Source organism: Puma concolor, chromosome B1 (genome assembly GCF_028749965.1).
Source record: "Puma concolor isolate L17-30 chromosome B1, mPumCon1.1.hap2, whole genome shotgun sequence".
Lineage (NCBI taxonomy): Eukaryota > Metazoa > Chordata > Mammalia > Carnivora > Felidae > Puma > Puma concolor.
The window spans coordinates 31,702,418-31,990,775 of NC_141670.1; the positions used below are offsets into that span (position 1 = coordinate 31,702,418).

The 288,358-nt window shown below is 45.7% G+C and overlaps 3 protein-coding genes, 4 long non-coding RNA genes and 1 pseudogene across 13 annotated transcripts in view; 3 read left to right on the top strand and 5 right to left on the bottom strand.

The window, feature by feature from the left end:
- Positions 1 to 4,423: 4,423 nt before the first annotated feature.
- Positions 4,424 to 18,962, bottom strand: LOC147581545 (uncharacterized). The gene is made up of 3 exons (XR_015250020.1): positions 18,729 to 18,962; positions 7,446 to 8,018; positions 4,424 to 7,196 (listed from the first exon to the last, which is right to left on the bottom strand). It is a non-coding gene; the product is annotated as an uncharacterized LOC147581545 (long non-coding RNA).
- A 13,282-nt stretch (positions 18,963 to 32,244) lies between these two features.
- DPYSL2 (dihydropyrimidinase like 2) lies at positions 32,245 to 164,994 on the bottom strand. 2 transcript variants are annotated; one of them, XM_025933145.2, is made up of 14 exons: positions 164,501 to 164,994; positions 99,280 to 99,368; positions 97,110 to 97,294; positions 61,371 to 61,535; positions 58,400 to 58,461; positions 57,807 to 57,887; positions 57,209 to 57,277; positions 52,585 to 52,705; positions 43,746 to 43,902; positions 43,138 to 43,279; positions 40,008 to 40,178; positions 35,056 to 35,235; positions 34,055 to 34,220; positions 32,245 to 32,701 (listed from the first exon to the last, which is right to left on the bottom strand). In XM_025933145.2, the coding sequence occupies exons 1-14, from the start codon at positions 164,852 to 164,854 to the stop codon at positions 32,610 to 32,612; spliced, it is 2,034 nt and encodes a 677-aa protein (XP_025788930.1). In that variant the 5' UTR covers positions 164,855 to 164,994; the 3' UTR covers positions 32,245 to 32,609. The 2 variants fall into 2 exon arrangements, with proteins under 2 accessions (XP_025788930.1, XP_025788931.1); XM_025933146.2 differs by lacking the exon at positions 164,501 to 164,994 and adding an exon at positions 102,781 to 103,096 and having other exon boundaries at positions 32,247 to 32,701.
- A 247-nt stretch (positions 164,995 to 165,241) lies between these two features.
- Positions 165,242 to 172,422, top strand: PNMA2 (PNMA family member 2). 3 transcript variants are annotated; one of them, XM_086703414.1, is made up of 5 exons: positions 165,242 to 165,367; positions 167,135 to 167,170; positions 167,265 to 167,556; positions 168,095 to 168,227; positions 168,523 to 172,422. In XM_086703414.1, exon 5 carries the CDS (start codon positions 168,964 to 168,966, stop codon positions 170,056 to 170,058), a length of 1,095 nt encoding a protein of 364 aa, XP_086559540.1. In that variant the 5' UTR covers positions 165,242 to 165,367; positions 167,135 to 167,170; positions 167,265 to 167,556; positions 168,095 to 168,227; positions 168,523 to 168,963; the 3' UTR covers positions 170,059 to 172,422. The 3 variants fall into 3 exon arrangements, with proteins under 3 accessions (XP_086559540.1, XP_086559538.1, XP_086559539.1); XM_086703412.1 differs by lacking the exon at positions 167,265 to 167,556; XM_086703413.1 differs by lacking the exon at positions 167,265 to 167,556 and having other exon boundaries at positions 168,095 to 172,422.
- Positions 172,423 to 188,569: 16,147 nt separating this feature from the next.
- Positions 188,570 to 189,195, bottom strand: LOC112869848 (large ribosomal subunit protein eL21 pseudogene; annotated as a pseudogene).
- A 26,591-nt stretch (positions 189,196 to 215,786) lies between these two features.
- LOC147581546 (uncharacterized) lies at positions 215,787 to 224,350 on the bottom strand. Of its 2 annotated transcripts, XR_015250021.1 has the most exons (5): positions 221,129 to 224,350; positions 218,818 to 219,309; positions 218,532 to 218,714; positions 216,623 to 216,674; positions 215,787 to 216,028 (listed from the first exon to the last, which is right to left on the bottom strand). It is a non-coding gene; the product is annotated as an uncharacterized LOC147581546 (long non-coding RNA). The 2 variants fall into 2 exon arrangements; XR_015250022.1 differs by lacking the exon at positions 218,818 to 219,309 and having other exon boundaries at positions 218,532 to 218,623.
- Positions 224,351 to 224,594: 244 nt separating this feature from the next.
- Positions 224,595 to 225,954, top strand: LOC147581547 (uncharacterized). The gene is made up of 2 exons (XR_015250023.1): positions 224,595 to 225,032; positions 225,511 to 225,954. It is a non-coding gene; the product is annotated as an uncharacterized LOC147581547 (long non-coding RNA).
- A 32,889-nt stretch (positions 225,955 to 258,843) lies between these two features.
- BNIP3L (BCL2 interacting protein 3 like) lies at positions 258,844 to 280,875 on the bottom strand. 2 transcript variants are annotated; one of them, XM_025932968.2, is made up of 6 exons: positions 280,685 to 280,875; positions 273,591 to 273,774; positions 268,929 to 269,001; positions 263,796 to 263,899; positions 263,515 to 263,664; positions 258,844 to 261,630 (listed from the first exon to the last, which is right to left on the bottom strand). In XM_025932968.2, the coding sequence occupies exons 1-6, from the start codon at positions 280,782 to 280,784 to the stop codon at positions 261,582 to 261,584; spliced, it is 660 nt and encodes a 219-aa protein (XP_025788753.1). In that variant the 5' UTR covers positions 280,785 to 280,875; the 3' UTR covers positions 258,844 to 261,581. The 2 variants fall into 2 exon arrangements, with proteins under 2 accessions (XP_025788753.1, XP_025788754.1); XM_025932969.2 differs by lacking the exon at positions 280,685 to 280,875 and adding an exon at positions 274,529 to 274,668.
- Positions 280,876 to 282,626: 1,751 nt separating this feature from the next.
- The window catches only part of LOC147581548 (uncharacterized), a 9,084-nt gene continuing 3,352 nt past the window's right edge, over positions 282,627 to 288,358 (top strand). The window contains exons 1-2 of one of the 2 annotated variants that reach the window (XR_015249694.1): positions 282,627 to 282,857; positions 286,743 to 286,828. This is a non-coding gene — a long non-coding RNA (uncharacterized LOC147581548). The remainder of the gene's footprint in view (positions 282,858 to 286,742; positions 286,829 to 288,358) is intronic. The other variant, XR_015249695.1, reaches the window with a different exon arrangement.

Consider the following 288,358-nt stretch of genomic DNA (forward strand, 5'->3'; position numbering starts at 1 on the left):
CACTCTCCCCCCCACCCCTCCACCCGCACGCACACTAAGGAAAGGCCGTGTGAGGACAAAGCAAGAGGGCAGCCGTCTAAAATCTGAGAACTGTCACCAGAAACCAAAACTGAACCAGCCAGGCGTTCATTTGGACTTCCGGCCTCCAGGACTGTGAGAAAATAAGTTTTTAAGCCACCCAGTCGGTGCTATTTTATTATGGCAGCCTTAGTAAACGGATACGCCCATAGAGATACATTAAGGGGGTAAACAAGAGGATAACCAGCTCCAAATTCAATAAATACTAGCAGCAACTATTAAAAATCTGAGGTTAGTGAGTAGAGAGGAAAGGTGACTTTACTTTTTAATGGCCAGAGTTACCCAAAATGGAAGTGGATCCTTTAGTAGGTATGTCCACCACTATGACTTTCAAACATAAGCCAGAATACTCTTGGAGGCTGTTGCTGCAGAGAAGATTCAAGCATCAAAAAGAGGCGGTGAGGGGCCTGGGTGGCTCAGTCGGTCGAGCGTCTGACTTCGGCTCAGGTCATGAACTTGCAGTTTGTGAGTTTGAGTCCCACGTCGGGCTCTGTGCTGACATCTTAGAGCCTGGAGCCTGCTTCGGGTTCTGTGTCTCTCTCTCTCTCTCTCTCTCTCTCTGTTCCTCCCCCCTTCGCACTCTGTCTCTCTCTCTCTCTCTCTCTCTCTCTCTCAAAAATAAATAAAAATTAAAAAAATTATTTTTAAATGACGGGAGAACATGTCTTTTCAGCTCCCTTGGAATCCCAAGAGTTTTTGAAAGTATGCACTGGGATTTTCAAGTTTTTCTTTTTTTTTTTTTAATTAAAAAAAATTGTTTTTACATTTATCCATTTTTGAGAGACAGAGAGAGACAGAACACAAGTGGGGGAGGGGCAGAGAGTGAGGGAGACACAGAATCTGAAGCAGGCTCCAGGCTCCCAGGTATCAGCACAGAGCCCGATGCGGGGCTCGAACTCACAAACTGCGAGATCATGACCTGAGCCGAAATCGGATGCACAACCAACCGAGCCACCCAGGCACCCCTCAAGTTTTTCTAAGATGCCTTACTATCCATTTTCTCTGGTTAAAATACACTCAGTCCTATAAAGTGTTAGTCAATACCATAAAAAGTTATCAGAAAAGGTGTCCTTGTTGAGCTACCCTCTTGTGTGTGTGTGTGTGTGTGATGCTTATCATATTGAAAATTCCCACTTTCGTATTTCCCTAATATCAGTGTAGCACGTTTCTCACAGACCACTTGCCCGTGATGATAAAGTCACGTACATGCACATACATGAAGAAAAAGCCAACAGGGGCGCCTGGGTGGCTCAGTTGGCTAAGCGTCCGACTCTTGGTTTCCACTCAGGTCATGATCTCACAGTTCGTGAGTTCAAGCCCCACATCGGGCCCTAAGATGACAGTGCAGAGCCTGCTTGGGATTCTCTCTCTCCCTTTCTCTCTGCTCCTCCCCTGCTTTCTCTCTATCTCTCTAAATAAATACATAAATAAAAACTTTAAAAAAAGAAAAGAAAAGAAAACTCCAACAGAATAGTCCATCTGTGGCTTCCTCAACTATCTCCAACAGACCAGGGCAACCCTAACAGATCTCTCCCTTTTTGGCCTATCACAGGAAACTTCTTCCTTACCCAAGACCCTGCATGGGCTTTAAGGGTTGATATTAATTAGCAACTGAGAGGTCTTGGTCAGTGTGCCCTTAGCCCCAAACATGTCCTGGCATTTTTCTCCTTCAGGGAAACCCCTGCCTGGCCTGCCCCACGTGCTCCATCATCCTGGCCTGGTTTGTGCCTGCAGGACAGCTGATTTAGGCTATCATTTTGGAACCCACTCTCATAGGACACAAGAACCACCACCATGAGTTAGACTTACATGTCCTTCTCTGCCCAGTTTCCTCTCCTTGAGGAAAGCCACAAACGGAACTCCTTCGGTTTTAGTGCCCCTCGCATCTGCACACCATTTGGAAGTAACAATTCCTTTGTGTGTGCTTTGAACACCGTTGAATTTTGTCAAAGATGGACAGCTGTGTGAGGCTGGCCACTGACATCAGCAGATAATAGCTGGGACTCAATCTGTTGGAACCAGGAGCACGGGGATTATGCCGGACGCGCCCTCTCGTGGACAAAGACAATATTGCCTTGGTCTCTGGAAAACTACTGAAAAATTATATAAAACTCTACTAACTCTATTTGGTAGCTTTAATAAAGTCAAGCATATTATCTTGTCTTCCAAAACTGATTAGTAAGTTTAATTTTATTGAAGTAGCATAGTGGCTAGAAGCTTGGGATTTAAAGACAAGAGAGCCTGGCTTTGACTCGCAGCAAAGCCACTGTCTAAACTTTGGTGAATTACTTTATGTTTCAGTTCCCTACTGTGTGAAATACCATCACGCCATCGTAACTTAATAGGTATATATATGCAAAGTGCTTAGAACAGGGCCAGCACTAAATAAATGCAACTTCTTAATCTTAAAAGATGCTGAGAAGTCAGGTGGCTGATTCAAAATTACCTTCTCCAGAATTCCTTTCTTATTAGCCCTACTTTGATCAGTCCCATAATGGCCAAGAGTCCTATCTCTGAAACTGACACAATCTTTGTGTCAACACTTCAGAGGGTATCTCCTGCCCCCCTCCCCCCACACTGTAAGCCAGCATGCCCCTGTATCAGAACTAGTCTGATCAGGCCACGCTGCTATCCCATGATAGTGATGTGTGACTCCCCTGCTCCTTATAAACCAGGGCCTTACCCTGTTTCTTCTGGTCTGGTACCAGTCAGCGGATCCCTGTTGTGTCCCCCCATGCCTAACCTAACTTTTGTTTTCTGGGCAGCTCTGATCCAGGGCCCTCTTTGCTGATCCCATTCTTCAAAGATGCCTAAATCTTACGCCTGGACCACTATACCCAATATCTACTCCCTGATCTCAGGTCACAGGTGGAGTATCACAAAATGCTGGGGTGGAAGGCAACAGATTCTTTGGGCATGGTAATGATCAGTAACTGCATGAAACGCCACGAAGTGCTCAGAGTTTATTTTTATTCTATAACTGGATGAGAAAAATGAGATTTGACTCCACTGTGCCAGAATACACAGAAAATGCTTTTAGAGAAAAATAAAATGCTTAAATCCCCCCAAACCCAACCCCATCATTAAAATACAGATGAAGAGGGGCGCCTGGGTGGCTCAGTCGGTTGAGCGTCCGACTTCAGCTCAGGTCACTATCTCGCGGTCCTCGAGTTCGAGCCCCACGTCGGGCTCTGGGCTGATGGCTCAGAGCCTGGAGCCTGCTTCCGATTCTGTGTCTCCCTCTCTCTCTGCCCCTCCCCCGTTCATGCTCTGTCTCTCTCTGTCCCAAAAATAAATAAACGTTGAAAAAAAATTAAAAAAAAAAAATACAGATGAAGACCGTGAGATCCAGATAAGCCATGTCAGTTAACCAAAGACAGACGGCTAGTATTGAGAAAACTGGAATTAGAACCCAGAACTCTGGAGCACCAACCGTCCCGGAACCAGAAAGACTTCTTCCTGGTGCCCCATACAACTTCCTACTGCTTCTAATAACTTCATGATATCACATTTTCAGTCTAAAACACCTGCGTGTCTCACAAATGTGAGTATTCTTATTAAATAAGTGATTCAAAGTTGAATTATGATGGAAAACGGTTCATCAACCCCTTCCAGACCTGATGGGAAATTTATATAGCAGTGACAAGAATGAATTTGAAGGGAAGTCACACTGGTAATATACTTTAACCAAGGGACATGGAACTTGAAGGAAGAATTGCCCCACAGCTCACCGATGCTCTGTTTATTTGTTTTTGATATTTGAACATCATATGTATATTTCATCTGTTTCTGATACACAACAACAGATGGGATATGCGCACCAGTCCTGGGGGAAATGGCCGAAACAATGGGAGAGGTGACAAACGTTGAAAATTTTGGAATCAGGAAAGCAAATGGTCTGTCATAATGGCCTAAAGACATAAATGGCCCCTAAACAGGTTAAACCCCAACCATGTTTAACCTGTTTAACATTGCAGAGGGCCCCCCAAAAACTCAGGAATCGGCAGCACCCAGATACCTTCACATTTATCCACGTAGTTCCCGTTTCCTTTCTTCTTCATTCACTTTGTGTGATCAACACTTCCATCTGGCATCACTTTCATTCTGCCTGAAAGATTTCCTTTAACGTTTCTTGCAGTGTGTGTCTGCTGGTGATAAATTCTGAGAGCATTTTTTTTTTATAAACAAAAAGCTGTTATTTCATCTTCAGTTTTGAACAGTATTGAGCTTGGTAAAGAATTCCAAGCTGGTAGTTTTTTCTGGTGGTGCCTTCCTCCACTATCCCCTGGGTTGCATTGCTTCCTAGGAGAGGTCTGCTGTCCTTCTTAAATTGTTTCTTCGTATACGTATACGTTTCTTTCTCTGCCTGCTCATTGTTTATTTTTTATTTTTATGCGTAGACTTTACTTTTTACAACAGTTTAATTTAGATAAAAGTTGAGAGGAAAACATAGAGTGTTCCCATATACCTTCCCTCTTCCCGTACAGTTTTCTCTATTTTTAACATCTTGCCTTAGTATGGTACATTTGTTACCATTAATAAACCAATGTTGACACATCATTAACTAAAGTCCTTAGTTTATATAAGGGTTTATTTTTTGTGTGTTGTATAGTTCTATGGGTTTTCACAGATGCATAATATCCATTACCGTACCATAAAGAATGGTTTTACCACCCTAAAAATCTCCTGTAGTTCATCTACTTATTCCTCGCTTCCTGCCTGCCTCCGAGCCTCGGGCAATGATCGACCTTTTTAATGTTTCTACAGTTTTGCCTTCTCTGAGTGCTCTGTCTTTATTGTGATAAAATTTACAGAACATAAAATTTACCATTTTAACCATTTTTAAGTAAAAATTCAGTGGCATTAAATATATTCACGGTCTTGTGCAATCATCTCCACTATCCATGTCCCAGAACTTCTTCATCATTCCAAATAGAAACTCTGTACCCATTAAACAGTAACTCTTCATCCCCCCCCCCGCCTTTCCCACACCTCCAATAACCTCTATTGTGCTTTCTGTCTCTGTGTATTTGCTTATTCTCGATACTTCATATAAGTGGAATCATATAATATTTGTGCTTTTGTGTCTGGTCGATTTCACTCATTGTTATTCACTAATGTCCTCAAAATTCACCCATGCTGGAGCATGTCTCAGAATTTCATTTCTTTTTATGATTGAATAACATTCCCCTGGATGCACATATCACATTTCTTATCCATTCATCTGTCAAACAACTAAGTTGTTTTCATCTGTTAGCTTTTGTGAATAACGCTGCTATAAACAAAGGTGTGTGAGTACTGTTTGAATTTCTACTTTCAACTCTTTGAGTCCTACGACTGTAAGTGAAATTTCTCTGGTTGCTTTTAAGATTTTTCTCTTTACCCTTGGTTTTAAGCAATTTAATTATAATGTACCTTGATATCGGTTTTTTGTTGTGGTGATGGAGCGGCTGCTGCTTGGAATTTGTGAAGTTTCCTGGATCTGTGGAATTATCCTTTTCATCAAACTCGAAAACGTTTCAGCCATTATTTCTTTTTTCTGCCCCTTCTTCCCTTCTTCTTTGAAAACTTCGATTACATATATATTAGGCTGTTTGAAATTGCTTCACAGTTCATTGATGCTCTGTTTATTTTTAGCTTTCTTCTGCTTTGAGTTTCATTCTGGACAGTTTCTAAGGCTATGTCTTCAAGTTTACTAATGCTTTCTTCTGAAATGTCTAATCTTCTATTAATCCCATCCAGTATATTTCTCATCTGAAACTGTAACTTTCATCTCTAGATTCTTGATTTGAATTTTTATAATCTTCCATATGTCTGATTAACACAGTCCGTCTTTCCTTTATCTCCTTGAACATATAGAAATTGGTTCTAATACTTGTTTTAATGCCTTTGTCTACTAATTCTATCATCTGTTTCATTTCTGTGTCTTTCTATTGACTGATTTTTCTCCTCAATTATGAGGAGGTTATATTTTCCTGCTTCTTTGCATGCCTGATCATTTTTTATTGGATGTCAGAGATTGTGAGTATTACTTTGTTTGGTACTAGACATTTTGTAATGTCTGCAAATATGCTTGAGCTTTGTTCTGGAATGCAGTTAAACTACTTGGGAATAGTTTCACCCTTTCATGTCTTAGATTTATGTTTGGTTAAGTAGGACCAGGCACTATTAGTTTGGGGCTGATTTTGCCCCAGTACTGAGGCAAAGCTGACCTTTTTTGGGTATTCTGTTGGATGCCCTGTGAATTATGAGGGTTTTTTTTTTTTTTTTTTACTTTGTTTTGTGAGAATAGGAACCATTCCTGATCCTATGTGAGCTGAGTGATTGCTCCTTCTAATCCTTTTGGGTGGTTTTACTAGGCTTGGGTGATTTCCTCACATGCTTGCGCTGATCAGTTTCCCGCTGAAAAACCCAGGGCGGACCTTCTGCCGATCATCAGAGCGCTATCTCTGCAGTTCTCTTCTGATTCTCTGCCCTCTGAGCTTTAAGAGTATTTGCATATTGTACTCCCAGCTCCATATCTTCAACTCAGCTTCTGCAGACATACCACAGGGTCAGAGACAACAGGAACTGACATGGTTTCAGACCATCCTCTGGAGCACCAGCCCCCTCTGTGGCTTCTACCCCGTCCTTGACATCCATCTTCTCTTCCTGATTCCCTGTCCTATGGACTTGAAGTTCCAGCATCAGACATGGAGACCACATACTCACAGAGACCACTTAACCAGCTCCCTCAATTGTGTGGGGCTCCTTCCTCTAACAATCCCTTGATCCCCTATTCTTCTGTGTATTTTTACCCTTTTTACTACGGGGTCTACTTCTCTGGTTGAACACAGGCTAACACTGTTGGAATTTTTAAACGAGCTTTGCCTGCTTCCTGGGATGGGAATAGGGCAGACTGTGTGTGGAGCCTGGCTTGGGGGAGTCAGAGCAGGAACGTCATATGCACAAGAAGCTTGCATCAAGAGGTAACCAAGGGCCACCATCAAAGAGGGGGCAGCCAAGCTTTCAAAGGGCAAAGAGTGGGGCTGAGGGGTGGAGCCAAGGGACAGTTACTAGGGGGTCAAATTCAAAACACGAAGGGCCAACCTGATGTGGAGACTACTTAAAAATAAACTCTTGGGGCGCCTGGGTGGCGCAGTCGGTTAAGCGTCCGACTTCAGCCAGGTCACGATCCCGCGGTCCGTGAGTTCGAGCCCCGCGTCAGGCTCTGGGCTGATGGCTCAGAGCCTGGAGCCTGTTTCCGATTCTGAGTCTCCCTCTCTCTCTGCCCCTCCCCCGTTCATGCTCTGTCTCTCTCTGTCCCAAAAATAAATAAACGTTGAAAAAAAAAAAACTTTAAAAAAAATTAAAAAAAAAAAATAAACTCTTAAAAAAACAAAAAAGAACCAGCTTGAGTGGCTGGTGGTGACAAGGGTCACACTTGCGCCATAAAAGTGGTCAAAGTGCTCAGAGTTGAGTAGAACAGAGATTAGCTTTAGAAGCCAGCGACCCCTCCTCACTACACCCCCCACCCCATGCACCCTGATCAGGGTCTGTTTGCATCGGACAATTTGCGTATTGTATCAGTCAATATCAAGACAGGAAAACAGAAGCCACTCTGGACGGAGTAAAACAGGATGCGATGTGGCGAATCGGTTACAAACGTGTTGGCCAAACTGGAGAAGGTAAAAACGGGATGAGGACGGGGATCGTCCAGAGATCAGGAATCTGCTACCTGGACTGGAGCTGCTGCTGTGGTTTCTGGAACTCTGTCGCTGCTTGGACCGCAGTGACGTTGTTGGAAGCCGTTATCACCAGCTCCGGCTGCTGCTTCCAGTGCCACACACAGGGAGAGGCTCCTCTTCTGGTTTCCCACTGGTGCCTCCTGCTGACAGGGCTTCCCCGGTAAACAGCTCGCAGGGGAGTCTGAGAAATGCAGTTGTTGGACTCCTGGCCCCCTGCAAAATCGAAAAGAACACAGAAGGGCAGCAATGGAGCCAAATGACAGCAGCCAGCACCTCACACACACACACACACACACACACACACACAGTGCTCTTGTTTTCCCAGACTGGCTAGAGGAAGAGGGAAGATGTCTTTGCGAGTGGGTCTATCCTGGGGAGAGACGTGGACGAAAGAGGAGGCAGCATTAAATCTGCTCCCGCCTGGTCCCACGGGGCTGATTCGGATCCATCCCGGAGGAAAATCAGAAAAGCCAGCAGCTGTTTTCTTGAAAGTCTTTGTGAGCAGAAAGCAGTCGGGCCCAAGGCACAGACTGTCAGGGATCTGTAGGGATCAAGTGTGTTGGATGGCATGCAAGTGAGCTCTGCAGCCGGACGGAGTTTGTAAAGCCCTGAGGAGCCCTGTGTTACATTGCTCGGGCTGCCTTCACAAAGCACCACAGATGGTGTGGATTAAACAAGAGACATTTCTTTTCCCACAGCTCTGGAGGCTGGATGTCCGAGATCAAGGTGCCGGCATGCCTGGCCTTCTGCCGAGGTGTCCCTCCTTGGCTTGTAGGTGGCCGCCTTCTGTGTCCTCACGGTCCTTCCTCTGTGTGTGCATCCCTGTGTGTCTCCCTCTTTCTCATCTCACAAGGACAGAAGCATATTAGATTAATGACTAATGACCTCATCTTAATCACTTCTTTACAGACCTTATCTCCCCAGTCACATTCTGAGGCTCTGGGGGTTAGGACATCGATATATGAATGGGGGGTGGGGGCGAGCAGGAAGGGGAAACATTTCAGACTGCAAGTCTGGAAGTTTGCAGAGTCAGGGGACCCAGAGAAACCTCAGGAATGCCACGCTTCCTGATGGGAGCAACCCAGGTGATGCCTTCAACTTAAGAAGCACATTAGAAGCACATTAAGCACATTAAGATTAAGAGAATGCACCAGCACTTGGGTGGCTCAGTGGGTTGAGTGTCTAACTCTTGACTTTGGCTCAGGTTATGATCCCAGGGTCGTGGGATTGAGCCCTGAGCTGGGCTCCATCCTGAGCGTGGAGTCTGCTTGAGATTCTCTCTCTTTCTCTCCCTCTGCCCCTCCCCCACATGCACAAGCACTCTCTCTCTCTCTCTCTCAAATTAAAGAAAATTAAGAGGACGCATATGCTACTTTAGCAGAACTCATCTGACCACTGTCAGCTAATTTATAATTTTGGAGGTAGCTGAGGCCAATGCTTCTCAAACGTTCTTGTGTGTACAAATCCTGGGAGTGTGGGAGCACACAGATTCTGATTCAGTGGGTCAGGGTGAGACTCGAGATTCTGCGTTTCTACATACTCCTAGGGACCACCCGTGCTGCAGGTCTGCAAACCGTAACCATGGTAGCAAGACAGTGGGTCTCAATCCTAACCATGTGAGAATCTGGGGCGTCCCTAAAACCCCCCAGATCTGGGCTATACCTTCCACCGATGCAATCAGAATGCTGATCTCGGGGCCCGGGCATCAGTGTTCGTAAAGTTTCCCAGGCAATTCCAATGTGCAGCCGAGATGGCAGATATGTCTATTGATGAATTCCCACTACCCAAAGTGGGGAAAAAAGACAATTCCTCCAGCTGTATCTTCACCGTGCCCCCCTCCACCGGGCGGTTTTGACACCAGGTGGCATGCAAATGACAGCCAGTGACCCTGCATTGTTCTGGCAGTGCCAGAAACAGGGGCCGGTTTCAAGCATGGCCCTGGGTCGCCACCAGAGACGGAGAAGCAGACCAGTTCTTAAGGACGTGGGGGAACGCTGGGGACTCCCGAAATAACTAGGGGAGAATCTGAGGAAGCTGAAGTGTCGCGTCAGCATGTCAGAGATAGGGAGTTAGCAAGATCTGGGTGTCGGTTTCATTTTTATTTTTTTTTAACATTTTATTTATTATTGAGAGACAGAGCACGAGCAGGGGAAGGGCAGAGAGAGAGGGAAGGAGACACAGAATCCAAAGCAGGCTTCAGGCTCTGAGCTGCCAGCCCAGAGCCTGACTTGGGGCTCAAACTCATGGACTGCAAGATCATGCCCTGAGCCAAAATCAGACGTTTAACCAACTGAGTCGCCCAGGTGCCCCCAGGTGTCAGTTTTCAAGTGACTTCTTTCACATCTGCAGTCTGGTGAGATGTGGGGCATTCAGGTAACGCAGGTTCAAAGGCCGGGGCAGTAGGCAAGGCACAGGGCGATACGGTGGCAGGCAGAAAACCGTATGTTGTCCGAGAAACTGTGTGGCATTTGGGAGATTGGGAAGTGGTCACCAGTCACAGGCAGGCCTGAGTGCTATTGTGCTAAGTGTTCTTGTGAGTAAAAGGTCCAAAGAAGGAGCCGGTCTGGACTCATGGGGACACTAGACTGAGGGTTGTATGTCTGGGAAAGCCTAATTCCATTAGCAGCTTTCTTTCTTAGTACATTTAGGCAAAGGTTATTGGACATCCTAACATGCCCCCGTACATGAACCTTCAGAATAAAGAATGAGATTTAACTTATGGCAAATATAAAATCATATACCAGGGGCATCTGGGTGGCTCAGTCGGTTAAGCAACTGCCTCTTGATTTCGGCTCAGGTCATGATCTCACGGTCAAGGAATCAAGCTCTGAGCTGAGCTCTGCATTGGGCTCCACCTTGGGCCCAGCGCTCTCTCTCCCTCTGCCCCTGCCCTGCTTTTTTGCTCACGCTTTGTCTCTCTAAAGAAAAAGAAAGATCAAATACTAAGTGTACAGACTTTGACAGGAAGCCGGGTTTCCTCCCCATCTCAGTCTCCTGCCTCAGCTCCCGGTCTCTGAAGAAGCCACACCTGAGCCCCCTGAAGAGCCAGAATTTGGACAAAGCCTGACACTGTTGTAAGCCAGGGTTAGCCAAGAGCAAGTTATAGCAATTAAATTTTAAAATGCCTTTGGATCCTTTCCTCAAACCTTCCTGCCCCACCCCATTTTTACCCCTGTGATCCTAAAAACAAGAGAGACAAAAGGAAATGGGGGAAGGAAGAAAAAAATGACTATGCTCCTTCCATAGGTCCTGTTTGAGGTCTGTCCTGTTATGAATTGTGTCCCCCCCAAAACTCGTATGTTGAATTTCAACCCCCAGCATCCCAGAACATGACTGTATTTGGAGATAGGGTCTTTAAAGGGCTCATTAAGTTAAAACATAAAATGATCAGTGGGCCGTAATCCAATGATTTGTGTCCTATGGAGATTAAGACAGACTCGTGCAGACAGAGGACCATGTGAGGACCCAGGGAAAGGACGGCCGCTTGCAAGCCGAGGAGAGAGGGCTCAGAGGAAACTTGACATCTTGATCTCAAGCCTCTTAGCCTCCAGAATTTTGAGAAAACGAATTTCCGTTGTTGAAACCACCCAGCACGCAGCACTTTGCTACGGAAGCCCGAGCAAACTCATCTACTCCCCAACCACAGATCAGCCTGGGATTGGGACAAATGGTAAAACAGCAGGATGTGGAGGTTGGGGCTGGTCTTTCTCGTTGTGAAACTAGTTTGCAACTGTCAAATGAGACTTGTTTTTATTACCGAAAGCAATCTAAATGCTGCAGGCCCCGCAGGAGACACTGTCAAGGGGCAGGAAGCACAGCGCAGAGCTGGTCTGATGGCAGTGCTGGAGGAGATACAAGTCGTTTCCCGTTTGGACCCCACAGAGTTCAGCCTGTTCAATAAACCCAATACACTCAGCATAGTTTCGTGTCCTCTGTTGGCCTCTTTTCTCTTCGGAGTCTTTCTTCTCTAATGATATCTTTTTGAAATCCTTTTGCTCAATGTTTTTCGGATTCTCAGAATTCTTTTAAAGAGAAAGAATTCTTTTGAAGATCTTCCATGTTAGGATCTGAGTGTTTTTATGCCACTTCTAACTGTTTAGTGTCCAGCCATCATAGGATGAATAGGACTTTGCATCTCAAGATATTTTTTCATGAGTAATGTCCTATGGCAGTGTGGTCTCTCAGGCTTATTTAAAGCCCTTGTGTATTGAACCATGAATTGAATTTACAGAGCCACTTCAGGTATGAATCATCTATATGAATCTGGCCACTCTCCGCCATGAAGAAACAATGGGACTAGCTCAACGATGATCACTCTACTTCCCGGATGAAACACATCCTGGGCCACAGCAGTTAAGACTCTTCTATTATGAACAACCGATTTGGGTTAGCTCCTTAAAGGGAGTGGGGAAGAATTGTACTGGGAAACACTGAATTCTTAATCATTCGTAAGAATTAAGGAGCCAAGCCTTAGGAGAGATAAACTCCAGGAGCACAGGGAGCAGGAATGCACCGAACCTTTCCTTGTGGGTTACATTCTTGTGACTCAGCTCTACTGACTTTCAGACTCCGCTTCTTTGCTCAAATACACACAATGGACTATCACTGAACCATAAAAAAAAAAAAAAGGAAATTGTGACACGTGCTAAACGATGTGGCTAAACCTTGAAGACATTATGCTCAGTGAAATCAGCCAGACACAATAGGACAAATACTCTAGGATTCCACTTATATGAGGTACCCCACAGTGGTAAGATTAGTAGAGACATAAAATAGAATGGGTCGGGGTGGGACGGGGAGGCAGGGGGGGGGCGGGCGGGGGGAGAGTGAAGAGTTGTTGCATGGGTCCGGATGTTCAGTTTGGGAAGATGGGAGTTCTGGAGGCAGATCGGGGTGGTGGTTGTGAAAGAATGTGAATGTGCTTCATGTTGTTGGAGTGTACACTTACATATGGTAAAAAATATTAAAAAAGCAAAAAGAAAGGAAAAGAAGAAAGACGAGAAAGAAAAAGAAAAGAAAGAGAAATGGTTACTAAGAGACCAAATCACAACTCTGATTCTGATGCCAGGAGCTAATCCCACTCCAGAGACTACAGGCTCGTGACTCCATTATCAAATAGACAGAGCAGACCCTAAGAAATAGGCAACAGGGGTTGATTCGCCCAGTAAGAGAATTGATGTTGGGTGATGACTGGATGCATAACCCGACATCGATAACTGGGTGCTCATCATCAGGATTGGATAGTAAATTCTACCAAACATTTTAGAAAGAAATAATATCAATTCTACACAAGTTCTTTCAGAGACTGAGGAGAAAATACTTCAAAATGTATCAGATAAAACCAATGTCATGTGGCTATTAAACCAAAGACATTGCAAGTAAAGAAAAGTCAGGTCAGTATTTCTCATGAACACAGATATAAAAATTCTAAATAAAAGTTTGGCAAATTGAATCAAACAATGTAATGGAAGGATAGATAATACATTGGGGCAGTGTATCCCAGGAAGGCAAAGTTGGTTCAACATTTGAAAATCAATCTATGTAATCCATCATATTAACAAATTTTCAACTAAAAAGCATAAAGTCATCTCAATAAAGATAAAACATTTGAAAAAAGATCCAATATATATTCCTGATTTAAAAAAAAAAACTCAGGAAACAAAGAATACAAAGGAATTTCCTTAACCTTATAAAGAATATTTATAAAAATCTTGCAGATGACATATTTAACAGTAAAAACTAAATGTCTTCCTCATAATATCAGGAACATGATAAAGATTTCTGTTCTCTCTGCTTCTATTCAACAGTGAACTACAGATTCCAGCCAATGTGATAAGGCATGAAAAAGAAATAAAGGCACGGAGGTTGAAAAGAAAGAAATTAAATTATTTTTATTTGCAGACAAACTAATTGTCTAGAAAGAAAACCTAATGGGATCTGAGGTGCTTGGGTGTGTCTGTTGGTTAAGCATCTGACTCTTGATTTCTGCTCCAGTCATGATCTCATGGTTGTAAGATTGAGCCCCATCTCAGGTTCCACACTGAGTGTGGACCCTGCTTGGGATTCTCTCTCTTGCTCTCTCCCTGCCACCCTTCTCTAAATAAATAAATATTCTTTTTTAAAAAATTCAGTGGGATCTACAAAAAGCTACTGAAACAAGCAAGATTAGCAACATTGCAAGATCCACATGCAAAGATCAACTGTGTATCTAAACCCTAATAACAAAGTAAAACTTTTTAAACAATCCCACTTAAAATAACATCAAAAATACAAAAAAAGAGGAAAATAGGACAAAAATGAAATATCTGTACATTAAAAATCTACATGCTCTGCCCTCAAGTGGAATATAACTCTTCACTCCTTAAGGAGTATGAGACATGCGTGACGACTTTTTTACAAAGAGTACGTAAAGAAGGAAAAAGTACATAAGAAGTACGTAAAGTACTTAAAGTACAAAAAGTACGTAAAGAAGGAAAAAATAACTTCACAGTAGAAAAACCTGAAAAACACAGCCTCAACCAGGTGATGGATATTCACATCAACAGTGATAAGTCAGGCTGACAGAGTATACCCTTCGTGTGATGTGATGAGATAAACGTGATGAAATGTGATGAAATGTGATGAAATGTGATAAATGTGATGAAAATGACACTTTACCTCTGTGGCCATCCTCCCAAAACCAGTAAGCCCAGCCTCATCATGAGAAAAGCATCAGACAAATCCCTCCTGAGGGACTTGCTTCAAAGTACCCGACCAGCACGCTTCAAAACTATCAAGATCATCAAAAACAAGGAAAGTCTGCGAAACTATCATGGCTAAGAGATGCCTCAAGAGACGAGACAACTTGCCTCTCTAGAAGAGATCTCATATCATAAAAGGCACATCAGGTTAAAAACTAAGGAAAGATGAGTAAAATATGGGCTTTAGTTACTAATAATGTATCAATATTGGTTTATTAAGTGTGACAAAATGTTTCATACTTACTGAAGATATTAATGTTAGGAGAACCTGCCATGGGGCATGGCAAATCTCTGTACTGTCTTCACAATTTTTCTGTACCTCTAAAACTATTACAAAGGAAAAATAGATTTAAAATAAAAGCCCACATGCTGCAAGTAATTTTATAAAAGCCTTAAAAAATGGAGAGATATACCATTTTATGGATTGGTAAGCTCAAGGTTGTTAAAATGTCAATTCTCTCCCATATTGACCCACTACACAATCCTAATCAGGCTTTTTCTGTAAAAACTGGCAAACTCATTCTAAAGTCCCTATGAAAACACAATAAATTTGAGAAAGGAGAACAGATTCTGAGGACAAACACTGATTTTGAAACTTCTCAAGATGGTGAAATACTGGCGCCAAGATACGCAAATAGGACAATGCCACAGAGTATGAAGTCCAGAAACAGGTCCACGCGCATATGGACATCTGCTTTTTGATGGAAGTACAAAGGCATTTCCGTGGAGAATGGAAAGCCAATCCCACAGTACGGGGAGAAAATCGTTGCAAGATACATTTTTGATAAAAACTTGAATGCAGAATAATTTTTCTTAATTTTATTTTATTTTTAAACTCTCAAAAATTGATACGATGAAGTGCCAAAGAAGGTATACAGACTGAAAACAAGCATATGGAAAGATGTTTCGACATTATGCATCACTGAGGAAATACAATTTAAATATTAAAAAGACTGATCCTACCACATGTCAGTTAGGGGAAGAAGCATCTAGAACTCTCATACACTACCGGTGGAAATTGCAGAATAGTTTGGCGATTTTTTTTTTTTAAGTGAAACATGCCATGTGATCTAGCCATTCCATTCCTAGGTATTTACATACAGAAGCCTATGCCCCTACAAAGACTATACCTGGAAGGTCACAGCAGTTTTGTTTTGTTTTGTTTTTTTAATAAATTTTGTTTTAACGTTTATTTATTTTTGAGAGAGACAGAGACAGAGTGCGAGCAGGGGAGGGGCAGAGAGTGAGGGAGACATAGAATCTGAAGCAGGCTCCAGGTTCTGAACTGTCAGCACAGGGCCCGATGCGGGGCTCAAACCCACAAACCGCGAGATCATGACCTGAGCCCAAGCCGGACACTTAACCGACCGAGCCACCGTGGCATCCCCGTCACCGCAGTTTTTATTGTAGTAACAAAAGAGAGGAAATAGTCCAAATGGTTGTCAACAAGTGAGGATAAACAACTTATCTATGCAAGATAACACCATCCAGCAATGAAAGGGAATGAGCTATTGATATACACAACAACATAGATGAATATAAAAGTAACCATACTAAGAGAAAGAAGCCAGATGAGAAGAAAGAATCCAGGGAAAACGAATCATACATCCTGTAGGATTCCGTTTGTATGACATTCTAGATCTTGCAAATTAGCTGATGTCAACAGAAAGCAGATCAATGGTTGCCTGGGAATAGGGATTGAAGGCAGAGAGGGAAGGGGGAGAGGAATTACACAGGCACAATGAAACATGGGGGCATATGCTCCTTATCTTTATTATGGTGATGGTTTCATAAAAGCATACATGTGTTTAAACATCAAATTGGACACTATAAATACATGTAACTTAGTATATGTCGATTATACCTCAATGAAGCTGTTCAAATACTAACAGAATTTTTAAATATTTTTTAAAGCAAATGATGATTTAGGGATACATTTGCCAATACATTACAGAAAAGGGGTAATTATCTGCACAAAAAGGCTTCATACAAATCAATGGGAAAAAATAAGCACTATAAAGTTTAAATGGGCAAATGACATGAATATGCAATTCACAAAGGCTAAGCACAAATGGTTAATAAAAATATAAGAAACATTTACCCAAGAAATATAAATAGCACAAAAACAGAATTCTCTTGCCTACCGGACTGGCAAATACGATTTTTAAAGTTATTATATTCAGTGTTAATGAGGATGTGAGGGCACTCAGATAAACACTCTCTGAAGGTTATTTGACAATGTATACCACCCCCAAATACATTACACTTTTTTAGAATGGAGTACTAACTGACCATTAAAAATGACATTGCTGGGGCACCCGTGTGGCTCAGTCACTTAAGCATCCTACTTTGACTCAGGTCACGATCTCACAGTTCACGAATTCGAGCCCCTCATTGGGCTCTCTGATCTCAGCACAGAGTCCATTTCAGATCCTCTGTCCCCCCCCCCCCCCCGCCTCTCTCCCACTCATGATCTCTCCCTTTCTCTCTCAAAAATAAAGAAACATTAAATAAATAAATAAATAAATAAATAATAAAATAAAAACGACATTACTAAAAAATATTTCTGTGCAATTTGAGGGAGGGGGAATATAAGAATATACATACCAAAATGTATTGCCTTCTTTGTGCTTTATGTTTTTTAGATATCTTTTTACATTTAACATGCATTACTATTGGTTTTAAATCCTCATTTTAAAATGCTGACTTGTTCATGTTCCATTGATTTAGAGAGTTAAGGCTTTGTATAAGCAGCTAATGTTATCATCATCTATCCCTATATATCCCATATGTATGTATATATATATATATATATATATATATATATATACATACATATATATGTATCCCATATATATATATATATCCCATATATATGTATCCCATATATATATATCCCATATATATATATGTATATATATATATATATATATGTATCCCATATATATAAGGGGGAGATACATACATATATATGTATCCCATATATATATATATATATGTGTCCCATATATATATATATATATGTATCCCATATATAAATATGTATCCCATATATATATGTATCCCATATATATATATATATATGTATCCCATATATATATGTATCCCATATATATATGTATACCATATATATATATGTATACCATATATATGTATCCCATATATATGTATGTATCCCATATATATATATATGTATCCCATATATGTATATGTATCCCATATATATATGTATCCCATATATATATATGTATCCCATATATATGTATGTATCCCATATATATGTATGTATCCCATATATGTATGTATCCCATATATATATATGTATCCTATATATATATGTATCCCATATATATATATATGTATCCCATATATGTATCCCATATATATATATATATATCCCATACATATGTATGTATCCCATATATATGTATGTATCCCATATATATATGTATCCATATATATATGTATCCATATATATGTATCCCATTTTTATATATATGTATTCCATATGAAATCATGTTATCATATAACAGCTATCCCTGTTATAACACCTTGAGTCACTTAAAATACAACTGTGAAGAGAACATTTCTCCAACACTTGGCTATAGAGTGGAAAGACCATGCTTTCTGGACTATCCTAAATAACAAGGTGTGGATCCATATCCCTGTATGTCAGGCATAAGAAGAAAGCCAAATCTGGGCATGGGACCAGGAACTTAGAACAGGAAGGAACAAAATGAAGTATGGTAACCACTTTGACCAGTCACTGGAACTTGACCTGTACTGACAGAAAAGAGAAAGAGAGAGAGAGAGAGAGAGAGACATCACAGGACATCAACATGAAACAATCAAAACAGACTACAAAATGGGGCGCCTGGGTGGCTCAGGCGGTTGAGCATCCAACAGGTCATGATCCCACGGTTGGTGGGTCCGAGCCCCACGTCAGGCTCTGTGCGGACGGCTGGGAGCCTGGAGCCTGCTTCGGATTCTGTGTCTCCCTCTCGCTCTCTGCCCCTCCCCCACTCACGTTCTGTCTCTCTCCCTCTCTCAGAAATAAATACACATTAAAAAATATTTAAAAAACAAAACAGGCTACAAGAGGAAATGAAGAGCCCAACTCCTGTTGGCTAGACAGCACTGCTAAAAACAAGCCACCCCTAACAGAAAGCCCATCCTACTTAACGGGGGGGACTTGAGGCTCTGGTCCCTAGCAGTCAACTTTTTTAGCGGCTCTTGTTAATTCTCCACGTCACTTGGTATTAACACATAAGGCTCCAAACTCTCGGAGTCATCCAGCGCTCTCCTCAGAGACCCAACACGCCTCCAGCTATCGTGGGCTGGCTGCCTGTTTAGGAAGCGGTTGTGCCCTCACTTCCGGGTTGAGTTCTCTTCACTTTCCAGGCTCTGGTTTCCAGGGGTCAGAGGCTTGCCCTTGCACAGCTTGTGCGCTGCCGCCACCTAGGGGAGAAATTGTGCAATCGGCCAGAGCTGGGTTCTCACAGGCTTCGTTCCGAAGTCCTCAACAGATATTTTGTCAACTGAGGCCATCATGTCTTAGGCCTGTCATCCAGGAGGAAAGGGTGTGGCAAGAGCAGACAGGACCCCATGTGAAAGTGGAATTAAGCAGTTTTTTAAGGAGGATTCACACCCAACACAGAGCCCAACACGGGGCTTGAACTCACGACGCTGAGGTCAAGACCAGAGCTGAGATTAAGAGTCAGATGCTAAACCAGTAATCCACAAAGGATTACTCCACTGGAATTAAGCATTTAAAGGTAATCAGGGGAAGAAGCGTTCTTCTGAGTAAGGACTGGAAGGACAGGATGCTATTCTGGAATGAGTGGAAGGTGAGTGGCAGGGTGGGGTGTGGGAAAGATGGACAGGTGGTGGGGCGCCTGGGTGGCTCAGTCGGTGAAGCGGCCGACTTCGGCTCAGGTCATGATCTCGCGGTCCGTGAGTTCGAGCCCCGCGTCGGGCTCTGTGCTGACAGCTCGGAGCCTGGAGCCTGTTTCAGATTCTGTGTCTCCCTCTCTCTGACCCTCCCCCGTTCATGCTCTGTCTCTCTCTGTCTCAAAAAAATAAACGTTAAAAAAAGAAAAAAAGATGGACAGGTGGCAATGAGGAAGAGGAAGGGCAGTAATAATTCCAGTGGAGTAATCCTTTGTGGAAATTATAGCCTTTCAATAAGAGGCCCCATGTCAGGTTTTTAAATGAGTTACTAAGACCTGACAGAAACTTCTTGTAGAATAAACAGAAGGACCAGAGAAACAGGATATCTGGTCACCTTGGTCCTAAAACAGTTTACATAAGAAGCTCAAGTTCAGGGGCACCTGGGTGGCTCAGTTAAGTGTCCGACTCTTGGTTTCGGCTCAGGTCATGATCTGGAAGCTTGGTGAGTTTGCCCTTATGAAGAAAGACACACAGGAGAGCCAATGTTTCTGACCAGGAACAGCCATGCTGGAATTTGCATACATTTGGATGAAAATGAACAGTGGCTGCGTTAGCCACTAAGATTTGAAGGTCGTTTGTTCCAAAAAGCCTACAATGTAGTTTGAGAGATAAGACCGGCACACCAGGAAAATGGCAGATACAGCCAGCACTTAAAAAATGCTTATGATGAGCCTTGGGTTGTCCTCAGCACTTCACATATAATAACCTCTTCGATCCTCACTGTGAACGTCCGTGGTGGGAAATACTGATTATCCTTAAACTTCGGTTGAGGCAGCTGGGGCACAGGGTGCTCAAGTCACTTGCTCAAGGGCACACAGCTAGTAAGAGGCGCATCTGGGATCTGAACCCGGATCAGCCAGGCCCCAGAGTCTACGTTCTTGAATACTGTGCTGTCTGCTTCGCAATACAATTCAAGTGACATTTATTCAGCATCTATTTGTGCAAGAAACCATGCTAAATGCCGTGGGGGTTGAATAAAACACGTCTCTCTCTCCTTCAGGGGCTGATAATTACACACAAGGGAAAATTGAGAAGGATCTACTAAGTAATACTGAGTATTGAGTACTGAGTACCGAGTACTGATAACGTAAGAGGCCAAAGAAGGGAGAGCTGACAGTGCGGTGAGGGTAGAAAGAACCAACACCTGTTGAGCACTCAGTGGGCACCAGTGAGTTTTCACAGGCACGAACACATTCACGCCTTACCACAACCATAGGAAGTATGCACTGTTTTCATCCCCCCTCCCACAAAGCAGGAAACGGACACAGAATTTCAATGCCTTGCCCACTCACTCAGCTGGGAGATGGCTACGTTAGGATGTACCCCACACAGCCCGGCGGCAGAGCCCACGTGTTCACCCACTAGTCTGTCGCCTCTCGTGACTCCCCAAAAAGAGCCCAGGCTGAGGCTCCCAGATTTGAGATTTTGCCGTTTCCGGAAATAGGAGGCTGGGCTCCATTCCTACCCGCCCTTAGTATCGGTTTCCTCATCCATAAAACGAAGCTAACGATTTCTCCTTTGCTCACCAAATTATACTTCCGATTGGTATGATGGACGTTATGATCATTACTAGTATCGTCATTAGCTACTGAGGCAAACAAAAGAATAGAGAAGCACGAAATACGCAAGGGTGTGCAACCGTGCCACACAATGTCTTAGAGGGTCTGTCAGTTACAAGCAGTAACTCGGTCTTGACTGAGTCAGCTAAAGGTGCATAAGCCCAGTGGCAATGTTTCTTTATTGTTTTGCCGGGAGGCTTTCCATCAGTGCCAGTTTTCCCGGCTTGCTCCCAGGAAACTACCCCCCGCAGTTCTACTGTTGTAGAACCTTCTAACGTTGGGTCATTCGCTCCGTCCTGTTCTACCTCCTGTGTTTGCGCCAGCAAGGCTCACTGAACATTGTTTGCTGTATCATTTGCTCCAGATCTTTACATGCTTCGGAGAGGAGCGCCTGTATAAGAACAAGGGGGAAAAGTCCTTGCTGTTCTTGCTGCCATGGACCATCTCCCACAAGCATCATTCCAAAGCATTATTTTGCAAAAGCTCCCGTTCACACCAGGCATGGGGGTGGGACGGACGAAAGGAAGTGAAGGGGGCGGGCATGTCTGGGAAATCAGAAGGAGAGTAGTCTGGCTGATGCAGAGATTTCATTTAGGTAATGTGAAGAATTCAGTGAAAGAAAACCTAAGAAACACAAGGTTCAAACCGGCATAGACCTTGGAGGAGAAACTAGTTTTTGCAACCCAAGCAGCTCCTGTTAACCTCTACTCATGTGCCAGCCAGCCTCAGTACGGGGTCTGTACCTGATGGGATTTATTGTACAATTGATTGTACAGCTTCATCCCAACCTTTTCCCAGACATTCTGCTTTCCGCAGTGAGCCTCTGCTCCTGGCTGGGGAGAACCAGTCAAAAACGCAATTGAAATCAGGGAAAAGGACTATGAGAAAAGACACCGAGGACATTGGGTAGACTCCCCTCAGCCTTCTTTCTCCTTTTCTCTTCTCCAGCAGCTAAGCCTGGGTCTTGCCAACTCCTTTAAAATGTAACCAAGGGAACATGTACATCTGGCCCTTGAATGAGATGGCAGCAGGCTCAGTTAAGTTCAGAGCGATTTTGATTACATTCATGAGACAGATGATGTGATAAAATGATGAATAGTAATATAAAGAAGACATAGTCCCAAGGAGCTTAATAAAAAATGGGTAAGCGATGTGAACAGCCATTTTACACACACACACACACACACACACACACACACACACACAGATATAAATACATGAATTTTAAAAAGATACAAATACAGGAATAATAAATACAAGAAAAAGTATTCAATATCACCTCTAGAATGGTTAAATGTAAAAGTCTGATTTTTTCAAGTGTTGATGAGGATATAGAACCTCTGGAATTCTCATAGAGAGCCAACAATATGAGTGTGATGGTACAACCACTCTGGAAAATAGTTGGGCAATTTCTTGGGAAATTAACCATGCACCTACATCATGACCCCAAACTCCACTCCTAAGTATCTCTACTAAACATATGAAAACATGTGTCCACGAAAGTCATTGTGAAATGCACAGCGGCTTTATTCACAAGAGCCAGAAACCAGAAACAACTCAAACATCCACCCACTGGTTAATGGACACATTGTGATATTTCTATAGGATGGAATGCTTCTCCTATTGAGGGGGAAGACAAAAAGCCGGAAACAAAAGAGTACATACTTTATGATTTGATGTCTATGAAATTCTAGAACAGGCAAAACTAAACGATGGTGTTAGAAAGTAGGAGACGGGTCGCCCCAGGCTGGGGCTGGGGTATTGTGGCGGAGGCTAACTAGAAAAGCGTTTAAGGAAACTTTCTGGGTGATGGAAATGTTCTTCAATGGAGCATTGGCTGCATGGGGGTATACATCTAGAAAAATCAAGGAATCGTACACCTAAAGCCTGCACCATGTTTTGTCTCTATACCTCAGTCAAGAAAAGTTAAGACAAACACAAATGGATGCAGTAGAACCACTTAAGAGGTTCTTTAGTTATCTAGAATAATAATAATAATAGTAAATAATGGTGGTGGTTGAAAGTAAGGACAAAGTAGTTCTGCAGATTTGAGAGACACCGAAGAGGTAGAATTAACAGGCCTTGGAGATACTCTATGTAGGATGGGTGAAGGATAAGTAGGACTTGAAGATGGCCACTGGAGTTTTGGTTCGAAACGTGTCTCTCAGTTTCATGAAACACTGAAGCTAAAGCAGATTCGCGAAGGAAAGAAGACGAAAAGGCCCATATTCTTTTACACGTGCTTGTGCTTTGACCACAAACTACACAAAGAAGGTTTGAGTAACAGTGGGACGCGCGGACTTGACTGGGAAGAGCAGCCGTTATCACACAACCTCTTGAGAGCCGTTATCGCATAGGTGGAGAGTGAGCGGTTGAAGAAGAGACTGCCTAGGGAGAGAATGAGGAGCAAAGTGATACAAAAGGACTTTATGTGATGGAGCCCTGAGGGATTCCAAATGCTGAGTCAAGTGGTGAAGAAATGGCTGGCAGAGATAGAAAGAAAATAAGGCAAGGGACACCAGCATTAAAGAAAGAAAGGAGACGTCAGTCGCACCAAGCTCTCCCAAGAGGTCAGGTTAAGACAAACATGGAAAATCTCCCTTAAATTTAGTAACAGGGAGGTCATTTTGTGGTCCATTCGGGATCTGAACAAGTTAAGCAGTAAATGGGAGGTGGAAAAGTGGATCCAGTGAATCTAGGTACCGCAGTCAAGACAATTGGCTCTGAAGGGGGGGGGGGGGGAGAAGAGAGTGACATCAGAAGGCACACGTAGAGAGTTAGGGGAGGGCTTTACATAAAAAAGATATTTGAACATGTTTTGGTGTTGATAAAATTAGCCAGTAGAGAGAGAGAGAGAGATCAAAAATATATAGATACCATTTTCTGAGAAGGTGGAGGCAGCTGGCACAGGTAGAGGGGCTTGACTTAGATAAAATGTGGGATTGGAGAGGAAGACAGGGTGAGTGGGTGTAGCTACAGAAAGTTTTAGTCATCTAGTAAAGAGATGTCAAAGATAAATAAACATTTTTTTAAGGGGGACACCCAGGTGGCTCAGTCGGTTAAGCGTTTGGCTCTTCATTTCAGCTCTGGTCATGATCTCATGGTTTGTGGGTTCAAGCCCCGTGTCGGGCTCTGCACTGACAGCTCAGAGCCTGCCGGGGATTCTCTCTCCCTCTCTCTCTGTCCTTCCCCCACTCACGCATGCTCTCTCTCTCAAAATAAATAAATAAACATTACAAAAGAGAGAGAGGGGGGCACCTGGGTAGCTCAGTTAAGCGTCCGACTTCAGCTTAGGTCCTGATCTCACAGCTTGTGAGTTCGAGTTCCCCCCCCCCACACACACACACACATACTCCTGGAAATTGTTCCCAGGTCAGTGTGCAGTTGGAGACAGTGACCAGGCTTTTCTCAGAAGAGCAACCTGCCTAGTTGTGCAATCTTCTCTAGCAGAATTCTGTGGTCCGTGCCCCAATTATAGAGAAGGATGGTTGGGTTCATCTAGGGTCGGGGTTTGACAAACAGGACACCATGAAAGGAGAAAGGGTCAAGGAATTACGACGTTGGCCAGGGAAGAATGAAATGATACACCATGGAACCTAAGTAGGATAGGGAAGGAAGACAGGAGGAAGCTGGTGGATGGAGAAGACAGATGCAGTGATGGACAGGGAGACTTAGTGCTGGCAAAGCACAGGAGCATTGGATGTATTTGAACAGCAAGCCAAAAGGGCCAGAGGATTTGTTGGAGAGGAAATGTCTACACTAGCGATTTCCGCAAATAGAGTGTTTGGGGGAACGAAAGGGCCCAGCAAATGGGAAGCTAAGGTAGAGAAGGGACCACATGACTGGAGGTCTACCATACTGCGCGGGCCATCTCCACGAATGTTGAAGTGACTCCTAGTGACAACAGGAGCTGTGCCGGAAGCAAAGCTGCACCGTGGTTTGACACCAAAGTCTTCAATAAATCAGAAGTGTCTCTGAGTCAGCAGATTACAGGAGCAAGAGGGGTGTGAGAGCAGCAGAGCCGAACGGCAGAGGATGAAGTATAGAACACATCAACCCCCTGCCGCGCTGGACAATGTGGGGAGTGAGATACAGAGAAACTTCCGCTTGAGAAGATGACGGATGAAATTTCATCCCTAGAAGAGGGAACCAGGTTTTCTTTTAAAGCAAACGTGTAGGGGAGACTGTTAAGTGAAGACGGCAGTGTACGGAATTATATGAGTGAGTGTGTTGGTCAGGAAACACATAGGTAGAGTATGGGAGTGGAGGTTTGGTCAAGGGGAAGAAGCACAGAAGAAGACAGATGCCCAGGACCGCTTTTGGGTGGCAACTGAGAAAAGAATGGAAGACTGGATGGTCCCCTGTTGCGCACTGGTCCCTGGGCTTCCTAGAATCCAGCCACGGCCGGGAGTTGGGGGCTGGCAGCTGGGGGTGGGCCACGAATTCCCATTCCTCATGCTCTGGCGTGAGGCATGGACTCCTAGGAGCAACTAAACAGCATTCAGGAGATTCTTCACCTGGAGGCAGTTGTCCTCGTCCTTTGGAGCTGGGGCTCTGGATCAGGACAGAGTGGTGCAGGGGCTGCTGGCGGTCAGGGCTGCTATGGTTGGGAGCCCAGAGCTGGGTTTGTTCAATAGGTATAATTTGAGGACACGGGTCCAAGGAAATTGAGGGAACTAATGAGAGAGTTCAGATGCCTGCCATGGGTCCTGGTGGGTTGCTAGGGGGCAGGCTAATGGCTAGAGGACAACCAAGTCATGAGGCTGAAGGTTTATGATGGCAAAACATGGGTGTAGTTGGGTAGGGACGCTGGTCAGAGAGTGGGAGATACAGCTGGAAGCCTATCTGCCTACATCTAGAGTCCCAGCGGACAGCTAGCACTCCTCTTTGTTCTCTTGAGAAACAAGGCTGTCTTTGGCTACCTTCTGGGCTTTCCACCCAATGCTGAAGTAGGTAAGAAAGATCAAAGATGTTTGTCTCCAGCAGAGGGAGTGCAACACCACAGAGAAGCAGGCTTGTAATAGGCTTATTGTGTACTCAGAGGCCTTTTCAACTGCAGAGGGATAAAAATGGCGGCCGTTTGGAGTGATAGGAAAAATCAAGAATGGTCCATTCCGCCAGAAATGGAAAGCCTCAGTGTAAAGTCCACTGTTCATCTAGCCTTCTCTGAAGAGGGGTTAACTTTTAAGAGCTGTGGACAGCGTGCAATACATTCTCCCCTCCTGCCTGCTTCTTCCCTGAGGCATCTACGCTTGGGTCCCATGGAGGGTCCCTGGTGTCCCCACACTTGTGAGATAAGGCTGAAAACTGCTGGTCCCCAGCAAGGTCATCGCTGGAAGTGTACAGGCCACATCTCTCTGACCTCCACCCCATGCCCATCCACACAGCAGGTTTCCGGATGGTTCTGTGTTGTGGGATGAAGTTTATCAGGATGAGGACTGTGTAACTATGGCATAAAGCTTAGCTGCCAAAATTAATCATATAAATAATCTCGATGTAATACATTATTTGAACCATAAGGCTTTATGTGCTATAGCGTTTGGTCTTCCACCCTCCCGAAGTTCCTTCCATGAGCCCCTCACGTTATGTCCAGTCCTTCGAGGCCCCAAGCCCTGAGTGGAGGCCACACTCCTCACTGCCCTGCCCACCCCCAGCCTCACTGTACCAGCCCTCTCCTGACATCACATCTTCATGTAACGACAATGCACTTATGCGTCTAGGTCCCTTTGCTCCTTCTCAAGGTATTTTCTTTTTTATTTTTTTAAATTTTTTTTTTTCAACGTTTTTATTTATTTTTGGGACAGAGAGAGACAGAGCATGAACAGGGGAGGGGCAGAGAGAGAGGGAGACACAGAATCGGAAACAGGCTCCAGGCTCTGAGCCATCAGCCCAGAGCCTGACGCGGGGCTCGAACTCACGGACCGCGAGATCGTGACCTGGCTGAAGTCGGACGCTTAACCGACTGTGCCACCCAGGCGCCCCTCAAGGTATTTTCAATAGGCATTATTTTTCCTTTCGAGATCCGTATAAAAGTTAATTATATAGATACATTTGTGTGTGTGCACGATTTGTAATTTTTCACCAAATCACTTTTGTATAACACTCCGTGCACTCAAATTATTATTGTTTTCTTTTACACTTGGTGCCCTTCCCTAAACCATTTTTCTCCTAGCTCTGTATAGGACCCGTACGTCTCCAAATCTGGGTTGGCTGCGTGAGATCATCGTGCTGTTTTTTTGCCCATCTCTCGCTTGTCCACGATTTCCCTCCGTGAGTCTGCCTAAGTGCCTGCAGTCTTATTCTCCGCGACCTGCTCCCTTCTCTTTTTCCCACGCGCTTCTACGCAGGAACTTTGTCGATGAAATAGCAAAATAATAGTGATGAAGAACACGGGCACTGGCCCCAGACCGAATGGGTCCAAAACCCAGCTCTGAGCAAGTTGTTTATAACTCTCTATGCTTCTGTCTCATCGTCTGTGTGAGAGCAAAAATAATGGTGCCTTCTTCTGGGCTGCTGCAAAAGCTAACTGTGCTAACACGTGAAATGTCGTTAGAGCAGTGCCTGGCCCGTGATAGTCAATGTTAGCTTACTATCAGTGTGACCTTAGCTAACAGATTGTTTTGTTTAACAATCGACACCATCTCTGATGTGTCCTAGATCTACGATCTCTGCACTCAACTGAAGACCTTTGTCGCCATTACTCTTCATCAGCTAATCTATTTCTATTTCAGGACAGACGCTTACGACACCGTTTCCAACAGCTTCCTATTGCTTCTTCGCAATCCTCTGCTCTGCACCGTATCTGATTTATGGCTTGTCCTTTCTGAGTTGTTCCTAAGCCGGGAGTTACGTTGAGCAGATGACATCATCTGGCTCTTGAGGAAAGGGTAAGGCCCACAGCTTTCCAGAAGATGCGCACCTCACCAGTAGCATCATCAAAACTTATCCCCGTCTCAGTTGAGGAGAAAGGAACAGATCTGCTTTTTCTTCCAGAATATGTGTGCGATAGAAACTTGCCAGAAAATAGAACTTTCACTTCATGGCAACACAGGACAGAAACACTTCCTGAAGCATATGCATTCCACTTGCTTTTTCTAGATGCTTTAAAATCTGTCTCTGGTGGGGCACCTGGTTGGCTCAGCCAGCTAAGCATCTGCTTCTTGGTTTCGGCTCAGGTCATGTCTCAGTTTGTGGGTTTCGAGCCGCACATCTGGCTCTGTGCCCCTGGGGCAGAGCCTGCTTGGGATTCTCTCTCTCTGCTACTCCCCTGCTCTGTCTCCCTCTCAAAATAAATAAACTTTGAAAAAATTTTAAAAATATTTTTATTTTTCCTTTCCTTTCCTGCTCTCCGTAGAGCACCCGCTCTCCAGCCGTCCTGCAATTCCCTGCTCGTATGGATCCAAGCCTCCTCCCCGAACCTACTTGGGCCTCTCCAGCCAGTGCAGACAGCCTTAGGCTGGTTGTTTGCTAGGGGTTGGGAGGCACTGGGTGTCCACAGGAACCGGGGTGGCCACAGGCATGAGCATGGGCTATGGGCATGGGATGTCTGTTCTTATCAAAGGTCCTATAAACATTTGGGTGAGCCTTCTCGTCCCCCCCCCCACCCCCATCCTGGGCAGACTCGATGCTCTGGCACTGCATACAGCGAACACACCAGAAGGGTCAACCCTGGACACGTGACACTGGGCAGAGGGGTGCCCGTGATTGCCAGCAGCGTGGAGGATGGGGAATCTCTGTTGTTCTTCTAAGGACTAAAGGATCTTCTGGCCATATTTCTCTTTTTCGCATTTTGTTGCCGGAACACTCAGAGCTCCCCCTTCCAAGGTGACAACCTCATGACAGGTGGGTGGTAGTAACTCCATTCAGGCCTTATCTGGTGTTTTCCTCCTCTTACTTTCCCTTCCTTCAAACACTCTGGCTAATCAAGCTTTGGTATAGTGTATATATTTTGGTGAACCGCCTCGCATCCTCTTTGGACAGGGCTGGATAGAAAACAGAGAAAGGAAGAGACCTGTCCTCGAAGGATGGGCCTGGGGGGCCCCGAGCACACACCCTCTTCATTCAGTGTCTTCAGAACCAATATACCAGTTACAAGATAACTGTAGGAAGAAAGCAGCCAGGCCACCCACTCTCCCCTCCCCCCCCCCCCCCCCCCCCCGGTCAATTCTTGGCACCTGCTTTGCAGTGGACGAACGTGTACTTTGCATCCCGCTTTCCTGCAAGCTCTTCGACTGAGCTTTGGATGCAAAGGCAACGCACCCTAGTCTCTTCCACGCCTCCTTGCAGCTTGAGGGTTTTCCAGGGTGAACCAACTGCATGGGCAAGAGAGCCCATGGGGCACCACACCCACCTCTAGGGTCCTCCCCAGATTCCGACTCCCCAACTTGCGTTTGCCACTTCATTCCGGAGGATCTCGTGCCCTCCCTAGGGCAGAGTCTAGCCAACTAAACTGGTAGTGTCACCGAAGTAAGGCCAAAGACGCCCCTGAAGGCCTCCGGAAGGGAAGGCTGCTGGAGGGCGGGGCCGAGCAGCTGCCTCCTTGAACATCTCAACACAGACACACCCCTGAAACAACCACATTTTGCTTTATTAGGCGTTCCATGGTAATATAACACAGAGTTCTTAAGGAATAATAAACACGAGACTTTTTTTTTTTTTAACCATAATTATTTTGCCATTAAGACAGTGGTTACAAAAAAAAAAAAAAAAAAAGGTACTCTCCTGGCTACACACATTATCGGCTTCAGCACTGAAAGTTCCTCCACTCATGGGTCACAATCACAATTTCAAGGATTAAAAACCATCTATGTATTAAGTCCTACACTGTTTTAGAGCATCAAGTCACTGCAGTTATTCAGTTCGGAGACACTGTCCATTTATTTTCGCATTTACATATGACATTCATTTAACAGACACACAAAGCAAGCCAACAGATAAACATGCTTCCACAGCCTGCAGACATCTTCAGGTTTTAAGCGGCTTCGAGAAAACAATCAAAATAACCAAAATCGCCATGACCTGGTACAGGAAAAACAGGAAGACCCAAGTGAATACTATAAGAGCTGCAAGTGTTTCTTAGAATGGAAACCAAAAAAAAAAAAAAAAAAAATCCGACTTGTTCAAATTTCCTCTAAGTGCAGGTGAGATTAAAAAAAAAAAAGCAAATATATTAAGTTAACCAATTATTCTTTCAAAGTGCAGTTTCCTTTTAAAATAACAAATAAACAACGACGACGAGAAACTATACCCCCCCAGCAGAACCCCCCAAGGCAAAACGTGTGGGGACACCAGCGTAATGAGGGAACGACCGACCTTTTTTGTGTTATGCTTTACAAAAGCAGATTTGGTTTGATCAAAGCCTGCAAACGTTGAATGTCGCTTAAGAGAACCTGTAAACGCGATCGGGAAGGAAACTCAACACAAAACAGCAAAGACAGGGATGGGCACGAAGGCAGCTTGAAGGAAGGGTCGCTGAGAAAAGGCAGGGACGTGGACACGAGGTCACCTGCGCACGCTGCAGGGGGCGGGGAGGGGCACGTTTGACTTGTAAGGCTTTCTCCCCACAAGGGCTCTGACGGGGATGCTAGCCTCTCATTCAACAGATTCTTCCCCTTGCAAAGGAAGGTGCACTTGAAGTCAAATCTCCCCAGGATTATCCGAGTTTAGTAGGCTTCCCTGTACAGTAGCTCCCCTTTATCTGTGGGCTTGCTTTTCAAGGTGTCAGGAATTCGGGCTCAACCGAAGGCCAGAAGCAGGTGATCCTCCCTCTGATGTCCCGTCCAAAGGTCAGTAGCAGCCTGACGCTCCGTCACACGGCCTACGTCCTTCACGTCCCTTCATCTCCTCACATCATCACAAGAAGGGTGAGTACAGTGTAATAAGGTATTTTTCCGAAACAGAGACCACAGTCACATAACTTTTATTAGAGTATAGTGTTACAATGATTCTATTATTAGTTATTGTTAACCTCTTACTGTGCCTAATTTATAAATTAAACTTTCTCACAAGCATGTATGGGGGGGAAAAACATAATATATATATAAAGCTCAGTACTATTCGCGATTTCAGGTATCCACTGGGGGTCTTGGAATGTATCCCCTGTGTAGAAGCGGGGGGACTACTGTATTGCATGGTATCTTCCAGAAGAACTGAACAGGAAAAAATAATATTTTTTGCCCCAGAGCGAGAAGCCCCAGTGTTCTCTGGAATCCCCAAAGATACTTCGCTGGGAACCAGCAGGTCCCAGGGTCAGACCCTCAGCAGCTCAACACGTCTGAGCCGGTGGCTGGCTTGGGGGTGATCTGCTCACTTGGGTCATGGGGCTTGATTTACAGATTTGGCCATGTCTTTCTTTCTTTAGCTAATTAGCATCGCATGGAGGAAAAACTTACGTCCTAAAGCCTCAGGTTTCTTCAACCTCTCATTACTGTTTGAGGTTCTATTCTGAGCCCCCAGGGGAGAATGTGGGGTAGCTCAGCCCTTCGCTGCACCTAGAAGCATCCCGAACTCAAACGCATATCCTGGCGGTGGCGGGTGGGTAGCACCAGTCGTTTATGGACTAGGACAGCATATTACTATGGCTGCAATGACAAAACCCTTCTAGGCAGGTTCTGATGACCACCGCAAAATAGTAGATCTGGTCATTTGAAAAGACGACGGGGGATGGAGAGAAAAACATGGTCTCAGAGACAAGGGCTGGAGGAAACATAAAGAAAGAGACGTAAAAATAGTCATGAGCAAAAAAGCTACAGAGGGGGAGCACGAGAGAGAGACAGAGAGGGAAAGAGAGCAGAAAAGACGCTAAGGAAGAAGAGAATCCTCAAAAAAATGTAATCTGCAGCAAAAGCTAGGCCAAAAAGAAAACCTGCCTTTTTCAACAGTTGACCCAGAAGACTATGGAATGCAATGTCGACATTTTGGAGCCTCTCAGGGGGGATATGCAGAGTTTGCCAACCACCCTGAAGAGCTCGATGGTTACATAATTGCATCATTAGGATGTCCAGTTCAAACCCCTTGTATTAATATTGAATTAGGCTCCCCAATTTAGTATTTAAAAAAAAAAAAAAAAAAGACAACAACGCTCTCCCCCCTCCCCCCCCACCCACCCTCTCCCCCAGCCCCACAAAGAAAACTTTAAAAATTTAAAAAGAAAAAAAGGCAGCTCTGGGCAATTCACTTTATCTTCCCTCCCCACCCCCCAACGAAAAGGAAGATGAGAACAAGTACAACAGAGCTTGGAGATGAAAAACGCCCTCGTTGTGATTCGCTTTGTGTCACATGTCTGAGTGTTGGGTGCGGTTCCGTGTATGGGGTTGGTGGGCAGACTTGGGTGTGATATTCGTAGATGTACGGGGAAGTGGGTAAGCAAAATCAGTGACTCCGGGTGAGGGACGGAGTGCAGGGCCCGAGAGGGAGCCCCATGAACTGGCTGCCCCACAGTAACTATCACAGGCTCTTAAAAAAAAAAAAAAAAAAAAAAAAAAAAAGGAAGGAAGAAGTCTCAGAATGTCCTCAGGTGTCCCATCCCCATCCCCAAGGAAGTTGCGGCCAGACCTCTAGCCCAGGCTGGTGATGTTGGCACGGCCACCAGGGGGAGCCACAATGCGCTGGGTGGTGCGGCGGGGAATGTTGTCGTCAATCTGAGCACCTGGAGAGGAGACAGGGACAAGGGGCCGCGGTCAGGGTCAGAAACAGTCCCACCAACGGTTCCTGCTTCACGCCGGAACAGCACAGCCCAGGAGAAAAAGGGCCCGGCCCGTACTTGCAGTAAACTACATATAAAAGAACACTGTTTCAGCTGTTGATTGACTGAGACTACATCCTGCCCCTAATCTCATTAGGCAAATTAAGCGTGGCTTTTCTGAAGGTTTCGAGAGCCTTCTCCCTGGCTTTTTATTCCCCTAACTCTGTATGTACCTCTGCTGTAATGTGCTTCCTGAGATGGGAATGGCCTGGTGAGATAAAATAGAAACATCAGTGGGGCGCCTGGGTGGCTCAGTCGGTTGAGCGTCCGACTTCGGCTCAGGTCATGATCTCGCGGTCTGTGGGTTCGAGCCCCGTGTCGGGCTCTGTGCTGACAGCTCAGAGCCTGGAGCCTGCTTCGGATTCTGTGTCTCCCTCTCTCTCTGCCCCTCCCCTGCTTGTGCTCTGTCTCTCTCTCTCAAAAATAAATAAATGTAAAAAAAAAAAATGTTATTATGCCCATTTCACTTTCTGAGAAAACCAGTAAGGTTGGTTATTTTTTAAACTTTTGAAAACTGGTAAACCATTTAATGGCATACACAGTGACTCTCTGAAAACCAGCACTACCCGACAAGAAAAAAAAAAATCTACCGAATTAACTGTTTCTTTAGCATGCCATAGCAGAGAGATCTGAATACTTATCTGGGGCTCAGGGAGCTTGAAAGGTGGAAGGTTTCTAGCCATGGGCCAAATGGAGGGGCTGGAAGTTTCAAGTAGGAAACTTCCTGAACATCTGGACCTCTTCCTCTCACCTTCCCTGACATCATTCGCTTTCCCCGAACAACTAACGGCTGTTATATTAACGACTATGTATATTAACTCATTTAATCCCCAGCCCCATGAGGCAGCTACAACTCTTACGCCCATTCTCCAGATGAGGGGCCCGAGGCACGGCTGCATCTGGCTACAAAGTGAAGCGATTCAAACTCCAGAATGGTACCAGCTGAACTACGAGAATACACTGTACACGTGGGGACGAAGGGAGTTCCAAAATACCACAACACCGTCTGTCGGGATGGACACGAGACTCTGGAGAAATGTCCTCTTAATACACTGGGTTGTATGTACTCGGACTGTATGCATCAGGACACAGGTGACAGAAACTCATGTGAAGATTCTGAAACGCATCTGGCCATTTCATGTAAGTTACACCTCCAGGGATATTAGTGTTTCTCACCCACATCATTCTGGATTCTAGACTCGCTTGCTCCACTAACGTGGCCCTGCAGAACAGGGCCCCGACACGCCATAACCGTACCAGACAAGCTGAATCCAGACTGGTGCAGGTTCCGGACAGGAGGGGCCTGCTGCTTGGCAGGAGACGTCTTGGCCGAGGAGGCTGGGGTGACTGTCTTGGGCGTCACGGACACCTCGCACACGGGTCCGTCGTACAGGCCGCGGGGAACCCCTCTCAGTTCTGCCAGCTGCAAAACACAAGGGCCCGTTAACTCGGGCCACATTCACAGAGGACATCTCCCCCGCACCTCTCCTAAGAGGGAAGGAACAGCAGTCAGGACGGGCCTGTGAGATGTGCGGACGGAGGGCTCTCCTGACGGGCACATATGGCAGGGACAGAGGTCAGCGAGGAGCCAGCACCCACGGCTCCAGGCCAAAGCTCCCCCAAGGGGGACCGTGCATAGCTGGTTACTCCACAAAAACCGACTAACGTTTCTTACCATTTTTTCCCCAGGAACTTTAACTCACACCCAAGGCAGAACCCCTAAGCATGTTGTAAAGAGGATGTGCTCTCTTAGTTAAGATCTGGCCCCCAACTTCCTTTTCAATCTCACCCTCCCTTGAATTCCCTCGCAGCTCCATCCATTCCCTGCCTCACCGTCCCCAAGCACCGGCACTGTACGATGCCCTGAATACACTGTACATTTTCCATGCTCATGACATTCCAATTCCCTTGTCTCCCTTCTTTGACCTGTCAAACTCCTACTTAACCTTCCAAACCCAACTCAAAATGCCCTCTCCCCATGACACTTTCCCCCATGACTCCACAGCAGTGGCTGCCTCCTCTGAACCTCACTACTCATCACAGCACATACCACATCATACTTGATTCTGGCTGGCTTAGACATTCCTGACTCATCCGCTGGTATTCCGAACTCCAGAAATAAAAACATCACACTTCCCTTTATCCCTGAACCATCCCCTCCCCCGCACCCATCTTGATATTCTAACTCGAAGTGTAAGCACTTTTGGAATCGAACTTAACCCGTAATAAAAACAATTCATAAGATCAGAGCTACTCACTCTGCTCCTCGCCTTGATACGCTTGTAAACAAAATCAGGGAAGGGCTTCCGGGGGATGTAGCGCCCAGAGCCTTCGGTGACATGAAGGGTGCCATCCTCCAGGACGATCTTCCCCTGGCTGATGACCACCAGTGGAGAGCCACGGCACTCCATGCCTTCAAAGATGTTGTACTCAAGAGACTAGGGAGAGAGAACGCATAAACTTTAGCAGATTGCCTGTCGTCCTGGTGAGGTTCAACCAGTCTGGGGGCGCCCCCTACTCCGTATCACACAGATGAAAGAAAGGCCCAGAGATGAAGTCCTGTCCCAACTGGCCACCCCAGCAGGCACTCAACCTGTCTTGATTTCCCTGTCTAGAATATGGAATAATCTTTCCCTACTTCTCAAAACTTTGGGGGAAAAAACAGCTGGAACAGAAAAACTGTATGGAAAAGCGTGAAGGTTTGCAAATGCTGCACAAATGTAAAGAAAATGATTCCTTGCATTAGCAGCGGCTCTGTCCTCACGGACTCAAGCCCCAATCAGGTTAAAACCCAAAGACTTTCTCTGACCAAGTTGCAAATTTCATTTTGGGATGAGCATCCATGAGCCGGCTTTCCCGGTTTTCCAATCTGTCAGGGATGTGGTTACACTGCGGTCCCTGAACAAAAAGACCGTGGCAACTCGGGCCATGCCTTCAATAACGTTTGAAGTCTAGCTAACTTCTAGCTAACTTGCAGCGATCCTTCTAGCTTCAAGTTTTGCAGTGACCTCTCCATGTGTCCTCCTGGAAAATACGCAGGAACTTGATGTGCATGTGAGTTTGTTCTTGCAGAAAAAGGCAACGGAAAAGGGGAGGCACAACTCTTACATGTCACAGTCCCATCCCATGGCTTCGGCTCACCCACTGCTACTTATCCACAGTGCCCCCCGCTTCTTCCTGCCTGCCCCGTGCATCAGTACAAATGGCCGTGGCTGGAGAATCAACAGGCAGCTCTCACCTCAAAAAGCAGCCCGGCCTTCTAGAGAAGTCGGACCAGATTATCAGCACTAAAGGAGTCAGTCTGTGAACAGAGAGCGGTCACAGGACACTGCAGTTCAGGAGAACATTTCTGTTTGGCACAGTGGCTAGGCAGTGCGGGGAAGCGCCCGGCTGGCCTAACAGCTCACGTTCAGTGTCCAAATGCAGGGGTGTTGACTGAAAACTGCAAGGAAGGGGGCGCCTGGGTGGCTCGGTGGCTTAAGTGTCCCACTCTTGGTTTTGGCTCAGGTCATGATCTCACATTTCATGGATTCGAGCCCCATGTCCGACTCTGTGCTGACAGCGTGGAGCCTGCTTGGGATTCTCTCTCTGCCTCTCTCTCTGCCTCTCTCTCAAAATCAATAAATACTTATTTAAAAATATATATATTAAAAAAACAAAACAAAACCCTGCAACGAAGGGCTGTCAGCACTGCTCTGAGACTCCCGTGGAAAGAATCCCGTGGAAGCTACCCAAGAAATAAGGCAGAGGCACCTGGGGGATGGGGAGGGGGCTCCACACATGCATTCCGGGACCAAAGTGTGCGCCCCAAGCCTAAGACTGCCTTCCATCCCTGAAATCAGTATCAGCAACAGAGCTGTGCAACCTGTCGGCCTCGATGGAACTGGGCTCTTCCAGCAGGATCCTTGCTTTCCCCCCTGGCCTGGGGGATCACCCCACTGGGGCCATTTTACATTCAGCACTCAGCCTGACATTTTCCTAGACCACGCCGGCGACAGGAACTCGGACCACCAGCTTGCTGGAGTACCAGGCTTCAGCTCATCTTCTCAGCAGACACTTTTGCCTGCCAAAGTTGAGGCACACCAGATTCTCTGCTCCCCCCTTTCTCCACGGCGGATCCAGCTCTTGCCCAACCTAGGCGATGCACAGGCCAGCCCTCGGTAGCACAGTGTATCTGCAGAGGGGCCCCGTGTTACACGCCTCGTCTTGGCGTGTTTTCTCTCACAGCGGTATGTAAACTCAGGGAATCCCTCCAAATCGGAGGCATCTTAGACTGGGTGCAGTCCAGGCCCTGTGTGTGGGAACTCTGAGCAGGGTCGCTTGAATCCTGCCTCAGAACTCGTTTCTTTATCTGCCTCTCTCTCAGGGCTTTCGTGATGGTGACCGCACACAAGGAACCTATGTGCGTAGATCACGTTGTCAGAATCCTATCGTCTCTGAACTGACCTCTGACGGGGTGTGCGTCACCATCTGAGGGCATTAAGCCCTACCTCTTCTGGGTCACTCCGCAGCTAAGTGTCTACACTCTAACAAGCTCCTCTTCTACCTTACCGAAAGACTGGGGACAGCTCTGGACACGGGGCCATCCATCCGCCCTGGGTTCGGATCCCAGTTCTGCCACACACCAGCTCTGTGACTCTGGACAAGCCCCTTACACTCCTGAGATTCAGCTCCTCGTCGACCAGGGACAAAACCTGCCTCGCAGCACTGGCACCAAGATTCAGTGAAATAAAATGAACAAAAGCATCTAGCACGTTACTTGGCACAGACCAGGCATTTAGGAAATGTTCACTCCTCCACGGCCTGTTTTTTTTTGTTTGTTTGTTTGTTTTGTCCTTTCCCAGTAAGACGGCAAGCTCTTCAGTTTCAAAGCCATCATGAGACGCATACACTGAGTTTAACTGCCTGTAAATGACTGATCACAAATGCCTAGAAGGGCTTTCGGCCATCTCTCATTTTCGCAAGACGGGAAGAACCAGCCCCATGACTCTAAGTGACTTAAAATGAACAAGCCCAATAGTTCAGATCACAGCTTAGGGGATACAGAAACTACCCTCTGTCAAACCACGAGGCAGGGAGGCTTCGCTGTTCACCAGGTAGAGACATTTTTAACCTACATCCACCCTGGCTCCCTAAAATAACTCATCTGGCTGGATGCCTGAAAAATCCAAGCAGAGGCTTAGCAACAGGGCTCTCAATGATAGTTAGCTAAATGCTCCAAATTAAAGCTAATTAGCCCAGTGGTATGAAACACTGTATTACATAGGGAAAGCCTCTCATTTGTATTTTCCTGGATGATTAAGGCTGCACAGATGTGCTCAGTATGGGCCCTGAATCAGGTGAGGACAGAAAAGAGGCGCTTTTCTTACGTGGGGTTGCCTGGAGGTAAAGGCAGGCCAGTGCTGTTGCTCTGGAAAAGCGAATGTGTGAATGGCAGAAATCTGTCTTCTCGATTTTTCACATCCCCTCTTCTGCCAGGTGAAGGGCTCCAAGTGCAAACTCCCTAACTAGGTCATCTGCAGCTTAAATAACGAGTCCAGTTCACCCTCTATCACCTCTGCAGAAGGGACTGTCAAGGAGGAGAAGCATTTCTTCCATCGAAGCCTGACCAAGAGGCTGTACATGCAGTCTGGTAGGGAAGAACCCTGGACAATTTTGGCTTCTAATTCTGGCTCTACCACAAAATAGCTATGTAACGTCAGACTGGTCACTTACGCTCTCAAACCCTCCATTTACTTATCTTCCCAATTGGGGTAATGGTGCCACCCCTACATTGAGAAGGCCGGATGAAAAGTAAATGGGACTGTGACGTTCATGAATAAGAATAGCTAGGTTCACTGGGCAGGACCCCAGGAGCTCTGCCTGCAGAGGCCATTCTGGACCCCCAAGATGTTGTGATCTAAGTTACAAGTAGGTGTGGCTATAAGGCTATGCTGGGAAGCTAAGCCAGCCAATGGGGAAGGAGGAAAAAAGTCAACTCTACACATTGAGAACTGAGCAACCTTCCCAAAAGACATCCACCATCCAGGCACCTACAGGTGTCCACAGAAGCTAGAGGTGAGCCCCGCAGCCCAAGTACCTCTGTCCAAACAGGAGAGGCTTGGGATACAGCAAAAGGCCCAGAGCTGTCCTAGAGAGACCCCTGAAGCCCACCCCGGATCTGCCACGGCACCTGGGGGAGGTGTCAGTATTTACTGGCCCAGGCTATGTGGGGTGGACCGTCTAGAATCAGATTCCCTATGTGCCCAGCTTTCATTTTGATTTTTATGTAGAATATCCTTGTCATTCATTAAGATTTCTTAATGAATTCCTAAGACTTTCTGACATAAAACACTCGTGTCCTATGCCCATTTCTTTTCCCTTTGTGTATTTTCTTTCGATATTTAATACACACACACACACACACACACACACACACACACACACGGTTTTTTCTATGAAGAACCGAAGGTATCTCACAGCTCTAATGCCACTGATCTCGCAAAATCACAGGACAGTCAGAGACTTTGTCTAAACCCCTTCAGGTCCACTGAGGAGCCTGCGACATGACATGAAGTCCCTTACCTAATGTCTAATTAATAACACAGGGCATCCTCAAGCTCTGCGGTGTAGACCAAGAAGCAAGAGATACCCTAAACTACAGATCCTAAAATCATGATCAGAATACTGCTGGAGATAGTTCTTCTATTTGGGAAGAAGTCAAAGTGAATGAATTCCTTTAGGACAAGAGCACCTGTCACTTAGGTTTCTGTCCAACAACACTGAAAAGCAGTGGCTTAAAGGAATCAAACTGTGCATCTCAGGGTGGACATCTGAACGTTTGACATAGGTCCCTCATGGTAAGCACTGCCACGAGAGGTGTTGCATCCAACCACTGCACCCATGGGATGGTGCCTGACTTCCAGAAGCTTCTGATGTCCTGGCATGACTTTAGAGGCTTTGGAGGTCTACAGACAAAGACCTCCATCTATAAAGAGTCCATGGGACTGCAAAATGGTGATAAGAGTAACAGTCTTACTGATCTCACCAAAGATAAGGAGATGGCTATTCTCAACAAATTGCAAGTTATACTATACCCCAGGAAATGTGTAATATATCTTGCGGTTCATTCCTATCACATCAAGTTCTTTCCGGGGACTCTCCCTCCCTCAGTCTCTTTCTGTGACTACAATTCATTCAGATTGGGTCCATGCAGTATAACAGGACTTACACTGTTGTGGGTCTTGGCAGAGATGGTTTTAACGCTGTCGGGGTCCCAGATGACCAGGTCAGCATCGGATCCCACAGCAATGCGGCCTTTCCGGGGGTACAGGTTGAAGACTTTGGCTGCATTGGTGCTGGTCACGGCCACAAACTGGTTCTCATCCATCTTCCCCGTGACCTGAGAAGCACAGCACATACACGCACACACACCAAATGCAGGTTACAGAGTAGAAAGGAGCAATGTGACTTCGCAGAAAAAAAAAAAAAAAGGAACATGCTTTGGATATATACCACAACTTAGACGAGCATAAAGGGCATTGTGCTGAAAGAACCAACCTCAAAAGGCCACAAGCCATATGATTTTATTTGTATCCCATTCTGAAAATAAAAAAGTTACAGAGATGGAAGACAGATGAGGGACGAGGTGAAGATTCCTCCAGGGGCCAGGGTGGCTATCACAGGGCAACACATAGGGGATGTTTGTGGTGATGGGGGAAGTCTGGGTCTTGGTTTTGGGTGGTGGTTACATGAACCTACATATGACAACATGACAGAACCACACACACACACACACACACACTGTGTTGCTGTCAATGTGTGGGCTTTGATAAGGTGCCATAATCACTTGTTGGTAAAAATGGAGGAAGAGCACACAGGACCCATCTCTCTGTTCTGTCTTTGTTAACTGCCTCTGAATCTATAATTATTTGATAGTGAAAAGTTAAAAAAAAAAAAATTCTAAAGGGGCTACAATGCCTCTTCAGGAAGGATCACTTCGGGGAGCCTGGGTGGCTCAGTCAGTTAAGCGTCCAACTCTTGATCGATCTCAGCTCAGGTCATAATCCCACAGCTCGTGAGTTCGAGCCCCACGTCAGGCTCTGTGCCGACAGCGTGGAGTCTACTTGGGATTCTCAATCTCTCTCTCTCAAAATAAACAAACATTAAAAAAAAAAAAAAAAAGGAAACAACATTTGGCCTCAATGACTGTCCTTTTCAAAACTACAAGTCCAGGGGCGCCTGGGTGGCGCAGTCGGTTGAGCGTCTGACTTCAGCCAGGTCACGATCTCGCGGTCCGTGAGTTCGAGCCCCGCGTCGGGCTCTGGGCTGAGGGCTCAGAGCCTGGAGCCTGTTTCTGATTCTGTGTCCCCCTCTCTCTCTGCCCCTCCCCCGTTCATGCTCTGTCTCTCTCTGTCCCAAAGATAGATAAACGTTGAAAAAAAAAATTTTTTTTAAATTAAAAAAAAAAAAAAAAAGACTACAAGTCCAGGCTCAGGCTTGCGGTCTAGCCAACCCAGAGGTCCCAGCGCCCGGTCGGGGCACCGCACCTGTGTCATGCTGTAGGTGCTGATCAGTTTCCTCACGCCCTGCCCTGCAGTTTCTCATCCCTACCCCTTAAGTTTCTCTTCCCTTTCAACGCAGATCAGAGGAAATGACTGCCTGTCTCTGAGTTAGGGAAGCCACTCTAAAGCTAGGAGAAAAACGAGCCAAGGAAATGAGCAGGTATTAAGAGAGAGGAAAATACAAATGGCCAAGAAGCACACGAAAAAAAAACTTCACTTTAATCAGTCACTGAAGAGATTAAATGTAAAACAAATTCACCCCTCAGATGGGCAAAGTTCTATTTTTTGATGACAATACCAGTTGGGACCTGGTAGAAGAAAATGGCACACACAGCTGGCAGCATACAAGTTGGTGTAATCTTTGTGGAAAGAACTTTGACGACACAGCAAAAGCCTTAAAGATATACACAACCTTTGGCCCAGGAAATAGCACTTCTAGAAATTTCTCCTACAAGCACCATTAAAGATCTATCTAAGAAGGTGTTTACAAGATGTTCATCCCAGTAAAAAAAAAAAAAAAAATCAAAATCAAAAACAGCATACGGGCACCTGGTGACTCAGTCAGTTAAGCGTCTGACTCTTGATTTCGGCTCGGGTCATGATCTCACGGTTTGGGCGACTGAGCCGTGCATCAGTCTCTGTGCTGACAGCATGGAGCCTCTTTGGGATCCTCTCTCTCTCCCTCTCTGCCCCTCCCCTGCTCTCTCTCTCTGGAGAGACTTATATAATGGATAAACTTATATAAATGTTCAAAGAATTACAAATGAATTACCGTCCAGCATTAAGATGGAATCTTTTGCTACTAATGACCAAGTTTTTCTAAGTATATTTAAGGATGCGAGGACATTTTCATAACATACTCTTTTAAAACAAGCCACAAAACAGTATATATGATGCCCGTGTTACCTACACTCTCACACACATACATATCGGATACACACGGGTACTCTTGCACTGGCAGAAACTGGAAAGACATTTGCCAAAATCTTAATTGCAGTTATCTGAAAGGGATTTTTACTTATTTCCTTATTCTTTTTGGAATAAGGATATATGGTGTCCATACTCGAAACAAATCATTAAGAAACAGAAAAACCTGTTCTGTTGTGCTTTCAAACACTGAAAATGAAAAAGCCCAAAGACTCCTGAGAGGTCGGTGTATGTTCAAAGCAGGCCTGCCGGAAGCCTGGAGTGGGCAGAAATGCTAACCCTAGAGAGCCCTACTAGACAGTTTTAAGGAAATTATGTCCATTTCCCAGAGTAGAAGACTGACTGAGACAGTCACCGGGTTGCTAAGGAAGTTTTTTCCTGACTGATCAAAAAAGTCCTATTTTATTATTATTTCTTTTTTTAATTTTTTTAATGTTTGTTTATTTTTGAGAGAGAGAGAGGGAGACAGAATCCGAAGCAGGCTCCAGGTTCTGAGCTGTCAGCACAGAGCCCGATGTGGGGCTCAAACTTGTGAACTGCGAGATCATGACCTGAGCTGAAATTGGTTGCTCCACTGACTAAGCCATCCAGGCGCCCCAAAGTCAAATTTTAAAGAGTCTCTGGGTTTTCTTTTTCAGTTTCCACTGATTCACAGACAATAACGGTAAGAAATATATATGTATTATTTAGGAGGAAAGGGCCACAAGGAGTGGTCTTGGATTCCCAAACCTAAAAACTCCTGTCACACCAGCACCAGCTTCTAGAATTTTCTCAACTGCCATGTCAAGGCTTCCAGGAGACCCAGGACCCTCAGAGGAGCTGGCCAGGGGAAGCGGACACTAATCCACGAGGGAGGCTCCCGCTCCTTACCACAGCCTTATCCCAGATGACGGACATCCGCTCCTCGGTGCCATTGGTGCCTTCGGGGATCAGGGTGAAGTTGTCCTTTCCCACAGCCTTCTGGGCAGTGTTGAATGTGCAGTGGGCACTGCCAGTGACCTGAAGATCTCCGCTGGAAGGAAAACACACGGCTGGCTTGTAACGAATCTCATACCCCAAAACATCCTTGGACGTGTTTTTCTCATTTGCGGGGCCACTGACGGATTTCGAAAGAGCCTGTCCTCCCCTCACGAGATAGGAGATTCGCGAAGAAGTGACACGGTAGCAAAGCTTCACACTACATCTCTTTTGTGAGGTATCTCAGCTTCTGGCCACGCCGCACCACAGTGGGACCCTTTTGATCCCTCGTTCATTCCCTCCGGTCGGCTTTCAAGACGGCCCAGGATTTTATCTAGAATTTCCTGGCAGGATGACATCAGAGCGATAATCCCCTGTTCCTGCTTAGCCATCTGAATCTGGAGAACAGAGGTCCCTCTGTTTGGAAGCCTGCTTTTGCCCGCCATGCTGGACCCTGACAGGTCAGCCTGGTCCAAGGAGAGGCTGAGAAGGGGGAGTGTGAACACGTCACCAAGACTCACCAGGACAGCAAGGAGTTCAGGAAGTCCGGAGTGGTCGGGTCAGGGCTCAGGGGTGGGGAGGTGACAAAAGCGGCGGCCTTGGCCCAGTTCTTGCTCCAGTAGTGGGAGCCATCAGTCCCCAAGCTGGCGGTGATGGGCTCACCATACACCACGGTTCCTGTCCAACAGGAAGACAAAGCTCAGTAGGATACAACAAGGGAAGAAAACCACCCTACTGGGAACCACCAACGCCTGGCAGCAGGCCAATGGCTCGCCATCCCTTGCTCACCCTCTCGAAGGCAAAGACCTGGATGGCCCAATACGTCCACCTGCCAAAGTCACCAATCTAACGTGCGCTCCCTATGATTCTACCCCTGGGCCCCGCTCTTCTACCTCAACACACTCTCTTACCTCCTACACTGCCGATTCCCACGTCTCCTAACAGTCCCCAGCTCAGACTGCGTCCAAGCACCCGGTCCCGAGGGCTGTCTACACTCTTAGTTTGGGGTGACCCACGGCACCTCAAACTTGACCTCACGGCTCATCAAATACTTTCTCCGCTTCCCAACATTGCCCAACTCTCTTTGCACGGTCCAGCTCTGGCTCCTGGACTGAGAGAGGAAGTCAGACATGGTATCAGTGGGCCTGAGGCGTTTGAGAACATGTATTCAGCCCTCCAGATGGGTCCAAGAGACAGCCTGGATCCCTGAGTCACTGCCTGAAGGCAGCTGTCCTTGAGAGCCACCAGATGCAGCACCAACTCGGTGAGACTGAGAAACAAAGGACTCTGCACAGTGATGCTACTCAGACGTCAGTGTATCCGGAAGCTTGGTCCAACTTCATACATTGTCCAAGAATGTCGATTCCCTGATGCTCACTCAAATCACGTCCTCTTCTCTGTCCATTCAGGTGCAAGCCACAAAGTCGGGAGTCATCAACCCACTGAATGCCCGAGCTTCAACACTGTAAATACACCCTTCCCTCTCCACCTCACGTTCCTTCCCTTCCATCAGGCCTTCTTCCTTTCTCCCTGGCTCACTCCAACAGAGCCTCCCGATCAGAGTCGTACTTTTGCTTTTCCCAATGTTCCCAGGTTTACTTTCGCTTTCCCATCGTTCTTCCCTGCCTCTCCGCTCATTCTCCAGGACCCTTCCAGAGTGATCTTCCCTACGCATAATCTTCCCAAGCCATCCTCTTCCATAAACCCCGAAGGAGCCCTTCTGCTTTCGAGAACGAGACAAACTCCTCCCAGAAGCATCTAAGGCCCCTCATTATCCAGCTTCATGTTAAAGCTCGTCGCTTCCTCGACGTCATCTACGACACACCTGGTCCTCCCTTCCAATAATCATCCAGTTTTGAATTTTTTGATTCTCCGCTTGCGGAATTCCTGAAGAAAAGGAGTCAGTCTGCACACAGGAGCCACTCGATAAATGTGTGTCAAACTGATGAAAGGGCGTAATGCTTTCTTAGTTGAAGGCATCAGGGCTGGGATTTCACCTCAGCCAGCCTTAGGGCCACCAGGAATGTGCCTCTCCTTGCCTCCTTCCATCATAGGAGGGCTAACCCCACCCCCCACAGCAGTCAGCCAAGGATTCCCTCTTCTCTAAGGCCAAACACTTCCCAGTCAGGAATGTGCCTCCTTGCCTCTCCCCAGCCTCTTCCAAGGACTTATCTCTTGATGACATACCATAATACCTTCTCTGCTGCCCTAGAGCCGCCTCCTCCGGGCTGCCCCCTCTAGCCTCAGGAATTTCACAAAGGAGCCACTCTCCAGCCAGGCAGTGTTGGAGGCCACTGGCGGGCAGCTCATTTGAGGAAATCAAGTTAACCATGCCCAAGCGGGAGAAACCAATCCAGGGCTCCAGAACCCGGGGGGAGCCTCACACAGCAGGAAGCCCCCAGGCAGAAAAGGGCCAATGCTCAGAATCACCTGGAAGGGCTCCTGAGTTCCCGACTCACGCAAAGCCGGCGGGGCGGCTGCACAAACTGCCCCCGCTCATCCCGAAGTGGAAAAACACTGCACAACGAGCAGGCCTTCACTGCTGCCAGGGCCACTTATGAAATACAAGCGGCTGAGCAGACCAGCGCTGGGCCCTGGGCTCTCACAGGACCTGAGGCTCCTGGCTTTTGGTTTGCACATCAGCCCCACCACCCCTCGCAACTGCCTGAGCGGGATTATGGCTCTTCTGACCCAGCCAGGAATTAGGAAAACAAAGGATCTGTAACCCTAAAGGTTACCAGCTTGGGTCATGAGTAGGTTCCAGAGAGCAGAAGTGCTCAGAGAAAAAGCCTGCTTAGACCGTCTTTGAAAATCACTGGTTAAGCGCGGACGTTTTCCTGATTCTCTCGTGAGTTGCTATGGCTCACCCTCTCCCAGGACCTGCTCTTCAGTCCTCCCTTTGGAAGCTTTAGCACGAGGAGGAGCTGGTTCCTGGAACACCTCCTGGATCCCACCAAGTGTGAGTGCCCTTGACTGTGACCTTCATCCCACTCTACGAAACTCAGACTGGGGTGGGTCCCATTCTCTCTGCGCCTGGGAACGTGCACCTCCCTGCAAAGGAATGAACCCAGCCTGCAGCCTCTGAAAAACCCGGAACTGAAGCGGCGCTTCAAGGCCACTGCGGACCCGAACCGGTCTCCTTAGGCCAAGGCTGAGCCAGGACTCCTCGGCCAGCGCCAGGCTAAGATGGGGATAAGGGAGAAGGAGGGAGGCGTCTTGTAGCTCATCTCAGCTTTGTCCTGTTCAAATTTCAAGGGAATCAGAGGTCCTTGCTGGCTTTCCATTGATTTTTCTTTAGCCCCCAAAGGCAGGGCAGGGGTTAAACCAGCCTGTAGAAGGCCTCCTCCTCCAGGGAGAGGTAGGTCCACAGGTGGGGGGCTCTGCCATTCAGGACTGATGGCCCCCCAGTACCTCCCCAGGGTACCACTCCCATTTTATAAACACTGTTCCCGAGGGAGCCATGGATGAGCTTCCGGTCCTCCATCAGGCCACGGACACCACTAAACTGTGTGCCAGAAATAATAACCAATGATAATAATAAGCCACAAAATAGGCTTAAAGGGCCTTTCCACACTCCTCTAAATATACTGCTGACCCTCTCTTGGCGGCAGTTAGACCTTCATGACTTTCTTCTCCAGGGAGAGTCTGAACTGCAGGATGTGACCCCGAGCCAGCCTTTGGCAGGCTCTCTAGGATGGCAGGGAACTGCAAGGCCTTGGGGGTGGTGTTTATTCACAACGAGCCTGGGGCCTGAGTGCATTCATGAAGAATAAATGCAAGGCTGGGGTTTAGAAATGTTTGACAGCTCCTGGCTCTGACAGTTAAGTCATTTCCCATTAACTAGAAGCAAGAGGACAAATCCAGAGCAGAAACCATGGAAAACCATGTAGATGTATTTCAAAACACAGCCACAAAAGCACATTATAAAACCAACTGGGACAGTGACTCACTCTCACTCTCTCTCTCTCTCTCTCTCTCTCTCTCTCCTCTCAGAGAACCTAAGCCAGAACTCAACAGCCTAGGGCTCGTCCATGGATAACCCTGTCAGATTTTGGTACCAAGGGTGGTTCCAGAGGAACAGAATCAAAAGTTTTCTGAATTGATTCTGGGGTTTCTAGAATTGCCTCTCTAATCTGATTTGATTTAAAGGCACTAATGCCTCTGTTAAAACAGACGCACAAAATATCACCACTGCATACGCCCTATACTTATCATAAGAGGCTAAGTCTGGGTTGACCACAGATCTGATTCCTTAGAATACTGTTGGCAAACTGAGTAGAACACGATTGCCTGGTGGGTCCAAATAAAGTGGAGAAAGAAAAAGTTGAGGCCAGGGATTCAAACTCCCAGCCCGAGTGCTATATAAATGACCTGAGAGTTTCTAGGTCTGCCCTGAAAGAGACCTTCTCTCTAGGAGTCTTTTTTTTTTTTTTTAATTTTTTTGAATGTTTATTTATTTTTGGGGGGGGGAGGGGCAGAGAGAGAGAGAGAGGGAGACACAGAATCCGAAGCAGGATCCAAGCTCCGAGCTGTCAGCACAGAGCCTGATGCGGGGCTCGAACCCACGAACTGTGAGATCATGACCTGAGCCGAAGTCAGACGCTCAACTGACTGAGCCACCCAGGCGGCCCACAGGAGTCTTAAGAGTTTAGCCGGTTGGAAACCAAACCCACGGAATCATCCTGCTGTATTATAACACACACTGAATTCCCAACCTACCAAGGGCATTGACTGGGAAGGAATTCTGCCTCGAAACAGCCTTCAGACCCAGGCTGCAATATCCACTCTTCCCGGAGTCTCCTCTCTTCCCTGCCCCTCCCCACCCTGCAGACTTCAGCCTTAACAGCAACCACATTCGCAAGAGCCAATTCCTTAAGATCAATCTCTTTTTTTTTTTTCTTTCTCTCTCTCTCTCCCTCCCTCTTCCTCCCCACCCCTCTCCCTCCCTCTCTCTTGTAAATATATACAACAGTCTTCTGTTTCTCTGAAGGGCCCTAACACAGATTTTAGTGAGGTTTTATGACATTCACAAGCCAACCCATATGCCCCTCTTTGGGTTCAAAGTGCTGAGGTGGCACATTAGCTTAATACTAAGGCGTCAATCCCCAAGTTGGGGTGGTCCTCGCAGGCTCGATGAACCCAAGTTTTTCATGATGCTGGAGTCACTCCTATTGGCCCACAGGGCATAGGAAGTATTGGCTCAAGTGTGGGTTCCCAGGGTTTAACATCCCTCGGCGGTCACCAAATGTTCTAAACATTTCCGCATCTGGGTTACGGGGCTGGGGTGAGGACGATGGAGAAGGAGGTCTATCAGAGGAAGCTACCAGGCATGACCTGCATGCTACCATTCACACACAGAAGGTACTAGCAACCACACTAGAGTTCCCTCGTGGACAAAGTGCAGTCTGAGGGAGCCCATTCTAGAGAAATCCCCACACTAGACCCTCAGCGGGGAGACAGGTGGCCAGGAGTCTGGAACTACGGGCTGGATGATCTGGGGCAAGATATTTACTTTCTGCATTTTAATTTCTCTTCCACGAAATGAGCCCTATTAAATCAATCAATGTCTAAGTGCTTTTGAAGAGTAAAAATTGTCCAAAACAGTCTTTTCTTGGCCGTGTCTTCATTTCCTTATCTGCGGAATGGGACTGATGATACACGGCCCTGCTGAGTGGCACAGAACGGAGGCGGCAGCGCGCGAAAGTTTGGCTCTCTGGGAAGACTGCGTGCGGTCGTGCTAGGTCAAGTGCACGTGGAAAACAGTCTCATTTATATTCATCTCACTTTATCACTTACCCTGTATGCCTTGTCTTAGATTTAGGACCAGCAAGTTTCTAGGTGGGGAAGTATGTGGACATTAATAAAAAGACATAAAATCATGATCTTTCAACAGCTCTCATTTGTAGAGCAATGGTGGGTCCCTCATGCAGCCTGACCAGTGGGACAAGGAGGGGTGCACATCCATAAATACTTGCCCCTTTCCTTCCTCTGAGCTCGAACCATACTTGGCTTGCCCCTCTTTTATAACATTGACCATTTTCCATTGTGACTTTTTGTCCATGTGTCCCACCCCTACGAGTGAAGAAGCTGGGGGCTGGGACCATCCAGCACCACGGCCTGAAATATCACATAATAAAAGTTTGCTAAGGGGCGCCCGGGTGGCTCAGTCAGTTAAGCGTCCAACTTTGGCTCAGTTCATGATCTCATGGATTCTGAGTTCTAGCCCCACATTCGGCTCACTGCTATCAGCACAGAGCCCGCTTCGGATCCTCTGGCCCCCCTCCCCGCCCGTTGCCCCTACCCCACTCACGCTCTCCCTCTCTCTCTCAAAAATAAATAAATATTAAGAAAAAAAAAAAGTTTAGGGGCACCTGGGTGGCTCAGTCGGTTAAGTGTCTGACTTCCGCTCAGGTCACGATCTCGTGGTTCACGAGTTTGAGCCCCGCACCAGGCTCAGAGCCGGGAGCCTGCTTCAGGTTCTGTGTCTCCCCCTCTCTCTGCCCCTCCCTCACTTGCACTCTGTCTCTCTCTCTCAAAAATAAATAAACAACAACAACAACAAAATTTTGCTGAGTGAAGAACCTCTCCATCTTACAGATGAAGAAATGGGGCGGCAAAAAGTTGATAGGGCCTCACACTTGCCACCAGGGACCACGAGGACCCACCTGAGATAGAAAAGACTCCTTGGCAGAGAACCCCTACCTAAGGTTGGCAGGCATCTTCGAACCGGCCCTTCAGTCCTCAGTCATGAGAACAGCGAGTACAATCATTACGTGTCTGTACGCACGTTATCTCAGTCAGGCACCATCTCCACTTACAAGACGGGTTGCTACTGCAGATGGAAACTGAGACCCAGCGACGGTAAGGGAGCTGCCCGGCATCACAGGCTGGCGCACAGCGAGCTGGGATTTGATCCAGGACGGGACACTGATCCCAGAGCGCAAAGACGTAACACAACCGTATCCTGTTTTCCTTCTCGGTTGTTTGGGAATCCTTGCTTCTGTATTATGCACGACGCTCCTCGGTGTCAAGCTCTAGTTTCCCGCAGGTTCATAAGAACCCCAACAGATACCAGCATTTCTCATACTAAAATAATCTTCAAAGCATGAAGGGTAATTCAGATATTCACATGGATGTTCAGGCCCGAAGTTAGGCACCTGACAGTCAAGGCCCGATTCCACCGCCCGTTAGCCGTGAGCTCCGGTTTACTCAGCTGCAAAGTAAAACCAAGTGCAAAAAAATTCCTGCCCGGGCGGCCTCCCAGAGTTGTTATGAAGTTCCAACAAGATGGAAAGAGCCTTAAGAGCCCACAAGCAAGCGAGAAGCTCACATTCTTGCTCATTAGCACCCAAATGCACCAGAAATTCCTTTCTGGCAGCTCAGGCCCATCTCAAGCAAAGGGTTTCAGAGACCAAAGGGTGACAGTCTAAATGCAAAAGCCCACCCCGGGAACCATGATGCAGGCACAGTTGGACTGACACACGGAAAGTTCTAGAACAAAGAGACTGAGGCAGTCCCTTCTTGGTGCTCACTGCCCAATACACACACAGGGTCAAAGTCCTAAAGACGACAAAGGGACATCATCGGGCACCGAGTCACAGGTTACTGGAGCAGGACTGGACTCTACAGTAACACACATCAGTGCCACGTCTTGAAATGAAGAAACTGAGGCACAGGAAGTTCTCGAGACGCTTCAGAAGTGCCAGCAGGGCTGGCTCACAGGCCAGCACTGTGCGCCCCAGAGCAAGGCTAGCACCACCTGTCCGGGCCAGGGTCTGGGGAGAGACGGACTCCTCCCCCTCCAGCAGGGACAAGCAAAAGTCTGAATCAGAAAGCAAGTCCTCAGTTTTTACATGCTGTTAAATGGAATGTTTAATTACATTAAAATGTTAAAATGTTTGCTTAACTCCTTGTTTGTTATGATCATGTGGGTCCAGGATGGTTACTAAAATAAATAAAAGAAGCTGCTGCCTAATTTCCTCCCACTTTCCAGACACTGTGCCAACCGTCCCCAGGCTCCATGCAAGGAACGGTTCTGTGATTAATGTTGGGTGTTGAGATGGATGCAAACATGTGCCTGGGTGACAAAGGGCCCAGGTGAGGGAGGGTTACTGACACGAATCATCCAGTGTCTCCTGGAAAAACAACTCAAAGCGGATTCGCAGTGCATGACGTTATTTAGGGGAATGTTTATTTCAAAAAAGCAATTCCGGCAGCCGCCAGCAGAGGGCAGGTTTCCAAAAAGCTAGGAACCCAGCGACCCTGTGCTGAGCAGCCTAAGGACAGAGGCCCGGGGAGAGCTCCAAGGAACCGGGGCAGAAACTGCTGGGTCCATCTGGAAGTCATCATCTCTGGGGACAGGCTGACTCACCGGTCATTGAGCAATTTGTTCTAGGTCTTGTACCAAGTCACCCACCAGTGAAAAACTCCGACGCTGCTCCCTATGCCTGTGGATCACATCCCACAGAGAACTACAAACAAAAGCACAGAGGTCCAACGGTTCCCTTAAGATACAGAAAGAGATAAAGGGATAGAAAGAGACAGAGAGAGAGACACCAGGAGAAAGCTAGACAGAAATTAAGGGAGAAAAGATCAGGCCAGGATGCACCCTCACCAAGTCAGCTACCCACGATCAGCCGGTCCCTGGAGCCACACTCCCAAGCACAGGACACGTGATGTGACTGCGCAAACTCAGTCGACAGCAGATTACAAGATTCTGCTGCATTCATAATGTATAAGGTGCTCCACGAACAGCCTTTGGAAGCAGCAGAAGCCGTACTTAGTAAATTAGTTTCCAAGAACCTTCTCAATGGACTCCCTAGTACTAACAGAGCACCAGCCTCAGCCCAGGACCTATCAATATAATTTGTAAGGAGTGCCTCAAGCACCCGGAGAACCGGACACGAGGAGGCTCGGGGCAAGATCCCCTGCCCTACGCCCCCACAAGACTCTCTTACTTACCCCCACAGAAATCACTACCAGCCACGGAGCGGGCACTCATTTTGCAATAGAACGTTCCCCAGAAGAGTTCTGTGGCAGATGGAGCCTGACACCATCTGTGCATGTGCCTAGTTTATTTAGACTGCATCAAATTAAGTCCAACTTCGCTATAGAAGCAGGGGCGGGAGGGAAACGCGCCTGCCCCACCCACTCTTTGCAGCGCCCGGCTTTAAATAGATACTGACAAGGCGGCAGCGGTGGAACAGAGAGAGAAACCGGAGCTCCCTGCCTTGCTCAGCTGTAATTAGGTTAATGCTGGAACGCGATAAAAGCAGCCCACTTGGCATGAAGGTCTGGAAACGGAGCCCTCCTCCCTTCCTGACCTGCCCGCGGTCACACAGCCGTGGAGGTAACGCTCACCCTTTTTCCGGGCCTGGGCGATGACTTCGGCCGCGCTCTTGCTCATCACCTTGGTGACGTACAGAGGGCAGTTGGTCTGGTTGGCGATGGTAATCGAGCGATTCACGGCTTCGGCCTCGACCTGCAGAAGAGCACGTGAATGTAAGAACTGTGCCCACTCTGTGCCCACTCCACGGGCCGTCTTTACCCTCAACCCACCGAGAGAGGCCGAGAGGAACAAGAGGCCACGGTGTCCTCTGGGTTCTACCCTGAGTGGCACCCCAGGAGGGGGAGGTGACTCTCCCAGTGTCACTCAACACTGTTGGGTGGAAACGACGGGGGCGTTTCCTTCCTAGACCCTTTGAGTGGCTTGAAGAGTGCCCAGCCGACCTACGACATCAGCGTCAGCCCAGAGCTGGTAAGAAACGCGGATCTTCAGGCCGTTCCCAGACCCTCTGGGGATGGGACCCAGAAATGTGGTTAGTCCTAACAGCACCGGATTTTTATGCTTTGCGCACATGAGAAAACCACCAGGCAGGGAAACTGCTCCCAAGTCAGTACATTCGCTCCAGCTGTGTGGTCTTGAGTCGAGACAGTCAGTGGTTGAGATTTTTGTGCTGGGCTTCTGTCTGACACCCACAGATGAACCCAAGGAACAGCGCGACCTCACGGGGCTCTGGGAACGGAGCAGGCTTGACTGGGAACGTCAAGCAACGGTCCTTAGCCCGTGGTAACGTCCAAGGCCGCACACAGACTGGTACGGCCTTCCGCACGAGATGGGAGAGCTGCTCTAATAGACGAGTCTTTAAACCTGATGCTTCAATGAATAATATTTCAAAGACCCTGAGTGATTATTGCTAAATACCTGACCAGGTCAGACTACTGAGATCAAGGTATGCCTCACAGACATAGTGTGTGTTTAGAATGGGCAACTGAACGACCACGTGAAACTGTAGAACGATGGATCTCAAAAAGCCTCTTGCTCCCTCTCAGATCCTGGAAGAAAGCTGTGGCTTCAACTCCTTGAGACAGAGGGCTGGGTCTGACTCCGAGTTTTGTATCCTCTGTGCCCCACCCCCAGTGTAGCTCCAGCGGGACTACATTAGTTCCCAACACAGGGCCTGGTACACAGCCGCTGCCCCAACGTGTTTACTGAACAAATGGATTCCTTTATGTTAATGGTGAAAGTGAAGCCGTTCTGTAACGAGCTGCTATTTTTTGCAAGAAATAGCTGAGCTCCTAACTGAATTATCTTAGCTAACCAAGTTTCTACAGGAGCGTGGCCAAGAGCTAAGGTTCTATAATTGCATTAACTGGTAATCTAATTTAATAAATGACGACAACTTCATTCACGTTTGCCCTTTCGGGCATCAACCATGTGAAGAGAGAGGTCTCAAAATTCAAAGGCAAACCAAATGGCTCTTGAAAAAGCTCATTAATCGTCCAAATGTTTTTAATTCCTGGAATAGCTGAGCCATTGGCCCTCCCTCTCCTTGACTCCAGTTTCAACAGAAGTGCCTCTGGCCCGGGGAGGCACAGAGGAGGGATGGCCTGAATCTCTGCGGTCACCTCAGAAGTCTACAATGTGAAGTGCAGAAAGGACTCTTCTAGAATCTTCATGGCTTCCCAGCAGTGCCAATGACTACTCAATTTATTGGCTGAACACAAATCCTTCTGAAAGTGAACAGAGGCACTATTAATGAGTGCATGGGGGCAGCCGGCCTGGCCTGTGACTGTCCTGGGTGAACTGGAATGTGAAATTGGACTAATTAGGGAATAAATGGAGCAAAAGTGCCAGTTCTACTGGGGGCCTACCCCTGCGGGACAGGCTTCCCAGGGCCCACTCTGGATTCGCTCATCCACTGTGAGGTGAGCTCTGGTCCCACCCCTGCTCCCGCAGACGCCGGGGGATGGCCGACACCTAACTACAGGGCCACTTCATTGAAAGAGAAGGCCACTTAGACCCCATCTCTCTGTGTTCCACTCAGAACATGGAAGGATCCACGTTTACCCTTCTGTGTGTACCTGTGCAGGCCCCTTACATGCAGGGAACTGATTTAAATAATATTGACCTAAAATATTAGGAAAATAGTATTACAACTTAAAATTTTAAGAAAATTGTCTCATGATAGAGCTCTGAAGGATTTGGGGGGTCACTGAGACTTGATGATTTTTAAGACTGGACACCCCAAGATCCAGAGAGGAAAGCCACTTATCTAGGGACATACAACAGCGTTGGCGCTCACTGACCACAGTGTCGGTACACACAACAGAATCAGAATACACAACAGTGTCTGCACACAACACCCCCTCTGTGGCTCAGTCCCCCAACTGTCGGCCTGCCCCAGCGGCAGTTCCAGAAAGCCTAGCCAGAAAGCTCTCTTCTCTGGGGAAGCCTCTTGGTCACCATCACCCTCACCCGCGTGTCCCCAACTTCCTTCCCAGATGCCAGCCTTTCGGCCCGGAGCCCCAGTCACATCTACCCTGCCTGGTTACTTTCCATCTCTCTCTTCCTCTCCAGCTCATCCATAGTCCCCTGCTCATTCATCTCGCAGTCCCAACAGGGCCCAGTCATCATACATGTCGGGCACCATTGATGGACAGGTGGTTTCTAGATTGCTGCATTCCCTACGGTTTCCCTCTCAGTCTTCTCAGCTGGAAAGGTTGGGGGGGGGGGGGGGGAGACCCTGCTGGCAATCTCACGTGGTGGGCTGGAGAGAAGAACAGAGAGCAGCAGGAATGTGATTTGTGCAGCTCAAACCACGTTGACCACCATGATGCGGCGACAGATCATGAAACCGAGAAGGAATTACACGTTTGCATGTTATTAACCACTGCTTCATACGTACAGGGTGGTATCTCCCTACCTACACGGTCAAGCTCAAGTTCCTTCAGAACGGTTCCGTTTTCTTCTCTTTGTCGCCCACAGAGGGTTTAACGCGACAGATCCCTGGTGCCAAACTGAAAAAGCATCACCAGGAGCTGAGGGAGAAGGGGCCAGCTCGTGCCGGTGGCTCACGGGGCTGTTATAATGGTGCACTTGCTCAGGGGAAGCCCCCAACACTGAGGCTGACCGAGAGCAGGTGCCTCTGAATCAGCTGGGAAGCAGATGACCTTGGAAAGCAGAGAGAAGAGAAAGCCCCCCAAACAGCGGTTCATGAGGCAAGAGGACCCACCCCCGAAGCCAAGAGCTCCTCGAATGGGAGCACTCCAGACCTGCCAGCCCCCAGGGAAGGCTCCACGCTCCACTGCAGGGGACTCTGAGATTCTCCACACAACAGCTGCTGGAGAGAAGTCTCCGGCGACTAACCATGGAAAAACGGGTTTGATTCTTGTGGTCAAAATCGCAACCAGAACAGCTCTCCCGTGATACCTTTTGCCTGCTCAGTAAACCCCAGGCTTGCTTCCTGTTTTCAAGTCTGCGGGGATGCAGGGATGCCGAGCAGAGAGGAGGAGGAAGGAAAGCAAGCCCCCAGGAAGGCTCTTCCGAGTTCAGCAGGAGCAGGGCTCTCAGAAGTAGCCTCGTGTAACAAGGGAAGCGGCGCCTGCTTTTCTCATCTCAGTGTGCCACACACTCTTGCCTACCTGCACAGCCACAGCAGGGCGGGAGCGGCCCCCAACCGCCCCAGGGGATGGAGGGGAGAACACAACTTTCCCGGTAAGCCCAGCCCCAGGTATCACCACCCGGTTACAGGGGCCCAGGGGCTTTATGGTGAGCTTGGGCTCCCATGTGTGCACGCGTGTGTGTGTGTGTGCGTGCGTGTGTGTGTTATAGGTACACACTTGTGTACAAAACCAACCTCAGGTCCCCTGGGCATCAGCCACTGAGACTGTCGCCCTCTCTCTCCTGTGAGCTCCTCCCAGAGTCACTGTCCACCAGCCCCAGAGGCAGCATGCAGCTAACACAGGGGCCAAAAGATGTCACCTTCAACCTCCCTCCCCCGTGTGCTGGCCCCAGCTCATCCCTTCGGCTCTTTAGCGTGCGTGGGAAGGCTGGATGGTCGTGGAAGGAGCTATACCCCATGGCCTGGAGAGGGACCAGAGATACTCAAGATGTAATAGGTTCCGTCCCTCCACTGAGGAGAGGAAAGTGTCCTCAGGGCCACAGATGGTGTTGAAGGTGCCCTGGTGCATGTGTGTCTGCAGCTCTGTCCCTGTGTGTCTGTCCTTAGGAGTCTCTGTGCGTCTATGGCGACGCCTCGGTCTGTGTGTCTGTCTCAGAGTCTGTGTCTCTGTCTCAGAGTCTGTGTCTCTGTCTCTGTCAGTCTGCGTGCGTTGTGTGTGTGCACATGCAGTAAAAATGCAGAACACGGGGCGCCTGGGTGGCGCAGTCGGTTAAGCGTCCGACTTCAGCCAGGTCACGATCTCGCGGTCCGTGAGTTCGAGCCCCGCGTCGGGCTCTGGGCTGATGGCTCAGAGCCTGGAGCCTGTTTCAGATTCTGTGTCTCCCTCTCTCTCTGCCCCTCCCCCGTTCATGCTCTGTCTCTCTCTGTCCCAAAAATAAATAAAAACGTTGAAAAAAAAAAAATTAAAAAAAAAAAAAATGCAGAACACGGAAGTGTCAATCCTCAGTGTGCGGGACATTCCCAGTGCCTCCCCCTTCTCTTTCTTCTGCCTGTTTCTTCTGCTTTCCATAGATGTTCACCTCCTCAGGCCGGCTCAGCACGTGTCCCTCGGGGCCCGTGATGCCCAGATCCAGGATCCTCTGCTGCTCCTGCAAGGTTTAAAGCAAGCCAGGCCGTCAGGGAGAGCTGGACTTGAGATGCTCTGATCGCTAGAGACCTTTTACCCAAAAAGCTACTCAGGAGAGATGATCACTCGGCTCTTATGCCAGGGCCTTGTGAAGAGAAGGGTTCAGTACCCTGTCCCCAGTCCTGCCTGAGCAGGTGTTCAGCTCTCCCCCGGGATGCTGAGAGCCCACGCGTGCCCGGCCCTGGGCCACAGTGTAAAATGTCTGTACGTGGAAGCCCATGTCGCCCACCCACAGGCGGCTGCCCTACAGGACGAGAGAACTGACTTCTCTGTGCAAAGGGAACAGGCCGTGCATCCCGTGGAATGCAGAGAGGCACACGTCCCCGACATCCACGCTGCTGGTGAGGCTCTTAGCACCGTGCCCAGGGCGGTCACACCAGGTCACCCTGTTTCTCCTGCTTGCAGCTGAGCCACAGAAGTGGTTTCCTGCTCCCGAGCCCACCTCTCACCCTGCACGTCATGAAGAAACGATGAGGAAGAGGGCCTCATACCTCTGCAATGATGTCGCCGTTTTCTGCGTGGACTTGGGCAATTGCACCGATATCCCGGATCACGCTCAATACTTCATAGATCTGGAGGAGGGGAGGGGATCAGAGACAGGGACGTCCATCTACCTGCTCACAGGTATAGCCACTCCCCTGCCGGCCACAGGGGTCAGAAACGGCACCGGTGGCCGCTACTGTTAAGGCTGGCTCTGTGGACAGGCCCCCAGGGCAAGGCTTCCGGCCACATGTGGCCGAGCAGGCCCGCGCGGTAATCAACAGGGACAGCATAACCTAAGGGACTCGGAGTAGGGGAGGGTCACGGATGACACCTGGCTCTCCGCCAGGTTTGCTGAGGTGGCTCTGAGTACATCTCTGGGCTACTCTGTCCCACAGAGGCAGGTCTGAGGCTGACTCCAGAGCCCCGGGGGCCAGTGCACTGGCTTCAGACCCTCCCTAAAGGTAAAGTTACATCAGGGAGTTCATCCACCAGCCATGTCCCATGAAGCCAAGGGACATACACACACCGGAGGCAGCTTCCAAAACAACGACATTGGCCCAAATGTACCAAATGCCTGTTCAGAAAAGGCAACCTTCCTTACCTGGGAATCAGTTAGCTGGAAGCGATCTTTGAAAGCCATGTACACCAGGAAGGAATTGACCCCTAGTGGACAGACAAAATAGAGAGGTGGACACAGGACTTTAATAAATAAACCAAATAATCTGGAAGCGACTAAGAAAGGTATAATACTATGCATATACGTATACAGATAGAGAGAAGAAAGACGGGAGAGACAGAGACAGAGGCGGAGACAGAAATATAAAGAATTGGTAAAAGAGGGTGCAAAAGCTTTTAGCATCCTGACAGTTTTTCTCTAAGTTTAAAACTATACCAAACTTAGAAGTTGCCTGTACCTCTACGTGTATTCAAATGCACAGCAACGTTATTCACATTAGCCAAAGGGCAGAAGTGTCCGCTGACCGACGAATGGATACACGAAATGTCGTACAGTCATACAGCAGAACGTCACTCAGCCCGAAGCTGGAAGAATATCCTGTCACATGGATGAACCCTGAGGACATTACACTAAGGGAACTAGCCAGTCACTATAGGACAGATACGTAAGATTCCATTTACAAGTCAAATTTACAGAGACAGGAAGTAGAATGGGGGTGGGCGGTGCCTGCGTGGCTCAGTCGGATGAGTGTCTGACTTCCGCTTAGGTCAAGATCTTGCAGTCCATGGGTTCGAGCCCCACGTCAGGCTCTGTGCTGACAGCTCGGAGGCTGGAGCCTGCTTCGGATTCTGTGTCTTCCTCTCTCTGCCCCTCCCCTGAGCTCTGTTTCTCTCTCTCTCTCTCAAAAATAAACATTAAAAAAATGTTTTTTAATTAAAAAAAAGGAGAATGGGGATTGCCAGGGGTTGGGGGTAGGAGGGACTGGGGGTTGGTGTTTAATGGGTACAGAGCTTCAGTGTGGAAAGATGACAAGTTCTGGGGATGGGTGGTGAAATGGTTGCACAACAATGTGAATGTACTTAATGTCATTGAATGTGTATTTAAAAATGATTAAGATGGGGGCACCCGGGTGGCTCATTCAGTTAAGTGTCCGACTCTTGATCTTGGCTCAGGTCATGATCTCACAGTTTGTGAGTTCGAGCCCCACGTCAGGCTCTGTGCTGACAGCTCAGAGCCTGGAGCCCGCTTCAGATTCTGTGTCTCCCCCTCTCTCTGTCCCTCCCCTGCTCCTGCTCTGTGTCTCCCTCTCTCTCAATAATAAATAAATGTTAAAAAAAATTTTTTTAATAAAATAAAAATAAATACAAAGTGAAAAAATAAAAACAAAAGTTGCCCCCAGCTGTTGTGACTTTGAGAAGAAAATGAAATCGAATATTCTGTGAAGATCTACAAGATCTAGATCTTTCCTCTGGTAAACAGACTTCCATCCAAGCTGATTTTTAAGAAACGTTCTTGGGGCGCCTGGGTTGCTCAGTTGGTTGGGCATCCGACTTCGGCTCAGGTCATGATCTCACAGTCTGTGAGTTCAAGCCCCGCATCAGGCTCTGGGCTGACAGCTCAGAGCCTGGAGCCTGCTTCGGATTCTGTGTCTCCCTCTCGCTCTGACCCTCCCCTATTCATGCTCTGATTCTCTCTGTCTCAAAAATAAATAAACATTAACAAAAAAAAAGAAAAAGAAACGTTCTTAAGTAAGAAAGGGTCCAATAAGCTGATGTTGCAATTCTCACCCTGGCATTTCAGAGTCCTTGCCTCCCGAGGCACCAGACCAAACATCCCTGCCTGACATCCATCACAATGGTAAACAACTGTACTGACAACCTTCTAGTCTTGGAGTTTAATTCAAGCCACCTGGGGGTGCTGAACGCTGCCCGGGCTCAGTGGCTTGGGACATCCCAACCCTTCTCTCTGGCCAGGCAACAGTTGCTATGGTGACACTCTCGCCTGATTTGGATTCGATTCAGTTTAAGTATGGAAAGTTAAACCCTTTAAGACTCTGTATTCTCAAAAGCGAGAAAGGTCAAAGGTTACTTCTTTTCTTTTAGGTGGAACCTTTGTGCCAGAAAGAATCTTAGGATATCTAGTCCAATACCCTCATGTGATTTTTTTTTTAACGGAGACTCATGAAATTTAAGTAATTCCCCAAGGTCATATGGCTAATGCGAGGAAGACACACTAAACCCAAGACTCCAGAGTTTCATTCTGGGCGTTTTCGGCCGTATTCACGGATACCTACCGTATCCGCACCTAGAGACTTCCCTCCTGCTATTTTACCCACAGCGGTACTCCTGGGCTTAGAAGTCTCAGAACCCGAAAGCAACAGGCGCTCCCCTGACAGTTAAGATCCCATGAAGCCAAGAGGTCACCCTAGGAGTCTAGTCTCTAGCCAAGCTCAAGAAGACCCCAGAAGATGAAGTGACTTGGCATTAGCACCTGAACTCCCAAGGTCCCTGTGGACAGAAGGGTCCCAAAGGCACCCTGAGGTAGTCCGGATTCTTCCAGCCTGCCTGGGAATCCTCCAGGGTCCAACCCCTGGAATCCTACTCCCTGAAATAGTCCCCTGGCATGAAAAAGACCTTTCAGGTTGTCCCAGAGCCTCCTCACCCTCAAGTCTATCCTGGTCCTCGTGGGTTTGCAGGAAGAGTCCCCCACTCGGCATCCTGGGCACCTCCTCCCCCCGCCCATGACGGTCCAGAATCCTCACTGGGACAGGCGTTCTTATCCTCTGAGGGCAAATCAGTCCCATGGCCTCAACTCTCCAACCTGGCTGGGCGCAGTTCCCTCAAACCAGTAAGCTGTGTGCAGTTGTCACACAGGAACCGGTCCCCCTGGTGAGGCTCCGTCCGGTTCTCCCGTCAATGAAAGCTTCCGTTGCCGTGCTGGGTTTGGCTGCCTCCAGTGGGCACCAGCTGCGGCCCCACCTTCTCTCCTTGCAGGCACGGAGGAGAGGCACAGAGGGGTCTGCAAGCGCTATTCACAGAGCTCTCCTTCAGAGAGCTGTGCCGGCTCGTGTACCGAAATGGAAATATCCCCGGAGGTGCCAGTCAGCATAACCTACCGTGGTCCTTCACCAGGGCCTCTATCTCCTCCTGGATGCCCTTATGCCACTCCGTGATGTCCACGTGCAGAGAGTAGTCACAGCAGGACTTGCTGTCAGCCCACTCCCTCCACTGGTCGAAGGCTGCCAGCAGGCTTGTCCCGGGCTCGGGCACGACATGGTCAACTAGAAAAGAACAAACATTTGTCGTCATCAACAGAAGGCTCGAGGGCCACGGGTCAGCAGCAGTTTTCCCGTCTCAACCTTGAATAAGGCTTCTTGGGTCCACAACCGAGATGGTGATCTCTACAACCAGCTCCTAAGAATCCACTGAAACCAACGGACTCCCCGAGAGGGAGAAAGCAGAAAGCAGAAACCTTGGCATGGCACGATTACTCCCACGAAACCACGCATGAACTGCCCGGATCTGATTGCCCGGCTCAGAGTCCCTGAAAGCAGGTACCTTGGGACATCTCACGGACAATGAGTCCTTACGGACAATGGCAGTGTCAGATGGCCGGCCGGAGCTGCCAAACCTTTCCGTGTGGCGATAGCTGGCTGTGAGGCGCCCCCCACCAGACAGCAAGGAACTCGAAGATGCTGGACCCTCGCCACGCAGGCTGAGGCTTTCAAAGCTTCCCCAGTGTATCCGATCTCTCGTCGGCGCTCATATTTCTGCAGCATAATACCACTTTGTAATGTAAGGGAGATCTTTTCGTCTTAAGAGTTCAAAGCGTCTTTTAAAACAGTGGTTATTGTTATATAGTTATTGAGTTAGGCTGAGATGGAAGAAGGGGGGCTCTGGACTCCAGGTGAACTGAGTTTGTCTCCTGGCTCCACTACCTGCCAGCAACGCGCTCTTGGGGAAGCTACTCAATCGCCACTACCCTAAATTTCTGTGCTGGTTTAAAATGGGGATATTAACTGCTGCACACGTTTGTTGTGAGGATTAAAGGAAACAGCCTATCTATCGATCTTTTGTCATTCCCCTATTTAAATCTTCCAGTGGTCTCCCCTTAAGATAAAGATTAAAGTCCCCAACAAGGTCTGCAAGATTCTGCCCAGCCTGGCCCTTGCCCCCTCTAACAACATCACTCTGGATCAACTTCCCTTTGCACTCTGCTCTCCTCCAACCGCGTGGGCTACCTTTCAGTTCCTGCTTCCTTCTGCCACAGGGCCTTTGCACAGGTAGTAATATCTCTAAGTCTCAGAGAACTCTCGCCCAGTTACCTTGATGAAAAGAGGGTTGCCAGAACAATTATTACCCATCTCCCGCACAGAGACACTAAAATATGCACTGCAATGACTTGTCCACGATCAAATCAAACTTAGGCAACAAAAAAAGACAAAACGCAGGACTCTTGACCCCTAAAGCAATGAATCATTCTTCTAAATAAAATATTAGGTTTCCTACACCCAGGTAAGTAGTTCTCGGCTAAGAAAATGCCAGCCCAGGCAATGCCAGTGAGCTCATATTTCTGAAATGGATCAAATCTTGCAGACGCTGCTCAACCGTCATCAACTGAACTTGGTTTTGTACGTCTCAAAAATGTGCACATCTGAGCTGAATTGTCTTTTGATGAAATGTCCTTTTTTTTCATCAGTAGCCGTATATGTAATTAAGCGCCTAGTTGGTACTGTAATACGTATAGTGTTATCTAACGAAAGCAATGAGGATGTCACACTTGGGATGCAAGTCAGTTCCGTCTGTAAAATGCTAACAGAAACCCTGGCAAAACAATTCCAATTTTCTTAAACTGTGCCCCACCCCGCACCCCGCAAAAAAGGAGGAGGAGGGAGAGGAGGAGGGGCAGGAGGAGGCAGAAGACAAGGAGGAGGAAAATAGAACTTTGTTGCAAATACAGTTTGGACAGAATCTCCCTAGTCACGCCCCTGGCTTCGTCGCTTGCCCCGCCGCACCAGCCTGCATAGGCAGCCGGAGAGATGGATCTTGTCAAATCTTTCCCCAGATCCTGCCACTCTGCCGGTTAATCCTTCGGTGGCTGCCCAGCACCTTAGAGCCACATTCAAGCTCCCCCCTTGGTCCTGTGGATCCAGTCTCATCTCTCCAACACTCTCTTGCCCCTCCCCCTGGCTCATCCCCGTCGGCCCCCTGCCATTACTTGAGCTGCCCAACTCCACCCGACCTCCAGAACTTTCCACCAGCTGTCTTCTCTCTCTGGACACCCATTCTCTTGGCTCTTTGCTTGGGCATCCCTGCCTCCCCCTCACTGGCTGAATGTCACCATCCCAGCGTGACATCCTCATCTGCAGTATTTCTGTATCCATCCCCCCTAGTTTGCTATCTGACTCCCCCACGAGGATGTAAACTCCCTCGGAGGAGGGACTGAGTGCCTGGATCGAGGAAGTGCTCAACAAACATTTTCAATAAATGAATACATGTTCCCTTCCAGCTCGCATGCCTCCCTGCAAGATCAGGTCAAGCACCAAAGGAGGTGGTCTCCTGGGAACGTGACCAGATTTTCCGGCTCAGCCTCAAGCATATGTAAGGAGGTCTGGTGCTAAGCTACTCAAACTGGAGTGTGTTTAAGAACTCTCTTGAGAGCTTATTAAAACACAGGTTCCTGGACATCCCCAGAGTTTCAGATTCTGTAGGTCTGGGCTGGAACCTGAGAATTTGCATTTTCTTAAAGCTTATTTATTTTGAGAGAGAGAGAGTTGGGAAGGGGCAGAGAGAGACGAAGAGAAGAGAGAGAGAATCCCAAGCAGGCTCTGCACTGGAAGCGAGGAGCCTGATGTGGGGCTCGAACTCACGAACCATGAGATCCTGCATGCCCTGAGCCTAAGTCAGACACTTAACCGACTGAGCCACCCAGGCGCCCTGAGAATATGGTTTTTAATCATGTCTCTTAGAGCTGCTGGGTCTGCCTTGGATCACTGAGTGCAAATCTTTTCCCATTTTCTTCTCCAAGCACCTGAACTCACTCATGCCCATCTTTACCCCATTTTACTACACAACAGCATTGCCACTTACAAAAAAACATCAGGTTCCCTGGCTGGAATAATACCGTAGCCTCCCTCCATGTCCAAAAAACAGCTCCTAGGGTTACGAACTCTTGAAAACTCAGGATACAGACAAAGCTGAGAGCTCCAGGGAAATAAACATGTTTCCTCTAAAAACGAATGACACTCAGAAACGTGTCCATGGAAAGCCTCCTCATGTTTTCCCACGGTCCTTTCCCTAGGAGCTCTCTCCTAGGAAGAGCTGCCCCAGGGCACAGGGCAGAATGTCATCCTCACTTCCGGAGGGAGCAGAGATGACCCACTGGAAGACACAAGCCTGCAAAGGATTTGCCTGGAACTCTCAGGCCTTGTCCCCGGTGATTTCCCTAAGCTGTCCCTGCAAGAGCCTGCTGGCTTTTGCCTCGCAGCTGACTTTTTCCCCTTGTGTAAGACGTGAGGGAGAGCTCATCAACCCAGCCCTCCACCAGGAGGTGAAAAGAGAATGACCCTGGGATCCAAGAGCTCTGGGCTCCGTCCCGGTTCTGGTGGCACCTCTGCCCTGCTGTGTATACTCCACGGGAGCTCGATTTCTGCATATACAAAACACGGGCACGAAAGTACACGCCGTGCAGGGCTGCAGGAGGGTGAAGGAAGCATGGATGAAAGCACCTGGAAAAATGTCTGGCACGCACTGAGTTTTCACCCCCCAGGGACGAACACTCAGAAACACCCTGTGGTTTCCGTGGGAGGCCCATGAATCTGGTTTATGAGAGAGCCAAGAACATGCCCGGGGGGCAGTGGCCTGAACTCAGAACTTACAACCAGCAGCCGGAAGTGCTCGCATCTGCAAGACACCAGCCGTTTCCAAAGGACGATTTTTACTTCGCTTAAAACCTAAGACCCGACATTTTTTTAGCAGCTTTACTGAAATGTGATTCACATACTGTGCAATTCACCCATGTAAGCCGTGCAACTCAGCGGTGGGCTAGTCACAGAGCTGTGCAACCATCACCAGCCTCGAATTGGAAAACCCCGTTCCCATCTGCCGCCCTTCCCCATTCCCAGCCCCAGGCAACCACTAATCTGCTTTGTGTCTCTGTAGATTGGCCCTTTTCGGACATTTTGTGTCAATGGAATCATACAGCATGTGCTCTTTTGGGTCTGGCTTCTTTCACTTAGCAGGTCTCCAAGGTTCATTCCTGGGGGAGCATGTATCAATACTTCGTTGCTTTTTGCCTTGAGTGGTTTTGGTATCTTATTTTACTGTTTTTAATTTAATTTTCTTTTTTTTTTTTTTTTTTTTTTTTTTGAGAAAGAGAGAGCATGAGCAAGGGAGAGGAGCAGAGGGAGAAAGGGGAGGGGGGCAGGAGAGAACCTTAAGCAGGCTCCACGCTAAGTGTGGAGCCTGACATGGGGCTCGATCCTGGGACCAGGGATTACGACCTGAGCTGAAAGTAAGAGGCAGTCAGTCAACTAACTAAGCCACCCAGGCACCCTGGTATCCCATTTTTATGTTTACTGGATATTGGCCAGGTAAAGGAGCTGGACCTTGAAATTCAAATACAGAACTCCTCTGGAGTTTGCAGTGTTTAAAAGACCCTATTTTATTTTTAGCTTCTTACTTTGAGGTAATTGTAGATTCACCTGGAGTTGTAAGAGATCCTCAGAGCCTCCGCCCAGTGTCCCCCAGGGGTAACATCTTGCTTAACTTCAACACAACATGACAACCAGGAAGTCCACATTGACACAATCCAAGACCCCAAGTTTTCCAAAGGACAGCAGTTGGGGCTTCTGATCAGCTCCAGGGGGGCAGCATTATCGAAAACACACAGAGATACCACCGCTGGCCCTGTTCAGGGAATTAAAGTGGCTGAGCAGGAACCACCTCCCAAAAGTCCGCAGGGGGTAAGCAGGTGGAGCGGAGAGAAGAGGGGGACCCCTGCTGGGGCCCCCTCTGGCTCCAGCCTCTCTGAAGCCTCACCCACAGTCGCACGGAGGCCCACCTCTAGACACCCCGCTTGGTCAGTACACACGGCACCCTGCACCCCGCACGCCAGCGGTATTTACTCTATCAGAATTGCCCATCTCCTGCCTCGCATTCCAGAATCATCCTGACTCATTCTCTAGTCCCTGCACTTAGCTGCATGTGCATCTGCCTCTCCCTTTCTCATCCCAGATGAATCAGGGGACTTGAATTAAAAGCAAGCCGTCAGGGAGACGACGACACAAACCACTGCTGGCTCATCTCTGTGGCATCGAGCTGGCATCTACTCAGCAAAATGCCGGGCGACCTATTCAGCAGAGAATGCCTTTTGTTGGTGGAGAGATGAGAGCCTTTGGGAGCCCCCGGGTGTGCCAGCTAGGAGAACGGTTTTATTCTTGGGGGGATAAAAAAAGCAGAAAGGGAAGAGAAAGCACCTGTCCCTGGGAGCGTAAGGGGTGCCCAGAGGAGAGGTAGTGGAGGAAAGACCAGGGTCAGACGCCCGAGTGCCTGGCCCGCTCTGCCCCTTACTCATCGGTGTGGCTTTCTTCACAACACTCCTCTTCTCTGGGCTTCAGATCCCTCCTCTATGGAGCCCATACTAGTACCTAACGCCCAGGGTTCCAGAGAGGTGTAAGCGAGCTGCCATGGGAACTCCCGGGACGAATGCCTGCTACAGAGCTGCGCCCAATAAACACCAGCAGGAAGACAGTTACATGCTCCTCTATAAGGAAAACTACCACACGTAAACCCCTTGTGAAGTATTTGTGAAGTATTTCCGTGCCTCTAATGCACATGCGGACAGGGCTCCCTACTTGCCTGCACAAATACACTGCTTCTCCGACAGTGCAAAGAAGCATTCTCCTACGGGCTGAACTACCTAGAAGGTCTGTGCCTGATTTTCTTATCTACAAGCTGGTGACGATAACACAGCTGGAGTGCTCAGTAAGATGGGGTTCGTAAAACAACAAAGTGCTCTTCCATATGAGCACCGTCATTCACTTCCTCTTCCCTGCGTCCCCCAAAGCATCCAGCAGGAGGTCCAGCATACAAAAGACTCTCAACAGGCACAGGAGAGACCAAACATCATACACTCCTCTGGCAAGAAAGGCCTTGGCCAACTCAGTACTGGAGGACTGAGAAACCTCTTCCTCTGAGGCGCCCAGCCATGCAATCTGAGAATCCCCAGCATTCCCTGGAAAAGTCCTAGGCACACACAGCTCTCCTGTCGTCTGCCAGAAAGACTCACTATGGCTGGTTTTTAAATCCCAGCCTTCCTGAATGCCGGGCAAGGGGACCCGCCAAAGTGACTACCTTTAACATAAGTATAATCCACATACTTCAGAATGGGAGTATTAGTAGGAGTGCCTGGGTGGCTCAGTTGGTTAAGCATCTGACTCTTAATTTCAGCTCAGGTCATGACCATGGTTCGTCAGTTCAAGCCCTACATCGGGCTCTACACTGACAGCAAGGAGCCTGCTTGGGATTCTCTCTCCCTCTCTCTCTGCCCCCTTCCCCGCTCATGCTCTCTCGTGCGCTCCCTCTCTCTCAAAATAAATAAATAAGCTTAAAAACATGGGAGTAATAGTAAAAATAATTAACACTTATCAGACACTTCCTATGTCTGGTACGATTTCATCCATCTTTCGTGGTTTACCTCGTTGAATCCTTACATCAGCCCCCTTAAGGTCGGAGCCAGTGGTGGCCCCAGTTTTCAGGTGGAGAAGCAGAGAATAGTGGGGTTACATGACTTGTTCATGTTACTTAAATCGCAGAGATGTATACAGAAGGTCTGCAACATTCAGACCATCTGTGCTTCGGCCAAGCAAGGCTCTGGGAAGAACTCTGGAAGGTGGTCAATAATGTGGTCTTAGCCGGTACAACTGTTGGCTGGCAGAGGTGACCCCAAGGACGTTTGACTCCAGAGCCCCTACTCTTAACTGCCTCTGCTCAAGAGTGGACAGGGAGGTGTGGATCTCTGAGAAGTAAAATGCAGTCTTAGCCCTTTAATATTTTATAACTACAGCATGTAGTTCAGTAATTCAATTAACAGAAAACTGCATCATCAGCCTGACATGTGCAGGAATATAAACTCATGCCCCTCACTGCCTGAACCTGGAGGCACCTGAAGAATTCCCTTATTTCTCTCTTGGCCAAACTCGCTTTCGTGAAATCTTGCTTTTAAAACAAAGCAAATATATTCACATAAACCAAGCTCAGCCATGATTAATTGTTCGGCATCCAGCGATCACTGCTAGAATCATTAAGCCAGAGGCCGGAGGGAATAAGGGCCGAAGCAAGATCCAGTAAAAAATATTTATAAAACAAGCAAACAACCTCTTACGTGATCTGATGATCGGCCAGCTTCAGAGGGAACAGAGATAGAGGATACAGATGATACCCTTAAAATGGTTAAAGTCTAGTCTGGAAGAAAAAATACATTGCAGGGTGCACGGAGGAAATGACCTTGCTCGATCCTCCTGACTACTACACATTCCCACCCTTGCCTTCCCACCAAGCTCTGGAAAGAGCGGAATGCTGTTGATGCCCCACGCTGTCACCTCCCATTCGCTTCTGGACCACAGCACCCTCAGCTCCACTGAGCCGATACCCCCCGAGCGAACTCTCAATTCCTCTCATCCCCTGGGGACCACCACTGCCTTCCACGACCTTGGGGCGTGACTGTCCGCAGCGGCCTGCTGCCCCGTGCCCGCCCCAGCTTCCGGACAGCGCTCCGCGTGTCTGCTGCTGCTTCTCTGAATAGTCGTCCCCTGGTTCCTCTTTTGCCCCAGCATTTTCAATGCTGGTGTCCCCGGGAGCTCTGTCCTACTTCATTAAATTCCACTCACATTTCTGACATTTATTCAAAAGGTCCTGAGCCGGGCATCTGAACAGCAGACCCTTCTCCAGCTGGCCTGCACGGGGCCTCTGATTTCTTGCTCTTGTCTCTTTTCCTCTCTCATTCCCTCCAGCCGTGTCCTCTCTTTCCTCCCCCACCCCCACCCCACCCCCACCTCCTTCCTCCTCCTTCCTCCGCTTCCTGCAGTCGTCCTGGGGCTCAATATTCGGCGGGCGATGGATGTGGGGACTGGGACTCTGTTCACTCTCAGGCAAATCCCGAGATAAGCAACTGGGAGCAACAGCCTGTGGTCTACAAGCTACAGCACCTGGAGGCAAGAGTTTCACTTGCAGGGTTCCTTCTGCCACATGAAGGAAGCAGCGGGTGGGTACCAGGAGCTTCCCACACCTGCAGTCCACGCCTCCTGCCCACAGATTTCCCTTCCTGTGGCCTATGCCCACCAGAATGAGACAGCCATTCCTTCCAGGCTGCCGGCAGATCACCCTGGGAGCCAGGAGTCTGAGCTGGAGTCTGAGGGTGGGAAAGGAGAGGCGGGGAGCGAGGCACAGAAGGCCCAGCTTCCACACCCAGCGTTGTGCCTGAAGACGGTCCTGGGAAGACATCCTTAGCTTTCTTCCACTTTCCCCCTTTAATGCAGGCATAACCAGAGCTCCCCATGTTAGAGAAATATATCCACCCCTCTGGAAGTACTCTTCCAAGGGAATGGGACAATGGAACCATGGTATAACTTCGTATCACCGTTTGCATCATTTGATAGCAGTAATACAACCTCACATGGGCACAGCTTCCCAGCGATTTACAAGGTGCTACCACATGCCTTATCTCACTTGATGCTTACAGTAGAGAGGCAGACACGTTCACGATGCTGGCGCCACAGATGGGGGGCTGTGGCCAGGAGCCTTGCCTGCAGTCATGCAGACACAAACTCACAGAGCTGGGGTCCAAATCCACTTTGTTTTACAGCCTTTACAGCCTTGACTAACCACCACCTTCTTGGTGTTTCTACGAACACCACTCACCTCAACTCTTCAAACCTAGGCTTTTTTTTAGTATCGAAAACACAGGCAGGTTCACTTAAGTGCACAGCTAATGACCTAAACCTAGTGGACACAGAAGGAAATGGCCAATGTGAGCCGGTGACAGTCAATTTGGGATGTCAGATAAAAAGCTTGTCAAAATGTCAGCACCTCATAAAACCCCTTTCTGTGAGGCTTGGGGTGGCCTGCAAATGGCCCAGCATGCACATGGTATGCGAGATCAAAGGCCCGGCTAATGAAATCTGTGTGTGGGGACGAAGGGTCATTTATAATCTGTAAAACCTTTAAGAGTGGCAAGCCACATGGGGCGCCTGGGTGGCTCAGTTGGTTAAGCGTCCAACTTCGGCTTGGGTCATGATCTCACAGTTCGTGAGTTAGAGCCCAGCATTGGGCTCTGTGCTGACAGCTCGGAGCCTGGAGCCTGCTTTGGATTCTGTCTCTCCCTCTCTCTCTGCCCCTCCCCCACTCATGCTGTCTCTCTTTGTCTTAAAAATAAATAAAACATTTAAAAAAAAAAAAAAAGAGTGGCAAATTACACAATGAGCAGAAATTGTCTCCCTGACTTAGAAAGAGCAGACAGGGAGTGACTGGGAGAGCCTGAGAGCCCATCGGTACGCAGTATGGGGTCAACCTTCCCCGGAAAGGCCCATCAGAGTAGACCAGTGGCCTTGGGGAGGGAGAGAACAGTCCCAACAAACAGGCTTTACTTCAAAATCAGCCTCTGCAGTCATACTTGGTAGTATGCTCTCAATTCACTCAGAAAGGATGCCCCTGGGGTACCTGGGTATCTCAGTCGGTTAAGTGTCGACTCGATTTCGGCTCAGATCATGATCTCACGGTTCATGAGTTCGAGCCCCACATCGGGCTCTGCTCTGGTGGTATGGAGCCTGCTTGGAATTTTCTCTCCCTCTCTCTCTCTCTCTCTCTGCCCCTACCCTACTTGCTCTTTCTCTCTCTCTCCGTCTCAAAATAAATAAATAAACTTTAAAAAAAAAGGAAAGAAAGGATGGCCCTAAGCTGTGTAGTGCCTACAGAGAAGGTTCCATCAAACCCTGAATGGGAAAAATAAAAAAAAATAAAAAAAAATAAAAAAAAATAAAAAAAAAAAAAGGGGCGCCTGGGTGGCGCAGTCGGTTAAGCGTCCGACTTCAGCCAGGTCACGATCTCGCGGTCCGTGAGTTCGAGCCCCGCGTCGGGCTCTGGGCTGATGGCTCGGAGCCTGGAGCCTGTTTCCGATTCTGTGTCTCCCTCTCTCTCTGCCCCTCCCCCGTTCATGCTGTGTCTCTCTCTGTCCCAAAAATAAATAAACGTTGAAAAAAAAAAAAAAAAAAAAAAACCCTGAATGGTGAGAACAAATCTGTAGAAACACTGCTTAGCCACCAGGAATGCAGAAAGAACTTGGATTGCTGATGCACAAGGATGCTTCCAAATGCCCATGAGTCTGTCTTGTTGATATAGGCAAGTCCAGCAGATTCGACATGAGAAGATCTTATTGGCTCAAATTAGGTTCAGATCCAGGACGCTTAGAAATTGTTCTGTCTTCTTACCAATGAGGAATCTGAGTCCCAGGGAAGCGTCAAGAGTTGCAAAAAGATACAGGAGATGTAGCAGTACCAGAATTAATCCTAGGTCTGAATCCAAAAGCTTACTGTTTCCTTTCCTTTTTTGTATATATAAAAGGAGAAAATACTACCTATAATCCCACCATCCTAACACTGACCATGGATCTTTTTCTGTGTCATCTTCTAGACCTGTCTTGTGCATATATTTTATATGGGGATAATCACAGGGCACACTCACTTTTTTCTTAATATCGTTAATACCACGTTGTCTTACAGTCTTCATGGTTCAATTTTTATAAGCACTACTTGGTAGGGGAGGAGGGAAATCTGCTATAACTTTCTTAACCATTCCCCCGTGTTGAACCTACAGACTGCTTCCAGTCTTCCTCTATTACATAATGTTCTCGTGGACACATTCTCGCAAATACCTTTCTGCCTCTTCTAAGTGCTTGTCACTGGAGAGGGTCCCAGAGCTGGGATGAACGATGGTTCTTCATACAGATGACCAGGTTGCATTCCAAAAGTGTCACCAGTTCACGCTGCCACTAGCAACCCATCGAGATGTCCCCCCAGCCAATGCTGGTATTTTCATTTTATTTGCTTACTATGTAAGGGGGATGAGAAACAAAGCTCTTTTCACTATACTAAGCCGTCTCTCTGTTTCAGATAAATGGCCACCTTCCAAGACCCAAATAGGGAACTGAGTAATACACGAGAGACCAGAACAACCAGCTGTACAAAGAAGTTACTGACAATTTAACAAGAACATGATTAAATGGTCACGTCCACCATCTTAGCTCTGGTGCCCCCCAACCCTCCTTCCAGCTTTGTCATGAGAGCCTAAGATGACTCCCACTAAGGCTGTCTTGCTAAGCATCTGAGATGGAGACAGGAGATGGGAGGCAGAGCTAGAGACAGCCCAGGCCCCCAGACCCCAGGGGCACAGAGAGAAGTCATGCTTTGTCTCCACGTATGTTTGCCGAAAGACAGACCCTGAACAGGAAGCTCCATCCCCAAAGCACGATGATGAAATCGTGGCCCAGGGAGAAGGCAGGGAGAGCCAAAGGTGAAAATCCCAGCCAAATTCATTAGAATGCAAAGCTTCAAACTTCAGATCCATGGAGGATGTCTCCAAGAGATGTTGAAATCATTGGCTAAGAGTGGGAGAGGGTTCTGTTTCTTGTAATTAGACAGGCATTCTGAGTCTGAAGAAAGGCCAAGGGTATGGCACCCCCTATCCCTGCACCAGCGGGAGAACCACAGGGTTGGCTTCAGGCTAGCGTTTTGATCCTGGAATTCCTCAGAGCATGGTGAAGTCCAGGGGAGTGACTCCTCCCTACACGGTTCCACAGGCCCTGCGGCTCGCAGGCTCTCAAATGCCCCGCTCAGACAACTGGCCCTCGGCACCAGCATCTGAAAAGCGGGGCTCTCGCTCATGAAGGAAATGTTAGGGAACCAGGAAATGCAGTGTTGGGTGCGAGTGGTCTCTGATGCTGTTAAGCGTCCAGGCCGAATGTGCTGGAAACACGGTGTGATGGAAACCCACAGGCAGTGCACTGCTGAGGCACAGAGCTCACTTGTCTGGGGTTGAATCTCCGGCCCCGCCACTGACTAGTCCTAGGACCTCAGGCAAGTTATTTAACCACCCCTCCCCAGTGCCTCCGTTTCCCCATCTGCAAAATAAGAACAGCAACAGTGACTACCTCCTAGAATAGGGGTAGAAGCGTGAACTCTGAGCTGGCACCCCAACTCTACCATCCACTGACTATATAACCTTAGCAACCTTCCTCTTCTCTGGGCCTCAGTTTTCTTACTCGGAAGGAGATAATAACAGCACCCGCTCACAAGGCTGTTACGAAATGGTATTTGTAAAGGGGCTTATAACAGAGCTTGGCACAGTAGGTCTTACATAAGCATTTGTTAAATTAAAAGCAAAATAGGATTGTCTTGAGGATAAAAGGCTGCTTGACCCAATTCCTGGCACGAAGTCAGTCTTCCTTCCATGTTCAATTTTACTTAGAGGTGTCACAAAAGGGGGTCAGGGCTTGGGGCACCCTAGGGGCACAGAATCCAAGGGCATTCTTCAGTGCCCCGTGTGGGCCAGGGGCCAGGGGAAGGGCTCGGTGGGGTCGGCTCAGGTAGAAAACCCACTGAGGAGTAACAGGTTATGAGAACAGACAGGATAAAGGCGTCATTGAGAGGAGGCCCGAGGCTCCCGGGGTCACAAGAAAGAACAGCCCAGAACTTTACGTCTTTTGCATAAAACTAAATAAGACCAAGATAAGCAAAACAAATCTGTCCTGTTTACACAGCAAGCAGGCACTGGTTGTAAAATGCAAGACAGTAAATGCCAGCACAGGAGGAATCAGAGACCCTCTTTCAACCAACATAAATATAGACTTTTCACCTCCCAGGGAACCTCTACCCAATCAGAACAGAGATCACAAACTAATCACCATTATGAGCGTTCCCCTAACTCCCATCACAAGCAAAGAAACCTGAGCCTATCCTGGAAACGTCACTTCAGTTAAATCTCCCCGCAGGCTTTTTAAAACACTGAAACAATTTATATATTCAAAATCCCCCAGGGATACGGGCACCACAGGCTGGGATCCAGGATCTGGTTCTCCCATGTCAATTTCTGGGGAGGAGAGGACCTAGCAGGTGAGCTTTGTAAGGGCTGGTAGCCAAGGCAGCCCGAAGGTCTGCAGATTTCCTGAGCAGACCCCTTCCATCAGCCCCGTTTTCCAGACACTATAGCCTGGGCACCAGCCGGATGACCCAAGAGGGTGTGCGTGCACATGCATGTGTGAGTGTGCATAGGCATGTGTGTGCATGTGCATCTACACGCCGGTGCGCGTGTGACAGGGACAGAGGGGCTGGAGGGCAGTTCCCTCCACCTCCCGGGGCCTTCAGGCTGCTTTAAGGAAATGGAGACGTCCCTGTTTTCACCACAAAGGCTGCCATAAAGTCAAACCCAGACTACGAACAAATTACAGAAAGAATGCAGGAAAGTAAGGAGCAACAGGGACCCTAGGGGCCAGGGAACGACAACCTCAAGGGTGTCTGTGTGGGTCCTGGTCAGACTCTGCTCCGAGGAGCTCCACCTCGAAAGAGGGGCGGCAGCTGGCTGCGACGGACCCAGATGAGGTGGCTGGGGAAACATGTGAGTAATGACACTTCCTCTGTTTGTCTCAGCTTTTGGTTGCCCGGGGCTACCGGACCACAGATTCAGTGCTGGCTTGCCAAAAATAAGAGATTACAGGGCTGTGTGGAACATCGCAAAAACATAAAAGCCCCACTGCAAGGCTTTCACGTGCAGAGTGGGTTTGTCTCCGTTTTCCTTCCTGCTGGTCCCCTGTTGGGAAGGGAATCCAACTATAAACTCAAGGACCTGCAGCTTCCTTATTATGGCCCAACAGAAACCCGTGTACTCGCATACATAATGGGTAGAACTATGTCAAATGCTACAGCCAAAGACCCAAGGTCAAGGACAACAACGGAAAAAACAAGAAGCAAATTAAAGAAACAGAGTCATGTTTACATTCCTATTCAAGTAGATAATCAAACAAACCCCATGATCTGATTACAATCACCTTTCTGAGGAAATGTGGCCCAAAATAAAAGATGTCATGCTCACAACTACTGTATTTCAGGACATCGTTTATGGGCACACGCCAAATAATATAGTAAAGACAACAAGAGGACCTAGTTCAGATAAGAAGTGACGTGTGCTCGGGACTCTAATTAGCTGACGAGCAACTAATCCACCTTGTACAAAGCTGCTGCGACAAGAGTCTCACTGTGCCTGAAAAAGAACATACCGGCTATTGGATGGCAGCTCAACCTAGAAGCAAAAGCATGGGGAGCCTGGTGTCTATTCTGTTTATTCCAGTTTTGCACAACTGTCTTCCTTGCATCCCCTCCAAAGAAAGTTGGGCAGGGAAGGAAGAGTTGGTGATGTCATATGTTGACTGGGACCTATCTAGAGCCAACATAATTGACGGGTGTTTTCCTCCTAGGAACCTGGACTGAATTCAAAAACACAGCATAACATCTCTGGAGTCTGAACCATGGTCATTGTATCATCATGTGCTCCCCATCTCGGGCGGAGAGCTAACGGTTCAATGGGTCTTTTTCCCCTAGTTGATTAATAAGACTCTGAATAACAGCCAATGTATCTGGACAATGAGGTTTAAGCCTGATAAGGGACCCAGCTGTTCAGGGAGCCTGTCGTTAAACCCTATCACCGTGTGGGTAGTTGAAAGTTCACAAACGCCAGCCTGCGCCACGGTACATAAAATCCAAACACTTCCTCACATTATGTTCTCTTCCTCCCCAAGAACGACAGGGGTGAGAGATAATAACCCAGATGCAAAGGAGTGTTCCAAGGAAACTTTTCTTTTTATAAAATTCCTTTAAGTGCAAAAGTACTTAAATGCCAAAAACCTGGAAAACAAGAAAGAATTTAGGAAAAACCCAAAATTTTCTGTTGTTCCATCATCCAAAGAAAATACATGTCTGATGTATGTCTACCCAATCTTTTTTCCTACCCACGTACACACCCACTTACGTATTCTTTACATAAGTAAAGTATCCTAACTCTACAGTATATAAGTTATATTTTAATAAAGCTCTTTTAAAAAAGAAGCTCTTGGGGCGCCTGGGTGGCGCAGTCGGTTAAGTGTCCGACTTCAGCCAGGTCACGATCTCGCGGTCCGTGAGTTCGAGCCCCGCGTCAGGCTCTGGGCTGATGGCTCAGAGCCTGGAGCCTGTTTCCGATTCTGTGTCTCCCTCTCTCTCTGCCCCTCCCCCATTCATGCTCTGTCTCTCTCTGTCCCAAAAATAAATAAACGTTGAAAAAAAAATTTTTTTAAAAAAGAAGCTCTTTTTAGAAAGTATCAAATCGGGATATAAGGATCACGGTCTACTTTTCTTCCATCAATATGTTGTGAACATGTTCGTATTCGTAGATATTTTCCACAATAGTTTTTAATGACTACATAACTACCTTTTCCTTGAGATGGCTATCATTTACTTAGCCAATTATGTATTTCGCTCATTTAGGTTGTTTTTCATCTTTTCTCATCAAACATAATGTTACAATGAACACCCGTAGAGCAAAACAATGCATACTGATAATTCAGACTCAAGGGGTATGAATATCTCTTGCTTATAAATTTGCAAGGCCCTCGTTAGATAAGGTCTCACTCCCCTCCAGAAAGGCCAGATCAGTGGAAGCACCTAGCAGGCACTTAGGAGTGCCATTTCACCACAACCTAGTTAACAAGGTATTACTTCCTTTCACTATTTGAAAATTCAGTAGACAAAAATTAGCTCAATGTTATTTTAATTGGTATTCTGTATTACTCATTCAAGTTGAATATTTTCCCTTAAGTTTTATGGTAGAATTATTTCTTCGTTTGTGCATACCATGTTCATACCCTTATTTTTTCTATTAGTGTTCATATTTTTATTGAAATGTTAGCTTTTCATATTCTATTTTACTTCTTTCTCTTTTTTTTCTTTTTTCTTTTTTTTTTTTTAAGTAGGCTCCATGACCCCTTTGGAGCCCAATGCCTGAGATCAAGACCTGAGCTGAGATCAAGAGTCAGATGCTTAACCAACTGAGCCACTCAGGCACCCTTAAGATTCCACACTTTAAATGCATCAACCTTTCTCGTATTTTTCAAATCTAATTTCCTACTTCTGGTGTTTCTTTTGACTATTTTACTCTGATGATGTCTTTCATTTCTATGTTGTCACATGTCTCTGTCTTTTCTGATTCTACCTCTATCTAAAGCATGGGACTCTTCATCTATATTTTCTTCTGGTTCTCTCTTGACTTTGTTGCTTAAATTTAACTTAAACCATCTGAAAGGTACTTGGATAGAGGATGTGAATAAGGAGTTTACTTTTCTCTATTTTTCAAGTGGTTAACTATGCCAGCATAATACTATGACTGTGCCATCATTTCACCATGAGCTTGAAATGTTCCTTTTTTCACACAAATACCTATAGATTGTCTACTTTACCTTACTGACATTGATGTCTCTTCTAGAATAGTGCCATATCACTTTAATTATGACATGTGTATAGCTTTTTAAATATCCCATTAAGTATGGCTTTCTGCTCTTCTTCATTATGTGCGTTTAAAATATGTTCTTGGCTTTTAGGGTTTGTTGATTCTTTAATCCAAACTTCAGAATCATTCAGTCAAGTGTCAAAAAGCCAAAATACTCTTTGAGGTTTTGGTTGGAATCACACTGAATTTATAGATTAATCTCTAAAGAATATGTTCCTTTACAGAATTAGGTCTTTCTGTGCATCAACATAGCATTCTTTTTTTTAAGTCTTTTCTCAAGTCCCATATATAAGAATGTATTCTTGTAATCCTGTTATTTTATATTTTGTACATCTATTGTGAATGGGATTCTTAAATTATATTTTCCAGTTGGTTACGTCTGGCATATGAGAAAGCTGTTACTTTTGAATACATATTTTTATTTTTTCACTTTATTAATTTATTTTGAGAGAGACAGGATGCGTGCGTGTGCGCCCAGGCACAAGCGGGAGGAAGAGACAAACAGAGAATCCTAAGCAGGCTCCACACAGTCAGCACAGAGCTCGGTGCGGGGCTCAATCCCACAAACCCAACAAACTGTGGGATCATGACCTGAGCCAAAATCAAGAGTCGGATGCTTAACCAACTAAGCCACCTAGGTACCCCTTGAATACATAATTTTAAACTGGTCATGTTAATAAGCTTTCTTCTTAGACCCAATATTTTCTTCAGTTAATTCCTTTGAATATTTAAGACCACCTAACAAATAACAATCATTTTATTTTTCCTTTCCAATATTTTTACCGCTTATTTTTCTTGTCTTATTACATTGGCTAGGACTTCCAGAACAATGTTATATAATAGAGATAGTAACTGGAATTCTGGCCTCTTACTCAGCAGGGAGGGAAACACCGAAGTATGTGCTGGGCAGGCACTAGTGCTCCTGCCCAAGTTCCATGGCCCAGAGACCTGAGGCAAAATAAAACTTCAAAGCAAAGAGCAGAGAGCAGTTTCTACACACTTTCCCCAAACGGACAAAAATGCCTTTGAGAAACACAGAAGATACTGGATTCTAAAACAGACCGAATGAATAAATGCAAGACTTGACAGGGAGGGGATTAGAATGGAGATGGTCAGATGTCAGACTTTTCCTGGGTCCTGCAGTGAAGCAGTGTCAAAGCACAGTGGCCATGGAGCCCAAGGAGCAGCCAGCAGCTGATTTCCTAGGTCTGGGATTCCTCTGACTCTCTCCAGAGAAGAGAGATGTGTTCTCTCACACATTCATTCACCTCTATCCCCAACTAGGCCCATTTCTCACCCCCCACCCCCAAGAAGCCTTCCAAGACCATCCAGATGGAAGCTGTCCACTTGCCCTTCAGACCTGGCAGAGTACTCCTCTGGCTTTCACCTCCTCCCTGGCATAATTTCCAAGACACAATGACACCGCACTATCCACATCTGGCCATCTGACTCCTCACTCAAACTCCATACAATTGCACCCAAAGACCTCCATTCAGTTAAAACAAACTGCTCTCAGGGAAGAGTAGTTACAGAATCTCACTCAGCGCCTGCCTCTTCCTACCCCCATACATTAGCGAGGATCTCCGTCCCCTGGTCCTCAAGCAGAAGGCATTCTTGAAACGTGAACTTAAAGGAGGGAGGCTAGCAACCACAGTCAGGTATTCTAGTAACAGTAAGAAGTAAGGGAGGCCAGGAAGGGAGGAGGCAGGGAAATGATGAAATGGAGACAAATACTCCCAACAGCTAGAGACCATTTGTGGGAGTTTTTAAAAGCCCAACACTTTTGCAAGCAGCACAATGCTCTAACACAGATTCAAAACAATAACCTTGGGGGGATGGGGGGGGGAACTAACCTTGAGGCATTAAGAGTTTAAATTATGTTCCATTCCCTTCACTTAGAAGGAAACAGGCACTATCCCTGAAGAGGTTTTTTGTTGTTGTTGTTGTTTTTTAATACATGAGAACAACAAAGAATATTTTCTTTTATTTTCTCCTACTTTACTATTACTTCTTAAGTAAGCTCTATGCCCAACGCGGGGCTCAAACTCATCACCCCAAGATCAAGATTCACATGCTCTACCGACCTGAGCTAGCCAGGTGACTTTGAAGAGGTATTTTTCATCAAAATAGTTAAAAGTGCTTTTGTTTTAAAGGGTAAATTTTTCAGGAGGGTGGAAGGGGCCTTTCAGAAAGGATGGAATTAACATTTATCATGTGCCAAACACATGCTCGGTAGTTTATATAATCTATCAAATATAAGCCGTACCGAAACCTTGAAACATCAGAAAACTGTGGCTAAAAATTACCATATGATTCAGCAATTCCACTTCTGGGTGTATATCCCAAAGGATTAAAAGCAAGGACTGGAACAGATACTTGTTCAGAGAAGACTGCTCACAATAGCCAAGAGGCGGTGACAATCCAAGTGTCCATCAACAGATGAGTGGATTTCAAAATATGGAATATCCATACAATGGAGTATCATTCAACCATTAAGAGGAAGGAAACTCTGACATATCCAGCAACATGGATGGACCTTGAAGACATTATGCTGACTTCAATAAGCCAGTCACAAAAAGGCAAACATGTACGATCAACAATTCATAGTCAAGTTCATAGAGTCAGAAAGTAGCACAGTGGTTGTCAGGGGCTGTGGGGAAGAGGACCAGGGAGTTAGTATTTACCAGGTATAGAGTCTCTGGGCTGCACACTTAAAAATGGTCAAAATGGGAGCGCCTGAGTGGCTCCGTCGGTTGAGTGTCCAACTCTCGGTTTCGGCTCAGGTCACTATCCTAGGATCGTGGGATCGAGCCCTGCTGAGCGTGAATCCTGCTTGGGATTCTTTCTCTCCCCCTCTGCCCCTCACTCACCCCCCTCTCTCTCCCTCTCTCTCTCTATGTGAAATAAAATTTGTTAAAAATGGTCAAAATGGGGGCACCTGGGTGGCTTAGTCGGCTGAACGTCCGGCTTCAGCTCAGGTCATGATCTCACGGTTCATGAGTTCGAGCCCCGCGTCGGGCTCTGTGCTGACAGCTGAGAGCCTGGAACCTGCTTCAGATTCTGTGTCTCCCTCTTTCTCTGCCTCTCCCCTGCTCACGCTGTCTCGCTCTCTCAAAAATAAATAAACGTTAAAAAAAAAAAGTTTTTTTTAAATGGTCAAAATGGTAAACCTTAAGCTACGTATGTCTTAGGGAAATTTAAAAGAATAAATTAAAAAAGGAAGAAAGGAAGAGAAAGAAAACTGTGGCTCAGGGACGCAAAAAGTACTTGCTCAGCTGGTATGCAGTGAAGGCAGAACTCAAACACCACGTGGCCAAACCCAGAGTCCCTCCCTGCATCACACCTCCCTTAGGCCATGCCCTGCCCCTAAGGCAGCAACTCCTGAAGACCCACCCTTGCACAACAAGGGTTTCCCATCAGTGTCCCGGTCCTGCCCTCGAGGAACTGACTCTCCACCACCCGCAGTCCCTCAGCATTGCCTGGGACAGGACTTGGTTGGGTTTTGAGGCAAACTGGAAGGGAACAGAGTCTGGAAAAAACAGGAGGCAGGGGCTCCCCTGCGGCCTCAGAGATCAGTGGCAGCACTCCTGCCCCAACAGGATACTCTCACACGACACCCCTCCCCACCAGCCTCCCCTCCCCACTCCCCTTCCTTCTAGACTCCCCCCATGTCCTTCCTGCTGGAACTTTTTTTTAATACCCAGCAATACTGGTTTACTTGTAAATTCTAAAGGGTGCCAGACTCTTACTCACCAGCTCCCATGTGCCTCGATCCGGTCATGCATGCCTCGCTTTTGGCTGGACACCTCCTCCTGCTGCCCACCCCACAATCGGACTCCAGGGCAAAATCCTGGCCTGCCTTCAAGCCTCGGCGGAAGTCTCCCCCTGACCCTCTCAGGCAGATTTTAAAGATGTCTTCTTCTCAGCTGCCCCCTGAACCTTAGTGTAGGGGCTACCACATTATATTGTTAAGCTTTTATTTGTTGGTCTCCCCGATGGCCTGTGAGTTCTTTGAGAATGGGAACCCTGTCTGCAGTCTGAATGCTGAGACAGGTACCTACCACGCAGCAGAATGAACATCAGCTGAACGGATGAATGAACAGGGTTTTCTTAGCAGTGGAAACCACGGCGCTCATTAACTTTGTTTAAACAAAGCAACAGCTGCGACGACACTGAGAAAGTGACCACATCCTTCTCGTTATCACTCTCCGCCAGCCCACATCAATCGTGGCCTCCGCAGTCGAGCACAATACCATCAGTTCTCAGATGGAGCAGGTGCACGTTGATACTACGTTAGAAACATCCAGAGAGCGATGAGGGAGCCGCCCCAAATCCAGTGCGTGCACTGAAACCACGTTCACACGCCTGATGTCCCCTCGCCCGATGACAGAGGCGGGCAACATCCCACCAGGACGAGCCTGCATTCCGCCTTGTATTAGTTGGGTGGCCTTGGGCAAGTCACTTAACCTCTCTACTCTGCAGCTTTCTCGTGGGAAATGCTGGGGAGGGGCTGGGGGCGCGGGCATTTCCCACCCTGTCTTACAGATTGTGAAAAGGAGGGTCCCAGGGGAGAGCAGCTGTGCGTAAAGGGCTCTGTAACTGTAAATGCAGAAGGTAAACTATCTTCTTAATCTAGCCTATGGAGGGGAGGATGCCCATCCGAGGCAGGAATGGACTGGCCTGGGAGATTCCCAAGTTTCCCCGGGCCTGGCGGGCTTAGGAGCCTCTGCCAGGTTCCCTCCCTGGCACGGGGTAGTTTACCTGACCACCCCACCATAAAGCAGAATGAAGGATGGTCAAAACGGCAGCAAAACAGGACTCACTCTGGGCCAAAGGGTGAGATAAGAGCCAATGTGGAGGGGGCAGAGGCAGTCACTGCAGCCAGCCAGGCCAGTGAACCCCAAAGAGAGAATTTCAGAGGCCGTTGGGTGGGAGGGCTGCTTTTCTGTTGTATACGTGATTTCCGTTACCTGTCTCATCTCAATGAGCATTCCTACACTTGTCACATCAGATGCCCCTCTGCAAGGCTAGGAAAACACACTCAAAACCAAGTTCTCACATCACAGATCAAGATAAGCGTGGCTAAGGGTCAGTGAGCAAGCGGACCGGCCTTAGAATAAAGCCTAAAGTCAAACCACAATGACCTACGACCTCACTCCCCACCCCGGTGGCTGTGACCAAAACAACGGACAGTAACGAGCACTGGCAAGGATATGGAGAAACCGGAGCCTTCCTACACTGCTGGTGGAAAAGGAAAATGGTGCCGCTGTAGAAGTTTGGCAGGTCCCCTGAAAGTGAAAGATAGAATTAGCATAAACCCCAGCAACCCATCTGCTGGATATACACCCAAGGCAAATGAAAACATATGTGCACACAAAAACGTGTCCACCAAAGAACATTCTTCATTTCGCAATAGCCGCAGAGTAGAAACAACCCAAATGCCGTCAACTGGTCAATGGATAAGTAAAATGTAGTATATCCATACAATACACTTGTTATTCGGCCATAAAAGAGAATGAAGTGCTGATCCATGCCACAACACGCATGAGCCCTGAGAACATCAGGCTAAACGAAAGAAGCCAGACACAAGAGGCCACATATTACATGATCCCATTTATACGAAATGTCCGAATCCACAGAGACAGAGAGTAGCTGAGTATATGGAATGAGCTGGGGGTGGGGCATAGCTGCTAACTGCTATGTGGTTCCTTTCCGGGAGGTGAGAATGTTCTGACTTCAGGCGGGAGTGATGGCTCCACAATTCTATGAATACGCTGAAAACCACTGAATTGTACACCTTAGAAGACTAAGTTCTATGGCACGTAAATTATTTGTTGTTTTTTTTTTTTTTTATTTTTAATGAGTCAGTATAGTTTGTGTAAGCCAACATGCACATACACACATAAATAACGAATGGATTAGTTAATTAATGAATAAAGCAAGCTTGAACTAATGAGACTATTACCTAGCATCTTTTCTCCTAGGGGGAAGCAGAATGGATAGGCAGTTTTTTGGTTTTTTTTTTTTTTTGCAAATTGCCTTCGAGACAAAGAGAATGCGGAAAAAGCCAGGGTCAAACCAATCCATGAGGAGGGAACCCAATCAAGAAAATAATGTTTTCTGGCACAATCCTGGATGGAAAACCCATCGGTTGCTAGAGGCCACCTTTAATTGGCAAGGAGACAATGGAAATAAGGGATTTATGTCATAGAAACAGAAATGTTGTGCAGAACGTGGTTTCTGGATCATCTGACTCTCAGAACGAAGACAGAAAAGTCATATGCCTATTCGCTCAAGCCAAAGGCAGCAGAAATACAGTTGAATAAAAACTTTCCATCTCCCTACAGACAGAGAATCTATTTCTTTTTTATTTATCAGCTTTTCCAGTCTGTCTTTCACTAGGAGGCCTTGCCATTTAATGGAAACCTACACTTCACCGCAAACAGGAATAACACCTTCTTCAGTTAGTCTCTGGAAAGTAAGCTTTTTCCTAGAGATGAGCTTTGCACGGTAGAAAAGATTCTCTTTGTCAGAGGACTGGGTGAACTTCCACCTGCACTCACTGTTGGTAGTGAACTAAAATGCACACAAGACACACGAATACAGATATAAACATGCACCATGGGACAGAGGTCACAGGAATCATCTCAGTCCCGCCCACAAGGACACACCCCCTCCCGGGCTTTGGTTTCCCTGTGGCAACACGAAGAGACAGCAATAAACAATCTCTAAGGGGCGCCTGGGTGGCTCAGTCAATGAGGCGTCCAACTTCAGCTCAGGTCATGATCTTGCAGTTCATGAGTTCGAGCCCCGTATTGGGCTCTGTGCTGACAGCTGAGAGTCTCTGGACTGCTTTGGATTCTGTGTCTCCCTCTCTCTCTGTCCCTTCCCTGCTCACACTGTCTCTCTCTCTCAAAAATAAATAATAATAATAATAATAAACCATTAAAAAAAAAAAAAAAAACCAATTGCTAAGTCTCAGACACAGCCCTAACCTGGAGCTTGCAATCAGGTGTTAGACTACCATTCATCCCCCAGCAACTACGATTTTAATGTTAAAATGTTAACCTGCCCTTTGAGCCAACCATGATTGAAAAGTACCATTTTCCAATAAACACGTGGGTCTGTTTCTAGAATATAGGAGAGGAAACGATCAGGTGTCTTAAAACGCAGCAAAATTCAGCAAAGCAAAATTCAGCAAAGCAAACTCTCCTTTTCCAAACTAAGATGGAAACTATGTTCTCCTGGGGCCAGGGGAGAAGTCTCCAATAACAGAGCGAAACGCTTTCAGCTAGAAAAGACATTCAGGGGGTGGGGAGGATAGGCCATCATCATGTCCAAAGAAATACCATTTTGGAGCTACACTGACCATTCTGACTGAATCTCCATGAACGAAGACAGACGGGTGTATGACAAAAAGTAAGGTGGTTGCTGAAATCAATCACTACAAAGCAAACGTACCCCCTTCAAATACCTCAGTCTCCAGGTGTCAAATGAAACGTTTTAACCGTCAGGGCGCCTGGGTGGCTCAATAGGTTGAGCGTCCGACTTCAGCTCAGGTCGCGATCCCGCGGTCCGTGGGTTCGAGCCCAGCGTCGGGCTCTGTGCTGACAGCCCAGATCCCAGAGCCTGCTTCGGATTCTGTGTCTCCCTCTTTCTCTGTCCCTCCCCCACTCATGCTCTATCTCTCTCTGCCTCTCAAACATAAATACATTGTCAAAGGAAAAAAAAGTTTTCACTGCCAGGAGCAAAACTGGGCCGTGGGGCCCACTCGCCCTCACACACAACCTGCCCACATTGGGTGCCACTTGTGCGGTGTCACCGATTCCTCACTGCAACCCTATTAGGCAGGAAAGTCCGATCCGGGCCCCTCCGGCAACTGACGACACCAAGACAGAAATAAGGGGCACCCTACCCGAGTGAATAAACAAGCAGCAAACACCAGAACGAAGGTCTCCTGATTCCTAGCTCGGTGAAGATATGTCGTCAAGAAGCCGGGGCCTCAAATTCTTTCCGTTACACCTCATGCGTCTCCTCGGATTATCTCCGTGCAGGAAACAACAATGTGCAGAGCAGCAATCCCAGCCCTGCACAGCCGTCTGACTTTCCTCCCTGTCTCTGCTGCTCCTCAAACACTGCCATCTGCCTGAGGTGTTTCCCAATCGGACTTGCGAAGAACACAGCCCGCTGAGCCTCGTGGAGGGCCATGCCAAAGCGAGTCAGAGAAATGAGGAAAGACGGGGCCCAGGCAAGGGCAAGAAGATCTTTGAAGCAGCTTGCGTGACAGGACTCAGCACAATCTGGTCCAGCATGGAAAAGAGCTCCTGGGCCTCCCAGAAGCAGGAAAGTTCCGCGCGTGAACGCGTGGCATCGGTTACTCCTCTCGATTGCTTTCCAGTCACCCTGGGACACAGGGGGAAATCTAGGTCATCAATCCAAGTGCTTCTGTTGGATGGTCAGATACTCCCTTGCCACCCTCTTGGTGAGCGTCTTCCCCCCCCCCCCCCCCACCGGACACGGCCTCCTGCTTAGTGAGAGATGGTCACAGTATCTGATCACTTCCCCCCTTTATATTACAGGAAAAAATGCTTTTAAATTTTTTTTCAGTGTTTATTCTCGAGAGAGACAGAGACAGAATGCACGTGGGTTAGGGGCAGAGAGAGAGGGAGACACAGAATCCGAAGCAGGTTCCAGGCTCCAAGCTGTCAGCACAGAGCCTGACGCAGGGCTCGAACCCACGGACCGCCAGATCATGACCTGAGCCAAGGTCGGACACTTAACTGACCGAGCCACCCAGGCGCCCCCACAAAAAATGGCTTTTAAATCAAATGCTTTTAAATCTATCCAACAATAGAGAACAAAATAAAGATTGAACACCAAAATCTTTCTGTTTCTTGGGGATAGCTATCAGCCCAATGCCTGATCCCAAGCCCTGGGCCCCACCCCTGACACTGGGCACAGCATGTCCCCCAAATATCTGTCCACCCCCTAGGGCATAGCTTCCCAACTGAACTCTCTTCTTGCCTCCACTACGGATTTGTTTGGCTTTTTGTCCCCCCGTGATTTTGCAGCTAATGAACCACGGCAAGAAATAAATAAATAAGAAGAAAGACTCCCAGCTGAAAGGAAGAAGCAGGAGTTGTACAGGTCCAAGAAACAGCAGCTACCTGTCTCTGCCACGACGGGCCAATAAAGGGATCAGGGACCAGCGCTTTCATCTCTGAGGGGTCTGACACGGTCCCTTCATTTGATGTCACAAATGGGTCACTCACCATGCCTGCAGAGAGGAGAGAGCTCAGCATTCTGCCCGGCCTCTCTCACCACGCTCTGTGAGTGTTGCGTTCCATATGACTAAATCCCTCCTTAGGTGAAACACCCACTGGGGAGGAATTTGTCACCAAGGCTGCCAGAAGAATGACCCCAGGCTGTGCAAGGGGAGCTCGGTGAGCTGTGCGAAGGGAGAGATTTGAGCAGGTTCGGCAAGGAATGCGAACCTCCTTGCGGAGACTGTAATGAATCCCCCGCGAGAAACAGAGGGGCCCGGGTGTTCACCAGCACGGGAACAACCGTTTACAGAGCTGGCCTCGTCTGAAGTCCTGTTTTGGCTGAAAATTCAAATCTAGCAAGAGCTATTGACTTGACGGGCTGTTTCCTTGTGACATCGTTTTACATCTGTGGGGCGGAGCGTGTTGTCAAGAAATGTAAGCCCCAAATCCTCCAACAACTATTTGAAGAGGTGGGAAATGAAAAGTAAAATTTCACATTTTTTTTGCAAGAAGCCATTTTAGAGGGCTCCTTATATATAAACATATATATACAGTTGTTTTTCCTCCTCTGTTCAGAACACACTCCACTTCAGAGGCTCGAAGATAAAAACAAGCCTTGAACTCACCGAGTGGCAGCGAAGGGAGATAGCCCACCTGGAATCAGCGGGGATGTGACTGCACTCTTGGAGGAGAGATGAACAGCTCATCAACAGACAGACCAACCGATGGACAGGTAGGTAAACATCAGATTGCAGGATGGATTACAGATAATAGATGTACCTAGATGCTCGATAGGAGACTAGATAGCTGGATATACACACAGACAGATGATGACAAATCGCATATAGAGAGGAGAGAGGAGATAAACAAGAGACAGAAAGACAGACAGGTATAGAGATCAGACTGACAGATAACACGTAGATAGATAGATCCACTGATTCACACGTGTGCCGAAAGTGTCCCGATAACCATTTCCAAATACTATGGCACAAACAATCTCACTTTGCACATAACCCCACAAAACAGGGCTGCATTGTCCCCACATTATAGACGTGGAAACTGCCATCTAGAACTAAGGTATCCCATGATCACATGCAACAACAAGGGCTAGAAAGGGAAACTAAACCGAGATCTTGGGCTCCTTGGAGCTGTCCCACCCCTGCCCTGTTGTGTTGCCCTCTGAAGCAAAGCCCTGCAAATTTCCCCCAGCTGGGAGACAGAGGCCGGGACAGAAAATCCGAATGGTTGCCTTAAGAGTCTATGATTCTATGTTATTATCAGGCTCTTTTGATTTTTCCCTCACAGTCTCCCCACAAGGAAGGATTCCAGTTCTGACCTATCATTAGAGGGAGATTAGGTCATAAACACTATTGATTCGACCTAAAGACAGTAGGGTTTTCTCAGGGAAACCAGCACAGCAGGTGGCCCACAGGGCTGGGGACAGCAGTCAACATCCCAGCCCCACTCTGCCTTTGGTACTCCCTCCCATTCACCCCTTGGCCTCACTCCTGCCCATCACTTCCCGCCCCACATCCTCCAAGTCCTAACCAGTGCCCTGTTAGGGCATTAGCCAAGTACAATCCTTCCAGGACACCGAGGACAACAACTGAAGGAGGAGGCCCTTCTTGGTGACACCAGCTGAGCACCACCCAGTTGCATAAGCTTCTGGAGGGCACCCACCAGAATCCACCCACCCCAGGGCATGACACTGCAATCCTCCTCCCCCTCCCTTCACAAAGAAGACAGGGTACAGGGGTGCCTGGGTGGCTCAGTCGATTGAGCATCTGACTCTTGATTTCAGCTCAGGTCATGATCTCGAGGTTTGAGATCGAGGCCCACATCTGCAGTGTGGAGCCTGCCTGGGGTTCTCTCTCCCTCTCTTTCTGCCCTCCTCCACTTTCATGCATGCTCTCTCCCTCGCTCTCAAAATAAATAAATAAACTTAAAAAAAAAAGAGGACAGGATACAGAAGAGAACAGAGTGCAGAGGGCACCTCTAGCTTTTAGAAAACTCTGGCAGACATTCATTCGGTTTCAGCCGAAACCAACTGTTGGAGCGGGCACCCAGATCCATAGCTCTTAACCTTGGCCATCACCCGGAAGCTTTAAAAACTACTACTGCCCAGGCCACCGAGAGCAATTAAGTCAGAAGCTCTGGTCTCTGTAGCCTGTGAAAACTCCCCCAGGGGATTCTAGGGTGCAATCGAGGTGTGGAACTACCGCCCTGGCTCAGAGAAACAAAATTCCCTTCCCTGTGTAGGCAGCCTCAGCCACAGAGACCCAACCCCCCACCGCATCCTCTCTATCATTAGGGGAACATTTAGTCACATTCAAAGAAAGCTGCCTCCCAAGTGGGTTAACCAGAAAGAACTCTAATTTCTACTCACTGTGATTCCCCTTTATCATTACCATGGCAGTTAAGAGGGACTAAAAGCAAGGCATTTGGGTAAATGGCTTCACCCAACAAGAGCAGAAAGTCAGAGGCAGAGCTCTCAAAACCCAAGGAAAGACATAATCATTTTTCCAAGGAGAAATAGGGATGGCTTCTCAAAGAGGAAAAAGGGAGAAAGAAGCCCAGCAGTGATCTCGGGCCAGAACTATGAATGGTAGTAGGAAAATGTGGACACCTTGGAGAGAGAGAGGAGAGAGAGATCGGGGTCCTGCGCCGAAGTCAGATGCTTAACTGACTGAGCCACCCCCACAAAAAATGGACACCTTGGCCACCCTAAGACGGTCATTTTTCCCCATAAAACACTGTGTATCACTAATTTTTCACACAGGGGACAGAAGAGTGTTTACCCATTACGGGCTCTAGTGAAAAGCAAAGCAAACCAGTGCAAACCCAAGCAGGGGAAGGGACACGGGTACTTTGTCCCAGTCCCCGTCTTGAACAGAAGGAGGCACGTTACCCAAAACCACCCAAAACTCACAGTGCGGTTAGTTTTCTTAAATGACTAAGTGGGTACGTCCCTTCCTACTAAACGTCTTTTTCCCCCCCGACGACTTAGCGTGGAAGCAGTGGGGAAGGCAGGGATGGAATGGGGTGCTTTCCCAGCTGGGCTCCCCCAAGCCCTACTAGAACTCCCCAGAGGCAGAGGGGCTCTCAAGGTGGGGAGCACAGTGAGAAAGGGGAGCATGGGCCTGGGCTCTCCCCCAGCCCACTGTTCCAGCCAGAGCAGCTCTGCCCTCATCAGCCTTATCCGCCAGGTGGTCGGGGGAGGGAGGAGGGAGGACCGTCCATGTAGGATTTCACATGAGAAGAGTGGTCCCAGGACAACAATGTTAAGCCATCAAGGTAGAAGGAGGGATGTGGTCCAGGTTTTGGTCCAGACTCGTTCAGCTCTTTATCAGGCAGCTTCCACATATGCCAGGGGCCGTAAACAAAGGGATAGGGCACGAGCTGTGCCCTCCGGAAGTTTCTGCCCAGCTTCCTGAGCCAGAACACAGAGCAAGCGCGTCCTTGGGCTTGTATGTGTCCTGCAGGCTCTTATTTAGCCACATGGAACCCCGAGACTGCGGGATGCTGACCACTGAAGCCCGTCCCTCACATCCGAAGACTGGGAAGACCTTGCTGGGGCCCAACATTCCCACTGCCCCCCCACCATACCTGGCTCTAGCTGTCATCGTGGGCAACAGGACCGACCGGAAGTTCCCAACAATCGAAACATCCCGCTCTAAGGGAAGGCAGAGAGTAGGCTCTGGGAGCATCCGGGTACTGAGACGCCCTGAACTCTTGCGTACAGCACCCACGGGCAGGGCCAGAACTGCATCAGGGAGGATAGGACGCCTTCCTAAAAGACAAAGGCCCACCCCCTAGGTGGCCGGGGATGATATCCAAATTTTAACTGCCAGCTCTGAGAGCCAGAGGCCAGCAAGAACCCCCGAGTAGATTAAGATACCTGCCACAATGTCCATGGCATAGGGTCTAGGCCCCCAAACAGGAACGTCCCTGCTTCTGGAGGGGCCTCACCTGAAACGCCACAGGACTATGAGGCTGGCTGGTGGAGCCTGACCCAACGGCCTCCTCCACAAGAAAGGCATTTAGTAAAGTGTGTGTGCGGGCCTTCAGGAAGAGCTGTGCTACTTCTCAGGATGCTTCGTCTGTTCCACTCCCTCCCCCCATTCTGCTCGGCAGCAGGTATTAGGTGATCGGCCCAAAATACTGCAGGGAGTACACGTATTCTTCCAATCCGGCCATTCGTGGCTGCGATCCGCGTGCCCCCCACCTGGGCAGGCCCAGTCCCATGGGGTCCGCTTGCTGAGGCACTCGTGTCCTTAGGCGAAATGTGTGACCTCGCCCACGTGGGCCCGGGGAGACGCAAGCAGCGGACAGGAAGAGCCTGCGCTGACAGCCCATCGGCTAACGTGGCTTTCTAATCGCCAGGCCACGGGCCGATTCTGTGGCCACGACTTCGGTCCTGGACTTTGAAACTTTAGTCTGATGTGGTCGGCCTTTTTTGTAAACACTTTCTAACCCGAGTCAAATGAATGATGCAAAGGGAATAATCAAAGTATCAATTACAGACAATTCATATTATAGTGTGTGTGTGTTCACACATGTGTACTCATCAGAAGCAGGGAGCAAACCCAAATGCCACATGGATGAAAAAATGACAAGCAGTGGATGTACCACAGTGACACTCGGAGCCACGTCTCCTGAGGAAAGCCCGGCCAGCAGGGCCGTGGGAAGCCACTTCGCCTTCATGTCAGGCCTCCTGCCTCCACAGGCAAGACTCTCCAGAAAACGCTGGGACGTGCCCAGGGGGTGTCGGGGAGTGATCGCTGAGTCTGCCACAGTGCTCAGGGCTACTCCTCAAACAGACCTGACCCTGCGCGCTGCGGCCAAGCCCTCTCACAGCAGGACCACATGAGATGCGACCCCCCCTCCTCCTGAAAGAACAATCCAGGTGGAGGGGGAAGGGGGGCCATCCCTGATCGCATGGACCCCGATCTCTCCTCTCCTGCCTCCCTCCCCCAACTGCCGTAATGGCTGACCGTGGGGCTAGGGCAGCAGGCACAGGGGCGCCGCTGAAGAGACGGCTGCTTCGGTCAAAACGACCACAGTGGACATCAGACATGTTAACCCGGCCCCAGGATTCTCAGTCCTCTGGCACCAGGCTCAGATGAAGCAGGAAACCAAGTGCTGTTAGCATCCCCATTCATTCAATCATTCACCCATTCATTCAACTGGAAGCATTAATGAAGCACCCCTCAGGTGCTTCTGCTGGGTGGGTGGGGAATACCAAAATGAAAGAGGCAGGAGCCTTGATCACATTATAACACATGATGGATGTCATAAGGGCCCTGGGATAAAAACCCCATGTTTGCTAAGGCATAAAGAAGCAGCAACAGATTACAGGGAAGGGGGCTGAGCAGGGGCTCCGGGACAGAGGTGACACCTAGCTGGGCCTCGAAGAGTAATAAAGATTCCCGAAGGCAAAGAGAAGAAGGTAAGGGCATCCCCTGGCTAAGGTGACAACATCTGGGTCCAGACTGGGGCAGCAGGACTGAGTCACGGCATCGAGCGTTCTGCTGCTTGAGCTGCATCCTCTGGGCAAAAGGGAGCCCCTGAGGGCTGCAAGGGAGGGAGAGGGCATGATCATCGCCATGTCAGAGAAAGTGCCCGTGGTGCAAGGAGATGTGCACGCTGCAGAGACAGGATCCCTGCAGAGACAGGATCCCGGAGGCAGTGAGACTCCTCCGAAGGCGGGGGCACAAATCCAGTACAGACAACAAAGGTATGACTTAGTGGCAGTAATGGAATGGATGCAAGAGATAAGGGACAGACAAAATTCACTCAACGCAGCACAGGGTGACTTTGTGAGTTCAGGCCAGAATAACTGTGACTGCAGCCCTCGCTGGGGTTGGGCGCCAGAAGAGAGGCAGGACAATGAGAGGCGAGGGTAAGGATGCCTGGAGACAGCTGGATGGAGGTGCCTGAGGCACATCCAAGGAGCCCCATCTAGAAGGTGACAAGTGCAGAGCTCAGAGAGAGGCCTCTTCCAGGCCTGCACCTTCTCTGTGCTCAAGTCCCATCCTGATCTCTGCGGTGCAGGGTGTTGCACTGGGGCTCCACCCCTCCAGGGAAAGCCTGAAGTTCAGGTTAGCAGAAATGACAGTCAGGCTCTTTTCCCTGCACTGTGGGTTCTGGTCCTTAGACATCTGGAGTCCAGAGATCTGGCCTGGACCCCTGAGATCCATGCTTTCGAACAGCTCAAGTGCATGTGACAATCCGGATTCAAATACAGGTTCACAGGTCCCACCAGCACGCTCTCTGCTTAGATATGTTGGGTGGGGACCAGGAAGCTGAATGTCTGAAATGCATGCAGGTGACACCAGGGTCCACAACCTGTCGGCCGTGCTTGGGGAACCCCTGTGGCCTCCTGCAGCTGCAGTCTCTTCTCTCTGGCTCTCTTACAAAAGTAGCGATTGGGAAGGGGTCTCTACAGAGATGAGAGGCTGCTGGCACCTAATACAGATGGAAAAAAAGTAACTTAACCCCATCTGAGTGTTTACTATGGGCCAGGCACTGTTCTCATGTCTCCAAGTCAATCTGTGTAACAACTTTCCCCATTTTGCAGATGAGGCCACTGAGGCCTTAAGTCACACACCTGGCAGGTGGAGAAGCCAGCCCCGCAGATGTGTTTTCCACACCGGCCACGAACACCAACACACAGGATAAGCATCAGCAAGTAATGCCCTTCTCTCTGGCCCCGGAATTTCCCTCTATAAAACGGAGGTAACCATTCCCATCTTCTTCTCTCTGGTTAAGATGCTGGAGTCTTAACTCTGATGATCGTAACCCTCTCGGGAAACCAGTAGCATTTTCCCCAGGAAGCAACTCTGCCACCTCCGTGACCCCTCGGCTGGTCTCGATGCCGCGTGCAGGGCCTGTCTGGAGGCTCCGCCCACCCACCACTGGATGGAAAGGGCAAAGGGCGTTCTGTCTGCCCTGCACTGGGGGCCCCTTACAAAGCTCCCGTTGTGCCATTCTCAATGGGAGGCTCTGTTGGATGGCAATAATATTATTTTCTGCTGCTGACGTGTCACCTCCCTTTTTAAACTTGGACTACTCGGCTACATTTTCCACCTTGGGCCGTGCCATTTCAGACAGACCTGGGAAGGGCACTGCAAAGGGCACGTGCAGGTGACAGGCTTGTAGGAACTCAGAGAGATGGCAGGAAGGGGTGTGGGCAGTGGTGCACCGGTTACTTCAAGGGCTTGCTTCTGCAAGTTTCACTTGAATCTCCTCCAGGGCCCTAAGCATTTTTTTTTTTTTTTTTTTTTTTTTTTTTTTTGGCCTTGAAACTCCTTGAGGAAGCTACAATTTCCTTGAAGGAGCAGGCCGTAGGTACCAACGAAGTCACATTAAGCTAGCTCTCCCTCTTTGCAAAACTCTGTGTCTGCAAAGCGTGCTTTTCTGAAGCAATGCCGAAATGTGTTGACCAGCAAGCAGAAGAAATCCCGATTTCCTCATCTGTATCATTCCCACTTGCTTCCCGAGGGAAGGGCAGGCCAGTGGGAATTCTATAGAGGTCAGTAACCACGGGTGGTTATTTGCAAGGGCAGGTAATATTCTTCTCAGGGCTTTAAAAGCAGTGGAGTTTGGGGTGTGACAATTCTGACCACATCCCTGCCACCTCTGATTACTTTTCTTCCTTAGGGTTTGCTCATTAAATCCCTCTGCTTTTTAGCCTCTTAGCCTTACTACTGCATCACAAACCCTACACTGAAATACGATCACATTCTGCCCGGATGTGTAGGGCAGGCAGTCTGACTTCTCCTTCACCCTTATCTGCCATAAGGCCATCTGCTGACTGTTCCCGGCTCCCGGACCAGGTGCAGGCCTTGTGGATCTGTCCCTTGTCCCTGCTCAGGAGCCCACTTGGAAGGAAGGGAAGGAAGCCCACTGCTGCTGAGGAAGAAGGTCAAAGAGAAAGTCAGGGCATCGGCAGGAAGGCATATGCCCTCGTGGTGAAGGCAGTTGGGGGGGGGGGTTCAGCGTGAAAGCAGAGAAGGGACAAGACACAGAATGGGGGGGCCAAAGAATGGGTCAAGTGCAAGGAGTGAAAGCCACATTCAGGGAGGTAGGAGACGAGAAAACAGAATGGTGGGGTCTTTCAAGTAAGTCTGAGAGAAGACAGGGCTTTATGCATCTGCTGAGCGAAGTACACCTGATCACAGGCAAACGGTCTCTGAGCTCGGTGAGTCACCAAATGTGGGGGCTGAAAGGGACATGCAGGGTCAGCTCGTGCAGATCCCTCATCGTGCAGATGAGCAGGCCCGCGAAGTGAGGGGACCTGCCCACAGTCGCACAGCGAGTCAGTGCCGGAGGGAGACCACAACGGCAGACTCCTGGTTGGCGGCATTTTCACCACAGGGGGCTCCCGCCCAGCAATCCCTCCACTGAGAGACAGCACTGACCACTCACTCGGGAAAGATTATTTGTGGCTTATTAATACCCGGTGAGCAACGCGGGGGCCCACAAGGACCTCATATGAACTCAAACAGAGGCAGATTATAGCCTTGACTTGGCCTTGCAGGCTGTCACCCAAGCAGTCGGTGCTTCTCGAAGCTCCCATGTGGCTCTGCAGCTGGCCCTGGAGAAGGGGCAGCCAGGCCCACTGGTGCCAGCTGAGTCCTAGCAGACACGACTGACAAAATGGCAGCCTCTTCCAGTAGGTCAGGGCACTGAGCTGTGGGTGGAGGATCCCCACCCTCCACGCCCTTGAGAATGGCTCCCACTAGGTTAGAAGGTGAGGTGCACAGCAAGAGCGAAGTAATAAGGCTTCAACCTGCAGGCTCTATGATTAGAAAGCTGAACCAGAAGACAGTGGTCGCTGATCCGTCAGACACTCTGAAGACCAGGACCGAGAGAGAAGACCAAGAAAGTGCAATTTAAAACGTAGGGGTGCTCAGACTAGGAGGGGACAGCAGGGCAATGTTCGCCCAAGTGGCAGAACAGAAGAAAGGAAGCTGAGAGACGGACTGTGAAGTTACAAGGAAAAAAGACCGTCATTCTGAAAAATAAGCAGTAACATAGGTTTTTCTAAAGCATAAAATAGTGAAGTTCTTTCTACTTTGACCCTCTTCTGAACTGAACTGTAAGTTTTGAAGATGGATTATATATTTCCTTTCGCTCTTGGATAAACGGTTTTTGGTTTGTTTTTTTTTTTTTACATATGTGTCTGATGGGCCATGGTGGAGCTTACCGCCCTCTTCAAAACCAAAATAGCATCTGTCACAGGGGCATCATTAGGCACATTGGAAGCCGACCTTATACAAGCTAACTTTGAACACGCATGCTATGACTCCAGGAAATATACTTCAGATTTTGCCGAACAAAAAGCACAAATTCCTTGGAGCAATGCACGAAGGACATCTGCTGTTGGGTGGCAGCAATTTTCCTACGTAAATGACAATTAACAATATCTGTGGGTCGCTCTCAAAGGAGGGCTGCCCAATTCCATTTACGTCAAGCCCAGGCCAGGAAATATTCCCCCCACTTGATTTTCTTAGCAGTGGAACGAATACAGGTTCCTGCTTCCACACTTCATTTGCAGCACCCCGCCGTCACTCCAAGAAGATGCAGCCTCAGGAACTGTTTAAAAGCCAAAATCAAATACTTATGAGCAAAGGCTCAAAACAGACAGCTCTGACGATGACCCCAAATGCAATGTGTTTAAAGCAAAACCACCATCAAATCACATTTTCAGAGCAAGGAAGACAAAAGTTCAAGCCGAGAAAGCAAGAGGCCGTTCCTTTTATCCTACCCCAGTTCTCTAGCACCGTATTCTCAAGTTCAAATGGACACGTCAGAGTTGGACGGAAAACGAGGACAAGGAAACAAGACAAATGGCTGGCCCGCCCCCTCCCCCTTATGTGGTAAAGCAATCCACTGCTCGGTCCAGCAACTATTAGAAGGAAAGAATCGAAACAACACAGACGCGTTTTCAAATGATAATGGTTCCCAAGCTCTGAGATGATTATTTTTAAGCTATCTTACTGATCATGGTGGTTCCCCCAGCCAGGGCAGCCTTGGTGCCTTGAAAGAAGTCATCAGCAGAGGTCATTCCTTGGTCAGGCATCTGGAAGCGGGTATGGACATCAATCCCTCCGGGGATCACCATCCTAGAATGGGCTTCGATGGTCTTCACCCCTCCTGGCACAATCAGGTTTTCCCCTATTTGCCTAAGTAAACAGGACAGGTGATAACAGTTATAAATGAACCACTCCTGAGTCAAATGGGCTCTGACAGACATTTCACAAAGCCATAAACTATCCTTCCCTAGGTTCTGTAGACTTTTTGGATTATTATTAATATTCCTAATATGTGCACTCCCCAGTCCCTACCCCAACTAAGAGGCAAACGGAGCATACTACAAAACAAAATTTAAATAAAGCACCAGGACATGCTGATGGAAGAGGTTTAGTTGCCAGAAAACCCTTAAGATCAAATGATTACAAGGCCCCCAAGACATATACCTAAAATGCCACAACACTTTCTCCGTAACTAATTCAATTGTATAGCAATTTTCTCCAGACCTGGTTGCACTTTACATTTATTTTCCACACTGAGAAAACAGTAGTGGAAAGACAGTGGTAGAACAAAGCCAAGGAAAAGAGAGAAAGAAAAGGAAAAAGGAAAAGAAAAAGGAAAAGGAAAAAGAAAAAGAAAGGGAAAAGGAAAAAGAAAGAAGGAAAAAGAAAAAGAAAAGGAAAAAGGAAAAGAAAAAGAAAAAAGAGAAGTGAACGTTATGATTACAACTATTTAAAAATCTGGAAGCATGTGCTCAGCAACTCAGATACTAAGGACGGAAAAATTAATATTCCGTTGAGGGTCATGGATTCATTTCCAATTTTCTTTTTTTTTAATTTTTTTTTTCAACGTTTATTTATTTTTGGGACAGAGAGAGACAGAGCATGAACGGGGGAGGGGCAGAGAGAGAGGGAGACACAGAATCGGAAACAGGCTCCAGGCTCTGAGCCATCAGCCCAGAGCCTGACGCAGGGCTCGAACTCACGGACCGCGAAATCGTGACCTGGCTGAAGTCGGACGCTTAACCGACCGCGCCACCCAGGCGCCCCCATTTCCAATTTTCAAAAAACACTTTTGCTACATCTTTCTAGCAGCTTTTTTCAGAAGGAAAAAGTAATCAAGGAGTTGATAAAAGTTCTAAAACAAATTAGTGTGGACTAAAAATAGCATACAGGCATGCTCACTTCTAGGCCAGTATCAGGCTGGCTTCTAATGGGGGGGGGGGGGGGGACGGAACATGAAAGTCATGGTATTTGAGAGCCTCGAGCAGAGAATGTCACAAACACACATGGAGAAAACATTAAATGTGGAAATGTTAAAACCTAGTTTAGGTTCATAAATCAGGGCGTGAGTTTCCAGGCAACAGACCCATCCACTCCAGTTTTCCACTCCTCCAGACTGGTTTGCTGCTAGCCTTGATGAATGCTGCTTATTTAAAAGATGTCATTTGCTACAGTGTTTGTCTTTAAACAGATGTGCTATTTCTCCCAGGGCCCTGTGAGTGCTCCCAGTCAGGAGGGCAGGAAGATACTGGTGTGTACTCAGCTCACTTAACCCTCTGTTGTTTCTCTTTTGTAACACAATACACAATAAACACAAGGGCACTCTTATTTGCGTTTGTTGCCACTTAAAGAATGAAACCTAAAATTCCCTGGGGATGAGGCAGTACTTTGTCTGTTACTTGGTAATTCATTTGGTGTCCTTTGGCCTCAGCAACTTGGATGCTTAATTAAGACAGCAGATGTGTTATCTAGATAGAAGAGGCTGGATGCCAAGTTTATGCCTTAGATTGGGCAATCTACCCAAACAACTATATTCTAGGAAAACCTTTAATATACTCAATAGATCATAAACCAAGAATTTAAACTGGCAACAAGAAGATATTGTGTCACCTCAGTTAAAATAGTCAATTACATAACACATAAGGAAATGGGTGTGCATTTAATTGTGCCTTTGAATTCCCCAAATCTGAGTTTTCAAATTCACTAGTTGCCACCAATCAAAATAAGCTTAAACATATCCTAAGTGAGGCAGTGTGTGAAGTCACTCAAGTTTGATGTCATGTGTGTGAACTGTAGGTCATGTCTGGGAATACTGGAAGGTAGACAAATTCGTCTCTATAATGAGTGACACTTACTTGATCAACCCATCTTCCATGTATATGTCTGCATAGAACGACTGGTCATCATTAACAATTTTACCTCCTTTGATCAGAAGACGATCACTCTGAAACGAAGAAGTAATAAGGTCAGGCAGGACCTATGAGGAACATCAGTGCCAAGACAATGAGCTAAGGACACATTTTTCGGCATTCAAAAGAGATGCTCAAAATGAGCCAACTCTGAAAAGGTTCAGTGACAAAGGTGAACCTGATGTGACAACCTATTCATCACTTGATGAGTCAGAACATACTGGCAAAAGTTCAAAGCTTATTCTAGGTTTAAAGACAAAACAAAACAAAACAAAAACTATCTCTCTCCACTGAAATAGAGAGAAAATGAAAGAATGCCTACCAAACTCTCTTTAAAGAACAGTGTAACGTTTCAGATAAAGAAGACAATATTTTTTAAATGGCTTTAGGCTAAATTTCATTAAAAATAAATACACCCACATGTAAGGAAGTCAATTCTTGGCATGGTTTGTGTAGGGAAAAATTAACCAAGTCTGTTGTCATGGGATACTCTACACAAACACACTTCGCTCAACCACTGCAAAGTTTCATTACAATACGTTCTTTATATTTGCTTTTTATCTTTGGGGTGAATCACATCGATTGTAACAAAGGGGGAGTGAACACTTCAAATATACACCACTTTAACTACTAGGCTGTTAAGAAAAATGTAAAATTTTGTGATAAGATGAGATGGCAAGTTCCAAAATCTACATTGTTGATGCGCTTGTATTTTAAGGGTTGCAAAAAATTATATATGACAAGCAGCATGTGAGGGCCAGGAATGCAAGAGAACTGGTACACTGTGACTCCTCTCTATCCCAAATGCTGTGGATGGAATGGGATATCAATGTCCTGTGTTCAGTGGACACGCACCTGCTATATCCCCAGGTGGGGAACAAGTTGAACCACAGGCCACCGTTTTAATATGCAAAATACGTCAGAGGATGACATTCATTTTGACAACGGTTACCTTAAAATTCAGTTACAAACCAATATTCTTAGTAAGTGCTATTTGTATTTAGCACCCACCAAAACCAGAAAATTATAGCAAATCTTTAAAAAATATATTGGGGGGGGGAGAATAAATAAAAATGAGAATAAACATATAAGCTGCTAGACACCTAGGGAAAAAAGATACTGTTACACATAAATGCACACACAGCCGGGTATAGAAAGTATTTATTTTTTTCTCTAACATAATAAAAAACAGTGAGATCATTTTAATTTTATACACTGTAGGGTGCATCATCCTACTACAGACTTTGGGAAGTCAAATGGGAATAATCAGTCAACAATTCCTGCACTTGTGTAACATCTTTACAAAATTCCTGTCAGGTACCTTAAGTCACGAAAGCCTCAAAACAAATTTAAGAGGTGGGTGGGGCCAGATTCTTATTCCCATGACACATAAAGAAACTGAGGCTGAGAGGTTAAGCCACTTGCCCCAGGTCGCCTGATCCAGTGGACTTTTCTCTGCCCACGATGATCTCCCCCTTTTCCCCCATTACCCAGCTGTGACAGGATAAACGTGGCCTGGAAGGCAGGGGAGAAGCCCTTAGTCACTGCGGTACCTGTCCCGGCCATCACTGCGAATCCCCGAGCCAACATCATGCTAAGAAAAAAATGAGACATCACCGCCCCGTCCACTCGAGTCCCTTCCAGAAGGCTTCTTACATAAGATGCTGGCCGTGATGATGGAAGGAGGGAAACCATACTATAGGTCCTAAGATAATGTAACCAGATTTTTTTAAGGGTAGAGGAGGCGCTCTTTGGGGAAAAAAAAAAAAAAGGTCTTGATTGTTTGCTTTCTAAATTTTTCTCCCCACACTGTCAAAACCAAACTGTCTTTTTCATTCACGAAGACAACAAATTATTTGAGGCTTGTGGCAAACCTGCTCCCCACCCCCTCTCCCCAGACTCCTTCCTCCAGAGCTGGGAACATGTAACGTTGGGTCCTCTCCACCCACTCCCTCCTCCCCGAGCCCGGCCCTTTGGGATCTTGGGTCTTTGGCCTTCAAGAAAAAGCTAGTACCCACCCTCTCTTTAGCACAGCCTGGTTCATCCTATAAAATCCTCCTGAGCACACGCCCCCTCCCCTGTGCATTTGTTTCCACGTCTCTCTCCTGCGGATGGGTGTGCCCTCGTGCATCCAGAGGAAGCCGGGGTGTCCGTAGCTAAGAAGGAAACCAGAGCGAAAGCGCGCCCTCAAATCCAGCCCTAAACACATCTTGAGTTTACAACGATTCTTTCGGTCTCTGCCTCAGCCCTGGGTTCTACCCAGCAATCAGCTGGCCAATTGCAATTGCACATCATTATGTAACAATGAATTTCCCTCGCCTTCCCTCTCTCCCCGGGATTTCATTCGGGGATGTAGAGAACTAGGACTGGTGAGATTTTTCCAGGAAAAGATGGGGAGAGGGTGGGGAGGGCAGGAGAGCGGTGAAAGCAAGAACCTGTGTTCATTGCCGAAGCATCGCAAATTCATCGCTTAGATGTTTTTTCTCGGGATTTACAAACTAACAACTCCAGGCCCCAAACTGCGCCAACACCTCCGGCCGCAGCGATCATTGTCTGGCCGAGGCCAGGCCGGGCCATCTGCTCCGCGCGTCGCGCAGCGCCATTACCTCCGCGAGCCCCGCTCCGCGCTGTCCCCAAAACGCCCACCCTCCCAGCCCGCTTTGTATGCGCCAACACAGGCGCCTCCTTGGCTGCAGGAGGGACAGAAAGTCACAAGAAAGCGAACCCTGAGCCCTGCCAGGGTTCCAGCCCCACACCGGAGGGCGAGGAAGCCGAGAGGGCCACCCAAAACCAGTCCGTGATCGACAAAAAGCCCACGCCTGGCCCCCCACCCTCTTCTGTTCATCACCGCGTCCCTATTTTTCCTTCCAGTTTCCACATCATCCCGGCACTCCCGGCCCTTTCCAGCATCCCTCTGCTGTCATTACGCCTCCGGGCTGAAACCCGCTCCTTTTTCTAAGGAGCCGGAGGAAGGCTCCAGAAAGCCTTTATGGTGGGGGCGGGAGACACAGGGAGAATCCATTTCTCCATCTCCCCCAGCCAGCTCCTGGAGTCCAGCCTCGCAGCACGCAGCCCGGAGAACAATATCCGAGCTTCAACCATGCATATTCAATCTGGCATCCATTTGCTTACACCCCGCAGGCCAGCACTGCAGCATCTCGAACTGACAATAAAAGGATACAGCGGATCTGGCGCGCTACCTAAGACGTCCTTAATGCACTTACGCTCCTATTTTTATGCCTTACAAATTATGTAGCTTACAATTCTAGACGGCTGCGTCTCCCACTACAATCGCCTTCTTCAGCAACAGGAAAAAAAAAAAAAAAGGAAAAAAGAAAAGTTGGGTCCCTCTTTCTCCCGCTCCTTTAAAAAAAAAAAAATTCCTTGGATGTTCCTTGCCACAAAAGGTTGCTGGCCGACCGCAGATTGCCCAAGTACCAAACTCACCGTGATGCGTGGAATATTTTTCTTCCCCTGATAAGACATCTCTCTCCTGGGAAAAAAATAATTTCAAGAGGACACCTTTAGAGCAAAAATTGCCAGGAAAGAGATGGTATTTTTTGCAGGATTGAAAAAGATGCAACCGCTTAGCTGGTCTTGCTGATAGCAGATTTCAAGAACGTAAGGGATAAATGCAATCCTGTCTCTTTCTTCCTCTGCTCCAACACAGCCCCAGCCAGGGCGGAAAAAAAAGAAAGAGAGAGAGAGAACAGGAGGGAAGGGGTGGAAATAAACTACAGCAATAAAAGCCTCGGTTCAAGTCGGCCACCGCGGCGCATGCGCCGCCAGCCACTCCCTTTCCTCTCAGGCAAAAGCCATCCGCTTCGAGAGAGACGAGCCCTGATTGGCCACAATCGTGGGATATGCAAATGAGCGCGGGCGGGGAGGGGAGCGGCGCGAGAGCGCGAAATGCTGCAGTGTGCCGCCGAGGGCGGCGGTCGGTGCGTGCGCCCGAGCGGGGAGCGCGCCTTTCGCGCCCTTTCTTTGGGCCAGGGCGTCGGGGACTGTAGCTGGCTGCCGCCCCGAATGCAGCATCAGCAACTCAAGGACAATGGAGGGGTGGTCTTTACGGGCCGGGGGAGCCCGGCCCCGAGACGGTGGGCTTCGCTGCAGCCCGGGCGGCACGCACCCGCTCGCGCGCGCCCCGCTGGATGCCCGCCCGCGCGCCAATCCGCGGAGGCCGCCGCTGCAGCCCCGCGTGGGGTGACTGCGCCGAGCCAATGGCTTTGCTGGCGGCGAGCGCGCGACTGCACCGCCGGCCGGCGCCGCGCCGCCCGGGAGGGGCTCCCGAGCCCTCCTCCCGCCGCCCTCGCCCTTCGCGAAGGCTCGCTCGGCCCCCACCCAGGAGTCGACGGGGAATTCAAATGGCAGCGAGCGGATGGAAGGGGAACGGGGCGGGGAGGGCTCGTCGCGGCGCCGCGCCGACCACGCCCGTCCGCCGCCCGGCCCCCGAGAGAGGGGCTGCTGGACGCGGGCCTGTGAGCCGGGCGGCGCGGGGGCGTCGGGCGCGCGGCCGGGCTCCCTGGGGGCGCGGGGGGCGCCGGTCGAGGCGAGGCGCGGCCCTCTGCGGGAGGAGAGCTAGCCTGAGGGCGGACGCCGGGTCGCAGGCTTCCGTGGCCTGGCAGCGGGCAGTAGAGGCCAAGGCCCTGAGGACCCTGAGCAGGGAAGGGAGGCCGCGCGGGAAGGCTGTGGTCGGCTGCTGGAGCTGGGAGAGAGAGACAGGAGACCACGCCCTGAAAGCCTTTTACGGGCCCGCGGGGCGTCGGGGGGAAGCCAGGTCTGCGGCCCTGCTCTCTTTAGGAGTCAGGCCCGCTCACGCCCGTTTGGGGGTTTCGACGGGCGCATTTCACCGGTGCCTGCAGATCTGTTGAAGAAAAACTTGAGATTACCGTGCCCGAGGATTTACAGTGCTGCAGAGGGGCCTCCACATCACACAATGGGACCGAAAGAGGTGATGAACTGTGGAGAAGCAGGAAGAGGAATGAAAAGATCTTATACCCCCAAAGAAAGGGAAACTGAGTCATACGAAAACGTCCGGAATCAGAGTTAATAGGCGACTCTTGATTTCCCAGGCAGATGCTAGTTACAATTTGAACGGCTCTCTTGGCGCTAGCCATTGAACAGGCCTGGAATCCCTTAGCTTTGCTGGTCCAAATCATGCAGTGGCACTCTTACTGCGGAATCCCTGGTCCAGTCAACTGGTCCAGTTGATCCCAAGGGGTCTACCAGGGGTCATCTCTTCGGAGATGTTGCCCAAGCAGGTACAATGACTAAAACATCTGGGCAGGCCCATGGCTTTGGTTTTCTCTACTTGAGATCAAACAATAGAGGAATCCTTCCATAATCTAGGCCATCGGGCAGCCGTGAAAAAAAAAAAAAAGAATCCGTTTAATTGGCTCATACCTGCTCAGCAAAGATTAGCCAGATAAAGACAAAATAATCCTGGGGCTACTGTGGGCCCACGTTCCAATGTCTTTCTGCATCTGGCCACTTTGGATGGTTATCTGTCCAAAAGATGTAAGATTGTACTCTTTCGCTTCTATTCTGATAAATTCTGAGATCCCAGAAAGGAGCTTTAGGGCATGCAGCAAGCTTCATGGTTGATTAATTCACTCAAGTTCCAATTAGCTGTGCATTTTGAAAATAAAGTAGAAGCACTCCTCCTCGCTCCCCCCCCCCCCCCCCACCGCAACTACGTGATGTGCTAAGAGCAAAGTGACTTGACGTCAGCAGCTTTTGGTGTCATCCTGTAAGGGTTAAAGTTACAAGTCTGAGAAAGCTAAAATGTGCCCTCCTACCAGTGAGAGCCAACTGTAGGTTCCAACAGGGGTGGGGGCAAGTGTCCTATTAAATCATGAAAAAATACCACTTGACAAGCAAGCAAATAATGAGATTCAAACTAATTTAAAACAAAATGACTTCTAATTAAATTGTTAACATTCTTGTTATATTTTCCCACTCCCGAACCTTTTGATCTTGACAGATTGAACTATATCTTGTTATTTTCTGATTTGCCATCGAATATTTTGCTTTGTAATAAAAGCTCCTAATAGCTTTTATGTCAGTCTTATTTGTATTAGCCTTATTTCAGTAGCCATCAATATGAGTCCACGGTAATTGACATTTCCACTTACACATATTCAAAGATTTAAGGTTTAAGTTGATTTGTCTGTTCTGACTAGAGCCTAAGAGTATTTGGCACAAAGAAGATACCAAATAGTTTTCATTGGCCAAGGAAAAGAACTGTCTGCAATCTGCATTTCGTACCATTCTTACCGCTCGATGCAATGCAGAAAAATAAAAGGGGGTGGGGAAGAATTTTCCACCCACTCTGCACCGATAGACTTGTTAACATAGACTATTTTCTCACATTGTCTTTAAATAAACACTCAAAATTCCTGTAAAGTTACAAATCATTATCCCCAAACCAAATATGTTAGCCTGTTCTCGGATGTGGTTTTTCTAAACTTTAAAAAAATTAAATGCATTTCGCACATGAAACACAAGCTTTCTACCAGGTTCTATACCAGTCTCTGACCACCGCCTCCTCTGCAGCTTTACCTCCCATCCCTGACACCCACGTCTCCTCCCCATGCTCAGGGGGTACACGCAGACGTGCACCAACGCACACGCACACACACACTGCCCCTCGAGGCCGTGTGCCTTCTCAAATCCATGCCCTGCTCTGTGTTCCTCCCTTCACCTCTCTCCCTTTTCCCTCAACCCTTCCTCTAAAAGGGAGCTTGAAGATCCCCTCCTCAGTGAAATCTGCTTCCCTCCCGCCCCCTAACACATTAAGCACAGCCTCCTGTTTTCCCCTCTCCTGAAACATACACCCTTCTGTATTGTAATTACTTGTCGGTTTCTTCTATCAGAGCATGACTCCTAAAAGCTAAGAGCCTTGCATTTCTTTTTCTCCAGTGACCGGTACCCTGCCTGATTCGTGGCAGGGGCCCTCAGTGTTTGACATATAACTAAATGCTATCGTGTAAGAAAAAAAGGTACTTCCGTGTCACTGCCACGGTGAGTTTTAATGTCAACAAAATCCCCAACTCAGCCTTTCTCTTAGCTCTGTCGCCTTGCTGGGTCTTCCTTCTCTCCTCCAAGTCCCGGAAACTGCAAGATCATTCTTGCGGTTTAGATCATTCTTTTCTCCATTCTTCCATCATTCTTTGTACGTGCCTGCATAACACCCTTTATCATATCCCACCACCTACACAATACATCCTCCAATATACCATGCTGAGGGGAGCAGGATTTTCCTCCCGTTGGAAGGTTTGAGTTCACAGAGACTCAGAACTCTTTCAAAAATCTTACCCATGTCTTCCCCCATACGGGGTCCGACAGGGTGGGGACTTTAGATGTACGAGTGATGACATTCAGTCAGGATTTTTAAGATGTTTGAGTCCTACAACCTGCCGGGAACTGGGGGTGGGGAGATGAAGTCCCGTCACTAGGGCGCTGCAGGGTGACTCGGCTGCTTTCAGTTCCTCAGCGCCCTGCACAGTACGTGTCCTGTCTCGGACCAGGCCCACCACGTCTCTTGGTTTCATCTTCCCCCTTTGGGAAGCTGCAAGTAGCCATTTCTGCTTCTATGCCCCGCCCCCTCCAGCCCCCGGGCCTCTGCGGAAGTGGAACGTTCAGGATGTCACAGAGTAGGGAAACTCCAAAGCATAAATTTTGACGGGAAGAGTGGAGCCTAGACGCGGCAAAGAAGACAAAACCCCAAGGTCCCCACATTGCTGCAGTACTGACGCCAAGGGCTACAGCCTCAAGTGCAGTCTGCAGCGGAGGTTAAAATTAACGCAGTGGTAAAGAGAAGGTCCTGGAATTCTTCCTTGCCAAAAACTAAGGGCATTGACTAGGACACTTGAGCTGGAAGTGATGCCTTCTTCTCTGCAGATGGAATCGGGCCATAACAACTGTTCCCTTTGTGTGCGTGACCCTGAAGGGGCCCTCTACAGAGGAATAGCCAAGGGCCAACGGATCCAAGCCTTTCCAGCGGGTGCATCCTTTACCCAGGGTTACGGAGTGGTGACCCATGAGGGTGGATGTGACTGGCCCTCTGAGCCAGATGCTGCTTTTTCTAGCACCGGAAAGAGTATTGGTCAACTCAGTTGGGGCTGGGAAAGTGTCTTGATGAAGCCCTTACTGGGTGAAGACAAGAGGCCCATCGGTGCCAATGCTGTCAGCACGACCCAGAGGAATGCATGAACTTCAGAATCTAGTAGCTTTTGGCTTGCTCCTCTTATGACTCCTTCATTACCTGCCTTGCACATCATCCTCTGTGCCACTGCAGATTTCCCCTGGGCTCTTTGTGCGGGGAGCTGGAGACAGACAGCACGGTCTGCATTGGCCATCACGCCTCAGGCCCGCCCTCTGGTGGTACATGAGTAGAATGCATTCTTGGTCCCCTCTGTCCTCATCTGGCGGGTGACTCAGGACTAGAAAAAGGCCTTGTCTCAGGGTTCCTGGAATGACTTTGCCTCTGCTTCACAACCACCTGGGGCCCCAGCTCAGACCTCCTGATTAGAATCTCCAGAGATAAGGCCGAGGGATGTTTTTTAACTCGTTCACCTCCGGCCAGTTGCCCACCACATCCTGCTTTTTTACAGAAAAGGAAGCTGAGAGAAGATGAACTAACCCTCAGGTCTCAGGCCGACCGGGGACTTTTCCGACTCCCCAAAGTACATGGATGGCCCTGCTCTTTACCCTGTGGGGACGCCTTATGAAAGAGTGGTAAATGGTCCCACTATCTTTCCACTTGATCACCTTCTAGTAAAACGCTGGTTATGTAGTCAGTAGGAGGCAATTAACATTTGGTGGGCACCTACCACCATCTCTGTAAAGCACTGAGTGCTTATTTAATCCTCCCCCAAAATCTTACTAGGGAAGTCTTCATATCCTTATCGTATAGACAGGAGAAAAAAAAAACTCAAAGAAACCTCTCGTCCCAGGCCCCGGTACACGCAAGAGTGAGAACAGCGTTCTTCTAATCCAGGTCTGTGTGACCCCACAGCCCAAGGGGCTAGTTCTTTAAATGATAAAGTACTTTCGTAGCAGAAACCAGGGCCCACATTGTGAAAGAGGCAGCTGTAGCTGGTCTGCTGTCTCTTTCTTTACCCCTTTCACAGTCCCCGGCTGCCCCGGCTGCCCCTCGAGGCTCCAAGGACCTCCTGCATTCCTTAGACAACCCCCCCGCCTTGTCCCAAAATTAATTCTCTGTCTCTCTTTCCTCATCTCCCAGCAGGACTCGGTTTCTGTCAGTGACCAGCTCTCCTTTCATCATAACCAGAATAGATTGCCACCAACCTGTAAGTGAGCGGGGAACCCTTAAAATGCTACCTCTGAGCTAAAAGAGGAAGACCCTGATTGGCTGCTTGCATAAATAAAATGCAAAATGCTACCTCTGAGCTAAAAGAGGAAGACCCTGATTGGCTGCTTGCATAAATAAAATGCAAACTGTCTGTCAAGACCGCCTTCCTTCCCAGCCTCAACCTGCCCTCCCCGCCTCCTCCCCGGGGGCACCCTGGTTTCCTTCCGTTTCCTAGCCTCCTCTCAGTGGCCTGCTGCTGCTACTGTCCTCTTCTCCCATTCACTGCAGAAACAGCTCCTTCTCCCCCTTCACTGTCCTCTTCAGGAAGACTCTCCCTGACCACCCTGTCTGAAGCCTGCCCCCCACCTCCACTGAATTCCCTATCTCAGCCGCTCTTCAACAGCAAAGATCTCAATTGCAAGTATTTTGTGTATTTGTTCCCTTCTGCATTTTTAGCCTCTATCTCGCAACTGCAAACTCCCTCGGCCACCTTGTCCTCCGCGCCACCTAGCTGAGAGCTCACGACACTCCACGAACACGAGCCGAATGAGCAGGGCCCCTCCAACGGGCCCCCGGGCAGATTTCCTCCTAGAGCTCTGCCCCACTTTGCCAGCCCAGGTGACCCAGGCCTCTCTTTCCACCTCTGCCTCCCCGACATGCACCTGCCACCCCTCAAGTCCTCGTTTACCCAAGTGTTCAAAATGCCAGACGGCAAGAATCCTCCTCGCTGGACTGGGTCACTTGGCCCGAGTGGCAGCCACTCATGACAGTGTGGGCAGGTTTCTCTCCCACTGGGACCTGTCCTTCAGATGCACCAGGCTTGGCTTTCACCAACACAACTCACCGCAGGTCCCTGCAGGTGGGTTTTCTTTTCTGAGCCCACGCTTTGGGCTCGGGCTCCAACACACTCAGGAAATAAAAGCAGCTCCTTGTCCGTCTGGGCCTTCCTTGATCCAGAAGGTGCGTCCGTTCCGCAAGGGTCTGAGAAAACGTGTGAACTGTGTGCCCAGGGACTACAAATAATAGTTCAGGAGTTTAAGTCTCTTAAAAGAATCCAGCCGCGTTCAAATACTGAGAACCACTCACTTATTCAAAAGCACTCCATGCCTCTCGCCCATTCCTTCAAACGGCTCCCCTAGAGACCTCTTTGGGGGCGATTTATTGGCTTAGTCTGTGCATTCTTGGAAGCAGTCCATTTGGATATTGTAAAGATCTAAAGAATCGCTAAATTTTCCCTAATTAGAGGTGTCTTCCTGCCCCCCTTCCTCACTCCCCTGTCCCCTGCCCACCCACGGTTTGTTTTCAAGTTTGAGTTTAATATCCGCAGTGTGCCAGCCCCAGAAGACCAAAGGGTAATCAGAAGGCGAGCTCGCAAGCCCCTCACACACAGCCCCTGCCCTCCCGGGCTCCAGAGAAGCTGTGCCCCCCTGCCACAGGTCTGGGCTGGGGGCTCTGTGCCCCCCACGATGGCGCCCACCAGAGGCCAAGCACCACCCAACTTCTGAGCGGGTCCAACCTCCCTCAAGACACGGAAGGGGACCCCCTGGGCCACAAGCAGATAAGGAAGTCACTGAGAGGGGAAAGAGCCAACTGGGGCGGTACATATGCGGGCCTTCAAACCAGACTGCGCACCTCCAGGCAGTGCTGACTTTGTGGAGGCCTGCAATCAATCCAGGGGTGGAATCCGAGTGCCCTGAGAGTTCCCTTCTGTGCCCCGGGAACTGAGGAATAAAATTAAATTAGTAAAGTGGCCACTTGAAGGTGACTGGCTAACATGGGAAGATAGTAATCCTGGGGGTCTTGGGAGGGGAAGGGCCACTGCCTTCTTTGGGGTGTCACCCTCTTTCTTTGGCTGAATTAAGTGTTCCACCGCCTCTGGATCCCATGCTGTCCTGAATCCGTACTTGTCCTAGAGTGCAAATCTGGCCCTGTTACTCTCCTGTTTAAAATGTCTTCATGGCTCCACAATACCAGTGTCACCAAGTCCAAAATCGTTAGCACAACGTCCAGGCTTTTTGCATAGCGTGGCTCCTGTCTACTTCTCTTGCCTTCCTGAGCGCTCTCTGCGTCCCTGTTCCACATCCCATGCTCCCCGGATGGGTCAGGCTGACGGTAGATACTCATATCTCCACCCCTCCCAGCACCCCCACCCCCTCTCTGACCCCTCACACCATCGCCTCCTCTATGCAGCACTCCTGAGACCCCAGGGAGAGCAGATCACTCCTTCTGCTGTGCACCACCGGGCCCTATAAAGACTAGCAGGGTGCCTGAAACAGTTTCCCGTGCAATTTCTTTATACACTGTCTCCTTCTCCTAGATGATAAGCATCTCGATGGCAGAAGACTATACTTCCCTTCTTCAGTGCGCACCCTAGGGCCTTGCATACAGTGGGCACACAGCAGATTCTGAAAGAATGGATGCATAAGTAGATGGGTGGATGAATGAATAGGTGGATGATGGATGGATGGATGGATGGATGGATGGATGGGTAAAGGGTGAATAGATGAACAGAGCCCCACACAGATCCTTCTTGAGTCCGCGGAAGCCAGGTCTGGGCATTCACCTGACAACCTCTAAGTCAGATGGTGGAGAAGAAGCGGGGAAGACTACGTCAAGGCCATTGTAATTTCAACTGGCAAGGATGCAGCAGAATGTAAGGCTGCAACATCCTAATAAAAAAACACAGCATGCGGGATCGGGACACGCGGCCCCTCCTGGCTGAAGCCAGCCTCTCCGCCCATGGATGGCCGCAGCCAGTTGGCCAAAACGCAGCTTGCTTGTCCTTCAGCCCACCTAGGCAGCCCACCTAGGTTAACTGCTCAGCGGCAGTTCTTACTGACACAACGTGGAAGTTTCCCCCGCTTGCATGACTGCTCAGGGTGACAGCCATGAGCAGGCCAGCGGATCCCGCTCCCACCCAATCTCTGCATCACCTTCCTAGGACAGCCACCTGTCCAAATGCCTGACTCCTCCTTTCCCGAAGGCGGCAGGGGCCTCCTGACAGCTTCCTCCAGGCCTGCTGCACGTGCAAACCTTGGGTAGCTCTCCTGTGGCCATCGTGTCTGCCCACACCAACCAGCCAACACGTCCCCCAAAGAGATGGTGTCATTTAGAACGTTACATGCCGTGGCTCTCATCACTTCACGTTCTTACTGCTGAAGCCGCCAAGACAGAGGGTGCAGGAGAAGAAATGAACAAAATTCTTTGCTGGCCCTTGCATCAGCTTAAAAGCACCCTCCAGGCCTTAGTTTGCTTTGTGCTGTTATTATTCTCTTACCTCAAATGTCCTGGAGGTAACGAGAGGACAAAAAAGATCTTTGGTCAAACATAAGGGGCTTCCTTTCTCCTCCTGGTCTCCCCATTTTTTTCCTCCTTTCCCCTCCCTGTCAAGTTGCCGAGAGGTTTGCTTCAAAGCCATTGTTAACGTCCGTACCTGCCCCCCTGACCCTATGAATGCCCCATCACGCTGTCAACCACAGTCTTCCGTTTCTAGACAAGTCCAAACGGGATGCAAGTGATGCTAGGCGCCAGAGTCAGGGGTGGGTAATAGGTATCTTTCTCGGAGAAGGGATTCGGTAATTTATATGGCAGACCTCCCACAGTACGGCTCTTGCCTGCCTACCAGCTAGTGACTTTCAGAGTGACCTCCTCTTGGACCCCATCCCGGGGCTCTACTTAACTGATGGACCTCTGGCCTTTGTACCTTGGAGTCCTCCTCACCCTTCACCAACCACGGCCAGTGCTCCTCATTTGCCTGAAATAGGACAAAAGAGTGCTGAACTGTTTGACGGACTTTGCCTGCCCGACGAAAGCACCGGTCCCAATCTCTGCATGACAGTTACCTTCCTTCCATATCCATTCTGCCGTAGCAGGACCTAGGGCAGATCACGGCCCCTTCCCACCAGAGGAACCCCAGCGTTCTGCCTGAAAGGGGTTAGGATGTAACACCTTCTCGTCAGACGAGGTATGTGTCTCAACTTTTACATCCGGAGTGCCATGGATTGAGCCAGGCGGAAGTGGAGGAATCTCCATGACTCGCCAAAGTTACAGCCCAGAGACGGGTCTTACTCTTGTGTGCAAGACAATATGAAACTCTGCGAGTCTTTCCTCTGACCCCCCATCCTGGCCATGGGACAACACCTAATTCATCACGTCTAAGAAAGGGAGCCCCTTGTAACAAGATACTACCTTTCAGGCCCCTTCTATCCAGGGAGCTGTGCCTTGTAAAAGAACTTTCTTCCATGAGGGGAATGTTCTATATCTGCTCTGTTCAACCCAGCAGCCACTACTCTCCCCTATCCCCACCCATGGTTGCAGAGCATTAGAAACATAGTTAGTGCGATGGCGGGGGGGGAGCCTCAATTTTTAATTTATTTAATTTAAATTAATTTTAATTCGACCAGCTCCTTATGGTTATGGCTATTGCATGGGGCAGCACAGATCCAGAGGTCAGAGCTTCTAGCTGGCCTTCGGTGATGGAGAGTATGCAAGGGGCAAAATGGTTGCCCATGGGCCAGATCCGCCCAGAGACCTATTTTATTTCACCATACTGTGGTTTCGGTGGATTTTTAATTTGACCAACATTTTCAAATGAGGAGATTTCTCATGAAAAAGCCACACGTTCACCTTCTTTTGGAAATCAGAAAGTTCTAGGCAACTCTAGTGTCTGTCTGCAGATGGCCCAGTGGCTGGAGCAGGGTAACCACTACCCCTGGAGAAGGGGTCTGGGCTCCGCTTGTCTGATCTCCATGCTACACTGGTCCCCAGGTAGCCTTGATGTAAGGTCTGCTCTGGCCAACGTCACCCAACTTTTTGGACGAGGTTTCACTCCGTCTGTGACTTTGAAGAGCCTTAAATAAGCAGCAGCAGAAAAATATTCACTACAAATTGTTACATCCATTATCCACTTCTCCTGTGAAATCAGTGGGATCCGTCCCATTTTACAGATGAAGAGACTAAGGCTGGGAGTTAAATAATGAAATTGAATAACTGGGCCAAAATCAGATAGCCAGAAGTAACATAGCCAGCACTGAAACCGGATAAATCTGACTCCTACGCACTCCATCTGTCCACGGAACAAAGTCACTTCCAGACCATCACACTTCCGTTACCTTCCAAATGCACCCCCCCCCCCACTCCAGTGACTGTCACGTCCCACTTTCTGGGCCCCTTCTCCAATTTATTTAGGGTGGAAGCGACTGGATCAGTCCTTCTCTCTATGACATTGCAGCGTGCCAAAGGCTACAGCACGTTCCCCTCTTCCTCTAGGACACACAAGTGCACCACATTTCCCAGCCTCCTTAGCAATTAGATGTGGCAGGGTTCTAGCCAACTGAATGGAGGGGGAACTATGATGGTCTCTTCTAGAGACACAACTCTCTCTGTGCTCCCCCGAGCTCCTTTCTCCTTCTGGCTGACTGAGATGACGCTCCCTGGACAACCTTGAGAGCTACGTGTTGGCGGTCGAGCCATCAGCAGCCCGAGTCTCCAATGAACTGCGTGGAGCAGGGATCCTGTGCCCATCCCCGCCACCTGATCAGAGACACACACCTTGAACTATCATATGATACAGAAATAAATTCTTCTTGTGCTTGAGCCATTATATGCATTGGGGTCTATTTGTTACGGCAGCAATATTCTTTCTATCTTAACTCCTATCATAATCCTGTTTGGATTTAAAATTTATGAAACACACACACACACACACACACACACATACACACATACCCCAGTTCCCTCATCTTCTCGACCCCAGAAGCCTTGGCCTGCCCTTATCTTTAGCCATTGCTTCTCAGGACTTCATGAAGACTCATCCCCACAGAGCATCGTCAAGGCTGGCTGAGTCACCTCCACGCCCGCTGGATTCCACAGTCCATCACATGACCAACTCTCCACAGCAGCAATCCTTCCATTATCCCTCTTACCACGCAATCCCCCGATCCTGGAGCAACCCTAAAACTCTATTCCTGCACCAACACTGTAGAGAGATGCTGGAGAAAGCTCACACTGCCTTACAGATTGGGACACATCATCTCAGAACAGCCCTCGATTTAGTCACACCCTCAGCTGTGTGCCTCAGCAGCTGTCATGACCTTAACCGTCTCCCGCTGTCATGGGCCTCACAGTCTGGCTGGCCAGGCAGATGCTAAACAAGGAACTACGAATGGAATGAGTACCCCCAGCAGAGAATCTTGTATGCCCATCTTCTCTCCTTGCTAACAATCTCATCAGAAGAGGACAGCCTGTTCAAGGGTTCTTTCTTTTTTTTTTTTTAATTTTTTTTTTAACGTTTATTTATTTTTGAGACAGAGAGAGAGACAGAGCATGAATGGGGGAGGGTCAGAGAGAGGGAGACACAGAATCTGAAACAGGCTCCAGGCTCCGAGCTGCCAGCACAGAGCCCGACGCGGGGCTCGAACTCACGGACCGCGAGATTGTGACCTGAGCTGAAGTTGGCCGCTTAACCGACTGAGCCACCCAGGCGCCCTCAAGGGTTCTTTCTTAATCCACGCTGTGTCCCACCCTCTTCCTCCTGAACCTCATCCTTTCTGCCACTCGCTCCCTTCAACGTCGAAACACCCCGCAGCCTTTCCCACCCACCTTGGCCCTGTGTTCTCAGCTATTGCCCTGGCACTGCTCTTCCCTCAGCGTCAAGTATCAAGGTCTCCACCTCCTCAACTTCAGCTCCCACTTGCCTCTTAGCCACGGCAATCTGGCTCTTCCCCTAGCTGCAATTTTCTTTACCAGAAAGAATTCTGGGAAACAGCCCCCTCCTTGGCAAACCTAAGGAACATTTGGTAATCTTCATCTTAATTGGCCTCCCTGTGATATTTAACATTATCACCTCCGTTTTCCTTCGGGTTCCCCTTCCTTGCTTCTTCGATGCCTTTCTTCTGGCCCCCCTCATACATTTATGCCCCTTCTATTTCAATGTTCATTCTTACCCTATCATAAATATTGACTATCTTTGACATTATCTTCTATCTGAGCTTCCTTCTCTGCCATGGGTTAATGGTTAACCACTTAAATGGTTCTGACTTTTAAATCTTCATTTCTGAGCCCTCCCAAACTTCATTCATTCACTCATCCAATGAGGATATTTTAAGTGCTTCCTTAACGCCAGGGGATAGGGTAATGGAAACAAAGAAACTTACAACCTGCCTCATGGAAGTTCCACACTATACACAGGTAAAGAAATAACACACAAGATAACTACAGATTGTGCTAAGCGCTCTCAATGACATAAACAGAGGATAGAAAGATGGAGACAATTTACATATGGTGGTCTGGGAAGGTCTTTCTGGCCAGTTGACATTTCAGCGGGGATTTAGACCCGAGAGCAAAAAATCAGGTCTTTGCCTCTGGAAGGAAAATCCTGGACTTGGCCTCAGGCAGCAGAGGTCAAGACTTGGACCCCACAGGGCGAAGTCAACTGGGAACTGGGAACTGAGTTTAAGACTTCATATCTAGAAGGAGGTATCAGGGCTTCATCACTGGCAGCAAAGTTTCAGAATCATTCTGCGAATTGAAAGTGATGACTTAGGCCAACTCTGAAAAGGAGCCAACTGTGCAGTTACCTGGGAGAAGAGAGTTCACACCGGACAGCACAAAAGAGTGGGCGAACTCTGAGGTTAGGATTAGGTGGTCTGTTTTCAGAACAGGACGGAATCAGGCGTGACTGGAAACCCGTGAGCACAAGAGAGAGACCAAAAGAAGTGTGGCAGTATGAAGACATTGCCACAAGTCTTCAATATCCTCCTATTGTGGGTGGGGTCCGTGGATCCTCTCCTTTAATCTGGGTGGGATTGTGATTGCTTTGACCAAAAGGAGTACGTGAGAAGAGATGCTCTTTGTTTTCCAAGTAACAGGTCATAATATACCGTGTTCTGAGTTCCGAGCCACCACACAAGGAACCCAACTACCTTGAGGCAGCCATGATGCAAAGAAGCACAAGCCATGGAAAGGTCAATGTGGGGATTCCAATGGACAGTCCCAGCCGAGCCCCACTTCCCTGCCATCATTGCCAACGTGCCAGATGATTCCATCCCCGGTTGTTCAAGTCACTCCAAGCCATTCAAGTTTTCCCGGATGAGTCCCCAGACATGGTGGCGTAGAGACAATCCATCCCTCCTCTCCTGTGTCCAAATTCCCAGCCCACGGAATCCATGCATGTAATAAAACCATTGTTGGGTTTTTCCACCACATTTTGGGGTAGTGTGCCATGCAGCGGCAGTATCTGCCTCGTACAACTGAAATGAAAGCCATGGAGGACTTCCTAGGCCACGTAAATTAATTGAGATTTTATGCTACACTTAAAAGGAAAGCATTCGAGGGTTTTAATCAGGGAGCAACAAGATCTAATGCCTACTTTCTATAGATCGTTCCGGCTGCAGTAAGCTAAGAGGATTGTTGGGACGCCGTCTATAGGAAGGCGAAGCTGCTCGGGGCTGAGAGTAAGTGGAGGCAGGTAACGCTGAGAAAAGCGGGCGGGTAAGTCAGGTAAGGTTAATATTAACCGTGACCACGTCTTCAGTGATTACTGTGGCAGGCACCGCTCTTTACATGTGTAAAGTACTTTACATGTGTCAAGTCGGGTTAATCTTCCTTAATACGTACGTGTAATCCCCACCAAAAAAAAAACCCTATGAAGTGGGGGAAAACAGAGAGAGATTACGGGACTTTCTCCAGGACACAAAACTTGTAAGTGGCTGAGCCAAGAATCAAGCCTCTGCAGTCTGATCAGAGTCTACGTCCCTTCTCACTGCCACTGGCAACAGGAATCGTGGCTGGATTGCATGTAGGTAGGTGTAGGAAAAATATCAAGTGTGAATCCTAGATCTGAGGCCTGCCTCTAGGTGAATATAAGGCCGGTCGATATAAGGCCAGGCCAGGAGCAGGGTGATGTGGGGGCCTCAGAATGTGGGGCTGGTCAACGTTTGCATGGGAGTGCGGTGGGGGGGGGGGGGGATTTCCATTTGAAGCATGGTGATTTGAGATGTCTTTTAGATACCAAAGTGGAAACAATAAAGTGCCCAGGTGAGATGCTAGGGCTTAGGTCATTTATTTACGAGTCCTTGGCTCATGGGTGGTAATTGCCATAAACTGTGTCCTCCCGTTGTTTGTATATTGAATCCTAATCCCCAGTGTGGTGGTGTTAGAAGGTGGGGGCCTTTGGGCATTGATTACATCAAGGGGCAGAGCCCTCACGAACAGGATTAGCGCCCTTATAAAAGAGGCCCCAGGGGGCACCTTTCCCTTCGACCACGTGAGGACACAGTGAAAAGAGCTGTCCATGAACCAGGAAGCAGGCTCTCGCCGCACACCGATCTGCAGGTGCCTTGATCTTGGATTTCCCGGCCGCCAGAACTATGAGAAATAAATGTCTGTTATTGATAAGCCACCCAGTCCGTGGTATCTCCTATTAGAGCGGCCTGAACGAACTAGGACGGTAATTAAAGGCAGAGGACACTCTGAGACCAGCCGGGGAGAAAGTGACCATGCACAGAAAGAGCGCCCAGCTCCGATATTTCCAATGCGATTAGGAAAAGATCTGCCTGGGAAGACTCCAAAGGAGCGGCTGGATAGACGGGCAGGAGGGCGTGCGGTGTGATGGGCACCGAGGGAGGAGAGTCTTTCAGGAAAGTGGGAATGGCCGACTACGGTTGCCAAGAGGCCAACAGACTATCCCCCTGGGCCCACTGGCGCATCACATCAGAAACACTGAGTGATGAAGGCCCGGATGAACCTTTCTGCTTGTTGTGGACAGGCAGCCGTGAGATCACAGACGTCACAGCAATGGGATAGCATGAGGTGCCATTAGTATACAAAGACGACTGCTCTCTCCCCTTCTCTGGGAGACCCCAGTTCAAGTTCAAATTCCTCTTTCGACCTGGAGGCCCCACCCATACAATTAGTGATGTTCTTTCCTTTTCTGGTGGGAAACAAGGAGGATCAGCAAATTGTAACTCCTGCCAGTTATATTTACGTGGATCACACAGAGGCCCACAGGCACCTTTACCAAAAAGGTAAATTATACAGGATCTCTCCGCACCCAGAAAGTATGGCTGCTTACTTTGTTCATGCTTCTATTAAAGAGCAGAGAGGAACCTGCCCTGAGCGACATTATCGGGTGTCACCAAGACATTCTCGGGTGTCTGCTCCAGGGAGGGGAGGTCCCCCTATGCCTTCCCTGACCAGTTCTCACTGAGCCCACCCTACAGAGACTGGTTGTGAGCTGTGGACACACTCACTAACGTCCATCTTCAAAATCAAGTAAACGGACACGCAGAACTTCTCGGATTTTCGGCCCGAAGTTCATCTCACCAGCAGAGGGCTGCAATCACCGTGAATAAAATCCAAGCGTTGTTTTAAATAGTGAATAAAGTGGGCAAAGCCTTTGAAGGGGCTCTGTTTTTAAGTGGCCTGAGATCTGTTTATTGCTCGTTTGTAAGGCATCCAAATGAGGCCTGGCCCGGCGAACGGAAACACAGCCCGTTTTGTGGAAGTTCCAAAACCCATGCCAGAGGTCAGTCGGGATTACCTGCCAAGACCATCAAGCATGGCGGGGTCTGCTCTGTGATGCATAAGGACACCTGGTCTTTAGCTGAGCCAATTCCATTATGCTATTGACAGAGTGCCTCTTCTGGACTCCCAGTAGGAGGCAGAATGTGAGGCAGGAGGAGAAGAATCACCCCGTGGGATGTTTCAACCCATCACCGAGTGATTACTGCACTGTCCTGGACCGCTGCACTCCCAGGGCTCTCCTCCCCGCGTCTCTGACCTCCTTTTGGAACTTTCTCGACTTCCAGGAGCCACAGCATAAAAAAACTAGTGGCGGGTAGAGGAAAATTTGTGAAGCCTGACACCAAAGCTAGAAACCATAAAGGAGAAGATTCACAGAAATGTCTCAACATCCTACATAAAAGAAAAAGGCAGGTGACAAACTATGAAATAAGCATTTGGAACCCGTGACCGTAAAGAATTAAGATCCTTCTTTTTTTTTTTTTTTTTTTTTAATTTTTTTTTTAACGTTTATTTTTATTTATTTTTTTGGGACAGAGAGAGACAGAGCATGAACGGGGGAGGGGCAGAGAGAGAGGGAGACACAGAATCAGAAACATGCTCCAGGCTCTGAGCCATCAGCCCAGAGCCCGACGCGGGGCTCGAACTCACGGACCGCGAGATCGTGACCTGGCTGAAGTTGGACGCTTAACCGACTGCGCCACCCAGGCGCCCCTTAAGATCCTTCCTTAATTCTTTACAAATCAGTAAGAGAAAGATGAACATTCCAGTATATTTAAACACGAAACTAAATTCATATTCATAAAAGAAGAAGCATTCATAAAAGAAGAAACAAAAAGGAACACAAAGGAAAATGTTTAACTTTACTATTATTCAGAAAAGGACGATTTTTCTCAAAAAATAAGATGTCAGGGGTGCCTGGGTGGCTGAATGGGTTAAGCATTCGACTCTTGGTTTCGGCTCAGGTCATGATTTCCTGGTCCGTGGTTCGAGCCCCACGTTGTAGGCTCTCAGTGTGGAAACTGCTTGGGACCCTCTCTCTCTCTCTGTCTCTCTGTCTCTCTCTCTCTCTCTCTGCTCTCTCTCTCCCTCTCAGAAATAAACAAACGTTAAAAAAAATAAGATCTCATAATTTAGCCATCAAGTAAATGAACCTAAACAGATTGGTAACATTCAGTTTTGACCAAAATCTGAAGAAATGAGTCCTTTCATTTCCTTCACAGGAGAGTACACTGGGACCATCTTTATGGAGGGAAATACAAGTAAAATATTTCATGTGCGTATCCCTTGATACAAATCGGTTCCTTTCCTAGAAACATATCCAAAGGAAATGATTGGCAAACAGACATGTTGACAGATTTCCTCACACTACTATTAGAAACTAAAAAAGTAGCAACAGTGGAGAATTGTTTCAATTCATGATACATCCAACCAGGCAATTATTAATTTTTTTTAACATGTGCAACATATTATTAAGTGGACACAGTAAGTTACAAAACACTTTCTATAATATAATCCCATTTACTTACATATATATATATATATATATATATATATATATATTTTTTTTTTTTTTTTTTTTTTTTTTTTTTTTTTGAGAGAGAGAGGGAGAGAGGAGGCCACATTACTGCCTGTCTCCCAAACGGGCTGTGGCCCATATATTCATCTAGCAGAAAACTGTAGACCAGTGTTTTGCAAACATTTGACCAAGATTATTAGTAAAACAATACATTTTAACATCATGACCTGGCATACGCATGTCTGTACAACTAAAATAAAACAAAATATTTTCTTTCTTAAAAACTGACCATGGTGATCTCAACCACCCATTAGCCCCAACTAATAGATGTTTAGATGACTATAATGAAGAATAATCGGGACAACATCACTGTAAGTCCCTTTCCCTGACTTTTAGCAAAACTTGGTGTCAGGTGTTTAGAGGGTAAGTCTATATTTACATTTTGTCTTCACAACTCGTGTGCCACAGAGCTTGTGTGTCCACTTCTCAGGTGGCCAATGTTCAAAACTGGAGAAAACCCATGGTCTTTTGAGACTCTGGTCCTTTGAGGCCATGTAGCAGGCAACTATTGCAAAGCTCACCATGTCCCAGGACCTGGACTTCACGGAATCCTCAAACTACCCCCTCTCCAGGCAAGCTCAACCATCAGGATGGAGCCTTAGGACTGCACGGAGCATGGTCAGCAGGTACCGGTCCTACCCAGTAACTGTAAGAGATCAAATCTGACCTTGGAGCTCAAGACAGATCACTTAGATACCTGCAACCCCACATCTAAGCAACGAATAACTCACACTCCCAAGAACAAAGACTTTGCATCAGATGAGACCTATCTGTCTACCCTGACCTCTGCTTTTCATGAGGGACACTGCAATTATCTTCCTCCCCCAGCCTACTCAACAAATAATGTACCAAGCATTCCGCTAGGCCCTGGGCATGTAAAGACAGACAAGGTCCATATTATCCAGGAACTTACAGACTACAAAAGGAAATAGACAATTAGATGATCACACTAATGAAGTGAGAAGGTAGGATTACAAACTAAAAAAGGGCATTGAAGGAATGAGCAAATGTGTGTTTTGAAAATATCTGCAGTGTGGAGAATGGGGTACAAGAGACTCAGGCCAGGCAAAGAGAGCAGATCCTAGGCTATCATGGGATGCCCAGGGGAGGCAGAGGGCAGCTGGACCCGTGCTGCCTAGTGGAAGGAGATCCAGACTAGTTCTAGTCCTGCCTATGTCTGAGATTAACATGTTGACCTTGGGCAGCAACACCTTTCTGAACCCCAGGCTTGTATTTGTCAAGTGCCAATTTCACAGGGCACTATAATAGAGAAAAAAGCCTTGAAAATTACAAAATGCTACATATTGACATAAGAAGCCTTATTCTTTATGGTAGGCAGACTTCTAGGATGCCCCCCCCCAGTAGCCCCCTCCTTCTGATATCCACACCTTTATATAATCTCATAACTGTTCCAGACTGAAGGATATTAAAGGGATAAAAACTAAGCATAAATCTTAACTTAGATGTTACACCCAAAAAAGGACATGATTAGATAATTGACAAAATTTTAATAATAGCATCTGAAGATTAGATGGTAGTGCTATATCAATGTTAATTTCCCAATTTTGATAGTTATATTTGGTTATGGAGGAGAGTGTCCTTGCCTTTTATTAAAGTATGTTTATAAAGTATCAAGGAGTAATGGGCATTATATTTTTAACTTTCAAGTAATTCAGAAAAAAAATATACATAGTAGTGTGTGTGTGTGTGTGTGTGTGTGTGTGCGTTTAAAGGCAGAGAAAGGAAGAATAAGGCAGATGTAAAATGTGAACAATTTAGAGAAACTGGATAAAATTATACAGATATTCTGTACTATTTTTGCACCGTTTCTTAAAATTTTAAATTACTTCAAAATACAGTTTAAAAATAGGCTTAAAAGCAGATGTTGGAAAAAAAGGAGAAGTTGGTTTTTATGAGATACTGTACAAATGACAGTAAAGACTGGGTACGGCTATAATAAAAACGAACAAAACACTTGGAGTTAGGGACCCCATGCTGAATCCTCCTACAGCTGCACTTGCCTTGACTCGACAGAGCTGGGGCAACCGGCCCCAATCAGGCTCCGCTAAATCAGAAGGGGAAAAACCCAACCCCCGCGCCCCCCCCCCCGCCCACCCCGGCTTCTCCCGGAACACTCGATTTTGCCCTAATTATCCAAATATTTAGGCAGTCGTTAGGAAACTATTGCCCAATCACCTCTGTAAGAATTAGTTTTAGCTCCCACAGCCCATGAACATAAATGTAGCTGTAAACATATCTATTTATGCCACTGACCAAAAATGAATTTTTAAGATCTTCTATAAAATACGTATGTTCTTATTACCTACGTAATCTTCCTTTGCATGCCCGTCAGCTCTGAAGGGACATCCGGTTCAATACGCATTTTCTCATGCATTACCGGAGTCCTCTGGGTAGTCTAAGTCATTCCTCCGTTGCCTTTCCTGTCAATAAATGTGCATCCAGAATCTTTATCATTTCTCTATGACGTGCAAATGCTTCTCTTGTTTCTGTTTTGCCTCTTTTAGACTTTTCTTTCCAGATTCTTCTTTGTCCAAACACAATTCACTGCCCTTCGTGAATCCATGACTCACGTCTTGCCCACCTAATAATTCACCTTTTCGAAGCATGGTTCCAACACAGAACTTACCGTTCAGATGAAAGAAACCTATCTGAACTCGTAAGAATAGCATTGCGTGTTAACGTCAAGCCTCTGTTCTGGTTGAAGTGCCATTGTGGATGGTGGCTGTGTCCTGGCACGTTTGTTTCAAGTCAATGTCAACAAATTAACAATCTCATCTTGACCAGCCTATCTAAGTAAACAACTAGTACATTCCAATTCGGAATATTGTTCTACATGACCCCTACGCCAAAAAAAATCCAAATTCTCAGTATTCAATTGTGCATGAACAGGCCTGAAACACGTCATGTTTCTCTTTGTTGCTGTTGTTTTCTACGACAACTGCCATACTTAGCTCCTATGAAATGAATTCAGTTTTCAGACTAGAGCAGGAAAAGTCCATGCAATATCAGAGGTAATAGTTTGGTTTTTAGTATGTGCCAACTCACGCTCTAAAATCTGTATATGTCGGGGCGCCTGGGTGGCGCAGTCGGTTAAGTGTCCGACTTCAGCCAGGTCACGATCTCGCGGTCCGTGAGTTCGAGCCGCGGTCCGTGAGTTCGAGCCCCGCGTCGGGCTCTGGGCTGATGGCTCAGAGCCTGGAGCCTGTTTCCGATTCTGTGTCTCCCTCTCTCTCTGCCCCTCCCCCGTTCATGCTCTGTCTCTCTCCCAAAAATAAATAAACGTTGAAAAAAAAAATCTTTAAAATCTGTATATGTCTTACACATTTAATCCCCCAAAACAAATCTAATGTCATGGATAGAATATTTATGTCCCCTCAAAATTCATATTTTGAAATCTTAAGCCCGAGTGTGATGATATCTGGAGGTTGGGCCTTTTGGGAAGGGATTAGGTCATGAAGGTGGAATCCTAATTGAATCGGGTTAGTTAATGCCCTTATCAGAGGAGGCCAGAGAGCTGGCGCTCGCTCTCTCTCTCTCTCCACCATGTGACGATACATGGAGAAGCTAACTGCCTACAATTTGCAAGAGGGCTCTCATGAAAACCTGTCCAAGCCGACACCCTGATCTCAGACTTCCAGCTTCTCAAACTGAGAAATAAATGTTTGCTGCTTAAGCCTCCCAGTCTATATTTCTGATAGCAGCCCAAACAAATTAAGACACCAAAAGACTTAGACGGTGCTCTTACCTTCATTTAAGCAACAAGGAGACAGTCACAAAAATACCATTACCAGATAAAACACAGGATGCCCAGTTAAATTTGGATTTCAGATAAGACAATGAAAGATATTTTTAGTGTAACTATGTCCCATGAAAAATATTTGGGACATACTTACACTAAACAAAGTAATAAATTATTTGACGTTTATCTGAAATACAAATTTAACTGGGTATCCTATATTTTTACTTATGGAAACTAGCAACTCTGCATGGAAAGAAGCAGCAGATTGGTCAAGGTCATACAGTTGGTAAGCAGTAGCAACTGCCAACATGAAGCCAGATAGCTGACTCCAGAGCTCACACTTTTCCCTCAGACATCTTTGTAAAGATTAAATAAGATAGTCGACATAAATGGCTTAGCATGGAGTCTGACACCCAGTAAGGATTAGAATACAGTTGTTAATAATAATACTAATCAGCAGTATTGTTGCTGCTGTCATTGTTATTAGTCTTAAGATTTTCAACTCCAAAGCATACTGTCAAGAAAGTGAAAAGACAACCATACAACGGGAGAAAATATTTGCAAATCCTGTATCTTATAAGGGACTAGTACCCAGAATATATAAAGAACTCCTACAACTCAACAACAAAAAAACAAACAACTCAAGTTTTAAAAATGGCAAAGGACCTGAAAAGACATTTCTCAAAAGAAGCTATCCAAATGGCCAACAAGCACATGAAGAAATGTTCAACATTACGAGTCATTAAGGAAATGTAGTCAAACCACAATAAGATGCCCCTTCATACCCACTAGGATATCTATAATCAAAAAGACAGTAACAAGTGTTGGTGAGGATGTAGAGAAATTGGAACCCTCATACAGTTTCCATACTGTGGAAAACAGTTTGGCAGTTCCTTACAAAGTTAAACATATAGTTAAATTCCACTCCTGAATATATACCTTAGAAAATTGAAAACATATGTCCACACAAAAACTTACACATAGGTATTCACAGTAGCGTTATTCAGAATAGCCAAAAAGTAGAAACAATGCAAGTATCTGTCAGCTGATGAATGGATAAAGAAAAAAGCGGTATATCCATACAATGAAATATCATTCAGCCAAGAAAAGGATAAAGTACCAATACATATTACAACATGGATGAATCTTGAAAACATTATACAGAGTGTCTTAGTCGGGGCTGCTATAACAGTATGCCATGGACTTAAGTACATTTATTTCTTACAGTTCTAGAGACTAGAATTCCAAAATCAGGGTAGCAGCATGGTCAAGTTCTGATGAAAGTCCTCTGATGAAAGTAGACAGCCATCTACTCAACATATCCTCACGTGGTAGAGAGAAAAAGAGAGAGAGAGAGGATAGCTCTCTTTATCTTATTATAAGGGCACTAATCCCATCATGGGGGCTCCACCCTCATGACCTAATTACCTCTTAAAGGCATTACCCCCTACAACAATCCTAATGGCGGCTAAGGATTCAACATACAAATTTGTGGGGGGACACAAACATGCAATCTACAAAACCAAAAGAGAGAAGCAAGTCACAGAAGGCTTCTTATTATATGACTTCATTTATATGAAGTGTCCAGAATAGGCAAATCAGTGGAGACAGAAAATAAATTGGTGGTTCCCAGGAGCTGGGGGTGGAGGAAATAGAGAGTAAGTGTGTAAATGCTTTCCTTTTGAGGTGATGAAAATGCCTTGAAAGTAGCTCATGTGATGGCTGTATAACTTGTGAAGAAACTGAAATCACTGAACCATACACTTTAAAGAGGTGAAACTCTATGGTGTGTGAATTCTATCTCAATAAAAAGTGTCTTTATCAAAACTCACTCTTCTCCTGACATGCACCCTGGCCTCACTTGCCCTTAAAGATATTCTCCCTTCCTCTTTCACTTAAAAACCGAGCACACCAGACATCGTCACCCCCATCCCTGGTCACACAGCCTCTTTCTGACTGTAGAGAGAGCCCTGATCATCCACAAGCAACCACATCCATCCTTGCACTTGAAGCCAATCCGTCCTTCTTAGGAAACCACTGAGGCTTTCCTCTCACTACCCAAATGTGATCAGGGTTCCCCATTGTACCAAAAACAAATGAACTTACAAACACACAAGGGCCCTCCCCATGCCTGCCTCCCCAGCGAACTACTTGTCTTCCCTAAGGACTTCAAGATGAGAGCCCCCTACCCGGTCCCACCATCTCACCTCCCAATCTCCCCCACCTCACAGCACACAGAGGCTGCGACCCACCCCGCACCACCCTCCCCTGTTTGTTCTAAGATCCAGAGGCTAACAGCCAACCTGTGGTGTCCTTTCAGGTTTCATCCTATTTCATTGTAGTCTGCCATTGACACTGCTGACCTTCTGAATTTTGCACCGTCTGAGATTTCCTTCTCTCCCCTCCCTATCTTGACTTTCAGATATAAATAAAATACAAGAGCCATTTATTAAGTACCTGGTGATACTAGGCACTATACTTCCACCAGTCTTCTGGGTTAATCTGAACGATGCTATGGAATAAGGGTTGAGACAGTTAAAAGAGAGCTGTTTCTGTTTTGCATATATGCAGATTAGTGACACTGAGGCCCAAAATGACACAACTGACTCATCTCCAGCTCTGGATGGCTCCAGGATCAGTGCTCCATGTCCCATGAGACCACACTTGTCTGCTATTTGTCCTACTCCTCCGGCTGCTGCCAGAGATGAAAAAATCTCGTTTGGTCATTTTGCCCCCAGGCTCTCCCACATCTGACAAATTCTTCACCCTCGTGCTAGAACAATCTTTTCACAACAGACGTCGAAGGATGCCATTCCTGCTGAGAACCCTCCAGGAGAGTTCCGTCAGACCTTCAAAGAACAGGTAAACCTAATGTTATTGAAACCATCCCGAGGGTGCCTGGGTGGCTCAGTCGGTTAAGCATCCCACTTCCCATCAGGTCATGATCTCGCGATTCACGAGTTCGAGCCGCACGTCGGGCTGTGCTGACAGCTCAGAGCCTGGAGCCTACTTTGGACTCTGTGTGTCTCTCTCTCCGCCCCTCCCCTGCTCATGCTCGGTCTCTCTCTCTCTCTCAAAAGCAAGTAAAAACATTTTAAAAAATGTAAACCATTCCAGAGCAGTAGGAGGAAAAGTTTCTTATTTCTACAAGCCCAGGAAAGCATTTTAAGTTTTTATTTAAATTCCAATTAATTAACATACAGTGTAATAAGAGTTTCACGTGCACAATGTAGTGATTCAACACTTCCATACAATACCTGGTGCTTATCAAGACAAGTGCAGTCCCCAATTCCCATCACCTATTTCACCCATCTGCCCACCTACTTCCCCCCTGGTAACCATCAGTTAGTTTGTTCTCAATAGTTAAGAGTCTGTTTCTTGGTTTGCCTCTCTCTCTCTCTTGTTTCCCCTTTGCTCTTTGTTGTTGTTGTTTCTTAAATTCCACATATGAGCGAAATCATAGGGTACTTGTCTTTCTCCAACCAACTTATTTCACTTAGCATTATATTTTCTAGCTCCACCCATGTCATTACAAGTGGCAAGAATTCATTCTTTCTTACGGCTGATAAATATTCCATTCTTAACGGCTGAGTAATCTTCTCTGTCCATTCATCACTCAATGGACACTTGGGCTGTTTCCCTAATTTGGCTATTGTGGATAATTCTGCTATTAAACATCAGGGTGCATGTATCCCTCTGAATTAGAATTTTTGTAAATACCTAGTAGTGCGATAGCTGGATCCTAGGGTAGTTCTATTCTTAACTTTTTGAGGCCCCTGCATACTGTTTTCCAGAGTAGATGCACCAGATTTAGCTATTCTGATGAGGTGATATCTCATTGTAGATTTTTAAAAAGATTTTATTTTTTTTAACGTTTCTTTATATTTGAGAGAGAGAGAGAGAGAGAGAGAGCATGAGCAGGGGAGGGACAGAGAGAGAGATGGAGACAGAATTTGAAGCAGGCTCCAGGCTCTGAGCTGTCAGTGCAGAACCCGATGCGGGGCTCAAACTCACAAGCCACGAGATCATGACCCGAGCTGAAGTCCGGTGCTCAACTGACTGAGCCACCCAGAGATCCCTTAAAGATTTTATTTTTAAGTAACCTTTACACCAAATGTGGGGCTTGAACTTACGACCCTGAGATTAAGAGCCATATGCCCCACTGACTTCGTCAGCCAGGTGCCCCTCATTGTAGTTTCAATTTGCATCGCCTTGATAAGTGATGTTGAGCAGCTTTTTATGTGTTTTTTGGCCGTCTGTATGTCTTTTTTGTAAAAATGTCTATTCATATCTCCTGTCCATTTTTTAAATGAATTAAAATTAAATTTTTAAGTAAGTTAAAAATAAACTTTATTTCATTAAAAATAAAATTTTTAATTTGGTTTTTGGATGTTAAGTTTTATAAGTTTATATTTTGGATACTAAGCCTTTATCGGATATGTCATTTGCAAGTATCTTCTCCCCTTCCGTTGGTTGCCTTTTGGCAATTAGTGTCACTAATCTTCCTCGTTTCCTTCACTGTGCAGAAACTTTTTATTTGGATGTAGTCCCAATAGTTTATTTTTGCTTTCCTTTCCCTTACCTCAGGAGACAAATCTAGAATGAAGTTGCTATAGCCGATGCCAAAGAAGTTATTTGCCTGTGTGCTCTTCTAGGGTTTTTATGGTTTCAGGTCTCATAGTTAGGTCTTTCATCCATTTTCAATTTACTTTTGTGTATGGTGTAAGAAAGTGGTCCAGTTTCATTCATTTCCATGCAGCTTCTAGTTTTCCCAACACTATTTGTTGAAGAGACTGTCTTTTTCCCATTGGATAGTCTTTCCTGCTTTGTCAAAGTTTAATTGACCATATAATTGTGGGTTCATTTCTGGGTCTTCTATTCTAGTTCCATTGATCTTTGTGTCTATTGCATGCTGGTACCATATTGTTTTGATCACTACGGCTTTGTAATATAACTTGAAGTCCAACATTGTGATGCCTTCAGCTTTCCTTTTCTTTTTCAAGACTGCTTTGGCTATTTGCGGTCTTTTATGGTTCTATACACATTTTATGGGTTTGTTCTAGCCCTGTGAAAAATGCTGTTGGTATTTCGATAAGGCTTGCATTACATGTGGAGATTGCTTTGGGTAGTATAGACATTTTAACAATATTCATTCTTCTAATCCATGAGCATGGAATGTTTTTCCATTTCTTTGTGTCCTCTTCAATATCCTTCCTCAGTGTTTTACAGTTTTCACAGTATAAGCCTTTCATCTCTTTGGTTAGGTTTATCCCTGGGTATCTTACTATTCTTGGTGCAATTGTAAATGGGATTGATTTCTTAATTTCTCTTTCTGCTGCTTCATTATTGGTGTGTAGAAATGCAACAGATTTCTGTACGTTGATTTGTATCCTCAGATTCTACTGAATTCATTTCAGTTCTGGCAGTTCTTGGGTGCAGTCTTTCATGTTTTCTATATATAGTATCATGTCACCTGCAAATAGTGAAAGTTTGATTTCTTCCTTGCCAATTTGGATGCTTTTATTTCTTTTTGTTGTCTGACTGCTGAGGCTAGATTTTCCAGTACTCTGTTGAACAAAAGTGGTGACAGTGGACATCCTGGTCTTGTTCCTGAACGTAGAGGAAAAGCTCTCAGCATTTCCCCATTTAGGATGGTTTTAGCTGATATTAGGTTTTTAATAGATGGCCTTTATTATATTGAGGTATAGTCCCACTAAAACTACTTTGTTGAGGGTTTTTATCATGAATGGTTGTTTACATTGTCAAGTGTTTTTTCTGCATCTATTGAAATGATCCCATGGTTCTTATCCTGTCTTTTATTAATGTGATGTATCACGTTGATTGATTTGTAAGTATCGAACCACACTTGCAGCCCAGTAATAAATCCCACTTGATCGCAATGAATGATTTTTTAAATCTGTGGTTGGATTCAGTTTGCTAGCATTTTGTTGAGGAGTTTTGCATCTGTATTTATCAGAAAGATTGCCCTGTAGTTCTCTTTTTTATGATGCCTTTATCTGGTTTGGGTATAGGGTAATGCGGGCCAGACAGAATAAATCTGGAAATTTTCTTTCCCTTTCTATTTTTTTTTGGAATAGTTTGAGAAGAATAGGTATTAACTCTTCTTTAAGTGTTTGGTAGAATTCACCTGTGAAGCCATCTGGTCCTTGACTTTTGTTTGTTGGGAGTTTTTTGATTATTGATTTTTTTTTTTTTTTTTTTTTTTTTTTTGCTGATTATCATTCTGTTCATGTTTCTTATTTCTTCTTGTTTCAGTTTTGGTCATTTATATGTTTCTACGAATTTCTCCATTTTTTCCCAGATTGCCCAATATTTTGGCATATAGGTTTTCATATGATTCTCTTATAATTGTTTGTATTTCTGTGGTGTGGGTTATTTCTCCTCTCTCATTTGTGATTTTGTTTATTTGAGTCCTTTCTTTTTTCTTTTTGATAAAGCATAACATTGTAACAGCAAAACTTGGTAGAAAGCCAATATAAGAAAAAAGAAACTACAACCACACCACTTAAAATATAAGGGGAAAGGGGCGCCTGGGTGGCGCAGTCGGTTAAGCGTCCGACTTCAGCCAGGTCACCATCTCGCGGTCCGTGAGTTCGAGCCCCGCGTCAGGCTCTGGGCTGATGGCTCAGAGCCTGGAGCCTGCTTCCGATTCTGTGTCTCCCTCTCTCTCTGCCCCTCCCCCGTTCATGCTCTGTCTCTCTCTGTCTCAAAAATAAATAAAACGTTAAAAAAGAATTAAAAAAAAAAAAAAAGAACAATGTACTGTTGCCCAGAGTACGTTAGGCAAACCACCAGTGAGATGTGAGATGACTGTTAGTCATACCCAGATGAACCTTTATAATTAACAGTTACAGGTTTACTATTATAGTTTTATTTAGGGCACTTGGTACTGGATTTCAATATATGATAACAATATTTCCTTTTAATGAAAATGTATTTAAATATTTAAAAAGCAGGTCTGGGGCGCCTGGGTGGCGCAGTCGGTTAAGCGTCCGACTTCAGCCAGGTCACAATCTCGCGGTCCGTGAGTTCGAGCCCCGCGTCAGGCTCTGGGCTGATGGCTCAGAGCCTGAAGCCTGTTTCCGATTCTGTGTCTCCCTCTCTCTCTGCCCCTCCCCCATTCATGCTCTGTCTCTCTCTGTCCCAAAAATTAATAAACGTTGAAAAAAAAATTAAAAAAAATATATAGGGGGGAAAAAAACTGAAATACCACCATTAGCATCCCTTCCCCAAACTATATAAGACAAAGATTTTAGCATGACATCCTCAGCTTCCACAAGGTGGCCTCAACATCCTTTTGCAGCTTCATTTCCTAATGGTTCCCTTTCCTTCTCTGTCCCCTTTCAACTTTCACTTTTTAGCCAGCAGAGTATTCCTCACAACACATTCCCTCAATTCCATGCTATTACTTATTCTCTTTGTTCTGCCTGATCTGGCCCCTTTCTCTTCATGATGAAAAGTCCTACTCATACAACACCAACCTCAAAAACCAGATCCTCTATGCAGAAAGCCTTGTCCCTACTATATCTCTGTCCATCTACCCATTCAATTCACCCAATAAAAATGTATTGAGTACATCTCTATCCCAGGCACAGGGGATTCAAAAGTTCAAGGACACATGGCTTTGGCTGTCAAGAAGTTTATAATCTAGGGGAGGAAGACCAACATTAGGCAAGTAAATAGTATCAGCTAACATTTATATAGACTTTCTCTATACCAGACACTGTTTTTAAGAACTTAATATATGAACAACATTCTAAGAAAGGGACTGTTATTAGGTTAATAGATAAAAGAACCAAAACACAGGACTGTTGGGTATCTTCTCTCTCTCTCTAGATCATGCAGTAGGAAAATGGCGGAAACAGGATTTGAACTCAGATGGTCTGGTTCTGAAGTCCATATTCTAACTCCTCTGAATACCTTTATTCCAGTGGCTATTAAGGAACTAAACAGAGATATGACAGAATATCTCTGGGGCAGAGAGAGGAAATATCACTTAAAGGTTATGCTGTCCAAAAAATTAACTATTGGGACCTCATCAAGATAAAAGGCTTCTGCACAGCAAATGAAACAATCAGCAAAACCAAAAAGCAACCAATGGAATGGGAGAAGATATTTGTAAATAACATATCCGATAAAGGGTTAATATCCAAAATCTATAAAGAACTTATCAATCTCAACACCCAAAAAACAGATAATCCGGTGAAGAAATGGACAAAAGACATGAATAGACACTCTTCCAAAGAAGACATCCAGATGGCTAACAGACACAAGAAAAAAGGCTCAACATCACTCATCATCAGGGAAATACAAATTAAAGCCACAACGAGTGGTTTCAGTGGTTCTGGCACCAGTCAGAATGGCTAAAATTAACAACTCAGGCAACAACAGATGTTGGTGAGGATGCGGAGAAAGAGAATCTCTTTTGCGTTGTTGGTGGGAATGCAAGGTGGTGCAGCCACTCTGGAAAACAACATTGAGGTTCTTCAAAAAATTAGAAATAGAACTACCCAATGACCCAACAATTGCACTACTAAGTATTTACCCAAGGCATCCAGGAGTGCTGTTTCAAAGGGGCACATGCACCCCGATGTTTATAAGCAGTGCCAACAACAATAGCCAAAGTATGGAAAGAACCCAAATGCTCATCAACAGTTGCATGGATAAAGGAGATGTGGTATATATATATATATATATATATATATATATATATATATACAATGGAGTATCACTCAGCAACCTAAAAGAATGAAATCTTGCCATTTGCAACTATGTGGATGGAACTAGAGGGTATTATGCTGAGTGAAAGTAGTCGGTCAGAGAAAGACAAATCTCGTATGACTTCACTCATATGAGGAATTTAAGACACAAAACAGATGAACATAAGGGAAAGGAAACAAAAATGATATAAAAGCAAGGAGGGGGACAAAACAGAAGAGACGCTTAAATACAGAGAACAAACTGCAGGTTGCTGGAAGGGTTGTGGGAGGGGGATAGGCTAAATGGGTAAGGAGCATTAAGGAGGACACTTGTTGGGATGAGCACTGGGTGTTATGTATAGCGGGTGAATCACTTGGAATCTACTCCTGGAATCATTATTGCGCTATATGTTAACTAACTTGGATGTAAATTTAAAAACAAATAAATAAAATTTAAAAAAACAGAAAATAAAAAATAAATTAAAACATGTTTTTAAATAAAGGTTATGCTATCCAGTATACCTTCCACTGGCCAGTGCAGCTCTTGACCACTAGAAATGTGGCTAGTCTAGGGGTGCCTGGGTGGCTCAGTCGGTTAAGCGGCCGACTTCGGCTCAGGTCATGATCTCACGGTCCGTGAGTTCGAGACCGGAGTCGCGCTCTGTGCTGACAGTTCAGAGCCTGGAGCCTGTTTTGGATTCTGTGTCTCCCTCTCTCTGACCCTCCCCCGTTCATGCTCTGTCTCTCTCTGTCTTAAAAATAAATAAACGTTAAAAAAAAATTTAAAAAAAAATGTGGCTAGTCTGGACTGAGATGTGTAAGTAGCTGTAAGTATAAATGAGATACACACCAGATTTTAAAGACTTGGTATGAAGAGAGAGCAACAAGACAACCAAATAACACATCCTTCACTTGTGTACCCTCCACAACAATTTAGCATCTTTCTACACACAGAAGTGCCTTTGTGGGAGCTATGCGTTCCAGCACCATGTGTGGAGGGATCCAGAAGTAGCCTTGCCCTCCTGTGTGTTGGGTAACAGGCACACAGACCTCAGTCCCAGCTGTGGACTCTCCACTGGCCCATCAACCAACTCCAGTCCCTCGCAGCCATGGGCCGGGAGCCCCCTGGAGAACACAGTCTTAGACAATCACTCACGGATAAGAGAGCCTTTGTGGAAGCTCAGGTTTCCAGCAGAGAAGGCCCAGCACGCCACTGGAGGAAAAAACAACCCCATGCACTGGATGCATTAGCGTGGTAAGAGAAACGGTTGGACTTTACCCACATCACACCTCCCCCAGGACAGCACAGGTCATTGCCATGAGTCCCTCTTGGACCGTGATTTCTCCCATGGAGAAAACTTAGAACACGTGAGTGAGCACCCAGCTTCCCCAGCTGTGTGGAATGCTGCCAGAGAAGCCCTTTCTCTCTCATCCAGAGTCCTAAGTCCTGAGCTGCATGCCCGGGGGGCATGCAGAGGCTGGGAGAGCAGCAGAGAAGACACTCAGAGGGCAACACAGTAGTATTAACTGCATCTCTCAAGAAGTCACCCAGAAGCAACTGGGGATGCCTCACTTGTGTACCCTCCCAGCTGGTTCACAGGTACCCTCAGTGCTGTGAGCAGCTAACCCACACCCATGCGACCCTGTGGCTGGCTCCCTGTGCATGCTGCTGACAGTGACAGCAGTGGCAAGAGAAAGCTTTGGCAAACAAATAGTGAGCACATGCAGATGGCTGGCCCAAATTTATGGGGCCGGGAGAGGACCCCAAATTTGAGCTTTAGCTCCACCCTCGGGAAAGCAAAAGGGAGACTATCGGAACCTGACTCCTGCACTGCATGATTGAAAGAAGGCACGCAAGCTTAAGGATTCTGCCATAAGAGGAAGCAAGAAAAATGGAGCAGGTATATCCATAGAAGATCTGAGAAGTCTCAGGATCCCTAGCAGGGCTGACAAAGAGCACTTCTCTCCCAAAGTCAGCTAGTAATGAGTGGGGGAGATGACTGCTACTTCAAACGTGAAGGCAGCAGCCCTAGACTTCAGAAAAACACAAAAAATCAAGGAAACGTGACCCACGAGGAGCTCACAATAATTCCTAGTACCCTGACCCCAAAGACATGGAGATCTGCACTGTACCCGATAAAGAATTCAAAATAGCTGTTTAAAAAACAATAGCTGTTTTAAGGAAGCCCAATGAGCTACCTACAAGAAAACACAGAAAAACAATTCAACAGAAGCAGGAAAATAATACATGAACGAAACAAGAAGTTTAACAAAGAGCTAGAAATCATATAAAAGAACCAACAAAATTCTGGCGTTGAAGATTACAATGACTGAAATGAAAAATTCAATACAGAACATCAACAACAGAGAAGATAAAAGAGAAGACAAAAATCTGTGAATTAGAAGACAGGACCGTTGAAAATATTCAGTTAGAAGAGAATGAAGAAAAAGGGAAGAAAACCCATGTGATCTATGGGAAACTATAAAAAGAAATCTGCAAACGATTGGAATCCCAGAAAGAGAAGAGAATGAGAAGGGGCCAGAAAGTTTATTTAAAGAAATAAAAGCTGATACCATTTGGTGGGGATGTAAACTGGAGTGGCCATTGTTCAAAATAGTATGGATGTTCCTCAAAATACTAAAAATAAAACTACCAGATGACCCAGCAATTCCAATTTGGATATTTATCTAAAAGAAATGGAAGCACTAACTCAAAAAGATATATGACCCCCATGTTCACCACAGCGTTATTTACAATAGCCAAGATATGGAAACAAACTAAGTGTCCATCAATGGATGAATGAACAAAGAAAATGTGATATATATGTATGTGTGTGTGTGTGTATTTATCATGTATATATATATCATGTATATATATGACATATATATGTTATATATATGTCATATATATATGACATATTATATATATGACATGTTATATGTATGTCACATATATATGACATATTGTATATGTCATATATATATGACATATTATATATATATGACATGTTATATATATGTCATATATATATATATATGACATATTATTCAGCCATGAAAAGAAGGAAATCCTGTCATTTACAATACCACGAAAGTATCTTGAGGACACTATGCTAAATGAAATAAGTCAGACAGAGAAAGACAAATACCATATGCCTTTATTTATATGTGGAATATAAAACAAACAAACAGACAACCCTCATACATATAGAGGCAGGGGATGGGGAGTGGGCAAAATGAGTCAAAATCAAAGGTACAAACTTCCAGTGACATATGCTGAGGTTGTAATGTACAGCTTGGTGACTATAGTTTATACTGAATTGTATATTTTAAAGTTGCTAAAAGAGTAAATCTTACAAGTTCTTATCACAAGGAAAAAAATATTTGTAAGTATGTATGGTGGTGTATGTTAATTAGACTGTGATAATCACTTTGCAATATATACATATATAGAATCATTATGCAGTACACCTGAAACTAATGTTATATGGCAATTATATCTCGATTAGAAAAAAAGAAGAAAAAAGTGGCTGAAAATGTCCCAAATCTGGGGACAGACGTGGATATCCAAGTTCATAAAGTTCATTGGCCACCAAACAAATTCAACTTAAAGAGATCTTCTCTAAGACACATTATAATAAAACTATCAAAAATCAAAACCAAAGAGAGAAGCTGAAAAGAAGCAAGAGAAAAGAAACTTGGAATTTACAAGATTACATCATAAGGCATTCAGCAGATTTCTCAGTAGAAGTCTTAAAGGCCAAGAAAGAATCAGAAGACATATTCAAAGAATTGGTGGTGGTAGGTAAATCAAGAATAATCTATCTGGAAGAACTGTCCTTCAGAAATGAAGGGGGGATACAGACTTTTTCAGAAAACAAAAACTACACAAGTTCATCACCACGACACCTGCCTAATAGGAAATGCTGAAAGAAGCTCCTCAAGCTGAAATGAAAGGACACTAATTAGTTACATGAAAATTGAAAACTCACTGGTAAAGATAAGCATATTGTCAAATTCAGAAAAGTCTGATCCTGTAATATAGTGGCATGTTAACTACTTAATTCGAGTATAAAGGGTAGAGGTCAAAAATATTAAAAATAACTATAGATGTAATAATTTGTTAATGAATACACAATATAAAAAGAGACAAACTCTGATACCAAACATGAAAAAGGAGGAAAGTAAAAAGATAAAGGTTTTTATATGCTATCAAAGTTAACTTGTTATCAGCATAAAATAAACTGTTATAGCTATAAGATGCTTGATAAACCTCATTGTAACCACACAGAAAAAAAAGTAAATACACAAAACATAAAGAGAAGGGAATCAAAGTGTACAACTTCAGAATATCATTTCACAAAGCAAGTCAGAAAGAGAGGAAGACAGAAACAAAGGAACTACAAAACAGTCACAAAACAGTAAGATGGCATTACTCTAAATGTAAATGGATCAGAGTCTCCAATCAAAAGGTACAGAATAGCTAAAGGAATTAAAAAAAAAAAAAAAAAAGACCCAACTATATGCTGCCCAGAAGAGACTCACTTCTGCTTTAAGGACACACATAGGCTCAAAGTGAAGGGATAACAAAAGATATCTCATGCAAGTGGAAACCAAAAGACAGCAGGGGTAGCTATATTTATATCAGACATAAGAGACTTTAAGCCAAAAACAGTAACAAAAAACAAAGAAGGTCATTATAAGATGATGAAAGGTTCAATTCATCAAGATGATATATGCACACCCAGCGTCAGAGCACCTAAATGTATTAAGCAAATACTAACAAATCTGAAGTGAGAACTAGACAATACAATAATACTAGGGATTTCAATACCTCACTTTCAACAGTGGGTAAATCACCCACACAAAATCAATCAGGAAATGTTGAATTTAAACTATGCTTTAGACCAAATGGACCTAACAAACATACAGAACATGCCATCCAACAGCAGAAGAATATGTGAAACATCATCCTAAATAGTTCATGTGATAGATCACAAAACAGGTCTTAGCAAATTTAAGACTGAAATCATACCAGGTACCTTTTCCAACCACAATGTTATGAAACTAGAAATCAATAACCAGGGAAAACTGTAAAATTCAAAAATATGTGAAATTAAACAACATACTCCTGAACAACAATGGCCTACAGAAGAAATTAAAACGGAAATTTAAAAATATCTGTAAGCAAATGGAAATGAAAATACAACATACCAAAACTTAGGGGACATAGCAAAAGCAGTTCTAAGAGGAGAGTTTATAACAATAAACCTACATTAAAAAATAAATAAATAATAAGTTAATAATTAATAAATAAATTAATTATTTAATAAACAACCTAACTTTATACCTTAAGAAACTAGAAAAAAGGAGAATAAATTAAGACCAAAGTTAACAGAAGTCAGTAATAGCAAAGATCAGAGTGGAAATAAATGAAATAGAGGCCAGAAAAACAATAGAAAAACAAAATTAAGAGCCCGGTGCCTGGCTCAGTTGGTTAAGCGTCTGACTTAGGCTCAGGTTATGATCTCGTGGTTCATGGGTCTGAGCCCTGCATCAAGTTCGGTGCTGACAGCTCGAGCCTGGAGCCTGCTTCGGATTCTGTGTCTCCCTTTCTCTATCTGCCCCTCTCCCACTCGCACTCTGTCTCTGTCTCTGTCTCTCAAAAATGAATAAACGTTAAAAAAAATTAAGAGCTGGGTTTTTAAAAAATAGATAAAGAAATGGACAAAACTTTAGCTACATGAACTTAGAAAAAAATGAGAGAGGATTCAAACAAATACAATCATAAATGAAAAAGAAGACATTATAACTAATATCACATAAACACAAAAGGTAAAAAGAGACTATTATGAACAGTTATACTGCAATAAACTAGACAACCTAGAAGAAATGGATAAATTCCTAGAAACAAAGAATTTGCCAAGACTGAATCATGAAGAAATAGAAAATCTGAACAGACTAATAATGAGTAAGGAGATTGAATCAGTCATCAAAATCCTCCCAACAAAGAAAAGCCCAGGACCAGATAGTTTTCCTGGTGAAGTTTGTCAAATATTTAAAGAAGAATTAACACCAATCCTTCTTAAATATTTTCAAAAAATTGAAGAGGAGGGAACACTTCCAAACGTGTTTTACAAAGCCGTCATTACCCTGATACCAAAGCCAGTTGAGGACATAATAAGAAAAAGAAAGCTAGAGGCCAATTGTTGTGATGAAAATAGATGCAAAAGTTCTCAACAAAATACTAGCAAACCAAATTCAAAAGCACATTGAAAGGATTTTACACTATGTTCAAGTGGGATTTATTCCAGGGATACAAGTATGAGGCAACATCCACCTATCAATCAATGTGATACATCACGTTAACAAAATGAAGCATTAAAAATTATATGATCATCTCAAATGCAGAAAAAAAAATTGACAAAAAATTAACATACTTTCATGACAAAACTCTCAATAACAAGAACATACTTCAACATAATAAGGGCCATATCTTATAAGTCCATGGCTAACATCGTACTCAATATCTCTTAGTACTAGAAGTCTTACCCAGAGCAATAAAGCAAGAAAAGCTGATAAAAATCATCTAAATTGGAAAAGAAAAAGCAACATTGTCTCTGTCTGCAGATATATGATCTCTTGTATGGAAAATCCTAAAGACCCCACCCAAAAACTGTTAGAACTAATCAAGGAATTCAGTAAAGTTGCAAGACACAAAATGAACCTACAGAAATAAGTTGTATTTCTATATACCAAAAATGAATTATTTGAAAAAGAAATAAAGAAAACAATCCCATTCATAACAGCCAAGGAGCCTCCTTAAGCTAAGGAGGTGAAAGACCTGTACACTAAAAACTGTAAGACCTTGATAAAAGAAATTGAAGAAGATACAAATAAATAGAAAAATATCCTATGTTCATGGATCAGGAGACTTAATACTGTTAAAATGTCCAACTACCCAAAGTCATCTACAGATTCATCTTCACAGCAATAGAAATAAACAATCCTAAAATTTGTATTGAACAGCAGAAGAGTCCACATAGCCAAAGCAAACCTGAGAAAGAATAAAGCTAGAGGCATCACATTTCCTGACTTCAAATTATATTAGAAAGCTATAATAATCAAAACAGTATGGTATTGGCTAAAAAAGACACATAGACCAGTGGGATATAATCCAGAGCCTAGAAACCCTTGCATATATGATCCACTAATATTTGACAGGGAAGCCAAGAATACTTAATAGGTTAAGGATAATTTCTACAATAAATGATGCTAGAAAACGTAGATAATCACATGCAGAAAAGTGGAATTGGACACTTATCTTACACTACTCAAAAAATAACTCAAAATAAATGACAAATTTAAATATAAGACTGGAAACTGTAAAATTTCTAAAAGAAAAGAAGGGCAAAGTTCCCCGGTATTGGTCTTGGCAATGATATTTTGAGTATGACACCAACAGCACAAGCAACAGAGAGAAACTCAATTGGGACTGCATCAAACTAAAATGTCCTCTATACAGTAAAAGAAACAATAAAATAAGAAGGCCACTTACAGAATGGGAGAAAATATTTGCAAGCCATCTACCTGATAAGAGGTTAATATCCTAAATATATAAGGAACTCATACACTTCAATATCAAAAACACAAATATCTGATTTAAAACTGGGCAAAGGAACTGACTAGACATTTTGTACAAATGGCCAACGGGTACATGAAAAGGTGCTCAACATCACTAACCATCAAGAAAATGCAAATCAAAACCACAAAATATCACCTCACACCTATTAGAATGGCTGTTATCCAAAAGACCGGAGATAACATGCCTGGCAAAGACGTGGAGAAAAGGGAACCCTGGCACGCCGTTGGAAATGTAAATTAGTACGGCTCCCGTGCAAAATACTGTGGAGGTTCCTGAAAAAATTAAAAATATGATCCAACAATTCCACTTCTGTGTATATACCCAAAGAAGATGAAATCACTAACTGGAAGAGGTATCTGCACCCCCGTGTTCATTGCAGCATTTGGTCAAGATATGGAAACAATCTAAGTGCCTTTCCGTGGACGAATGGGTAAAGAAGATGTGATACACACACACACACACACACACACACACACACACACGAGTATTATTCAGCCATGAGAAAGAAGGAAGTCTTGCTGTTTGTGACCACATGAATGGACACTTATGGCATAATGATGCCGATGAAATAAATCAGGGAAAGAGAAATACTGTACGATATCACTTAGATCTTGACTTAAAAAGCCAAACTCATAGAAACAGAGAGTAGGGTGGTGGTTGTCAAGGGAAGGGGAGACAGTGGGGAGGGGGCAGAAAGTAGGAGACAGATTGTTCGAGGGGTACAGATTTCTTATTATAAGATGAACAGGTTCTGGTGATCTACTGTACTAAATGGTGACATAGTTAGCAATACTGTAGCATCCACTTGAAAGTTGCTAAGAAAGGAAATCTTAAATGCTCTTGACCCCCCAAAAGAAATGATATTTATATGAGGTAATGGAGATGTTAACCAGCCCTACTGTGATAATAATTCACAGTATACACGTATATCAAGCCATCATGCTGTGTGCCTGACATTTATCTCAATAGATTTCATGTCAATTATATCTCAATAAAGCTAAAAAAAAAAAAAAAAACTTAGTATGAGCCAAAGTATGTAAAAGATGCCGTTAATGATTTTATACCAATTGCCTATTGAAATGACAATAGGATATATTTGGGTTAAGTGAAATATCTTATTAAAATTAACTTCACATATTTCTTTTTATGTTTTCAGTGGGGCTACTAGAAAGTATAATACTACCGAGCCCATCATGTTTCTACTGGACCTCACTGCTTACATAAAGGGGGGCCTTCCTGTACTGTTCTCTGTAGGAAGATCTTGCTGTAAAGGTGACATTCAAATTGATCCCTGAAGCATAATAAAGAGTAATTCACGCAAAGAACTGAGGAAAGAACAATTCAAGTAGAGGGAAGAAATAACACAAACACTGGGAGATGAGAAAGAGATTGCCATGTTCAAGGGAGAGAAAAGAGTCTTAAGAAACTAGAGCATAATAAAGAAGGAGCTGAGTGGTCCGCATGCGGTTGGAGTAGAAGAGGCAAGTGTCAAATCATGAAGAGTCTTTGGGAAACTAACACTAAAACCAGAGAGAGTTTAGGTAGAAGAATGACATAATCTAATTTGAATTTTTAAGGAATCACTGTAGCTGCAATGGCTGAAGCTGGATTATAATAGCACAAAACTTAGTCAACAATGATAATTAGGAGGCTGCTACTGTGGCCCAGGTGAAACAAGATGATAGCTTGTGGGTAAGTGTAGAGATGGGTGGGGAGGAGCCACCCACAGATTTGAACTGTGCTGTGAAGCTAAACCCTGTGGACTTCCCCATGGAATGATAATAAGGGATGAGGGACAAGGAAACATATTGGCTATGTACTGTGATTTCGGACTTGCACAATCATGCAGGTGGTACAATGCATTGAGGATGACATGGAGATGAGCACATTTCGGCGAAGTCAAAAGTTCTACCTGGGACATGTTAATTCTGAGATGTCTAGTATATATATGGGTGAAAATGTTGAGTAGGCAAGTGGACAAGTCAAAGTTGGAGACACAAATTTAAAGTCATCAGCACATGTATTTAAAGCCGCGGGGTTGGAGAACATCTAGGGTTTAAGCTCTAGTCTGAGTCCTAAGGCACTCACTCCAGCACTGGGTTCCTGCAGGGAGGTCTGGAAAGGTCAAAATGATTATGATTATAATACCAAGATGTAATTTTTCTTTTTCAATTCCATTCTTCCATGAGGACACAGTAGGCTTTTCCAAAGGCTGTATGATCTGTGATAACATCATGGCTCCAATAGTTACTAGAATATGTTCCTATGCATCTGTATGTTTTCTAGAATTTTCTAAAGCAGTAGGTTTAAGTGACAAATTTTGTGTTTTCAGAGATTAATGCTTTCCTTGGGATTTATAGTCTCTTCTTACCAACGGTCATCAGTTACACCTGCTATGATCTCCGTAGTCTCATTGTCATTCAACAGTTATTTTGAAATCCCAGAGTTTCCTTGAGCCCATGTGGAAACATAACTAGAACTAAGTCTACTTTGTTTCCTTGTTTCACAATACTGTTTCTTAAAGTTTTGAAGTATTTTCTAAATTTTTTAAATTTAACCTCAGGCTGTTATTACTTTAGAATGATATTTCATTTTAAAATGAAATTTGTTTAGGGGCACCTGGGTGGCTCAGTTGGTTGAGCGTCTGACTTCGGCTCAGGTCCCAATCTCACAGTTTGTGAGTTCGAGCTCCATGTCAAGCTCTGTGCTGACAGCTCAGAGCCTGGAGCTTGCTTTGGATTCTGTGTCTCCCTCTCTCTGCTCTTCCCCTGCTCACATGCTGTCTCTCTCTAAAAAATAAATAAAGATTTAAAAAATGCAAAATAAAATTTGTTTATAATATTTTATTGTATTTAAAAAGGTTTGTTGACTTTAAAAAATTATTAGAAGACTCAAATCTAGACCTATAGTATATGGTGTACATTTAAAGATGTAATCATATAAAGATGATTTATATGACCTACAGTATATCGTCTACATATAAAGATGAAATCAATATATCAGAATGTTCTTTAGTCACTTTTCATGTAAAAGATGTTATTTATGTTAGCTTGCAATAGGTTTATTATGGTTATTTTTTTTTAAATAGGCTTCATGCCTAGTGTGGAGCCCCATGTGGTGCTTGAACTCACAACCCTGAGATCAAGACCTGAGCTGAGATCAAGAGTCCGGTGCTCAACCAACTGACTGAGCCACCCAGGCGACCCTATTATCACTTTTAAGTAAATGAATAAATCTATTTTAATTCCCCGGTCCTAATTTCTAAGACAGTAAATAGAGAGAAAAATGACCTACAAAAACAAAGCCTCGTTGGGGGTCCCCAATTTTTCAGGATTTAAAGGCATCCTGAATCCAAAAGATTTGGGAATCACTGAGTTAGAGGACAGATAGAAGGTGTGAATCAGCAAAGAGGACTTGAGAGAGGTGACTAGGATAATATAAATTAGAAGAAGAATGTTTGAAAGAAGAGTGTTTGAAAAAAGAATGTTTGAAAGAAAGAAAGAAGTGAATGGGTTACAGATGTCCCCTATACATTGGTCCCTACGTTGTTTGTTCTTTAGAGGACACTGAGACTGCCAGCTCAAAGCCCACCAGCACCAAACTCAAATTTTTACAGATCTAATTGCTCTCACTATAGCCCAAATCAGCATACTTTTAGCCATTTGGAGCCTGCCTGCTTTGCAAATCCCACAAAACTGCACCCAATATCTGCTACCCACAGCTATACCAAACCTTACCGCTATGAAAAAAAATCCCCAAGCTGCTGCTGCCCTTTGAAGCCTTCTGACCCAGAGCCGCCCCACCGTGCTGCTGAGGAACATCACCTAGACATGGACACCCCAACCCCACCATATATTATGTCCCTCTCCCCCAAGACTTCCCTTGCCCTCTTCCCTTTCTAGGTGCTATGAGGGACTTGCTTCTCAGGCAACTTGTCAAAGGACGCACCCAAATAAACACTGTTGCATGCTACCGCCATCTAGTGGCCATTTTTTTCTTTACCGGCCCTGATCTGCTCAAACCCACTACAACTGGCATGGTCATGAACTACTGAGCTACAAAGTAAGATAATGCCAGAGAAGGATCTCTTGAACCCACTCTATAAAGAAACTATGACCTTGACAAGTTTCAGTAGAGATAGAAGCCATATGGAAGTGATCTGTAAAGTAATCTGTGATATCCAAAATATGTAAACTCTTACAAACTGAAAAGAAAAAGACAAATACGGTAAAACCTTGGTTTTCGAGCGTAATTCGTTCCAGAAACATGCTTGTAATCCAAAGCACGTGTATATCAAAGCGAATTTCCCCATAAGGAATAATGGAAACTCAGAAGATTCATTCGACAGCCCAAAAATATTCGCATAAAAATGATTACAACACTATAATATAAAATAGAAAAGGGGGGTGCCTGGGTGGCGCAGTCGGTTAAGCGTCCGACTTCAGCCAGGTCACGATCTCGCGGTCCGTGAGTTCGAGCCCCGCGTCAGGCTCTGGGCTGATGGCTCAGAGCCTGGAGCCTGTTTCCGATTCTGTGTCTTCCTCTCTCTCTGCCCCTCCCCCGTTCATGCTCTGTCTCTCTCTGTCCCAAAAATAAATAAACGTTGAAAATAAATAAATAAATAAATAAAATAAAATAAAATAGAAAAGAAAATACAAAGTATAAAGAAAAATAAACAAATTAACCTGTGCTTACCTTTGAAACCCTTCGCGGCTGGTGTGAGGGAGACAAGAGAGAGGAGGGTTATTTTGTAGGACAACTTTCACTATGACTAATGGAACCACTGCTATCCATTGGCTCAAAGGAATTTTTCTACATGAGGGTCATCGTATACGCTCACAAGGATGCTGACCACAGTACAGTATTAATAAACTCTTGTCATATGGTATTTAACATAACTGGCAATAAGGCAGGAGAGGAAAGGGTCTCTATCTGCAGGCAGCCTGACCTAGAATGAAGCAAAGCATTCCTAAGCTTACTCTTGTGTGGAAAAGCAAAGGACTGTCCATAGGCACTTTGAAGTGACAAAATAATACCCTAGTGCCACTTGTGGGCACCTTCTGGCCCACAGAAGTTCTGCCAAACACCCCGACCTGAAACCGAGCATCCAAGCCTGGGAACAATCACCCACAATCCCGCAGTGAGAGGGAGAGAGAAGAACCATTGGCTCAGTTGTGATCATGTGACATTCGGCATCGCCTACTTCTTGTACTGCAAGATATTGCTCCTTTATCAAGTTAAAATGTATTAGGAATGCTTGCTGGTCTTGCGGAACACTCACAAAACAAGTTGCTCGCAGTCCAAAGTTTTACTATATTCCCACAGAAAACCAAGTAAAGATTATAAACAGGAAGCTTGTAAAAGAAACACTGTAAATAACGCATAACCACATGAAAAGACGCCCCACCCACTAACACTCAAAGGCAATCTTCACTCAAAGTGAAGATTGTAAGGTACCATTTTTAACCTGCGTGATTGCAAAATGCTTAAAATTTGCTATCAACTTAGTAAAATGGTGAGGAAGCTAGAATGCTCCTATATGGTTGATAGGAATATAAAATGGATGGTCCCTTGGGCACCTGGGTGTCTCAGTTGGTTGAGCATCTGACTCTTGATTTTGGTTCCAGGGATCATGATCCCAGGGTTGTGAGATCAAGCCCTTCATTGGGCTCCATGCTGAGTGTGGAGCCTGCTTGAGATTCTCTCTCATTCCTTCTGCCCCCTCCCCCACTCGCATGCACTCTCTTTCTGTCTCTGTCTCTAAAACAAACAAAAAAGTAAATAAAATGGATGTTCCCTTTCAAAGATGATTTGACAATATCCATAATAATGTTACATGGGCTCACCCATGACCCAGAAGTTTACCATAAACATACGCTCCTGCAGAAGCAAGCAAGTGCAAGGTGCTTATTGAAATGTTGCTTATTATTAATAAAAACTGTAGGGTGCCTAGGTGGCTCAGTCCATTGAGTGTCTGACTTGGGCTCAGGTCATGATCTCACGACTCATGAATCCGAGCCCCGCGTCAGGCTCTGTGCTGACAGCTCAGAGCCTGGAGCCTGCTTTGGATCCTGTGTCTCCCTTTCTCTATCTGCCCCTCTCCCACTCGCTCTGTCTCTCTCTCAAAAATAAATTTAAAAAAAAAATTAAAAATTAAAAAAACCTGTAAACAGCAACAACAACAAAAAACGGCTAAATCAGACATGGTCTATTCATACCGTAGAACAAGGTCACGATTAACAACACAGACTCTGGAGCCAGGTGCCTGACTTTATACCCCGACTTCATCATTTACTAAGCACATACCCTTAATTAAGCAAGATGCTTAGTCTCTTTCTGCCTCAGTTTCTTCATGAAAATGGAGACAATAAAACCTACTTCTCGGGGTCATTTGAAAGATCTAAATAAGTAACCATATGTAAAACATGGGACATGATCAGCACATCATAAACATTAGCAATTACTAATAGAGTCAGAAGCTGAAGGAATGTAAATTTGCGTGAACTGATATAATTTTCATATATTAACAGACTTCTGAAACACAAAGAGAGAAAAGGAACAAATTGCTGATACAGAACGGTATCATTTAGGTAAAACACACAGACACGCAAATAATACTACACATTTTTGCAAGGACGTATACACATGTAAGCATGCAGAAAAACCGGGCAGGAAGGATAAAAAGGAATGCACAGATCTTGGCGATCTCTGGTCAGGAGAGAGACAGGATGGGGACAGTGGTCAAAGCGGGCTTTAGTGATACCTGTTCTTAATGGTATATTTCTGTATGATGTACAGAAAGTTCATTTTCCTAAACAGCGATTGGGAGATGAAGAAATGGAGACAGCAAATATAGATAAGACTCTAGAAAAGTTTGCTAAGAAAAGGAGTAAAAAATTAACAGGAGCTGGGGAGGATTGTGAGGGCAAGAGAGGATTGTAGGAGTTTCGTTGTTGCAGTCTTTAATTTTTTTTTTTTATTTGAAAGAGAGAGAAAGCATGAGCAGGGGAGAGAGGCAGAGGGAGAGAGAGAAAGAGAATCTATTTTTTGTTTAAGTTTAGTTATAGATTTTGAGCGACAGAGACAGGCAGAGAGAAAATCCCAAGCGGACTCTCCTCTGTTCACGCAGAGCCCGAGGCGGGGCTAGAACTCACGAAACTGTGAGGTCATGACCTAAGTTGAAGCTGGACGCTTAACTGACTGAGCCACCCAGGCACCCCAAGGAGGTCACCGTGTCGATGCCCACTTTTCAAATGAGAAAGCAGGCTAAGAGAAACAGCTAACTTGCTCAAGCCATCGCCTGATATCATCAAAAGGTTCTCTATAACATGGTAAATTCATCCTAATCTTTTGCACACTAGGTTCTCCAGCGACATTCAAGGAAATCTTAAAATGGAGTGTGAAAGGCAGCACTGGAGTGGTTTCCTCACAGAATTCCATCTTCTTGCCTGACTAAATGGCCAGAAGGAAGGGAAAAGAACCAGGTGGTGATAACGTTAAGTATTCAAGGGTTCTTTTTTTTTTTTTTTTATGAAATTTATTGTCAAATTGCTTTCTATACAACACCCAGTGCTCATCCCCAAAACTGCCCTCCTCAATACCCATCACCCACCCTCTCCTCCCTCCCACCCCCCATCAACCCTCAGTTTGTTCTCAGTTTTTAAGAGTCTCTTATTCTTTGGCTCTCTCCCACTCTAACCTCTTTTTTTTTTTTTTTCTTCCCCTCCCCCATGGGTTTCTGTTAAGTTTCTCAGGATCCACATAAGAGTGAAACCATATGGTATCTGTCTTTCTCTGTATGGCTTATTTCACTTAGCATCACACTCTCCAGTTCCATCCACGTTGCTACAAAAGGCCATATTTCATTCTTTCTCATTGCCACGTAGTACTCCATTGTGTATATAAACCACAATTTCTTTATCCATTCATCAGTTGATGGACATTTAGGCTCTTTCCATAATTTGGCTATTGTTGAGAGTGCTGCTATAAACATTGGGGTACAAGTGTCCCTATGCATCAGTACTCCTGTATCCCTTGGGTAAATTCCTAGTAGTGCTATTGCTGGGTCATAGGGTAGGTCTATTTTTAATTTTTTGAGGAACCTCCACACTGCTTTCCAGAGCGGCTGCACCAATTTGCATTCCCACCAACAGTGCAAGAGGGTTCCCGTTTCTCCACATCCTCTCCAGCATCTATAGTCTCCTGATTTGTTCATTTTGGCCACTCTGACTGGCGTGAGGTGATATCTGAGTGTGGTTTTGATTTGTATTTCCCTGATGAGGAGCGACATTGAGCACCTTTTCATGTGCCTATTGGCCAAGGTATTCAAGGGTTCTAAAAGCACCCCCAAGGTCCTGTTGGCTCTGAGACATGTGTAGACTATCTCTGCATTGCTTTACCTGATTTCAAATCCAGGTAATTCATTCAGGGTTTAATTTCTGAATCCTGCAAGATAATTTCAGAGGCCACACCTAAATTAGGATGTGACCCCAAATGCCATAGACCAGTTCAAGGTTATTTCAAGAACAACATTACAAGGATATCCTTTTGCTGGGGTGCCGTGGTTACTCTAAGACGGATGTGATAATGCTCACTGTCACTGGAGGAACTCACCATCAGGAGGGAAAGCTGACCCTGCCTGGAAATCCTGTATCTGCTAATTCTCTCACCGAAGTTGGAGGAGATTTGGGGAGCAGAACTGTAGGCAAGAGTTTCTTACAGTGGATTTTTTTCTAGCGATCTTCACTACCAGTTTTGGCATAATCATATGTCCTGTAAGAAATGTAGTTCATTCATATAAATAAATAAAAAGCCCCAAAAGTGCAATGAGCAAGTTTTGGTTCCATGGCTCTTAGTCATTGTGACTATAACTGAACACGCATCAACTTTCTGAAAGTCAGATTATGGGTCTCCAGACTTAATAAGGCATTAGGCCAGAAATCACAGATAGAACATCCCAACTAGGGGTGCCTGCATGGCTCAGTTTGTTGAGTGTCCGACTTGATCTTGGCTCAGGTCATGACCCCAAGGTCGTGCGATCAAGTCCTGTGTCGGGCTTCACGCGGAGTGTGGTGCCTGCTTAAGATTCTCTCTCTCTCTCTCTCTCTCTCTCTCTCTCTGTGTGTGTGTGTGTTTCTCGTTCTCCCTCTGCCCTTCCCCTGTTGATGCACTCTCTCTCTCAAATTAAAAAAAAAAAAAAAAAGAACATTCCAACTAAACTACTAATGAAGATCGTAAAAATACAAAAGTGCCCACTAATTCTGTAAACCTATGAGCAACAGACACCTAAAACTATGGAGCCAAGTGCCTGAAGCCAGAATCTTGTAATAATCTTAGGTCTACTATAGCCAGCTAGTATTGTTATATTAAATCATGTCTTATCATGTTCTGTATTTCTGGTGCTTGGACACCTGGGGCTTTACTGACCCTGGAAACACTTTCCCTTGCAGGACTAGACAATTCCTACCTTCTTAGATTCTCCTGGGAGGGCAACTTTCATATGCAAACCCATCGATCCAGAGCCCATACACCCACCTACCTCTTTTTTGAAGCCCTTAAACTCGAAGCCACTATTCACCTGCCCTAATCACCCCAGAGCTAAGCATCAGACAACAAGGGACAGGCTCTGTGCCCCGCAGCCCACTAAAATGATCCGAACTAAGCCTGTTTTCCTTGCGTTACTTGTTCCTTCGCAGAAACCACAATAATGGCTCTTACCCATGTCTTCCCCTCGTCCCACTGCCTCTTGACTAACCCTGGTGATTCCCCTTGTAGCCCCGTGTACATGCTCTGTCGCCTTTCTAGGGATCTGTGAAGATAAAAATTTCTTCCTTCATGGGGCACCTGGGTGGCTCAGCTGGTTAAGTGTCGGACTTCAGCTCAAGTCATGATCTCACGATTCATGAGTTCGAGCCCCGCATGGGGCTCTCTGCTGTCAGCACGGAGTCCGCCTCTGATCCTCTCTCCCTCTTTCTCTCTCTCTCTCTCTGCCCTTCCCCTCTCATGTTTTCTCCCTCCCCCACCCCTCTCAAAAGGAAACAAAAATTTACAAAATCCTTTCTTCATGACAGTTATTTCCATATCTGTGTGTCTTACTTCACCTGATTAAAGCAAACCCCAGGTGCATTTTGAAACAATTGCCTACGCTAGCCTGCGAGAGGCCATATCTCTTTATCCAACAGAGATATCAACTTTTGGAAAGAGACTGCTCAAGAAAGGGCAGGCAAAGAGCAGTAAGAGAGACGCCATCTCAACCAGTGCTGGGCTGGTTGCTGACGCCAGGCTGCCTGGGGCAAAGTGTTCACAAGCCTAGGTCAAAGTGAAAAAAAAAAAAAAATAGGGAGGATACATTTAGCTTTTTGTAAAGTTCAATTTATGCATACTTTGCAATTCTGGAGTTCTTTGCCCTTCAATAGTTTTGGTGCCAAACTGTTCTTCATGTTGTGAGATGACACTGGAGAGTAGTGTTTTTGTTTGGTTTGTTTTAGTGTCCCTATTTCGGCAACATAAAAATCTGGCAACCCTTAGGCTGTTCCCCAAATTTATTTTTTGAAATTTAACTGGGGTGTGAAAGCCACAGTCTGCCACCGCAGCACCAGAAAATGGGAATTGGAAAAGCAGCTGGTGCTTGGATCAATTCTCAAACTATAAGCCTAATACAGAAGATTCAACTGGTGCACGTAGTCAGGGGCCAAAGACAGTTCACGCACCCCCTCTGCCAAAAGCATGTCTTCTGACGGCATCTCACTGTAATTGAAGGTAAATACAAAAGAAAAAAAAAAAAAAAAAAAGAACACAGCAAGCTTACCAAAAATTATTACAGAACAAGAGACACAAGGTTGATCATGAGGGGGAACATTCAAGAAACTATTTGGCATCTTCCACACAGGGTAGGAAAATATTGCTGAAACAGAAACAGACAGGAAACACTGCGGGATACGATCTATCACATTAAACCCTGGTTTTGACAGTATATCGAGAAACAGAAAATAGCAGCCGAGAGCTGGGCCTGGCACTCACAGTGAGGCCTGAGTGTTCTCCTGTTGAACGTGAACTTCACAGAGCATTAACATCAGACAAGGCCACTCAGTGACCATGACGGATCACGACAAAAACAGGACCCCTCCGTAATCACGCCTGATAAAATATAAACGTTGTCTAAGTCAGAAAGTGCCCAAATCCCCCTATTCTAACTACTGTGAGTGCCTTCTTTACCAATCACGGCTCGGCCTCTGTCTAATCAATCTGTCCTTGTATAGGCAAGGTTTACTGAGATAACAAATCATAGAACCGCCCTCCTTTTTGGCAGCCCCAGCCCAGAGGGAATCCTCACTTCCTTGGACCCTCCCCCAAATCACCCCCTGAAACCCACATCTCTTCCAAATACCTGTCTTACAGAGATGCCTGCCGGCTCTCCCCGGCTACAGCAAGTAATAAACCCAACAGGTATGTTCCTGGCAGTCGCTGACTGAAGGTCATTACCAGTACGCTCAAGTAGGAATTCAATGATTATTTAACAGGACAGAAAGTATCTCTCTCAAACAATAGTGAAGGTCAAGAAGGCTTCTCATTAAAATCAGAAATCAGGGGCTGCTGGGTGGCTCGGCTGGTTGAATGTCTGAATCTTGATTCTGGTTCAGGCCATGATCTCGTGGTTTCTGAGTTTGAGGCCCGCATCTGGCTCTGTGTTGACCACGAGCGGCCTGCTTGAGATTCCTTGTCTCCTGTCTCCCTCTCTCTTTGCCCTCCCCGCCCCCCCCCAACCCAACCTGTTCACCCTCTCTCTCAAAATAAATAAATATTTGGGGCGCCTGGGTGGCGCAGTCGGTTAAGCGTCCGACTTCAGCCAGGTCACGATCTCGCGGTCCGTGAGTTCGAGCCCCGCGTCGGGCTCTGGGCTGATGGCTCAGAGCCTGGAGCCTGTTTCCGATTCTGTGTCTCCCTCTCTCTCTGCCCCTCGCCCGTTCATGCTCTGTCTCTCTCTGTCCCAAAAATAAATAAACGTTGAAAAAAAAAAATTTAAAAATAAATAAATAAATAAATAAATATTTTAAAAATAAATAAAATCAGAAATCAAACAGGAACTCTAATATTGCCACCATCATCCAACATTGTTCTAGAAGCTCTAACCAATGTAGTCAGACACAAAAGAGAAACAGTAAGTAAAGGCAGTGGAAAAAAGACTTGAAAGTAATATTAGATAATAAAACTGTTCCAAAAGAATCAATTGAAAAGTATTAGAACCAAGAGCAAGTTGAATAAGGCACTCTGTTATCAATCAATATAAAACTCAAGAGTCACTCAGAATGTAAACTATACAATATAATTGCAGTTATATTCACAATAGCAACAAAGCATCTGGGAATAAATGTAACGAAAAGTTTCAAAGAAAACAGAACAAAATACCTGAAAAAAATGGCAAGATCACACTATAAACTTTGGTAGAAAGGCTTACTATCCTAAAATTGAATATTTCTTATCGTTGGCTATGTAACTTTCATATAATTCCGGTAAAAAATCGTATTAGGTTTCTGTAATTGAAAATATCTTGAATGGAAAATGCAGTTGAATGGTGGCAAAAAAATTTTTTTTTAAAGTAAAAATATTCAATTAAAAGCAACGGTAACTAAAGCAGTATTGAACCACTACATTAGTAAGGCAGATCAATGAAATCCCGGGAAGCCAAAACCCATATCCAGACACACATAAAAGGTTGAGTATATAACAAATAGAGAAACATCAATTATTCACTAACGCCATTAGGATAACAGGCTAACTATTTGGAAAATTAAGTAATACCTTATTTCAAGTTGTAGACAAAAATTAATGACAAGATTTAAATATAAATAAGCACAGAATCCAAAAAGGTTTTAGAAGAGAATTACTAATAACCTGGTAAGGCAGGAACACATCAGAAAAGATGAACTGATTTAACTTCAAAATTTAAATTTGGATGTCAAAATGTAAAGGCCATGAAAAATCACATGCAAACCGGGGGAAAAAATTTGTAACAAGTTGGCCTTAAAGTGGATACATTCTAATGTAGAATTTTTATAGAATTTATTTAATTTCAATGTTTAAAATATGAATACTTTTAATAGGAAAATTGGCAACAAAGCAGGATACCACTTGTCACCTATAAATTTGGGAAATGTGTATAAAAATAACACCCAGTGATGTCAGAAATGCTGACAAACAGTATTCTCCATTCATTTTTGGTGGGAGTTTAAAGACTGGAAAAAAATTATAGCAAAATATTATCAATAGTTCTTTCTAAATAATTAGATTATCAAGGATTTCTTTATTTTTTAAAAAAATGTGCTTATCCCTGTCATCCACAATAAACATAGCACTTTGTCATGTCATTTCTAAAAAAAAAAAAAAACAAATTAAACAAAATAAACAGTGAATCCAATTCATTTCTCAAATTTATTTTTTCCTAAATTCAGCTTATTAGTCACTGCCCTCCTCAACACATCCCTGCTGCTTCCAAATCAGTGGTTTGGAAAACAAGCTTATAACTTCATATATGTACATGCATGTGTGTGTGCATGCTGTATATACATATATGTGCATGTGTGTGTGTTGTGTATACATGTGTGTATGTGTGTGCATGTGTATATATGCATGTGTGTATGTGTGCCTGTGTATACACATGTGTAGGCATGTACATACATGTATGTGTATACATATATACATGTATGTGTATGTGTATATACATACGTGTATGTGTATATGTGTACGTGTCTGTGTATGGGTGTATACACATATGTATGTGTATACATGTTTGTGCATATGTGCATGTGTTCACATATATGTACACGGACGTCTGTGCATGTGTGTGTTGTGTGTATGTATGCATATATATTGTGTATATGTGTATGTATGCGTGTATACATGTGTGTACGTATATACATGTGTATGTGTGTATGTATGTGTGTATATATGTATGTGTTCTGTGTATATATGTATATGTGTGCATATACCTGTATGTATGTGTGTTGTGTGTATGTGTATATGTGTATATACGTGTGTATGTATGTGTATACATGTGCAGGTATACATATGTATCTGTGTGTATGCATGTATGTTTATGTATGTTGCGTGTATATGCATGTATTTGTATGTGCATATATTTATGTGTGCGTGTATGTGTGTATATGTGTATGTACATGTGTCTATATATGTATTATGTGGTGTGTATGTATGTGTGTATATGTATGTGTGTATATGTTTGTATGTGTGTATATATATGAATGTATGTGTGTATATATACATGTATGTGTGTATATTTGTATGTGTGTATATATGTATGTATGTGTATACATATCCATGTGTGTTTATATATGCATGTATGTATGTGTGTACGTATGTTGTATGTATATACATATATGTGTGTATGCGTAAATATACATATGTATTCATTATATATATATACATATACATACACACACACACACACACACACAAAATACCAAATACATTGTGAATACACACACAGAAAAGAAATTTCCTTATATGAACAGGATCATGAAATAGAAAGATCAGACGTAGGCAGCACACAAAACACTTAACAATATTGACCTATCGCAAATCTATTCTAAATGAATTTTTCAAAGCTCTCATAAAGCAACAGGATTCAGTTATGCGATTATCATTTTAAGAAATGAGGCCCTGGAACTTCTTTGCTGGACTTTAGTTGATCCAGCAGTTTTGAGAACAGTGGGGAATAATAAAACACCAAAAGCATAAGCAACAAAAGAAAAGACAGATAAATTGGACTTCATTAAAATCAAAAATTTCTGTGCCTCAAAGGACACATATGAAGAAAGTAACAAAACCACCCACAGAATGGGAGAAAATATTTGCAAATTATATATCTGAAAAGGGGCAAATATTTAGAATATATAAAGAACTCCTAGCAGCGCCTGGCTGGCTCCGTTGGTACAGCGTGTGACCCTTGATCTTGGGGTTGCGAGTTCAAGCCCTACGTTGGGGGTAGAGATTACTTAAAGAGAATATATTTATTTTTTTTTCAACGTTTATTTATTTTTGGGACAGAGAGAGACAGAGCATGAACGGGGGAGGGGCAGAGAGAGAGGGAGACACAGAATCGAAAACAGGCTCCAGGCTCCGAGCCATCAGCCCAGAGCCCGACGCGGGGCTCGAACTCATGGACCGCGAGATCGTGACCTGGCTGAAGTCGGACGCTTAACCGACTGCACCACCCAGGCGCCCCTAAAGAGAATATATTAAAAAAAAAAAAAAAAAAAAAAAGGACCTCCTACAACAAAAAGACAAACAACTCAATCTTTTAAAAGTGCCAAAGAATTTGAACAGACATTTTTCCAAAGAAGGTATGCAAATGAACAAGCACATGAAAAGCTGCTCAAGTTGTTAGTCATTAGAGGGAAATGCAAATCAAAACCACAATGAGATACCCCCTCACACCCACCAGGATGGCTAGAATTTAAAAAAAGGGTGGAGGGAAATAACCAGTGTTGTGGAGGATGTGCGGAACAAAATTGGAACCCTGGTACGTTGTTGCTGGGAATGTAAAGTGGTAGTAAAATTGTGGAAGGCAGTTTGGCAGCCCCTCAGAAAGCGGAACATAAAATTACCACATGATCTAGTAATTCCACTCGGAGGTATAGACCTAAAAGAACTAAAAACATATGTGTAAACAAAAACTTGTGGAAGAATGGCAAGAGCGGTATTATACGTAAAAGCCAAAAAGTGGAAGGGCGCCCGGTGGCTCAGTCAGTGGAGCATGCGACTCTTGATCTCGGGGTCGTGAGTTCAAGTCCCATGTCGGGCACAGAGCTTCCTTTAAAAAAAAAAAAAATTATTCAAAAGCCAGAAAGTGGAAACCACCCAAATGTCTCTAAACTGGTGAATGGACAAATGCGATACCCACCCAAACAACGGAATACTGATTGTTCAGTGACGAAAAGGAACGAGGGACTGACACACCACGGGCTAGATGAACCTCGAGAATGTGACACTAAGTGAAAAAAGCCAGACACCAAAAGGCCACATGTTATATGATTCCATGTATGCAAAATGTCCAGAACCGGCAGTTCCATGGAGACCGAAAGTAGATTTGTGGTCGCTCTAGGCTGGGGTGAGAGGGTAATGACAAGTGACTGCTTAATGGATATGGGGTTTCCTTTCTCGGACCGAGAAAATGTTCTGGAATCAGACAGTTGCACAGTATCGTGAATGTACTAGAAGTCATTGAATTGTAGACTGAAACGGTTTAAATGAGAATTTTATGTTATATGAATTTTACCTCAATCTTGAAAAAAACAGGAAAGAAGGAAGGAAGGAAGGTTGGGAGGGATGGAGAGAGAGAGAAGGAGGAGGGAGGGAGGAAGAAAGAAAGGCAGAAAGAAAGAGCAGAAGGAAGAACAAACAGCCAGGGACAGCGTAGCTTTCAGAACCTACAGTGGAAATGAGAGGGGAGCCTTGGAGATTAAGGCCCCGCCTGATGACAGCTCAGGTTAGGTGACTGGGCAAGCGGCAACAGGGACAGGACCACAAGCTGGGCTTCCTGGCTCCTAGTTCCAAGGTCTTTCCACCAGAGAGCCGCCTGGAACTCAGAGACCAGGCAAGCTGTCTATGTATGTCTCAAAAAAAAAAACCCAAGCCACCTTCAAGGCCAGGCGGTTGGTTCCCTTTCAAGGCACTATTTGTGTGCAGCTCGTGGCCTATGCCACCAGCCTTTGCCACAGGCTGCAGCCCACCGAACTCAAGTACCCATCAGCCCACCTGCCAATGCTTCTGTTGATGGTCCCCTCATTATTTGCTTGTGGTTCATGATTTACATCAAGTGGAAAAATCATCACATTGCTCTAATCTTAGCAAAGCATGTCATTTTCACTGTCAGAGTTGGCCTGTGTCCCCATGATATTTGAAGACATTTCTTGTGTTTAAAAAAAAAAAAAAATGATGGACGGGACAGCAGCAGTTTGGGACACATTCATGAAGCCAGATCAACAGTCCTTTTTATAAAGGGCCTGAAAGAGTACACTGAAACACAGAAAACAAGCAAAAAGGTAAGCGCTGAGAACTATGTTGTAATAATTGATTCTTTGGGGGGGGCGCCTGGGTGGCTCAGTCGGTTGAGCGTCCGACTTCAGCTCAGGTCACGATCTCACAGTCCGTGGGTTCGAGCCCCACGTCAGGCTCTGGGCTGATGGCTCAGAGCCTAGAGCCTGCTTCCGATTCTGTGTCTCCCTCTCTCTCTGCCCCTCCCCTTTTCATGCTCTGTCTCTCTCTGTCCCAAAAATAAATAAAAGTTAAAAAAAAAAATTTTTTTTTTAAATAATTGATTCTTTGGAGATAAAATAAGTAAAGAATAATTATAGAGAAAGCAATTCATGGGGCGCCCGGATGGCTCAGTCGGTTAAGCATCTGACTCTTGGTTTCTGCTCAGGTCATGATCTCACGGTTCGGGAGTTCAAGCCCCGCGTCGGGCTTCTCGCTGACAGTGTGGGGCCTGCTTGGGATTCTCTCTCTCCCTCTCTCTCTCTCTCTCTCTGCCCCTCCCTCCCTCTCTCAATAAATAAATAAATAAGTAAACAAACAAACACTAAAACAACAACAACAAAAACAAAGGCTATTTAGTCACATAGACCTGGTTCAAACCCTGCCTCTGGCTTGGTTAGTTAGCTAGCTGCTTTGCAAGTTTCTTTCACCTTCAGGCATTTCTTTTGCAAATTAAGGGTAACTGTAGTGCCTCCTTAGTTACCTTAGGATTAATAAGATTGCGCACATCAAACATTTGGCACAGGGCCTACCCCATAGAACATATTAAGTGTAAAGGGATATGAAATATTTTTCCTGCAAAATTTAAACGCACCTTTAAGCTCACTCTCTCTTGCAGTGGAGTGAAATCACAGAATGGTGTGTTGCGAGAAGTATGGAACTGAGTCAGGAAACCTTGGTTCAGGTCCTAGGTCAAGCCCTTGGGATTGGTCAGTAAACATCACTAAATCTCAGTGTCCTTATTTACAGAAAAGGAAAATGCTCATATCAGAACGTGTTGAGGCAAGTGTTAAAATAATACGCATTCTACACATTCTAAAATATAAGATCTAGAAAGTAAATGTACATTCTGGAATTACGCAACGCTACCGAAATAACAAGGTTTTACTGGTACAGGACTGCGGTGGGACTGGGCAGTGACAGGTCTCCATCCTAATCCTGAAAACACCACCTGAATTCCGTGGGGTGAAGCACAATTTCTCTGGGCATCGCTTTCTCCACTGCTAGAACGAGGCGATTGCACTAAGTCTCTCTCAAGCTCTGACATTCACTGGCAGTATACATTCAAATCCACGGTCAATTCTTTTAAATTTTTAAATGTTTATTTATTTTGAGAGACAGAGAGAGACAGAGCGCGAGTGGGGGAGGGGCAGAGAGAGAGAGGGAGACACAGAATCCAAAGCAGGCTCCAGGCTCTGAGCTGTCAGCACAGAGCCCAACATGGGGCTCGAACTCACCAACCTCGAGATCATAACCTGAACTGAAGTCAGAGGCTCAACCGACTGAGCCACCCAGGCGCCCCCCTCTCCATGATCTGTTCTGACGCTCCCTTCTTCTCAAGGAAGAATAGAGGAACACTAGCACCAAAGGACCCACAAGAATAACTGGCCCATTCCTGATTTCCATGGCCCGTGAGTTTGTGAACCATGCGACATTCAACCAGATGTTGTCACTGGAGGTTCGATGGCAGCAATTTCCCTCTCCGCCCTTGAGCTACAAGGGAGACGTATGGTAGAGGCTGTTTAGCTGGTGGGAGTTTTCTTTTATTCAGGTCGTGGACCCCACACTGGACACACAATGAAAGGGAATATCGAATACATCATCTTCAATATAACCTTTCTTGCTTCCTTCCACAATTAATTCACTGCAGATCTATTAATTGAGCAACAAATTTTCAGTCATCAATGACTTATTAAAATTTAACTATAGGAATATTACTCAGCCTTAAAAAAAGAAAGACATCCTGGCACGTGGTATAACTTGATTTAACCTTGAGGACATTAAGCTAAGTGAAAGAAGCCAGTCACAAGAAGACAAAACTGTATGATGCCACTTACGCGAGGTATCTAGAGTCGCCTAATTTACAGAGACAGAAAGTAAAATGGAGGTTGTCAGGGGCTGGGGGCAGAAGGAATGGGGAGTTATTGTTTAATGGGTGCAGAGTTTCGGTTTTGCAAGATGAAAAGTTCTGTAGACTGGTTGCACAAAACATGAGTGTATTTATACTATTGAATTGTCTATTTAAAAATGATTAAGATAAATTTTATGTTATGTGTATTTCACCACTATTTGACTTTATTTTATTGTATTTTATTTTATTTTATTTTATTTTATTTTATTTTATTTTAAGTAGGCTCCACCCCCACATGTAGCCCAATGCAGGGCTTGAACTCATGACCCTGGAATCAAGACCTGAGCTGAGATCAAGAACCAGACACTTCATCAACTAAGCCACCCAAGCACACCCACAATTATTTTTTTAGTTTAACTAGTTACATGATTAGTTCAATAATCACTTGGCAACTCAAGGGCAACCAATAAGTGTGAATTCTCACCATATCCTCCTCCTCCCCAAGCACTCCTCTCCCTTTAAGGCCAGATGGGTCTTGGGCTTGGAATCCTGAACAAATATTCCTATTTGTGTTGCTCTTTTGACACAATGTGACCTCTAAAGTATCAATGAATGCCCTTGTTCTTGGCTTCCAGCCAAATCTTTACCATATATTTGGCTACCTATATGTTCATTTCATTGAACGGGCTAGTCTATTACCAAACAAGTATCTCTGAGGACAGCTTATGTATCAGTCATTCACATAACAGATGGAAGCGTTCATCATTGGGATTTCTCTCTAAGATAAACACAAGGAAGGGATTTTTGAATAAGAGAAGAGAGGGCAAAGGAGAAGAGTGATTTCAGAACCCGTTGGTTGGAGGAAGAAAGATCTAGAATGGGCGTCACCATCAGAATGGGGGAACAACGGCATTGAACAATAAGAGGGCAGCAAAAAACAGAAACAAAAACAAAAAACAATAAGAGGGCAGCAGACGGCACCCAGGGCTTGAAGCTAATCAACCTGGGGAGAGGAGACAGAGGGACACCCAATGAAAGGGAATATCAGAAACATTTCATAGATAGGAATTTTGTCAAGTTCAGCAGCACTCTTACATAGTTCACACACTGGCATCTGCCCTGGAGAAATGGAGAATCATTCCCCAGCCACTCTAGTCCACATGGGTTTGCCACAGAAAGAAGGGCCTGGGAGCTCCTTTGAAAGGGAGGCTCACCATCCAGCAGCCTTGGTTAAACTGTGTCTGAGGTGGAATAGAGGGAATTCTTAAGAGGAGGGGAGGAGACTGAGGGACCCCTGGGCACTGGCGAGGAGGAATTAGACCAATAGTGCCCTTCTCTCTCTTCCAAGAGGCTCAGAGTCCTTCATAGGTGCTAATCAATTTAACCTCATTGGAGCCCAACGTGGACCTTCCCAAGGACACAAAGGAAAACAGAGTAAAGAGGTAGCTTTCCTCACTCATATTCACTACATAGGCTCCTACCCTTCACCAAGACCTAACATCCCAACCAAAGCCACACCCATTTTTTTCTGGGCCTTACCTGCTAACACCTCTAAATGCAAACGCAGACACTCATCTCCCACAAGCCACATGGCATCTGGGCGAGGGCTGTCTGTTCCCTCATTTCCCAAAACCTTGCTAGGGGAACAACAGTCCCCCTAGTGTGACAGGTGGGCAAAGCCACTTCTAACCAACCATACATTAACAATACCTTATAAATGCAGATTCAGGGGAGGAGGGTGGATGCAGGTCAGGGGCCCTGGGGTCCACTCACTCTCCTCCTCTCTGTGTGCCAGGGCTTCAGACAGGAATGCACTGAGATGCTGGCAGTCACGTTGCTCATTAGCTGAACATTAAGTGATGACTCCTCGAGTCAATCAAAATCATGGGCCCAACAGTGCTTTTAAAATCACCATTATTACACACACACACACACACACACACACACACACACACACACACCTTTTCTCTCTTATATAGACATGAAATATTCAACCCCTGTTAGTACTGATCCTGGTAAGTGCTCTTAATCATGAGTGAAAATAATCCCTTATGTGATAAGGAAAGACTGAGTGAAAATTCAGGAGAAGCTGCACAAAAAAAAAAAATAAGCCAGAATCACCCTCTGTTGCTAAAAACTGGGCAACTAGAGCAAATGTGGGTTTGCAGAGGCCAAAAGTGGCTGGGGTCTTGATTGGGTATGTCCTCTTCGAATCTCCTCTTCCATGCACACTAGGTTTACAATTTTGAATTTTTACTAAAGTCAGGAAGTGTTTGGGGCACTTGGGTGGCTCAGTCGGTTAAGTGTCCAACTTCGGCTCAGGTCATGATCTCGCCGTTCACAAGTTCGAGCCCCGCTTCGGGCTCTGTGCTGACAGCTCAGAGCCTAGAGCCTGCTTCAGATTCTGTGTCTCCCTCTCTCTGTGCTACACACACACACACACACACACACACACACACACACACACACACGCTTGTGCTCTCTCTCTCTCTCTTAAAAACAAATAAAATCAACACAAAATCAGGGAGTGTTCAAACAAGAAGCTCATAATCAAACATCTAGGGTTCTAAATGGACAAGAAAAGAGATGTGTTATTCAACCCAGTGAAACTTTGCCTTTCAAACGTGAGTTTTAATTCACTGCCATCATTATAAGGAGGGCCATTCTCAACCTCTGCCCCCTAATCAGCCATTTTTTTTTAAATAATCCCTCCCTTATCTCAAGGCATTTTTCTGCTCCCTTTAGAACATTAGAATTACCAGCACAACTTGTTGAAGATAAGAATACTCACACAACCATGTTTTATGCATTATGATCATGGTTTGGCTCTCATCCAATGTATTCACATGGAAAAGAATTTCACACTCACTCACCTTTCAGCAAAACTTACATTATTCGAAACTTTTGCTTCAGTTGTCTGATCACTGGGATTCAAGTGAGTTATTTGGATTAAGTGCTTCAGGTTGACTCATAGTGAAATATGGATATCAGAGGACAGAGCCGAGGGAGGAGGACTCAAGTAATTAATTGCCCCACCTTTTGAAAATGACAGTAAATGGCTTATCTTTCCTAGAACTGGTACAATAAATGTCAAAAGCTGCAAAATTCTGTGCTAGGTCAGGAAACGTTCTGGCCATTATCTCCAACTCTTAATTGTTCTCCATGCGTTCACCGTCAGCACACAACCTGAATATCAAGTAAATGCTTGTGGAATTGCTCAGTGAATATGCATAGACCACTCCCAATGACTCTGAAAGCCCCTTAAGAAGAAATCACCTTGAACTTTTTATAGCTAACATTCTCCCTGCCCCAAAAGGCAAGGCACACAATAGGTATTCAATAATCAATCACTGACTGATTTCTCATCTTCACCAGTGGGCATGGGAGAGAAACAAAAAACAAGTGTTGAAACATTTCACACTGGAATTTATCGCTTGAGAAATTAAGGATGTGGAGGGAAAATGCACAAGTGTGAAGGTCACCCTGATAAAGAAAAAATGTGGTGCGAGAAGACTACAGTACTTAAAATGCACACTGTTCATAATTGCCAGAGATAACGAATATTTTCTATATTTTGCCAAATTGGTCTTCTTTGTTTCTCCATTAACACGTATAGGGGGTCTAATGCATCTTTGGCAATCTATTCAAACTGTTGAGGGATTTTTTTCCCTTTTCTTTTCTTTTCACCCTTTGAACATAAACCACTAAGTCTCCATCCCCAAAGCACCTCCCAAATAGCGGCGGGGGTAGGGGATGCGCTCTGGGAAGCCCTTGCTGAGATACTTAGCGGAACTTTGTTCTCCACATGGGCTATTTACGAGCGTCTCGGTTTCCTTGGGTGACTCCACAACCTCCCCCTTTTCACGCGGCGAGCAGGAGTCAGGGCGGTGAGATCCTCCCAGGCGGAGCGCGGAGGCGCTGACCATGGTCCTGGCCTCCGAGCTCAGGACTGGAGCACCGAGGGCGCCGGAGATGAGACGGTGCGAGAGCGAGCAGGGCGAGGCGGAGAGAGGCTGTCGAAGCCCCCGCCCCTCCCGAACCCCGGGGAGCTTTCGGGCCTGCACGCGAACCCTCCACTGCACGCTCCGAGATGCATCAAAAAAGGGTGGGGCACCCAGCCACAACTGCAATCGGAAGCCGCCCGGAAGGATTTAAGAAGAATGGAATCGGTTCATGCCTCCCTCCCCCCACTACCATGCGCCCCCCAACCCGGCATCGGTTCATATTTTACCCCCGCCCCCCACCTCCCAGGCCGAGGGAGGCGCGGGCAGCCTTTGTGGGCGCACAGCCGCCCACGGCCGAGCCCGAGCCTCTGGGCACCCTGCACCGAGAAGGGGCAAGTAGGGCGGGGTGCATGTACAGATTCAAGGATGCAATATTCCTGCGAGGCAGGACGGTGGGCACGCTGGGATGACCGGTTCTCCACCGAGCTGGAAAGGGGGCGAAGGAGGGGCGATCCCCGCGTCTGGTCCTGAGTCTCAAACAGCCCCCACCCCCCATACCAACCTGGTCGTAGATGTTCTGCAGGGCTTCCTTGCCCGAGGCCCGCCGGATCTCCACCTTCCGGCTCGATTCAACAGATGGCTCCCCGCCGGCGCGCCGGCCCTGCCGGGAGTACGGCGGCTGCGGGTCCGGGCCCAAGTGGGCGACGTCCCGCTGCTGAGCCACCACCTGCCCCGAGCCCCGGCCCACGGACAACGAGTCGAAATCGATGGTCTTGTTCTCGGAGGACCCTTCCACCGGGCAGAACATGCCACAGAATTTCTGCCGGGGCTTAGGGCTGCCTGAGCCCAGGTTTTTAAAAAAGGCAGGGACTTCTTCGTCCTCTGCCGCCTTCCCGGATTGCTTCCTCTCGGCCATGGCGCGGGAGCTCGGGGAGGGTCCGCTCTGTCCGTCCGTCCGTCTGCCGGTCCCTAAGTCGGCCTCTCTCTGTGCACAAACCCCCTGGCTGCTGCCGCGGCTGCCGCTCTCTGCCTGCCGCAAGGTGTACAGAAAGGAAGGAGGGCTGGCGAGCGAGCGAGCGAGCGACCCACCCCTCCCGGTCCCTCCCTCTGACCCCGCTTTCTCCCCTCCCTGCCCACGCCCCCCGCCGCCGCTCCGGCTCCAGCGACCAGCAAAGTTGGGTCTGGGAGGGCGGCCGCTGCGGCAGCGGGAGCGGAGAGGCTGCCAGTTCCCGGCAGCGGCGGGAGGAGGGAGGCGCGGGCGGGGCGGGGGCGGGGCGCGGCGCGGCGCAGGGGAGGGGAGGGGAGCCGAGCTCCGGGTAGTGAGGGGAAGGCCCCGCCGCCTAGAGCCCCGCGCTCCGGAAGTGAAGCGGCCAGACCACCCGCTAATGGATGCGGAGCGGAGGGTCGGCTGACCGATCTCTGCGCCAGGGTAAGTATGGGGCAGGGCACGCAGGGGCGAAGGCCGGGGGCGCGGCCTCTGGACTCCACGCCCGTCGCCCCCACCTGCCTGGCCCAGGACCCTCTCCCCCACCGCATTGCAGAGGTGGGCCAGGTGCGAGGGCCCACCCGAGGGAGGACCCCCACCCCTCAGCGAGAGTGTGAGCTAATGGATGGGGCAACAGGGACCAACCGGCTGACGCCTGGACACCCAGGAGGAGGGAAAGGGGCAGCACTGACGATGGGGAAGGGATGGCGCAGACCGTTTGGAGAGGTGGAGGCCTTACGAGGCAGGGGGCACCAAACCTTGTTCACCCACGGGCCTTGTGGTGGGCTGCTGTGGGCAGAGATTGAAACGAGAAGGTTCTCGCTGCGCCCACAGTGGGGGGGGGGGGGGCGCTAGCGGGCGGGGAGAAATGCAGAGGGGCGTAGCAAAGGAGAGGGGGGAATAAAGACTTAGGTGTGTGGTCTGGGACTGTAACAAAAAGTGCATTCTGCAAATTCGGGCACCGAACGGCGACTTGAAGTAAGAAAGGGTAGAGACCTGCTATATTGCCCGGAGGTGTCACGTCTCTTAACTGCGCCACTGCGCCAAGACCAAGAAGGGCCAGAAGAGTCTTGATTTGGTATTGTCTGCCCCGCCTTCCCCGCCAAAAAAAAGGGGGGGGGGCCAGGATTGAATCCCACTCCCCCAAATCCCCAGCCCTTCTGGGCGCCCTGCACGCCCCACCTAGATCCCCCGCCCTCGTTGCGCACTGCGCCACAGCCGCGGGGTTTCCCGGGTTGCCAGACGCCAAGTGCCTGGGACGTAAATTGCGCGCGCGCGAATTCAGTGGTGGAGTAGGAGATGGGGTCCTGTCTGTGGTCATGGCTTGAGTTGTGAGACGCCCCACCGGGAAAGGGTGTGTGGGACTTGGTATGTATGTGAGGCTAAACCATCCACAGCTACTGGGTTTGTGGGCAGATAAGGGGCATTTTGATTTATGCCGGTAACACCGTCTCTGAGAGTCTTTTATTGCTTATTTCTGTCCCCACGTCCCTTCCACGTACCAATCCCTGCCCCTGGTCGATTACAGCCCCGCCCTCTCTTTCCACAGTGGCAAAATCCTGCAGAAATGATGCCCAACCCTTGGCGGCTGGAGACGGAAATCTGGGCATGCTCAGTAACTAGGGTGGGTTTGGGCTAGGAGAAGCTGTTTCTACCACAAGACTATAGCTCAGAGCAAGGCTCTATCCTCATCATCAGCCCTTGTCCCTGGCAGGATTCAGTACGGATACCCTCCCCCCAAATCGTGAGGGATACTTCGGTGAATGGAGTTAAATTTGGAGGGCAATCAATCACAGTTTGAAGATGAGCCCATCATGGCAGGTGGGAAGGTGGCCCCAGCTGAGAACTGGAGACTGAGGGAGGAGAGGAATGTCTGGCGGGCGGGGGGGGGGGGGGGGGGGGGGGGTGCTGAGGGAACCAGAGGCGGGCCTTTGGACTTTGCATCAGATGTGCTTCGCATTTGAATGAACTGCTTCCACAAGAATGACATCATTGCCTACCCAGGGCAGACCCATGACTCCCATGACTCGTGACCGATTTCCGGAGCAGGAACCAGACTTAGAGAGATTGGGGCGCTTTGACCAAGGTCACTATCTAAATGAGCCAAGAATTACAGCAGAAAAGCTGATTCCTTTTCCAACTTATCCCATCTTTACTTGAGAAAATGCAAGAGTTTTACATTTTTCTCATGTCCGATTATTTCCATTGCAGGTAAAGATTGCCTTTGGAAGAAGAAGCCACCCAAAGGTAGCCTAACCTCAGCATGACCTCTATTATGTAGACCTTGGGATGTGTCTTCCTGCCTTTTTACATCTCATGTTTCCTCTCAACATTAAAACAGGAGGAAGGTTACCCCCATATCTTAGAAGGGAAGGGGTGGCACGGAGAAACCCCTGGGCTCCGATCCCTGGGGCTGCTGGCTGAGAGCGGAATCCAGGGTTTGTGCTCCTTCCCCTTTGGCACCTTCCAGAAGGTCTTAGAAAACGTGCCTGCAGCAGGAGCAGTTGACATTAAAGCTGTAGGCTGGCATCTGTGGCATATGGACCCCGTTTGGACTGAGGGGGATTCTTCAGGCCGACAGAAGCATATTCGTAGCCCATTAACACACACTCCACGGCAGTAACTGGGAGACGGTAGGAACCCTTTCCTTTTTACGTCACCCGGTGTCCACCACTGTCCACAGATGTGCTTCCTCTCTTACCTTGTGCTCAAATGACTCATTCAGGCGTAAATGCTAGGAAGCATTTTTAACATTCACAGCAAAAGAAACACCTCGTTGTGCATTTGCGAGGCCTGCCCAGACCTAACGAAAGAGAATGGATTCATAATTCCAAGCTTAACTTATTTGGTCCTGAGATTTTGTTTTGTTTTGTTTTGTTTTGTGTTAGATTGCTGGACCTAAATTGGTATACCTATATTATTATGTTATGTTAAAGTGTAGTATATGTTATATTGTTATATCTATATTAAATTGGCTTTTAATGTTTGAGTGATTTCTAGCTTGATTTTAAATAATTGGATGTTAAATCAAAGGAATGCACCAACTCAATACGGTTTGGTAGATTTAATTAAATTGTAAAGGAGTGTCATGTTTTTAAATCATTTTAACGGCCCTCATCACTGGATATTATCAAGCCATAAATAAATACTATTATTATTTATGTGTAACAGGGGAGCTTGGCTTGGCTGGAGCTAAGAAAGACCCAAACACATCCATTGCGTGGAGCTGGGTGACATCTTCCTTTTCTGGAAGCTGAATAAATAAGCTGGTGACTCTCACAGGACAGTTGGAGCACCTGAACAGGTATCTGTTCACATCTGATTTCATTTTTCACATGGGGAAAATCTTGAGTCCTGTCCATCCATAACCAGGGCTCAGACGTTAATTGGCATGACTGATGAGCGGAAGGTGGGGGAGCCAGATGTGGGAGGGTCCCCAAGAGAACTCTAAGCAAAGAAGAGGTCTGACAGAGTGGGACACGTGCAAATCCAACGTGAGACGGAACCCCTGGTCTCCCCCCGCTTCTGTCCTGAACCAAAGCGCAGTGCTTCCTGGGAAAGAGAGGGCTGTGTGGTAAAACTGACCATTGTTTCACTAGGAGTCCAAGCCTGCTGTGACACTTCTCTCCGGGAGTTCTGGGTGCCAGAGTGGAGGCCTTACCCCGCTAGCTAGCAAAAGGAGAGGTGAGGAGAGGCAGCAGAAACTGGGGGAGTCACAAAAGCAGCTCTTGCAGGTGCCTCGGGCAGTCGGAGAAGGGTCAGTGCCACCGTGTGGCTGCCAGCGTCGGGGAGAGCATCAGCGGCCACCAGACTGCAGAGCCACAGGCAGTGATGCTGTCCTAGCTGAGTTCTTGCCCCTGGGCAAGTAAGGGTGATTGGTCCAGAAGACTTTGGGGCCGCTGTTGGAGTGGCCTGGGACGCATTCCCTGGTGGGGTGCAAGTTCAGGAGCTGAGCCAGGATATTCTGAGTCCTGATAGGCAGTGCCTGTCCACACCACAAACTAATCGGTACCCATAGAGTTGGAGCAAATACTCGGACGATGGCGCTGGCACTGTTAGAGGACTGGTGCAGGATAATGAGCGTGGATGATCAGAAATCGCTGATGGTTCTGGGGATACCAGTGGACTGTGATGAGGCTGAGATTCAAGGGGTTCTCCAGGAGACTTTAAAGTCTCTGGGCAGGTATAGGCTGCTCGGCAAAATATTCAGGAAGCAGGACAATGCCAATGCTGTCTTACTAGAGCTTATGGAGGATACTGATGTCTCGGTGATCCCCAGTGAGGTTCAGGGAAAGGGGGGTGTCTGGAAAGTGATCTTTAAGACCCCTAACCAGGACACTGAATTTCTGGAACGACTGAACCTCTTTCTGGAAAAAGAGGGGCAGACAGTCTCCGGTATGTTCCGAGCCCTCGGGCACGAGGGGTTGTCTCCAGCCACGGTGCCCTGCGTGTCCCCAGAGTTACTGGCTCACGTGTTGGGACAGGCGATAGCTCATGCCCCTCAGCCCCTGCTACCCATGAGATACCGGAAGCTGAGAGTATTCTCGGGGAGCGCCGTGCCCGCCCCAGAGGAAGAGCCCTTTGAAATCTGGTTGGAACAGGCCACTGAGATCGTCAAAGAGTGGCCGGTAGCAGAGGCAGAAAAGAAAAGGTGGTTGATGGAAAGCCTGCGTGGCCCTGCCCTGGACCTCATGCATATAGTGCAGGCAGACAATGCAGCCATAAGCGTGGAAGAGTGTTTGGAGGCGTTTAAGCAAGTGTTTGGAAGCCTGGAGAGCCGCAGGACCTCCCAGGTGAAATACCTGAAGACGTATCAGGAGGAGGGGGAGAAGGTCTCCGCCTACGTGTTGCGGTTAGAAACCCTGCTCCGGCGCGCCGTGGAGAAACGCGCCATCCCCAGGAATATCGCAGATCAGGTCCGCCTGGAGCAGGTCATGGCCGGGGCCAGCCTCAGCGAAGTCCTTTGGTGCAGGCTGAGAGAACTGAAAGATCAAGGGCCGCCTCCCAGCTTCCTGGAGTTAATGAAGGTAATCCGGGAGGAAGAGGAGGAAGAGGCCTCTTTTGAAAACGAGAATATTGAAGAGCCAGATGAAGGGGATGGCTATGGCCCCTGGGATAACGAGACAGAGGACTAAAAACCATCTCAGGGCGGGACCCACAGCCAGTGCGCCCCGGGGAGGTTTGCTGTACCCCGCTGAGACCACGTAGCTATTTTTGTCCGAGGCCTCGGCACCAGGTCTTGATTCTTCTTTCTAAGAAAAAATACCAGAGAGTTTCTTGGGCCCTACGTAGATTATTAATAAAGGACGAAGTTCCAAGTAAGGAATAGGAAGCCTGAAGGAACCCGCGACATTTCCCGTTTCCCAAATAGACCAAAGTCGTGCACCCATACAGCAGAAGAAAGAAGTGATGCAGGAAAAGAACACCTTTTGTAATCTGTTTAACCTCTAACCCCTTTGACTCCTCGGCTATGTTCCTTCCTCAAATCAGCACATCCCCTCTGAGTAGCCAGCCGTGTGAGGCACTCTTCACGGAGGTGAGAATCGTAACCCCACAAGCCTGGGCCATGCTCTCGGAGCGAGCTCACCGGCTCACCGAGGACATGACCTCGGCATGTGAGACGCTAGATAATCCCGGGTGTCAGTCACGACACCTGTGGAAGTGCCACTACCAAATGAATACGGCCACCCCCACTGCTATGTGTCTTTCTTTCTTCGCTCGGGAAGCACTCCTCCACTTCTCTGCCGCGTGTCGGATGGCTGGTTCCAGGCACTGTGTTAGGCCCTTGAGACACAGACAACTCAGCCCAATCCCTGCCTTCAAGAGAGAGAGCTACGGTGTGAGAGAAGCACTTTTGAGAAAGGGCAGACGCTACAGGAAGGCTGCCTGCGAGGGAGGGTGTGCAGGCCGCGTTTGGATTCAGCAAGCAGACCATTCTGGTTGGAAAAGATTTTTAGGGGCGACCAAAGGGAAAGAGGAGAGGAAAGGAGCCTGTATTTATTGAGGGTCTATTATGTGCCAGCTGGTTTACACACATCTCATTTAATGTGCCCGGGAACCCCAATACTGTATAATTTTGCTCTTTCTGAAAGAGAAAGAAAATGAAGCTCAGATGAGTCAAGTGGGGTTCTCGGGATCGAAACGCTAAGCAGTGGCAGAGCCGAGCCACAAGTCCGGAACTCTCTGCCTCTTGCTAACCCTCTGTCCGCTGTGATGGTGGCTTTCAAATTGTGCTCTACGGTTCTGCAGAGATTTTTCAGCCTGTCCACCTTTAACATGTACTTTAAACTCTCCCGAGCTCTACTAGAAACAGACTCAAGTGTGTTGATACCCAAATGTTCACACACTGGCACCCAGCCACGGGCTCACTTCTGTTTCCAGATGGACTCATTTTGTGCAGACCATGGAAGTAAGGTCCCCTTGTGACATCTGAGCACATAGCTGGACTTCTCGTAAGTGTTCATAGATTAAGGAAGTGATGGCATCTCACAGGTGTTTAAGTCACGTCCATGCATGTCCAGTGACGTAGTGTGCCCCAGTAGAGCATAAATGAGCACCATTCCGTTAAATGCTAGTTGATCTCGGGGCGCCTGGGTGGCTCAGTCGGTTGGGCGTCCGACTTTGGCTCAGGTCACGATCTCGCGGTCCGTGAGTTCGAGCCCCGCGTCGGGCTCTGTGCTGACAGCTCAGAGCCTGGAGCCTGTTTCGGATTCTGTGTCTCCCTCTCTCTGACCCTCCCCGTTCATGCTCTGTCTCTGTCAGTCTCAAAAATAAATAAACGTTAAAAAAAAATGCTAGTTGATCTCTAGCGTCACGATAGCTTTTTGTATACAAAGAACAATTGCTCACCTTCTCTGAACATCAGTTTCCTCATCAGGAAAATGGGAAAATAATAGAATAGGGTTGTCGTTAGGCTCAGATGACATAATGCCTTTGAATCACTTAGCATGATGTCTAGAACACAGAAAGCCTTTAATGCGTTAAGACCCATGATTTTCATGATACTTCCTGTCTGTTCAATGCATGCTGTCTTTATTCTAAGAGTTGTGCCGTAACAAGTAAGTACGGAATCTGTCAGTCAGTTGTGACGACATTGCATTAGGAACCATTTTAGCTACGTTTGAGTGCTTGTTGTCTGTTATCTTTGTGATAAGTATTCCAGCCATTGTTAAAGACTATTGTTAGTGATTTGACTTTGAAACAATAAATTATTCTTTCTGATTTGTGGCTAACTTTAACTGAAGAATATCCTGAGATTGTAAGAAAAGCATTTTTTTTAAAGTTACCATTGGTGATCATTTCGTCCTAAGTTATAATTTTTTTTAATACTGCTCACCAAAGTGATAACATTTGTCATCCAGTACACCCTGATTTCATGGTTTCTTGTAGTCATAAAAATCTCCTCATTGTTCTCAATTATTGACAATATACAAAGTAAAATGTTATAAATGTGAGGTTATAAAATAAATACATGCTAATAAAATTCTGAGGTGTTTTTGTTTCATGTATTATGATTCTGTGTTAGCTATGACTTGAAGAAGGAGTTTCATTAGTTAAAAAAAATATATGATAGGTAAGGTTAGAAAATCAAACCAACGCCAAAAGGTCTTGAACCCTTCTAGATAGGAAAACCTGAGAGCAGAGTGCTGGGATAAGAATACTTCAGCTTTGTCTCCAGGGATGAGAGAGAGCCCGGTCTACCCATCATCAATTTCCCTTTTAAAATACATAGAAACAACAGATGGAGGCCAGTCCCCTCGGAGACCTCCAACTCATTTGCTCAGGCAAGTAACTCCACAGAAGAACAAAACGACCTAGTGGGGAAATGTTGCGTCTCTGGGATGTAGCCAGTTTCCAGCTTGTAGATGTGTAGGAGGAAAATTCCTCTTGCCGTTGACTTTCTTGGAATTGTTTCTTTTCCTCTTTTCTACAGTGCAATGGGGAGGATTCCTCATTGGGCTGTACGCAGTGCAGATCGGCCTATTACACGATGAGTGTCCTGAGGGATGTCCGACACCCTCTCCCCATCACCAGAGCAAAAACCTCTTAAAAAATTGGTCTTGCCTTATACTTACTATGTCTGTCTCCAGTTCTGACCCTTGGAGACTGAAGTCTCCAAGATTACATAGTCCCCTGCTGAAGGTAACTTTTCACCAGGGCCATTGGCTTCCTCAAGGCCTTAGTATTATCTGACATCCCCATCTATACCAGCCAGTCCTGCCAAGCCTTTCATGCTGTTGTCATCCACTGTCTACCCAGATGCTACCCCAGATGATTATCGGTGCCCTTCCTGTCCATGCTCCCAGTGCTGATCATTAAGGTCCTCCACCATGCCTTCTTGATCCTCCATGATGTCCTAGACGAACTAGCCTGTATCATCGGAGTCCTTGCAAAATACCTCAGCACCATATTCGTTAATTGGATTCTGGTCTTCCTGGTAGCCTGCTGTCATCAAGTCTCTTGAGTGGAAGCTGCTCAATCTCCCATCTCAGGAAAGATTGGAGATTGCTGGTGGCATTTAGTTCACCATCATCACCTCCTCACCTGCAAACGCTTTCCTGGCCTAAGCTGACCCCCTCTGCCCCACACCTCCCCGTGGGGCAGTCCTGACAAGCCTGGACAGAGTGTTGGCAAAGCAACACTGCAAGGAGCCTATTGAAGATGGCACCTGGCCAGATGTTATCTATAGTAACAAAAAGTAGGAAGGAAAAGATAATGACTATAAGCCATTATCTAAGGGAGTCCTACAAGTCGAGCCTGGAAAAGCAAAGATGGTTGGAAGCCAGAGTTTGAAAGAGTGGAGCCTGAAATGAAGCATAGAGGTGAAGGAAGAGTGTCTGAGACAGAATTGTCAAATGCACTCAGAATTCGTGCTTTGTTGACCACCAGCATAATCTTTGCACGGTCTAAAGATTCATGATCAGAGCAGAAGACCTCTCCCTCATCCCTTTTCTTTCAGGGTGGGCCAAGGGCTCCTTGAGCTTGCTCAGAGAAGACTTATACTCATTGAGAACTCCTCTCGGGGTGCAAGATGGTGTCCATAGATGGGCTTCTCAGAAGCTAGCCTCCCCACTGTAGCAGGCTCCGGAGCTGTCCCTGGTCCTGACCTGCATTACACAACCTGCTGTGCCCGAGTGGTCCTTGACATTGTGGATGAACATAAAAACTAGAGTAACTCCAGAAGTGGATGCCAAAATCAATTCAATCGTAAGAAAAAATGGTGTAGGATTTCAATCCATTTTTCAAGACACCAGCTGGAGCTGCCCGTTAATTGTCTGGGGTGCTTTAAGCAGCAGCTGAGACTTTGTCCCCATCTGCCCCACCCCCACCCACTCTTGAAGGGAAAGGTTACCAAAGGGAGGCACAACCCAGACGATGTGGTGGTGCTGAGGCTAAGAGCCTAGGAGAAAGTCCCCAGAGAATGCGGGGAAGGCTCACTTCCATCCCATCTTGTCCCAGACCTGCCCCTGCTCTGCACAGCCTAAAGGCAGTCTCATTGAAGGTCTTCCCTGGATTCTTGGTACAACAGTTTTCCCAACTAACTCAGTTACTAACAGAGCTTTCTTGAAATAATAAGCACTCATCACAAAAGCAAATTTCTAGGATGCCTGGGTGGCTCAGTCAGTTGAGCGTCCAACTTCAGCTCAGGTCATGATGTCGCCGTTCACAAGTTCGAGCCCTGCGTCGGGCTCTGTGCTGACAGCTCAGCCTGCTTCAGATTCTGGGCCTCCCTTTCTCTCTGCCCCTCCTCCACTCACACTCGGTCTCTCAAAAATGAATAAACATTAACAAATTTTTAAAAATAAACTTCCTTTTTTCCAGCTTTATTGTGGTATAATTTTCAAGTACAAATTGTGTATATTTAAGGAGTGAAATGTGATGTTTTGATGTATCTATAAATTGTGAAATGATCTCCACAATCAAACTAATTAACACAGTCATCACCTCACGTGATTACCATGTGTGTGCTTGAGCAGGCACGTGAGAACACTTAAGATCTATTTTCTTAGCAAATGTCAGGTACACAGTATAGTGTCATAATGTTGCACATGAGATGTATAGTCATCACGCTGCACATGAGATCTCCAGAACTTACGCATCCTATATAAGTGCAAGTTTGTGCCCTTTGACCAACGTGTTCCCATTTCTCTCGCCGCCCAGCCCCTGGTAACAGCCATTCTACTCTCTGCTTTCATGAGTTCTACTTTCATAGACTCCATATGTAAGTGAGATAATGAAGTATTTGTCTTTCTATATCTGGCTGATTTCATTTAGCATAATGTCCTCCAGGCTCACAAATGGCAGGATTTGCTTCTACAAAAGTAAACTCTATACTATAAGTTAACAAAAGCAAAGTAGTGGAAACCAGGTGGGGGAATAAAGACCATTGAGTTCTGCTAACTAGCCGTCACATTGCATTCCCTGGTGAAATCCCATACAAGGGATGGCAAGCCTCTGTTGACACTTGTTGAGCTTGGAAACCCTGCTATCCCAAATAGTAGCTAATGTGGGAAACAAAGGCAGAAGGAAACGGCAGATAAAATTAAATTTCCTTATAACCTGCAGCCCATTGACAAATACTTGAGGCAGGCAGAGCAAGATGTTTCTCCAGCAACTCCCTACTATCTTAATGCTAATGCTTTGCTAGGGGGAGAAACAACCATAGCCTGACCATAACTAGGCCTCCACTATCCTGGAGTCTTCTTTAGCATATGAAAGTCTCATTGGAAACTTCCCCTGGACTTTATCTCCCCCGACTCCATAGTATATAACCAGTCTCTCCTCAGGGTCCCCAGGCAGCTCTTCCTTGCCCACGGGTCCTGTCCCTGTGCTTTAATAAAATCACCTTTTGCACCAAAGACGTCTTCAAGAATTCACTTTTTGCACCAAAGATGTCTTCAAGAATTCTTTCCTGGTCGTTGGCTCTGGCCCCCACAAACCCCACTGTCACCCACAAATGTCATCAGTAGCTAGTAGACATTTTAAAGGTCCTAAATAGACAGGAGCCCAAGACAACAGTAAATGTCCACGACTAGGCGTGCTGCCATCTTGGGGAAAACATCTACCAATCCAGAATTGCCAATTACTGATTCAAATTACAGGGCCTGAAACTAAGGTAGTAATCCTTTGGACTCCCAAGTCTTGTTACTGGCCTGGGTTTATGACCTACCAGTGGCAATGTGGTATGAGGACCAGGCATTAGAGGTCCCACAGGCCATATTCAGGCCCTTGAGTGGGCTTTTATAGATCACCTAATGGGCAGAGCCATGGAATCCCCACTTCCCCACAGGGACTGCTAGATTTTGTCAGTGGCTAAACTGCCTGGGAGATATTCCTCCTTCACCAGGGCCCATTCAAAAGGTCTTTGATGCTTCAAAACGCACAACGGCATGGCTATGAAATGCTTTCCATCGGTAACCAGAATATTTTTGGCTCAGCTTAGGAATCCATCCAAGTTGTAGTGAAGCTTTGGGCACATTGGGCTGGGCACATAAACCTGCTCTGTTACCAGGAAGTCTGTGGTGTGCCAGGAGTGGACAGGTTGGCCTGAACTGGGTTTCTGCTTATGAAGTAGACAAACACCGTCATCAGCCCAAGGATTGGAACTGATGATGTACATTGAGGAATAAGAAGAAGTGGAGAAGAGGTCATGTATGCCTCCTACCCACCCACCCCTACTCCTGACACTTCCAGTCTATGTCAGAAACAAAGGAGAGGGCAACAGAAATTAAAATTTAAGGAGTAGAACAAAACATAAGAGAACAGACAACCCAGACAGAATAAGTGTAAGAAAATCATGCATAGATACATCATAGTCAAACTGCTGTAACCAAAAATAAATTGCTCTAAACCAAGAAAATCTTGAGAGCAGCCAGGGAAACTAAGATATTACATACAAAAGGATAACCATAGGAATTCTGCTGATTTCTCATGAGAAAATATACAGACCAGAAGACATGGCAATAACAGCTTTAAACCACTGGATAAAGATTTTTTTGTTGTGTCAGGTTTAGTAAAAATTTGCCTCTAAAATCATCCCAACCCAGGGGCGCCTAGGTGGCTCAGTCGGTTGAGCGTCCGACTTTGGCTCAGGTCATGATCTCACAGTTCGTGGATTCGAGCCCCGCATCGGGTTCTGTGCTGACAGCTCGGAGCCTGGAGCCTGCTTCAGATTCTGTGTCTCCCTCTCTCTCTGCTCCTCCCCTGCTCACTCTGTCTCTCTCTCAAAAATAAATAAAGATTTAAAAAGTTTTTTTTTTTTTTTAAAGTAGGCTCCATACCCAACGTGGGGCTTGAACTCATGACCCTGAGATTAAGTCATGCGCTCTACCAACTGAGTCAGTCAGGCACCCCTAAGGAAAGTTTTTTGTTTGTTTGTTTTTTGTTTGTTTGTTTTATTTGAGAGAGAGAGAGTGGGGCAGAGGAGCAGAGGGAGAGAGAGAATCTTAAGCAGACTCCATGCTCGGCACAGAGCCCGATGTGGGGCTCCATACCACGACCCTGGGATCATGACTTGAGCTGAAATCAAGAGTTAGATGCCCAACTGACTGAGCCACACAGGTGACTCTCTAAGGAAAGGTTTTAATGATGAATTCAAATCATTCTAATTTTCTATTTTTTATTGAGCTGATTCTGGTCATTTTAAGATTTGTGCATTTCACCTAAGTGATCAAATTTAGTGTCATAATAAATGTATTGTTCATAATATTCCCTTCGTATCATTTTCAAGATTGTAGGAGCCCTAGTATTCCCCACTTTCATTCCTGATATTTTGCATCTACTCTTTTCCCCTTGATCACTCTAACTAGAGACTTGTCAGTGTTACTGATCATTTTAACAACACAACTTTTGGTTTTATTGATTTCTCTATTTGCTAATTTTCTATCTCATTGATTTCTGCTTTTACCTTAATTATTTTCTGTCTCCTTACTTTGCGCTTAATTTCTTTTTCTAGCTTCTTAAGGTGGAATATAAGCATTGAAAGCTATAAGTGTCCCTTTATAAACTGTGCATTCCACACATTTTTATATGTTTTCATTAGTAGTCATTTCAAAATATTTCCTAATTTCTCTTGTGATTTCTTCTTTGACTTGTGAATTATTTAACAACGTGTTGTCCGATTTCCAATATTTGGGGTTTTTCAATCATCTTTCCATTACTGATTTCTAAGTTAATCTCTAATTTAATTCTCATGATCTAACATATGGTCTATTGTGAATGTACAATGTGCCCATGAAAATGTGGGCTCCACTATTGAACGTTGTAAGTTTTTTTAACCTTCAAAATAAAACTTCCAGTTATTTTTACCAACAAACATGGGTTTATTCAAGAATAGCTGAGAATTACGATCCAGAACAAGCAAGCTACGGCTAAACCAAAAGCAAGTCCCAGAGAACAAAGGAAAGAAATGCTCTTTTATAGAGGTAGAGGGGAGTTGGGAGGGACTGTTATAAACTAAAAGTCCTTTGGAGTAAACTGGGAGTTCAAAGTATAGCCATTTTTCATTGGCTGAGCTGTGACTCTCTCTAATTGGCTGGGCTGTTGCCAGGGTAGGAAAAAATCTTTCTTCTGCTGCTAAAATAGTACTATTGACTTACAACATCTGTCTCCTCCTCTTGGATTTACTGGGCATAAGTAAATAAGTGCTGGGCATGAAAGCTCCCCCTGTTAGCCTCCTGGTGCCATTCTAAATGAGTTTTCTTTTTATTAATTTTCACAGTTTTAATTAAGTCAAGTTGGCTGAAAAGGTTGACAATTTTTCTATTTCCTTACTCATTTTCTGTCTACATGTTTTATGAATTACTGAGAGAGGAGTATTACAATTTCCAATTATAATTGTAGATTTGTCTGTTTCTCTCATTTAGTTCTTCCAATTTTTGCTTCTTTTTTTATCTCTTTTGCATATGGATATCCAATTGTTCCAGCACCATTTGTTAAAAAGACTATAATTTCTCTACTAAATTGCCTTTAAACCGTTGTCAAAAATCAGTTGACCATATATATAGGTGCCTGATTCTGGATTCTATTGTATCCTATTGATCTTTTTGTCTATCTTGGCACCAAAACCCACTGTCCTTTTTCCTGTAACAATATATGTGGGGCACCTGGGTGGCTCAGTGGGTTAAGCGTCCTACTTCAGGTCAGGTCCTGATCTCACGGTTCATGGGTTCGAGCCCCATGTCAGGTATCTGTGCTGACAGCTCAGAGTCTGGAGTTTGCTTCAGATTCTGTGTCTCCTTCTCTCTCTGCCTCTCCCTCACTCACACTCTGTCTCTGTCTCACTCAAAAATAAATAAACACTAAAAATTTTAAAAAACAACAGCAATACAATGTCTTGAAATCGAGTAGTGTGAAGTTTCCAACTTTGTTCTTCTTTTTCAAAGTTGTTTTAGCTATTCGTGGTCCTTTGCATTTCCATGTGAATTTTAAAACAAGCTTTTCAATCTCTAGCAAAAAAGCCGTCTGAAATTCTGTTTGGATTGCCTTTAATCTATACATCAATTTGGCGATAATTGAAATCATAATAGTTAACCTTCTGATCAATTAATATGGTAAAGCTCTTCATTTGCTAGGTCATATTTAATTTTTATAGCAATGTTTTGTAGTTTTGAGATGTCTTATGTAGAGTTTGTCAAATATATTCCTAAGTATTTCAGTTTTTAATGCTATTGTAATTCATATTGTCTTTTAATTTGTTTGTTGCTAGCATATAGAAACACAATTAATTTTTATATATTGATCTGTGTCCTGCAACCTTGCTGAACTCACTTATCAGCTGTAGTAGCTTTCTTAAAGATTTCATGGGATTTTTTTACAGAAAAGATCATGTCATTTTAGATTAAAGATTGTTTCACTTCCTTCTTTCCAATCTGGATATCATTTATTTCTTTTTCTTGCCTTATGGCACAGGCTAGAACCTACAGTATCCTACTGAATAGTGGTGGAGAGAATAAACCTTCTTGTCTTGTTCCTGATATTAAGGGGAAAGCGTTCAATCTTTTACCGTTAAGCTTGATATTAGTTGTTGGTTTTTCATAGATACCGACAGTAAGTAGAATGTCTAAAAATGGCTCCCCAAAGATAGATAGTCCTCCTAATCCTTTGAAAAATTGAATATACAAACTGACAATGGTCAGACCATGTATAAAAGTAGAACTCTGACCCACAACTCCTGCAGCAACTAGCCCCAAACAGTCAGCCCTTGGCCAAAAACTGCCAGCTTCCCTAATTATTTCCCACTTCCAACTTAAGAACAATAAGAGAGGGGCACCTGGGTGGCTCAGTGGGTTAAGCATCTGACTCTTGGTCTCCGCTCAGGTCATGACTTCACAGTTTGTGAGTTCAAACTCCACATGGGGCACGGTGCTGGGATTCTCACTCTCTGCCCCTCGCCCACTCTCTTTCTCTCAAAATAAATAAATAAACTTAAAAAAAAAAAAAAGAACAATAACAGAAAGCCAAATGTGCTCCCCTAACATGTCCTGCTTCTATTTAGCCCACTTCCGGTTTTCCTACAGTTTGTCCAACCAGGACATACCCTAAGCCTTCTCTTTTTCCACTACAAAGCCTTCCACCTCCCCAGCCTGACTTTGAGTGTTTGCTAAATGCAAATGATAGTGTCTGCCTCCCTTGCAAGTGCTAAAGAAGTAGTTTTTGTTTGTTCTCATTTGGATAGTCTTCATTTACTCCCATGCCCTGGAACCTGTGAATAGGATAAGATATCCCTCCCACAGTTATGTTATGCTATGTTATGTTATGTTATGTTATGTTATGTTATGTTATGTGTTATGTGTTGTTATGTGTTGTTATGTTTGTTATGTGTTGTTACATGTTGCTATGTTTGTTATGTGTTGTTACGTGTTGTGTGTTGTTATGTTATATGGCACAGTTGACCTTAAGAGGGAGATTATCTGTGGGCTTATCTAATAATCACAGGAGCCCTTAAAATTAGAGACGTCTATGGGTCAAAGTCCTTAACAGACACTTCATCATAGAAGATATACAGATGACAAGCATGTAAAAAAATGTTGCACATCATGTCATCAGGGAAATGAAAATTAAAATGACGAGATTCCATTACACATCCATTAGAATGGCCTAAATCCTATTATTAGGAACACTAATAATAACAAATGCTCAGAAGGATATGGAGCAACAGAAACTCACATTTATTGTTGAGGGCAATGCAAAATGGTGCAGTCTCCTTGGAAGACAGTTTAGCAGTTTCTTACAAAACTAAACATACTCAACATATGATCCAGTAATTGCACTCTTTGGTATTTACCCAAAGGAGTTGACAACTTATGTCCACACAAAAACCTGCCCACAGATGTTTATAACAGCTTTATCCATAATTGCTCAAACTTAGAAACTACCAAGATATCCTTCCGTAGGTGAAGGTGTAAATAAACCGTAGTACATCCAGACAATGGAATATTATTCAGTGCTAAAAAGAAACAAGCTCTCCAAACCTTGAAAAAGACATGGAGTAAGTTTTGAATGCATATTACTAAGTGAAAGAAGCCAATTTGGAAAGGCTACTTATTGTATGATTCCAACAATGTGACATTCTTAGATACATAACTATGGAAACCATTTTAAAAAAGACAACAGTATTTGCCTGGGGTTAGGGTGAAGGGGAGGGATAAATCAGCAGAGAACAGAGGACTTTTTTGGGGCAGTGAAAATATTCTGTATGATATTATAATGATGGATACATATCATTTGTTCACACCCACGGAATATACAACACTAAGAGTGAGTATAAGGTAAACAATGGACTAATGATGTGCCAATACAGATTCATCAATTGTAACAAATGTAGGGAATGTAGATAATGGTAGGGGCTGTTGATAGGAGATGCTCTGGTAGGAGATGTTGAAAACGGGAGACGCTGTGCATGTGTGGGGCAGGGGATATATAGGAAATCTCTGTATCCTCCCTTCAATTTTGCTGTGAACCTAAAGCTGCTCTAAAAACAAAAAAAAAATCTTTTTAAAAAGTCAGATACCTTTCTGTGGTTGATAGAAAGGGAAGTCAGACAGATCCAAAGTATGAGTGAGAACTTGACATGTGATTGCTGCTTTGAAGATGGAAGGGGCCATTGAGAAGAAATGTGGGCCCTGGGAAGTTGATGGCAGACCCAGAATACCAGAAACATAAATCTCATACCTATAACCTAAAACTTAAAACTGGGTTCTGCCAACAACCTGAATGAGCTTGAAAGTGAGTAGATTCTTCCTCAGGGCCTCCAGATGAGACCCCTGCCCAGCCAATACTGTGAATGTGAGATTCTGAGCAGAGAATCTATGCCAGCCCGCTCTGACTTCTTCTTCTTTTTTTTTTTAATGTTTATTTTTGAGAGAGAGAGAGAGAGTGAGAGGGCAAGAGAGGGGCAGAGAGAGAGGACAGAAGGTCTGAAGTGGGCTCTGTGCGGACAGCAGTGTGCCCAATGTGGGGCTCGAACTCACGAACGCGAGATCAGGACCTGAAGCAAAGGTGGATGCTTAACTGACAGACCCACCCAGGCGCCCCTCTGACTTCTGATCTACAGAGTGTTGGGTAATAAATGGGGGCATTTTAAGTTTCTGAGTTTGTGCTAATTTGCTACACATCAACAGAAAACTAGCTCCATACACTATCACTTTGAGGAAGTTTGTAACACTAAGGAATGTTGGATTTTGTCATTTGTATCTATTGAGATAAGCGTATGGTATTCTTTTTTAGTCTATTTATGGGGGGAGTTGCTTTAAATGATTTGCAAGTTTTAAACCAACCTTGCATTCCCGGAATAAATCTCATTTGGTTGTGGCACACTGGACTTTTTATAAATCTTACACATTTTTGGATTGGATTTTCAAGCTAAATTTTAAGAATTTCCTCACCTATGTGTATGAGGAATACTGGTCATTAGTTTTGCCTTTTGTAATTTTTTTGTCTGGTTTTGAAACAACAGCAATGCTGACCTTATACCAGGAATTGACAACTATTCCCTCCTTTTGAGTTTTCTGGAAGAAGTTGGTTGGATTTGGCATTATTTCTTCCTTAAGTTAGAATTCACCAGTTAATCCTTCTGGGACTGGAGTTTTCTTTATGAAAACATGTAAGAAAGGTTTTAACTACAAATTCAATTCCTTTAATATATGTAAGGCTACATAGGTTATCTCTGTCTTCTTGTGGAATTTTGGGGTTTTATAGAAGTTGTCAATTTACTGTTACAAATTTTTCATAATACTCTTTATTGTCCTTTTAGTATCTGTGAAATCACCTCTTTTTCTTCTCTCTCATCGATTGTGTCTTCCCTCTTCCTGACCAATCTAGCAAGAGATTTATCAATTTGATTGCTGTTCTCAAAAAAACAGCTTTTAGTCATATTTATTTTCTCTAATGTTTTTCCACTTCCTTTTCCACTTATTTCCGCTCTGATTTTACTAACTTCTTTTCTTTTCTGCTCACTGCTCACTCACAAATTTTGATATGTCGTATTTTGAATGCCATTCAGTTCAAAATAATTTTCTAGTTTCCTTTTTGACTTTTGCTTGGACCCATGGCCTATTTAGAAGTGTGTTATTTCATTTACAAATATTTATGTATCTTTTGAGATATTTTCTGGTTTGGGTTTATAATTGAATTCCTTTATGGTTATTTAGAATCTTTTCAGGGGTACTTGGCTGGCTTCATCAGTAGAGCACTTGACTCTTGATCTCAGGGTCATGAATTTGCACCCTGTGTTGGCCATAGAGATTATTTAAAAAATAAAATAAATAAAAATGATGGTAGAATCTTTTCAGCTTTATTGAGATTAGTTATATGTCCCATAATGTATAAATGTTTCATATGTACCTAAAAATAATGTGAATTCAGCACTCACTGAGTGTTCTCTAAATGTCAATTAAGTCAGGTAAGTCTATATTGTTCAAGTCTTCTCTAGCCTTACTGAATTTAAATCTACTTTTTAAATGAATTTTTTGAAAAAGTTTTCAATCTTTGACTGGAGTTGTGAATCTGTTTATTTCTCTCTGTGGTTCTATCAATTTTGCTCCGTGTATTTTGTGGCTCTGTTAGTAGGTTCATAAAAACATAGGAATGTTGTCTTCTTGATTACTTGACCCCTTTATCATTTTGAAATTACTGTCTTTATTTCAGGCAGTATTCTTTGCTGTGAAATCTGCTTTGTCTCCAGCCTTCTTTGATTCGTGTTAGCATAGTATTATTTTTCCAATCCTTTCACTTATGGTCTATTACATCTTTTTAATTTAATGTATGTTACTTGTAGATAGCAGGTAGTTTGATCTTAAGCTAACAATCTCAGCCTTTTAATTAGCTGTTTAAACCATTGACATTTAGTGTGATTCTTAGTATTGCTGTATGATGTTTATTTGACCATATGTTTTCTGTTCTTTTTTCCCTTTTTCTGTCCTCTTTTGGATTGAGTATTTTTTAACGATTCATTTTATTTCTCTTGTTGCTTATTAAATATAACTATTTGTTGCATTGTTTTAGTGGTTATTTTTACCACAGCCTAACTTCAAGTGATGTTGTATCATTTCACATACAGTATAAATATCTTACATTAGTGCACTGCCATTCCCCCCTCCCTTGGCTTTGTGCTATTGTCATACATTTTACGACTACACGTGTTATAAGCCCAAAATACATTATTATTTTTGGTTTAAACATTAAATTATTGTTAAAGCAATTTAAACAATTAAAACATGTAACATATGTCTTTATGTAGTTGCCACAACCAGTGTTCTTCATTCCTTGGTATAGATCCAAGTTTTCATCTTGTATCATTTTACTTCTGCTTGAAGGACTTCCTTTAACATTTCTCACTGTGCCAGTTGACTGGATGAGTTCTTTCAGCTTTTGTATGTCTGAATATCTAAAAGTGTCTTTATTTCACATTCTTTTTTGAAAGATATTTATGCTGAGTGACGAATTCTAGGCTGAGTTTTGTTTTTGTTTTTTTTTTTTTTTCCAGCACTTTAAAGATGTTGCTCTTCTAAATTCTAGCTTTTGGTTTCCAATGGGAAAGCTGTTGGCATCCTTATCTTTGTTCTTTTATATATAATGTGTCCTTTATCTATGGCTACTTTTAAGATTTTTATCTTTATCTCTGGTATTAAGCAATTTTATTATTATGTGCCTTGGTGTAGTTTCTTCATATTTCTTCTACTTGGAGTTCATTAAATGTCCTTGATCTAGCTATGAGTATATAGCTTTCATCACATTTGGAAAGACTTTGACCATTATTTCTTCAGCTATTTTGTTGGTTTCCTCCTCCCTTTGGTAACTCCAATCTCATGTATTTTAGGCCACATAAAATTGTGCCCCAACTCACTGTGGCTCTGTCTTTTTTATTTTTTTGGACTTTTTGTTTTTGGTTTCTTCTTGCTATGTCTTGTAGTTCTTAATCTTTTCTTCTGCAATTGCTAATCTTTTACTGATCTCTTTCAGTATATTGTTTATTTCAGTTTATTTCTAGTTTTCCAACTGTAGAATTTTAATTTGGGTCTTTTTTGTATAGGTCTACTTATCATGCCTAATCTTTCTTCTAGCTTCTTAAACATATGGAATACAGTCCTAATAATTGTTTTAATGATCTCTTCTACTAATTCTATCTTCTGAGTCATTTCTGGGTCACTTTCAATTTATTTTCTTTTCATTATGAGTCGCATACTTCTGTTTCTGTGCATGTCTGGTAAGTTTTGCCAGACATTGTGAATTTTGCCTGCCGGATAATTTTTTTTTAATCTTATAAATATTCTTGAGCTTTGTTCTGGGATATGGGCAAGTTACTTGGTAATAGCTTTATCCTTTTGACTTTGGCTTTTAAGCGTTGTTAGGCAACACTGGAATAGAATTTAATCTGAGTCTAATTTTATTCCAGTACTGAGGCAAAATCTCAAAGTACTCTACTTAAGGTCCCATGAATTAAGAGACTTTCTATTCCGGCTTGTGGGAACAGGCACGATTCCTGGGCCTGGTATGAATACCAAGGACTGTTCCGACTAATTCTTTTAAGTGATTCTTTTCTCAGCATTAGATAGTTTCTTCACACAGATGAGCTAATCAATACTTAGCTGGATCTTTTAGGGGAACCTTCTGCAGATCTCTGGAATTCTCACTGTGTGAAAGCTCTCTTATCTCCAATACTCTGGCTTATGAATTCTATGAATTCTCCTGTGTTCCCACCTCCATATATGTAACTCAGGAGCTCACCAAGCTTTACTTGGGTTCCCTCTCCCTGCCCTACAATCAAATTTTCCTCAGGCAATTAAGTGACAACATCTATGGGCATCACTTCATTTGTTTCCTGATTCTCAGGGAACACTAGCCTTTGATGCCTGAGTGTCAATATCCTATGAAGTGTTATTTCTTTTTTTTTTTTTTTTTTTTGCTTCTGGTTGTTTCTGACCAAAAAAAAAAAAAAAAAAAAAAATGTAACTCCAATCCCTATTATTCCATCTTGGTTGAAAACAAAAGTCTTCTGGGTTCAATTTTCTTTTAAGCAGATTTAAAAACTAGGACAAACGTCTTAGATTTACTCACTCATTTAATATTTTTAGCACTCTTCATTTTTTTTGTGCATATAGCTGAGTTTCCATCTAATATCATTTTCTTTCAGCCTGAGGAAACGATTTCTTTAGTGCTAGTCTATTGGCAATGAATTATCTTAGCTTGTTTATATGAAAATGTCTTGATTTTTATCTATTCTTTTTTAGAATATTTTGACTCAATATAGAATTCAAGGGTTTGTTTGTTTGTTTGTTTGTCTATTTTATTGTAGCCCACTAAAGCCATTCCTTTATCTTCTGGTTTGCAGTTTTATTGACAAAAATACTGTGATAGATCTCATTTTTGTTCTCCATTTGTATCTAATGCATTTTTTCCCTCTGGTTTCTTTAAGATTTTCTTTTTCTTCCTGGTTTTCATCATTTAGATTATGATGTGCTTTAATGTGGCATTTATTCTGCTTGGTGTTTGTTGAGCTTCTTTGAAGTTTGGAAGTTTTTTGACTGTTTTTTCAAACCATTTTTCTGATTCTACTGTCTTTTCAGAACTCCGGCTGCCCGTGTTAGGCCGCTGGATATTGTCCTAACAGTGACTGAGACTCTGTTCCTTTTTTCAGCCTTTTTTTTCCTCTCCATGCTTCAACTTTGAAAGGTTCTACTACTATGTCTGCAAGTTTTTTATTTTTTTCTTCTGCAGTCTCCAATCTATATTTAGGCCCATGTGGTAAATTTTTCATGTTGGATATTTAATTTTCTGCTCTAGATGTCCCATTTGGTTCCTTTAATGGCTTCTTTTTATCTCATTAACTTCAGTTTTTCCTTTAAATTATTTTTTCTAATAATGTGGTTTTATTTATTTACTTTTTAAGTAATCTCTGCTCCCAATGTGGGACTTGAACTCCTGACCCCTGAGATCAAGAATCACATGCTCTACCAACTGAGCCAGCCAAGTACTCCTTAAAAATCTTAAGTATGATTATTATGGAGTTTTAAAAGTCCTTTTCTATTAATTCCACAATTTCTGTAATATCTAGATCTATTTATATTTCTCTCCTGGTTAGGGGTCCCATTTTCCTGTTTCATTGAATGTCTACTATTTTTTTTTTTTAGTGGATGCTGAAGATGGCTTTGCGATATGTCAAGTTGGCTAAGCTGAACTATAGTCTCCAGAATTATTTTTCGAATATGTTTCCAATTAGGTTAAGGTACAAGGCATATTCTCTCCTGGAAGATGGAGAATAAAAGGGAAGCAGCAATGATTATGTAAGACATACACACAACTTCTCCAAGTTATTCAATCAAACACACATCTAGGTGCTGTTCTGAAGGAATTTTGCAGATGCGATTCAAGTCCATATTCAGTTGTCTTTAAGTTAATAACATGGAGATAAATGGGCCTGACTTTATCATTTCGAAGCCTTTAAAAGAGGGCCCAGATTGGGACGCTTGGGTGGGTCAGTCGGTTAAGCGTCTGACTTCGGCTCAGGTCATGACCTCAAAGTTCGTGAGTTCGAACCCAGCATAAGGCTTTGTGCTGACAGCTCAGAGCCTGGAGCCCATTTCGGATTCTATGTCTCCCTCCCTCTCTGCCCCTTCCCCTCTCAAGCTCTGTCTCTCTCTCCTTCAAAAATAAATAAACATTAAAAAAAAGGGGGGTGGCGCCTGGGTGGCTCAGTAGGTTAAGTGTCCGACTTCCGCCGGGGTCACGATCTCTCAGTTCGTGGGTTCGAGCCCCATGTCAAGCTCTGTGCTGACATCTCAGAGCCTGGAGCCTGCTTCGGATTCTGTGTCTCCTGTTTCTGTTCCTCCCCTGCTCGCGCTCTGTAAAAAATTAAAAAAAAAAAAAAAAGAGGGCTCAGAACTCCCTGAACTCAGAGAGTCCAAACAACAACTGGGTCTGAAAGTGCTCTGTTGTTTTCTTCCTCCTCTTTTTTCAGCCTGCCATGATCTCTCCTTCTTGACTGCACTACAGACTTCAAGTTTGTTGAACCAACTCCCATAATTGTGTAAGCCCTCTTCTAATAAATCCACATACACACACATTTCTTGTTTTTCTTTTTCCTTTTCTTTTTATTACAGTCTTGAGGGTTTTTTGTTTTGTTTTGTTTTGTTTTTTGGTTTGTTTGTTTTTTTCACATTGATCATGCCATGAATTCGTAGGGAATGGGTTCCAGCAACTCAGGCTCCTTTCCTTTGGTTCTCACAAAATGTGCTTCTCTGGGTGGAGCAGCCTGGCCCCTCAGTTGAACCCAAGTATCTTTCTCTTTGGCAGCCTTCTTTTTCTGAGAATTTTCCTTCACATACTTCAGGAAGCAATCTCGGCTCTATGAGTGCTTAATATGCTCAATACGTACGTTAATTCTCTTGGCAAGAATCTTGCCCTTAATTTGTTTGCTTTCAACAATGTCAACAGCATGCTGGGTAACACTGTAGATCCTTCTAGTTTTGCCGTGGTAACATTTGTGGAACATTCCTTTTTGAACAGCGCCCATTTGGTCAATGTCTACAATATCATCTTTTTGTAGATTTGCATGTATGTGGCAGAAGGAACAATTCCATGTTTTCTGAAAGGTCCAGACAGCAAGTACCTTTCCTCTTTCCCTTTATGTTGGTCATTTTGGCAAATTATTGGAAGATGGCAGTTCCAGCTGAAAGGCACACATATATATTTCTTATACACTGAGCCTTGAACAACACAGGTGTTAGAGGCGTCACCTCCCTGTGGGTCAAAAGTCTGTATAAAACTTTTGACTCCCCCTTGGGGCGCCTGGGTGGCGCAGTCGGTTAAGCGTCCGACTTCAGCCAGGTCACGATCTCGCGGTCCATGAGTTCGAGCCCCGCGTCGGGCTCTGGGCTGATGGCTCAGAGCCTGGAGCCTGTTTCTGATTCTGTGTCTCCCTCTCTCTCTGCCCCTCCCCCATTCATGCTCTGTCTCTCTCTGTCCCAAAAATAATTAAACGTTGAAAAAAAAAAAAAAACTTTTGACTCCCCCAAAACTTAACTACTAATAGCCCACAGTTGACTGGAAGCCTTACCGATAATATAAACAGCCGATGAACACGTGTTTTGTATATGTTATATACAATATTCTTACAATAAAGTAAGCTAAAGAAAAGAAAGTGTTACTAAGGAAATCATAAGGAAGAGAAACTACATTTATAATCATGTACTGTACTTATAAAAAAAAATCTGGGTAGAAGTGGACCCATGCAGTTTAAACCCATATTGTTCAAGGGTCAACTAGATAGATGATAGATAGACAGATGGATAGATGGAAGAAGGATGGATAGATAGAGTGATATGTGGATAGAGAGATAGATAATAGAGAGATGATAGTCCCCTATTCATTCTTCTCTGGTTGAACTCTGACTACTTAACCCTGACAATACCCTAGTCATTGTGAATATTAGGTTGTCGAATGTCCGAATTTTGTTCTCTTCCTTTAAAGGGTGTTGAAGTTACTTTTGGCAGAGAGGTAAACAGCTATTAACCTTTCGAGGCTTGTTTTTAAACTTTATTAAAAGAAGTCAGCTAGGAGTAATTTAGACCTACTAGGCAATGCATGATCCTCCTGGAGTCCGGTGAACCATCCAGGTGCTCAAAGAGGTTTCCCTCTTTCAGTTAGTCATAACTCAAGCAATTCCAAGCCCTGTGTGAGCTCTGGAAATTGTTCGGTTTTAGGATTTGTAGTTTTCTTGGCCTGATAATGGGGAGTGTTTTCCTATAGAAGCATATAATTTAAGTATTTAATTAAAGACTCGAGGGACACTATCTGGGACACGAACTCCCTTCTTTCTGATACTCTGCCTGGAAAATTCCAATATTCTGGCCTCCCTTCAACTCAAGAGATGACTATCTCTGCTTGAGTACCCCTTCCGTGCACCCATGACCAAGAAAGTGTCTCCATGTAGAAACCCAGGGCAATCCTAGGGCTCATCTCATTTGTCTCCTATCAGGAACCATGATCCTGCACCACCTAGTATCTAATGTCTGAAAACACTTTTTCATACATTTTATCCAGCTGATTGGTGTTTACAGCAAGAAGGTAAGTCTGCTGTCATAGTAGGCATTGCATCATGGACAAAAATGTAAGTCTACCTTTTTGGCCATACCTCTGCTTCTGTCTCTCCAGATTTTCTTCCTAAAGAAGACGTAATTCAAGGACCTGTACTCCTATTTCAGGATGCTCTGCAGGTTCTTTTTCCTCCATCCACGCCTCCCAGACCCCAAATCCCATTATTCTTATTCGTGCAGCAGGCAGGCAGAAGGGGAGGCAGCCGGTGGGGGGGGGGGGGGGGGGGGGAAGCTGCAGTTAAGCTGGAAGATGTGAGCAACGTCAGGATGGACAAATAAGGGAGAGAAGGATGACCCGAGTCTGGGGGGGCAACCAAAGCAGAGTTGTAATGGATGCATTTTTCTGGAACCAGAGAGGAAACAGAGCCAGCTTGAGCAAAGGGTCATGTCTGTGAAGACTGGAAATTAGGGACCAGGTTATGGAGAACATAGGTTATGGAGAACATGTGATGCCAAGGGGAAGAATTAAGAATTATTTCTGCTTTCGGGGCACCTGGGTGGCTTAGTCAGTTAAGCATCCGAATTCAGCTCAGCTCATGATCTCATGGGTTCAAGGCCTGCATCGGGCTCTGTGCTGACAGCTCAGAGCCTGGAGTCTGCTGCGGATTCTGTGTCTCCTCTTTCTCTGCCCTCCCCCACTTGTGCTCTGTCTCTCTGTCTCTCAAAAATGAACAAATGTTAAAAAATGTTTTAAAAAGAGAATTGTTTCTGCTTTCATTTATCCATTAATTCATTTTATTTTATTTTATTTATCTTATTTTATATTTTATTTTATTTTATTTTATTTTACTTTACTTTATTTTTTTTTTAATTTTTTTAACGTTTATTTATTTTTGAGACAGAGAGAGACAGAGCATGAATAGGGGAGGGACAGAGAGAGAGGGAGACACAGAATCGGAAGCAGGCTCCAGGCTCTGAGCTGTCAGCCCAGAGCCCGACGCGGGGCTCGAACTCATGGACCGTGAGATCGTGACCTGAGCTGAAGTCAGAAGCCCAACCGACTGAGCCACCCAGGCGCCCCTATTTTATTTTATTTTAAAGGGGGAGTGCAAGTGAGCGAGAGGCAGAGAGAGAAAGAGAGGGAGAGAGAGAAGTGGGGCTCACCTGAAGTGGGGTTCGAACTCACGAACCGTGAAATCACGACTTGAGCCCAAGTCAGATGCTTAACGACTGAGCCCCTATCCATTAACTCATTTTTTAAATTGTACTGAGTGCTTCCTGTGTGCCATCTCTTTGCTCGGAACTATGGACCTAGGGAGCTATTGAAAGTTAGAATGAAGGGAATGGAGAGATGGAAGAGGTAACTACTGGTAAGTACGCAAAATAACATCCTGCCCTTTGAAACATAACAAATACATTCACACTTGGCTGCTGCCCCTGACACAAAATGCTTGACTGAAAATATAGCTGTTGTCCTTTCTCTCGCGGGCGTACCACACCGTTAGCTGTGTGTTAAGTTTACTGGATGGCAGAGCAGAAAAATTCCTGAGCGGAGATCCGGGAGACCTTGGTTTTAGTGCTGGTTTTGCCTCTCTCTGGCCCTCAGGCAAGCCACTTGCTCGTCTTCTCTAAAACAGAACAAAAACCAAGCAAAACACATTAGCAACAAAAGAGCAAGAACGTCCTTTCTCTTGGCCAGAATAAGATCCAGTAATGTATTCAGAAACCCTTACGCAGTGTCTCCATGCTAAGCACAGTCCCAGTGGCCGGGATACACAGGGAAAGAACGTCAAGGAATCCCATTATGGGATCTCATACATTAAATATATGCTGAAGGTGGGTGAGGGGAAGAAGCAAGGACACAACCACTTACGTGGCCCCGGCCTCTGGAGGCTGAATCGCTCAGATCTGCCTTTGCCTCCTGTCGCTCTGAGCGGTGGATGGCTGGGCCTCCAACAGCAACTTCGCAGGACGCTGCAGTCAGGGAGAGAAAAGACCTTCAGACTCGTCAGGACACAAGTGTATCAGGTCACACAGGGAGGGCAGTGAGCTTGCTGGGGCACCTGGCGCGCCCCATCCCTCTCTATGGCGCGCCCCATCCCTCTCTCAAGGGGACGGTAGAGCAGAATGATTTTAGGCTGACTTTCCCGAGCCTGACCAATGGAGCCCCAGCAGCCCAGAGGGGATCGCTTCGGAGCCCCAGCAGCCCATTAGTTTGCTTCGGCCACCGTAACAAAGTACCACCCACCAGGCGTCTTTAACAACAGACATTATCAGCTTCTCACAGTTCTGGAGGCTGGAAGTCCAAGATCAAGGTGCCGGCAAGCTGGTTTCTCCTGCAGCCTCTCTCCTTGGCTTGCTGATGGCTGTCTTACCGTGTCCTCGTTCAACCCTTGCTCTGTGCTTGCACATCTCTGGTGTCTCTTCTGTGTGTTCAAATTTCCTACTCTTTTTTTTTTTTTTAAGTTTATTTGTTAATTTTGAGGTGGGGTTGGGGGAAGGGACAGAGAGAGAGAATCCCAAGCCGACTCTGCACTGTCAGCGCAGAGCCCAGTCCCGGGCTCGAACTCACAGACTGTGAGATCATGACCTGAGCTGAAAGTAAAAGACGATCAGCTGCCTGAGCCACCCAGGCGCCACCAAACTTTCTATTCTTAAAAGCACATCATCAGATTGGATTAGGACCCACCCTAATAGCCTCGTTTTAACTTTACCACTTCCTTAAAGGCCCTATCTCCCAAAGTCCCATTCCGAGGTCCTGGGAGTTAGGGCTTCCACGTAAGATTGGGGGTGAGGGGCACATCCACCTGTAACAGAAGCCAAGTCTGGCGTCTCCCACTGCTTGGCTCAGTGGGGACAAGGGCGAGGGGCAGAGGCCAGGGGCGGCTCTCCCCTGAGCGGAAAGCACTACCCATGTGCCAAGACTGACAAAGAAACCAAAAAAAAAAAAAGGGGGGGGGGGGGGAAGCCAGCAGCTTCCAGGGCAGACGCTGCTGCTCGGAAAAGTGCGAACATGGCCCTTTTCCAAAATTAGAGAGCTCTGCCGCTCCCATGCTGCTCTAAATAGCGCCTGTTCATGCCACTGTCAGCTTTCCTGAGACCTCATCTGTTAACCCCTTGCTGGGCACCAGCGTGGCCCCGAGGACACACGCCCAGACGCGCCCTCCCGGGCCCTGGAGAGCCCTCTTGTCGGCCCGCGGGCTCCGCTGGTCCCGATGCTCTCTCCTTGTCTCCTCCGATCTCATTTTCGATGCTGGCCACTACTCTCCAGAAGAGAGAGGAGGGGGTCTGGCACGCCGCACAAGAAATTATTTCAAAGAAAGCTGTTGCCATGGGAACCGGTTGTCAAATGCTTTTCTGCGAGGGAGGTGTTGGAGAGTAGGGCCCGGCCTGCTTTTCTCCGGCATTTGCAACAAGAACAATGAAAGATTGGAGAGGGGGGTGGGGAAGAAAGCGATCGGCTGTCAGAAATTCACCCTGAAAGAGAGCCAAGGGGCTTAAGGTAGGCCTGCTCTCCTGGAGCCTTCAGCCTGCAGGTGCTTAAGGGGCAAGGCTGGGGAGGAGCTGGAGGTGGGGAGAGGAAGCAGCCAGAAGCCACCTTAGAGGGATCAGAAAGTGTTCCCAGGGTTTTTATTCTGCACTCAGCCCTGGGGCCAGGCTCTATCAGAGATGCCGAGACAGTCTGTCGCTTTGGGGAGCTCAGGGTGGGTCTCCCTGGGGAAGGGGAACCACACTGGGGAGCACCAAAGGACACACCTTCGCCTTGCCCCTGGACTCGGGCACCCCACCAGGCCTCTCTACACTGGACAGTAAGCATATCCTCCACTGAGCCTGGAAATTCTGGTTGTCGCAATCTGCAGCCTGAGACGGCTCATCTTTTGGGGCTCAGGGACACCTCAGAATCCGGCACACAAGGACACAGACAGTTTCAGGGCCAGTGGAGGAAATGCTTCCGTCTGTCTCTTTCTTCTTAAACTATCCAGAGATGGCTTCTGTCGCCGCTCACTAAGAACCTTAATAAGTCTGAACTAAGGGATTACAGGAAGTGACTTTCTCTCATGAGGTGGCAGGAAACTTTGCATCTGAAAAGCCACTGGAGGTGAGGCAAGTCCCAAAGAGAAGGGCTGAAGCGCAGCATTATTTATTTTTATTTTTATTTCTTATTAAGTAAATTCTAAACCTGATGTGGGGCTCGAACTCACGACCTGGAGATCAAGAGTCACGTGCTCTACCGCCTGAGCCAGCCAGGTGCCCCTAAAGTGCAACATTATTAATCTCATACAGGGCTGATATTCATTATAAAGAAGTCTAATAATTCAAGGGCGCCTGGGTGGCTAAGTTGGTTAAGCATCCAACTTCGACTCGGGTCATGATCTCACAGTTTGTGAGTTCGAGCCCGGTGTCAGGCTCTGTGCTGACAGCTTGGAGCGTGGAGCCTGCTTCGGATTCTGTGTCTCCCTCTCTCTCTGCTCCTCCCCAGCTCATGCCCTGTCTTTCTCTCTCTGTCTGTCTGTCAAAACTAAATAAACATTAAAAAAATAAAAAAAAAAGAAGTCTAATAATTCAAATGTTCAAGGTCAGTTCCTTTGAGCCTTTGAAAAAGGGCATATTTGAATGATCAGAGGTGTTCACGTGTTTTCCCCAGCTGCTGGCATCCCCAACTCGCTGAACCTGAATCCCCACCTGCACTTCCTTCTGACTGCTGGGTATATGCTTGCTTCATTTAGAACCCCCAAAGAACAAGGATGAGTAAAGGTGGTTGTGAAAGGGCGGGCCTATGCCGGCCGACTCCATCTTGTTCTGTGTCCTTCACCTTGACCACGCCTCCTCCCCTTGAGTAACCTCCCGCTCACCCGTTCAAATTTCCCAATCAAAACACGCCCAGCGACCTGCGTAACAGGACTCCGACCCTTCCCCAGCCAATCGGCTGAGGCCACAGCCATTACCTCACCAACTGCCCCTAGGCCCCAATAAAACCTTTGTCCTTTTGAAACTTGCTCTCTCCCCGGTATCTCACCGCTGCATTGGTGCTGGTAGGGGATTGAGCTCGAGCTAGCTCGAATAAAGGCTCTTTTGCTTTTGCTTCGGACTCGGCTCCCTGGTGGTCTTTGGGGATCACGAATTCTGGGCATAACGGTTGTTACGGTTGAGTTGAGTCCTCCCCAAAACTCATGTGTTGAAGTCCTAGCCCCCAGTACCTCAGGGAGTGACCTAATTTGGAAATAGGACCATTGCAGAAAAAAATAGTTAATTAAATAGTTACTAAGAGGTCATCTTTGGAGCATGGTGGGCCCTTCATCCAGTATGACTGGGGTCCTCATAAGAAGAGAAGCACAGACAGACGTACGGGCAGAGACAGAGGCAGAGATTGGAAAGACGCATCTAGAAGCCACACGCCATGAAGGATTGGGGGGAACCACCAGAAGCCGGGGGAGAGGCAGGGAGCAGATTCTTCCTCATGGCCCTCAGAAGGCGCCAACCCTGCAGACCCCTTGCTCTCTGCCTTCCAGCCTCCAGAACTGGGAGACAATACATGTCTGTTGTTTAAGCTACAACAATGGCCTTGATGAGGGAGCGTGGGGCAAGCTGAGGGCAAAGTACAGGCTAAGAGCACCCCCCACCCCTGGGTGGGATATGTGTGACATTCCCCAGGCACTCCCGGCTGCCCAAAGACAAAGGAAAGGACAGAAAACAAATGGTTAAATTGATAGAGTCTCCATCAGTTTACAAGTATCTTAGTAAATTACAAGACAAAGGCAATCTCATCAATAGCCCAATCTCCAGAAACCTACAGACTCCATTTCCTGGAGCCCCAACATCCCCCCTCTATAGTGATGTGGGGAGCAAAGGCAGAAGGAAATGGCAGACAAAATTAAATTTCCTTCTAACCTGCAGCCCACTGACAAACACTTGAGGCAGGCAGATTTTCTGCAGGAACTCCTTACTGTGTTAATGCTAATGTTTTGCTAGAAGTAAAAACAACCTTAGCTGACAATAGCTAGGCCTCCAGTATCCTGGAGTCTTCAGCATATGGAAATCTCTTCGGGAACTTCCTTTTGACTTTAGCTCCCCCCACTCCATAGTAAATACCCAGTCTCTCCTTATGGTCCCGGGGCAGCTCTTCCTGCCCACGGGTCCTGTCCCTGTGCTTTAATAAAACCACCTTTTTGCCCCAAAAACGTCTTCAAGAATTCTTTCTTGCCCATCAGCTCCCAACCCCACAAACCCCACCACCACCCCGAAACCTCATCGGCCCTATTGGCCATCCTGTGCTCAAGTTCCGGAAGGCCAGTGATACAGCAGGAGATTTGTCCTTGGCTTTCGGCTTTGCTAAGCCTTCCCACCTCAGGCTAACCGAGATGTTGGGCCCTTGGTGTAGCACGTGACTTGGTCCCCTCCATCCTGGCTCAGGGCGCCCACGTGAACTCTCTTTTTTCTCACACTTGGCTTCCTGGCCGCAAGACACTCATAAACCATCTCACAGAGTTCAGGTCCCCTCCCCTGGCCTCTGTCCCGAATGGTCAAACAGGAACACAGTCTCTAAAGGGTTTCCTCACCTCGGAAATGAGTCTGTCGCGTATCAGCATCTTCCTCCTCTCTTGTGGAGTCCCGCGCTTCCTTAGGCCCCGGCTCCCAGCTGGCCAACAGCATAGAACAGCACCACAGAGGGGCGCCTGTGTGGCTCAGTCGGTTAAGCGTCCGACTTTGGCTCAGGTCACGACCTCGCGGTTCAGGAGTTCGAGCCCCGGGTCAGGCTTGACAGCCTACAGCTCAGAGCTCAGAGCCTGGAGCCTGCTTCAGATTCCCCCTCTCTCTCTCTGCCTCTCCCCTGATTGCATTCTGTCTCTCTCTCTCTCTCTCCCTCAAAATAAACAAACATTAAAAAAAAAAATTCAAAAAAAAAAAAAAAAAGAACAGCACCACAGAGAAGGACAAGTCGACAAACCTGTCTCAGCTGCCACGTGTTCCCAGAGGCCCCAGGTTGGCCCTACTGGCCGCCCCATGCCAGCCTCATCGATGCATTTGCCAGGAGTTGAGACATTTTAAGAAGGGCAGCAGAAGAGCTCATTTTGAGACGTCAGACACTACGACAGCTGGTGGGAGACATTTGGGGGTGTGGCCCAAATCACAGCTGGCCGGAGGCTGCCTGGGTTGCCTCGTCAGACAGCAGCCCCGATCCCGACACCAAGCCCTCTCGGTGACCAGAAGTGACTTCAACGCGGCTTTTGCTTTCTCTCAAAATTAGTGACTTGGTACATGTTGAGTTGAAGGCCTTCCAACAGACTGAGACCCGATACAGAGGAAAGAGGGACACTGAGCTTATCTAGGGAATTGCAGAAACCTAAATTATCAACACAAATTCACAAGGGAGGAGTACATCAACTTACTTGGGCTGGGCGGATCTGTCTTCTCAACACACTTTGTCGCACGGTGTTGTTTCATCAGGTTTCCCCACAGGAACCTCCTGCGTGCCCACCTTCTCACCACAAAACAGAGCAGAGAGGAACAGAGACAAGATGGCGGGTGAGTTCTAAGATGCAGAAAGCAGTCTACCCGTGGGAACAGCCAGGGGCTCGGGGATACCACTCTGTTCTGGGGGCCAGTGGAAGGAAAGTGCAGTCTGGTGGTAACACTGGATCTCAGGTAACAACCTATCCAGGAGGCAGGCCAGGCAAACAGTTGGCGATAAGTAGAGGTTGGGGAGGTGGGGCGGTCTAGGTAGAAAGGAAGGGACTAGGGGCGCCTGGGTGGCTCGATCGGTTAAGTGTCCGACTTCAGGGGTCAGGTCACGATCTCGCAGTTCGTGAGTTCAAGCCCCGCGTCGGGCTCTGTGCTGACAGCTCGGGGCCTGGAGCCTGCTTCGGATTCTGTGTCTCCCTCTCTCTCTGCCCCTCCCCTGCTCATGCTCTGTCTGTCTCTCTCAAAAACAAACAAACAAATAAATAAATAAATATTTAACAAACTAATAAAGAAAGGAAGGGACTAATACTTACTTAACTCTTTCCATATGGCCAACCCTGTGCCAACAACTTTACAGATATTATTTCATTTACCTTCATGGAAATCTTTATGAGAGAGTCCCATTTTACAGATGAGGAAACCAAGACTCCGACAGGGATGAGATTCGAACCTGATCCTTGACTCAGAGCCCAAACTCTTTCCCCACAATGCTAAATATTCTGAGAAGTTAGTTAAAAGCAGGGACTGGCAACCTGGCAGGTTCCAATCCTCACGAGGAGGTCTAGAAAAAGGCCATTCTCCTCTATGAGACCAAAGTACTCAAGAGTCACCAGGGCAGGAAGCAAAGGACAGACCACTGACCAAACACCTTGATGGTTGAGTTATCACACGTGGGACTGGAGTTGCTTGAATTCGTCTTGCCTCATGTCTCGATTCACCTGTAATTTATATTTTCCCACTATAGGTCTTTCTGATGAAGCCATGAGTTCCTTAAGCGTTCGTTGTGGTGCGGTACCCTGTCCTGGGTGGGTCCTCCATAAATGATCATGGAATGAATGAATAAACGAGTCCTTAGCTGATGAATGGCACCACAGAGATTGCTAGATCAGGCAGGGACTAGGCGGACGAAGTGTCAAAGAGAAGCCCATATCCCCCAAAACCCTTGGAGAAACGTTGGTGGCCCTCGTTACAATTCTCTCCTAGGAATCTTTGTACTCTTATGTGGGTTTGATGGTAGGGGTTTTAAAAACCCACACATACTGGGTTTACAAAAATAAACACAGGTTTGGGGGTTTTTTCTACACACTTCAGGCTAAACTGACTTTTCATTTCACTTGCTTTTCGTATGTGTGATGGGAGGGGCTGTAAACAGTGTTAGAGAAGACAGAGAGAGAAGGCTCTGGGCTCCTCAGAAGCATCCAATCCATTGTTTATCCAAGGCCACAAAGAGCCCAGAATGCGAGCATCCTCCTTCTGAGTTGTTCCCATGGAAACCATGCTGGTGCTCTGCATACACAGAAGGGCAACTTCTAGCATGATCGGCTCTGGCTCCTGAGAGAATGTAGTGCCTGAGGTGGGGAGAACTGCGGACAAGCCATGAGGAGGGAAAAGCAAAAAGATTGCTGCTCCACAACCAGAACGTACCCCTTCCTCCTCCCTCGTCTCGCCCCCCTTTCCCCAACGCCCCAGTGGGAAATGCCAGCCCCTGCACGACACTGAGCACAGACCTTCCCTGGACTGAGTGACGGGTCAGACAGACATCTGCTTAGGAAGGCTAGAATGTTAATTGCACCCTGTCATGTCAGAGGAGGAAACAGACGGGGCTGAGGGGCGGAGCAGGAATCCTGCACAGGGCAGTGTCTGATGCATTCTGCAGTGTGGACGGATGACGGTCAGGCGTAACCAGGGCAAGAAAAGACATGCTGCTGCTTTCCCGGACAGGGAGACAATGGCCACGCAGCCATCGGTCTTTTGGGCAAGAGCTACTGGCGTTGACATCTTTGTTTCTAATGCCAGCTCCATATCTGGTTCCATGCCGCCTGCTGGTTGTGTGACCTCGGGACATCGCATGACTTCTCTGAGCCTCTGTTTTCTTGTCTGTCACATGAGGATAATAAGATCTGCTGCCTAAGCTTCTTGAAATTCAAAACCGAGTTCACATACAGGAGGTTCCCAGCACGGGAATGGGGGCATGATCAGCATTCAGCCAGGGTTCGTGTCCTCTCCCCTTTCCACCTGCAAACTGACTTCCACTCTGGCATTTCTTCCATTGCAATGTGTCTCAGCATGCCCCTCCTTCCCCCCCTTCTCTGTATCTGTTTCTACGGAACAGGCATCTGCCAGGGAAGTGCTCAAGTGCAAATTAGAATCTACTGAAGGATGCAGGGTATCTTGTGGAATATTGAGATAGGAATATTGAGCCAGACCTCCTAAAGGCTCGGAACGAGGAACTTGGACCAAATGGTCCCTCGCCTTATTGTGCTGCAGCACACCTGTTTCTCTCTGCTTGTCCACTTGCCCCGCCTCTCTGTGCACGTGGAAGAAACAGTCATGCCAGCCCTGACTCCACACGGCCTTCCGACTTGTCTGTTTCATGGGAACTGGAAGTCTCTCTGTGCCGGCCCTCAATTCCACGAAGATCATCTCATTTACCCACATTCATTTTTTTTTTTTTAATTTTTTTTTAATTTTTTTTTTTTTTTTTTTTTTTTTACCGTTTATTTTTGAGACAGAGAGAGACAGAGCATGAACGGGGGAGGGGCAGAGAGAGAGGGAGACACAGAATCATAAGCAGGCTCCAGGCTCTGAGCCATCAGCCCAGAGCCCGACGCGGGGCTCGAACTCCCGGACCACGAGATCGTGACCTGAGCTGAAGTCGGACGCCCAACTGACTGAGCCACCCAGGCTCCCCTCATTTACCCACATTCAATCAGATGCCCCGCTAGGGTCCATTCACTTGTGGCCACAGACAGTGCCTAGGGTCAGACCTTCCCCTTCCTCGGGGGGGAATTCACAGAGAAGGAGCACGAAATGAGCACACACCCAAAGTATGCTTTCTTCTTCAAAACCCCACCCCCACCCCTGCCTTAGTGGATCTGTTCCTAAATCTTTGCGCAGATGACTCGGCGGGAAATTCCGGTCCAGACTTCTTCCTAACACACGCCCTGTCCTGGACGAGACAAGCTGCAAAGTTCCTGGAAGGAATGAGGTCCCCATCTGTGCCCATCATATGTCCACACATCATCCATATGCATGAGGAGGCAGACAGAGCCAAACCCAGGAACTTCCCTCCTGCTGGTCATAAGGCAGGGGCAGAAATTCCAATCTTACAAATGTGTCCAAATGTTGGCATCTGGAGTACTGAGAGATTCACTCAAGCTCTAAGGAAGTCGTGAAGATGTAAAATACGAGCTGGATTGCAGGCACAGCTATATGCTGGGAGACAGAAACAGTATTTGGTTATACTGGATCCTTTCACAGGAAGTCAAAAGCCATTCTCCATTGTGGAGTTTATTACGATTTATCTGTTTTATAATTTATTTTTTTTTTAATTTTATTTTTGAGACAGAGAGAGACAGAGCATGAATGGGGGAGGGTCAGAGGAAGAGGGAGACACAGAATCGGAAACAGGCTCCAGGCTCTAAGCTGTCAGCACAGAGCCCGACGCGGGGCTCGAACCCACGGACCACGAGATCACGACCTGAGCCGAGGTCGGGCGCCCAACCGACTGAGCCACCCAGGCGCCCCAAAGATTTATCTGTCTTAGAGTCCATCAAGCTTTGGGGTGGTGTTCTATCTGCATTATTATGCCAACCTTAGAAGAGGGCAGGCAAGAGACTTAGTCCTGTATCTAGAATTCTAGAGGGAAGTGATTCATTTAGTCACTCATTCATTCAACAAGTGTTTACCGAGTGCCTGCTATGAGTATGGCAGTGTGTTAAATCCTGGGGATGAAACAGTGAGCAAAAGCAGGCAAAATCCTTAATCCCGTGGAGTTCACAGTCTAACGGTGAAGCACGTACTACCCCAAGCACACAAGCTTTACAAAATTGCAGCCGTGACAGAAGTTCACAAGAGAGGAAGCCTGAGCCTGAAGAGGGAGTTTTGTCCCCTCAGGGAGTCAGCTCACTAGCCAAGTGATGCTTGCTTGAGTTATGAGTCCTGTGTAGGTGTTCTCAGGAACCGAGGCGAGGAAGAAGGATTCTAACTGGAGGAAACTGCATGTGCAAACGGCCTGAGGTCTGAGGGACATGGAGAGGAGGGACTAAATCAGGCCAATGAGAGTGGAGTGGGGAGTGGTGGTTGCGGAGCAGGAAATATGGTAGGGGTTTTACCTGTTCTGGATAGAGGAGGGTGACGTGAAGACATCTGCATGGTGAAGAGGTCACTATAATTCAGGTGAGAAAAATATATAGCCTGAACATGTGGTTATTGGTTTTGGTCATGACTGCAGTGGAGATGAGTGGATTTGAGAGATATTCTGGACGTACAATCGACAGAACCCGAATACGAGGATGAAGGAGAGGGCGATGAGGGTGGCCCCGAGGGCTCTGGCTTTTACCCAAGTGGATGGCGACATGCACAGGGACAGCCCCTGCCAGACGAGGGCCGGGATTGGGTGCTGAGCGTTGGAAATGCCTCCACTTCTATCAGTCTGTCCTTGTCTGATCTAGTCTACGTTTCTTCCAAAGAGGGATTAGCACTTTCAAAGAACTTAGAATAAGGGGGTTAATAAATCTCATCTGACTGCAAGGGACCAGAAGCCCCAGCTGTCACCCGGTTACATATTTTTATGAAAGGGGAATAACAGATGGCAAGTAAGCATATGAGCAGGTGCCCAACATCGTATGTCATCAGGCCACTGCAAGTTAGAGCTACAAGGAACTATCGCTGCAAACCTTTTAGAATGGCTGACATCCAGGAATGTGACAATACCAAATGCTGACAGGGCCACAGGAACTGTCATCCATCACTGGTGGGAATGCACGATGGTATAGCCACTTTGGAAGACAGTTTGGCAGTTCCTTACAAAATCACACCCACTCTAACCATACCATCCAGCAATCATGCTTCTCGGTATTTATACCCAGATGCGTTGAAAACACATGTTCCACACAAACACCTGCACACGGATATTTAGAGCAGCTCTACTCAGAATTGGAGACTGCCAAGATGTCCCCTGGTAAGGGGAGAGAGAAATAAACCGTGCACCCAGACACTGGAGTATTATTTGGTGCTCAAACGAATGAAAAGACCTGAAGGAACCTTAAATGCATATTACTGAAGTCAAAGAAGACAATCTGAAAAGGCTACATACCGCAGGATTCCAACTATATGGCATTCCAGAAAAGGCAAAACTACGGAGATGGTAAAAAGATCAGGGGCCGCCAGGGTTTGGGTGGAGGGGGAAGGGGGAGGGAGGATGAATATGTGAAGCACAGGCAATGTTAGGGCAGTGAAACTCATCTGTATGATGCACGTAGTGGATACATGTCGTTATACACTTGCCCAAACCTACAGCATCCTTTGTACAACACAGAGTGAAACCTGATGTAAATTATGGGCTTTAGTTAATAATAATGTATCAATACTTGTCCATTCACGGCCAGGGATATACCACACTACTGCAAGATGTTAATAACAGAGCAAACTGGGGGACAGGGGTAGTATATAGGAACTTTCTGCACCGTCTGCTCCATTTTTCTGCAAACCTAAAACTTCTAAAACATACAGTCTGTTAGAGAAGAGACAGCAAATAGACCGCGTTTATCTCTGTGTGATGAAACCGTGACATCTTTTTTCTTTTGTATGTGGCTGTAATCTTAAAACCTCAACGTGGGCAGGTTTCATTCTTATGTATCTAAAAACTGTTACATGATCCGTACATAAATACATGATTCATACATAAATACTTCTTTATTGAAAATATTTGAAACACGGCAAAACGATTTAGGGGAAAAAGTCAATCCCACTCCATTCCAGAGGGGTAACCGTCAACAAATTGGTGAGAAGCCTTCTGGATATTCTCTGTGTGTCTTCTCTGGAGGTACAAACGCCAACACGTGGGTCTATCAGTTAGAAACGTATTCATCTAGAGAGGTTTACAAAAAGCAATTTAAACAAATGGGGATTTTATTTGACTCACAATCCAGGAATTCTGGGCACAAGTAGGTCCTCGAGGTAACTCAGTGGCTCAGTGACCTTAGACGGTGCCACTGTCTTGATGATTCTCTGGAACTTTTGCCCACGTTTGTGACCTCGTGGCTGCAAGAGGACTCTCCCCCTCCGGCCGTCCACCTGTCTGTATTCAGGCTAGAAGAAGAGGAAAGGACTGCTGTATCTGACCTTTTGATCAGAAAAGCAAAGATTTTCCAGAAACCTACCAACAGAATTCCATATACGTTTCATTTGCCAAATATGGCACATGGCCACCTCTGGATGTAGCAGAAGACTGAAAGGCAAGCATTTTAACCACGAGGGGAGTATCAAGGAGGCAGTGTGGCAATTGCTTTGGGGTCTGCTAACTGCTAACGGCTGTATCTGACAAAACAGCTATTTTTTTTTTTTTTTTTTAACTTGTGTATGGTTTTTTTTCTCCTCCTCTTCCTCTATTTGTGTATGTTTTTAACTCACGATACGTCTTGGAGATTTTCTGTAAGTGCGTTTATATCGCTCTTTCTAATTCTGCATGATATTCCACAGGATACGTACATGATGATTTTTGTTTCTGTTGAGAAACAAACATCAAGACTGCTCTTAAATCTCCCCATTTCAAACAACGCTGCAGTGAACTCCTTGTACAAGTTTCCTGGGGGAACACGTGATGGTATCCTTCTAGGATTGCTACAAGGGCAATTGTCCAAGGATAAGTGCTTTTAAAATGTTGATAGGTTCTGCTGAATTGCCCTCAAAGATGGGCCAATTTACATGCCCCCCCAGTACTGTGTGTGAGTGCCTATTTCCCACCTTCCTACAAACAGAGGAAATCCTTTTTCTTTTTAAGTTCATTTATTTATTTTGAAAGAGAGATAGTGTGTCAGCAGGGAGGGGCAGAGAGGGAGGGAGAGAGAATTCCAAGCAGGCTCCACATCGTCAGCACAGAGCCGGATGCAGGACTCAAACTCAGGAACTGTGAGATCATGACCTGAGCTGAAATCAAGAGTCTGACATTTAACTGACTGAGCCACCCAGGCACCCACCAGTGGAAATTCTAGATTTTATCCAAGTAAGGAGCAAAAACATCACATTATTTGATTCTTCTGTATTGGATTACTGGGTGTCTTGGCTGATTCTCTAGGATGTTTACAGTAGATAATTATAGTAACTGCAAATAACAGTCTTATGACTTCAACATTTGAAACTTTTATTCGGATTAGCCTTTCTTTTAGGTTTGAAGAGGCTTAAAAAAGCCTTTTTTGATTGAACCCTTTAGTTTAGTGCCCTTGTGCTCTATGTTTACTATTCTCCAATATGTGCACTCGAGGCTACACATTCCCTCTGGTTACTGCTTTGTCTTCATCCACAGGTTTTGAACAATAGCGATATTTTCTTCCTTATATATCTTATTCACTTGTTACTTATTTTTTAAGTTTTATTTATTTAAGTACTCTCTATACCCAAAGTGGGGCTTGAACTCACATCCCTGAGATCAAGAGTCGCACGTTTCTCCGACTGAGCCAACCAGTGGCCCTTATTTGTTATTTTATATAATTATCACTTTAGACTCTTCAAAATACTTTACACACTTAATAAAAAAAAAAAAAAAAAAAAAAAACTCAAGCAAATACTTCCTTCATGAGGCTATATGTAAAACTTTCCAGACCAACCTCCAGCTCTTCCCAGGAGATAGTCACTATCCACAGGTTTCGATTCTTTCTTAAATTAGCATATGAGTGTATTCATGTTTTGTTTTCTTTAACAATCATTTTTATTGTTGTGGCCATCCGGCATTTTTGGAATTGAGATTTTCTTCGTGACCTGGTAGCTAATTTTTATTCGGTTACCTTAAGTGTGTAAAAATAACGTAGGCTCTCTTCATCTTCATTGCATATAAAATTCTACATATAGTTATTTGTGAAATGTGTTCATTTATTCAAACCCTCTGTATCCTCACTTAATTTTTGCTTACTTGATTTGCCAATATATGAAAGAGGAGTGTTTTCAATCTATGATTGAAAACTATCAATGATTATGACCACTATGATTATTAATTCATTTATTATGACCACTATGATTATTAATTCATTTATTTCTTTTTATATTTCTGTCAGTTTATGCTGACTATGTTTTAAAGTTAGATGTTTGGGTGCATAAGGATTTATAACTAGTATAACTCCTTGATGAATTATAACTTTTATAAATACAAAATAAAACTTCTCTCATAATAATTTTCACTTCGAATTGTATTTCTGTCTGATAACATTCTTTTCATTAACATTTGCTTAAAACACCTTTCTTCATGTTCTGTTTTCAACTGTCCTAAAGATATTTTATTTTAAGAAGTTTTCCTTTAAAGTGTATATTCCTGGATTTGAGGCTTTTTTTTTTCCTTAACCCAATCTGAGACACTCTATTAGAATTTTTTTTAATTAAAAAAATTTTTAATGTTTATTTATTTTTGAGAGAGACAGAGACAGAGTGTGGGCGGGGGGAGGTGCAGAGAGAGGGGAAGACACAGAACCCCAAACAGGCTCCAGGTTCTGAGCTGTCAGCACAGAGCCCCGCACAGGGCTCAAACTCATGGACCATGAGATCATGACCTGAGCCGAAGTCGGATGCCCAACCGACTGAGCTACCCAAGCATCCCGACACTTTCTTAGACTTTTTTAACCCACTTTAATTTGTTGGGATTACTGATGGACTTAGATTCGTTCCTGATTATCGTTTGAGTTTTACACTTGCCATACGTTCTCATTCTTTATTTTATTTCTTTTCTGGCTCTTACTAGATTGTATTTTTCTTCTACGGTTTGGAAATTCTACATGACAGTTCTATGTTTTGACGATATCCTTTAACCTAAAACTCATTTTTTTTTCCTATCAAAATCTAGTGCTAATGAGAAATGCATCATTCTTCTAGATGCTCTCGGTGCACGTAGAGGGGAACTCGTGTATTTGGACCTGGAGGCCCTCCCTCTTAAAAACATGTTTTTTTGTGATTTCATTGGATTTGGGATAAGAGAAGGCATAGATTCACATATCACTTTTATCCCATCTCTATTCTTTTATTATAAGGGGAAAGCAATTGAGAACGCATATTTCAAAACAGAGAGACGGAGAGAGAGAGAGAGAAAGCAGAGGATGATAGTCAAGGAAAACTTGGTGATGGGAAAACTTTAGGCATCAGAGTGAGTTTCTTTGGGGGCTTAGAGCCTTTCTAGGGCAACTCCAATTACACTGTGAAGGTAAACTTCTCTTCCAAGTGTAAGTTCAGCTCTGCTTGTTGCGTCTAGTTTGACATTGGCTAGAGAGAAAGCACAGCAGGGAGTGTGAAAAGTCAGATGACAAGCCTAATCTTTGGCTAAAGAGTCAAGGCCAGGGACAAGGAACCAAGTCCTATTTTGAGTGTCACCAGGAATTACTAATATCTGAGCCAAAGAGAGGCTGAAAGTTGTAGTAAGTTGTACCTGGGATTGTTTTACTCAGGTGTAGGGACTGTCATGAAGGAAGAGGTTTTTCACACTCACACACACCTAAAACTAGGGGACAGGGCATGGCTATGCAGGAGCACATGGAGAAGCACCAGGGTGGCTCAGGAGACAGAGGAAGCAAGGAGAAAACATGAGCAAGAGCCATTCCTGTGGCTTTTGCCGGAAAAGCAAAGCACAGGGGCAAGTTCAGGAGTGGCTAGGCTGAAAATTTGGGGTGGGCTCTGGGTCATAGGAACTGTCCCCAGTTGTCCGGTACCTGGCCCCGGGGTGATTAGGGCAGGTAGCTAGTGATCGGGAATGTGAGAGCCTGATTCAGGAAATGGTTGGGGTGTGGACTCACGGGATTGGTGGGGATTGGTGGGGCTGCGCATGAAAAGCGCTGGCTCTAGAAACTGACCAGCCATGGGAGGAGCAGTCCCTCCAGCATCAGCAAGGCCTCAGAGAGCAAAGCGTCAGATAATAAAAAGGCGTGATTAATACGAAAGTCTCAGTTCAAAGTGGGAACTGACGATCAGGAACCAGCAACAAGGCCAAAGTGCCAGCAGAATGGAAGATAAGAAATGGTTACGTGGAGATCCGCTCCCCGCCACAGAGGAGGGGAGGTTTCCAGACGCTGCCCGCACAGGTGGCTTCTGCCTAAAGTCAGTGCCTGATGTTGCTCAGAAACAGAAGATTGTGTTCCCAGCTGGAACATCTTGCCTCTCCGTTTCCCCGCAGCTCATGTAGCACAAAGATAAGAGCAAGGGGCTGCCCAAAGGAGTTTTAAGATTAGTGAATTTCCCTTTAAAAGGCTTGACAAAGATATAAAACTTACATCGTGTTTCACTGCTGCATGGAGCACTTAATCTCCACTCCGGTGAAGAAAACAATGATCGTCCGCACGATTCCAGAAAAACCCAAACCTAACTCAGCCCGTTCCTCTGTGGACGGGAGGTCTGGTTTCTCTTCGGTGATGGGAAGAACCAACAACCCCACCCCCACGCCCCGCCGATGAGCTTCCGAGGAGAAGGCAGACTCCGAGAGAAGCTGCCAGGCCACATCCAAGATGCTCATGTGCAGATCCGCCACGGCGGACCGGCCCTGTTCCCCGGGATCTCCAGCTCAGCCAGATCCAGCTGAGATGTTAAACAGACTCCATCAGTGACAGGAAGCCCGGCCAGCCCGGAGCCAACACGTCTGGTCTAATGAAAAGGCCTCTGGCTGGTCGCGCTGGAGGCAACAAGTACAATCCTCTGAGATGCTCGAGGCACCTCCTCCGTCCTGTTTTCTCGGCAGCCTTGGCAGCCGCACTTGAGCCGACACAAAGAAATGCTGAAGCGGCTGTGACCCGGGAGCCTACAATCCACAGAGGGCGGGAGAAAGAGGAGCCTGTCCATTTCTTTTCAGCCTCCCGTCAGGGAGCGAGGCAACAGATCCAGGGGCGGTGGATTCTCGCCCGGTTTTGTAACCATCGAACGTTCGTGCAGCCCCTCCCAGCCGGGCACTGCGCGAGGCGCCTTGGGCCGGGCAAAGAAGAGAATCCAGGCTTCGCCCTCCGCCAGCTCGGGCCCCAGAAAGGGGATGAGGGCAGCACACAAGACCCAGACAGACAGGGAAGGAGCATCCAGAAACGGCCGCATGGGGAAGCCAGGAGCGCACCCCCCCCCCCAAACCAGCTGCCCCTTACGGCTGGCTGGACGGGATGGCGCTGGGAGCCGCAGCAGGTGCATCCTCGCCGCCCTGGGGAATTCAGTCTCGTGCGGGGCGCAAAGGAAGGAATGGAAACCCCTCCGCGCCCAGAGCCGCGTGGACAGTGGCCGCAGTGTGGACGAACCGCAGAAATAGCACAGTGGAGCACTTGACGTGGGTGGTTGAAGCACAGGATTTCACCAGAGTGGGGAGGAGTGAAATTCAATGTTCCGGCCAGAGGGAGCGAGGCTCACGGAGACAGAGAGGCCAGGACGTTTAGGGCCTGCCCAGGTTAGGGAAGCGAGAGAACAGACGTGGGGATGGCCCGGAAGGGCCAGGGTGCAGAAGACAGATTTAGCCCATTCACCCTGCAGTCATTTTTGAACGTCGTGGTGAAAAGCACAGGATGTCAAATTGAGCCTCTGAACCGTTTTTACGTGGACCGTTCAGGAGTGTTAAGTATGTTCACGTTGCTGTGAAGCAGATCTCCAGAAGTGTTTCACCTTGCAAATGGGAAACTCTGAACCCGGTAAACAACAAACCCTCTCTCCTCCCTCCGCCGTATGCCAGGTAACTCCCATTCTACCTCCTGTCTCTGTAAATCTCTGACTGTTCTAGGCACCTCATTTAAGTGGAATCCTACAGTATTTGTTTTTATTTGGTGGGGGGGAGGGGGGGCTGGCTTACTTCACTTAACATGATATTGCTTCTGTAATATTTATTTATTTTTGAGAGACAGAGAGAGAGAGAGAGAAAACACGAGTGGGGGGAGGGCAGAGAGAGAGGGAGACACAGAATCCGAAGCAGACTCCAGGCTCTGAGCCGTCAGCACAGAGCCCAACACGGGGCTCAAACCCATGAACCGTGAGATCACAATCTGAGCCCACGTCCAACGCCTAACCCACTGAGCCACCCAGGCGCCCCAGCATAAGGTCTTTAAGATTCATCCGTGTTGTAACATGTGACAAGATATCCTTCCTTCTCAAGGCTGAATCACATTCCATGATAAGTATTCATCACCTTTTGTTGATCGATTCACCTGTTGATAAACACTTGCGTTCCTTCTGCCTCTTGAGTATTGTGAATGGTGCTGCTATGAACATGGGTGTGCAAATATCTCTTTGAGTCCCTGCTTTCAGCCCTTTTGGGGGCACACCCAGAAGCAGGACTGCTGCATCATATGGTAACTCCATCTTTAATTTTTGAGGAACCACCATACTACTTTCTATAGTGGCATTTTACATTTGTAAGTGCATGAGGGTTCCGATTTCTCCACAGCCTCGCCAGCACTTGTTATTTTCTGTGTCCTTAAAAAAAAAAACTTTTTCGTTATTTATTTGGAGAGAGAGAGAGAGAGAGAGAGAGAGAGTGCAAGCAGGGGAGGGGCAGAGAGAATGGGCAGAGTGAGAATCCCAAGCAGGCTCTGCGCTCTCAGCACAGAGCCTGGTACGGGACTCGAACTCATGAACTGTGAGATCACGACCTGAGCCAAAATCACCCAGGCGCCCCTCTGTGCTTCTGATAGGGGGCATCCTTGTGCATCTCAGCATCATTAGTTGCTTTTGAGCAGAGGCACGATGAAATCAGAGCTCCACGTTGGACGTTCTTGCCGGCAGCAGAAAAGTCAAGAGGCAGAAGACGGTCAAAGCTTTGGCAGTGGTCAGACCGGAGGGAAGGACTCCTGAGGAGGAGGGCGGCAGTGCAGACCAGGGCCAGGAGGGAAAAGAAGTAGCGGCTCAAGAGTCGAGACTCGACTGGAGACTCCGAGACTCGGGGCAGGAGAAGGGGGTGCCAGAGAGAGGGAGGAGCTAGACATGACTCGATTTTGCAGGCACAAAAGACCGAGAAAAGGAGGCTGGGAGTGGGTGCTGCTTGTGGGGAGGTGCCGAGACGTGAGGGGTGCCCACAGGTGAAGGTTAGTTGTCAATGCAGGACAGAAGAGGGGCCAGGATTTGACACAATCATGGCATTCATTTGCACAACGCTTTCATTCACATGAGCCCCTCACTGCTCATGACACCTGGTGAGGTCAGCCCAAGTGGGTTGTCGTTTCCACCAGCCGAGCAATGAGAAGCCAGGAAGTACAAAGGATAAGCCAAGGCCACATCACACGTCAGGCAGCATCAGAGCCTGGGTAAGCTCCTGAGTCTGCCTCTGGTCCAGCGACCTCTTCTTTTCCTGAGATACGACTTCCCCAGGAAGCGCACGGCAGGTCTGATCAGCGGAAGACACGGTCATTCATTTGACAAAGTTTTGAGTGCCAGGCAGTGTTCGAGGTGCTGGAGATTCACTAGCTAATAAAACAGACAGAACAGACATGATCCTGCCATCACGGAGCCTGGCGGAACAGGCCAGCTGGCCTTTCGGCGGTTTTCCTAGAAGACCAGAGAATCCCCCGGGAGAAGTGTCCCAAGGCAAATCTGTGCCTTGATGAAAGGCGTTCTCCTACAACTCTTCTTATAACTGGAGCTGGACACACTTGCAGCCTTAACGGACCATATTCAGGATGACAGCCAAGGGGAACATTGCCTAGAATAAGTCCAAAAGTATTTAGGCACAAAGAGTACTTATCGTTGACTTCCAGGGAAAATATTTCTCTCCCCCCATTTTCCTTCCCTTTTACCTGAAACTCACCAGCCAAAGTCTGTCTTCTTCACTAAATACCAATAATCCATGTCTACAAAGGTTTCCAGTATACCCGCATTTACAGCGGCATTATTTACAGTAACGACAAGGTAGAAGCAACCCAATGTCCACCAACAGATGGATGGAGACACAAAATGTGGGAGGTACAGACCATGGAGTATTGTTCGGCTTGAAAAAGGAAGGCAATGTTGTCACATGCCGCAACACAGATGAGCCTGAGTGACATAAGCCAGTCACAAAAGGCAAATATTGCATGATTCCACCATGTATGTATGCATGATCCCATGTATCTAGTCAAATTCATAGAGACAAAGTAGAATAGTAATTACCAGTAAATACCAGTAATTACCACAAAGTGGGGAGGGAAGGGGGTTACTGTGGTGGGTACAGAGTTTCAGTTCAGAATGATGAGGACTTTGTGGAGATGCGGGGTGATGGCTTCTGCACAATATTATGAATGTAGATACGGTCCCGGAACCATACACCGAAAATGGCTAAAGTAGTCCATTTCGTGTTCTGTGTTTTACCCTGCTGCCAGTAGGAAAGTCAGCAAATCACTTCCCTGTCTTGTCCTTGTCATCATCTTTAACAAGAGGGGCCGACTAGATGCTTCTTGGTCTACATCTGATGTTTCCGCGGCAACCACTGTAAGGCAGGTGACTGGTGGGCAGGATTTCACCACCAGATCAACGGGGTTCTCCCCACTGGCCTCTCTCCCAGCTGCTGCGTTCTCTCAGCTGCTTCACAGACAGCTAAACATCAGGGCCAAATCTTGGGCCTCTCTGCATCTCACAGCATCACCAGCCACTCGGAGGCTCAGTCCTTCAAGTCGCCGTTTGCTCTTCTGTAAAGCTGACATCAAAGGTCCTAACTCTCCAGGGTCCTGAAAATATGCCACGATGTAGTATATCCCAACTGCTCTTGTCTTGGGCCACTCCCCCCCAGTTAAATGTCCTCACCCCACTCCCAGACTCCTGCCTGCCCTCCACTCCCCTCCAGCTCACCTCTCAGGTTGCAGCCAGAACGTCTTTCTAGACCGCGCACACGATAACCCCCTGGTTGCCCGTAGTCCATCTCCACTGACCTCGGGAGAAAATCCACATCCATAGCTGGTCTCGGCTGCTCTCTCTGGCCCTCTCTCTATCGCCCCGTGCCCTGAGTTCCAGCCACACAGAGTTCCAGCCCCCGGCTCTTTGGGGCCTGTGAGTCTTCCCACACATTTCGTCCACCATAGGAAAGACCCTCCCCTGTCCCGCATTTTGCCTGACAACACATATTCATTCTCAGCTAGCTTCTCTGAAGCCCCACCTGACCGCCACCACCAGCATGCACAGCCCCACCTTGTGTCCCTGGGGACCCTTATGGTTTTCCTGCCCTTTGCTTACTGGATTGTTTGTGTGCATTGCCTTTGTTTCAATTTTGGCTTTAACAGCTTTACTAATGTACAATCGACATGTCATAGGCTGTGCATATGTAAGTGTACACACCCATAAAAGTATCACCACAATTAAGAAAAAGGATTTGTCTCTCCCCCCCCAAATTTCCCTGTGTCCCCTTGTGTGTCTTCTTCCGGCCCTCCCTGACTTCTCTCTCATTTGCAGGCAACCACTGATTGGTTCTCTGTCATCATATATTAGTTAACATTTTCTAGAATTTTATATAAATGTAATCATACAGTATATACTCTTTTTTGCCTGCCTTTTTCCCCCCCAGCCTAATTATTTTGAGATTCATCCATGTAGTAGCAATCGTTCATCCTTTTTCTTTTATTGTTGAGTAGTATTCTACTGTCAGCGTTATCAGTTTGTGTATCCATTTATTGTTTTAATATACATTTTTAAAATTTATTTAATGTTTTATTTATTTTTGAGACACAGAGAGACAGAGCATGAGCAGGGGAGGGGCAGAGAGAGAGGGAGACACAGAATCAGAAGCAGGCTCCAGGCTCTGAGCTGTCAGCACAGAGCCCAACGCAGGGCTCGAACTCACAAACCACGAAATCATGACCTGAGCCAAAGTCAGACGCTTAACTGACTGAGCCACCCAGGAGCCCTTTGTTTTAATATATTTTTAATGTTTATTTATTTTTGAGAGAGAGAGAGACAGAGCGTGAGCAGGGGAGGGGCAGAGAGGGAGACACAGAATCGGAAGCAGGCTCCAGGCTCTGAGCCATCAGCACAGAGACCGATGTGGGGCTCAAACTCACGGATCATAAGATCATGACCTGAGCAGGTTGGACATTTAACCGAGTGAGCCACCCAGGAGCCTTTATCCTTTTATTGTTGATGGACATTTGTATTTCTTCCTGTTTGTATGAACATATCCTTTCATTTCTCCTAGGTAAATCTGGCTGCATCAGATAGCAGTATATGTCTAACTTTTTAAACAAAGTGCCAAACTGGTTTCCAAAGTGGTTGTGCCATTTTACATTCTCACCAGGAGTGTATGAGAGTTCCATCCTCATCAACACTGGGTATGGTCAACCTCTTTAATTTTATTTTTTTTTTAATTTTTTATGTTTATTTTTGAGACAGAGAGACAGAGCATGAGCAGGGGAAGGGCAGAGAGAGGGAGACACGGAATCCGAAGCAGGCTCCAGGCTCTGAGCCATCAGCACAGATCCCAATGCAGGGCTCAAACCCATGGGCCGCGAGATCATGACCTGAGTCAAGGTCGGCTGCTCAATTGACTGAGCCATGCAGGCGCCCTTAATTTTAGCCATTTAGGTATGTAATCATGTCTTATTATGGTTTTTTTTTTTTTTCAACGTTTATTTTATTTTTGGGACAGAGAGAGACAGAGCATGAACGGGGGAGGGGCAGAGAGAGAGGGAGACACAGAATCGGAAACAGGCTTCAGGCTCTGAGCCATCAGCCCAGAGCCTGACACGGGGCTCGAACTCACGGACTGCGAGATCGTGACCTGGCTGAAGTCGGACGCTTAACCGACTGCGCCACCCAGGCGCCCCGTCTTATTATGGTTTTATGTTACATTTTTCTAATGACTGATGATGTTGAGCATCTTTTCACATGCTTATTTATTATCCATACATCTTGTACAGCGAAGTGTTTGCTCAAAAAGTTTTATTTTTTAATTTATTTTAATTTATTTACTTATCTTGAGAGAGAGAGAGAGAGAGAGAATATCCTAAGCAGACCCTTCACTGTCAGCACAGAGCCTGATGCAGGGCTCAATCCCACAAACTGTGAGGCCCCAACCTAAGCCAAAACCGAGAGTCAGACACTCAACCAACTGAGCCACCCCAGGAGCCCCGTGTTCAAAACGTTTTAAAAGAAAACAACTTGTGAAAGCTGAACCTGTTAGCTAAATGCTGTCGTGAACTTGATTTCTGTGCTTTATTCCACTATCTACAGGTGTTGTCGTTATTTTGTCACATTTGAAAAAACCGTGGTAAAATATATACAACATAAGGCTTGCATTGTCACCATTTTTACCTGTCCAGTTCAGCGGCACTAAGCACGCCGTCTCTTTGTCGTGTGGCCATCCCCACCGTCCATCTTCAGAGCTTTCTTCGTCATTCCAAATTGAAACTCGGTCCACAGTAAATACTAACCCTCCACTGCTCCCCCCATCCCTCAGCCTCTGGCAACCACCATTCTGCTTTCTGTCTCTGAAAGTGGCTATTCTAGGGTGTCTCAAATGAATCACGCGGTATTTGTCCTTTTGTGACTGGCTTATGTCACTTAGTACAATGTCTTCCAGGCTTGTCCATATTGTAGCATATGCCAGAACTCCCTTTCTTTTTAAGGCGGAATCATATTCTTTTGCATGTACATACATATACATTCTTGTCATCCATTCGTCCATCATGGACACCTGGGTTGCTCCCACCTTTTGGGGTTATTGTGAACAACGCAGTCACAAATATGAGTTACAGATATTTGAGTCCCTTATTAATTGCATTTTTAATTTTGCAATAAATTTTTTTAATCAGCTGCGTTTTGATGGTTGTATCCCATTGCCTACAACAGAGCCTGACACATAGCAAGCATTTAATTAACATATGTGATGGGGCACCCGGGTGGCTCCGTCGGTTAAGCATCTGACTCTTGGGTCTCAGCTCCGGTCTTGATCTCAGGGTTGTGAATTCAAGCCTCATCTTGGGCTCAGTGCTGGGTGTGAAGCCTGCTTCAAAAAAAAAAAAAAAAAACAGCTTACTTCAAAAAAAAAAAAAAATATATATATATATATGGAACTAACAGCCAAATGAATGAATGAATGAATGAGTGAATGAATGAGTGATTCCCACCACACTGGACACCAACTCAGACGGAGCTACATCGTTGTCCTGTAGGTGGCACTCACGGTGTCTTACCACCAGGCTGCTGAGTCTGTTAAGGAACTGATCTCTTTGGATCCCTTCCAGGAAGTGAAGCAAACACTTCCCCAGACTGGGTTTGTCACCCTTGCCACCATTTGTTGCCCCACGGGAGGCCCAGCTGCCTGAAGTCTCTGGGTTAGTCACAAGCCACGAACTCAAGGGGAGGCATAGCTGAGACTACTCACAGAAGGAATTCTCTCCTCTGGGGAACCACTCACCGCATTCCTTCCCATGAAATAATAACAACATCAATAGCTAACATATTTGTGGGCTTACTCCGTGGCAGGTGCTCTGTAAGCAGTATCTCATTTAACTGATAAATACCCCTGAATTAGGCACTGTAAGATTCCTTGCTCTGCAAAACAAAAAAAGCAAAGGCAAAGAGAAGTTAACTAACTTACCCATGGTCATCTAGCTGCGAAATGGAAGCACCAGGATCGGAATCTCTAGAACCTACCAGGCAGAAGAAAAACAAAAACAAAAACAAAAAAACCCCACAACCAACCACTCGGGCTGAGAGCACTTTTCAATAAATTATGCTGAAGTTAACCAGGATCCTTCTGAATGGTTTTTCTAAGTTTGAATAATATTTATTGAATGCGTTTTGACCAACGCACACGCCAATGTTAAGTCACGTAATCCCACCAAAAAAGATAATCACTTAACATATTAAAATGTTTCCTCCCAGTTTTTTCCCCCTACTCCTGTATTTTAAGTTAGTTGATATAATGAGTGTCTTTATTCTATTAAGAAAGAGGCAAAGGGGGGTGGGGAGGGCAGGGCGCCTGGTTGATTTAGTCAGTTAAGGGTCCAACTCTTGATCTCAACTCGGGTGTTTTTTGTTTTTTTAATTTATTTTTTTTTATTTACATCCAAGTTGGGGTGCCTGGGTGGCTCAGTCGGTTGAGTGTCCGACCTCGGCTCAGGTCACGATCTCACGGTCTTTGAGGTGGAGCCCTGCGTCGGGCTCTGTGCTATTAGCTCAGAGCCTGGAGCCTGCTTTGGATTCTGTGTCTCCTTCTCTGTCTGCCCCTCCTCCACTCATGCGCTGTCTCTCTCTGTCTCAGAAATAAATAAGCATGTTTAAAAATTTTACACCGAAGTTAGTTAGCAGATAGTGCAACAATGGTCAACTCAGGTTTTGATCTCGGGGTTGTGAGTTCAAGCCCCATGTTGGGCTCTGCACTGGGCACGAAGCTTAATTAAAAAAAAAAAAAAAGAGGCAATGGGTCCTCTCTTGGCACACGTGCCGTTTGCACCCACTCCTCCTGCCTTCTCTCCAGTAGGTCTCTACCACGGGCCCACCAAGTGATACAGTAAAATCGGGAACGTTAACGTGCGGTAAGAATGATGGCATTGACAGTGAACATCCACCCTGTGCCAGGCATCAGGCTGAGGAAGCACCTCACGTATGTGATCTCATGTGGTTCTCTCTCCCCCACCCATATTCCAGGGGAACCATTATTACGCTCATTTACTGATGAGCAATCCGAGGCCTAAGATTTAACACGTGGCTCTGTCTCTTCCCTTTCCTTCCTGAATAACTCAGTCCGAACACCACCGGCTGAGGCCTAGAAAGATATGTGTCCACACAGAGGGTGGCAAGGGGTCTAGACTGGGGTGCCAGAGCCCCTTCTTCACCCCAAGCAGATGCAAAGCCTGTCTGCAGGAGGGTAGAAGGGCTTCTTGGGTCAGGGGGTGACTCGGTGTGGGGTATTAGGCCCTGAACAGGGTGCCCCAGCGCGAGATGTCAGAAGCAGAGCAGATCGAGGAGGGAGCCCATGCAGAAGTTGTGGGGGGACAGCATGGGGTATGAGATCCGGAGCAGGGTGCGGAAGGGGCTGTGGGGTGCTGGAGCCCAAGCCAGGTGAGGACGGCTTCCCTACGGAGGAGGGATCCAGTGGTGGTGGGAGACTGGTTACCAGAAGCGGAGGTTAAGTACTCATATTACAGACCATGCAAGCCAGATGTCCCTCTGTTGGACAAAAGAGTCAAAAAAAGTAAAGGGAGGGCACTAGGACGGATCCTGTGGGTCTATATCGCCACTGGGGTCTTGGTATGAGGTCACTGTTTCCAACACTACAGGCAGACACAGAAATAGATGATGTATATGTATAGATGTAGACATATGAACATATCTTGATGTATATCCTTAGCTCTGTCCACTGAGAGGGCCTGGGGGCCACAACGCCCCACCCGTAACAAGCATACCTACCCCCCAAATCTCGGTTTCTGAATTCATTCCATTCCAGGAATTCATTCTCCTGAACCAGCAGCTACGGGCACAAATGGCCGAGAGAAGATACAAACCACCTAGAATATTCGCGTACTCTTCATGCAGGAAAGTGCTCAAAGATTGATGGGGACGTTCCAAAAGGACGCAGCAGCCAGCTCCAAGAGGCCTGACGGAGGACAATTTGAGTGTCAAAAGAAAACACGACAAACATGGATGGCAACCCACGGAACAGCACAGGGATCTGTGATGCCGCACCCCTGTAAATAAATAGACAAGTGAACTAAAGGTGCATGAAGAACAGGTTTCAAAGGACCTCCCCACAAAACGTGCAATAATTGCAATGGAAAAAAGTGACTTTACAGTGGAGAGAGCTTGGCAGACATCGGCTTCGTCAAATGGCAAGAGCAATCATCCCAGTAATGGTTCCAAGTGAAATCGGGGAACAGCCCGACAGGCCTAAGTGAACACAACGCACTCACTTCTGTGATGTTCCTGCCAAAGACTCATAGACCGAATCCAATCAAGAGGAAACCTTAGACAAGCCCAAACTGAGGACAGTCCACAAGACAACTGACGTGTAATGCACAGCAGCGTGAAGCAGGGTTATGCAGGTCAAGGCTGAAGAACAAGTTCACGTCGAGCCAAATGCAACGTGTGACCCTCGGTGAGATCCTTTGCTACAAAGAACGTTATTGGAACGAATGATAACTCTCCAGGTATGGCGGTATTAATGTCCACGTCCTGATTTTGATGGCTGCGTCCTACACAAGTAGAAGGTTCTTATTGGTGGGAAATACATGCTAAGGCACTGGGGCACGATGTAGTATCAGGCCAGCAACTTACTCTTGAGGGCTGAGCAGGGGGAAAAAAGGAATTTTTTTTGTTTTACTTGCAACTTTTCTGTAGGTCTTTGACACTTAAAAAAATTTTTTTATGTTTTTAGTTTATTTTTGAGAGAGAGAGAAAGAGAGAGAGACAGAGCATGAGCAGGGGAGGGGCAGAGAGAGAGAGAGAGAGGGGGGAGGAGTAGAATCCAAAGCAGGCTCCAGGCTCCAGGCTCCGAGCTGTCAGCAAAGAGCCCAACACGGGGCCTGAACCCACGAACCGTGAGATCATGACCTGAGCTGAAGTCGGATACTCAACCGACTGAGCCACCCAGGTGCCCCATTGACTTTTTTTTTTTTTTTTTTTTTTTTTTTTTTAGATGAATGACCATATCCAAGGTCACCTAACTAGTTAGAGGCAAGATTCAAACCCAGGTCTAGAAACCAAGCTCTCCACGTCTACTCAGAGTTGTTAGTTCACTCTTCTGTAGGACAGTTCATTCTGGCCTGGGGAGGCGGGCTGGGGGTGGGAGCCTCCTTAAGCTAGCCTCTATGTCTTTAGAAATGTCCCCATCGATCTTTGAGCACGTCTTCATAACAACAGAGTATTGTAGGCTCCTCGTGTCCTCTCCTCGCTCCAGCCGTTTGCCCTAGGAGCGCGGGTTCCTTCTGGCTGAGGTGGACACATGTTTTGCACAAATGTTTTCAACCGGTTCATCCTCTGGAGTTCACGTGCCGCTCAGTCACCGGAACTGAGGGCACTGTGCCAAGGAAAGCAAAGTTCCCAGCCCTCTGTGCCATCGCAGCTTCCTGGGCTGCTCCAGATCTGCCTCCAGGGATAGCTGAGCTGAGTCTGGCCCCCTAGAGGGGTCTGGCCCCTTCCCACATGAGGGCTGAGGCCGGAGGGGCTCAGGCCCAGAAGGCCGCAGAAGCAGAGAAGGACTAAACGTGCTGGGGACCCTGCAGTGACGCTGAGGGGCTGCCCTCGCCCGAAAGCACCCTTTCCACTAGCAGAGGGGGCTTGGAATCACCCAGCGGCACCTACCAGTTTCACTCTCTGATCCTCAGGGAAGTATCGGGATGAGAGACCGTGGGTTTTTTTCTACCTGAAAAGTCTCAAGTCACCATGTAAACACACAGCCCTTCTGGATTTTCTATTAGAGTGAAATTTTTTAACATCTACGACGATATCTGTTGCACCTGTGCCCCTAGTGGATGGAAAGCCGGAAGGTAAACTCCACGGCCAGAATGAAAGCACTAGTCTGACACAGAGACCAAAGGATGGCACCCCACGGTTGCTAACTTTTTTTCTGGACCACGTCGGTCGGCACTGACCCTCTCCAGGTGGGTGTCAGTGGCCCCTCTGGGCTCTCTCTTCTTCCCCTCATCTCCTGGGGGGCCTCCCTCTCTCCACCCCTGTGCGCTCCCCCACAGAATCCTGGCAGAATCACAAACCTCTGGCTCAGGCTTCACATCCGGTCCACCTGGTCCCCAGGCCGTGGTGCTGGAGGGGAGGCGGGTCTGGGGAGCTAAGAGGGTGCGAGTATGGGGGGGGGTCACGTAAAGGGAAGTGGGCCCTCTCGGGCTATGGCGCAATGACCTTCCCAAAAGACATGCCTCCCTTGGGGATGCCTGGATGGCTCAGTCACCAGCTCTTGATTTCGGCTCAGGTCATGATCTCACAGGCCGTGGGTTCGAGCCCTGCATCAGGCTCTGCGCTGACAGCCCAGAGCCTGTTGGGATTTTCTCTCTCTCCCTCTCTCTCTCTGCCCCTCCCCTGCTCTCCCTCTCTCTCTCTCTCTCTCTCTCTCAAAATAAAAACACTTAAAAATAAATAAAAGACCTACCTCTCTGGATGGGCTAGTGAAACAGCCACAACAATCCCTCGCATCCCGCGTGCCTTTTTTGCAGTGTGACTTTTGCCACTCTTATCAAAAGATGGTGCCCATGACCCTCCAGAGGCCCCGTGACTTTTTTAGTCCGCAGACTGCAGAAGTGCCTCCTGGGCCTTGGCGAGAAAGGCCACTCAGAACCAAGGAGCCTTGCGGCTAAGAGCCGGCCTGGCCCACGGAAACGCGGAGGGCTCCGTGGAGATCCGAGGGGCTCCAGCTGAGAGCCGGCACCCACCGAGCCACGCGAGTGAGGCCACCGCGGACCCTCCCCGATAGGCTCCCATCTGACCGCCACCTCACAAGCGACCCCAGGCGGCAAAACTGCCCCCCTCTGAGCCCCACGCAGATGGCCCGTTCACGCACAAACGGCCGGCTTGAAGTCACTAGGTTTTGGGGGGTAGGAAGTTGTTACCCTGGAAAGACGCAGAAGGGGAGGACAGATGTTCAATCTACCGGTGGCACCCGCAAGTGACTAGTGAGAGCCCAAGACACGTTCGGCTCGCTCCGGGTGCCGTAGGATGGCCAAGACGTATCTGGTGGCATCTCCACTGGGGAGGAAAAATGAAAATTCAGTGACATAAAACAAGGGCAGGCCACTCCCGAGCACACAGACGTGTGTGGAGGGGCTCTGAACGCTCTGAACAAGGCTGCAGCTGTCGGGGAGGCACTGAAAATGGTGAGGCGCGCACGAGGCCTGCAGGAGGACTGGCGGAGAGCGGGGAGAACATTCTAGGCGCGGATAGCAGGGGGTGAAAACAAATAAATGAGCTTTGCTGAGGAGCGGGGCAGCATGGCGCTGAGAGGACAAAGGGCAGGAAGACAACAGCCAGGCCAGAACCAAGAGGGGTCTCTAGGGTTCACTGGGATGCTTCAGCGGCAGTGAAAAGCTGACATCAGCAAAACCCGCCCGGCCTGGCATTTTGTAAAACTCTATGGAAGACCTCCCAGAACGAGCCTTTCGGGGCACCTGGGTGGCTCAGTCATTGAGCGTCTGACTCTTGATTTGGGCTCAAGTCGTGGTCTCACGGTTTGTGAGTTCAAGCCCTGCATCGGGCTCTGCGCTGATCGTGCGGAGTCTGCCGGGGATTATCTTTCTCTCTCTGCCCATCCCCCCCTCGCAAAAATACATAAATAAACAACCACAACCACAGAAAGATTGAGCCTTTCGTCAAAGCAGGGCCCACCTGGAGAAGGAAAGGAGGCAGGGGCCAGGCTCAGGAGGGTTTGGCTGACCGCTGCACTCAGGAAGGAAGGCATACACCTACGAGCCCAGAACATGGCTCGGCCCCACACCGTGCCATCAGTCAAGCTACTTCCTAAATCAGGGTCCACGGGTATTGCAAAGAGAAGCGTCACCTGTCCCGGCCAGCATCCGGGCACTCACACAGCCTTGCTCTGCCCCAGGGAAGAGGGCACTGGGGGAACCCCAGTGTCATAATGCCTCTCCCCCCCAAATCGGCCACACCTCTCCAGCCTTCCTCCTCCCTTCTCTTCGGGAAGGTACCACCCTCCCTGCCAGGCTTCTCCCGGCTCCCCTCCGTGTTGCCTCAGCCATGCCAGGGCACTGATCTCACTGGAAGGCGGCACCCACCGCATCCCATAAAGATGGGAGTCCCATCTGACAACTGCCTTAGCGTGGGAGGCGCTATTTAAGACTGTGCCTCCCTTAGGGGAAGCAATAGGCCAGTATCGTTACTCCTAATTTATAGGTGGAAAAACTGAGTCATGGAAATGATTTACCAGGGTACTCTCAACGTTTCAGTGACTCATCAGGGCCAAGATCCCACACAGTCCAAACCACAGGCTGTGTGGCTCGGAGCACGTATCTCTGCTCTGTGCTGCATCACAGACAAGGGACCTAGCTGGAACCAGAAGTTTTGCCTAGGGCTCTACTGGGGCATTTCTGGGGTCCCACCTCCCAGACCTGTTAGGTTTCCACCATTCAAGCGAGAACCCCAGACCCAACATCGAGTTGCAAATCAAGGAATTCTGGCTGGGGACAACCTGGGCGGGTCTGTGTACCTATGAGAGAATGCCCTCCAATGCGTGTCTTTGTGCGTGTGTCCGTGCTGATGCAGTCGGTATCAGTAAGTTCCCTCTGTTGTGATGTTTCAGAATCTTCTAAAAAGAATAAACAAGTTGAGACCCTGGCCTTAACGTAGAGGGAGGCTGCAGGGGGCTGTGCATCCCAGAAACAGATGGCCACCTAGGTCAGGCACCTATTCCGAGGCTGCTTAGCCATTCTGTCGACTCTATTTGGCTCTTATCTGTGTTCCCAGTATCCAGAGAAGCCCCACAAATCAACTTCCATCTCCTTCCAGAAGGGAAAAAGGCTAAGTGTGTTAAGCAGTGGGATACTGGGAAAACCACAACAGTGCCATTCACATAGATCACAAACCCTTACAACAGTGAGCTATTGTCCCGCCTACTCACGAAGACCCCACGGCTCAGAAAGGCTACCTTGGCCAGGTGACGTTGCCCGGCATGGGAGCGTCGACTTGCACCCGGCGGACTCCGCAGGGTGGACTAGCCTGGAACCTCCGGGCGCCCTCCCACTCCTCCAGTCCTTGACCCCAGCAAGCCCGTGTCCCTGCCTCCATCTCATCACTCCCTCTGCCTCGGGCGCCAACGTTTCCACCGCCAGAGGCTAGATCGCCCCCAGGGCCCACGCCTCCTCCGCCCTGGAGCTCACACCTCCATGCTCAGGCCCCCTCAACGACTCCCCATAGCCGCCCCTCTCTCCGGGTCCTCCTGGTTGCCTGTATTCCACTCTCCATCCCACTCACCCGCACCGCACAGAGCGCACAGTAGGCGTGTGGGTCGCTGGGTGCCCCCCACCCCTCCAGCAAGCACCAGGGACACGACCCCGACGTCCCTCCCCTCGGGCGCGGGTTCCAGCAGCTAAGGGAGGGAAGGGCGGCGGCTGGAGAACGGCCTGGGAAGCAGAGAAAAGCCCAGAAACGTGCTGTGACCGGAAACCTCCCGAGCGCGGCGACGGTGCCAGAGCCAAGGCTGAGCAGGCGCCGGTACGCCTGGCCCCGAGGGCCCTAGACGGCCCAGGACGGCCCCCTCCCGCGCCGCCCCGTCCCGTCCCCTGATGGGCCAGTAATGGTTCTCCAGAGCCACCGTCTTCCAGGGGAAGAGGGACGCAGCCACGCCGGCTGAGACCAGGCCTCCGCCCCCATCCCCACCCCACCCCTGTCCCCTGCCCCACCCTCCTCCCTCCTCCCCCTCCTCCCCCCTCCCCCTCCTCCCCCCTCCCCCTCCCCCTCCTACTCTTCCCCCCCGCCCCCTTCCCTTTCCTCCCCTGCTCCTGCCCCTGCCGCCCGGCCCCCCTTCTCCCACCCCGCCCTGGGTGCCGCCGCGCCCTTCCCGCCCCGCCCCCGGCCCCGGCCCCGGCCCCGGCTCCGGCCCCGGCCCCCAGCGCACCCCGCGGCGCAGTCTCCCGGCGCCGCGCGTCACCGCTCGGCCCACCTCCTCCGCAGCCAATCAGTCCTCTCCTCCGCATCCGGCCGGTCCTCCCCCGGGAAACCTGTGGCCCCAGACGCGGAATCCAGGACACTGTGTGCAGTAACCGTGCGCGAGGGCAAGTCCGACGCTGCAGAAACCGGAGGGCGGGGCGGGGCGGAGTGGGGGCGCGACAGGAGTCCTGGAGCCGTAACCGGGGTGGGGGCGCGACAGGAGTCCTGGAGCTGTAACGGGGGGGGGGGGGGGGGGCTGTAGTTGGTCACGTGCGTTTGAGCACTTTATGACTTACAAAATGCTTTCCTAGGAATGCTCTCACTTGGGCCGCGGAACAACCCGGGGAAGATGGTGTTATTATCTCCTTTCACAGGGGAGGAAATTAAAGCTTGGAGAGGTAAAGGAATTCGCCCAAGGTCCCAGACTGGGCGGCGGAGCCTGGTCGGGTCAGACCAGATCCAGGCCGCGCTCCACCGTCCTCTTGTTCGGAAAGCCGAGCACACGTTGAAGCACGGGTGATTGTCTCCATCAGCCCCGATCTCGGTTTCAGATCCACTTGCCTGGTCTATTCTTCTAAGCGTTTCGATGGTAGGGCATGGGAAAACGGGGGAGATGCTGGGGTGAGAGGCGCAGTTTAAGCAGGGACGTTGAGGGTGAGGAAACCAAGGGAAAGGAGTAAGTTCAAAGGGTTGCGGTGCGATTTCTTCTGCTACAAGCCTGGTTGCTGGCAGGGGAGAATCTGCATTCGCAAAGGAAAGCCCTGGGAGCTTTGGGTGGAGTGGCAGATCCCTCTTCACTCGCGAGTGCTCCCGAGGAAGCACAGAGCTGGGTGCTTCGTGAATCCCGGGGCCAGGCTGATGGGGGGTGGGGGGCAGCCCGCTCCAATTACAGCGCCAGAACTCGCGCCCGAGGACACACCCAAAGCAAGGGGCCCAGGATAAAGACCTCGAGGGTGCCTCGGCTGTGACCGGATGCTCCTTTGGCAGCTCGCCGTGCCGGCGGGCTCTCGCATTCCCTGCAGCTTCTTCCTGCCGATGTCTGCAGAGCTCACGTCCTCTGCCGCAAAGGACTCGTTCCCAGCGAGGCCTCCCTGACCCCCTCGCTGCCTAATGTCCCTAAAACCCTAGCCCTCGGTAGGGTCTACGCAGTGCTTCTCAAACCTGAATGTCGAATCACCTGGGCATCTTGCTGCAACCCAAATGCACATTCAGCGGGCTCAGGACGGGTCCCCAAGTTTCTAAGAGGTTCCCACCTTATGTTGCTGCTGCCCGTCCGCCTGGGCATGTGGAGGACATTTTAAATAGAAAAGATCAAACACACTTAGACTGTATTTTCATACTGATCTTTTTTTTTTTCCTCCGTTTTTCCCTGCACTAGAACGTAAATTCAGAAAGGCAAAGATTTGGTCTAGTTTGTTCCCCACTATGCCCTCCGCACCTAGAAGGGGTATCTGGTACACAGTAGGGGCAGTTGTTCCCAAAGAAGGAATGAATGAAATACAAGCCAAAAAAGAAAACGGGGATAAATCTGGCATACAAAGTAGAATTCAAGGTGAAAAGCCTAAATGGACACAAGGTTTATTTTGCATTTATTTTTTTAAATTTTTTTTTAGCGTTTATTTATTTTTGAGACAGAGAGAGACAAAGCATGAACGGGGGGAGGGTCAGAGAGAGGGAGACACAGAATCTGAAACAGGCTCCAGGCTCTGAGCGGTCAGCACAGAGCCCGACACGGGGCTGGAACTCACGGACCGCGAGATCATGACCTGGGCCGAAGTCGGCCACTCAACCTACTGAGCCACCCAGGTGCCCCTTGCATTTATTTAAAAAAGAAAGAGGGGCGCCTGGGTGGCTCAGTTGGTTAAGCCTCCACTTTGGCTCAGGTCATGACCTCACGGTTAGTGGGTGTGAGCCCCTCACGGGGCTCTCTGCTGTCAGCGCAGAGATCCTCTGTCCCCTCTCGCACACGCGCACGCTCTCTCTCTGTCACAAATAAATAAAAACATTTTTTAAAAACAGGAAGAAATAACAGCCACAAAACCTGAGGTCTTGAATAGCGTGATGTCAACTTACTGGAAGTAAAAACTGTCCAAAGAACAGGAAAAATTGTAAATATCACATTAATTTTAGGAACTTTAACTCCCTCTCTCTTGGTCATATCTCACAGGCAAAAGGTGACCTAGATGGGGGCGCCTGGGTGGCTCAGTTGGTTAAGCGTCCAACTTCATCTCAGGTCATGATGTCATGGCTCATGAGTTGGAGCCCCGCCTTGGGCTCTGTGCCAACAGCTCAGAGCCTGGAGCCTGCTTCCTATTCTGTGACTCCCTCTCCCCCGCTCGTGCTCTCTCTCTCTCAAAAATAAATAAATGTTAAAAAAAAAAAAAAGGTGACGTGGAAAACTATAAAGAAATTAACTTGAGAGGTACCCCATGTCCGGCTCTGAGCTAACTATGCAGAGCCTGCTTGGGATTCTGTCTGTCTGTCTCTCTCAAAATAAATAAATAAACTTTAAAAAAGAAATTAACTTGCTTTAAGAGCTCTATAGTGTGAGCCGGGGAGGGGCAGAGAGAAAGGGAGACACAGAATCCGAAGCAGGCTCCAGGCTCTGAGCCGTCAGCACAGAGCCCGAGGCAGGGCTCGAACTCAAGAACTGTGAGATCATGACCTGAGCTGAAGTCGGATGCTCAACCGACTGAGCCCCCCCGGGCGCCCCAAGAGCTCTATATTTACTTTTTGATTGTGGTAAAATACACATAACGTAAACTTTGGCGTTTTAGCCATTTTTAAATGTAGGTTTCAGTGACATTAAGCATGTTCACACTGTTTTGGAACCATCAGCACCATCCATCTCCAGAACTTTTCATCCTCCAAAACTAAAACTCTGCGTCCATTAAACACTAATTCCCCATTCCCCCTCCTCCTGGCCCCAGGCAACCCCCATCCTAATTTCTGTCTCTGAATTTGACTACTCATGGTACCTCGTATAAGTGGATCATACAGTATCTTTCCTTTTATAACTGACTTATCTCACTTCTGCAGCGTTCCCAAAGCTCATCCATATTGTGGCTTATGTCAGAGCTTCCTTCCTTTTAAAGGCTAAATAATATTCCATTTTAGGTACATACCACATTTTGTTTATCTGCTCATTCTTTGATGGACACTTGGGTTGTTTCTTCCTTTGGGCTACTGTGAATAACGCTGCTATGAACATGGTGTACGAATATATTTTCAAATCCCTGCGTTCAGTTCTGGGTAGACGCCCAGAGGTGGGACGGCTGGATTATATGGACCATTCCATATTTAATTTTTTCAGGAACCACCATACCATACTGTTTTCCATAGCCGTTGTACCATTTCGTATCCCCGCCAGCAATGCGCAAGGACTCCAGTTTGTGTACATCCGTATCCACACTTGTTATTTTCTATATTTTTTTATAATCGCCATCCTATTGGATGTGAAGTGGTGTCTCTTCGTGGTTTTGATTTGCATTTCCCTGGTTAGTGGTGCTGAGCATCTTTTCATGGGCTTATTGGCCATTTGTGTAGCTTCTGTGGAGAAATGTCGATTCAAGTCCTTCGCCCATTTTTGAGTTGGATTGTTTGGATTTTGTTGTTGAGTTACAAGAGTTGTTACATATTCCAGATATTAATCCCGTATCAGATGTATGCTTTACAAATATTTTCTCCCATTCTGTAGGTTGCCTTTCATTCTGTTGGTATGTACCCTTTGAAACACAGAAGTTTTTAATGTTGAACAAGTCCAGTTTCTTTTTTCTTTCATTGCCCATGCTTTTGGTGTCATCTCCAAGAAATCATTGGCAAATCCCATGTCAGGAAGCTTTTCTCCCGTTTTCTTCTCAAGAGTTTTATAGTTTTAAGAGCTCTCGATTGACTTTTACAGAGAGTATATATTCTTTTTAAAATCTCCATACAGTTTGGGGTGCCTGGGTGGCTCAGTTGGTTGAGCGTCCGACTTCGGCTCAGGTCATGATCTCACAGTCCATGAGTTCGAGCCCCGCGTCAGGCTCTGTGCTGACAGCTCAGAACCCAGAGCCCACTTTGGATTCTGTGTCTCCCTCTCTCTCTGCCCCTCCCCTGCTCATGCTCTGTCTCTCTCTGTCTCAAAAATAAATAAAAACATTTAAAAGAAATTTTAATCTCCATACAGTTCAAAAGTAGAAATGATACAGGCCATAATATCTAGCTGCAATGCAGTAAAAACTAGTCATTAATGTTCTAGTAATTATATATGTGAGCATTGTGAGGAGAGTAGATCTTAAAAGTCCTCATCACTGGGGCGCCTGGGTGGCGCAGTCGGTTAAGCGTCCGACTTCAGCCAGGTCACGATCTCGCAGTCCGTGAGTTCGAGCCCCGCGTCAGGCTCTGGGCTGATGGCTCGGAGCCTGGAGCCTGTTTCCGATTCTGTGTCTCCCTCTCTCTCTGCCCCTCCCCCGTTCATGCTCTGTCTCTCTCTGTCCCAAAAATAAATAAATGTTGAAAAAAAAAAAATTTTAAAAAAAGTCCTCATCACAAGGAAGAAAATAATACGTGATGGGTATTAACTAAACTATTGTGGTGATCATTTTGTAATATATACACATATCCACTCATCGCGTTTATACCTAAAAGTAATACAGTGTTTCATGTCAATTATATCGCAGTTTAAAAAACAACAATGAAAAGAAAACCAAAAGCACTAGAAGGTAAAGCAAGTAGCGTGGACTTGACTCTGACCTACCTCTGTTTCCTATGCAGTTGAACATAATACCCTCACACAGCTGGTGTCCGTCAATTCGGGTCAAATAAACAAGTTTCTCCTAAACATTCCCAAAGGCAAATAGCCTGCCCACCCACACCTCAACCCACCGTCCCAAACGAAAACAAACAAACAGAACGCTAGTACTTAATGACAAAAGGCTAACCACCTGGAAAGGTTAGAACCCTCTCTTTAACTCTTGGGTCAGAGAGAAAGTCAACACTGAAATGATAGATCGTTAAGGAAAGAACACTGAGGACACTTAGCTACGAAACATAAACTTAAGGAAATCAAAAGGAAGAAACTAAGGAAAAAGCAAAAGTCGATCATTTAGAAAATAAAAAAAAATACTTGTGAACAAACAAAAAATAGACTGTTTTCCAATTAAGAAAACTGGATACAGCCAAAGGCCAGGAATTGGAGGAGCTGTGCGTGTGGTGTCAGAAGACAGAAGGGGGATCAAAAAACCCTGGCTTCCCCTGCTGCCTGTCACAGCCTGAGGCCACCCCTCGGAGTTCACTTCTGACAACTCACTAGGTCTGTGAACTTGGACGTATGTTCCTCTCGGCAATATGGGACGTGTACGTGGGCGTGGCTGTTATGATGCATTGTTGATAATGAAATTGTTAAGGAGAATATTAACATCTCATTTCACCCTACGAGAGGTCCTCAAGAGGAATATGTGGGTAGAAATCCAAGTACCAAGCCTGGGGCCTGGGGGAGGGATGGGGCGGTGGGGGGAGTACCCGTCCACCTGTGACAAAGGGAAGAAGGGCATCCAGCCGAGCAGCAGGTCCAACCAGTCCAGGAGGCCCAGGGCTTAGTCAAGGTCAAATATGTGCTCCCTCCTCCTCCACTGTCTCCCTGCAGGTGGAGGAGGGTGAACATGAAGCTCGCACCATCTGTACCGGGAAGGACCTGAACTCGTTGTCCCCAGGGGTTTTCCTAGCTGTGCCAGCCTCTGGTCAGATCTGAGGCTTCCCAGCGAAGGGAAGCCAGCTGGGGGAAAGTGGCAGTTTTCCCGCTTGGGTGTCGAGACTGCGGATGGTGGCAGTGGTGGGATATTTAGGGAGTCCCGATCCAGGTGTGGACCTCAGGATGTTTCTAGCTTCTTGCTTGCCTGTGCTGGCAGAGGTTGGCCTGTTTGGAGCACCAGGCCAGACAGGGATTCTCTGCACCTTGAGGAGCCTGACATGTACAGGGAGTCCCAAAGGTCACAGTGCGAGGAGCAGGGCGTAATGGCCAGCCGTCCTCAGCGTCGTGGCCCCGGAGTCACAGAACGGTAAAGAAATTCTGGGTGGCGGGCCCGGCTTGCTCATTTGGGCAACCTTTTTCGCTGGCTCTTATCTCCCGTGGGCAGATGGGGACACGAGGGGAAATGCCAGGTTCCCGAGCAGAATAAAGGGCTCGCCAGGTATGTGTCCTCCAAAACCACATGAACCATAAGTCAACAGATGCAGTGCCCACAGTGCCCAACGATTGTGTAAGTTGCCTGCAAGATCAAGATTGCCAGGAAGAAGCTGGTGTTTCCGGCTGGGGCTTTCTCTCCTTGCCCTCATGCCCTCATTTGGATGCAGCAGAGAAAGAATAGTGCGTGGCTGCCCTTTGGGGGAATCATCCGCCACGTTCCGTGATGATCCTGTTCAATTGTTATGATTTGGGCAAGTTGCCTCCACGCCTCAAAGGATAGGCACGTAGCCTGTGGTTCCCATGGTGGGGTTACCACAGAACGTGCGGGAGACCTTGTTCTGAGATGGCCTTTGTCAACCTGGATGCAATGAGGGTGGATGGAGGGTCATCTTAGCCGTCCTGTGGAGGGATCCTTCCTGAGAATGAAGCAACATTAAGGACAGCATGTCTATTCCCTTGTGCTTCAGATTTTGCCAGTAGACAAATGCCCTGTCTTCCCCTCAAGCCAGACTTGTCTGACACTTTCCACCAGAGCAGCGCTCCCACCTCTTCCTTCCAAGAAACACACGCAAGAGACTTTCACGAAGTGGAATCCGTCGTATGCCACGTTTCACCTAACGATAAAGTTTGGACAGATGTTTTCATCAGATCCCTGGCCGGTCGGCCAACCTGCCAACTCTTCCCCCAGCAGCTAAGCTAAAAGAAACTTTAGTGGAGGGGCGCCTGAGTGGCTCAGTCGGTTAAGCGGCCGACTTCGGCTCAGGTCACGATCTCACGGTCCGTGCGTTCGAGCCCCGCGTCGGGCTCTGTGCTGACAGCTCGGAGCCTGGAGCCTATTTCAGATTCTGTGTCTCCCTCTTTCTCTCTCCTCCTCCGCTCATGTTTTGTCTCTTTCTTCTCAAAATAAGTAAATAAATAAATGTTAAAAAGAAATTTTAGTGTAGACCCTCATCATTGCTTGCCTGGATTGCTTTAGTCTGTCATCTTTTTCTTTCTTGGTTCCTCCACCATCCTGCCACTTTCCCCCCAAACCTACTGATTTCATCACTGGTGACCTAGGCTCTATAGAAGAAATTCCAAGCGTGTCATTCAACAATTCAAGGAATCTCACTTCAAGGTCTCTCTGCGTTGTCTGCCATGTTTTTAGACTGTCCCACCTACTTTCAACCTGCTCCCTGTTTTGGGAAATGCAGTTCTGTCTAAAATGATCGGTCTGTTCGTGGGCTCACTCAGGAGCCAGTTCCAACCCCCTTCTGCGACCTGGCTTGCTCTCTAGAAGCTGGAAAAGGCAAATCCTCTCTTTCCCAGACTTGCCGCTACAGAAAGTCATGTGACCCGGTTCTGGCCAATGAGACGTAAGGGGAAATCCACTGGGAGGTTTCCGGGAGTTTTTGCTTTCCCGAGAAAAGGGGCAAACACAGCTGCCACTCTTATTTTCATCTTTCTCCCATGCATGTGGACACAATGCCTGGGCTGCTGTAGCCAACCTGTGACTATGACTAAAGGGACAAGAGAGGGGCGCCTGGGTGGCGCAGTCGGTTAAGCGTCCGACTTCAGCCAGGTCACGATCTCGCGGTCCGTGAGTTCGAGCCCCGCGTCAGGCTCTGGGCTGATGGCTCAGAGCCTGGAGCCTGTTTCCGATTCTGTGTCTCCCTCTCTCTCTGCCCCTCCCCCATTCATGCTCTGTCTCTCTCTGTCCCAAAAAATAAATAAACGTTGAAAAAAAAAATTAAAAAAAAAAAAAAAAAAAGGGACAAGAGAATTCCAGAAACTTCGGCCCTGACATTGTTGAGCTAATGTGTCATTTTCAGTGCCGAACTCTGGACTTACTTGTTATAACTATATAATGTAGGTCTCATATATATACATATATATATGTATATATGTATACATATATATATATGTATATATATGTGTATATATATACATATATATATGTATACATATATATGTATATATGTATACATATATATATATGTATACATATATATGTATATATGTATACATATATATGTATACATATATACGTATATATGTATATATATATGTATATATATGTGTGTGTATATATATATATACGTATATATGTATATACATATATACGTATACATATATATACATATATATACACACATATATATACACACATATATATACATATATATACACATATGTGTATACATATAATTTTATTTTTATTTTATTTTATTTTATTTTCAACGTTTATTTATTTTTGGGACAGAGAGAGACAGAGCATGAACGGGGAAGGGGCAGAGAGAGAGGGAGACACAGAATCGGAAACAGGCTCCAGGCTCTGAGCCATCAGCCCAGAGCCTGACTCGGGGCTCGAACTCCCGGACCGCGAGATCATGACCTGGCTGAAGTCGGACGCTTAACCGACTGCGCCACCCAGGCGCCCCCATATAATATTATTTTTAAACCACCGTTAGTTAAGCATTCTGTTGCTTGCAGCTGAGGACATTTCTCACCAATACATTGGTAAGCCGTTCAACTTTCTAGTTAAACTGTTGCTTATTTTAGGAGAAGTAGCCCCAGACTTCCTGATCAGACTATGACTTCCTCCTGCAAGCACCCATGACATCGGGCCCTTGTCTGAGTTGCAGTACACCCCAGGTTGGGACGAGTCGCCACCTTCCTGTGGCGGACTAGGAGTTCTCATCTTAGGCTTACGTGTATCTGCCCAAGGCAGTCCAGCACCCAGCAGCGTGGCCTGTACAGAGTAGGGGCTCCAAACATGCAGGACAAGTGGAGGCTTTTGTTCACAGGAGCTCCTCCCTGTATCATAGCCACTGGCCAGGTTTCTCATCCTTTGAGAGCTGACCCACCTCCCTGGCTCACGTCCACGTTCTGTCTGGGCAGATGTGATCTGTAAGTCAGTCCCTCCAGCAGATACTTGTGTGTTTTCACGTACAAGACGCTGCTCTATGCGCTGCACTGGAGAAAAAGAAAGGAAGGCCGAGTCTTGTGCTTTAAGGGACACCTTAATAAGGGAGTTAATGTTTCTCTCGAATGTGTCCTAAATAACAATGTAGCCGGGCAGGGGGGCAGGGGGTGGAAGGAATACATATTTGTTCACAACAGCCGGTCTCATCCCTGGCTGCGTGTTAGAATGAGCTGGGAGCTTTGAAAACAGGCACACGCCCAGGCACTCTCCCTGGAGAGCCTGATTAGAGAGAGCGAACACGAGGAGGGGAGGCGTAGAGAGAAGGGGAGACACAGAATCCGAAGCAGGCTCCAGGCTCCAAGCTGCCAGCACAGGGCCCGACGTGGGGCCCGAACCCACGAACCGTGAGCTCATGACCCAAGCGGAAGTCGGACACCCAACCAACTAAGCCACCCAGGCGCCCCACCTTATCTAATTTTCTAAAGCTCCCTAGGTCGTTCTAATAACCAGTCAGGGTTGAGAGCCACTGATTTAAAAGAAGGAGAGGTCTGGGGAACCTGGGGGGCTCAGTCAGTTAAGCACCAGACTCTGGGTTTCTGTTCAGGTCATGGTCTCACGGTTCGTGGAATCGAGCCCCGAGCCGGGCTCTGCACTGGTGGTGTGGAGCCTGCTTGGGATTCTCTCTCTCCCTCTCTCTCTCTGCCTCTACCTTGTTTATGCACATCGTCTCTTTCTCTCTCAAAATAAATAAATAAACATTTAAAAAATTATAAAAGGAGAGATGTCGACTGGGAAGGCATCTGGGAGGCTGTCATCTCTGGGCTAATCCTTGAAATATAGGGGCAAGTTGGACAGCATAGAGCAGGGGTATCTGAGGAGTGAGGAAGGAATGAAATGTCACTCTTGCTATCAGCCAATCAGAGTAGTTGCGAAAGAGAGTTCTAACTGGTCAGTACTGGGAGATGAAACTAGAAATATAAGTGGGTCTGCCTGGGAAGGGCCTTGAATGCCAGACCAAAAAGTTTAGACTATTCTGAAGGCAAGGATCACCATTTTGATGGTGATTTTTACTTTTTTTTTTTTAATTTATTTTATTTTTGAAAGAGAGAGAGAAACCCAAGCAGACTCCATGTTCACTGCTGAGCCTGATGCAGGCCTCGAACCCACAAACCGTGAGATCATGACCTGAGCCAAGACCAAGAGTTGAACACTTAACTGACTGAGCCATCCAGGTGCCCCAAATGATGGTGATTTTTGTGCTAAGAAAGTACCACGATCAAAGAGAAATTTAAGGGGCATCTGGATGGTTCCGTTTCTTAAGTGTCTGACTCTCGATCTGTACTCGGGTCATGATCTCACGGTTCGTGAGTTCTAGACCCGTGTAGGGCTCCACACTAACAATATTGCGCCTGCTTGGGATCCGCTCTCTCCCTCTCTTTGCCCCTCCCCTGCTCGTGCTCTCTCACTGTCTGTCTCTCAAATGTTTAAACTTAAAAAAAAAAAAAAAGAGAAATTTAAGAAGAAACTCTGCATGAAGGAAGAATACAGGTTATACTGATTATTAAACAATGATACGGTCTGTTCGGATAATTGAGCTCAAGCTAACACACTCACCAGTGAGGTTGCCTGTGGACCTGAGGTGCTCCCAGGTTAAGCCTCCCTCCCACAGCTTCCACTGGCAGATCTTGCCCAGTCCAGACATGTTGAGACCTCAGCGATGTTTTGAATAGAAACCCAGGTTTCTTCGGAGTTCCTTGTTATCAGCCTTCATGTTTCTTTCATCCTTACCTCCCTACTGCCTATCATAGCAGAGTCTAGTGTCTGGCAGCTTTCAGGTTCTTAAGAAAGGCTAACAGGAAGGGAGGAAGGAAGGAAGGAAGGAAGGAAGGAAGGAAGGAAGGAAGGAAGGAAGGAAGGAAGGAAGGAAGGAAGGGGAAGGAAGGAAAGAAGGAAGAAAGGAAGGAAGGAAGGAAGGAAGGAAGGAAGGAAGGAAGGAAGGAAGGAAGGAAGGGGAAGGAAGGAAAGAAGGAAGAAAGGAAGGAAGAAAGGAAGAGGAAGGAAGGAAAGAAGAAAGAAAGGAAGGAAGGAAGGAAGGAAGGAAGGAAGGAAGACAGGGAGGGAGGAAGGAAGGAAGGAAGGAAGGAACGAAGGAACAAAGGAAGGAAGGGAGGAAGAAACCAGGCACAAGGTAAGGTCAAGTCCCCATGACTCCGGTAGGCTCAGCTGCAAGGCATGCTGGGATCTCAGAAACAGGGGATGGTGGGAAAATGCAAGAGAAGGCCAGACCCAGTTAGAGCTGCAAGAAACAACTAGCCATCGAGCTGGCCTCAGGTGTGCGTGGAAAACTGTATGACACAGAACATTCCAAGGGCTGTGATGAAACACCAGGCATTGATTTAGGCCAGTCGCCAGGGAAGTCCAAACGTGGGAAGGTTGGGAGGGGCCCCACCATGGGAGTCCCCAGGCGGCAGCCACGTTGAAGAACCAGGTGGAAAATGGAACCACAATTCCCAGCTGCTTCGTTGGGCAGGAGGGTCCTGGCCACGGGGAACGGTTCAAGAGCTCAACAGGGTATCAGGTCCAGACCAGACCTGAAGCGCCAAACAGAACATGGGGCCACGTCCCCAGTGGAATGACGGGGCCACCACAGCTGGCATTTGGGCTAAGTTGTAGCTCTGAGGGCATATGGGTGTCCGAGCTGCACCCGGGCCTTGGGCTCTTGGCAGCGGGGATGCAATACAACCCCTCTGAGCAGAGGCTGCAATGAAACCCGTGCTGTATCCGGCATCTTTAGGCGCTAAAGATGTCCAGTGCCAGGGCGCCCGTGACAAAACAAAACAAAACACAAAAGAAAACAGCAGTTGTTGGTTTGCTTTCAAGACTCAGTGTGGGTTCCAAGCCAGTGACATGAAAACACAAATTTCTGGCCTCCTTTCTCCTCTCTGAAAGCGACATGATGTGACCAATATCCTTTCGCTGCACTTCACCGCTACAGGACCGGCAGGTGTCCGCCTGCCCCTTGTGGATCCCCACCTCGCTGCCCCTGCGCTAATGTGCTCTCTCCAGGGTCCTCCTGCAGCCCCCGGGGCGGGGGCAGACGCCACGCGGAGGAAACACGCCTACTGCTGGGAAAGAGCCCTGGCCTCGACTCACAAGATCTGAGTTCCAGTCCCGATGTCGTCACTGATTGACCGCGTGCCCTGGAGCACGGGACACACGAGGGCTGGCATTTCGCCCGCACGCAGGCGAGCTGTTTTCCAAGCTCCCTTCCCGCTCTTGCGCTCTGAGTCTTCCCATCGGTGTGTGAATACCAGGCCAGGCGAGTGGGGAGTCAGGACAAAAGCAACACGGATGGCCACTTGGGGTTTGTTCGCTACGGGCTGCCACTCCTGCCATCTCGCCCAGTCCTTCTCCGTGCTGCTGTGGTCGCTGTGTTGTGCAACGCACAGGAGGAGGAAGGGGAGGGCAGTTGTTGGGAAACGGTGTCGACACTGAGCGATCAGCCGCTTTTGTGAAGTAGAGGCCGGTTGCCTGCCCAGAACCTCTGCCGGGCCACTGTGCAGAGGAGCGGGGGGCGGGGCACAGGCCTGCAGCTCCCCTCGCCTCTGCGACCGCCCCCCCCCCCCCCCCCCCCCCGCACTGACGACAGCCGCCCGCAGCCGCAGCCGCAGCCACAGACTGATTGATGTGGTGATGTGGTTTACAAGGCCGCCCCCCCTTGCCTCAAGGTGGATCAGCTCTACAGTGCAGTTTATGTTCTGGAATCTTCCCCCCGTGGATCAAGCCGAACCTAAACTTTACTTATTTTTTTAATTGAAAGAGCGTTGACAATGTTCCATGTTCAGGTGTGCCCCTGAGAGATTCCACAAGGCTGTGCTGTGCTGGTCACAGTGGAGCCACCACCGCCTGTCACCACGCAACACTGTCACAGGACCATTGACTCTGTTCCCTGCGGGACCTTGCATCCCCGTGACTTATTCGTTCCATAGCTGGAAGCCTGTATCTCCCCCTGCCCTTCGCCCATTTTGCCCATCCCCCTTCCTCCCTTTCCCTCTGGCAACCACCAGTTGGTTCTCTAAGTTTACAGGTCTGTTTCTCCTTTTGTGTGTGTATTTCAAACCTCAACTCTACTTGAGACTAGATCCTTGCTGGGCTCCCCCCTTGCCCCTCTGTCCCTTACAGGGCCTTCCTACCGAGCATCACTTTTAATAGATCACTTTCCCAAGAGTAGCTGTCTCAAGTCCTGCTTCTAGGGACTTGATCCAAGACCGTGTGTTTTTAATAAATAAAAGTAAAATGCCATTGATGAGTAAAACATGGCAAAACACGTATGACAGTATGGGAAATCAACTCCCAGATTCACTTTTTAAAAAGAAACAAGAGGTGCTCCTGGGTGGCTCAGTCGGTTAAGCGGCCGACTTCGGCTCAGGTCGTGATCTTGCGGTTCACGAGTTTGAGCCCCACGTTGGGCTCTGTGCTGACAGCTCGGAGCCTGGAGCCTGCTTCTGATTCTGTGTCTGCCTCTCTCTCTGCCCCTCCCCTGCTTGCTCTCTGTCTCTCTCTTTCAAAAATAATAATAATAATAATAAAATAAATATTAAAAAAAAATAAATAACTAAAAAGGAAACAAGAGGGGTACCTGGGTGGCTTATTTGGTCAAGCTTCTGACTCTTGATTTTGGCTCAGGTCATGATCTCATCATGGTTCGTGGGATCGAGCCCCAAGTCAGGCTCTGTGTCGACAGCACGGGGTCTGCTTGGGATTCTCTCTCTCCTTCTTCTCTGTCCCTCTTCCATTTGCATGTGTTCTCTCTCTCAAAATAAACATTTTTCAAAAAGAAAAGAAAAAAAGAAAAATCTGCAATGAGTCTGTGGGGGAACGGAACAAAGACCAGTTTCCTGTTTGCCCTTGGAAGGCAGTAAATGGAGTAGTTTCCTGGGATGGAAACCCCATTTTGCCTGATTCTTTTCCAAGGCATCACGGGGCAGCTGAGAGTTTGCAAGGTCAGGATCACCCATCAATGACTTACCTGACTCACGCCAGTAACTATATCCTCTTTCGAATGTACCTCTCTTCAAGGCCACAGTACAAGAGGCAGGGGCCCCCTTTAATGAAACTGCAATAGTGAATGTGGTGCTTTACCTTTTAGAACCCAGACTGATCTGTTAAGAGTCCAATTCAAAAAGGCTACAGAGGCCCAAACTAGCCAAACTCCCCCACTGTGGGGTGCCCACAGTGGCCACTCATGTTCCAACTGAGATGACCTGCTGAAAATCTCTCCTGGGCCCCTGCCCTGCTCTCAGGCACATCCTTCAGATTTTCTAGCATGGTGCTTGTTAACAGCACGGGCTCTGGAACCAACATGCCTGAGTTTGATTCCTGGCTCTGCCCCTTGGTGGCAATGTGGCCATGCCTCATGGTCCGCATCTGTCAGCTCAGGGGCTCATGTGTTACTGAATGCAGCTGAGAACAGTTGTCTGGCGCATGGTGACGTTTGATACGTGTTAACTCACTATTATCATAATAAGTCATTGCTCACTCATTTGAGGGCACTTGGGTCTCCTCCGCTAAGTCACTCTATGTATCTGAGCAAAAACATTTAAGCGCTTGAACTCTTAAACACAAGGTTTGGTAGGATGCCCTCTGAAGTCCTTTCTGGACCTAAAATTCTATGAGTCCAGGAACTCCTGATGTCAACTTTGAACTCAGTTCCAGGTCCTGAACTGTCATTGTAACCAGGATGTTTTCCTCGTTTATCCATGAGACCTGCCATGCTGATAATTTTATTTGTCAACTTGACTGGGCCAAGGGTGCCCCGATATTCGGTTAAATGTGATTCTGGGTATGTCTGCATGGGTGCTCCCGGAGGAGATTAACATGTGACTCAGTAGACTGAGTAAAGCAGATTGCCCTCCCCAGTGTGGGTGCGCTTCATCCAATCTGTTGGAGGCCTGAGTACAGGAAGAAGGGAGAATTTACTGTCTCTGCTTATTTTCACGCCGGTACATTGGTCTTCTGTACTCCGGTTGGAACTTCACCATCTTATTTACAGTAAGACCAAAATATAGTAAGATACAACATAAAATAAATGTATTTATGTATCACCCCAGTGCCCAGGACACTGCTGTATTAGTTTGATAGAGTTGTCACGGGGAAAGAAAAAGAAAAAGAAAAAGCACAGACTGGGTGACATAAAGAAGAGAAATTTATTTTTCTCACAGTCTGGGGGCTGGAAGTCCATGATCAAGGTATCAGCAAGGTTGGTTTCTTCTTCCTTTCCTCTTGCTTGTAGATGGCTTTCCTCTCCTGTGTCTTCACATCGTCTCCCCTCTGTGTGTGTTTGTGTCCTGACCTTCTCCTCTTATAAGGACATCAGTCATATTGGATAGCACCCCACTGACCTCATTTTATCTTCATCACCTCTTTAAAGGGTCTATCTCCACATTCAGTCACTTTCTGAGGTGCTGAGGTTAGGGCTTCAACCCTAACCATGTTCAATTCAATATGAATTTGGGGAAAGCATACTTCAGCCCATAGCAACTGCATAATATACAGTAGGCACACAACGAGCATGCTGTTGGACAAATGAGAAAGCTACGAGCATATCAAGAGAAAAATAAATGAAGGAAACAAACTGGAAAATCACAAAAGGAAAACTCCAAATAGACAGTAAACCCATAAAAATGTCAGTCTCACTGGAATCAAAGAAGCACAAATTAAGACGACACTGAGATACTACCATTGTGCTCATCAAAATGGCCAAAATGAGAAAGAATGGACAATAGCCACTCATAGGACTACAGACATGGGGAAACCAGCCCTTTGCTACCTTTCTGGGGGGAGTGTATTGGAACATACCACGGGCAAGGCAGCTCAGCATCACTTTTCAAAGTATAGCATTCTAGCAGGTGAGCACACAACCTTAAAGAAGTGACCTGAAGGGTAGGTCTTAAGTCAAGTGAAGGAGGAGAGAGGAGAAAATAAGGCAGAGATAACAGTTTGTGTGAAGGCTTGGAAGCCAGAAAGCATAGTGCCTTCAAAGCGGTGGGAGAGTAAGGAGGGGAGGGGCCCCATCATGATGCCCCTCTGAGACCAAGGTCAACATGAATGTCATTTTCCTCCCCAAATCCCACCTGCCTCAACATCTACATTCACCTCTAGTGCATCACCGTGTTTGATTTTGATGGCAACTTATCATTATCTGAATGGCCTTTATTTATGCAATTTATTTAAATATCTCTCCATATATTTGTTTCTTCCTCCACTCAACAAGAAAAAAAGTAGGTCTTTTTACCAATGGCAGTTGTAAGCCACTGAATGGATTTGAGCAGGTGATATGATCCGATTTGCATTTTATTACTGTTTTTTGTGAGAGACAGAGGTCGTGGGTGAGAGACAGAGGTGGGGGGCGGGGAGAGAGAGAGAGAAATGGGGCTCATCCAAAGGAGGGCTCGTGGTTTACCTGAAGCGGGGCTCAAGCTCACCCAATGTGGGACTCGAATTCACGAACCATGAGATCATGACCTGAGCCAAAGTCAGGTGCTTAATGACTGAGCCACCTACGTGCCCCAGATTTGCATTTTAGACAGATCCCCCTGCCCGCTGTGTGCAAAATCTTCTGATGAGTGGAGGCAGGGAGGCCATCAGGAGGCTGCTTCATAACCCGACCAAAGATTATAGTGACCAAACCAGTGGAGGAAGAGTAGGGAGAGAGAAAGAAGTAGATGGACACCGGAAAAATATCAGAGTCAGCGTCAATAGACTTACAATACATTTGACCTTGGGAGTGGGGGCAGAGAACAAAGTATGGGTGCCATCTAGTTTTTGGCTGGAGGAGTTGAATGGTTGTAATACATTCCAAGGGAGATCAAGGAGGAAGCATCTGAGGGGAAGAGGTCAATTTCCATCTTAAACACACTTGAATTAAAAGTACTATGAGACATCCTCACGGAGAAGTCCCAGGAGGCAACACATATATAGATATTATCTACATAGGCCAAAACTGGAAACCAAAATATAGTTGGGATGAAACTCCCCAAACAGGGTGTTAAGGCTACCTGGGACCTGTTTACCCAGCCTCAACCACTAGGGTCCTAAACAGCACAAATCAAGACGGGTCTCATGTGGCCTGCCAGGACACAGGAGATGTTACAGATGCCAACACCATGGAAGGGAGCACTGTCCCTACATAAGGCTGATTCTGAAAGATTTCACAAAGATCTTATGAAGTCCCAGAATTATAATACAGTATCTTTTATAAAGGGTTAAGACCCCCCGCATCTTCCCTTCCCCAAACGGTAACCACTTACATTCAAATTGGAGGGGTGGGGGGTGGTGCCTGAAAGAAGAGGCAATTTTTTTCTTTGTCGTATGTGTTGAGAAACCTTTTCTCAGCTCGTTGTTTCTCTTTTGACTTTGTGAATGGTTTGCTGTTGTTGTTTGTTGTGGCAGTATAACGGACAGATCACATTTTACTAGGTTCAGGTGTACAACATAATGATTTGATATTTGTATATATTGCAAAATGATCACGCAAGAAATCTAGTTAACAGCCGTCACCACACATAGTTACAGAACTCTTTTCTCTTATGAGGAGAATGCTTAAGATCGACTCTCAGCAACTTTTGAATATACGATGCAGTGTTACAACTGTGGTCGCCATGAGGTACGTTATGTCCCCATGACTTACTTATTTTTTAATTGGAAGTTTGTGCCTTACGATTCTTTTCACCCATGTAACCCCCGCCCCACCATACAACTCTGACCACCACCAATCTGTTCTCTTTACCTATGAGCTTGCGTTTTTTTGTTGTTGTTGTTGTTTAATTCCACATATAAATGAGATTATATGGTATGTGTCTTTGTCTGTCTCACTTATTTCCCTCAGCACGATGCCTTCATGATCCATCCATGCTGTCACAAATGGCAAAATTTCATTCTTCTTAATGGTTGAATAATACTCCATTGCATATATACCACCTTTCCTTTGTCCGTTCATCCATCTATGGACACTTAGTTGCTTCCCTATCTTGGCCATTGTAAACAATGCAGCAATTAACATGGGGGTGCGTCCATCTTTTCGAAGTAGTGTGTTCACTTTCTTTGGATAAATACTCAGGAATGGAATTACTAGATCATATGGTGGTTCTATTTTTAACTATTTGAGGGATCTCCATACCATCTTCCACAGTGGCTGCATCAATTTACTTCCCACCAACAGGGCACGAGGGTTCCCTTTTCTCCACCGTTTATGGTATGTTTCCTACATAAGTATAAATTCTTTCAGTAACCAAAAATAAGTCATCAAGTATTTTCAATAGGATTTTGGAGGCTAAGCCTGGGGCTCCAGGTAGTCAATAAAATCCTCTTTTTGTTAGTTCTTTATGCGTCAATTCTTAAGATTACTAAAAAACAAAACAAAACAACAGAAAAACGAAATGAGAACTCACAAGGGCAAGATACAACCGGCAGTATCTCAGGCAAAGAACTCCGTTTCTACACAAGCCAGGCTATGGTTCACTGCCCCATTGAATTTAAAACTTCAGTATTGTATTTATTCTAGAGTTAACTGTTGAGGATGCAGGTATTTCTAGGACACTGTGTCCTTTTTTTTTTTTTTTTAATTTTTTTTTTAACGTTTTATTTATTTTTGAGACAGGGAGAGACAGAGCATGAATGGGGGAGGGGCAGAGAGAGAGGGAGACACAGAATCGGAAGCAGGCTCCAGGCTCTGAGCCATCAGCCCAGAGCCCGACGCGGGGCTCGAACTCACGGACCGCGAGATCGTGACCTGAGCCGAAGTCGGATGCCCAACCGACTGAGCCACCCAGGCGACCCTTTAAATACCTCCCAGGAAAAAAATCTTTCAGGCATCACTCATCAGAACTGTGCAGTTGGTTTAAGTTTTTGGACCATGTGAATGTTGCATTGGATTACGTTTCTCCCACTGAACTGGATACTAGGATGTTCAGATCCAATTTTTTTTGATGCTTCCTTTAACAAAAAGTATATCTTTCCAAAGCATGAGTTTGGAGAATTCACATTTGCTCTGCTTTAAAGTTTTATTTTTTTTATTTGCCTTCCTCCAATTTATCTTTTAATTTTACACTTGTCTTTAATATGGCATATCAAATCCTTATTGAAAGGGGTGGGAAAGATAAGAATGGGGGCAAAAGAGAAAGGCACACATGCACATACACACACAGAGGTAAGGAGCTAATTCTCCCAATACATGCACTCAGCCATCACATTCATCATTTACGTTAGCAAATTACATTTAAGTTCACCATGGGGTTCCTTCATGGACAATTCCCTGAAAACGGTTACATTTTCATTTGCCTTATTTAAAAAGTTTCCCACAGGCTCGGTATCTCTTCAACACGCCTGCTGTGGAAAGTGACTTTTATCTGTATTTCATAGGGCAACACCGATTCCGGAAGAACTCAATTCCGTGCAGAACTCGAGCCTCCTTGGTATTTTCTGCTTGTTTGCCCTAGCTGGCTGTGTTGTGAAGTGTCCGACCGTGTCAGCCTGCTCTCTTACACACGTTCCTTTCCATCCTCACTACGAAGAGACAGATGCTGAGTTTACATTATCACTCACCAACCCGAAGTGTCAGGACCAAAGCAGAGAATTCCTGTCTCCGCTCCCTAGGCTTCTGCCACCACATCACAGTGCATCCTTCTCTCCCAAATCGTTCTGATTCTAGTCTCACTGCTATTTAGCAGAAATATACAGCGTATACCTATGTAGTGCTCTATGTCTCTCACCCATGCACACAGACACAACTTTTAACTATGATGCGATGTACAGCTTACTTGGGATACATCATTTCCAGGTCAAAATTAAAAATATGAATCCTGGTCTCCTCACGCCCATTGTGATGGCCACTGCAAAAACAAAAACAAAACCCCAAAAAACAAACCAAAAAAAAGCAGGGGGAAAACAGAAAATAACAGGTATTGGCAAGGGTGTGTAGAAATTGGAATACGTCTGCACCATTGGTGGGAATGTAGATTGGTACAGCTGCAATGGAAAATGATATGGAAGTTCCTCAAAAAATTCAAAATAGAATTACTGTATGATCCAGCAATCCCACTTCTGGATCTATACCCAAAAGAACTGACGGCAAGTTCTCAAAGAAATTTGCACACCTATGTTCATTTCAGCACTAATCACAATATAGCCTAGAGGTGGTAACAAGCTAAGTGTCCATAACCATTTGAATGGACAAAGAAAACGTGCTGTGTGGATAAAGAAGGCATGGTGTATATACACACACAAAATGGACTATTATTCAGTCTTAAAAAAAAAAAAGGGGGGGGGGCGCCTGGGTGGCTCAGTCGGTTAAGCGTCCGACTTCAGCTCAGGTCACGATCTCGCGGTATGTGAGTTCGAGCCCCACGTCGGGCTCTGTGCTGACTGCTCAGAGCCTGGAGCCTGTTTCAGATTCTGTGTCTCCCTCTCTCTCTGACCCTCCCCCGTTCATGCTCTGTCTCTCTCTGTCTCAAAAATAAATAAACGTTAACCAAAAAATTTAAAAAAAAAAAGGGAAACTGTAATATGCTACAACATGGATGAACCTTGAGGACATTACATTCAGGGAAATAAGCCAGTCACAAAAAGATAATTCCTATATGATTCCACTATTATGAAGTCTCTAGAATAGTCAAATTCATAGAGACGATACAACACATAGAGAAAATACAATAGCAGTTGTAGGAACTGGGGGTGGGGGGAGATGGAGAGACCTTGTTCAATGGGTGTAGAGTTTCAGTTTTGCAAGATGGCAGAGCTCCGGAGATCTGTTGCACAACTATGTGCATGTAGTTAAGGCCACTGAGCCGCACACTTAGAAAAGGTAAGAGGACTCAAAATGGATCACAGACCTAAAATGCAAAACTATAAAACTCACAGAAGATAACATAAGAGAATATCTAGATGACTTTGGGTTTGGTGATGACTTTTTAGATATGACACCAAGGGCATGATCCTTGCAAGAAAGGATTAATAAGCTGGACTTCATTAAAATTAAAATTTTCTGCTCCATGAAAGATAATGTCAACAGAATGAAAAGACGAGCCAAATTTTTGAAAAAAAAAAAATTTGCAAAAGACACATCTGATAAAGGACGGTTATCTAAAACACACAAAGAACTCTTGAAACTCAACCACAAGAAAACAACTCCATTTAAAAAATGGGCCAGAGGCCTTAACAAACACCTCACTCGGCAAAGAAGAGGCACAGACGGCAAGTAAGTATATGCAAAGGTGATCCACATCATATGTCGTCAGAGAAATACACATTTAAAGAACAGGAAGTACTTCTACACAATTATTAAAATGGCTGAAATCCACAACCCTGCCAATCCCAAATGCTGAGAACCATGTGGAGCCGCAGAAACCCTCGCTCACTGCTGGTGGGAATGCACAATGGCGCAGCCACCTGGGGGGCAGTTTGTCAGTTTCGCACCAAATGAAACATATTCTTTCCATAGGATCCAGCAGCCACAATGCTCAGTGTTTATCCAAAGGAGCTGGAAACTTACACCCACCCAAAAACCTGCACACAGATGTCTCTGCGATTTTGTTCCTAAATGCCAAAACGTGGAAGCAACCAAGATGTCCTTCAGGAGATGAAGAGAGAAACTGTGGTACATTCGGGCAATGGAATATTATTCAGCGACTTTAAAAATGAACTAGGAAGCCACGAAAAGAAGTGAAGGAAACTTGAATGCGCATTACTCAGTGAAAGAAACCCATCCGAAAAGGCTACATGCTATGTGAGTCCAACCAGATCACATTCCGGAAAAGGCAAAACTAGGGGGATGGTAAAAAGGTGGGTGGGTGCCAGGGGTTGGGAGAGGCAGCGGTGAGTGGGAGGAGCACAGAGGATTTTAAGGCAAGGAAGCTGCTATGATACTGTAATAATGTATACATGTCTGTATACATTTGTCCAAACCCACAGAAGGTACAACACTGGATGATAACGACGCGGCAGGACAGGTTTATCAGTTGTAACACGTGGCAGGACAGGTTTATCAGTTGTAACAAATGCACCCCTCTGAAGGGGGACGCTGATAATGGGGGAAATAATGCATAGGTAGGCAGGGGGTATATGGGAGTGCTGTACCTTCTACTCAGTTTTGCCATCAGCCTGAAACTGCTAAAAAATATACTAAAAAAAAAATAATTGAAAAAGTGGTTAAGATGGTAAATTTTATGTTATATGTTTTGCTACAATTAAAGCACAACACTCCTTTGGTCTCTAAGGGACTAATCAACCCACATCACTTTGAGACACTGAAAATTTGACCCTCATGAGAAAAGATACATTTATGTTTGCTGAGGTGCCTGGCTGGCTAAGTCCAGCGTGCTACTCTTAATCTCGGGGTTGTGCGTTTGAGCCCCATGTTGGGGGCTGAGTTTACTTTTAAAACATTAATTAAAGGGGTGCCTGGGTGGCTCAGCCAGTTAAGCATCTGACTTCTTGATTTCAGCTCAGGTCAGGATCTGACGTTCGTGGGTTTGACCCCTGAGCTGGGCTCCAAACTGACAGCACGGAGCCTGCTTGGGATCCTCGCTCTCTGTCTCTCTGCCCCTCCCCTGCTTGCATGCACCCGTGCTCACTCTATCTCTTTCAAAATAAACATTAAAAGGGGCGCCTGGGTGGCTCAGTCGGTTGGGCGTCCGACTTCAGCCTAGGTCATGATCTCACACTCTGTGAGTTCGAGCCCCGCATCGGGCTCTGTGCTGACGGCTCAGAACCTGGAGCCTGCTTCTAATTCTGTGTCTCCATCTCTCTCTGTCCCTTCCCTGCTCATGCTCTGTCTCTGTCTCAAAAATAAATAAAAACATTAAGAAAAAAATATTAAAAAAACCAAAATAAACATTAAAAAATTTAAAAAATATGTTTGTGTTTTCAAATGTAATTAATATCAATAAAACCACATAGTGCAGTAAAAACATCCTGATTAATTATATGCTAATTCAAAAAGCTGAAAAGGACTTTATTCAGTAGCATTATCAGTTTGTCTAGGACATGAAGCTCTGTTAATTTGTCCTGTGCATCTCCCGCCAGTCTTTCTGGAGAAGCGTCTTTCTTCTGTGTAGGAGAAGCGTCTTTCTCTGCCCTCCCCTGTCCTCCTTGACCCGCCGCATCGCTGATGCACACTCCTCACACCGAGCTGAGTTCCGTGAAACTCCTTGCAGACATAGGGAGACCAGACCACAAGGAGACTTCATCTTGGGACTTACGGATCTCAGCAAGTGCACTGAAAGCAGAAGTGCACTTCTCAGCTTGAAGCAGAGCCAGAATCAGGAGTGGGTCAGCTGGACACTGCTGGGACTTGGGTCCGTGGGAGTATAGAGTCACCGCTGTTAGTGTAAGGAGACCGCAAATTCCTAGTTCCCTTGGCATTCTGTTTCCACAACTGTGCTGAAATCTGCCTGCTGATACCCCCATTCTCTTTATAAGGATCAATTTATACCTAAGTTCCTTTCCCATAATTTTGGAAGGCTCTCATGAGGGACATGAGATGAATATTTGTAATTGCAACTCCTAAAGCTCTCTTTGCTACTGTGTGTGTGCATGTGTGTGTGCACACGTACACACGTGTATGGGTGCACGTTTCAGGATGAGAGTATCTGGCAGGTAAGCAAGTTGCTCTGGAAGCCACTGTAGGACTTTTGTGCTTCAAAGGCAGAGACCCCCCCCCTCAGCGATTCCAGCGGACTGTCCGTGAGGTGCAGAGGCCAGCCTTTGGTGGGAAGCGGGAAGTGGCCCAACTCCAGGGAGAGTGGATTCCCTGAGCCCGGAGGGGGAGAGGCTAGTGAGTTTGTGGAGAGGCAGACACCTGAACCCCTTGTTTATTCAAGTTCAACTGAATCCAGCTTTGTATATGGCCAAATCATGGCCAAATTGTGTTTATTTCAGCAAAGCAAGAATGAATTTGCTTTAAACCACTTAATGTAAGTCACCACATTAACCTATGAAAGAAAAAAATATGGGGGCCCTGGGTGGCTCAGTCGGTTCAGCGCAGGCCATGATCTCATGGTTTGTGGGTTTGAGCCCCAAATTGGGCTCTGCGCTGACAGTGTGGAGCCTGCTTAGGATTCTCTCTTTCCCTCTCTCTCTGCCTTTCTTTCTCTCTCTCTCTCACTCTCCAAAATAAATCAACATTTACAAAAATTGAAAGAAAAAAATCTTTTCTCAGCAGATGCAGTAAAGGCATTCAATATAATAAGTCAAGGGGCGCCTGGGTGGCTCAGTCGGTTAAGTGGCCGACTTCGGCTCAGGTCATGATCTCGCGGTCCGTGAGTTCGAGCCCCGCGTCGGGCTCTGTGCTGACAGCTCAGAGCCTGGAGCCTGTTTCAGATTCTGTGTCTCCCTCTCTCTGACCCTCCCCTGTTCATGCTCTGTCTCTCCCTGTCTCAAAAATAAATAAAATGTTAAAAAAAATTAAAAAATATATATATAGTAAGTCAAAGCCCACTGGTGGCAAACTTTCTTTTTCTCTTTTTTAAAAAATAGACATGCATATGTACATAAGTTGACATAAACAGCATCCTGTCCATGAAGCTGTTTGGGGCACATGCACTCCCCTCTCCCTCACCTTTGCCTGAATCAGGTCCCTCACCTCCACACCTCCCCTTCGTCATTTTTCTCCAAAGTCACCCAGGGCCGCACACACTCCACGTACTATGTATGCTCAGAACACCTGCGCCCCGGCAGGCACTATTCATTGGCCTTATTTTTGGAGCAATCAGGGTCTTGGAGACTGAGGTATGAGCGAGAAATCTTGAGGGGGCTTTGTCTTGTCATAAAACTTTCTTTCTTTCAAAAAGAAAACAGAACAAAATCCTGCCCCCTTTCATCCCTCGTCCTCATCTCCAACTTCCCTTTCTACCAGATCCTTTCCATAAGTATTTAAATATGTTCAAATCTGTTCCATCTTAAAAAAAGAAAAATCCTCCCCCAAGCCTTAGCCCCTGTTACCATCCTATCACTTTCTTGTCCTTCGTGGCACATTTTCCAGAAAGGGCTCTTTCTTCCTCTTCTCACTTGGCAAAGCACTCTGGTCTAGCCCTGTCCCCGGCAATCTTCCAGTCTGTGGTTCGCATCAGTGACGAAGCCAGCAACTGCTGTCCAGCCCCTCCTTTAAACCGATCCTGAAGCAGTTGGCATGGCGGCTGTATAAAACCGCTCTTCTCCCCAGTCCCATGGCCCGGTTTTCCTTCCAGTTCCTTAATCTGCCTCTTTAACCTCCTCTTAGCTTTCCCTCTATCCAAATCTGTCGGTGCTGCAGGCCCTTGGAACTCCTCCTAGACTTCTTTCTTCTCCTCACTCTCTCCCCTGGACTCTATCATCCATGCTATGCCTTCTTTGACTACCATTGTGCTGATTAAGACGAAAATCTGCATCTGCAGTCCAGCTCCTTCCTTGGGGTTCCAGTGATAGACGACACTCCCGTACTAGGCTCTCTGATGAACCCTTGATCCCTCGGGACCACTGGGCTGGTTGTCATTGGGGACACGGAGCCATCAGCCAGTAGCAGCGTCGAAATAACCTCTTCACCGATCATCCTACTAATCTTACTTCCTGGATATTTCTCAAATCTATTTTTTTGCCCCATCTCCACTGTCAAAGACTTTGAGTCTGGAATTCTCTCTTGTCCAGCGAGAAAGAAGCCGCAGAATTGAATACGGGAGAGGCTAATGTCCAGGAGACCAGGGCCCTGAGTAAGGGTCCTTGCTCCGTATTTATTAGGATCAGAAGACTTACAAACGTGATGGACTTGCCAAAAGAGACAATGAAACAGTGATCATTAACTCGTGTGTGAGAGAAAAGCGGTTTCAAAGATTTTCGGGGTTAGGGGTTTGGGTCAATGCAATACAAAATCCGGCACTGAGCAGATGGCTGTTTGCGGCAGGCACCAGGGGCTGTGTCCGTTTATCTTAACTTGCCTAGGGGATAAGACAGAGCATGCTACCTCAGGATCAACACGGCACTTTTTTTGCTAATTAGCTCCGGGCAATTTCACCCTGCTCCAGTGGTGTTTGGTCCTGTTTACCTGTTTACCTATTCTAGGAGGCTTTGGTCCCGTGGCTTCTAAGCTTTGTTGCACACTGGGGGCGCTTTTCGCCCTTTGGCCACTTTCTGCTGTAAGTCTTGTTAACCCATTGGTGCAAGCTCAGGAAATTCCTAAACTTCTTCCCCACGCTCCACGACAACAAATTTAGTTTTAAACCATGATAACCTCTTCATCCTAACCAGTCATCCCACATCCATTCCTGTTCTTCTCAGATTCATTCTCTAAGCTTGAAAGGGTGGTCTTTTAATAATGCAAATCTATGCCTGTTGGTCCTCTGCTTGAAATCCGTCTCTTTCCCAAGCTCTTGGAATGACAGCCACTGTCAGAAGCTTGGCCTCCGAGGTCCCGCCTACTGTTTGCTGTCCGCCTCTTTGCCTGACCTGTCTCATCACTGACCTTCTGCCAGTTACTCACACGTGTTCTTTTACCTTAATAGCGTATGTTGCTTCCTCTGCCCAGAACTGTCCTTCTCTGCCATTTCCCCCAGTGGCTGCAGCTTGGCATCCAGGGCGTGTTCTAAGGCTACCCCCTCTGCTCCAAGTCCCATTTGTCCAAGTCCCCGGGTGACAGGTTTTCAAAGTGTTCTTTACTTCTCAACACTTATCATAATAATTTGTGCAATTCCAGGGGCGCCTGGATGGCTCAGTCGGTTGAGCATCCGACTTCGGCTCAGGTCATGATCTCACAGTTTGTGGGTTCGAGCCCTGCATCAGGCTCTGTGCTGACAGCTTGCTCAGAGCCTGCACCCTGTTTCAGATTCTGTGTCTCCTTCTCTCTCTCTCTCTCTGCCCCTCCCCCGCTCATGCTCTGTCTCTCAAAAATAAATGTTAAAAAAAAATTTTTTTTTTTAAATTGTGCAATTCTTTACCCGTTCACTCTTCCTGCTAGACGGAAAGTTCCACATCTGTGAGGTCTGTTCTGTTCAGTTGTAGATGACATTTGTCTTTCCTTGTGGGGACGCTGCACCTGATCTTTCTATGTTGGAACAATCAACCACTTTATGAATCTCGGTGGAAGGGGACAGGCGCGCAAAAGACCATCCACCGCACCACTCGCTCAGTTTCCCAGCCCCTCCTGGGGGTTGGACACAAACACTCCCCCAGTGGGCACATCCTTAGAGGATTTTGGCCCAGGAACTGATAATGTAGACCGAAAGGGGAACTCACTTCTCTCCTTCAGACGGAAGCAGTGGTGTGGTGGCTTATGGGGCAGAAGCGGCTTTTGTGATGGCAGCAGCAGTGGCTACCAAATGAGATCATGGGACTAGAACTTAAAAACACTGCCCCTTGTGCTCAGCAGTTACCACCAGTTCTGTGGGGGTGGCTCTCCAGTCTTCTCAACGCTTCTGTCACTTGTAATCAACACCATGTGCACCAGACTGAGACTACACCAGAATCTACTAGTCGGAGCTAATACAACAGCTATAAATCTGGTGTTCCAGAAGAGTCTCTGGCATGTCGCATGTAGACAATGAATGTTTACTGGTTTTAAAGAATGCCTGAAACAGAAGGGTCATATGTGCCTCTGTGGACTAAGGATCCCTTATTCTTACACAGAATAATTTTTTTTAAGTCCTGTCCTCAGAGGCTTTTATATTTTTCAAAATTAATTTATTTTGAGAAAGACAGAGAGAGGGAGAGAGAGGAGAAGCAGAGAGAGAGGGACAGAGATACTCCCAAACAGGCACAGAGTACGACACAGGGCTCGACCTCACGAACCATGAGATCATGACCTGAGCTGAAACCAAGAGTTGGACGCTTAACCGACTGAGCCACGGAGGGACCCCGAAACAGATTAATTTTTAAAACTCCCATCCTCCTTACATTTAAATGGCAAAGATAACAAATATTAAACCAGCTTGGAAAACACTGCATCGGTTGATATTGAAAATTCCTTAAAGACTGCACCCACAGCATACCGTATGATTTCTTTTCCCGGGGGGGAAAAAGGTCACATCCACCAAAGAATAGACTTGGCTCAGTAACCAGGGAGCGTGCATTATGTGAGGGACAGTTCACTCGGAGGCAAGTGTCACCTAGCTATAGACCAAAACCCAAAGGGATTCAGGAGCCGTTCTTTGACAAAGAATGCAGGGCAGAGACCTGGTTCATTCACTGAACCTAGGTTTTCTCTTCTGTGAAACCGGAAGAGCAACTACCACGAATGGATTGTTGTGAGGTTCAAATGAGAGAATGTTAAGGGCTCTGAAGCCCCCGTCTGGCGCTTAGCACTCCCTTGGCGTTTCCGTATTTCCTTCCTCTTCTTCTTCTCCTCCCTCCCCTCCCTTCCCCCCAAACATCGATCTGGTTTATTCAATCATACAGCAAGCACAGCAGCGTTTGAGAAACCAGTGATACTGACGGTCTGTCATGCTATTCTCACCCTGAGTAACATCCCCCCAAACATGGATTCTTTGGCAGGAACATGATAGCATTTATAACAGCGCAGGTGATACGGAGATGAGCTTTCAGAAACGGTTAAATTGTGTAGGAATTTCCTTTTTCGGGTTTACTCCTGATCCTGAACCTAGTGATGCCCAGATGGGGAGCCTGAAGCTCAGAATCCTCCTCTGCACAAGGGCCGCTGGTGCTGCCAAACGTCAACAAAATGTGTCGTGGGGACAGCACTGCCCGGTGCCTGATCCCATCCTGTTCCCACATCTGCTGGTACGACCGTTGACAAGTTTCTTTCAAGTGTATTAATTTTTGCAGAAGTCTAATGTTTTGGTTAGAAGCTGTGATTTTTCAGGATATAAATTGGTATTTCAGAATTATTTTGAGAAAACTAAGTCATCCCAGATGCTTGATCTAAAGAGAGCCTGGGGCCCTGGAAAGTGATTTTTCTTTGAAATGGCATCCTGGCTCGGTCATTCATTAATGGTGGGATACGGGCTAATTATTTAACACCTCTGAACCCTGGTTCCTTCCGCAATAAAATTACCTACGGGACTCTATTAACCAACAGCCACCGCGATGCTCAGCAAAAACAAACAAACAAAAAATCCTTAACAGATGGAGTTTTTCTCACAGGCAGCGGAGATAACTTGTAGGAAACTCGCCCCACCTTTCTCTGTAGGCTGAAATTTAGTCCAAACACCTCTGATGTCCAGCCATCTCATTTCAAGCCATTTAATTCAATCCCACCCCATAAACAAGGTTACATGGCAAGAATGAATCAGTCAGTTCCATGTTTAATGTCATGCAAAGCCTGCAGTGCCCCTAATCCCATTATTAAAACAAATGGCCACCCAGAGCTGCTTTCGTATGTGACAATTCTAGTACAAAACACACGGGACACGGATCTAGGGTGAAGGAAGATTCTCGGTTTAACCAGAATCTTAAGGAGCCAATCAGTATGATCTGTGTCACTTGAAGAGATGTCAGGTTTCCAAGCACTCCATTCTTTTCCTTAAGTGTTTCTCTTTGTTTCTTTTTTTTTAATGTCTATTTGTTTTTGAGGGGATGGGGTAGAGAGGGGCAGAGGGAGAGAGAGAAAGAATCCCAAGCAGGGCTCGATCCCACAACCCACAACCGTGAGATCATGACAGGAGCCAAAATGCTGAGTCAGACGCTTAACCAGCTGAGCCACCCAGGGGGCCCCCTTTCCTTCAGTGCTTCTTAAACATTTTCCTCTTCTGTCTCAAAAATGAACCTTCAAAAATCTGGTGCCATTCTACACAACCTAAGAGTGCAATCCTTCCTGACATCCTGGGTTATTTCAAAATGCTCTATCTTGCTATTCCACTTCAGGTAAATTAAAAGAAAAAAAAAAACTAGCCCCAAACTAGTTTGTTTGGTTGTTTGTGTGTGTGTGTGTGTGTGTGTGTGTGTGTGTGTTGCAAATAAAATTCCGTAATTTTCAATATCGTGAGCAGGCATCATATGACAGGCAGTGGGTCAGTTCTGGGACGGTGGGAGAGGGACCTCACAGTCTATGAGGAAGACAAGCAAGTGGAAGCGACTCAGGATTCAGGGCAAATGCCAGATGCTCTGGGCGATTACAGGAGAGGCACCTAAGCCAGCTGGGTGTGGGGGCGTGTGCAATGGTTGTCAAGAAGGTTTCCCAGAGGAAGTGAACCGGGAGCCGAGCCCTGAGAAGTGGAGGATGAGGGGTGGGGGAAGGGACAGCCCTGGCAGAGCCCGAACAGCACTTACAGAGGCCGTGTGCTAGATGAGGGTGAAGACAGGTTCATCAGTGGGGGAGGGCGTGAGGAGGACAACCGTGGGGAGGAGGGCGGGGGGCAGAGAAGAGCAGGGCCCGATGAGGGAGGGCCTGGCAGCAGCTTTAGGAACTTTGTCCTCAGGACGACCGGGAAGCATTTAATGGTTTCAAGTGACAGTGATACGATCAGATTCGAAGTTTAGAACAGTTACTGTGGCTGCTGAAAGTACAGAGCAGTAGAGACCTAGAGACCAGCTGGGAAGCTCCCGTAGTGACCCAACAAAGGTAGGCGGTGGCTGGGATTAAGGCAGCGGAAGGTGGGAGGAAGCAGGTGGAGGGGAGATGTTTCGAAAGTGGAATGAACAGGCCTGCTGACGGGATGCACGAGTTGGGGGTGGGCGGCTGGCAAGTGTCTGCTTTGGGCACCTGAAGGGATACTTGTGCTATTCACAGACAGACGACACGAGAAGAGGGGTGCATGGAAGGAAGGAGGGGAAGACCAGTTCGGGACACGGGAAACTCGAAATGGCCGTGTGGAACGGGTAAGTCGGACAGAAGGTTCTGGAGCCCAGCACATACCTGGCTGCATTGTAACTGCGGGCACCACTGCCACATACTTGTGGGTCAGTGATGGACACCCCTTGGCTGTGCAGCAGACTCACTTTTGGAACACTTAAAAAAAAAAAAAAAACAAAACATCATTTGTTTCCTTTGATTACATATATCCACAATTTTTCAGTCCTCGCCCTGGGAGGGGGAAGTAGAAGGCAGGACATTGCTTCAATGGGGCGGGGGGGGGGGGGGGGTGATTCACGGAGGTTGAGGAAATAAAGCTTTCAGTTCTCCTTCCCTGAGCATTTCAAAAAATGATACAAACTGCAGAGGAGGCATATCTTTTACTAAGTGCTAACCAAATAATTTCAATATGATTTGTAGTCCTTCCTTCACCCTAAGTTTCCAACCCCATTCCACTTGGGCAAACTTCAGATTTGCATTTCAAAGTCTAAGAATTGATCAGCAGCTTAACCACCCATTAGCACTTATTCAAAACCCCCTGAAACACACCCAAATGCTCTTTTCAGTTACTCATAAAACTGGCTATCATCTATTAACTTCTGATGAGCTCTGTCTTCTTGGCTGCAGAAATAAAACCTTTTTGAAAACTGTTTTCCCTTGATTTAAATTCATACACTGGCTAATTTCATGACCTTTGTATTTGTATTTCTACCATTCTGAAGAAATAATAAACGAAGCAGAGGACATGGCAATCTTTACAAACTGTTCTCTACACTCTGAATAAAGATTTCACTAAATTTTATAATTGGTCTAAAAAAGCGGTTAATACTTTGAACTTCGACCCCTTGTGAGGCAGAGGTACAATAAATCATTCCAGGGCTACAACACATGGGAAGTTAAAATGTCACAAATGGGGCTTACTACTTACTACTTTAATCTTATTGAAGATTAAATCCTTGTGATTTGGGATCTTCATCACCTAAACCTAGAATTCATAGCTTTTTTCCCCCCTGAATTGTGGTTATCTTGGTCCATTTACCAAGAGGCATAAAAGAGATATTTAGAATAGGCAAACACATTCTTGTTCCACTACCAAATATAAAGTATCAGTTCTAAGATTCCATGTCTATACCTAACTCGGCCATTCTCAACCCTGCTTTTTAGAATGAACTGTCACTTACTAATAGCAATGAGAGAATTAAAAGGTCCCAAGAGATCATTTAGTCCAATCTAAGACCGCTGAAGCTCAAAAGCATCGACTAGGCTGAAAAGGGGGAAGCCTAGTCTGGGTCGATGGGACTGATGCGTTTGGTTATGCCGGAGAATAATGGCAGGGTCAACTATAGGGGTTCAAGAATCCCAGATTCAGTTCTGGTCTCCTTTCAGATCAGGAGATACTGATGGAGAACAGCCCCACCCCCGCTCAGCATCTACACCACGTTTGTCTTTATGGAGAGAACAGAGTCCATCAGACGTGGATTTCCCCAACTTGTCACTCTTTTGCTCCCAACAGACCTCTCCTGACCCTTTCTCACCTGCCTCTCCACTTCCTCTCATGGATGTTCGGGTTTGTAAACTTTCAATGGCTCCAAGAGTCCTTCTCCCCCTTGCCAAGGTTAATCTCCCCTCTGAGTCCTTAATGTAATCCCACTTACTGCCTTCGGGGTCTGGCTCCAGTATTTCTCTCTCCCCCGTGTCTTTAATATTGCACTTTGTGCTCTTTCCTTAGCCTACAAACCTACTCCCACCTCTATACCTGACCTGCAGAGACAATCCTATCAGCTTGTCTCCTCTTAGAAATCTTCCCCTTTTTTCATCTCCAGACTTACCGAGAAAAGCCAGCACCACTTCCTTACTTGGTAGGCTTTCACTTGACCCCATGCGATCTCATCTGAGACCTCTCTTTTGCTCCTACAGAAAATGCTCTTGGAAGGCCCAGCAGTGACTCAACCGCCAAAATCAAAAGATTCTCATCACTTCCTTAACCATGAACTCTTGACAGGATTGGCCCCCTCCTCCCCTTCTGCAGGCCTTCTCCTACCCTACTATTTACATCAGTCACCTTTTTGAGCTTCTCTTCTGCTCAATCTTCAAATGTTGGACTTCACTGCTTTCTCCTTTCCTCATGGTCAAATCTGCAAGTGGTAAGTACATAACACACATATATGTGTGTCTCAGTGTATTTCGTTTCCATTCCAGACCTTTCTCCTGAGTTCTAGTGCTAGGTTAGGTTCCAACCAGGTTCAATGTATTCAAAACTGAGTCCTCTTTCTCCCCTACCCCCTGCCCCCAATTCCTCCGCCTGTCCTCACTTTCTCAGTTAATGGCACCAACAGATATTCAGAGCAAAAAACAAACAACAACAAAAAAAACCCACAAAAAAATGGTAGGGAAGGAGAGACACATATGCCTTCTTCCTCTCTAAATCTTCTCACCATGGACTTGAGGTTTCTCTCAGATCTTCGTACGCACCCTGGCCCACCCTTCCCATCCTGGGGGTTACCCAGGGTAGGCCCTATTCCTTACCTAGAGAATCAACTGATCTTCTGGCCTCTGGTACTCCTCTCCTCACGTTTTCATGACCATCCAAAACTTCAGTCTTCAATCATTTCCCTGCATTTAACCCTTCAAAGGTATCCCATGGACTAGACACAGGAGTTCAACTCCCAGAAGAGCATATAAATCTGTTTGGTTCAGCACTAAACTATACTTTGAATTTCCTCTCTACCCATCCCGTTTTCCAGCCACAACGAACTTCCTGTTATTTCTAGAATCGATTTTCTTTAAGTTTGTTTTTATTTATTTTGAGCAAGAGCTAGCAAGCAAGGGAGGGGCAGAAAGAGATGGAGAGAGAGAATCCCAAGCAGGCCCCGCACGGTCAATGCAGGGTCTGATGTGGGGCTTGAACTCCTGAAACTGTGAGATCATGACCTGAGCCAAAGCCAAGAGCTGGACGCTTAACCGACTGAGCCACCCAGGTGTCCCTAGGATAGATTTTCACATGTCAGTTTCTGCCATTCCTTTATAGGCATGCTCTTGATTCTCTTTTGCACTGAACACTCACTCATCTTTCAATATATCACCTCTTCTGTGAATAATATCCTGATGCTCTCTGGCAGAACAAAAGTTCTAAATTGCTTTGGTCCCCTTCTACTTCTTATACACATCTCTGATAAATAATTTCATCTGTGTGGTGACGGTCCCCCCAAGAGGAGGGAACTCAGGAGGGCAGGAAGAGCATTCGTCCCTGTGAACTCGGCACCCTAGTATTCAAGGAGCTCAATGGTGGAAAACTTCTGTGCACACAGAAGGCCTCCTCTCTGAACTCCCAGGCAACACACATGACATAAAACGATATGCTGACAGAAGAAGTTTTGTGAGAGCTTTAATGGCACGAAATGTTTATAGCTACAAGTTATACATGTATTGTAAACTGTATATAATGATACAAAGTGCTAACTAAATAGATGAAGAATGCATAATCACTTTGGCTCAGTTAATTCCAATAATTTCAACAACTGGTTCACTTAAAAATTCATCCCACTGGCTAAGTGTTCGGTTTTCACTTTTTACAACAGTAAATACTTTTGCTGCAAAGTAACTTGTTGCACTTTTTAATGTGCAAGTTTGTGCAGTTTTGCTCGTGATTCCATCTACGAATATTTTTAGCCAGCTTTCATCAATCAAGAAAAATGAAGCCTGCCTTTTCGTCCCCCAAACTGTAAACAGGCGTAAAGCTTTAAAAACATTATTCTTAAAACGTCAACTGTTACGTGTTGAAGTCTCCTTTCTAATCACGCAATCTGTTTCTGTTTGACATAAATCTGGGTGGGAGCATCAACATGTATTCCATATGTTAGGGCTGTCAATAAATACTGCATGACTGTATCTTATGATAAGTTCTACTGTGATCAGGTATTCATGTTTTAAGTAATAGTCCAAAATTTCACAGATAGTTTAAGAAAAAAGAACTAAATTTATGTCCGATGTTGAAGAAAATCATAAACATACCCAAGTTCAACCACACTACTGATAGGATTGCTACTGAGTTTCAAAAGAGGGCAATGTGTTACCTATAAAAAAGTTGCTCTTACTTTTTGTATAATTTTACCTTTCCCTCCCATGATACGGACTGTAATACAAGCTGTATATTACAGCGGTCCAACTCTTTAGTTCTTGCAACTTGATCGGCCTTTCCAGTTTTAGGCAGGCTTTTCAAAATCAGTGGGCCGTCAGATTCACTTTCCAAACAAATTCAAATATGAACACTTGAAATAAATAGGTTATAGAAGGCAAATCAAGTGTTACCAGGTTTAAGAATAAGCTAGAAACAAAGTATAATAAAAAGATATCCAAAATTATTCAGACATCAACCGCTCGAAAGAAAACATAAAATAATTCAGAAAACTATTTTGGATATATCATCTTTCTCAAAGATAACCTGCTATATTCTTGAAAAGAAGATAGTCAGAAATTATTATTGTTTTGTTTAATCTGTAGGTTATTTTCCACTACAACACATCCAGTTTACAAAATCTGATGTGAAAGAGAACAGAGTTAGAGAGTTTCTGCAGACCGGCAAATCTATTATTGTCACTGCTCTTATCCCAGGCAATCTGATGCACTTGATTTAATGAAGAGATCGCCAGTTTTAAGATTACCAATGGTCCTCTAAATAGTCAATAGTCATGTCTACATCATAAACAGCAATTTATATATAAAACATATAATAGTATCCTTCAGAGTCATGCCAGGTGTTCCAAAAATCCAAGAAATCTACTTGCAATCACTGGGGGTCCTGATGCTTTCTAACAATTCGGTCCTAAAGCTTCACATTTTAGAAACAAACAAACCCAAATGCACGAACACACACAAGCCGATCACTGTTGCCGAGTGCCCTGGAACTTCAGGAGTTCACAACTGAAGATGGCTACGGGAGGAGAAAACGGCCAGCGCCCGCCCAATCGCAGGGGCCACCGTGGGAAGGCTGGACAGGTGAGAGGGAAAGATCCGAAGAAAACAAACGCCATCTTTTCAGAACTGTCAACTGTCCCCACAACCCACGTCTGGTTTTCAAAGCTGTGCGAGTGCTTGGAATCACTCCGAAACGATTACCTTCACAGTTTAAAGGCTTCAGAGTGTAAGTGGTGCTTCCTAGAACAAGAAGCCCGTATTTGTACCACAAATTGGAACTCGTTCCAAAGCCTCCTCTTAGGAAAAAAACAACAACAACAGAAAAGCTTAAAAGTCATGAAAAATTCACATGCAGCTAAAGCTAATAAACATAAAAATACCAAACACACACAAATCCCCAAAGCAATTTCATCTATTTCTAGGTAGGCCTGAGACGTTCCTTATGAGTAACAGAGATTCTACACCATAGAAAAGACAGCATTACAACATCCTAGTATTAAAATATGCTCATGTGCTTTAGTTCTGATTCTACGTCATACCCATCGTTTATGTAGCTGGCCTCCTACAAATTAAAAGGCGCCATTAAGGAGGCTGTTTAGACAAAAAGTGGCTCCAAAGCTTGTTTAAAATAATTTTTTATTGCCCAGGATATTTTTTTGTGTGTGTGTCTTGGTTTTTTTTGTTTGTTTGTTTTCTTTTTTAATAACTATAAATTCAAGCTTAGGGAAGCTTGCCTTTGTCTTGAAAAAAACAAAACAACAAAGCTGTCATATCATTTGCTAACCTGATCTCATTTGAAGAGAGAGATGGTAGTTATCTTGCAAGAGCAAAATGTATACCACGAATGATGCAGGTCTAAGTCTGGTAGCACTAAAAGGAGACGATAGCATTGTTGACAAAATTATAATCTGCTGGTGGCATTTGCGGAAAAGAAGCCCTTGCAAATTTCTAAATAACAGTAAACTCTGTTAGGAAATTCTAAAGTGTCTTACAGGCCAAAAAGGGAATGAGGTTAGTAAAATGCCTCAACAGAGTTTGAATAAAATACTGGATTTGAGAGTTACTGGAACTTGGATATGTAAAAATAGGGTGGTAGGTTGGGTCATGCTTACAATGGTCTCAAGTTCAAATAAACTATTGTGACAATACACCACTTCACAGGTCACACGCTTGTCCAGGGGCTTTTCTTTCCTTCAGTAGGTGCTGGCAGAAGGTGTGCTCAGTCGCTTTCCAATATAGATGCTGAAAGGAAACAGAGTGCGTCACGTTTCATCGGCTTCAACAGATGTATACCAGCTTTCCACAGGCTGAACTGTACTTAAAAACTAAATGTTTCAATTCTCGTAGAAGGCTAAAAGGTGTCAGTGCACAGTTCCCTACCCTGAAATCACTGCTGACTTACTTCAAACTAGTCAGCAGCCAGCCAAACTGGTTTTATATAATTATGTTTACTCATTAGGCAGGACTGGACAGCACAGGGGCAGCGATCAGACAAAAGTAAAACCAGAGAGAACAGATTCCCCAAAGAACAAAGCACAAACTTCCTTTGAGATGTTCCCTTACAGCGGACAGAGGTCTATTGATATTTGAGATACGACATACGGTAATGAGCCAAATCACAAAGCTGCCAGTGCCTTACAGGGGGCTCTTACGAACCAGTTAACTCTTCAGGATCAGGCCTAACATTGCTTTCCCATGCCAAGCAAGCATTTTACCATTAAGTAACATAAGCAGAAAGGAAGTTAAGGAAAATAGGAATTTAGTCCCACCCCTCCCAGTGTAACAAAACCAACCAACTTTCTCAAATCATTTTTTCTACATTCATCAATAATAACACACTTATTCCAGCAAGAGAGAGAATCTGAAGACTCATGAAAGAAAGAGCCCGCGCAAGGTACAAAAACCAACTCCCTGAGGGCAAATGAACTACTCTGCAGTCAATACTAAAAGGGAATTAAAAAAAATTTTTTTTGAATGTTTATATTTTTGAAAGAGAGAGAGAGAGGCAGAGCGTGAGCAGGGGAGCAGAGAGAAACGGAGACACAGAATCCAAAGTGGGTTCCAGGCTCTGAGCTGTCAGCACAGAGCCCGATGTGGGGCTCGAACTCACAAACCGTGAGATCATGACCCAAGCCGATGTCGGAAGCTTAACCGACTGGGCCACGCACGTGCCCCTATACTGAAAGGGAATTTAAAGTCCTACCCAGTCTGCCCTCACAGCAACCCCATACGACACTCACACACTTCCTTCCGCACAAACCCCTTCCATTCCGCTGTCTGCCATCATGGTCTTTGCCATCACAAAAACGGATCAAGAACCAAGAAAGACAAGAGGAGTCTATGGGAAAGTCACGTATATGTTTCCATGTTTGTGACTGTAAATACTCTCCCATATGCTGAGCTCCTTAAAGGGAAGATAAGGGATATCTCTTTTGCATATTATATAGAGAAAATGACTCCTTGTACATGCTTGAAGAGAATAACAGACCTTAAAAAAAGAAACTAACAGCTAGTGTTTAACTCCTAAAATCCTCCAAAAAAATAGATTTCCTCAACTGTTCGATCAAAAAAAAAAAAAAAAAAGAATTTAAAAGACTGAAAAATCAATCAGCTACAGGTAAACGTGGGGTCAATTTTAGAAGAGTCAATGAAAATGCTACAGGAAGAAAAATACAGGACCCCCACCAACCTACCAGTTTCACTCAAAGACTATTCAATAAAACGGTGTATTTTCCCATCTGGGGGGAAAAACAATGTTCACATCAGCCCCAAATTTATACACTAAAGGTTAGTTTACTTTAAAGCTTAGCTAATCTTGAATAATTTATAAACGACAAAACCCAAAAGGAAAAATCAGACACAGAAGAGCCCACTTAAAAATGATCACTACAGGACTAACACGAACAACTTACTTTCAAATAAGAAAAACAAAACTCCACTATTAAAAATGCTTACCAATGTACCAATAACGTATCGGCTTCAACAGTTCTTTTAAGCTCACCCTATCTGCACTCAAACATTAAAAGGGAAACAATACAAACGGTCTCAACCATGTTTCTTACATCTGGAAAAAAAATAGGAGGGTAAAATAAATGGAAAACACGCTGGGAGTTCACCAGTACTTACCCTAGCCCCAAAGCCAAAACATGAGAGAGGAAGAGAGACGGAATGAACACTTTAAGAAATTCTGCGGAGAAGATACCCCCCTTCTTCATGGCCCCGCTTTTCCGCATGCTTAAGGAAACGGAGCGTTTGGGGTGTCTGAAGTGGAACTCCCTGGGGAAAGAAAGGCAGAGGAAGGGGTCAGAAATGCACTTGCTGAGAACATCTTGGAAATGAGTAGGTCCACCGCACGCTGGTAGTTCACACCTCCCCTGTGTCCAGAGGAGACACGGGCAAGAACTCACTTAGGTGGAATGTTTTCGGGTCTACTGGACCAGTCAGACACCCAGTCTACACTTTTCTTCAAAGCATCAACTTCTTTCTCTCCTTCTGCAACCTCTTCTTCTGACTGTAAAGAAGAATTACAACTTTAAAAAGAAAAACAAAAGAAGACCAATTTTTCCTACCACAAAAGACAAATCTAGACAACAAATATATGAAGATCCTAAGGTTGTGCCTGGGCAATTTTCATGGAAGAAACGTGACAGCTTTCTAAACAGGCTGACAAAATGATCTGAGATCACAGCATTCAAGATCTTAAAAAGAACCTGAGCGGGCCTCACTGCGGTTCTATCTAAGCAGAGGATGTGAACCTCAAAAAAGCGCACTTGGGGCTATCATGCTAGGTACAGTGCAGAAAGCATTAACAACTGTTGAATCTGGTCAATGTTTCTTCACAGGCCCACTGCAACATTCTCTTCACTTTTGTACGCACTTAAAATTTTTCATTATTAAAACTAAAAGACAACATATCCAAATGTATATACAAACCAATTAAAGTGATGAGGGAAGAAATCAGTGGGAGATGTGATGAAGAAGTAAATAATAATATTTATTAATCATTCATCAAAATACAAGCATCATTCTAAGCACTTCACATGCATTAATCTTTACCTTGCAACAACTCTACAAAAACAGGAATTACTGACATTCCATTTTACAGATGAGGAAATGAAGACACAAATTCAGTAACTGCCTAAGGTTCCATAATCAGTAAGAGGCGGGGCCAGTATTTCAACCTGGGCAAACGGTTTTCTACAGCCCCCACTTATAAGCATTAGGTTTTATTTCCTGGAAGGAGATTATATACTTTTTAGACAAATCAGTAAACATTTCCCAAGGTTTATTCAAAAGTACTTACGCCAAAAGTTTCTTGGACCCATTTATTTGCTACTGACTTAGAATTTGACATTTTTCCATCAGATAAATGAGAAAGAAGTCTTTGCTCCTGCTAACTATAACCTATAGTTTCAGGCCAAGAACATGCAAAAGAAGCCACAGGAATTTTTAGGAGATATTCCTAAAAATGAACAGCAATGTTCACTCAGCTTTACAGAATGGATGCTAGGACCTCAAACCAAAGGGTCTCAGAGCGAACTATTTTGATTTGTTACTTTGCTTGAACAGGATTCATTCTTTGACCAAAGCTTCCATTCTTTTCGCAGACAGCAGTGAAATGCAGAACTTAATAGATCAACATGATTCTCTCTGACAGGCTAGTTCTTTTGAAACAGGTGCCCCAGTAAGGTGGTTTCAGAATAAAATGGGCTACCTGCATCTAGAGACGATCGAACCGAAAGTAAAATCCCTGTGGATTTCTGCTACTCGGGTAGTACCATTCTTATTTAGTTCTGCTGGATTTAGCAAATTCTGCTGAATGACACAATGTAGCCTTTAGGATTAAGCTTTTTCCACTGGGTATTGAGATTACTCAGAATCATGAGTTGGCTCTTTGTGAAATACATCTGAAAACATCCTAAATCAAAAACAATAAACTGTTACAATTTACTTAGAGACCAGTTTGTGTACACACAATATCGGGCTATATGCAACACCGCACAACATTCTGCTTCCAGTTTCCGACTCTGGTCTCACATGTCTCTCCTTAAAACTGCTCGAAGATTTACATTTAAATTTGTGAACAGATCAGTATTTCCTACTTTCCAAGAGAATGAAAGTGTGGTAAGATTTTACGCTCTAATTTTTTCGAAGCTGATGTCATTTTCTCTCAGTTGAGTGAAGCAAAGTTTTTAGACTACTAGTAAAAAACAAATAAACAACAAAATACAAATTGCGCAAATCAGTTTAGACTGCTTACCTTAAAAACCAAGAATCTCATGCTATCCTCGTTTACTACCGCCGTGTGCTTCCCTTTTATTCATGTTAAATTTGCCAGTTTCAGGTTTTAAATTACCTTCTAATCCTTGGAATTCCGGAATATGGTAAAAATGTACTTAACCTAATTAATACGATTTGTGCTTTTAAACTGAATTATCCTCTCTCTACACCCACGTCTAAAAAAATTCTCATCATTTTAGCCTGTTCTCATGCGGAAGTCCCTTACCTTCAAATCACTTACATTTTCCTTCCCTGGGCCACTCAAGTTCTCTGCATGTGACTATTAAACTGCATACAGTGGGGTCCATGGGCAGATAAACCACAGTTTTACAAGAGGGAGAAGGAAGGACATCTTCAGTCTGCATCATGACTTCAAGAGACCATCTACAGTCAATTTTCTACTATAAAACAAGACTCTTGAGGACTATGGTCATAAAAGTATAGTCTGAATGATCCTTTTCTTAAATGCATTACCCCTTAGGCTTCTTCACAGCATTAACTTAGCAGGCATGTTTTAGTTCATTCTCATGACCTTATGAGCTCTCCTGAAATCAATCCCCTACAAGGACTTATTACAGTAGAAGGAGCAGGCCCAGACAGCCCTGGTTTCAATCCTGGCTCTACTGTGTATTGGCTTTGTGATCTTAGATAAGTAACTTCTCGAAGACAAAGTCTCACTTTCCCTATTTGTTCTCAGGGCTAATATCACCTCTTTCACTGGACTGAGAACATCAAAAGTGGGAAAAACTTTTTTTAGGAATAAATTTAGCACCAAGAATATATCTATCAGTGTCTTTCCTTCCTCCTAGAAAAGGCTGAAAATGCCAAACATTCCTCGTATAGACATGTATAAAAATGTTCAATAAAATCAAGTACCATAACAGTCCTGTGGTAACTGCTTCAAAGTTTGCTAACCCTAAACTTGCTTCTCATTCACAAATATAAAATGTGTCCTCCCAAGCCCTAAAGTTACTCATTTTTAAATGATCGTTTCTTCAATTTTAAAAAAGCAATGAAAAAGGCTTTTTGAAAGCTTAAGTAAATCATACCTACCGATGTCTTATTAAAAGTCTTACTTCAATGTTCCTTTAGGTACCTGTTTCTGAATAGGAACCACACTAGCAATACGACCATAATCCAACACAGAAGCCAAAAGATTTTCATTATCTTTCCTAAATTTCACAAATTCCTTTGGAATTCTAGGATGGATGCAGTCAGCTCTAGAATTCCATTTGAATTCAATTATCAGTGAAGGCTAATTGTACACTGCCACTCCATGAACCAGGAGAGCACCTATCAAAGTGTTTCATTAGGTGGTTAGGGAGCTTATTCGGGGGTGGGGGGGAAGTATGTGTGAAGGGGGAGGGAGGTCTAAGATCAAATTAACTTGGAAAACACTTGGTTTAAATAAACAGATTCTTTTAAAAAAAAATTTTTTTTTAACATTTATTTATTTTTGAGACAGAGAGAAACAGAGCATGAACAGGGGAGGGGCAGAGAGAGAGGGAGACACAGAATCTGAAATAGGCTCCAGGCTCTGAGCTGTCAGCATAGAGCCCGACGCGGGGCTCGAACTCACAGACTGTGAGATCATGACCTGAGCCGAAGTCGGACGCTTAACCGACCGAGCCACCCAGGCGCCCCGATAAACAGATTCTTTTACTGCAGGAGTTGTCAGAGCCTTTAAGGTACTACTATGTGCTGTAAATACTGGGATGGGAGGGGGAGGGAGCACAGGGGCTGTATTATTTCCACTTAACTTGCCTTCAGGATTATTTTATGGAGCTTCCCATTGAGCAATTGTTTCTCGAAACACATTCTGGAAAAGGCTAATCTAGATTTTCAATTTGTCCGTACGAAAGACAATATGGATTGAGGATATCTTCCTCAGGAAAGACTACAACAAAGAATTAATTTCACTTCTCTGTCTTGGGATTCCTTAGTCCACTTTGCCATGGAAACTATATATTTTCTTCTTCATTAGTTATAGCACATCCACATGGCAAACTGGACATACGTAAGCCAGCAATTCAACAACTACAGTCAGAACAGCTGCCTACGTGACAGCCTTGCTACTGTAACCTTCTCTATAAGATAAAGCTCATCATAATATAAATTTGTATTCAATCCACAGATCTGCGAGGTTTCAGGACAGCACAAATAGAATATAGGCAAAGCAGGGAGAAATTGTGCAGCCTTCGGAAACAGAAAATACTGGGTGCATCCAACATACCATGTAAAATGTTTCTAGTGCAAAGGGGTTTAGGACGTTGTAAAGTGATAACCCCACAAAACAAAGTTTCTGTCAGAATCCATTTAAACAAACCTCCATCAAACACTCTGCAAGCACCTAACACAGGAGAGCAAGACAACGGTTCCTGTCCTCACGAATTTGCACTGACCCTTTTCGGTGAAAGTTAAGGGCTGGCTATGAACATTCTAAATCACGAACAACAAGTATTTACTCATCGTAAGTTTTATAATATAAACCCTTGTAAGCTTTCAATACTATATCCGTTGATTTTACTAAAACATCAACTCCTAGTGAACTATTCTTATCTTCTTTAATTTAATGAACCCTGCAAAATTTAGATGAATTCTCTCTCTAGCTGTTGTATTCACTTCAAAAGTGACTGCTTTGATTTCAGATGCAGAAAAAGTTTTCATACCTGGTTCTACAGCTTTCCTTTTCATTCATTTTGTGACCTTACATGAAACTCCTCAGTTTTCCATTTATAAACTCAAGAAACTAGCCCAGAATACAGAATGATACATCATAGATAAGAATTTTCCAATTCTAGGGGTACCTGGCTGGCTCAGTCAGTTGAGCGTCCGACTTCGGCTCGGGTCATGATCTCACGGTGAGTTTGAGCCCCGTGTTGAGCTCTGTGCTGGCAGCTCAGAGCCTGGAGCCTGCTTGGGATTCTGTGTCTCCCTCTCTCTCTGCCCCTCCCCCACTCACACTCTGTCTCTCTCTCTCCTTCAAAAATAAATAGACACTTAAAAAAAATTAAAAAAAAGAATTTTCCAATTCTTTTAGGGTGATAGGACCCCAAATTCTCAGCTGTAGAGAAGTACAAGGGCTGTATCATCCTAAGTAAATTATACAACCAGAAACTGAATAACTTAAAACAGCTTCCAAGTACTTTCTAAAGTCTTCTTATTCTTCAATATATTTTAGCAAAACACACTTATCCAGAGGTTCGCATTTTTCCTAATTGTTTACTGTACATCAGAACAACGAACACACGCACACACACCTGAGAGCTATGGTCCCTGCTGGTGTGCATCTCCACATCAAACATAATCTGCCCATCTTCTTGTGGGGAAGGGCTAGAAGAGAAAGAATTTAGCCATTAATTTTAGTTCTCATTTTGCCAAGTAAATTAACCTCCACTGGAAATTAGAAAACTGAAAGTTACAGTAGAATTGGCTTTGAAAAAGCCACAAATCAAAAAGTATTATCTTTTCTGAAATCAAGCACTCTTGTTTCCAAAATGTTCTGGAATTTTGTGGTGGTGATGAATTTCTTTGCAATGATAAATTTCCTTATTTTTACTCTTTTTCCAATAAAGGTACGATGATCTACAAATTCAGAAAGCTGGTTTGGGATTCTTTTGCTCAAAGCTCTTTCCTCATTAAATAATTCATCACTAGCAAGTCTCAACATGTGAAAGCAGTTTTCAGAGCCCAGTTGGTTCCCAGCCTCCTGAGGAGCTTCCTGGGTAGAATCTGAAACCGGCCCCCAAATGGGAGGGCGAGGAGAGCAGAAGAGGCAGGCCACCCCACATCGGTAGGTGACAGCTTTAAAGAGAGAGGGAACTTACAGATGAGGCTTGTCTTGGGGTGACAGTAAGTCGAGCACATCAGATCGCCATCAGCCTGCCAAATCTTAAAAGTTCATACAGAGGCCTTAACTGGGTCTAGTCACATATGCCGTTCAAACAGTCTCAACACCACATTTCTGTCTCAAAGCTGTTATTCCTCAGGCAGCTTCTGAGAGCTGGGAAGGTAGGCACATTCCAAGGTCAGGAGAGGGGCTGGGGAGCCTCCGGTTGCCCAAGTCCAGCTTCAGGGTCAGTCTGCGGTCACATCTTCTCGAACACCTCCTCTGGCACTCTTTCAAAGGGTCTTCAAGTTTAAAATTGTGTTCGCGATACTATTACGATTTATTTGCCTTTGTCATTCTTATTCTGTCATGTCTGTCATTCTTACTCCGTGTATCGTGAAACTTTCCAAAGGCTACATGATGTGTTTTATGACAACAGACCCAGTGCAAAAGCAGATGAGAATCCAGCTGTTTTCTATTAAAGCCAGATATTGAAGAGATTTGCAAAAATGTAAAACAATGCTACTAATTCTCACTAATTTTTTTGGTTATGAAAAAGTTGCTTTTCATTTTAAAAAGCTACTTATATTGAAATGTAAAGGGTTTATTATTGTTGAATGAGTGTGTATTTTGAAACTTTCTGTTTTAATTTCTAATATAGTTAAATGTTGAAATATATAACCCACATAATTAAAGGACTTTTGGGGATCCTAATAATTTTTAGGGCTGTAAAGGAGTACTGAGACCAAAGAGTTTCAGAACCACTGTTCTACTTGTTTCAGAAATATTTGCTTTGAGATATCTCAGAGTGGATTACTGAAGCTCATATATGAATATGGAACTTTAATGAAAAGTACAAGATAATATTCCCCAAAACAAAAATTTACAAACTTTTCGACAAAACACGTGACTGCAAACTATCTTGATACAATAGATGAACACAACATGCTAAGTTCTATTCTTAGTTTTATCAGCGATTCCTTGTGTAACCACGGCAGGTTGTTGCTTCTCGGCCTTTCGGCTAAGATCAAGTATAACACAACAGGTCACTAGATTTTCCACTATACACCCCGCCCCCACCTCCCAAATCTAAACTGAAGTATGGATGAAAATGCTCAGGCCTGACTTGTTCAAAGGACTAGATATTAACTATTCAAGATACCAAGAGCACGTGTAGAATGTTAACATATAGAAATGATGGTGAGACACACTCAAAAATAAGTTCACCTGAAATCTGTCAGACTGATTCGGCCTAGGAGCCTCAGACTATTATCATTGACACAAGAGAGTCCTAAATAGGGATGGCAAGAGAGAAAAGCTGATTCTGTACCGCACAAACATTTTAGTGTATTTAGAAAATGTTGGTCTTAAACTAGAAATCTCAGGCTACAGCACAGGAACCAGGTAGGAGGCACTCTTGTCCTCAGTTTACTGTCCTTATGCTCCAACATCATTGAGTTCACAGCCAGAGATACAGTTAAGGGCGAGCCTTCCGTAGCCCTAAGCAGGTCAACGCAGTAGAATGACACAGTCAAGAACCCTACAGGAGCACTTCTCTCCTTCTACACTCTTCTTTATCGTTGGCACCAATCCCACTGAGGAAAATACTCAATGTTTCACTGGTCAATGGTTTACTCCTCCTAACAATGTGAAATGCATTAGAGCTTCAATTCTGGCTCATGATAGAATTAGCTGGGGAGCTTTTAAAATATCCTGTCTCTACCCCACCCCTCACAACGGAATGAGAATCTCTAGGGATGGGGTCTGTGCACTGGTATTTTTAAAAGCTCCCTAGGTATGTCTGGTGTGTAGGCTGAGAACTCCCGCAATAGGGTGAAACGCGATATAAAACACAGGGGGGTTATCTTCTTACAACCGCCACAGTGACAAAAATGTACCTGTGGGATAATTTTTAAATTCCAAGTTCGGTTGGTCCTTGAACAATACAGGGTGCTGAGGCCACCCCACAAAGTTAAAAACCTGTGTGTAACTTTTGAGTCCCCCAAAACTTAATCGCTAATAACCTACTTTTGACCAGAAGCCTTACGGATAACATAGTCAACTGACACATATCTTGTATGTTATATGTATTGTCTAGTGTATTTTTACAATAAAGTAAGCTAGAGGAAAAACATGTTAAAGATAATCATAAGGAAGAAAAAACACATTTACAGTATTGGACTGTATCGAAAAGCATTCACATGACTGTGCAGTCCAGACTCACGTTGTTCAAGGGTCACTGTATACATAAATTAGCTTTGAGACTAATATCCAAGAATCCTAGAATTTCTCCATCTATAAGAAACACTTCTCAATGACTTCAAATATAGGGATGCATGGCAATTCAAATGACATGAATTTTAAAGACATTTCTGAATGTTAAAATGTGTTATATAGCAGGGGAGAGTATTACTGAGCTCGAGCTGTAGGCCTTCTCTGAAAGATGACCAGGAACCCAGCGCGTAAAGGCACACAAGCTGAGGGACAGGAAAGTGCTCGAAGGCATGCGCCACGCCTCACTTCACATGTTTAAAGACCTAACTTGAACATGATCGTGAGAAAGTAAATTCATGTCCAATCACAAGTATAACTACAACCACAAGTGAAAGAAGTTGACCAGAAAAGCAAGCAAGGGACTTCTCTGCTCAATGACCACAGCAAGTGAACAGGTTAAGGGACACATTGATGCCAATCATCAAGGGTCATGTACTTGAATGCAGAAAAGCCTTCGAAACAAGCCTAGAACAAGCAGAAAACTTCAGAAACGCATAACGAGTCCCATAATATAAATGCAGCGTAATAGAAACTTCATTCTGAAAGACAGACGAATGCTGTTGCTACTGGAATCAGTGGCAAGCTGCTCAGCAAAGAGCCATCTGCGCTGCTTCTAACGAGGCTCCTGGGAAGTACAGGGACAAGGCAGAGGCGGGGGTGCGCGGTGGGCCAGAGCCAGCAACCCAGTCCTCTGCTACCTTGGTGACATCGGTGGATCATAAGACAGGCAGGAACTTCAAACATGACTGAACTCCTGTTTCTCCTTTTAAACTTTTTCTGATATATAAAATGTGCTATATATACATTTTACACAAAGTACAAAAATGTTCAGAAGAAGAAAAATATCCATAATTCCGTCCCTTAGAGATAATCACTTTTATTTTTAGTACCCATTTTTAAGTGTTTCCTTAGCCTTTTCCTCGTGCGTTTGCATTTTCTCCATGGATAATATCAGTTAACTCTTAGTTAACCACATCATCCAGTATCCCGTAATGCTAACGTATGGCCGTCACAGACCAGGAGGTGTTAGGTAGATCACCATGTCATTTAATACCGCGTCCCGCGGGGGGGGGGGGGGGGGGGGGGGGGTCGGGGGGAATGACGCTTACACTGAAAAGCAAACAAACAACTTGGTTTCATTCAACTCAATCACCGTGCCCTTACTCTTTCACCATAAGCAGTTCTTAATCAGTGGAATTACTTTTCCCGAGTTAAATATAGAAATAGGAGGTCTAAAATAAAAGTTCCTCTGAAGAAACAGAATGGCCTCCCAAATTAACTATCTTGATAGCCGGTGGTCAGTGTTTCCACCCTGCAAATTCTGCCGTAACTTGCATCAACCTGCAGTTCCTAGGACTCAGAAACATGTACTGAGTGTTACTACACACCAGCACCATGACTATCAAGGGTACCACGGAGATGAAACATGACCCCTGCTCTTTGGAGACTCACAAGCTAGAAGGGGGGACAGACACAGAAGAGGTGACTGGCAGAATGTGATCTCTGAAACAGGGACACAAAGGAAAATGGGAAAAAGCTGGATTCATTCTACAAGTAAACATTTATGCCCTTGACTTTTAAACCGATAAATATCAAAAAAATGATACACTCTGAGTAAAGAAACTGATTTAATCTAGGGGAAAACACTAGGGACTCAACTATTTGTCAATTAGCTCTCTGATTTAAATTCACATGCTGCAATAAATCAGGAGTCATATTTTGTCAAATGAAGACGAAAGCAAATTTATTTCTTCTAATGGGAATTAACCTTGTAACCCGTCTGTTTTCCGAATTCTACCAAATCATGGCTCTCACTTACCTGTCACAGTGAGAACTGGCTCTTGAACTACTCTGTCCTGATTCATGTTGTGCGTCCAAAAGAATCTTTTCCATGTCTCCATTGTGGATAGAGGATGAGGAAGGTACGTGTTCTAGCCCCCCATTTTTCCCATTGCCATTATCATTGCCATTGCTGCTGTTCATAGGGAGCTCCACCCAGGAACCTGTTGGACGAGTCAGATAGCTTAAGTTAACCACAGCAGAACCAAACTCTGTCATGTGCACACAGATGCGAATGTGGTGAATTCCGATAAGAATTCGGTCTTGCCTTAAAGCAAACGTAGAAGTACTCTGAAGACAATAAATAAGGAGCAACAGAAGTCTAAAAATGTGTATAGTTCTTGTTCCTGAAGTAGCTCATGCAATCAACCAATTTAGAAGAAGCTGGAACTCTAACCACTAGTATCTTAGAAAATGTGTTTTTCGGCCAATTTTCTCTCTAGTTAAAGCTTAGTTTATATACAATAAGCACTCCTCTGAAAACTCTGAGATTGCTTTCCAAAAAATAAATGGCTACTTTATTACAAGACAGCCTACTTATCTTCAATATTTTAGTTATAGATGTATTTAATGTAACACATATTTTTCCCCAAAGTCTACTTCAGCTATTTAGTTGTGCCCTCCCCACAGATAAAATAAACACATGGCTTAGAAACTTCATGAAAGTCATCTAAATAAGTCAACAACTGTCTTAATTAGTATAAACAATTGAGAAGCTCCCAGAGAATTTAACTCCAATCGTAAGTTTCAATTTGTGTACACATGTGTAAAATAAATGAACGCATCCAGCTCTTAATTAAATCAGGTGGTAACACTAAGAATTCTGAAAAAGCTCTTGTCTCCATGCCACCGATTAGTTTCTTCCTTTCCTCTGTACCTCACCCCTTTCTATTCCCTTTCTCTATGTACTAACCGTACCTTGTGGACTTGACTTTTCTTCTCTCCCACGAGCTCCTACTTTCTAGGGTTTCATTAAGCCTTGTTGGTTTTAGGGGAGAAACTACTGTGCATCTGCACAGGAGACACTGAGGTTTTCTCAGGCCAACAGTCAAAGGGGGTGGAGCCACGGGAAAGGGGACGTGGCCTCGGTAATCTGGACAGCTCTTGAAAATATTTACTGGCTCCATGAGTTTGCGGACACATTAAGATGCTTTAATTTTAATAAGAATTGGCAGCAGTAGCCAACAGGCCAACTTCACAACAAAAAGAGATAGTGATGGATTTGCTTCATACTTTGCATATTTTTTTATTTATTTATTTTTTATTTTTAAAATTTATTTTACTTATTTTTGAGACAGAGAGAGACAGAGCATGAACGGGGGAGGAGCAGAGAGAGGGAGACACAGAATCCGAAACAGGCTCCAGGCTCTGAGCTGTCAGCACACAGCCCGGCGCGGGGCTCGAACTCACGAACCGCGAGATCCTGACCTGAACTAAAGTCGGACGCTTAACCGACTGAGCCACCCAGGTGCCCCGCATATTTTGTTTTACAAAATATAATGAAGCAGGCTGGTAGGGCCATCTCTCCAAACTCCCAGCATAAGTGTTAAGCGTTCTGTGGCTGAACAGTCTTCCATCAGTAAATCACAAGTAATCACCAAAACAGGCTCAAACCCTCAAATGAACTATTAATGAAGTGAGGACTATTCTAGATCCAAAGTGAACACATCATCCTTCTATGAAGGAACAGCTCAAAGGCGACCTGCCTGGAAATCAGACTCCACCGCCTGCTCTCTGCCCATATTTCTCAGCTTCAGTATTCTCATTTGTAAAACAGATATAAAAGCACAGACCCTACCTCAGAGCTGCTCTAAGGATTAACTAGAGGAACACGGGTGAAGTGCCTAGTAAGTGGGAGATATTCAGCTATCTGCTAGATAAACGAGTTTGTCCTTGTCCAGTACTTAGAACCGTGTTTGCTGAATAAAAATGAAGTTACCCTTTCTTCCCTTTCCCTCCATGGCAGTCCCAGTGGGGGTCACAGCCCAATAACCACAACCAAATCTTTGGGACTCTACTGCCAAACAACACGGTTGCAGGACGTCCCCGCGACCTCATTCTATACAGAAACAAAAATGGACAGACTAGGTAGAGTTCAAAATGGATTAACAAATTCGACTAACAAAGCTAAGACAGACTGAACACTAAAGGTAATTTAACTAAATCCTTGGAGTGCCTCTGGAGTGTAGAAGAAACATGCCAAAAGCATCCCTAAATTTAGAGCTCTGCAAAGTATTTTAACTGGAGAGACAGAAAAAGAAAGAGGTATGTGATAAGTTTTTTTCCTACTCCTATTGTTTTCTACAATTTCAAACTTACTTTAAACCAACAGAATCAGTTCTTGTACAGAAGCCTAATGTATAAACAACACAAACAAAAGACCTGAGCTGCTCTGGTAGAAGAAGTAAGGAACCAGGCGTTCCCGATGGATCTCTGTGGAAGCCAGTCTTCCCTAAAATACAATTAATGTTCACTTCAAGTAGCTGATCAAAGAGAAAACCAGCTGTAACAATATCAGGTTTTCCACACCTCACCTTTTTGAAGGACTTCCAAACCAATATCTAGGTTCTACTTCCAGCATTAAAAATATGTAAGCAATCATAATCTACGAACTTGAGAAGACACACCTGGAAAAGCTTGGTAAAAGTGATTTCTGTAACTGGCTTCACACCCAGCATAACTGAAGGCATTTCCACTTAAGGCAGACAAAAATTTTGGGCATATATTAATATCCGTGGTTAAGAGCACAGACTGAAGCCAGACTCCCGTTCTAACACTTAACAGCTGTTACACCCCAAACAGGTTACTTAATCCCTTACTAGTTTTCTCACCTGTAAAATGGGGATAAAAATTATATCTACCTCAGATGGGTGCACGAAGACAACATGAATAAAGTACTGAGAAAAATAAGGAAAATCACTAGTGAATGGTATGTGTTAGCTATTATTGTAATTATACTCTGTATCTTTTAAGAAACATTTCTTAATGCAAAAACGTGTTTCTTGAAAATAACATACATAAAGTAAAAATACCTTTCTTCCCAATCTCCTATTCCTACTCCCAAATAAAACCACTTTTAAAAAGTTCATAATGTAAACTTCCAGAGCTTTTTCGATAGTTGTGTTTTTTGCTTTTGTCTTTACAAAAAAATTGAATCATACTATACATATTTTTCTGTAAAAAGTGTTTTTTACCTAACACTTTGTAGATATCTTTCACCATCAATGCATATTACCTTACCTCATTCTTTTAAACAACTGCTTTGCATCTCATAAAAATATACCATATTTTAGCCATTATCCAATGTTGATGGTTAATGATAACCAAAATTGTTTCTAATATGATGTTATTACAATCAGGTATTCATTAGAGTGTAATTTGACAATATGCATTAAGACACCTAAAAAGGTAGACTTTCCCTAACTCAACAATTCTCCAGATATATCATCTATGGAAATAAACTGTACTGCAGAAACACCTATGCATACAGATATTAAAAGGCTACCTACCAGCTTTATTTTTTGAGTAAAATGGGAAAAAAGTAAACCTGTCTTTCTCAGTAGACGGACTACACATGCTTTTCATTACCTCGTTCATTCTTGATTTACAGCTTCAGAATTTCTTGATGTTCTAACTCTACCAATCCTCATAAAGTCCCTTTCTACTTGGAAAGGAAACAAGATATGAGGATTGTGCTGTCCAAGCAATACAAAGTAAAAAAAAATCTCAGTGAATTCTCTTCCTAAAAATCAAGCTTTAAAAAAAAAAAAAAAAAAAAAACTGGCAGGCTCTCTCTGTTATATTAAGTCTACTTACAAACTGAAAAGTGTTCTTATGCCAGACTGTACATATACACCATACATGAGATATTTTCTCAAATCTTTGAGAATTGCTAAGAGATTCAGAATTGCTAAGAGATTCATGCTTCTATATTTTCTAATCTAGTACATCATGAAGGCTGGTTCAGTAATTGTGATTATATTCATGACTGTATGCTGTATATACTCTTTCTAGTTTTATAATTACTAGTTCAATCCTCTTGCAAGAAGGGGAGTGGGAGAGCTGCAGGGCACAGGAAGGGAGAGAAGGAGGAAGAGTATTTCTCATCATCCCCCCCCCCCCCCCAACTTTCCAAGGTCCCATGTGTAACTTTCATCCTAACCAGCAGAGATACATTTCATCATGTCTTATGTTCTTTCCTCCAAGCCTTTATTTTATTTCAAGCACTTGATGCTGGAATGCAGACCAAGAACAGTCAGTGATATTCTTCTAAAAAAAAAAAAATCATTTTGCATGAAGGAGTACTTACACACCAGTTACTAATATTTTCAAGAATAGTATCATGAAGCAGTGAAGTTTCACATGCCATAGACTCAAAAGCTCTCTGGCCATACTGGGGAAACAAGTACATCATGGATGAAGATGTTCAAAAAGAAAAAAAAAAAAGGCTGTACTTCCTACATTAAACAACAAGAATTATTATATAACATAAATGTCCTATACAAATATTAAGTAACTTGACAGTTTTCTTAAGACTACAACTGAGACTGGAAACTGGAAAAACATCATTTTAACTTTGCCAGTATTCTGTATATTTGTCCATTAATTTGTAAGGAAGGTGAACTGTTCCCCTACAATGGTAAACTAAAAAAAAAAAAAAAAAAAGTCAGAGAAAGCTTTCATTACTTCAAATATTTCAATAATTTGCTGTTAAAACTCTGTTTTGATTCCTGAACTTAAGATAAAAATCACAAACCACAGATAATCTGTACAACGAGTTCATCTTCTGTGTTTCACAGTGGTGCAACTTTACCCAACAAAGAACTTCAACTTATCAACAATTTGGGTGGTATTAGATGTCTGAATAAGTTGTTTTGCCCAGTGCCCAAAAATCATTTGAAGGAATCAGGAAAGCTTCTTGTTTGGTTTGAACCACTGTTGTATAATGAACTGAAAAAACAAACAGAATAAAAGGCAAGAGGGGAGTCATTAAATATGGCACTACCTAAAAGCTCTTCAGTAACTTTTCAAAGCTCACCCTACCCCAAATAAAATACTTGCTATCTAGCAGATTTCCCAAAGCACCATTTGGATATCACACACAGACTGAATGTTCTACTTCTGTTAAGAGCTAATACGAACGCAGCAGCAACAGACTGTCCCAAAACATCAAATACCGCGTAGGGTCTTCCAGACACAGAGATAAACCATCACATACAACTCAACCCCCTTTGTTGTTTTTGCTAGCTGGTCAAAGGAAAACTAAAATTTCTTTTTTTCTGTGAAATCATGCATGCATATTAACCAACTGGCCAAGTCGTGAGCGCTGCAGGATAAGAGGGAGTACAATGAAGAAAAGAGTACACCAAAAAGAGCTAGCTGGCTAGGCAGGTCACTTCTGCTCATAAGGCAGGATAACCTACTGAGAGAATAGTAAACACACATAACCAGGGCATTCTGGGCCACTGACGTGTCCTGAAAGGAGCACTAGATCATTTGAAAGTAGAAATCTCAGCTCTAAGTCCTAGCCTGCTGTGAACTTGGACAACACACTTTTACTCTCACCCTGCTCCTTTACCAGTAAACAGAGGCAGTTACCTCTAAAGTCTTCCTATTCTGAAATCCGATGCTTCTAAGAGTATGCTAAAAACAAGTTAAGTAGTGTTTAAAATGCACATTAACACATGAAACGAATAACGTTTAAAGACACATAAATTAATCCTTACTGTGGGAAATAATATATAATCTTACAGTCCAGAACATAAGACACTTATAAGTTTTAAAAACTCAACCTTTCAGAAATTCATCCATCAAAAGATGGAACAGGAGCAATAAGCAATGAAAACACCTTAAAATAAGAAAATCCTATCCCCATCTTGCGGGGACAGGAATTCTTTTCCGTAAAATAATTTTCAGGCCATGTTGGAACACCTCCCTCTTATGAAAGAGATTGCAATGCCTTGAAGTGTCATTTAAGCATCCAAATGATTTTTAAATGATTTCATCAGGCCATATGCTAACTGTCCCAACTACCTCTTTTATGAGATCAATTGTGGAAAGAAAGGTTAGGCAAGAACCTTTCCAAGACTCTGAGCTTTAAAGACAGCTAGGAACAATCTTAGGACAAGATGTCTGAGCACCGCAATGTCTGGATAAGCAACTGTAGTTGGTCATAACTCAATACTGCACATGGACTTCCAAGCGCCCGACTGCATCAGTGTGGTTTTAAGCCCGTTTCTGAACATTTATTGCCCCAGACTCCAAGATTTATGCAATCTTGGGTGGTTTAAAGAGGCTGGTCACAAGAGGTTTTCAGGGCACACAACTCCATCGTTTCAAAAACAAAACAAAAAACTCACTTGGGCCAACTCTAAAAGAAAAAAAAAATCTCAGAAAAAAAAAAGTAGCATAGCCTCCTCACACCCCCCACTCCCCAACACGCGCGATACAAGTAACCACTAAATTGCCAAATAATTTTCCTGGCCAGCCTGTGGTAACAAAGGAAGGGAACCAAGGGGCTCACATTCCAAGCCTTGGGGGAAGGCCGACCCAGAGAGGGGAGGTCCGCCGGGCCAGGCCCGAGCCCCGCTGCACACCTGACCTCCCACGCGTCTGCCGGCCGCCCCCTCCCCTCGGCCCGCCGCCCGCGTCCATCCCCCGGCGTCCCCGCTGCACGTCCCCATCCCTGCCCACGTCCCCTCCGCCGCCCGCTCCGCCCACCCCGCCCTCACCGCGCCCCAAGGCCCGCCCCCCGCGCCCCGATTGGCTCCGCTCGGGGGCCCACCACAGGTGGGATCGGCTCGCCCCCCTTCTCCTCCCACCCATCGGCCCTCCCCAACTGCGAACCCAAGCAGCTCCCCACCCAAGACCCCAGGAGGGAGGGGAGACAGGGCTAGAGGAAGACAGGAGCAACTCGCCCTGACAGGTGAAGGGAGCTGTCAGTCACCCGCACATCCTCAGCCGGGGCCAATGGGCTGCCTTCTCCTCCCGCCCTCCGCGCGGAGCTGGCGGCCGCGGCCAGAGCAGCTCCTCCTCCCCCATCCTCTTCACCGAGCCCGCCGGCCCAGCACTCACTGTTGAGGCCGGCTGTCGGGGCCAACGGCTGTTCACCCTCTTCGCAGTTGTTGTTGTTGTTGTGGGGGGGCGGCGGCTGTTCTACTAAATGAGACGACATGGTCGGGCGGCTGGAAGACCCGCGGCCGAAGCAGGACCGTCTCTGGTTCTCGGGCAGCAACACAACAAGCCGAGTCCCCCGCCCCCTTTTCTGCGCCTGCGCAGCCCCTCCCCCGTCCCTGACGTCAGGGCCCGCTAGGGCCACGTGATGACAACACAACAAGCGAAGGGGCGGGGAGGGGGCGTTCCTAGGCGAGCTCCGGATCTGGAGACGCGGGAGTCACGCTGACTCGCGCCCCTGGAATGAATTCTTGCGTGTCATTTGTACTGGCCTGATGGAGTGACTGATGCGGCTGGAACCGAGATAGAGGTTAGAGAGAAATGTGTAATGAGGAAGTGTGAGGTGCTCATGTGCTGGCACCCAAATCTCCCACACCTACAGGATCAATATTGTTTTAGCCAGTCCCCCGAACATTTCAGTATAAAGGCTCACTTCTGTAATAAGTATCATGGTGACACAAAGGAAGCAAAAACCCAGGTGCCTCCCTGTCTTAAAACCTAAAACAAAGTTGGCGATATATTAACACTGTAAATAGGGAACAATGTAAGGCACGCCAGAATTTTAGTTGTTACAGATTTTTTAAAAATTTAAATTTCAAATGTACTATTCCATCATTGTAAAAAGTGGAAAATTCCAGGAAGACATACCGAAGAAAATAACCACCCAGATTCCATCACTGAACCTATTTCTGGGACTGGACATGGGAAGCCATGTTCCTTCTGCTTGGGTGGCGCTAAACTTCTTTAGATTACTAAACACTCCACCTATTTCATATATCCATGTCTTTGCCTTTCCTTGGTCTGTGTGGCATATATTTCTCTCAGGCTGTCATCTTTTAACTTTGTGTCACTCTGCAAATGTTCAAAATTTTCATGCAATCAAATCTATTACTTTCATATGGTTTGGATGCCATATTTGACACCAAGATTTTAAATCCATTCCTTATAATTGTTTCTAATTTTCTTATAGCCTTACTTTTTTATATTGAGACCCTTAATCTATATGAAATTTATTTTTGATTTGTTGTACATTAATTAACTTCAGTTCTTTCCAACTGAGTAGTCAATTGAGTCAATGATATTTATTAATTTTTAAGTCCTCCTTTCCACACTGATTTGAAACTGTACCTTTTTTATTATTACTATCTGAGAGAGAGAGAGAGAGAGAGAGGGAGGAAGGAAGGGTGATTGAGCAGGGGAGAGAGGCAGAGGGAGATAGAAAAGAGAGAGAGACAGAGACAGAGAGAGAGAATCTTAAGAAGGCTCCATGCTCAGCACTGAGCCTCACGCAGGGCTCTATCCCACGACCCTGGGATCATAACCTGAGCAGAAATCAAGAGTTGAATGCCCAACGGACTGAGCAACCCGGTCTGTGAAACCGTACCTTTCTCATGTTCTAAATTTCCTCAAAAACATGCATCTGTTTAAGGCCTCTCTACAATAGCTCCATTAGCTAAAAATAAGAGAAGTTTGTCCCCTCTGTGGTCTTTTTAAAACTTCATGACTGTTTAATAACTCTTTAGATGAACTTAAAAGTTGACTATCCAGGATCAACCATGTATTAGTAGTTATTGAAGCTAGGTGATGGATACATTAAACTATTATTCCAGTTTTCAATATATTTGACAAATTCCACACTAAAAATGTTTTTTAAGGATTTGTCAAATTGCATTGCAAATTCTTTTAAGATTTTGGTCATAAATGTATTCAATTAAAAGATTAATTGGGAAGATAGTTGACATATTTACAAAACTGCCTTCCCATTCAGGACTATTGTCAATCATTAAAAGAAAAAGGTAAGCGAATAGCCAGAAAAATTGAGTTTATTCAGGAATAGCAGAGGAGTTGCCAACGACGGTGAACCACAGGCAGGTCTGAAGAAGAAAGAAGAAAGCGTACTTTAAGAGGAAAGGAAGAGGTTGGAAGGGGTTGTCTTGAGCCAAAGTTCATTAAGGAGAGCAAGAGTTTGAGGTTGTGGCAACTTCTCATTGGCTGAGTAGTTGCCAAGCAAGAGGAAAATCTTCCTTCCTGCTGGGGTATGTAAAGTGAGCTTCGTCCTACTGAAGTGTGTAAGGTAGGCTGCCAAGAGTGGTACCTGTGCACACCCTCTTCATTGATTCCCTTCTCCATTTTGAATTAGGTTTCCTTTATTCATTTTCACATTTCCCTCTTTTGACCAAGATCTTTCCTTGAGACAATTGCTGCTCAAGCATTTGGTTACTTACTTACTTAATTAAACATTTTTGTCTATCAGTGTCACTTAGTGCCAGGAAGGACTTTTCCTTGGAGTCGTGTCCCATGTTGCAGGGAGAGCAGGTGGTGATAAAAACCATAGAAACCACATCTGAACAAGAAAGAAGGTAGAAGAAGGGGCTGTCAGGCATGTTCCCCTCTTAAGGTCGTACCTTGTCTAGATTTTAAGCTTTGAAATCATCTCAAAATGTTGAGCTAACATCATTCCATTTGATGCATCACCTCTGGAGAGATTTGACAAACAACAAGTTTAAAAATAATTATGCAAAACAGAGTTAAAAGTAGCATGACAAATCCAATTTGTATAATGGTTCTAAACCATGACCCAAATTTGAAGGTAGCCAACTGAACAAACCAAAGGACCAGGGAAGTCAGGTGAAATTTGTTGTAACCAGTGCAGTTGTTCCCTGATCTTGTGTAATTGAGTTTCTACCTCTCTAGAGGCATTTATAAGGTGCAACAGATGGTGTTTGCCATTGCGCAAATGCCTCCTTGTTCAGCAAGTAATCGAGGGCGAAGCAATTAGCCAATGATTCAAATGATCATTGTTGGCCTGCTACTGCTTTGGTGTGGAATTGGCTAGCTCTTCTAATGTTAGGGAGAGATTTCTGATCAGGTGCTCATTGGGATTCACCGCAACCCAAAGAAGAAAAGCTTTCCCTATGGAGTCGTGAATGCCTCTTGAAGTTCCCATTCAAGGCAGCCATGGTGGTTCAATGGCTGAACCAATGGAAGGCTTTTGGTTTGTTATGCATGTCAACAAGGATGGTTAAATGTCCCAATAAGCATTGGCGTCCAGTTCACCAGCTATCTAAACATTCATATACCCGTGAAAATGCTATCCACTGCAGACAAAAATGAAACCAGATGGAGCACAGAGGACTTCAGCTAAGACCTGGTTGTTGATAGATTCATTAGCTGGAATTTCCTGATTGAACTTTTCAAGCCAGGGGTCAGGGGAATTAGGATGACATTCTGTGAGGTACCATCCCATTCTAAAGTGGTGTTTCCTAGAAGCCTTGCAAAGAGGAGTTAGTCCATCTGTATTTCCTTTGGATACAGGGAATAGATCACATTTAAGCAAGGAAAAGACACGGGTTGGGAGGAAGCAAAGGTTGTATGATTGGCAAAGGTGGAGGTGTCTATTTGAGCTAATGTGGTCATTACTGGGGAAAGGTTGAAACAAAGTAGGGGAACACCTGGCCGTAGTATCCTAACCCCACAGGTAACATCCAAAGGCTTGTGCGTGTACTCAGGAATGACATTTGAGACTAAGGAGAAATCGGTTACTTGTAAAAGCAAGGGGTCTCTGACATCGTGAATAGATTGGAGTTTCTGGTGACAGATCCAACAGTCAGAAAGATTTGCCCCTTTTGAAATAGATTGGGAAGCGTGGATAAGAGCATTGCCTTTCCAAGGAGGAGAGAAGGAAAGTAAGGTGAGAATAGCAAGAAAAAGTAAACAGGCCTAGTCCTATCATTTTGGGAAAGCTGTCTGGCTCAGCTGCCATTTGCTTAAATTCCTGGTAAAGTCCCTTCCAGGCAGCCTGATTGGAGGGAATCTTTCTGAAGTCTTCTTTCCTAGAAGATGAAATCTCCAGGCTGCAGATTATGAGGTCTAATGGCTTTGTCTCCTGGGAGCTCACTGTGGAAAGATTGTTCTACTAAGTATGATCACTCTTTAAGGATTTTATTGGACCTTGGCAAAACTGAAGTATATCCCCTTTTATCAGCTGTGGATCAAAAAAAGCAGGAACTAGTTAAGTGCATTGGGCATCCTGTGATTATCTCAAAAAAGGGAGTTTACCAGTTTCAAAAGGGGCGGATCTGAGATTCAGAAAAACCAATGACAGTGCTTTTGTCCAGGGAATTTGAAGGGTTTCTACACATTTTGCTAATTGAGTCTTAATGATGAATTAGTAATTCAACTAGTTTTGAAAATTGAGGGTGGTAGGCACCGTGAACATGTTGTAAAACTGGCCAAACAGCGCAAATTTTTTGAAGCACCTGACCGGTAAAGTGGGTTCCCCGATCACTAGGAAGTTCAAAGGTGGGGGGAAGAGGGGTTCCCCTAGTAGGAATGATCCTTTCTAATAGGATCTTAGCCACGGAGGTAGCAGTGGCCTGTTTACAAGGAGAACAGATTCTTATTGAACTTCTGCAAATAACTATACTGCCATGAGAAAAAGTACTCAAGTGTCTGAATTCTGGAGGGATCAGTTAGGAAGAAAAAAAATCATTTCATCTTTGTTCACAAAGATTTTACATAATTGTTGTAAGTCATAGATCGCTTAAGAGAAAACGTTTTCTTCAACCTAGTTATATGATCCTAAAGCTTTCAGAGACCTGTATTCTACAGTACTTGTCAGAGTCCTTTTCATGAATTTCTCCTTAGATGAAATACATTTGCAAAAGCATCAGAGTAAAACAATAACTGGGTATAAATGACAAAAGACCTAAAAATGCCCGTTATTGAAGATCTGATGAACAGTTCATTACAATGGAATTGACAAGAAAACTTGCTTATTTCTGTGACATATATTTTTAAATTATGACTGATAATATGTCAGGACATATCAGAATTTTAAGGATTTCATATAAACTTTGGAGCACATAATTACATATACATATACAAATATAAGGTAAATAAGGTTTAGTATTACTTCTTATTTGACAAGCTTCTCATGTAATTTAACATATTAAATAAGCCTAATCAGTTTAACATTTCCCTTTTTTGTAGGGAGAGAAAACAAATCCTTTGAGATGTTCTAGGAACCCTCTGGAAACACACAAGATAGTTCAAGGTCAAAAACATTTCAACCAGAGTTTTGGGAAGTTTGTCAAAAATATAAAAAGACTTTAACACTTGACCAAATAGGACCACAGAAAATTATGAAACAAGACATAATTATCCATTTGACCAAAGTGACAAAAATATTTTAAAGGCAAACACAGAAGGTTACCTAGTTGCAAAAAGCCTTAGCTCCTTTTAATAGAAAAGACTCTTTCCCTAGGTAATCAAAGAACTGATAAAGATAAAACACAGATTCTTTGTTTCCTAGGGAGATTACATTGAAGGTACAGAAACTTTGTTTATAATTTCTTATTAATAGCAAAAAAATAATCTAAGAAAACTTTGTCCTTTTAATGGAAAAGACAAATTTTAATTCTGTACCCGTATACTTTTGATACTAAAATTCTCTTTTTTTAAACTTAAATAAATCCATTTCAGTCTTAACCATGCAAAAAATTTCTTTCTGAAAACTAAGAAGTAAGCAATAATGGACTGACAAACTTATAAATACATTTCATGTATTTATACATTTCATGTATTTCATTTATAAATACAGTTCTGGAAGCATATGCTCTTTTAACTAGTATACTCTTTCAACGTGGCACAAGACATCATTACTTACAGACCCAAATTTACCTTTAGTTTCTCTGAAATGGAAAATCAATAGTAGAGAAACCTATGTTCAGTAATTAATGCTTTAGTATTTTATCTTGTTTGGAAAATGATCCAGATACTCAATGAAGTTCCATCATTTAATTTAACTTAGCAAAGTTCTAAAAGTTTCAAGTTACCAAAAATATTTGGGGAAGGTATTTTTTAAGCACGCATACCATAAAACAGAATTACTGCAACTTAAAAAATTCTTTTTCCATTTCATCTATCTAAATCCTTTGTTCCCCCAAATTATGTTTAGATTACTCACAAAAGCTTAACGAGACATTAGACAAGATCAGCCATCATTTCCAGGGAATTTTCCTGCTGACAAACTTTGCAATTGAGGTAAGATGAACTTATTTGACTTCATAAACCCAAGTAGAATTACAGTTGTTTATTTGCATTATATTTAATGTTGATGACTCTGAAGAGTTAATTTTGGCAATACCATCCAGAGGTAGAAAAATATCAAATTGTTTTTTTTAATATGAAATTTATTGTCAAATTGGTTTCCATACAACACCCAGTGCTCATCCCAACAGGTGTCCTCCTCAGTGCCCATCACCCACCCTCCCCTCCCTCCCACCCCCCATCAACGCTCAGTTTAGTCTCAGTTTTTAAGAGTCTCTTATGGTTTGGCTCTCTCCATCTCTAACTTTTTTTTCCCTCTTCCTCTCCCCCATGGTCTTCTGTTAAGTTTCTCTGGATCCACATAAGAATGAAAACATATGGTATCTGTCTTTCTCTGCCTGACTTATTTCACTTAGCATAATACCCTCCAGGTCCATCCACGTTGCTGCAAATGGCCAGATTTCATTCTTTCTCATTGCCAAGTGGTATTCCATTGTATATATAAACCACAACTTCTTTATCCATTCATCAGTTGACGGACATTTAGGCTCTTTCCATAATTTGGCTACTGTTGAAAGTGCTGCTATAAACATTGGGGTACATGTGACCCTATACATCAGCACTCCTGTATCCGTTGGGTAAATTCCTAGCAGTGCTATTGCTGGGTCATAGGGTAGAAGACATGCTTGTTTTTACGAAACTGACAAACTTAAACCAGCTTTTAGTTTATCTCAGACCACGTGAACTCAAAAAACATTTGGGTTAGTCTACTTCATTTATATAAGTACTTATTGTTTTGAAGCCAATAAAAAGGAGTCATTTACAAATTAATTTTGGCAATACCATCCAGAGGTAGGAAAATATCACATATCTATAATATACATACATTGACATGCATAATATATAGGCAGACACGGAAATCTTATAACTTTTGTTTTAAAATTTTTAGTTATATCTCAGGTACAAAACTCAAAAGAATAGTTGGATCCAAATTATGTTTCTGGCAGATGGCCTAAGTTAAGTTTACCTCCTTAGATGGCCAATGTTTTTTACTAAAGATTTTGCATTTGTATGCTACAAGGTTCCTGTTAGAGCTGTTTTTGGAGTCATTTTGTCTTTTAGGACCTTCTGCTACCGATCTAGGAATGCATTTCATTGTTGCCGAAATATGTAGGATCTTCTCTTTTCATGGATCACCTTAAATGGTGGATTTATCTACAAGAAAGTTTCCCCAGAATGGCCATTAAAATTCCAAAGCGGGGCGCCTGGGTGGCTCAGTCGGTTGAGTGTCCAACTTCGGCTCAGGTCCTGATCTCCCGGTTCGTGAGTTCAAGCCCTGCATTGGGCTCTGTGCTGACAGCTCAGAGCCTGGAGCGTGCTTCTGATTCTGTGTCTCCCCTCTATCTCTGCTCCTCCCCTGCTCATGCTCTGTCTCTTTCTATCTCAAAAATAAATAAAACATTAAAAAATAATAATAAAATAAAATAAAATTCCAAAGTATCCAAAACTTTACCCATTTTTCAG

Excerpts from the sequence above, each read along its gene's own strand:
- DPYSL2 (XM_025933145.2), bottom strand. The coding sequence starts at position 164,854 with ATGGCCGAGAGGAAGCAATCCGGGAAGGCGGCAGAGGACGAAGAAGTC. Across the intron at positions 61,536-97,109 it reads TGGGGGAACCACCATGATCA|TTGACCATGTCGTGCCCGAG; the intron begins GTAAGATAGCTT and ends GTTCTTTTCTAG. Across the intron at positions 32,702-34,054 it reads GTCTGGATTCAGCTTGTCTG|GTGCTCAGATTGACGACAAC; the intron begins GTACGGTTATGG and ends TCTCCTCTCCAG.
- PNMA2 (XM_086703414.1), top strand. The coding sequence starts at position 168,964 with ATGGCGCTGGCACTGTTAGAGGACTGGTGCAGGATAATGAGCGTGGAT.
- BNIP3L (XM_025932968.2), bottom strand. The coding sequence starts at position 280,784 with ATGTCGTCTCATTTAGTAGAACAGCCGCCGCCCCCCCACAACAACAAC. Across the intron at positions 273,775-280,684 it reads CCCGACAGCCGGCCTCAACA|GTTCCTGGGTGGAGCTCCCT; the intron begins GTGAGTGCTGGG and ends CTCGTCCAACAG. Across the intron at positions 269,002-273,590 it reads GCCAGTTCTCACTGTGACAG|CCCTTCCCCACAAGAAGATG; the intron begins GTAAGTGAGAGC and ends TTTCTCTTCTAG.